This window comes from Anopheles darlingi, chromosome 3 (genome assembly GCF_943734745.1).
Source record: "Anopheles darlingi chromosome 3, idAnoDarlMG_H_01, whole genome shotgun sequence".
In the NCBI taxonomy this organism is placed as follows: Eukaryota; Metazoa; Arthropoda; class Insecta; order Diptera; family Culicidae; genus Anopheles; species Anopheles darlingi.
Genome location: NC_064875.1, coordinates 62,992,028 through 63,247,041, shown reverse-complemented (window position 1 = coordinate 63,247,041; position 255,014 = coordinate 62,992,028). Strand labels below are relative to the sequence as shown.

The 255,014-nt window shown below is 48.8% G+C and overlaps 9 protein-coding genes and 1 long non-coding RNA gene across 17 annotated transcripts in view; 4 read left to right on the top strand and 6 right to left on the bottom strand.

Annotated features, from left to right (window-relative positions):
- LOC125954406 (unconventional myosin-Va) overlaps window positions 1–888 on the top strand; it is a 12,939-nt gene extending 12,051 nt beyond the window's left edge. For all 4 annotated transcript variants that reach the window (XM_049684680.1, XM_049684679.1, XM_049684678.1 and 1 more), the window contains one exon: window positions 1–888. This exon is cut by the window's left edge and continues 186 nt beyond it. In XM_049684680.1, the coding sequence (XP_049540637.1) occupies window positions 1–48 (48 nt within the window). In that variant the 3' untranslated portion in view covers window positions 49–888.
- An 11,495-nt stretch (window positions 889–12,383) lies between these two features.
- LOC125954532 (shematrin-like protein 1) lies at window positions 12,384–60,695 on the bottom strand. Of its 3 annotated transcripts, XM_049684924.1 has the most exons (4): window positions 60,689–60,695; window positions 13,702–13,799; window positions 13,058–13,334; window positions 12,384–12,978 (listed from the first exon to the last, which is right to left on the bottom strand). In XM_049684924.1, the coding sequence occupies exons 2-4, from the start codon at window positions 13,717–13,719 to the stop codon at window positions 12,929–12,931; spliced, it is 345 nt and encodes a 114-aa protein (XP_049540881.1). In that variant the 5' UTR covers window positions 13,720–13,799; window positions 60,689–60,695; the 3' UTR covers window positions 12,384–12,928. The 3 variants fall into 3 exon arrangements, with proteins under 3 accessions (XP_049540881.1, XP_049540880.1, XP_049540882.1); XM_049684923.1 differs by lacking the exon at window positions 60,689–60,695 and having other exon boundaries at window positions 13,702–13,825; XM_049684925.1 differs by lacking the exon at window positions 60,689–60,695 and having other exon boundaries at window positions 13,067–13,334; window positions 13,702–13,825.
- LOC125955690 (uncharacterized) lies at window positions 26,461–27,322 on the top strand. Its single transcript, XM_049686832.1, has 3 exons — window positions 26,461–26,625; window positions 26,696–26,789; window positions 27,213–27,322. The coding sequence occupies exons 1-3, from the start codon at window positions 26,461–26,463 to the stop codon at window positions 27,320–27,322; spliced, it is 369 nt and encodes a 122-aa protein (XP_049542789.1).
- LOC125955689 (neurotrophin 1) lies at window positions 29,982–46,169 on the bottom strand. The gene is made up of 5 exons (XM_049686831.1): window positions 45,621–46,169; window positions 35,951–36,843; window positions 32,469–32,609; window positions 32,178–32,333; window positions 29,982–32,102 (listed from the first exon to the last, which is right to left on the bottom strand). Exons 1-5 carry the CDS (start codon window positions 46,167–46,169, stop codon window positions 30,848–30,850), a joined length of 2,994 nt encoding a protein of 997 aa, XP_049542788.1. The 3' UTR covers window positions 29,982–30,847.
- On the bottom strand, window positions 53,611–107,196 carry LOC125954410 (mucin-5AC). The gene is made up of 6 exons (XM_049684686.1): window positions 106,414–107,196; window positions 95,798–96,556; window positions 55,581–58,232; window positions 55,320–55,516; window positions 54,841–55,237; window positions 53,611–54,767 (listed from the first exon to the last, which is right to left on the bottom strand). Exons 2-6 carry the CDS (start codon window positions 96,204–96,206, stop codon window positions 54,448–54,450), a joined length of 3,975 nt encoding a protein of 1,324 aa, XP_049540643.1. The 5' UTR covers window positions 96,207–96,556; window positions 106,414–107,196; the 3' UTR covers window positions 53,611–54,447.
- Window positions 107,197–113,258: 6,062 nt separating this feature from the next.
- Window positions 113,259–113,795, bottom strand: LOC125954544 (uncharacterized). Its single transcript, XR_007469040.1, has 2 exons — window positions 113,750–113,795; window positions 113,259–113,563 (listed from the first exon to the last, which is right to left on the bottom strand). It is a non-coding gene; the product is annotated as an uncharacterized LOC125954544 (long non-coding RNA).
- A 5,867-nt stretch (window positions 113,796–119,662) lies between these two features.
- Window positions 119,663–127,350, top strand: LOC125954438 (mediator of RNA polymerase II transcription subunit 1). Its single transcript, XM_049684789.1, has 4 exons — window positions 119,663–120,407; window positions 122,531–122,629; window positions 122,741–122,811; window positions 123,000–127,350. The coding sequence occupies exons 1-4, from the start codon at window positions 120,012–120,014 to the stop codon at window positions 124,375–124,377; spliced, it is 1,944 nt and encodes a 647-aa protein (XP_049540746.1). The 5' UTR covers window positions 119,663–120,011; the 3' UTR covers window positions 124,378–127,350.
- A 1,524-nt stretch (window positions 127,351–128,874) lies between these two features.
- On the top strand, window positions 128,875–167,953 carry LOC125954476 (uncharacterized). Of its 3 annotated transcripts, XM_049684846.1 has the most exons (5): window positions 128,875–129,143; window positions 131,646–131,839; window positions 131,976–132,014; window positions 166,353–166,574; window positions 166,826–167,953. In XM_049684846.1, the coding sequence occupies exons 2-5, from the start codon at window positions 131,777–131,779 to the stop codon at window positions 167,651–167,653; spliced, it is 1,152 nt and encodes a 383-aa protein (XP_049540803.1). In that variant the 5' UTR covers window positions 128,875–129,143; window positions 131,646–131,776; the 3' UTR covers window positions 167,654–167,953. The 3 variants fall into 3 exon arrangements, 2 of the variants coding, with proteins under 2 accessions (XP_049540803.1, XP_049540804.1); XR_007469039.1 differs by lacking the exons at window positions 128,875–129,143; window positions 166,353–166,574; window positions 166,826–167,953 and adding an exon at window positions 133,154–133,508 and having other exon boundaries at window positions 131,775–131,839; XM_049684847.1 differs by lacking the exons at window positions 128,875–129,143; window positions 131,646–131,839; window positions 131,976–132,014 and adding an exon at window positions 162,031–162,317.
- LOC125954541 (uncharacterized) lies at window positions 140,851–149,616 on the bottom strand. The gene is given in 5 exon segments (XM_049684935.1): window positions 140,851–141,206; window positions 141,281–141,780; window positions 149,279–149,478; window positions 149,526–149,558; window positions 149,560–149,616. Coding segments are annotated over 5 exon segments (1,146 nt in total).
- A 41,367-nt stretch (window positions 167,954–209,320) lies between the features above and the next one.
- Window positions 209,321–211,993, bottom strand: LOC125954542 (uncharacterized). Its single transcript, XM_049684936.1, has 4 exons — window positions 211,901–211,993; window positions 210,308–211,138; window positions 210,085–210,256; window positions 209,321–209,973 (listed from the first exon to the last, which is right to left on the bottom strand). The coding sequence occupies exons 2-4, from the start codon at window positions 211,130–211,132 to the stop codon at window positions 209,918–209,920; spliced, it is 1,053 nt and encodes a 350-aa protein (XP_049540893.1). The 5' UTR covers window positions 211,133–211,138; window positions 211,901–211,993; the 3' UTR covers window positions 209,321–209,917.
- Between the last annotated feature and the right edge of the window lie 43,021 nt (window positions 211,994–255,014).

The following is a 255,014-nucleotide window of genomic DNA, read 5'->3' as shown; positions in this document are numbered from 1 at the left end:
GAAATACCACCCGAGTTGAACCTGGAATCGTTGGTTACCATGATCTAAGCAACGTGATTGATGCCTGTTGCTGCCTTTGTTATTTTTTTTATTCCGTAAAATCTCTCCCACCCGGCAGAGTGTTCCCTATTCATCTAGACGCTAATAAGTCTAACTTTATTTTAGTTCTAGTACGAATACAGTAGCTGAAACCTTCACTAGTGGCTAGATGGTCATTCGTGCATTCCATCCCTACTCTACAAGAGTAAATGCCTTCCGATCGCTTGAGAAAGATCGAACTCCCTTGTTAGAACTAGTGTTAATTCTGTAAATAAGTTATGCAGGTAGTTCAAATGATGCGTTCCGATAATCGAAATGAAAGTGATAAGCCAGAGAGCTTTATGAGGGTCTGTTTTCGAAACGTGTGTGCATTGCTAGATAAGGAAGTGTAGACTGTGCAGAAAGAAAAGCGAGAGTATTTAGCGTCAGTTATTTGATACTATTTATCATAATTGAGAGTGTTAGAATGCTTATTTCTCAAATACTTCCTTAGAACTGGTTGGTACGCAGACGAGTGGACGAAGAGATGAGCGTTCTCGTGTATTTGGACAGAATGCAACGACTGTCATATTTACATCAACAATATCGAGATACTATTACATTTACAACCATACTGTGCACGAAGCATGATTATACAGAACAAATTAGACATGAATTATACGAGCGCCTAGAATTCTCGCATTAGATTCGTTACAGCTTTAGCATAAGTAGTGCAATGGAATCAAGCAATAAAGGAAAGAGCTGTTAGTAACAGCGGGATTGCGATGCACCAAAATGCATTTTGTGGTTTGAATAACCGACAAGAGATTATGTATCGATTGTTAAATAAAACATGTAGTGTTATGTGAATGCAATCTTTCAATCAATTATTGTTTTGCTTAAAACTATGTGATTGAATTTCAACAGTTCTGCAAGAAAAACGCTGCATAAAATGTTACTTTTTTCTCAGTTTTTGTAATTTATTTTCAATATTATGGTTAACACATCGCTCCTGGTCCACCATTTACCAGTCCTTGGGGATTTCCGGGAACGTTGGTCCATTTGTGAAGAGGCCCTTGATGTCGATGATCGTAGCGAGTCTTCTGCCACTTGGACCACCACTTTCGGTTACTTCTCCAACCGAGGGATCTTTGGTAGAACCCTTTTTGCCCGGATACGGACGAGCTACGGTGATCGTAGCTGCTACTAGCAGAACCAAGAAAACCACAAACTGGAAGAACTTCATGATGTGAATAATTTTTTTCTAATTCTCAAGCGATAGACTAACGTTTACAACAGATGCTGATACGTGTTATAAAGGAGGAACCAAAAATATTACGTAGCGTGAGTGCTTGTTTTGGTGGAAATGTGATTTGAATCGTCTCGCTAGCAGGTACATCTCCAGCGCGGTGTGTGGTACACTTTTTTGTCGTTTTCAGCTACGAATTAGTATACACAGGTGGCAGACTTTGAGACGATTCGTGTTTTTTTACTTTTATTTTGTACTTGAATGTCATTGTTTGTATTTCAAGTCCAAGGTTCTGCTATGGGATGGGTAAAACGATGGTTTTGCCTTCAAATACAATGCTTGTTATAGGGAATGTAGTAATGATGGCTTAACATCGGCGAAGAAACTCCGTGAACTTAAGAAACAATTATCTATTCGACAGATTATACACCAGAGCATATTTGAATTTCCTCCTGCATTCTGTCTTTTATTTTCCATTTGATTGTTCAAAGAATTTCGAAAAATTGACCCACAGTTGCTGCCAATCAATTCCTCTTGCTGTGGCGATTTTGAATAATTCTTCCAAGTCAACTGGGCTGACGAGCTCCCCTTCACCATAGGCGCTACGTTCAGCTTTATCCGCAGCTTCTTGTGGCCGTGGCAGAGCGTTAGAGATGGCAACCATCGCCAGGAGGGTCAGGAGGGCGAGAGCGTAGTACAACTTCATGCTGGCTAACACTTTGACCCTATCTGAATTCACACTTGAGTTTGAATTTGGATCGAGTTGGGATTTTATAATGGAAACGCTTCGCGTATTCCACAGCTGTTTCATAGAAGGAAAAACAACAAAGTGTGTAAGCTACGAACAACATTGTATCCTTCAAATATGAACGTGTGCTACATTTTGCTTTTGAAACAATATGAAATAACAATAATGTTGTTAACCTACATGGTTAATGGTATTTTGTTCTCGCATCATCTATTCGAAAGTAGCGGATGGACCATAATGAATTTTTGGTACCATCAACGAAATATTTCCAGAGTACTGACTAATGAGAATGATACTGAGTAGAGGTATGAAGCATGTTGACACAGGTGCTTGTACTGCGATGTGGTATCGTATTGCTGCTTTTGTGTTTGCAAGTTGGAATACTGAAGCATTGTCATTGTCAATTTGTGAAAAATACCAACAATTTAGAAATTGAATACACTTCATATGACAACAATCATGCAATGAACGAAATATAAATTCGCCTTCGTTACGGTACAAAGGGCAACACGGGGCTTGGTTTAGTAAATGTACCATCAAAGCTTTAAAATCAAGAAAGAAGCTGTGTGAAATAAAGAAAAAATATGTATATTCGAGATATTGTATACTAACCAATAATTGTTTATTTGGTCAAATTTATCGTTTACTTTCCTTTTAAATTAAAACTACAACAATTGCAATTCAATTAATCCTTAGAGTCTCGTAAAAGTACACTACAGTAACTGCCAATCCAACCGAGGTTTTGGTGATTCGCAATATTTCTTCTAACTCAGCTACTCTATTCCCATAAACCTGCACGAGCCTTTGGGTTTGGACTCGGCAGAGCACTAGAGATGACTTCCACCGCCAGGAGGATGACGAGGACGAGAGCGTTGTAGATCTGCATGTTAGCTTCACACCTTGATCTTATCTGGATACAACTTGAGTTTGGCTCGGGATAGTGCTGGGATTTTATAGTGGACACTGCACGGTTGTTCTACAGCTGTTTCATTACAGGAAACAATAGAAGTTTTGTTGGTATACTGTCTACATGTCTACCGATAACTTACTAAGCTATAACAAACGGTCGTTGAACCCGAGGGTAAACACAGGTGGCAGATTCTATACGATACTTATTTTTATTCTAGATTTTTTCGTTTTTATTCTTGAATAGTAACAACGGCATGAAATGGATGAAGATTCACCTTGCTGTAAAGAAACAGTAATTTCTTTGAGAGTGTTTTTATCAGAAGTTATTTGTGTATCTTCTTAAATCAAAATTATTGTCCATTTAATTGGAAACTACAACAGTTTTCCATCTAGTTGCAATCTATATAGTTTATCTAAAGGCTTCAAATAACTATTCTTCAGTGAATGCCAATCTATTCGCCGACCAGTAGGGATTTGTAATATTTCTTCCAACTCAGCTGGGCTCACGTTACTCTATGGGTTCAGGAGTTGGCACCGGTGTCGCTGGGGTTAGTTTTGGATTCGGCAGAGCACTAGAGATGACCACCACCGCCATGAGACCGAGAATGACGAGAGCATTGTAGAACTGCATGTTGGCTTCACACCTTGATCCTATCTTCATACAACCTGAGTTTAAATTGGAATCGAGCTGGGATTTTATAGTGGAAACTGCTCGGTTGTTCTACAGCTGTTTCTTAAAAGGAAAACAACAAGTTGTATTGGTCCTTCACATATGAGCGTGATCGTAACAGATAGAATCGAGTGAAAAGATACGCCATATCGTTGATAAATCAGGCCATTTACCAGCTGCCGACAGGAGGCAGATACGATACAATTCATACTTTTGTTGGTGAATTTGGGTTAACGTCTCTCCCGGACGGGCGTTTCAGCGCGAATTTCGCCTTTGGTACTGTATAACCACAACACGTTCGCTAGCAGCATCCTGTTCAAGCAGTAGGTTGAAGCAGTTCTGTTGGTATGCGCCTACGAAACTGTTATATCGTAAAACATTGCTAAAACCTACCGGTAAACTGTAATGATAGGATGCAAATACGATACAATTCATAACTGAAAATCCAGATTAGCAGAAAATTTTCTTTTGGACTTTGGAAAACTTTCCTAAACTTGTTTAACACAGGACAGTACAAAGAAGTAGACGGCATATAAAATGACAAAGACGGTAAGAGAAAAACGAGCACAAAGCATTTCTCACTGCAGCTAAAATTCTTGCACTCCAGATAATTTCATATTATGAACGCAGGACTACAGTACAAACAACAACCCGTGATTTTCTTTAGTAAATGTAATAACGATGGCTTTAAATGGGCGAAATAATAATCTCTTCGAGAGATTGTACACCATAACTTCTTTGTACACTTGTTCGTATAAATATTTATTGTCTATTTCATTGTAAACCAAGTTGTAAACAGCTTTTCATCCAGTTGCAATCCAATTCATCGTAAAAGCCTCGTAAAATTATTTTACAGTGACTGCCAATCGATTCCTCGAGTTTTGTTGCTTCGCAATATCTCTTCTAACTTAGCTGGGATCACCGCTTATCAATGCCATCGTATGGTTTTGGGCTCGGCAGAGCACTAGAGATGACCACCATCGCCAGGAGGAAGACGAGGACGAGAGCGTTGTAGAACTGCATATTGGCTTCACTCTTTGATCCTATCTTGATACAACTTGAGTTTGCATCGGGATCGAGCTTGGTTTTTATAGCGGAAACGGCTTGATTTTTCTGCAGCTGTTCTATAGAAGGAAGGAAGGAAACAACAAGTTGTACTGGTATATCCTTCACATATGAGCGTGATCGAAATAGATGGAATTGAGTGAAAAAAATGACTCATCAACATTTGTTTCCAGCGTGGTGTGTTTTCACGAAAACACCTTTTTGTCGTTTCCAGCACCGTATTAGTGAACACAACTACGTCCCCTGGGAAGCGTAACATATTACTAAGCAACCAAGGGGCTGCGAGAGAAGGAAACGGGCCCTGGGTACAGCAATAACCAATAAACCCCGGGCCCGTTCCCATTGTCTGATAAAAAAAATAGCAAACACAGGTGACAGATTGAAACGATTCGTTTTTTACTTTCATTTTGTATTTGAATGTCATGGTTTGTACTTCAAGGTCAAGGTTCTGCTATACAATGCTTGCTATATTAAATGTAGTAACGATGGCTGAATATCGGTGAAGACACTCCGTGAAGTAAAGAAACAATTATCTATTCGAGATGTTGTATACAAGAACATGTTTCCGCTGTACAGCATTGCTAAAACCTACCGGTAAACTGTAAGGATAGGATGCAAATACTGAACTGAATGAATATGAACTGAATCTCATAGCTGAAAATCCAGCTTAGCAGAAAATTCTTTTTTGGACTTTGGAAAACTTTCCTAAACTTGTTTAACACAGGACAGTACAAAGAAGTAGACGGCATATAAAATGACAAAGACGGTAAGAGAAAAACGAGCACAAAGCATTTCTCACTGCAGCTAAAATGCTTGAAATCCAGATAATTTCATATTGTGAACGCAGTACAAACAACAACCCGTGACTTGCCTTAAAAAAATGTAGTAACAATGGCTTGAAATGGGCGAAGAATATCCCTGCAGTGGAGAAATTATTATTTCTCCACTGCAGGGATATTGGAGAGATTGTACACCATAAATTATTTGTTTACATTTTTATATAAATCTTTATTGTCTATTTCATTGTATTTCAGCTTTTCATCCAGTTGCAATCCAATTCATCGTAAAAGTCTCGTAAAATTATCTTACAGTGACTGCCAATCGGTTCCACGAGCTGTGGTAACTCACTATCTTCTAATTAATCTAATGCATCGATACCGTATGGTTTTGGGCTCGGCAGAGCGCTAGAGATGACCACCATCGCCAGGAGGAAGACGAGGGCAAGCGTTGTAGAACTTCATGTTGGCTTCACACATTGATCCTATCCTGATATGACTTGAGTTTGAATCGGGATCGAGCTGAGATTTTATAGTGGAAACTGCTCGGTTGTTTTACAGCTGTTTCATAGGAGGGAAAACAACAAGTTGTGTTGGTATATCCTTCACATATAAGCGTGATCGAAACAGATAGAATCGAGAGAAAAGGTATATCATAATTGTCTCTCTGAATGATGTGCGTGTCGTCATCGAAAACTGTATACGCTATAACACACGGTCGTTGAACCCGAGGGTGAACACAGGTGGCAGATAAGATACGATACTTTTTTAATCTCGAATTTTTGTTGCTATTCTCGAATATTAACAATGGTTAGAAATTGGTGAAGTGTCGCCATGTAGTAAAGAAGTAATCATCCCTTCGAAAGATTGTACAACATAAAATATTGTTTACTTTCTAATATTAATCTTTTATTGTACAATTAATTGGAAACTTTAACAGCTTTTCATCCAGTTTAAACACATTTTATCCGAATAAATTCTAAAAATTGTTCATTTACTGCCAACTGAAGCCTCGGGCTAGGCTGATTTGAAATATTCCTTCTAACTCAGCTGGGCTCAGGAGGTCCTATCACTTATCCGAGTCAGGGGCACAGCGCCCCTGATCCATGAGCACCACCGCCAGGAGGAAGACGAGGACGAGAGCGTTGTAGAACTTCATGTTGGCTTCACACCTTTATCCTATCTTGCTACAACTTGAATTTAAAGGTGGGATTTTATAGTGGAAACGGCTCGGTTGCTTTGCAGCTGTTTCATAGAAGGGAAAACAACAAGTTGTGTTTGTATATCCTTCACATATAAGCGTGATCGAAACAGATAGATTCGAAAGAAAAGATACATCATAATTATCTTTCTGAATAATATGCGTGTCGTTATCGAAAACTGTCTTCGCTGTAACACACGGTCGTTGAAACCGAGGGTAAACATAGGTGGCAGATGCAATACGATAATTAATTGTATTCTTGAATTTTTGTTATTATTCTTGAAAAGTTACGGTTTGAAATAAGCGAAGAATCTCGTGCAGTTAAGAAATTATAATCTCTTCGAGAGATTGTTTATGAAAAGTTATTTATTTACTTTCTTATATTAATCTTCTATTGTACATGGACAATTGGAGATTACAATAGCTTTTCATTCAGTAGCAATCCAGTTCATGTAAAAACTCTCTAGAATTTATTCTACACAGAATGCCAATCGATTCCTCGGGTTGTCGTGATTCACTATTTTCTAATTATCTAAATAATCGGCGTACGGTTTTGGGTCCGGTAGAGCGCTAGAGACGGCCACCATCGCCAGGAGTAAGACGAGGACGAGAGCATTGTAGAACTGCATGTTGGCTTCACACCTTGATCCTATCTGCATATGACTTGAGTTTGAAACGGGATCGAGCCGAGATTTTATAGTGGAAACTGCTCGGTTTTTCCACAGCTGTTTCATAGAAGGAAGAATAAAAAGTTGCGTTGATATATCCTTTACACATGAGCGTGAGATAGATTCGAAAGAAAAGGTATATCAGAATTATCTCTCTGAATGATGTCCGTGTTGTCATCGCAAATTGTATACACCATAACACACGGTCGTTGAACCCGAGGGTAAACACAGGTGGCAGATAAGATACGATACGTTTTTTAATCTCGAACTTTTGTTGCTGTTCTCGAATTTTAACAATAGTTAGAAATTGGTGAAGTATCGCCGAGTAGTAAAGAAATAATCATCCCTTCGAAAGATTGTACAACATATAATATTGTTTACTTTCTAATTTCAATCTTTATTGTCTATTTAACTGTAAACTACTACAATTTTTCATCCAGTTACAATCCGATTCATCCAAAGAGTCTCGTAAAATTATCTCACAGTGGCTACCAATCGATTCCTAGAGTTTTGTTGATTTGCAATATCTGTTCTAACTCAGCTGGGTTCGCGTAACTCTACATCCCTATCTCTGCACCGGCGTTTGGTTTTGGACTCGGCAGAGCACTAGAGATGACCACCATCGCCAGAAGGAAAAGAAGTACGAGAGCGTTGTAGAACTGCATGTTGGCTTCACTCTTTGATCTTATCTTGAAATGACTTGAGTTTGAATCGGGATCGCACAGGGATTTTATAGCGGAAACTGCTCGGTTGTTCTACAGCTGTTTCATAAAAGAAAAAAACAACAAGTTGTACTGGTAAATCCTTCACATATGAGTGAGATTGAAACAGATAGAATCGAGTGAAAAGGTACGCCATATCGTTGATAAATCAGGCCATTTACCAGCTGCTGACAGGAGGCAAATATGACACAATTCATACTTTTGTTATTGAAATTTGGGTCAATGTCTTTTTTGGACGAAGCGTATCAGCGCGAATTTCGCCTTTGATACTGTTCAACCCCAACACGTTCTCTAGCAGCATTCTGTTCAAGCAGTTCTGTTGGTATGCGCCTACGAAACTGTTATACGTGATCGAGAACGATTTGCTCTGAATAAAATTATTGACAGAGAATATTGAAGCAGATCTCTCTGTTACTACATAGTACACCGATTTGAATCGTTTCGCTAGCAGATACGTGAGTAGCGAAGATGTGTGAAGTGATCTGTAGGCTGAATAATGATCTAAATTTATATGAAAATATTCAGTTGTACCGGTCACTAGTTTAACCACATTTAGAATCAGACACAGTTATAAAGCTTGCAGAGGCTACTTATGTCGGTTAGATGCACTCCGGGCAGTGGACCATTGCTTCCGGAGGTAGGTACAGGTTCGTTGTAAGCATGGAAAAGCTAGATACCGGAGTTCTGCAGAGTATGTTCCCACGCCACCTCTTGTAGAAATTATTTTTAACTATCATTAGATAAATTCATCATTCTTAGACCATTCTCATTCTAGGGGTAAGAGGAGAGGCTCATCATCATTTATCTCCAGCGTAGTGTGTTTTTACGAAAACACCTTTTTGTCGTTTCCAGCACCGTATTAGTGAACACACCTACGTCCACTGGGAAACGAAACATATTACTAAGCAACCAAGGGGCTGCAAGTGAGAGAAACGGGCCCGGGGTACAGCAATAACCAATAAACTCCGCACCCGTTTCGACTGGATGATAAAAAAATAGTATACACAGGTGGAAGATTGAGACGATTCGTTTTTTTACTTTCATTTTGTTTTTGAATGTCATGGTTTGTACTTCACGGTCAAGGTTCTGCTTTGCGATGGGTAAAACGTCGGTTTAGCCTTCACATACAATGCTTGCTATAGTAAATGTAGTAACGGTGGCTTTAAATGGGCCAAGAATATCCCTGCAGTGAAGTAATAATAATCTCTTCGAGAGATTGTACATCATAAATTATTTTTTTACTTTTTTATATAAATCTTTATTGTCTATTTCATTGTAAACTAAGTTGTAAACAGCTTTTCATCCGGTTGCAATCCAATTCATCGTTAAAGTCTCATAAAAGTTTCCTACTGTGACTGCCAATCGGTTCCACGAGCTGTGGTGACTCATTATCTTCTAATTAATCTAATTCATCGCAAGCGAATGGTTTTGGGCTCGGCAGAGCACTAGAGATGGCCACCATCGCCACGAGGATGACGAGGACGAGAGCGTTATAGAAATTCATGTTGGCTTCACACCTTGATCATATCTGGATTCAACTTGAGTTTAAAGGTGGGATTTTATAGTGGAAACTGCTGGCTTGCAGCTGTTTCATAGAAGGGAAAACAGCAAGTTGTGTTGGCATATCCTTCACATATAAGCGTTATCAAAGCAGATAGATTCGAGAGAAAAAGTACATCACAATTGTCTCGCTAGATAATGTGCGTGTCGTTACCGAAAACTCTCTACGCTGAGACACGTGGTCATTGAACCCGAGGGTAAACATAGGCAGCAGATACAATACGATGATTATTTTTGTTCTTGATTTTTGTTACTATTCGTGAATAGTAACAATGGCTTGAAATTAGTGAAGAAACACCGTGCAGTAAAGAAATAATAATCTCTTCGAGAGATTATACAACATAAAATATTGTTTACTTTTTTATAATAATTTTTATTGTTCATTTAACTACTACAATTTTCGATCCATTTACAATCCGATTTATGCTAAAAGTCTCGTAAAATTATCTTACAGTGACTGAAAATCGATTTCTCGTGTTTCGTCTCGTGAATCGCAATTTTCTTCGGCCTCAGCTGGGATCACGCATTCTATATGCGTATGGCTATTGAGCCATACTCTACTGGGCCTGCCCCCGGCGCAGCCACTGGATTTGCGCGTGCGTCTGGGTTTGGACTCGGCAGAGCACTAGAGACGACCACCATAGCCAGGAGTAAGACGAGGACGAGAGCGTTGTAGAACTTCATGTTGACTTCACTCTTTGAACCTTTCTGCATATGGCTTCAGTTGGAAACGGGATCGAGCTGAGATTTTATAGTGAAAATTGCCCGTTTTTTCCACAGCTGTTTCAGAGAAAGAAAAACAAAAAGTTGTTTTGAAGGATATACTACACACGTGAGCGTGAGACAAAGTCGAAAGAAAAGATATATCATAATTATAATTATGTCCGTGTTGTCATCGAAAATTGTATACGCTATAACACGGTCGTTGAACCCGAGGGTAAACACACATGGCAGATAAGATACGATACGTTTTTTAATCTCGAACTTTTGTTGCTGTTCTCGAATATTACCAATAGTTAGAAATTGGTGAAGTATCGCCGTGTAGTAAAGAAATAATCATCCCTTCGCAAGATTGTACAACATATAATATTGTTTACTTTCTAATTTCAATCTTTATTGTCTATTTAACTGTAAACTACTACAATTTTTCATCCAGTTACAATCCGATTCATCCAAAGAGTCTCGTAAAATTATCTCACAGTGGCTGTCAATCGATTCCTCGAGTTTCGGTGAATCGCAATCTTTCTTCTAACTCAGCTTGGTTCACGTACTCTATAGCTTAATGAACTTAATATTTTATTGTCCATTTAATTGGAAACAGCTACAACTTTACATCCCCTTCAAAGCGAGTTAACATTCAATCTTCTTCACTAGTTGGTTTTGCCATAGTGCTAGAGATGACCACTACCACTAGAAGGCAGACGAGGACGAGAGTGTTGTAGAACTTCATGTTGGCTTCACACTTTGATCCTATCTGGATATGACTTGAGTTTGAATCGGGATCGAGCTGAGATTTTATAGTGGAAACTGCTCGGTTGTTCTGCAGCTGTTTCATAGGAAGAAAAACAACAAGGTGTACTGGTATATACTTCACATATGAGCGTGATCGAAACAGATAGAAGTGAGTGAAAAGGTACGCCACATCGTTGATAAGTAAGGTCATTTACCTGCTGTCGACTGGTAAACAGAGGAGGCAGAGACGATACGATTCATACTTTTGTTGATGAAATTTGGGTCAATGTCTCTTCCGAACGAAGCGTTTCAGCGCGAAATTCGCCTTTGGTACGATATAAGCTCTACACGTTCTCTAGTAGCATTCTGTTCAAGCAGTTGATTGAAACAGAGCTGTTGGTATGCGCCTACGAAACTTTTATGAGTGATCGAGAACGATTTCCTTTGTATAAAATTATCGACAGAGAACATTGGAGCAAAGCAGATCTTTCATACAATCTATTAGTACATAGTTAGTACATCGGTTACGGTTAACACTCCGGAGCGCTACTTCGAATGCATGCCATCCCAAAAGAATCGGTCCACTTAGATACCTAATTAGGTGCACCTGAACAGCCGGCACTGACGGTCAGTTCGTACGCACGACGTTGTTGTGTTGTGAATCGATAATGAATTGTCAACTCCCGGAGCCGGACCTGAATGGCCTAGGCAGCACACTCCCAGCCAGCTGGCGACACACGCCACAACAAAGTCGTATGCAAATGCATCGCTTCCCGAGGTTGTGCGTTGCGCGTGTGTGCACTTGCGCTACGCTGTGTCAGAGATGCCCGCCTTTTCCGTCTCTGGCCCCTTAAAACGTTCGGAAAAACGCACCAAATTAGAGACCAAATTGGAGCAAAATGCCGGAGTGCCGTTGCGTACGTTGCGCATAAATTTGCTACGGATCGATCATTTACGGACGATTGTTTCGTAGCACGCATCACTTGGAAGACCTGCACCTAGTGCACGTTAAGTGCCCTGCCAGCAATTAACACACTCGGACCTACAATGCGCCTTTTCCGCGTAATCAAGATCCGATCCGGAATTTTACACTGTTTTTTTTGCGCATTCGCTCCGGCGTTTAACCGAGGAAACTGCATTCGCTTTCCGTTAGAAGAAAAGCAGCGGTCGGTCGATGGGTCGTGAGTGATTAGCGTGTTCCGTTAGATTATTGCTGGGCGAGTAGTTCTCAGGATGCGTTCCAGGGGAGGCAACAATCTCGGAGCGTAAACGCGGGTCAATTGTTGACGCTTTACCGTTGGTCAGGGTTTCTTTCGTAGAGTCAGAATGACAAACTGCGCTGCGCTACCGTTTTATGCTTTGTTTTTATTAGAAAAAAAAAGAAGATTAACCATAATATACAAAAGATTTTTTTCTTTCTTTTTTTTAAGGCAGGGATTGGGTTTTCTCTCTCGCTCTCTCTTACTACAGGGGCAGCATTAATGTTGCGCTTCACCGGCGGTGGAGCGAGTTCAGGCAGCGGGAAACATTCCTCGACCACCGAACATCACCGCACCACGTTGGTGTCACCTTCGAGCACAATGAGACATAGGCAGAGACAGGTAGGAGTAATGGGTGGGGCGGGTACGTTATTGCTTAATACAGAGACTGAGTCAAGGTGTGTTGAAGAAATGGAAGATGGGAAGCGTTGCACTTTCTACTCGGTGAACCAAGGGCATGCGGGCCCGTTGGCCGCGGGAGGGGAAAGAGGTGTACCGGTGCAACAGATCAGAATGGTGTCTCCTGCCGATGAGCGATGTAGCGCGCGGCTTCGAAAGCGCGGATGAGATGCGGGATGTGTTTGTCTGATGAAATGCCCGTCGTGGTCGTAGTCGTGATCGCCTCTAGTATCTAGTACCAGTAGCCACCGTACAGTCCACCGTAGCGGTAGTAGGGGTAGCCTGTAGATAGGGAACGAAAGGAGAACAGAGGATTTCCGTTAATGGATTCCCGGTGCAGACCATTCGCTTGAAAACTCACGACCCCAACCGTAGGAGTAGGCATAGCCCGGGTAGTATCCGTAGCCGTAGCCCGGGAATCCACCGTAGTATCCGTAGCCATAGGAGGAAGCACCCTTCAGGTCCTGATCTTCCGAACCGGCCTCCAGCTCATCGGCTGCATCGAGAGAACCGGACGCCGCCGCTGCCGCTGCCGCAACCGGACGCGGCTCGATCTGCTGTCGAGCGGCAACAGGCCGCTGCGGTGCGGGGATGGCAGTTGCGAGCGCGAACAGGGCAACGCAGGCGAAGAAGAGGGTCTGCAAGGAGTGAACGTAGAAAAAGACGGATCGGGAGAAACACGTTAGAACGTTGCGAATGAACGAAGTTACTCGATCAAGTGATCGAAACGGGACGGGATCGAGCATCCCGAACACTGATTTCCATGTTTTCCTCTATTCAGAGACCACCATTTTGAAGTTAAAACAGTAAATTAACAGATAAGCGCAATCGGGACTCAATAGCGCATCGTTTAGCTTGTATAAAAACGAAAGACTTCAATCGCTAATGAGGAAGCGACGAACCCGATTTCCGTTTTCCTTTTAGCGAATTTTCACAAAACTTGCTATCCTGGCACCTGGTTTTGTCAATGTTTCACTTTTCTCGCACCACCACTGGGACACTTACTGCTTTGAACGAGGCCATTGCTGGGAGAAGACTTGTTTTTTGTTTGTTGTTTCTTTGGGATGCGAGCAAGCTTCGAGGCGCAAAGAACGCGTGCGAATGCTGGTAGCTGGGCTGAGCGTTTGAGAACTGACTGAAGAGGAACGATCCAGCCGCTAGCTTATATATGCAGCTGCGAGCTGGCGAACTGCCGGTGTACTCGACTCGACTACCACGACCCAAGGGGGAGGGGGTTCTGACCGGCGGTTACCACCCGGTTATCAGTGTGTGGCGAGAGTGGGGGGGCTTAAACACTGCCTCGTGGAGACGCAAGGTGGCTGATGATTAGCAGAGGCGTACCGCGCCAGTAACAGTGGCCCCTGCTCTAATGTGCAGGGTCTACGTCTCCCACCCCGCGACGTGCGCCACTCCATCGACGCATTTCGGAAACACGCCTTTTTGGCGCGATGCGGTCAAGGTGGTAGAGGAGCTCCCTTGTATGCACACACACATTAGGGAGGGTGCACAATCTTCAGCAAAGTGGCCACCACGACGAGGGAGGGCGAATTATGCTGCGTTTGGCGCACTTTTTGTCATCTTCCTCAATGCCAACTGAAGCCCGGGCTGGTGTGGGTGGGTATGGGTGTGGCAGCATGCAGCAATTGCAGCGTTCGATTAAGATGCACCTCGACCGCGGAGGTAATGAGGGAGCGGAGCATTGTTCTTCGCCATGGCACTGACCGATGCACCGGCATAGCGCACGCTCCATTCTGTGGTAGCCAATGACAACGTCACCACGCAAGTGTGTGTGTGTGTGTCTATTTTGCATCGGGAAAACATAAGGGCCCCTTCGGTATTCCTCTACTTAGTTGGCTTCGAGATGCTTCGAACCGATCAACGACGACGACGACGGTTACGCCGTTGTTTTTTTTTTACCAAGAAAGTGATTTCTCATGACGGCTGCTCGGACACTTAAGGGAGGTGGGAGACGAGGTAGTGCTGGGAAAATGATATGCTAGCGCGAATGTTGGACATGGTCGATTATTAATTAATATTTATTGTTTTTATTGGGTCCGCGGTGGTCGCATGATTAGCATGATAGTAGGCGGTGCATGTGTCTGAGGCTGATGATGGGCATGGTGCGAGTACCGAGTTTTCCTCTCGAGCATCGAGCATATGAGTGGGGCCAAGTTTTCCATGCAAGGAGAGAGAGAGAGAGAGAGAGAGAGAGAGAGAGAGAGAGAGAGAGATCCGACGCATCTGTGTAAACATTGGGTTAGTGGGTTAGCTTGACCTTGCGAGAAATGCGTTTTAGGTTTGCGGTTACAGGGGGTGCAAAAATATACACACACACCCGAGGGAGGGTTGTATGTGCCGTCCATGTGCCATTTGACGCTGTCCGTGACTTCGAGGTGTGGAGTGCCAATACTGGTCGGTGGGAGGATGCAGGTAAACCGCAGCCACTTTTGCGCGAGCGATGGGAGGAAAATCGTAAATAATTTTCATTTCCATTTTAGTGAATGCGTTTCGCTGTTTCGATCGCCAGCTTTTGGAAGTCTGTGACACTGTGATGAGAATAAAATTTTGTTGATTCAGATTGTCAATAATGTGAAGCTATTCGAGTAGTTAGCAATAGATGTATTTTGATTTTCCATCATTACTCATTTATGTTAATTGAATTTAATATTAAGAACACTTACAATATTGTGTAAACTAGGCTTTGCATCCACTACGTGCTGCCATTGATTCGAGCGTTGTACAACATTACATTATGACATTAGTGTTTACAATACTGTTTTGTAACAGGTTCAACCAATGTTTCTCCGCATGGTACTTATTACGATGTCCTTGGGAAGGTTTGAAACATTTCTCAGTACGAAAAGCTTAGAATAAATCTGTCAGTACTATTCTATGTTTATTAATTTTAAAAGTGTTACTTAACAAAATTAATCGCATTATCATATGTTTTTCGATTCTTTCCTTCATCAATATAAGCTAATTGTTTCATTGGCACTTCATGCTTCATATCCCATGTACCTGGTGTCGATTGTAGATTATAGATTGTGGCCAACATTTGATTCTAGACAGAACATCCGGAAAGAACTTACTGGCGGAGAGCGCATTCTAACACGGCTCTGTATTTAGCGCGAGTTTGATTTATACCATCCGCATCCGATGGTCTATTTCGTCAATCAATCCTCGTACGCGGCACGATACAGCATCATCATCATCATCCGCTGCTGCTTTTGAGTGGCATCGAGCTCTATTATTTTAATTCAATTAATATCCCACGATCCCACGGATCGGAGCTAGTTGTCGGTGCGGCATCACCTCGATCGAGAATTGAGCCGTTGGCGACAGTTTAATCGAATTGCATAGATAATCGGGATGATCAGATGATGCGCTCGCGCACGGTCGGCCGGCCAGCCGGCTTCGATTATGCAACTGTTCTCACATCCTGGAACGGCCAATGGAAGGGGAGGGATGGCGGTGCACAGCAGCACAGGCACCGTATTCCAATCATGATACTTTCGCTTTCCGGGACCCAGGATTCGTGACGCTGGCGATCGCGCGAGTTACGCGAGTGATTCATGCTTGCAAACGTCGGATGCGCGCCGGATGGCCAATCGATCCGAAACCTTGAGGAGTCTTTGTGACCGTGTCAAACGGGCTACTGGCTGTTTGGCCGAGCATCGTCGCTATTGATAGGAATGCCATTGAATGGAGCGATAAGCTCGACCAAACCCGAACTACACGACATACCTTACACTTGGTGGGACAAAGCAAGTGGCAGTGGTAGTGGTGCTGGTGACACTCGCTGTTAGATCACGCTGAGGCGCATTCATAATTAGCGCGCAACGGTGGTCCGGTCCACTGTTCGGTACGGTTCGTGTTTCCGCTTTGGCGTGCCGCCTCTATTCGCGCTGTTTACGTTAGGGTGGGTTGGGTCCCGGGTACCGAAGCAACAGCAATTGTGTTCGGCACGCTAAAACCAGCTTCCAAGTCCGACTTGTCCGTTTCGGTAGTTTCGGTGTGGCCAACCTGGGCCTTTTGGTCTCATATTTTGGCCTTCGTACGGGCTGCAAAGGCTAGATAGGTGTGTAGCACCCGACGCAAGGTAGAATTGGTTAGAGAGAGATTGAGTTTTGATTGTTTATTTGCTCGCGGCAGACTTCAAGATCACTTCCTCATGTGGCAACATAATGAAAATAGAGGGTTCACGATATGTTAAAATTACTTTGTATTTTAAGAGGAGTTTGTGGTTCAAGAGTCAACAAATTAGTGATCTTTTTAGTTATATTTTTGATCACATTTGGGTGTAGGAATACTGTTTCGTACATCTGATCGACCATTTTGGGGCATTATTTCTTGAGATCTTCTAGAGTATTGAGATTTTCTCTTTTAAAAAATTTCTCATTAACAATTACCACACATTCATCTGCATTTGTAAAGTTTTTTGCAGATTTTAATACTTTCTTTGCTTTCTTTGATGAAATATCTTCAAATTCTTTCTTAAATACATTCTCAAAATTTCAATAACATTTCATTCCTTTTCTACAATTAAAACCAAAGCAACCATAACCAAGCAAACGGTGCAAACACGTGCCAGCTTCCGAAAAACCGAAAAACAATTCCATAAAAGCGAAATGCTCTGTCCTCCCCATTTTATCACATTTGGAGCAATTCCACCACCAATGATTGGCCGCAATCATCGTTTTACGCAAAATGGATTGCAAACCATGCCACTGCACGGGTTGGCAGAAAGGGAAAACAATTATCACGACACCAAACCCCGACTCGCGTCTTTCCTCCCATCCGAAACTTAACTTTCTCCTCATAAACCATCACCAGAGAGGCTGAGTCGAAAGAAAGGACGCGAAAAAGAAGGTGTCTTTGCCTGGGGTGGGCCAAACACGTGCCGCACCACACATCCGAGTCTCTAATGGCGGCAATCCAGGCAATCCCCGAAAAACGGCGGTGGCCACCGATTGCCCTCGATTACGTTTAATCTACGGCCACTTTATGATCCCTTGGGCCAGTGAGGAAGTAAATGGACGGAAAAAACGGGTGGAAGTTACGCAACGCGGATTAATAAACCTTTTAAACAATCCGCGAATATCAGCGTCGGCCATGCGATGGTGCGATGACTATTTTTCTCTGAAAATATATCGCGTATCAAGCGGTGATCGCGCCGGAACATTGGAAACAATGTGCAGCGATTAACATGCCGGCCGCGATGTCGATTGATCGCCACCAGCACCACCAACAATCATCATCATCTCGGGCTTGTGGTGATGATGGTTGGTGATTAAAACATATCTCTCTCTTTCGTGGTCTCCGCTGCTTTAAGTTTATTAAACATCGTCACCACTGAAGCTAGATGGAGGGGTAGGTGTCGAGCGATTGGACGGAACATATCGTTTCATGGCCAATCACAATCGATCCCGATCCCTACATTAGTGTGATCGTGGTTGGCTGGCGGACTCCAAAGCACGGAGGGGGAGACTCGTTGGGAATTGATCAAAGTGAATTAGCATTCGAACCGGCACCGCTTAGCACCATCTGTTCAGCTGCTGGATACCGGCCTCTGGGCCACCGTTATGCCCGTTTGGTGGCAGGTGTAAAAAAAATCGGACCCCTCGACAATAAATCTATTACGAAAATTACGTCAACCACGACAACCACGACATTGGCATTATTCAACGATCGGCTCGCGATCGCGCGTATGGTTCCCGGGCTGATCCCGGGGGACGCCACTGAAACCGATCTCAATTATATGCTAATGGAAGTCAGAATTGCGGGTACCTGAGCAATGGCTATACCAGGATAATCCAAATCAGGTGGTCAGAGAAGTCACTTGCCCGTTGGACAGAGCAGAGCGAACAGAGAGCTGCTTCCGGATGCAGAGTGCAGCCCAGCATTCCGGAATGTGTTGTTGGCGTGTGTGCCTGTTGGATGCAGTTGAATGCAGAGAGTGAGCGAAACAGTGAGAAGGCCAACGATCGTTGCATGTCGTTGTTTGTTTTGCCAGAATGTTCCGCTACGATTCTCATGATTTACCTTGGAACTCGATGCAAAGTAGGTGGTTTGTAGGTGCCGCAGTTGGAGTAGGCTGCGCATGAATGTACACAAATGTAGATTGTTTTTAGGCCTATAGGACTAATTAATAAATTTGTTGACTTCAATATTCTGCTTCAATATAAGACTGCTTCATTGATTCAATATAAGATGATAAGAGGATTTGGAAAAAAAGAGACAATAAAAGGAGTCCAAGGGGGAAATGCAATTCGAAGAGAATAGTTAGTGAATCCAACATTCTCTTCTAAGAGCTACCAGTAATTTACTGTATTTTGTTACAATACAATTGATAACAATATTATAATTAACATTTTAATTTTTCCTTCAAATATGCCAAGTGTTATGATACTTAATAATCTTACAAGCAGTTGAAAAACAAAGAGTTTTTTTAGAAGTCACTTAAATTTATGCAAATGTTTATTTCATACTCCTAAGATACACTACACTCGGATGCATTCACTTCAAGGACAACATGCTTAATACTACAGTTTTTGCTTTATTAATTTGTCCTCCATATACAACCCCAAGACTCGCACCTCGGACTGACTGCAAATCATGTTACACTGAGATGCCCACCACTCGCGATGCGATGATGGGTTCCTTTATTTGGCTTTTAATCGATTCGAACATCGGCACGTTACAGGCGACTCCAAGTGTTCCGTTGCTAAGTGACCGCAGGCCGGGCGGCCAACCGGCCTTACCGCGTTTAGGGGTGTGTGTGTCTGTGTGATGCCAATTAGTAGCTATGATAAACCTTACGAGCGACGCCATAAACCGGGACGTCAAGCTGCGCCAAGAATGCGAAACACACACCGGGCGTCGCCGTTGCGTAACCGGCAGCATCGAGGAGTAGATTGTCGCGCGTGCAGCCTCCTGCCCTCACTTACCACACTAAGCAAGTCCGTTGAACTTTCTCGCACCGGACCCAATCTAGTTACCACCGCGTGCTGGCGATGATGCTGTTGCTGTGTTGCTGGTGCTCTATCTTCCTCTTTTTCATCAGCTTCTGCTTCTTCTATCAGTCAATTCGCCCTCGATGGCGTAGGTGATGATGCTTGAAAGTGGCACGACCCCATGCGGCACCCACAGCATAGCCCCGGACCAGGGGCCAATGGCGGGCCTGCTTTCAATTACTACCGCGGCGCACGGTACTTGCTCTTCTTCTAGTACTTCCCCCGGGGGTGAAATCTGACTCTCTCTCTGTTTCATTAACGAACCATGCCATCCCCCTCCTCGGTAACAATATTCCCCCTCCCTCTCCCTTTCCTCCTCTATCTCTCATATCTATGTGCAACCCCGCCTTCCCTCCCCGCCATGCCACGGGATCACGGTACTCACATTGTTTTTTTCCAATTGCAATTAAAGACTAAATTACAACTCTCCATTAAACCATTTCTTTAAGACACTCCCCCCCCCCTCCCCATTCCCCTTCGGCCCGAGTTCACTCTCACCCCAATTCACTCTCTTCTTCATCAGCCATCAGCCGGCGTCATCGTCATCCGGAGCGATTGCCGGATGCTTATTTAGGTTCTGCTGTGTGCAGGAGGCGCACCAAAAAAACACTTTCCATGTGTGGGCCGCCATGGGGATTGGCTAGAAAGTGCTGCGTAGTGCATCTTGGAGTAGTCTTGGCCAGCCGGCGATTCGCGACTTGTTTCGAAGGTTCTAAAGCGGAGATCAGCAACAGGAGCGGCAGCGAAGGCAAGAGTGCGCCCGATGCGCAGATAAAAGAAGGCAATAAATACACTAAGAATACAGGATCTATGAGTCGAGACGAGCAGCGAGGATGTACTGCTGCCAGCTCAGCCCTCATCGGTGGTAGAACACGAGGACCTTCTTCCGCGTGACGTGACCGCTTGTCGGTCGGGGTCGCTTGCGAACCGTCGCCTTGTTGTTCGTCTTAGTAGCCGCTGCTGCCGCTGCCCGTTTCGCCTTCAGAAAATCGAGCTGATTCCGTTTGATCGGTTCGAGTCGCTGACTGAGTATGCTTTGGGCGACCGGCGGTTCGAGGGCAAGGGCCGCGTACGGTGGTCCCGATTTGTCGTACGTCGGTTCCGGTGCATCGTCCCTCGTGTGTTCGATCACATCGTACGGTTTGATCGGTGGTGGTAGCGGTGGTCTCGTGCCGGCAATCAGCGGTTGCCGCGTCAGCACATCATCGAACGCATCGGCAATGTCATCGCGCGGTTTCTCGGTGGTGATCTGTCGCTCGACGTTTTCCTCCACCGTAACCGCACCTTCGGCCAACCGTTCCGCCGTTCGGACGAGGGATTGCAGCTGTGCTTTCGGTGTGCTACGCTTCGGTGTCGGTTTCGGAGTGCTGAACCGGGGTTCCCGTGTTTTCATTTCCGGTTCATCCGCGTACAGATCGTCGTTGGCGCGCATCATGAAGCGCGGGAAGTATTTGCTAATGTCGAAGATCGGAATACCGACATGGTTGGAAAGGACCGTTGGATTCGATTCCGGGAAGGTTAAAATCCGTGCCTCACGTTTCTGGGTTGGCCGCTGCACTCCGGTCAGCTGCTGATCCTCACGGTCTGCTTCGTCAGCCGGAAGCCGCATCACTCTCGGTACCGCAATCATTACCGTCTCCTGTTCGTCCGCCTTAGCATTTTTGCGCCGTTGCTGACTCGCGAGATGTTTCTTGATGTGCCGGATCACATCGTTGTAGACGGCTACGGCCGGATTCGGTAGCCGGGGTGCAGGACCACCCACTGGTACACCCTTCGAACCACCGGCCATCCCCACGCTAAACACCTGCCTCGGTACACCGACAAATTCCTCCTGGAAAAGCGGATTATCCAACGGTTCCTTACCGAAGTGACGCACCTTCAGACAGTCGATCTTCGAGCCCAGCCCTTGCAAACGCTTAATCGGCCGAAAGCCACCCTCTCCGTCAGCGATCGGTTCCGGTTCCTCAGCGATGTCCACATCCACCTCGTTGCACACCACATCCGCCCGGTTCGCGTACGGTCCGGCACTGAAGGTGGTCAGGTTTTCGGCGTACCGTAGCGCCGAGTCAACATCGATCTCGCTCGCCGGCCGATGATAGTACGGGAACTTGACGACGTTACTCGGTGGTGCCACGATGCTAATGACCTCCGGATTGCGCGGCGGTTCCGGTAGGTACTGGGTCGTGTTTTGAATCGCTTCGTCCAGAAACCGGATCAGCTCGTCACCGTGCAGTTCCCGCGGATCGGTCAGTGCTTCGGCCAGCGGTAACGATTCGACTCCGGTTAGGTTCGCGATCAGTATGATCGCATCGATCAGTGGTTCCGGTACAGCTGCCTCCTTGGAGTGCTGCTGCTGTTGCTGCTTCTGGTCTTCACTTTTGCTACCTTCCTCGGTGTCTCGTTTGATGCGCTGACGTTTGGACTTCTTGCGCTTCGGTTGTTCCTTCTCTTGCGGCTGCAGTTGCTTCTGCTGTTCGAACTGTCCAAAAGACTCTTCGGATCCGTGGTCAAACTTGGACGCCTCGCGGCCCTTCTCCGAGTAGACGATGTTCTTCCGGGCGACTTTCACGCGCTCCTTGATTGGCGCTCGTCCTCGATGTTCCTCTTCATAGTCGTCATCGTCGTCCTCCTCATCATCATCATCACGATCTTCCTGTTCTACCTCATCATCATCATCGTCGTCATTATCTCGATGTCTAGACTCCTCGTCATTATCTGGAACCTCGGCGCGAGGTACATGCCGAACCGTCTCCTGATGACGCACCTGCGTATAGGTCTTCTTTGGCTCGAACGCCGACACCTGTCTCACCTCTTCCCGGGAATCCTCGAAATCATCTTCCTCTCGCTCCGAATCCTCCTGATCGTGCTCCTTGCCATCGGGATCGTAAAAGTCTTCATCGTCCTCCTCGCTTCGTCCTTCATCATTTTCAGCCTTAAGTCCACGTCGATCGTACTTCCGATCGTTCTGACCAAAATCATCCTCCGACAGCGTATTCCGTCCACCTCCGGTTCGTAGCGCTTCCCCGTCATCGTCACCGTGGTGTACCGTCAACGGTGTGCCATCGTCACCGTACCCTCCAAATCCAAACTCTCGACCCTGACCCTCGAAAAATGCGGCCTGTTTGTGCTTCAGAAAGTTGACATGATTACGCAGCGTATCGAAGGAGGGCGTCTCGAGGGGTAGTATGCTGATCGGTTCAAACATGATCTCCGGTGGTGGTTCCCGGTGAAGCGGATTCACGGGACTCGGTTTCATGACCGGCACGAACGGAGTATCGTACGGACCGGGTACATCGTGGACACCCGAAGGTTCGAACGTTGGCAATCCTTTCGTCTTCGGTGGCGATTGTCTTATCGGTGTAAAGGGGAAGGAAGCAGGGCTGAAGGGGATCGGCGCACCACCCGATAGCTGCTGGAAGGGGTTCGAATTGGAGACGAAGCGTTGCCCTCGGACCGTCGCAGCCGGTGGCCACGGTTGGTATTGTTTCTTCTTCTGGGGACGTGCCTTGGGACGCTCGATATAGTACGGCACCTGGATGTGAACGACCTTCGAAGCGTCCGGTTTCAGATCGGCACTAATGCGGTGCAGCATCCGCGGACTCATCGCACCGATCATCTGGAGTGTCCGGGGGCCTTCCTTGCCAAGCCGTACGATCGGTGATCGTCCAGCAAAGGCCGTCATCTGGATCAGCGCCACCAACGTCACTATCGACGACATTCGCAGCATCTTGATCGGATGCTCGATCATGCTGTTGCGCACACACTATCACTGCTTACACACAAGCACCTTGTCCTTGATTATACCACACAAAATGTCCTTTAAGGCTCCCTTTTCACCACCTCTCACTCAGTCCTAAGGATCTTCGCCCCTAGGAACGTCACTAGAGATCACTTTTCCCGGTTTTTCACTTCGCTTCAAGACCAACCGTGGTGCTCGAGGATCGAGTTTGGAGTGTGTTGCATTTCGCCGAAACCTGACCAGTTTTATAGATTTTCACCCGCTCTTCCTGGGTCTCTCTCGGCTCTCGCCGTGTGTGTCCTCGCGCGGTGATGGAAGCGAGCGAGAGAAACGTTGCCGTTGCCACCACTACCGGTCTGGGTTTGGGCTGGATTTCCATCGCAACGAACAACGGACCGGGGGAGGAGAGAATGGGGAGGAAAACTCGATCGCGGACCTCCATTTCTCTGCACCACCGCCCATTTCACTCAAGCTCCCTCTCTCTCCCCATCATGCACTCTTTCACTTTCCGTTAGAGAAGCGTTTGTCTCTTTCGATCTTGTTGCCGCATGCCCGGGAGTCGGAAGCCCGCTTGCCCAGTATGATGATCGTGTGGTGCAAGGTGATCACCGGCAACAGGGACAGGGGACAGGTGGTAGTAATCAAAATGTCACCTTCTCTCTCGTGCTTGTGTATTTATCCCTGCACAAACACGCGCGCGCGCTTTCGCTTTCCGTTGGCGGTATAAGCGTTACGGGGAGGATTGCTCGGCAGCAACGGGGGAGAGTGTTATGTCCTGCATTGGCCGGGTTTTGCATACGAGGAAGCAGGTACCAGCGAAAGGTAATCGAGATCAGCGATTGTTTGCTGGTAAAGCATCGTAGTGTGGAAAGAATGCAAAACACAAACAACATTCCCTCCTGACCTGACAGTCAGCAGTCTGCTGGGAGTCGATTGATCAATTTGAAACAACGAGACCAACGGGAAAACACGTTTCTAGCTTAGCGCGTTGATGGTTTCATGTAGCAGGAGTGCTAGGGAGTCGAGGAACGTAAGCATTACAAAGTATCCTGCTCTCATCTCGACAACAAACAATCGTTTCACCGTCTTCGGTTAATCGCTGTCATTTGTCTGGATGGATTGTAGCAACACACACACACACACATGGCAGCGAGTAAGAGAATTATGTGGCTTTACCATAAATCATAACATACTATCGGAGGAAAGGGCTGTGGATGGTTTTACTTAGCCGGAAACCATCTCTCTCCATGGACTGCACTCCAAAGTTTCGAGTGCTTGCTTCGAACACCAAACTGGCTCGTTAGTTCCGTTAGTTGGTGGGCCACGATCATCGGTCCAGATGATCGGTCATGAACGGGAGGACTAAATGTCCCACCCCCCGCAAACAGCTCACTTAAGCTCTCCGCCATATTCATGGCTCATTGGGCGTCGAGTTTCCTCTTCTTGATTCAAACGCAGCTCCGACCGGGGAAGTCTTTGCATCTTCGGAAGTAGTTGTTGTGTCGCAGCAAAGCAGTGCGCCAGTGCGCGAAACGATGTTTTGCGATGGCTGGTCAGAGAGTGGCTGGTCGGTTCCGGTTAGCCTCAACACCAACGTCTCCTTTCGCTTTCGTTTTTAATCCTTTCTCCCTGTGAAGGTGAGAGCCGCGCTTAAAAAGCGAAATTAGAATCTTGTTGCGCTGACCGGTTGCTGAGCCGCGATGATGTGTTTGGCTTTCTTCACCAACCAGCAACAGCAGCAACAGTCCATCTGCAGCTCTCATCTCGCTCTGCACCATCTGTTGCAGTGATTGCACTGAGGGGTGTTCGCTCGCTCGTCGGACGATCGCTACGACCTTCGCCAGCTGCGATGTGATTTCGATGCGATAATGCGCGTTCATTATGCTGCGGTTCGTTTTTATCTCTAAAACCTCGGGGGCCAAAACAACAATATAATCAAACAACCTCCCCTCGCTCGAACATCTTCCTCACGCAATCGAAGCCTTTCATCAGCGCCTCGGGGGTAGCCCCCCCTCTGGGGCGGTATGTTTACGTGCGCCAAAGTGTCACCTTTCCGCCCTGTCCGGTCTGTTTTCATAGCACTCCGTTCCGGTTCCGTCTTCCCATCTCACACAATGCCACAATGCGGCTGTTTGCTTCGCACAATTCGATTTGAATTAATTTCCGATTGGACCGATTGGCCGACTGCCAAAACAGCGCGGACGGATTGCATCACAATCTGCACGCCGCACAGTCCGCTCGTTGCCTCGCTGCCTTTAGCTTTTGTTTTTCGTTTGTAATGGTGATTTGTCTTCGCAGCCTTTCTTCTCACTCTTTCGATTCACTTTCCTCCGTTTTCCACCGGAATGGAATGCAGTTTTATTGTGGAGCATTCCGCGTGCGTCTCTCTTGCCGTCGTTTTCGTCTGTAGCATTTTTTCCGCCGAATGTTCCGGTACTTCCGAGCAAGCATTTTCACCTCCGAAACACCCGAAATACGATGCTGCCCCAGGGGTAGCACCTTGGCACCTTGGTGCGTAATCGCTGCGCGAGATGAAAATGAAGTGTGTGTGACCGGAAGGTGTGGCCTTTGGCGCCAGATTTGATTGGAGCCGAACCGAGCGGCTATTATTTAAGCGCGACGGCCGATCGATGATGATCGAACAACAGCAGTGGGTCTTTAATGCGTCAGCTATCAGTCACCTGTTTAGTCGTTTAACTCCCAAACTGCGGACTGTTATCATCACATTGAATGCACTTTTTCACACGCTTTCCAGCTTATAAATTATACAGTTTTGTTTTCGGGGGGAAAACTGTTTGAATTTGAAGTGAATTTGGAAAATGAGATCATCTCTATGCGCTGCGGCTGTAACTATGTTTTGATTTATTTTTATATTTTCTCAAATGTAATCCAAGATAGCATTGACGTAGTCGCATCGCAGGTGAATTGTGTTCTCGGTAGGTGCGCGCTCACTTGCGGGGTTTTTTGTTTTCTAAATTGTTTGTTCGAAATTACGCCCTACCGAAAGGCACAATGTCTCCTCCGTGCGGGCTAGGGATCGATGTGGCAGCACCGTCGCTGCTGGTGGAGAGGGTACTCAAGACGGGAAAGATGGCACACGATATGGAGCGGCGCTGTTGTATCGGTCGCGAAAACAAGAAATTGCTCCGGAAGATCAATCAAATCTATCGTACCAAGGTAAGTCGTGGAAAAGTGTCTGGCGTTAAAAGCAGATTCTGATTCTTATTCTCTTGTTTTCTTTTTTCAGGGCTTCCTGGATGTCGATTACAGCTTCCGGGTACACCAGAGCCTGCACCAGGACTACCAGGAACGAATGGCGCGTCGGATTGAGCGAGAAAATCGTATACTTTTTCAACGTATCGTGCAGCGGAAGCCAACCGTTGATAGTAGAGCACCGAAGAAGCTTTCCGTTCCTAAACCTTCGGTCGATGATGAGCAACGACTGTTGGTTGACTTCTGGGAGCGAACCGATCGGTGGTTATGTCAGCTGGCGATCGAAGTGTGCCCTGAGCTCTTACAGGCAGCGTGTGAGCCAATTCTGCCGCCTCGAGGCAAGTTATTCCGAATCTATGCTGGAGTTTGTTTGGTGTTTCAAACTGGCAATCGTGTACGTCAAGACGAGGAGACCAGTGTTGACCAGGGTACCTTGTCCTGTGTTCCGAAAGGGAGTGTCGTGAGGCAGATTCTTAATCGTAAGGAGTATGTACTGGTTGCGCTAACACATCTAGAAGGCCTTTCCGATGCACGGCTTCTTGGACGAGTAGCTTCAGTGGGTTCGATGGATGGACTTGAATTGCTCAATAGTTATGGTAATAAGTTTGGTCAATTGCTTGAACCAATTCGCTTTGAAGTTGTTCAGAAAAGGCGAAGATGAACTCGCAGACATATTCTTTTGAAAGTTATGTTTGATAATATGAAATTTTGATTTTATAAATAATGTGTTTAACGATTTCTGACTTGGTCTTATCAGTTACAGACAATGGACGGAAGGTTAACGATCGATAATCGTTCTAGTTTGTCCAAATTCACGTGAAGCTGGCGATTATTTAGCTCAAAGATACCTTGAGCCTCCATTAGGTCTAGTTCCTTACAACATAATTGCTTCGCATCATAAGATTCCCCCAGGAAGTGTGGGTTTACATAACATCAGCTTCCTGCGTTACCCAATAGCCATTCCGTTGGATCTCAATTTTCCAAAAACCCCGAAAAACTTTGGAACCTCGCTAGCAAACGGAAGACACGACGCAGTGATTCGTCGTCGATTGTTTGGCGTGGAAGCGATTAACGATGGCTTAATTTACGATGTATCGCCACGCCACTCGCCGGCTAGGAAGGGAGGAGGGAGCCTAGTCACTACTGCCATCACGGCCCGCCGGTGATCCCGGCGAACGCTCATCAAACATTTGATCACCAAACAATTGGATGTAATTACAAAGATTGTCGTCAGCGTCGCACGGGGCCGCGCCTCGCGCTCGGTTTCGCGGAAAGGAAAGTGTAAGGAACTATATGGTTCCTCTCCTTCGTCTCTCTCCCTGCTCACGGCCCCTCCGCATCGTAGGTTCAAATGATCGAGACGAAGAAAGTTAAATGGCTCCCGATGGGAGTCAGGAAGTTCATGCAAGCAATCGGATGGTGATGAAACTGAAATGTGTTAAAACAAGCAGAAGCGTGTAACGGCACGAAATGCGCGACCGTTTTGACGTGTGCCCGCCGGTGATGCACGGTTCATGGTCTAGCTCCGGTCGAACCGTAACGAAAGCGTTTTACGGGGTGGCTGATTTGACTCATCATCAACTGTCTGGGGAGTTTCCGTTTTTGGCAGTTGGAAGCACCCATAACAAATAAGCGAAAAAGATAGTGAAATGTTAAGTTTATGTGTTTGTAAGAGGATAAAAGGTGCCAAATAGTATTCTTTGGTAGGCTATTAGTAATTAACTAAAAATACAAGAAAGAAATTATAAATAGATGATTTAATTGGAAGTAGGAGCCGTAGCAAGAATAACTAAGAAAGGAACAAAAAGTTATGCAAAATGTGGTTTAAACCTTGTAAAGATTAAAAAGAAACGATAAAATATTGCCGCAACAATACTTTATGCATGCACCAAAAATCACGCTTGCTGTGTCGACAACAAACACGTCGAACCAGCGATAACAACAACACAAAATAGATCCCCTGCTAATCAATTTGTTCAGAGACATTGTCACCAAATTACGGCGTACATTACACGCTCCTCTCCCTCTCCCACTCGGCCAGCACGCAACGCAACTGATGCTGAAATGATTTGCAGAAATCAACGAGCATTAGATAATGCTTGCCGGTAAAAAGGGCCAATTACCTGGTAAGTTCTGTAAACAAAAGGGTTCCCGGTTCGATTGCCGTGACACTAAAACGAGTTGCGCAATGTTGCTGCGCGCTCCGGTTGACAATTGGCGTCGGTTTTCGACGGTCGACTCGGTTGAACGCCCCGCAGTATGGTTTTGTCGGTTTGATAAGCATTAGGGAAATAAGTTCGAAAATAAATTCGAAAATTAGGTTACCGGTGGGTTCGATTCGGTTGAGTAGCTGGTAAACGCTGGTCTGCGATCATTACCGGCGTTCGGCTTCTGGTAGGCATGATTAGATCATTTGCAATGCACACAGCAGGAGGATCGATGGACTGCGGATGCCATTTGCATCGATTTAACGCTCATTAGTTCGCTTCGTGTCGCCATTTCGCTATCGCTCCATCCGATCACAAGAGGTGCCGCAACGTATGGTGTCGAACGTGCCGCGGTCCCTTGGCACGTCTTGCGAGGTAAGGGGTAGCGAGTTTGCACTATTTTTTAATTTATTACAATCACGATGTCATTCCGTAGTACCAGGCGGGTTGGTGGTACTTTTGCAAACGAACAGAAACAGAGTCCGCGGAAGGTTGCAAACCGTAGTGAAGCGGCTGCGGGACACTGTTGTATGGGCAGGTACTAGATGACCTTGCCCGTGGATGACACTAATGGTGCGCAGTGAGGCGCAATCGAATGAATGAATCGATCGGCGATCGAGCACACCCAAGCGAAGGGCAGGAAACCATTCAGTCAGCTGTTACGGAGACGTTTTGGGGACGGATTGTCGTGGGGGGAATGGTTTCGTTGGCATTAGCAGAGACAAAGGAGTAACGGACAGCTGGGTCATTCCAGCTTCGGTCGATCGGTGGTGTTGGCCTTAGTGCGTCCATAGTCCCGGTACAAGGTGAAGGTTGCATACAGCATCGGTGTACGATCGTTGTGGAGGCGAAGGTCAACTTTGTGGCCCTCGTTAGCGACTAGATGGTCAACTGTATCGATGTCAATTTGATGTCACTATTACCGGAGGAGTTATCTGTCTGTTACAAATGTCCATAGTTTGATTGACTTCTGTTGGAATTAAGAGCCTAATGATGACTAATGATGAATAATAATTGTCTTAGCTTAAGCAGTAAGACAAAGTAAAGTGCATTTTAAACAAAAAAATATACGACTGGGGTGTTTCTTTTGCTTAATCACAGCGTTACCATACTTTATTGAACCATCATCATCATTGGCTAAAGGTACCTTATCAAAATCCAGCCGCCACTACCGCCGTGTAGTCTGCCAAGTATTTAGCAAACACGAACAAAAATGTCCGTGCAAAGCCGTGCATGGCGTTGTATTTATTCGATTTGAGCTCCAGGACCCTCGGTTTGTTTTTGGTGTTGTCCCGTTTTCCACTTTTCCACGATGATGCGCTTTCTTACACGTTTAAGGGGTGGCTTATGGGTCTAGGGGTTTTAGCATAAGTTAGTATAACTAGGTATGAGTCTATTCACGTCAGGCTGGTCCCGCGTGGGAATGTCAAGCGGCAATCTATGCCTTCACGCCGCGATGCAAAGAACTAAATTCACATGAAATGAACATGAAGTCTGTGGTGAGCTTGAGCAAAGAGTATGAAAACTGCGGAGCCGGCAAAGGTCTTGTAAATTCAACCATTCCTGCCCTTCGCCCACAAAACCGTGCTCGTAACGCACTTCACGCGTAACGCTTTTGGCATGGCGATTTAAAAATCTGTATCTTTGTCATTTTTGCGTTGATCGATGAAAAAACAGTAGAGAATACTTTTGAAGGGATCAAAATGTAGGGAAAAATGTGAAAATGAAATTATCACTCTCTCCCTCCGGTTTTTACAACAGATTTTTCCACCATGCCTTAGTGTATCCCGCACAGATGGCGCTACTGTGCCGACTCCGAAGCGCTCTCTCTACGGCGATCTTTGTTACTACGCAGTTTGAATTTTTATCCGTGTCTTAACGGTTTTAAGCCTTTCTCACGCAAATCGTCCTACAAACAGTTACTAAACTACCACTACTAAGCTACTTAACAAAGATCTTCCCTTCCCCGGGGGGAAAGCTCAACCCGTTCGCCGACTGTGCAGAATAGGTTTCCAGCTGTTGAGCGACGTGTGACCGTTCAGACCGATCCGATCGATCTGTTCCTGCGTCACGTCTTCCGCCGGTACCGCCGGAAGTTCCTCGTTGGTGGCCTCTTCGAAGAAATCAATGATCGGATGGTAGTTGTAGTTAATGCGCTGATGACCGTTCGTCGTCGTGACCGTGCTCGTGCTAGTGCTGATCGTACTCGGTGGTGGTTGTGGTGCCGTGACGAGCGTCGTCTCGATGGCTACCGGTACCGTGGATGCCACGGGGGGCAGCGACGATCGATAGCCACCACCTTGCGATGAGTATTGCTGCTGCAGAGTGACCATCGGTGTCTGTGGCGTCGTTTGCGATCGTCGACGGTGCTTCTCGATGATGTTCTGAGCCTGTAGCTGAGGTCCGAGCTGCTGCTGCTGTTGCTGCTGTTCGTAATGATGATGCTTGGTGACAGCGATAGGGCCCGGTGGCAACACCGATACCTGATTGATGCGCGAATCCGTCTCGGCGATGCTCTGGTCGTGCACGTTGACCGTTTTTCTTAATGGCCGCCGGTTTGCTCCGACATTTCCGGCCCGTTTCAACGCATTATCCGGTACGTACGCATGTGGACCACGCTTGAAGGGGATGTTGGAGTAAGCAAGATCGTTCGGTGGCGGGCTTAGGTACGTGTCCAGCGTCGGTGGTACCTGTTGCGGATTGTACCGCTTACCACCACCATGCTTTGCCGGTCGTTCGAAACGTGTCTTGGCGGAGGACAATCCCGACGATGGTGGTGGTGGAGGTGGAACAACACCCGGTAAGTGATCGTAAGTTGGGCCCACCTTCGGAGGCAACTTTGCCGGCTGGACACGCTGGAACCCGTTCGAGAACTGGTACGCAATGTTATCGTCCACTTCGTCGTCCTCCTGATCGACCTGATCGAACTGCAACGTCGAGTAGTGGTTCTGAGTGGCCGGTGCCAGATGATGCGCATGCGTATGCCGGATCAGTGTCGAGGCCGACTCGTTCGGATCATCGTGCGCCTTCGATTTGAAGTCATTGTAGCTGGTAAGCGGTGGAAACGTCTCCCGGTATCCATCGATATGACAGTTGCAGCAAGTCGGCACCTTAAAGATATCGACGTGCAGACCCCGAGCAGTATCCCAGCTCAGCAGTCGATGATAGTTGTAGATCTGCACGCACCGTGACCGGAAGTTGTCCGTTAGATAGGTGCACGAATCCTGGGGTGTACTGCGGAGGAAGAGAGAGCCACAAATTGAAATCCGGAATCCGTGAAAATCAACAATCTGGTATCCGGATGGTTACCTGCACTTTTCCAGCCGGAGTGTCTGCGTGTGTTCGCCCGTATTGACGATGTACTTCCACTCACCGGTCGCCGACCGTGCCTTCTGTGGTCGGGCATACCGGATGATGCTGGGGCACATGTTACCGCCACCCTTCGAGGCGTCATCCTCCCGTTTTCTACGGGTACGGAAACAAGTATAACCCATAGCGAGGTCAGGTCAGCAACGCGCGAGGTTTCGCATGTCAACGAGAGAAGTGAAACTTGAGTTCAAGATCATTGGAAGGCGGGAGGGGGGAGAGGGGATTGCTTACCTCAGCTTCGTGTTGATGCCCTGCTCGATCTCATCCGGCTCGTAGCTGGTCCGGTCCTGGGCGGTCGCCTTGTCGATGTACTCGGCCAGCAGGGCACCGATCGCATGCCGGTGTCGCGTTATGCTGTACATGATCTCGGACCTACGGGTGAACACACACACACAGGAAGGTATGAAAAGTAAAAACGGAATCGCTCGAAACACGGTGCCCCGGTGGCCAATCCGATGGGAAAGGTGAAAGTATGTGTCTTTGGGGTGTTTTGCGGTGTGCGAAAGCCTTCGGTCCCCTCGGTCTCTGACCGCCATTCGGCTTCGAGCGTGTCGTCGTTCGCTCCTTAACCACCACACACTCGTCTTAATTATGCAGCATCGTAGATGGCTGTGAGAAGCAGGCGCGAACGTGCGCACTCACTCGGGTTGCTACGATGCATCTCACGATTTGCACGTCGACGTCGATTTGCTGCCTGGTCTTCCCCAAGGTAGGCCTTCCCCTCATTCAATTGACGCACTGACGCACCGGAGGCCAGCGCGGTGCATTCTTCATCTTGATCCGGAATGTGAATTGCCGCTTGGAGCTCCGAAAAGTGAGATTCCATTTACATCCATTCCGTTCCACATTTTAAGGGGAGTATGAATTTTGGCGCGAAATGATTGACTTTCGAACCAATCACCAACTGCTTGGGAGATCTTCCTCGGTTAACGAGCTCAACGCAGTTGTTTTACCGATATTCAGTTTAAAAAGAAACAAATAAAGCATTGATTGATAACCGGAGATATCAACAGTATTTGGAACTACTTTGTACCGATCAAATCTCCTTGTCCTACATAGCGCTACCCGTTCGATAGCTGAAAATCCGTTCCCACACTCAAATCTAAGGGTAAAGCCACGTGTGACCTCAAACATTGGCAAAACTTTCATTTCTCAACGGCTCACTGGGTTGAACAGGTCCCATCTACGATTTCGCCGGGCAACAAAGTTGCATCTACTGTTTTCATGGCAATTGGCAATTAGGAATTGCAGATTCACAAGCTCTCGAAGCTACGATTAACATGCAAACACCTCCTTTCTTACAGGAAGATTAATTCTACCGAAACGGTCTTATTTTAAAGATGGTTTTACGAAGCTGTTTTTTTTTTGTTGGTAAATACCGTATGAGAGTTCAATTTTCTAAAATATTATGAGACTTTTTGATGAAAATTTATTTAGAAATACATTCAAGGCATTAATTCCTGAGAAGCGTATTTGCAGAAATTCTCCTTTTTATAATGCCCATTGCAGCGTCGTGCTTGCTCCTCTGGGGCTTAAAACTCATTCAAAAACACATTAGTTAAACGTCTGTCGAGTTGCTGTAAGGAACTATTCATTTTTCAATTTGTGGGAAGTATCTTCAGCTATTTGTAACAGTTTTATGCCAATTTTGCATGATAAAACGAGGTTTACATAAATATCTAACGCTCCAAAGTAATTGAAATTACTTTCATTCTAAAAGAGCTCATCGTGGCTGATGATGATGAACCAACTTCTTTACATTCCAACTTGTTCCCATTAAACCGACAACATTTAAATGCGAAGCGGCAACATCTTATGCACAACCGAACAACATTCATTTTAAAATAGCTATTGATTAGATCGAGCATCGCCCGTACGTGGCGTTGGTGCACGCACACGCATAGATAAATATCGACGCCTGATCGAGATCAGAGACGCGGCTGTTTCCATTTAAAATATTGTAAATAATTAAATTGTGTTCCCTCATTACTCGGCATAGCATATCCCTCCCCCCTAACATGGCCCCATGGCACGCACTGCCGGATGTTTCCAATTTGATTGGAACTGGATGCGGGCACGGTACGGTGCGGTGCGGTGTGGTGTGGTGGGGTGCGGTACTGTTGCCAGCTTGTAGACGACGTTGAGTGGCCGTGCACCAATTGGCATCAGCAAATCCGACTGACCAGCTCCAGCTTGAGATATCCCCATCTCCCAGGTGGTGTCGAGAAATTTCTAATATTTCTATTTCACAAACCGCGAACCACGATTCCCCCCCCCCCGCCGTTTCCTCCTTTCTCTCTCTTTCTCTCCCCCTTTTCGCGATGGACGTCTTTCACGCACTGACGCTCCAGATCGAACAGAATCGCGGCGTAGCAGCAACCGAGCAACGCGTGTATTGTTTGCGGTTTGAACCTCGCAGTAATCGGCACGTGAAAGTATCCCTCCAGGGGAAGGGGGTCGTAACATGAAACTGGCCAAAAGGAAAATTGACCAAATACGTTGTGCGTTGCTGTGGTGGTGAGGTGAGGAATGCGTGCCGAGGAACGGAATGGAATTACTCCGCATTCGTTTTGCATTCCGCTGTATGCTGCTGTTGTTCCGCTGCATTGTGTGGTCGAGGCAAATTACAACATAATTGCGATTCCGTTTGGGCTGCTCGCTGGCCATCAACACCACCAGCAAAGCAACCGCGCATTTAGGATGTGTAGCGATGCATTTAACACACACACCAGGGGGGGAGCTTCCCCTCCGTGGAACCTTCGGTGTTATCGCGTAGCAGTCAACATGACAGTGCGTCTTACTCTAAAGGGATTAATGATAAAAAGGAGATAACCAGCGACCGGGATATCATTGAGGTGCGTGGACAAAAGGCGTTCAAAACCCGGATAATCCCGAGGCCACTCCGATATCGGATGATCTCCGATCCGTTCCGATATCGGTAACATCCGCCACAGCGAGAGAGAGAGAGAGAGGAATGGACGTCATTTTGCTGACTAACGCACATAACAACAAAAGCCCCCACAACCTCACCGGTCTGTGGTTTGCATTCCTTGGCATGCACGCACATAGCGACCGATGAGTAATGAGCTCGTGCCAAGCGTGAACGTACACGATGTGCGATGTGCAACTCCTCTAGATCGCTAATCTGGTTCGTGCGCCAGCGCTCTGACGAACCTTATGCAACCGGACTGCTGCGATTGATCTGCTGCGTCGACGAAACAATCAATCCGTCCACTTTCCGGAACGAAACGGAAGCCACTAGCAAAAGGTGTGTCTGCGCACGCGCGTGTGTGTGTGAAAGTGAAAGAAGCGGAGTTAGACCTCCCCGTGCGCTGATTGGGACTCTCCTTCTTCGTCGTCATCACCGTCCAACTGATGACCGACCATATCGGAGCGGAAATTACATTACATCGTGCCTACGCCGGATACGCCTTTACGTCCACCTTCCCCTCTTCTACACCCCCGTCTTCTTCTTCTTCTTCTTCTTGTGCGTCCTCTTTAATCGCAATCTAAAACGGTCTCCGGTCCGGCCTCCGGTGGTGTTGTTGTTGTGGTGTTGTTAAACAATCCCGACGAAAAGTAACACATTAGCGTACGTGTCGTCGTCGTCGTCGACTTTCACCGGACTCTCCGGGCCAGCTGCGCTCGGATTCTTTATGCTGGAGAGGAGCTTTCGCACCCCTATTACTGAACCCCCCAAAGAAGACACTTACGTGGGATAGTTGGCAACACGAATGCAGACACCGCCCGAGAAATGCTCGCAGCGCTCGCTCGGTAGCAACGCGTGCAGATCCTGAGGTCGCTGCCGATTCCCGATCAGCTTCTCGGCGACTGGTCCACCGGCCACGGTTCCATTACCACTGACCGGACCGTCACTGGCTGTCACCACACCGGTAGCGTCCGGTTCGGTACCGTTTAGTCCACCGAACGCAAGGTCTTCGATCTCTTCCAACGTCATCCGTGGTGTGTTGGCCAGCGACTCCTGGGACTCCCGATCGACCGGATGCTGGATCGCGTTCGGTGTGTGCTTTGGCGCCACCTTGGGCAGCGTCACCGGAATCGGTCCATCCGATGCCATCGCTAGCTGGTCACGCTGGTTGGCCGAAGCATTGAAAGCCGTCATGTTGAGTTTCCGCTCGTGGTAGGTCATCCGATCATCGGAACGCTCCTGGACGACGGTACGCTGCACGTTGAACCGTGGTAACGATTGGACGAGCTTCTCGAAGAACGGAACGTCCGAGGAGCGTACGGAGCGTCCCTCGGATTCTCCGGTGTGGACCGTCGCCCGGCGGACTTCATCCTCGTCCACCACGAGCCGATCATCGTTACGGTTGGCGACGGGTGGTCGTCGCTGGGGTTCCTTAATGGATCGGAATCCCTGGGGAGCCGGACGTGTATCGAAGCTTCGGCGGAGTAGATGGTTCGACAGGACACCTTCGTTCTCGAGGAATGGTTCATCGGTTAGCTCGTCATCCTGCGGTTGTTGCTGATGCTGTTCCTGCTCCGACAGTAAACTCTCGCGCTTGGCCACGGTACGGATCAGGTTGGCGATATCGTAGACGAGGGGCAGTATCAGTTCCGGCCGGTTCCCGAACATGGCTTTAACCTGCAACGAAACACACACACACACACAGACAAGAGGAATAATGATCAGTAATTGGATTGACCTAGTTTCCTTCAGGGTTTTTTTTGGTCAAGAATTTCCTAAGACGAAAGAAACGCCAGCAAACCATCTGGCCAGAAATCAGAAGAACGGGGCACTGGGGCAGAGCAGAGTGGTGCCAGCAGCAGAAGATTGCTTCACCGGAATGATCCACGGCGCCAACAAAATGTGCCAAAATGGTGCGTTTTCTGAAAGGCGCGAAGACTCCCGCAACGTTTTGAACACGGGAAACGTGAAACCAGGGCCATCGAGTACCGTTCGATGGTAGCCTCCCCTCGCGGGTGGTTCAATCTGTTCTTCTTTGTTTTCGCGTTCCGCGGACGACTCCATGGTGCTGTTAGTCCCGTCGTTCGTGTAGCCGTTTTGTAGCGGACATAACACAGCGGTTAGCACTTCTGCTGCATAACCAATGACCGTTCGCGCCAAGTGGTGCTTCTCCCAGGGGGGGATGGGAGGATTTTGGTAATTTAAAACCGCGCGCGATGGGAGACCAGGAAGTAAAGATACGATCAAGTTCCCCGACCGCAGAGAAGAGTGAGTGGAACAGGGAAAATGCATAATTCATACGTTGCGAATATTTGCGTCAAACGCTTTGGGATATTGGAATGAATTCCTAATGTTTGTTAGCTATTCGTAGGTCAGTCTTTTGATAGTTCGGCGCTATTGGTGGTCTCTTGACTGAAGAGAAGAGCATAAGAATCTGCTTTGATTTTAAGCCATTTTTTATTTAAACTTTTTGAAAAGGTCTTTTAAAAGCCGAAGAAAGTTCCCCCAATTGCATCGGTTGCTAGATTCTCGACCAAGAACTCTCTTCAAGCCAAACGAAGTAGGCTTATGCTATATTTGGGGTTTAATCATCCTGGAACATGCCAACTGCCAGTTCATTTAATGCATTTTCATAGATTTTTCAGACATTTTTAATGCTTAATGTGACGTTCTCTCTTAACTTCACCTCGAATAGAGTACTCCACATGGACAACGGGATGGTTGGCGCCACCTGTTCCCCTGAATCATTCATCAAATGGCCTGGCTCTACTACAGACCCCCCTGTGATCCTCCGCAATCCATCAACTAACCCTTTTTGCACGTCAGTTTCGCAAATTCGCCTTTCGATTCGAATTGTGATTGATGCATTGCCGTCGTTGTATATTCCGGTATCGTTGCGCCACCGGCACCGGCAACTAATCTCCATTCTTATCACATCGCCACGCCAGGGAATCAATTGTCTAAAGGTAGCCGCGCCAAGAATGGCGGCATGCTTTCGGTGCTTTACAATCTTATCAGTTGTTTGGCTCTTCCGATGTCGCAATCCCTCCCGTAACCATAATCAGTGCACAAAAAGGACCAGCATAACGCAAACCGGCCGAACAAAAGGTGGATGGAGGCTGTGATTTCGCAATCCGGTCTGCGGTGACGCCGCTAAAGTCCAGCGACCGTCGCAAGATAGCATCAGGATGGTGCGCGTGAGGTAATCCGCTTCCGTTTTCAATTGGCGGCTGCACCATTCCTTATCAGTCTCGTGATGGAGCCCTGATTTTGGAATGCTGAAGTGCCCTCAGACGAGTCCCGGGTGTTTAGTATCGTTTCGACCGTCGTACAGCGATGCAGTGGATAGCGTTTGTCGTGTGTTTGGCATTGGGTAAGCGTCCATCCAGCAATGGGATCCCTCTCGTGATTGCTAATATCTAGAGGTTCTTCTCTCCATCCCCGGATCCCGATAACAGCCACCGGCCTGCAGGTGGTCCGCGCGGAAAGCGAATCGGAGCCGGAGCGCGCGCCACGTCTGATCGGAGGAACGAATTCACCCTGGGGTCAGTTCCCGGCGGCGGTGTCCATTAACACCACCTTCAATGTGCACTGCGGTGGTGCCGTCGTCGACCGTCAGCATGTCCTGACGGCGGCCCAGTGTGTGTTTAATGAGAACCGCCGGATGATCGATCCGTACTGGATCAAGGTGCACGCCGGTGACATTGCACTCGCACCGGTCGGTGCCCGGCGTCAAACGCGTCACGTTACGCAGATCTTTGTCCATCCGGAGTTTAACTTTGCGACGCTCGAGAACGATGTGGCCGTGCTGAGGTTGGATCGACCGTACGAGCTGCCCGCGAACACGCTGAATGTGGCCAACCGTACCCGGCGGATCGTCCCGAATGGTGCGACGTGTCAGTACGTGGGCTGGGGAACGGCGACTGCACCACCGACCGCTCCGGTGAACGTACTGCAACGTTTCCTCCCGATGACGATCAATGATCGTGAGCTGTGCAATCAGGCGACGATGCACGCAGGGCGCATCCAGGAGAGTATGCTGTGTGCCGGGAATACGGCAGCATCCAACAATGCGGCCCCTTGCAATGGTAATGCCGGTAATGGGCTGTACTGTGATAGGGCGCTCGTTGGTATTCTGACGTTCGGTGCAAACTGTGGTGCCGCCAACAATCCACCGGTATTCACGCAGGTTCGGTTCTACAACAATTGGATCGACCAGCAGTTCAACCAGACGCAGGGACGTCCCTTCGGTTGGACACCGGGGCAGGTGTAGAAGGCTGGATTTTTTTCCAAATAAAGGAACTCGCTATTTGAAATGATAGTTGGAAATGATATTTGGATCCGAAATACAGAGCTCCGGGTACTAATAGTTTCTACAGATGTTTCCTATCGATTAGGTTTAATTATAAAACTGTTAAGTTTGTTCCTCACGTGGAAGCCATATAGATAAGACGCGCTAACACGCTTTTTATCATTCTCCTGATTGATAGAAGCACCTTCTGTATGATTTCTAACGTATCATTAGAAGATTAGATTGAAGGCGTTCTTCAGTTTACTTATCACGACTTTTGTCCACGTCTTCAAACCCTCATAATATCGATATAGACAGTACAAGAGACCCCTTGGGAAAAGCTGTAAATCACCCTCTCCATAGCACACTCTATTGCTAATCTCTCCGAAAAGGGCCCCAAAAAGTGAAGCAGATAAACGAACGAGTTAACTTATATTCCAGATTAACCTTAGCGCAATTTGCTGTTCAACTTTATTATCGATCTTATGTTATTACATTGCTGGAATCGGGATGCTACCACCGAGCGGAATGTCCTGGCGTGCGAACTGATCCCGAATCCACTGCAGATACCAACGGATCTGCACGTACACACCGGGGTTATTAGCCTGACCGCAACCAAGTCCAGTCGTCAGAATACCGGCCAACCGTCCCTCACAGAACAGTCCCGTACCGAGATTGCTCGCGCAAACACCCGGCCCGGCACCGGTCGCACCGGCACAAACCATCGACTCCCGGATACGCCCCGTATGCACCGCTAGACCATTGCAAGTGTCCCGGTTCAGGATCGGTGCCGCAATAAACTGTTGGATCGGTGAAGCGGTCGCATTATTCCAACCCACCACCTGACAGGCCTGTCCATCGAACATAATCTCCTCGTAGAAGGTGGCCACACCGATACCCGGTACGGGTACGACCGGGAAGAAGAAATCCGTGCTCGTACGCAGCACCGCCAGATTGTGCTCGTACGTGAACGGGTTGTACTGCGGATGGACGTAGATCGCACTGACGGCGATCCGAGGTGCGCCAAAGTTAAGCTGCAAACTGCCGGATAGGATGGTGACCTGGTTGATGAACAGTAGCGCGTTCTGGGGGGGCGGTGTCAGGACACAACGGGCGGCCGTTAGCACGTGGTTCGCGTTCAGGATGACGCCACCACAGAAGGCATTGTTCGGCGGGGCCGGTAGTCCAACGGCGACGATCGAGGGGAACTGCCCTAGAACGGCATTCGTACCACCGGCAATGAACGGTAGGAACGGATCGTACTCATCTTCCAGCAGTGCCCGGATGTCCTCCTGTTCCGGCACTACCTTAGCACTGGTGGTAACGGCTGTTAGGAAAAAGCGAATGGTTAAGGCCCTGCCAGATCCGACGGACTCTCTACTCTGGACTCCCAAAAAACGGGTCTCACCAAATGCCAACAGAAGATACACGAACCCTTTCATGCTGGATGGCTGCAGATCACTGAATGACGGTACGGTGTTCGCTGCCAGAGCCTACTATTCGGTTTTCGGTAGTCAACACCCCAAGTGAGTCATGTATAAAAGAGATTAGATATGGTTCGCGGAGGTGAGGTGAGTAGCACCAGGGACAGGTATGTACAGGACAGGGCATCCAGATAACCAACTCCGAGGTCCACCCGCTTAAACACAGACCGAATCGAACCGAGAGATCAGTTGTCGTCCAGCTGTGGTCGATAGTAGTCGATACCTTCCAAAGGGAAAATCGAACTAAGTCCGTGTGAAGTGTAGAAATTCGCAGCAATGCAGCCGTCAATTGTGGTCGTGCTGCTGGCGCTTGCAGCGCTGGCCAGCGGTAGCGAGGATGCCAGCCCTCGCATCACCGGTGGAACCCAAACCCTGCCCGGCCAGTTCCCGTCGGCCGTGATCCTCGAAACGCCCTACCAGCCCCAGAACTGTATGGGCACGATCGTGAACCGTCAGCACGTACTAACGGCGGCCGTCTGCGTCATGAATCCGACCACCTTCGTGATGATCAACCCATTCTGGCTGCGCATCATTGCCGGTGACATCAACGTCGTTCCGGTTTCGGTGCGTCGCCTCGTCCGCGATGTCAACCGTTGTTACGTTCACCCGAACTACAACCGGCTGACCGATAGCAACAATCTGGCGGTGCTGCGTGTTAGCGAACCGTTCCCGGAGTTCCACAACACGATCGAACCGGCGCTGCTGAACGCCCAGATGCTGCCGGACAATACGCAGTGTCAGTTTGCCGGTTGGGGTGCGACGACCGATGTGGCGACGGCTGTAGTCCGTCCACAGCAGTTCCTTGTTACCGCTCCGATCCTAACGATTGCCTCGTGTAATGCTCCGGCCGTACACAACAACCGGGTTCAGCAGACGATGATCTGTGCCGGTGCGCTGACCACTAACGCGAACACCGTCTGCCGTGGTAACCTCGGTGGTGGTCTGTACTGTAACGGTCATCTTACGGGTGTGCTGTCCTTCGGGTTGACCTGTGGGCTCGCTAACCGTCCCGGTGTGTACATGGATGTGCGACAGTACACGAACTGGATTGAGACTCAGTTCACGCGTACCGACAACCCACCACCAGGCTGGGTGCCACCGCAGCCACTGTAAGTCCACAGTTTGGCCACACAAATACACACACCCCAGTAGCCAGCCATGTTATCATCAAGTTCGAAATAAAGCTGTTCTACCGGAGCTCTGAGTAGATGACAATGACGTGGACATCATTTTGTTTTGTATCCTTATCGACCACTCTTATTTATATACTTTTTTTAACATACATTCGTTGTTAGATATATAAAAAAAACATCTTTTTTGTGGGTCCAAGTGACTGTTTTCTAAGTCTAAGTTTTTGTGACTAAGCGACCAGGACCAGCGATTAGTGAGGAGTTTCTATCATTTCCGCGGGGACCTGATAATGGCCGCGGGGTTTATGGTTAAATCAGAATGCGGAAGATAACATCGCAAGAAGCTTAATAGACCTCGCGGTTTTTCTGGCGCTCGGTGCCACCTCTAATCTGTGGCCTCGTTCCCCGTTCGACGAGTCATAACCTTCATTATCAGCGCCGACTGGTGAGGACTAAATCAGGTGGATTTAGAATTCGATTATCGCGGCGCGGCCATTTGTAGTCAACTCTTTATTCGTTTAGGTTTCGCTTTGTTGGTGCCCCCCTGGCCCTTAATACAGATATGGATTCCAGCCCGCTGGCATCGGTTGCGTTCGGTTGAACTGCGCCTGTATCCAGTGGCTAGCGAAGCGAACCTGCGTTCCGATAAGATATTCGCTGACCGCTGCACCCGCGCCAGTCCCCGGCCAGCTGAGTCCATTAACTGCGGTCAATTCCCCTCCACAGAAGAGCGGATCGCCCGGACTGATGAGCCCGTTGTTCGTGTTTTGCCAGAGCGTACAGATCTGTTCCTCTTGTACCAAGATCTCCCAGGCACCGGTACGCTGGACAAGGTTACACTGGTCACGGTCATGCACCGTGGCCGATACCTTCTGCTGGCGGGGCAGGGTTTGTGGGGTGGCACCGAGTTCTGGTAGCCAGGTGACCCAATAGCACAGTTGGCTGTTCGGTGTAATCCGCATCCGCATCGTGGCTACCTCGAGCGTATTACTCGGCAGATGGAACGGTTCGATGAGCTGGAGTGAAGGTGGTGAAGCGGGTTAGTGAGAAGGGAAGGGCTGCTAGGGAACATGATGACGCTTACCCTTATCACGGCCAGATCGTTCTCGCCCGTCGTCACGCGGAAATTCTCGTGAACGAAGATGTGTTGAGCGACGCGCGTCTGCCGTGACTTCCCCACGGGAGTGATGCTAATGTCCCCGCCCATCACACGCACCAAACGAGCAGGATAGATCCGAGAGGCAACCGCACCCTGACGGAAATCCATCACGCACGAGCCCGAAGTGAGGACATGGTGCGTGTGGATGACCGTACCGACGCAGTATCGGTTCAGATCCGGGGTTTTAATTAGTACGACCGAGGGAAACTCTCCCCAAACCGTATCCTGGGCCAAAGTCTGACCCTGCACCAAGGCTGGCCAGCCAAGACCAACGAAACCGAGAAGCAACGTTATTCGCAGGAACTTCCACATTTTGAACGACACTTTTCGACAATCTGGAGCGTACTGGAAGCTTTTTCAAGGCAATTGCTTTCTGCTTCTCCTTAGGTGAAATGCGCAATAGGAAACCGTTGACGTGACCGCCATTAATACGTTCTTAAGCCCAGACCCAGTATCCAGACCTTATCGGCCTGCCTGCTGCGGTTTGCTGATAAATTCAAACAGGGTGTTCCAACACTGCAATGCCCGTCACCGTCGGTAGCTAATCGCCAATTTTCCATCCAGCGAAAACCGACAAACCAGAAGTGAACTGCTGTATGTAAACGCGACGGCAGCGCCTACTTGAAAAAAATTGTATTTATTTGAACCAATTCGTTCCACAGATGGCACTGGAACAAAATCGGATACAACCGGATATACAACGTGGTTAATACTCCTGCGGATTCCAACCAACCGGCATCGGTTGCGTTCGGACGAGCTGCTGCTGGATCCACTGGTGGACGAAGCGAATCTGTGTACCGACCGTGTACTGGAGCGTGTTCGGTAGCACGTTGAACCCAACGTTGAACGCATGGATAGCGGTCAGATGGCCGTCGCAGTACAACGGATCGCCGGGATGCAGAATGCCATTCTCCGGTTCGGCCAGCAGCGTACAGATGTTACCCTCGCCAATCGAGTCCTCCCACTGGCGCCGCTGTTCATCGCATCGGTCACGATTGAGGATGGGTACCTCGACCTTACGGAGCCGTGGTGCCACGGTGTCCGGACAGGTGGTACACCGCCAGGTGATCCAGTAGCAGCTAGCACTATCGGCCACGATACGCGTCCGCAGTGCCGCCTCTTGGATGGTATTGCTCGGCAGGTGGAACGGTTCCGAGAGCTACACTCACAACCCATAAGGAAGGGATTAGTAAGGACACCAGTAGTAGAGGACACGCTTCTGAAGGGGACACTTACGCGAATCACGGCCAAATCCAGCTCGGATGCGTGCGGCCGGTAGTGCTCGTGGACGAATATGTGCTGACCTGTGCGCACCTGGCGCGCGGTAGCGACCGGTCTCAGCATGAGATCCCCGGCAAACACCCGAACGAGACGGGCCGGAAAAATGCGGCTCCGGTCCGTGGGCATCACGCAGGACGCTGCGGTCAGCACATGGTTCGCGTTGATCACCGTACCGTGGCAGTAGCTTTGGACGTTGGGGGTTTTCACCAGGGCAGACGAAGGGAACTCTCCCCAGACTATATTCTCAGGGGGTCTCTGTGCTTGGGAGCACACCACCACCAGGGCTAGTAGCAGCAGTACGTTCTTCTGCATCTTCGTGTCACTATGGAACGATCCGGGTTGTTAGGAATCCAGAAATGAACTGATACTGGTTCGCGGTTTGGTGGCTCAAGACGTAACTATTGGAATCCGCTTTCGAACCCGGCAATCAGTCGCAGGTTATCGATAGATTCGTCCGTCTATTGATAGCGTTCGCTATCCACTTTTACACCCGTATACAATGTTGCATCTTATCGGAGCCAATCCTAATCCAAAGTCCGCTATTCGGTGGTTCCTATTTCTTGCTTAGTTTTCATCGATATGGATAAGGTTGCTTTGCAATAATCCCGATTAGGTCTTAATCTAATAAAGAGACATATATATCTCTTTACTTTATCTTCACTTCTTGGACTTTAGGGAGAAGGCCTTGGACCGTTTTTTTGTTTATCTGCTTAGAAACAACTAGACGGTTGTCACGAGCTGCGCGTATGCTCAGCAAGTGGTACTCCTTCTTGGAAATGTGATTAATCTTTTTTCTCGGGAAACAGGTGATAAGTTAACTAACTGTAGGATTAGTAAGCACATGCGTCAATTTCTACGAAACTCTATCTGACAATAAATGGCGTTCTACTGCATTCTATTTGTTGGTGCAATTAAACGCAACCATAATAGCCCGCGATAAGCGAATTGGGAACAGATTAAGGGGTTCCAACTATAAATTATGAGGCCCACATTCTTCATCGTGTCAAGAGGACTCCAGACATCTAGACAATCCAGACACAGATAAAAAAAAATCTATGAAGCCAAGGCCCCAAAAGCATGGCGCAATGATTGAAAGTAATCCAACTCACCTGTTCCAGCGATAGCGTGTGACCTTCGCGCGAGTTCACCTGCGCCGTGATCAGTGCGGCCAGCGTTGACTTTTGCGTCTTGGACATCACCTTCAGCAGCGGTAGCACCTCACCGAACTTGCGCTGAAACTCCCGGTTCGCGAACGCCTTCAGCATAATGTGCCGCATACGTTCCGCCTTCCGCTGAAAGTCCATCTGCGTACCAGTGTGCTCAACGAACTCGACATCATCCATCAGCTCGAAGCTCGTATCGTCGTCCTCCATCAGGAACGGTTCACTCCCATCGCCATCGTTACCGGTCGTTGATCCCATCGTTCCTTCCGGACCACTAGCTGGTGATGGTGGTTTCGCGTAGCTCATCATCTTGTGCGATGGTTGCATCTGCTGATCGCTACCATCGTTGACGTAGTAGTAATCATCCGCCTCCGCGTCCTTACCATCGTCCAGCTCGAAATCGGGCAGCCCCGAGTCACTGGTGGCGCTCGTCACGATCGTGCCAATCCACACCAGCACCAGCAGCACCAGACATAACTTCACCCTTGATTGCATCTTGTCGGAGCACTTGCACTATCTTGCAGGTCTTTCGCAGCTTTCTGCTGGGGCTTCAGGTTCACTGTTTAGTTCTTCACTTCCGCACTATTTCAATGCGATTAGATATCGAGAGAGACGAAGAAGAAGAAACTGGCGGAGGGGCAGCAGGACAGGTTACCCTAGGCACATGTTGAGCACAGGACACACACACTCACACACACTTGCTGCAGACCGTAGAGCTGGCAAACTCTGGAGCAAAAGGGATTGGATTAAGTATTCGGAAGAAAGCGAAATTGCGACCCCAACCCGGACCGGATCGATCAGCGGGGACCGGTGCCAGCGCCAGGGGCTCTCCTCAACAGTAAGCTCAACTGAGATCAACAGCATCCCACCACGTCGCGTCGCGGTGTGCAAACGCGATCGCGCGAATGGAAAGCTAGAAAGTGAGCTAGAAAGTCACATTGGACATTGGATTTTAATAAATGACCACCCCGGCACTCCGCACTCCTTCTCCTTCTCCTCCTTCCCCTCGGTTTGGGTTCAATTAGGCTAGGTAACATCCACGATCGCCACTTATCGCACTGGCTGCCCGGTTGACAGTCGGAAGCAATCGCTCTCCACGCTCATTAGTGGTCGTCACTTGTTCGAGATGGTTTCACCTACAGCTCACCCGATTTCCCTACACACACACGCACACACACGCACGCACCGGAAAAGCAGGAAATCGAACGCCCAAACCCAATATCTCATACCCTGCCCCACCGCCAACCCCCCCTTTTTGGGATCAAAGTTGTCCCGACATCGGTTGCAATCGTGGGTTGAGCTGATTGGAAAGTAGTTCGCGATCGGCGGAGTGGGGGAAACGCGGGACTCATGGAAAGAACCACGGTACAAGCGGGGAGTTCCAGGCGTCCAAGGGGATAATAGATCCGGAAAAGCTGGCTGGAACAGGATTGTAGACGAAGTGATTGGAGTCTGGTGCGTGAGGATCTACCGACTCCTTTGAGTTAGACTCGTAGTTTCTTTCTCTCTCTTGATTACCAAACGCACGTTCGGTGGCCGCGCACCAGCGTGACCAGCGTGAACATGCGCTTCCGCCATTCGGAGCCTTCGGGTCACGTTGCGCACGTTTCGAGGAAGTCCGAAATGATCCGCACCGAAACGAAATGGAAAATTATGCAGCCGAGATGGCGGAGGAGCCGAGGAAGGCGAGTAAATTGGGAGCAACCGACTCCTGGGTCTGGGCTGGGGGGGTTGGTTGGAGGATCGATGAAACGTGCGAAGCATCACACCGTCAGCTCCTTCCTGCCAACCGCCGACGCCGCTTGAGTTGTTGAAAAGTTGAGTAACGTCTCGGTACTCGTTGTCGGTGGCGGTGCCTTTGGTTCTGAATTTGTGGCCACCCGTGGCGGGTTTCGGTGGTTACGTCGGCCGTGGTCTGCCACTTGCCAAATGCACGCTCCGATTCACGCCGGGAGTGGCTCGCTCAGTTCGCACGTCGCGGACTGATGGGCACGATGTCAACGAGATGACGCATCGCGCGAACTCCTGAAATCAGCTGCGGCACGGACAAAAGGGGTTGTTTCTTCACACCCCCCGGGGGGCGTCCGGCCCTTCGAGGCAAGAGAGTGCGATTCAGTTTCGAAACACCTGCCAAGAGTGACCCTCGGCGTAGTAGACTGTGGCTCGTTGTCTAGATGCTCCCATGATGATCCGATCTAGTAGCCCGTTGTTGAGCATGAAGACATCAAGAGCATGTTTACGAGGTTATGGCACTTTCTATTAACATAAAATATGGTTTGCAATATTTCACCCGGGGGACAGGCAAACTGCAACATAAATCGGGAACGCATCGCAGCGTACAAAATGAACATTGTATTATTGCATTGCATTGCACGGCTTCCCTCCATGAACGCTTATTGCTCGCTTAATGCGCTTGCGGTTAAGTTCAATGCTTGCCCCCATCCCCACCAGAGAGCGTAGAGGAAATGGGGAAAGGAACGGCCGCTAGGTTCGTGCTCCCGCGCTGCCCTCTAAGCGCGCGCTCACCCTGCACACCACGCAGCTTCGCACCAATGGCGGTGCAATGAACTTGAAAAAATGCTAACGCCATTTAGCCAACGACGGCGACGACGAAGGCGGCGAGCGGGCGCCATGCCGTGTGCGGTTTGCGGACAACGACAACCGGATCCACCTCTGCCGTCTGTGCTGGTAGCGATGGAATATGCCCGACGCTCGGTGAAAACGCACCGAGAGTGAACCGAAAACGCAAGATTCGAACGGTACAGCATGCCACGAACCCGTCATTGGAAGCCACGCGGCCCGTTGTAAACATATTAGCCGATTAGACCCCTCCCGTCAGACGGACCGTCCCGTTCACCGTGCAGCAGTTGGTGCCTCCTCTCGTCGGTACCTCGTGGTTAGCGTTTTTCTTTTTTTAATGTCCATCATTTCGGGCACCGGTTGCACGGGGTGGCTTTGGGGGGTGTTTTTTCACTCGCTACACCAGTGGTGCCAGTGGCACATACACTCTATTAAACTCGATTTGAACGCGACAAGGAGAGCAAACAGGTGGCAGAGGTTTCTGTTGCTTCCAGAAAGGAAACAAAACAATTGTAGAAGTTGCAGCGATCATTATTTGATCAAACGCAGGAACGTGTATCTTTCGTGCAGTAAAAAGCGGAATCGGAAAAGCCACCTGCACTATATGGCTTTGGCTTTAAGCGAAGTACTACGTGCAGTACGTGCGGGCTCCCTGGCCGCCTGGCAATTGCTCTGGATATTGCGCGTAATTGACTTTTATTTGTCCAGATCCGTTCCACCGATCCATCAACAGCTGGCAGCTTTCCTTCGATCGTTTTGCTCCTTCTGGCTCTCTCTCTCTCTCTCTGCTTTTCTTTGTCTCTCCTTTTTTCCGTTTTTCGATTCCCCTTCGACACCCAACCCAAGCAGCAACAGCAAACCACCAAATGGAGAGGGAAACAAACAAAATGGAGCACCGCTTAGGGGTACTGCTCTACTGGGGGGAGGTGAAGAAAACTACAGTTCCATCCTCCATTTTGGCACAGTTTTGCTCTGATTAACCCCATTCCGGGCACCAGCCCCGGCGAGTGGAGGGTGGCCGAAAGCTCCGAGATCTAGCCGGAACAGTGCGCTCTTATCTCGCTATCAACTAATCGTCTGCCACCGAAATGTCAACTGCTTTCCAACACTTTACACCGTTCCTGACACACAAACACACACACGCGCACACACGCACAGACATTGCGCGATAAACAACGGCACCGGAGACGCTACGGTGCACAATTCGATTCGATGGCGCGTGCGCACGAAAAAAAAACTCCTCACACACCTCACGCGGAACCTCTTGAACGGTGTGCGCACACTCGACGACGACGATCGACGGCACCGCTTTCCTCAACCCACCCTCTGCCCTGACTTATGCATTATGTGTGCCCGGCAGCACCTGGTGCACTTCCTCGACTACGGAGCACTCGGAGCTCGCTCCGCGATCGAAAGCATTTAAATGGTTTCAATCGGCGCGGGGCGTTTGGTTACCGTTTTAGGGATCCCCGGGGGGTGAGGGGTATTACGAGGTACGAGGAAGGGTTTTTTTTTGGGGAGGAACCAGCGAACACAACACAACAACGCACCACACTCGCGGTGCACACGTTTACTTCGACGGACTGGTTTCGACAACCGTTCGCACCGGTATCTCGCGCGTTACTGATCGAGTGATCCTCGTCGATCGCTGCTGCTGCTACTGCTCCAGCTGGCGTTGTTGCTGGGGGAACATCGCGCTCGTGCCACTCACTGCTCCCATTGAAAAGGGGATCGACTGTCCGGTGACTTCAGAGATTTGAATAGCTTTTGGTATTTATAGCCTATTTCTGCATTTTTTTGTCATGTTCTCGATCCTAGAGAAAAGTTTTCTACGGGATATCATTCTACAATGTGTTTTTTTCCGTTAGTTTTCGTTATGGAAAGAAGCTATGCAGCATTTCATTTGTATGAGAAACTGTTTGAATAGATGGATTTATCAAAAAATAATCAAAATAAATTAAGTTGTCTATTTACTTTATCTAGCAATGAGTAACTCTAGGGAGAGATAGGGAGAGCATTTCTCTCGCGATCTCTCGCCACGATCCTCGCTCAATCCACTCCGGCACTCACGAGATCGAGACGAGAAAGTCGGTTCGATCGAATGGCATACCGTGGAATGTGTAAGGCAGCACCGCGACTACGACGACCAAGACGACGACGTCCGTGACCTAGAGAAGGGAAGAAAGGCAAACCACAACACAGCACAGCACAACACAGCACAACAACAACAGCCAGCGAGGTTCCGTTGCTTCGGTGTCCCCATCTGACAGGGAGGGTTTTTTGGTTGGAAAGGGGAAACGGGGAAGAAGTGTCGGTGACAGATCGCAACTGGATCCGATCCGATGCGCCGTGACGAATGACTCCGTGAAATCGATCGTTGCGCGTGCGAATCGCGCAGTGGAGGCGACGAAAAAGATTCAGTTTCTCATCAATCGAGCCCCGGGCCCGTTGCGAGGATGGAATTATGTTGCGTGGATTTATGCTCTTCCTCGACGATCTTCGCCCCGCTTTTCTGGGTCATTCGCCAGTAGCAGCTGAATGGCGGATGGTTTTTCGGAAGACGTCATCCGGTTACAAGGAGGGGGCTCGACGGCTCGAGCCGGGACTGACCTCTGCTAATTCCGGTTCAACTAGCAGACACCCTCTCACACACACACCCACGAGTGTGCACTGATTGCGTGTGGGAGGAGCCGTAGCAGTGTTCGCGAGCGTTTTGTTTCGCTGGCGCTAAATTACTCCGGATCTCCGCGGTCACAGCATGATCACGAAGATATGGTGATGATAATGTGTCTCGAGTGCATGTGTCAGTCGTTGTGCGTCAGTCGCTGTGTGTGCGTGTGTGTATGTGTATAATGAGTTTTGGACTAATCAGCTGCTAGCAACAGAGAGACTCTCTACGCTGATGAAAGCCAAGATGTGATCGAGTGCCAAGAGGCGATCGCGATCGCGCTGTTTGCCGTTAGCCAAAAAGACGTTTCCTGGCAAATGATGACATCAACCTCGGGAGAGGGGGAGCAAAAACCGTTCGCGCGACTGCCACGCCATCCGTTTGACCCTTGCACATGTCTATTTCATGAAGCGTTAAGGACCACCATCGATCTCGCGGCCCCTTGTCCAGAGGTTGTTGGCAGTTTCTTTTGCACAAACGATCCGGTGACACGGTGATCGGTGACCGGTCGTTCGCCGGTTGCTGCTGTTGCTCAACTTCAACGCATTTGGCGCACAGCATTTGGCGGTGGCCACGGCGAACTAGCGATCGACAATGTATTCCACAATACACGGCCGCCGGCGTGTTGTGGAGTTTGGGAAAAGGTCTGGTCTTAGTCGACGTACATACCTAGCGACAGGTCGCTCGGCCTTTAGGGACTGGTTTTTTTTGGGGTTGCCGGCGTGCATTGACCACGCTGGAGAGGGAGGAGAGCTAGAGAAAGATTTGAATATCAGTCAAGGTTATAGTGTTTGTGTCCCGCTCCCCCCGCCCCGTGCGTACTCTGCGGTTCGTATTTCGTCGAGTTGATCGAGATCAAACTCTTTCGAAACACCGTAACCGGGCCATCGTGCTGCCCCAATGGCTGCTCGTTAGCACGGGCTGACGGGTCCTTCCATTACAAACGGATCAAAAGGGCCGAGAAACCGGCTTTGGGCCTCGAAACCGACATAACACGCCTCAGGCCAAACGAAGATCAGTGGCCGGAAGGTGGGAATCGGGAAGATCCCAGAGGAACATCCAACCTCCGGACCCAGGAGAGAGTGGGAGAGAGAGAGAGAGAAATGTGAAGAAGCAACGGGCTGGCGAGGGCAGCTTCCAGGCGAGAAATAAAGGAAAAGTGACAGACCAACTCACCTACATACGGGACGATACGGGGCGTCAAGGAGGTGGCCAAGGTGAAAGACGAAGCAGAAGCAACAGAACTGGAATCTTTTCCTTTTCACTCGGTCATTGACACAGTTTTCGGTCGTCGATCGGTGGCGGTCTTCCTGCTTCGACGCTGGCATACACCGTTCAGGTTCGTTCCGGCCAATGCGTGGCGGAAAAAAAAACGAGGTAGGGAAATATGATGCGCACGGTGCGGAGTAGCGGAGTAGTGACGGAGCAGAGAGTGGTGGGATGATACCGCCCCATTCCAGCACGCGGTGAAGGACGTGAAGCGAAATCGGAGCAAAGGCGGCCTCCGCGGGACAGATATGACCCCTTCCCGTAACGAGAAAGCCCCAGGGCTTTCGTCGGATTCGTCCGATAGGATAGGCGTTCGATTGAATGTTTCACGAGATTATGGGCTTGGTGATTTACGGAAGGGGGGAGGTGCTACCTTTGAGGGTCAAAAAAGGTTATTGCAGCCTTGGTGTCGGGCTGCTAATCGGTTAAACGCTAGATATCATACTAAGCTATTGAGATAAACACGATAACACCACGATTGTGATAAATTCTTGACGCATCCAAATTTAATGCGCACCACGTGAGTGATTCTGATAAGTTTAATTATTTGAAGAAAAACAAGTTTCAAGCTTCGTAAAGTAGTTTGCGCAGAGTATGTGTCATCATATTTTAATTGCAAACAATTAAAGTACCAACGATCTAACGAACTTTACTAATAGCAGAAAGAAATATATCATAAAAGTAGAAATTTTGTAATGAAAATGGTTCCACAAATTTTGAAAGATGGCTTCTTTGATAATCTAAATTTAAACCAAAGATAAACTCAACTACACTTAGTAGATAGCACCCTGTTGGACCCAAAGCCGAGACTCAAACCACTTAGCTCGGAAGCGACGGCAGCGCCTCGGTCTGTTTTAGAGCTCTTTTGGGGTCTAAACCCGAGGATCAGGTGTTGCCTACGACGGTTTGTTTATTGAAACCCCTTGAATAAAAGATTATCATGTAAAAAATTAAGCCCTATTGACAGATATTATGTGGATATTCCGCGTAGTTCAATAATTTCTGCGCAAAGATCTTTAAATGACCACATCTTTTGCATTCTTTTTCGATCCAATAAGATTCGCATTTCCACTCTGATGGCTTCTCTTGTTTAATAGCTTCTAGCTCAAATAATTTCAAATACAAATTAAAACACTTTCTGCAACAGAAGCAGCAGCACAATTTGTTTGGGTTTTTAAAGGAAAATCTCTAGATTGAGTAACAACATAGTCAATAGTAAAAATTGCATCAGGGAACAATTGAGGTGTTCCTTATACTAAACGATTTACATACTTTTATACAGGCCTAAAATCTGCATCGGAAACTGAATTCTGTACCAACTACTCGAACGAATGCAATAATTATGAGTCATCATCTCTTCGATCACGTTTTTTTTTCATTTTTTGTTCTTGTTTTAATATTAAAAATCGCTCATTTTTCTTTTCAAATCATCAAGATTGCTTTTTATTTCCTTCCGTAAATTCCGATCCTCTGCCGCTGGCCGCGGATTCATCGCGGACAGCGGACACCGGACTCGCGCAAGCACACGCACACGCGCCGCATTGCGCACAAACACAAACATGTAAAAATAAGAATAAAATAATCCTAACAACTAACATGGAAGAAACAGGAATGTCTGTCGTGGAATCTGTCGTGATCTGGAAGCTGCTGCTGTTGCTGCTGCAGGTGCTGCACTGCAGCGCTGCTGTTGGGAGGGGTCTTAAGTGTCTACGGGAATCACCTAACGCTTCGTTAATGCTAACTTCACTTCGAAAAATGTACACAACTTGGGGAGGGGTGAGGGATGAAAGATGCGTCGATACGATTGGTGATTGGTGCTTATCAAATTTGTTTTGCTATCACTTGTGCGCCCATGGAGTAACCCCTCCTCGAGACGACCACTTCGTTTGCTTCTTCTTCCTCTTCTTCTTCGCCTTCGACCATCGGTGCGGTTTTTTGGTTCTTATGCACGCAAAACACATGGGAGAGAGAAAAAAAATGGAATTTCGAACAAACTACAAACTACGGATGAAGATAATTTAAGAACAAAACTGATGAATAACCAGAGCCTGGTCCTGGTTGCCCGATAAGAGAGGAAGAGCGATGAGCGAAGATAGACGCCAAACTACACACTCACACAACCACACGGAGATAAGACACGGAAAGAGACAGCAGCAGAGAGAAAGAGAGAGAGCCTAAGATATGTACATAAGGTCCTGGTGGCCATCGAAACCACCGGGACACAGGCAGGCAGGTAGACCAAGGCCTGGTAGGATGTTAGATTTCGCACTCGAACTCCGATATCCGCCGATTGAAGTACACCATGCCCTGCTCGAGATCCTCACTGAACCCACTGACGTCCAGATACTCGGACGTGTTGGAGGTATCGTTGTCCTCGAGCTGCCACTGGCAGAGGGTCCGTGCCAGGCAGGTCCGTGCCTCACTGAACGTTGGCCTTTGCCGTGGATCCTTCCGCCAGGTACGCTGCATCAGATCGTACAACTCCGGCCGACAGTCGGCCGGCACCTCGGGGCGGGCTCCATTCGGTACGCTCCGTACCACCTCACGTCCCGATAGGTTCGGATAAGGTGTGCAACCTGCAAGCAGAACAGACCCGAAGCAGCTCATTAGCAATGTACGCTGAAGATCGGTAAGTTAAGATCGCCCTACCTAGTGTCGCTATCTCCCACAGGACGATCCCGAATGCCCAGACGTCGGTTTCTCGAGAGAAGATGTGATACTGAAGTGCCTCCGGTGCCATCCAGCGGATAGGTAACGCCGGTCGGCTCTTGGTGTCATGCCCATGGCTATTGCTATGACCGCCACTGGCACCGTGGCGCCCACCGTGCGTGCCCACCGTGTCATGGTGCCGGCCAATGCCGAACGAACGCGCACTTAGATCGAACTTGAACCGCGACTCCGTGTGCTGGTGAGCACGCGGTAATCGGATTTGGGCGTGCGATGATTTCACCTTCTCCAGATCGATCGACATACCAAAGTCACAGATCTTGCAGATACCGTTGTGATCTAGCAGGACATTCCGCGCCGCCAAATCACGATGCACAATCTGGAGGACAGGGAGACAGAGAGAAATAATCGTGTCAGTTTAGGTCTAAATATTCTTTCTTTGTTGCTGCTACGGCGAATACCTTCTTCTCCGAGATGTACTCCATCCCCCGGGCAATGTCATGGGCGAATCCGGTCAATCGCCGCGGTGAAAGCGGCATGATCGGTGGCCGATTGTTGTGAACCGACGGTGCAAGTCCATTGACGGCACCACGAGCCGCACGTAGCAACGATAGCAATCGTCCTCGCATGGCATACTCCATGATAAGTAGTTGAGGATCTACAAGAAGAAAACGAGGAGAGTTAAAATAACAGAAAAGTATCGAAGATGGCCATGCACCTACCTTGCTCGAGACAAGCCCCTAGCAACGTCACAACGTTCGGATGCGAACCGAGCTTACGCATAATTTCCGCTTCCGCCTTCAGATCACCGTGCCCATTGTCACTCCGTTCCGTCTTGACCGCAACGATACGCGTCGTACCGAGATGGCCGGCCAGATCATCCGCTTCGGCTTTCCAAACCTGCCCAAAGTTACCTTCACCCAGCAGGCTTTTAAAGCGCAGATTGCCCCGATTGAAGTCATGCTCGGTCATGATGGATTCATCCGTCGAGCTGGAGGTATCGGATTGCTCCAGCCGCACCACCGGACTGATCGGTGGCTGTCCATCGGGGATGTAGCGCTCCAGATCGTGCGATACCTTGTGCTCTCGGCTCAGCAGCGTCGCCTTGATGACGTACAGCACGATGATAACGATCGGTAGCATCCCAAGACCGGCCAGCACGAACGTGGCCGTATTCATCTTACGCATCTCGATCACTACGTCACTGTTGTGGTGCAGCAGCACACCATCGAACGAGACGGCCGGTTTCCTCGTCCCGGAGCTATGGTCCACCGGTGGCGGAGAGGTCATGGTGAGCGATATGTCCGGTTGGGCCGGTGGTCTTGTGGCTAGCTTGGGGAAGATGTGCGACAGGATCGGATTGAAGCCGGTCTCGACCGAGGAGCTGTTCAACGGGAGCTCGGGAGGATTCGGCCGTAGGCCGGTAAAGACGGCCACCGTTCGCTGTTCGATTGCTGGTGTCGTTCTAGGCCGCGTATACCTTGGTGTGGTTGTGGTCCTGGTGGTTGTCGTGGTCCGGATCGTAGGCCGTTCGGTCGTTGTGGTCGTTGTGGTGGTCGATGGTTCCGTTGTAGTCGGGCTCGAGGTAAGGGCGAGCATCGTCGTTGGTGCTTCCGTTTCCAGTTCCTCCGGTGGTTCCGTCGTCGTTGTCGTTGTTGTCGTTGTTGTGGTGGAAGTCGTTGTCGTGGCACGTGTCGTCGTCGATCGACTCACGGGAACGTACACACGGGTGTTGAGTCGTGAACGTGCCGGAGCTCCTGACGTCGTGCTGGCCATCGTCGTCGATGTCGTCGTCATTTCGGTTGTGGAAGGTGTCGATAGGTTGCGGAAAATTTGGTTAATGTCAGGCAATGACACAAGCGTCCGTTCCGTCTCGTATTCCTCCTCGGCGATGGGCTGCGGTTGTACAACGGCCGGCGTGTGCACCGGGATCTCCGTCGCTTCTTGAAGGTTCACTATCTGCGCGTGTGTCTCGAACGTATTCAGTGGACGATAGAAATCCTCCGGCGTAGCATCATCCGGATAGTTGATAATGAGCTTCGAGATGCCAGAACTAAGTCCGGCAGGGTTGTAGCGGCCCGGTTGATACTCTGCTGAGATTGGCCTGTGATTACTCGGTAGATCCGCATCCGGTACACTGGCTGGTGTCGTCGTGGTCGTCGTAGTTGTCGTAGTTGTCGTGGTGCTCGGTTCCAGTTCAGTCTTGTTGATGAGCTGCTGCTGCTGCTGCTGCTGCTGCGGGGAAGTATAGTTGGCGCTCCTGGAGAACACTTGCTTCTCATCTTCAGCACCATCATCACCATCGGAAAGATTACTGAACGCAATCATGGAGTTAGCGAGCGCATCGGCACCGACTGCTTCCGGTCTGGGACCAACCGTCGTCGTACTGGTCGTTGTCGTGCTGGTAGAGGTCGTCCTCCTCAGATACAGGTTACTGTTGTGTGGTACGACATTCCGTGTCGGATATCGATTTGACCAAAACTTGCTCTTCTCTACCGTACCAGCTGCTGGTTTCGTCTGAAGCGGTACCGATGGCGCTGGCACCATCTCTACCACTTCAATTAACTGCTCCTCTACAGGACGCGTCGGTGGTTTGTAAACGTGCGTCCGCCTTGCACCCGGTACGTGGATTGGTTTCGGTCCAGGGATAAGCTTCTGGCCAAAGTACTGATAAGGGATGAGATCACTCTCCTCGACGGATTTTTCCGTCGATAGTGGGAATGTTTTACGATCGCGCATACGTTTCCCGCGGGCCTCCTGGTAACCACCGTAGGTCACACGTCCCGGGAAGTTCGTCGTCGTCGTCGTCGCCGTCGACGTGGTCGTTGTCGTTGTCGAGGGTACTTTCGCCGAGGTAAGCTTGGTCGATGACCCCGGCGGTGGCATGATTGCGATGAAGTTGTTCGTCTCCTTGGCCAGTTTGATGCTACCGCCGGTCTGCTGCAACGCGATCTTCCCTGTGCGAGGGTTCACCACGTACATGCCATGGATCGATTCGTCCGTATCGAGAAACTCATCGGCTGGACTGACCACCGACAGGCCTCTGCCACCCGGTACCAGGTTTAGGTTCGATTCGGGCGTGCTACTATCCTCGATCAGATTACCAGCGACCGGATCTGCTGGCTGTGATTGTTGCTGCTGCTGTTGCTGCTGTTTCTGCTGCTGCTGCTCCTGCTGCTCTTGCCGATGAGTAGCCGACGGGTGGTGGTGATACTCCTTGCGCCACCGGTCACGGGTCAACGCGGTCCGGCGTGCCTGCAGCACCGACATCAGCTTATTGTCCCGATTAGTCATCCTTCGCTTCGTCATTGTTGCCGCCGTCGTCGTCGTGGTCGTGGACGTCGTCGGTGATGTTGTGACCGAGCTGGTCGTACCTGTAATCAGAAACCAGAGACCGGAGTTGAGTAAGACATTAGAGTACCAGCGCCAGCCAGTTGAGTCCTAGAGTCAATCAAAGTCCGGATTGTTTGATGCCGGAACGGTCTGCCGGCACCGAGCGCCATTTGCATTCCCCGCTGGGAGGAGAATCATTTTTCATCCCCGCGATGGCCGATCGATGGACGATTGAGCGAGGCATTGATCGATCGATCGATCAAACTTACCCAGCGATGGCAGCGGGCGGTCTATTAAGCTGCAACGAATCGATCATCAGTGGCGCAGTCATGCCGTGATATGTATGTGTGTGTATGTGTGTGCGATTGGGTAAGAGACTTTCCGTCTTTTGCGAGACGAAAAGTGTCACTCAACTCGCAGTGGCGCGTGGAGTGGCGCTTTGATGGGGTAATTGGGGCCGCACCACGGGCTCCGGTGCTGTCGGTAAGCCAATTGCACGCCGACTGACGGACTGACGGACTGTCTGCTGACCCCATGCTGATTGCAAACTCCGCACCAAACAAAACAAAAAAAACATTCGATCAAATCGAATCTGCGCACCCGTGACCACCTCTGCTCAATGGATCTCGTGTGCCTCGCGAGCGCACGCGCGCGTGTGTGTGTGAAGGCCACAGACACCGATTAACCCCGAAAAAGGTATCCCAGAAAGAAGCTGCTGGATCTGAGACACAAGCGAGCCACGAGAGCCAAGAGCGGTAATCGATCGATCTAACGCCGAAGGGAATGCAAAATTATGCAAAAACATAAACATGAGAAGATGATGTGCAAGGCGTAAAACCGAGTACCGGGCGGCTCGAGTACGTCACGCCGGTATCTTCGTGCCCAAAATCAATCTAATAACAGGGCTAGGAACAGTGTCAGGGGCTACAGTGTCAGCGCATACACGAAGCATATCGACGAACGAACGAACGCGCGACCATGAACGGCTTGTGACCTGCACGCTCTGCTCGCTGTATAGCGAAGCGCTCTACCGATAATTGCTGGCTGAGGATGGCTTTCTCACGCTAAGGAGGCCTTTTGCGTGTGCCTTAGCACACGGCCCGGCCAACAGGTCAATGGTCAAGCTCGTAAAGAGTGTCTAATGATTAGGATGAGGATTCGCCCGCATCGCCGAGCTTCTTTCGAGGGCAGGATTCGAGAATCAGCATGTCTTTGGAGTCGGTCCAACCCGTTGTGACTAATGGACTTATGCCGGTGTCTTAGCAACCATGTTCTTGGGACGACTAGAAGCGACTGACAAGTGAGCTTTGACCTTAGAGCCTTCCAAGCAAAGGATGCCGGCTAATGACGATCGAAGATGGCGTGGAACGTCATTCTTGCGCGGATAGGGAACATAACCTCCTCCAAGTGCGCGTTCTGATGCGTGACGCAAGCCAAGCAGGTCTTATCGTGCCCATTAACCGCGGTGTACAGTGAGGCGAAAAGATGAAGATGACCCCCGGAAGTCAGCGAGAAGCCGTTCGCCTTGAGTACACACACACACAATCTGGTCAGTGTCACTACAAGACCGGCAGCAGCAGCAGCAGCAGTCGAAGCAACGAGTAAGCGAATCCCATAGAAGGAGTGATCAAGATCGTCGTAACGCAACGTAGTCGCACTCCTCATCAATTACACCGATCATTCACGCGAATGTGCATGTCCTAGTCCCGCCACTACCAGTCCCAGCATTATCAATTACGAATGAAATATACACACAGACAGACACACACACACTCTGTCACCATTTACATCGAACTCTTGGCATGGCGTGAGCACTGGAGAAACGTTGCTGAGAGGATTGATGTTGGATGAAAAATTACTTAACCACTTTGTCGCGAGCATTACCATCCGACCACGCACCACCGGAGGCGTGCTGCGTGCACTTCCTGTGCTGCACCAACCCTGTCGGTGAAAGCACTCACCGCACACCCCGCTGCGCCCGGGTCGCAAGAAGTGCACTCGATCTCGCGCTCGACAAGCACCAGCCAGCATCCAGCGCATAGATATAGAGCCGTTCTCATCAATCTGTCAACCCGCAAGAAGGGAGGCCGGTGGACAAATGAAAACGTAAGTGCTGCGTACCCCTCCCCCCCTTTCCCCCTCTGCTTTGGTGTACCTCAAAGACATGATTTGCTTACTTTGCAACCCCGCTCGTGCTGCCCAGATATGCTTCTAGCGCTCGTGTGTCCCTTACGCAAGCGGTTCGCACGCACTACCGCCGCCGTTGTCGTCGTCGTGTGGCCACCACCACTCTATTCGCGGGTTCCCAGACGCGTGATCCGCGATATGCGATCCCGCGAACCCGCGCTGGGAGCTTTCTCATGCGCTTCTCCTTATGTAAGCACCGGCAGCATTGGCAGCTCTCTAGCGCTCCGGCTGGCATGTCCTGGGCTGCTGCTGCACCGATGACGGGGCAAATAGAAACCTCCGTTTGCATGCGACAGGACAGATGAGCTAAAGCTGGTAGCTGGTGATGTCCATCGTCCAGATCGAACATCTCGCGTGTTTTCACTCCCCACGGAGGCCACGCGGTTGCGGTTTTTCTGCAGCAAGCAGTAAATATGTTGTTGCGATGTGGTAATGGTCAAAACACATGGCACCCAATACCGGACCGCGGGAGAGAGAGAGAGAGAGAGAGGAATAGCGGAACACCGGAGTGCAACCGGGGAGGATCCCTGGATCAATGCGTTATGCGATTGGATCGCGCGGAACGGTAATGATGGTCACGCGGACGGTGGTGGTGGTGGTGGTGGTGATGGTTGTCGAATGAGAAAATTAATTTGTTTTACTACCGGGAAGAATGTTGCTGCCGTGTGTGTCCCGGTAGTGGCCATGGTTGGCTGGATCGCTGGAATGTTGAATGTTTATCACACTCGAGCTCAGGGGATTTCATCTTGGCAGATGGTATGTGTGTGTGCAGTTAGGGATGCTTAATCGAAGGCAAATGGAGGATGTAACGCATTTTTAACACATGGAATTGATAACAGAATTGAATAGATTACTGTTTAGTGACTAATCGCGTGACCGTAAAAGTTGAAACCCGTTTTATTATTACACCTTTAAGAGTATCTCTATAGCAGACGTGTTTCTAAATGGAGAAAATAATTCTCATTAAAGCTCTTTTATCACGATGCTGTTATGGTTTATGGCATTCCATTTCACTGACTGTTGAAAGTACTGGAGGTATTTGAAGTATTTCAACTGAAGTCAACATCAAATATGAGGAGATCTTAAGTTGCTTCTATTCAAATTCAATGTTTCTAATGCTGCTTCAATGGTTTCTGGGAACTCTTTAAAGCTCTTATTAAAATTACTGTAAGAGATCAACGGATTTGAAGGTTACATAAAAAATGTGTAAACTAAGAAACAAATATTACAAAGAAAATCTTAAGTTGTTCTTGGAATACAGAAGAATGATATGCAAATTAAATTCTTAAAACTACGCTTAAAGCCACCGCCACTCTCCCCACACTCAACCTTCTAGCTTTTTGCCAGAACAAGCTAAAACAATGGAATTCGATGGCTGGGATCAAATGATTGGCGGCACATAATCACAAGACCTCACCGCTGCACTCCACACACAAGCAACCCTGTAAGCGAAATAAACACAAGGGCTAATAGATGGAAAGAGAGAGAGCGCGAAAGAGAGAGAGACCCCCGCGATGGAAATCGCAAACTCATTTGTGGGACAAAAACAATCGACTTGGAGCTTGGCTTGCAGTTGCAGAATGTGCGAGGTGCGTATGCCACACGCCCACACGCGCCGTACGTACGGGGGAGTAGGTGAGAGGAAAGGCACATTTCCGTCTTACTCTCACACACACACACACACGCACGAGTATGCGACAATCGAAACCTGGTGCCAGCCATAACTCACCGTTCCGTCGCAATCTCCACCAAGCCATCCGCATTCTAAAGGGGGGTCTCTGGGGGGGGTGTGCGTCTTACGCCACAACACAATGCACCCGGGGGGAATGCAACGGATGTACCACTGGGTACCCTTCCATTGCCCTCAGCTCGCGTTCTATGCAATTGCTTCGCAACGCCACACCACGCCACACCACGCCACGCCACGCCTCGTGCTTTGCCATTTTGCCAACGTGCGCCTCGCTTGTATGCGCTTATGTGTGCGAGTCAGACACCGGACCGGAGTGCCGGAGACCGTGGCGTACGGTAGTGGTGCCAACATGCGCTAACATCGTAATTAGACAGGAAGCATAGCTGTTGTTGCTCGGGTCGGGCATGCTGAAGAGGTCGTCGAGATGGAGTTGGAGGTCTCGCAAACCACACCCAACCGCATCTGCGCTGTTTGCTTCCTCAATTTGCGACCCTTTAGCGACGACCCACCGTCTGCGCACCTTCCGTCTTCCGAATGACGAATCAACAGTCTCCGGTGGGTGGGGAGGGTGCGCTAGGGGTTGGTAATATCAGTTATCAGCGTAACGCGTTACGACATCGGATCCGGATCGTTGCTCGGTTGGTTGACATAGCTCAGTGGGACGTTCGAGACGTGAACTCAAGAGGGTATGCGTCATGGCGCTGTTCAGGTCGCTGTTTGACCAGCGCTGTTTGTGGCTGTGTTGACTGTGCGATGCTCGCCTTTCTTTTCGACCGGACGCATTAGCATAAATTACGTTACGCAAACCGAAGCCGAAAGCCGGGGAGTCACTGCTGCTGTTGCTGCCACTCTCTATCGCTGGTCGATATGATAGCAAGCGACATTAGGGAGACACAAACGCACACAAAAACACACACACACACAGTCGAAATGGGATACTTTGCGCGACATTATTGATGGTGTCGCGGTGAAATATTAGAGAGCAGCCCGGAGGTTGCTTGTCCCATTATGAGAGGTGTCGCAGCATTTGGAGTATTTGTAGGGGTCTTAAGTCTCGTTAATGCTGGCCTGCTCCAAGCGGTAGTGAAAGCGTTGGTCAAAATGATTAAAAAAAACACCCACGGATCCAGAGATCTCCGCGTATCGTTATGGTGCCTGGCCACGATAGCAACTTTACGTAAAGAACTGTCAACATAAAGTTGAAATACAGTTACTACCGTAGCCGTGTATCGTAAATAAAGTTTTTCAAAACTCACCAAATGACAACCAATTAATATTTTTTTAAATGCGAATGTTGCTATCATGGCCATGCACTTTTCGATCTAATCACCATCCAGCGAAACAAATGCCCTTCTTCGATTGTTTGACTTTTAGGATAAATAGGCCACAGAGCTGGACACAGATTTATGCCAAATGTTGACCCCTCAAGCCATTGAAACTGGGTTCGATTTCAGCCCCAAACATGGCGGCCCCCCTGGGGAGTGGCTGAACATCCGGTGAGCATTCCGTTCGCCGCAGCGCAGCGCAACATAGATCTCTGCAACCACCGATCAACGATTGACCACCGTAAGTATGACAAATTGGCATCCCCTGCCGCTCCTGGCCAGACAGACTGGACTGTTTTTGTGTGTGTGTCTTTGATGATGTTGATGTTGCTGATGATGATGATGATGAAAGACCGCGTGGCTCTCGTGATGCATCAAATCGATCGCGATCACGAGGCCACGCATTTAGGCGTGATCTCCTCGCCGTTGACCGGGGCCGATACACACCAGACCAGACACAACGATCGGAAAAGGTCAACGCCAATTGCACTACACGATGCCGCACGTGAGATTGATCTGAATTCGGGGTCTATTCGTCGTCGTGCACTCGTGTTGGATCTCATTATGTTGGATCAGTTTCTGTTTCTTCTTCGTCTTCTTTGTCTTCTTCGTATGCTACTGGCTGCTCTACAACACTGTAACGAGTGTCTTATAAATTAGATTAATGTGTTTCCTCCCCAGGATTTCGATCGGAGATTGAGGTTAGGGCGCAAAATGGAGCGTGCGTGACGCCTGATCGCTGCTCCAGACGGTTTATAGCTGTTTTGTTTTCCAAGAGCTCGATCTAGGCGATAAACGCATCATAGGAGGGCATGAAAAGGCTGATGGAGAAGCTGCTGTACGCAGCTGTCAAGCGTTACTCAACGCACAATTTCCCCTTAAGCCAATAATGATCGAAATGAACACCTTAATTTATTATATTAAGTAAAATGTTTGTTGTTGAAATCCCACGATTCATTGATTGATGCGGCCTCCAGCACGACCGTTGCTGCTGCTGCTGCTGATGGCAGACATTAGCGGCTAATGAAAGACGCGGCCCCTGCGTATGGCCGATGCGCTACGCGGTGCCATTAGCATCAACCATTTTGATTACATATCGCGGCAAGGAAGTCACGGTGTTTTACGATTTATGCGCACCGCTCGTAATGCTGTTGCTGCTGCTGCTGCTGCTGCTGCCGCTGATGATGATGCACGATGAGGTTGGTGTTTAAGAAATTTAGCAACAAATTATTTCAGCAAAAGCGCGGAAACGATGACGGAACCGCGCGCGAGAGATCGAGCCAGCCCGATAGAGCAGCAGAGCGGACCACCGGTGCCGGAGCTGCAGATTATCTTCGTCCGATTGCGGCGGGGAGACGATTACATTTAAGCGACGGTTGGCGAATGATTTCACACCCATTATTGTGTTTGCACACTGTTGCACCTAAATGCAACGCCATCGGTACTCACTGGAGAGGAGGTTGGAAGTGACGACATGACCACCAGAGTGTCGTGCACGTCCGGTGTAAAGGTGTTTGTGTGAAGGGAGCGCTAAAGATGAATATGAAAGTGTGGTTGCAGGGAGTGGCTGGAGGGGAACAAAAAAGGAAATATTTAAATTTCTCGAACCAATCCCTTGCGGCATTCGGAATCGACTGTCACCTCACTGTCGATGCCCGAGAAAAGTAAAACTAATCGATACACACACACACACACACACGCGGATGGAAGTGCTGCTCAGATCGGGGTTATGGAACCGGTTCGCAATTTCGGAACGAAAAATGCGAAACACGGAGCAAACGAAAACAGGGAGGCGGCGCGGCGCACCGGAGCAGAGCAGAGCAGGCCGCGGGCATCAGAACCATCAAGATCAGTGGGTCAGATGCGGATGTGTGTGGCTGACCGGGCGAGCAGCGTGCCATATGGTGGCCTCTCGGCCGCCTCTCGATCGGGGAAAGGGGGTCAACGGAACGAAAGTTTGCCAATTTAGCAGATCCGCGGCCGCGGCCGCAGCTGCTGCTGTCACCGGCCGCTCGGTGATCTCGGTGAACAGTTACCGGCCACGGTTAACGGTCAATGTCAATGAGGTGAGACACCGGAGTGAGGGTCCGGTCCGATTTCGTCTAATTAGTGCAGCAGGGCATGCGGAAACGATGCTGGAAGTGGCTAAAGGAAGTGACAAGTTTGTTTGGTGACGATTGGAAGAGATTCCAGGTTACCGGATTCGGTTGCTTGAAGTTCAGGATGGAGCTGCCTCCATCTATGGACTATTCTTCTAGATTACTTTCTACCATTTTCGGTGACCTATTTCCGAGGTTTTCAATCACAAAGGATCATTGAATGCCTGTTACTACTAACGCTTGTCTTGTTTGGTTATCCGAACGTTTATCGATTTTCAGAGTTCATCTTCGTTTAGAATAGATTTCACTTTTTCCAAATTTCAACCGTAGGCTAATGAGTCTTGATTTATCACACAGAGTTTCAGAACAACACATGCGCACTCTATGAGGTAAACCGAAAGAATCATCTAGTGTCGCATCACTAACTAACGCACAGGTAACTACGTCTTATTGGTAACTACGGTAGTGTTGCTCATAACTACCACAGCTTACTAACAATGAGGACCTCTTTAGAAAATATTACGAATAAGTTTGCGATTGCTTTTGATGCAAATTTAGTTTTACCAAGTGTAACATTGCAGCATCGCTTGCGACAAAAGAAGTATTTTAATTATTAAGGAAGACATTTTGCAGAGACTGAGTCATCGAGGAAGAGGGTAGTATTTGAAGAGAATAAATCCATTCGAATTGACTGGACATTGCATCTTTTAAGCATCTTTATTGACAAATTCAGATGCATATTTCTTAATCCAGTTTGAGCCACAAAACATTTTGTACATGAAATGCACCTAAAATTGTTTGAAATGAGCAATTGCATTGCAAAACATACAACTACAATTCACTTCTTCTTCTTATGTACTGACCGCGAACTGTAGTCAACAACATCCTCTTCCAATTTGCAACAGCTCTCTCTCTCTCTCTCTCTCTCTCTCTCTGTCTAAGCACTGGCCCTTGTGTGGTGCAACGAACAATTCTAATGATGAGGCAGGCGCCTCTGAGACTTGCATAATCCCATTTCCCCTCCATTCTCCGCCACGATCGCCAAGTGTACGTGTTCTGCGACCTCAAGACGACACCTTGCGTTGCGTTGCGTTGCGGCGACACACTCGAGTGATCATTCTTCGTGATCTTCGGGCCCTTTGACCCCCACATGCTGCCCCGCGCCCAGTAATTTCCCCCGACCGAATCGACCAACTCGCACAGGAAAAACCTGCCTGCAATGGACGGACGGACGGTCTGCTTGTTGGTGAGTTACCCAAGAATCCCGCTCGCTGGCTGGCTGGCTGGCTGGCTGGCTGGCTGGCAGGCTGGCTGGCGGTTACATAAACTCATCTTTAGCAGCATCGCAGTCAGATCGCACCGTGTGCCGATGGTGCGCCGTATATTAATTCACCAATCGGTCGCTCCACACACACACACACTGAGCCCCCTGCAGAGGGGACTACATCGCGATCGATGCACCATTGGACGTCCACAGCGTGAGTCTTGTGTGGTTCGACCGGCTCGTTACCGCGCGCAGCCCGAAACTTGGCAGTCGCGTCGACTGCAGAATAAACACAGGCCTCAGGAGGTAAATTAAATTTTCCCATACACACACACACTCTCTCTCTCTCTCTTTTTCCTTCACTTCCTCGGGGCGCTTCTTTGGAAGTCTCCAAGTCTTTTGCTCCGTTCGCTTTTGCAGGTTCGTCGCGCGCGTTTAGACGGAGCAATATTGAAGTCTCCCAGGTATATCTCCCTGGCATGGTCTAAGCATCGAGCATTGAAGTAGAGTTTGCATCTTTTGCTCGAACCCTTACGACTCGCTATGACCATCGCCATCTTGGACTATCCCCCGCTGCCCCGGGCTAACAGATGTTTGTCGAGACACTCGATGGACGGCAGGACACAGGAGGAAGAGGAGGAGAAGGAAAATCGGTGGTTAGTTCATCATCGGTAGGCTGCTCGCTACATACGTCGGTACCACATTATTACATACAACCTCCCGGTTCAAACGGCGGAGACGCTTGCGGGCTGGCCGATGAGGTTGATGAGGTATTTGGAGCGTTTGCTCGCCGTCCACGGTTACCAATGGCGTGCGGAACGAAACGGAACGGAATCGATCCGATGGCAACTTTTCCCACGACGAAGTTTCACTTCAACTGCGGCCTTTCTCTCTCTCTCTTTCTCTCTCTTTTTCTCTATGTCCCTCCCGGGTGCTGTGGCTGTCGTGCACCACTCGAGCGATCTTTGTCGCCGCTGGATGTTAGTTACTGTTATTGTTTAACGGTGTTTTTTGTTGTTGTTGTTGTCACTGCAATGGGCTCACGCGGAGATGGAGGTTAACTGGATTCTGTCGCGAGACGGACGGCAGACGCTTAAGTTGCTCCAGTTTTGCTCGCTGCTGAGCAGTTTCTTTGTTGAAAAAGGGACTGCATCCGGATATTTTATTTCCAGTTTAAGCCACAATCGAACAGAAGTAGCATAACCATGTTGAATGTGTGGACTTCATTTTGTTATTTGTTTTCATCTTATTGCAACAATATCCATAATGATCTTAAATTAGTTCAATTTGGAGAAATACTTTTATTGTTAGGTTCATCGCTTGCCCGAGCGATATAGTCTTTAGATAGAGAATCTCATTTTTTCTTCCATTTCTCATTTTAATGTTTTTTTTTAAATTATGAAATGAATTGTAAACATAATTTGACAATTTCATTTCGTCAAAATGGAATAAAAGGAACGAAAAAACGAGAGATTCTCACACTAAAAAACAGCAACGCTCGGGCAAGCGACGAACCTACCGAAATGAAGTTTCTTCAAATCACCTCACGATCATTATGCGCACTCCACTGCACTCGCTGCGATTCCACTGCTCACTTCCCAAAAATTATACTAATTTCATTTATCCACCTTGAAACTGACCTTACCGGACGGCCGATTAATCAACCGCAAATCGGTCGGCCACGGGGTTTGAGTAGAAAAAAAAAATACAATTTCACATCTAACCGCGAACCTTCCGCTACGATCGAGTACGGCACAAACTGAAGGGGGGACGGGGGGACGAAAGTAGTAATAACACAAAAAATGGAAGAGTGTGAGAGAGAGAGGTAAGGTAAAGGAAAACACGACGATGAGCGGTCCCGATAATGACCGTCATTAATGAAATTTTATCGAAATTACATACATCGAACCATCGCAAGGCGGCGCACAATTTGCCCATGAGCGCTCATGAGCAGCGCGAGCATCGCAAGCATCACTGACTGATGATGAGATGCGATGCGATCGATTGTGCTGCTGCTGCTGCTGCACGTTTGCTGTGGCCACTATCTTGCTTTGAGCTCACGGTGCCCAGAAAAAGGGAATTCCAAACACCTCAATCATAACGCCGTGATCTCGTGGCCAGTTTTTTCCGCGCCATTTGTGTGTGTGTGAGTGTTTTTTTTTTGCTACCCGTTTGCATAGGTTGCCGACTATCCGGCACACGATCGTCGTTTGCAATCGATTGGGCACGATGCGGTGTTGAGTTTCGTGCAGTTCCGCTTTCGTTCCGCGTTCTCGCTGCGCACCGCTTTTTCCGCAGCACCGCGGACCAGATTTCACCCCAAAAAACCTGGTGGCTCGGCTGGTTTAGGGGCACATAACACGAGTAGGCACGGTGAGTACGCATCGAGTGTGTGTGTTTGTAGTGCACACAACTTTCTCCCACGGTGTGACAGATCGAGCGAGAAACGAATGAGAAATGCAGTGCGATCGGAGAGCAATGGTCGCGAACGGTGAACTTCCGGTGCCCCCTTAAGGGATCGTGAGTGATCAGGAGCAGCAGCAGTAGCAGCAGCCGTACCTACGGTTAAATGCATCGGAAACGCAACGCAGGAAACGCATGCAGTGTTCGTCATTCCCTAATATGACAACCGGACGATGAGATATCTGGTCCGGTTCACTTTTCCCCGTTGCGCTCTGGTATGTCCAGCTCGATGACAGGTTGTATCATCGGGCCTAGAGTGGAAGATCGATTAGCCCTCGAGGGCATTTCTCTCTCTCTCTCTCTCTCTCGTCTCGAGAGGCGCCATCTTTGTACCGATCCGAGAGGATGTACCGATCGCCGCACTTCAAACTCGAGGAGCCCAAATGGGGGGTTCTTCTTCGAATTGAGATTTTGGCCTCACGCTGTGGGCCACGTAACACACACTCACAGTCGACCTTTCGATTCCCACGTCCCCCCCCGAAAAGAAAACGTCAAAACAAATGCCAAACCAGGCCCTTCTTCCGTGGCACTGCCGCTGTGGTCCAGACAGCCTAGCACCGTGGATGCCCATTCCGGGTTTCCATCGCGTCCCGAAAAGATGCATCTTGGAGCAGCATCTTTTCGATTGCATAACGCAACGTCACGGCTACGGACAGAATACAACCCTCCCAAAAAGCCAATGAAATGAAAGTGAAACAAAAGCGTGTGGTGTGTGTGTGTGTTTGTCGTGAGTCGCGTCTTATTTTCGTGGATTACGCCCGACGTTCGGACGGTTCGCTTTGCGGCCAGATATCCCGCTAGTGTCTTCGCGACGCGACTCGCCATTTACCCGGAGCCCTGAGACACATGCAGGTAACCGATTTGTGAAGACGAAAAGCAGTGAGCAGCCACTTAAGGCTAAAGGTTACTTTCTCTCAACGCTGTACGCTGTATGGGGTGGTGATGTTGGCGCTGAGTGCATGTCACGATGCGATGGGCTTCTGGGTGCGATCGCATCGGGTCGTGACCGGCGGATCCGGTTTCCAGACCGAGACCGGGAGGGCAGGATATGGGTAGGCAAACCATGGTTTTTGCCTTTTTGAATTCACCTCCAATTGAAGGTGTTCGGTTACACGAAGCATGGGCAAGTGAGCTCCCTAGAGACGGGGGTTTCATCGTCAGTTTGGGTGAAAGTGCGCGATCGACGAAAGATGCGAGGTGCTTCTGACATTAGGTAACGGGTCGTTGTATTAGCATCATATTTGAATGCCAAAAAGACTTCATCTTTCAACAAAAATGGAAGAATAACAAATGATCGAACGGTACAATGTTGCCGAGTAATCAGAGCGATAAATAGATAGAAAGAAAGAGATCATTTTAAGAAAGGTGACAAGGGAGAGAGAGAGAGCGAGAGAGAGATAGATAGAGAGAGAGAGAGAGAGAGAAAGAGAGAGAGAGAGAGAGAGAGAGAGAGAGAGAGAGAGAGAGAGAGCGAGAAACACATTTGCATTTCGATTGCAAGCTGCTAAGTATTTTTCATCTAAAAAGAGAAAGACTTCAGGAGCCCACAAGGCCTGCTACGACCTGAAGACGGGACGAGCAGCCGGGCGGCGTAAATCGTCGTAACACAATCCGTGGCCACCATTAAAAGACCTCGCTTGGTGTTGTGTGCCCCTTACCCCCTTCCCTTACCCCTCCCCACCCTCCGTAATGTGTTATGTTGCCAGAAGTCGAGTTCCGTGTCGTTCGTCCGCCGGTCTAACCCTTAAACGATTCGTTTTGTTTCGTTTACCCCTTTAAGAGAGGTCGTTACTTTGCACGCATGTCAACTGGTGTGGCACCAGGGTGTGTTGTGTCTCGAGATGCCCGTGTATGTGTGTCTGTGTGTGTCCGTACTTGAGTGGCTTTTGATGTTGTTGTTGTTATTTTTTTCTCGCATCTTTTTCGAGTGTCTTTTGGCGAACAATAAAGACGAGCTAGCAGCACGGCTGGCAGGTTGGCAACCATTAACAAGTGCCATTAGCTGTCGCAGGATGGTCCAGGATTAGCGAACGATGCCTGCCGCAGCAGACACCAAACCTGACGATAACAGGTTGAGTCACAGTATTTTTTTTTTTCGGTTTGGTCTGCGAGAGACAAATTCGTTCGCTCGCTCGGATTTTAGCTCCGGTGTTTTTTTGGAGAGGTCCGGCGCCGTACTTGGACCGTCCTTCCATCTCACCACCACGCTATCAGCCCCCCTCCCTCTCCCCACTCCCCACCGGTGACCAAAAACGGAACTGAATCGTAACGAGAGCTCCAAATCCGACGATCGAAATGGAATGTTGTTTGTGCGGCGACGGCGGCGGCGGCGGCGGCAGTTTGGAGTTTGAATTTTTAATTAGATTTCACTTCGGTGGCTCGCGTGCACCCGCTTTCGGCCCTCTTCGACATGCCCAAGAGGAATGGGAGACTGAAACGATGACGACAATGACGACGACGACGTAAAAAAAGAGAGAAATCCGAAACCGGGCGCATGGATCGGAGTTGACATCCCGCGTTATTTCCATATTCGTGGCTCATAATTTCCAGGAAAAACGGCGCGATTTCAACGCGCACCAAATCTACATCCCGGCCAGCCTTCATCCCTGCTCCTCATGCTCTGGATGTCCTATACGCGATGCACCACACATTGTTTCACAGCTGGATCGAAAACCGTGCTACCGATCGTGACCGCTGCGTATGCCATTGTTCCTTGGTTTGGCGGGTTCTTGCACAAATCACACTACATATTTATGCAAAACGGGACCATTTGTTGGCCACCCACAACGGCCGGGGGACGAACGATCACGAATTAGAATTTCTATTCTCGGCGAGATCTGCTTGAAGCTCACTCGGCTCGAAGTCGCTTCTTTGAACACTAATTACCTTAGTAGGCGTCGTGGTGGTTGGTACAAGTAGGCCGCGCTTCCCAACAGCCAGACCGGTCAACCAAAGGAGTTGCGGCTGTTGCTGTCACAACTCTCGGCATCTCTTGTAAACTTTGGCACCACGACGACGACGACGACGACGACCACTCCGAAGGCGCTTGGGGTCCGTAATTAGGGCTACCATTGTTTGGGGCTACACCAGTTACGTTACACTCTCCAGCCCGTCCCCCGTCCCCTCGTTTTTCGGGGTCCCCGTCAGTCACGGACGTCTCGCGCGGTCATACGGATGAGATGATGGTCTTTCAAAACGGTCGCTCGGTGGCCACTTCGGGCTTCTGAGCGACCTCGCGCGCCAAGATGACGAAAAGCTGTGAAGCTTCATGTTTGGACTTTCACTGACATAAGAGTTCGTCGTCGAGCTGGGATCCGTTTAGCCGGCGGCGGCGGCCAGTGATGGAGAGAGGATGTTGAGCAAACGTGCGATGGCGACGGCGACGGCGATGGCGACGCCTGGTAAGTCCACGCGATTAACAAACGATTATCGATAGGCGCGATTATAGCTTGCGCTGACGCACGCTGACCGCTTACAGGCGGCACAGGCGGCTTTTCGGCGAGGGAATTCGGTCCTCGAGAGGCGAGGAACGATTGTTTTGCGCGACGGAATTGCGCGAGCATGTGGCTTGCGTAATGGCGGTTAGTGTGCGTCCTCTCTCTGTCTCTCTCGCTCAAGAAAGGAATCAATCACCCGTGGCGCAGTGGTACGGCCAAGCAGCGCGTAAGGCGTCGAATTTATGGATGGCCATCGGAATTTTAAGTTGCTTTTTTGGGTTAGCGTTGGATTCCAGCAGAGTTTTGCGAAAACAGCAACTCGTCGAAAAATAATTTATTAGTTTTTGTGTGTGTCTGTGTCGCTGTGTTTGTGTTCGAGCTCATTGATTTGACAAATTTGTAAGACAACCAACAACCAAACGATCGCTGAATAGCCCTCTTGGTGCGGCTTCGTAAGAACAAACGACTTCAAGCGACGAACCCTAACCAACTTTTGAAGAGGCCGCAGCCGCGCGCAGTTCTGAAATCGCCCGAAGGGAGCCCTGCCACTGACCTCGTTGCATTAGAATTGATAACGTCAGTCGGGAATGGTGGCGCTGGCGGTGCGCGATCGCGAGTGCTCTATCTATTCGTGTCATCTCTCACCATTCGGTTTTTTTTTCGTGACCATCAATATCACAATCATCAATCGGAGGATTCGCAGCTGCGGCACTGGGAGACGACTCCAAATCCGGCCAGATCACGCTGCCACATCAGCAGCTGGCCCTACGATGACGACGACGACGATGACGACGGCTGGTACTTTGCGGCTGCGTCACGCGACGTCGCGCTGGAGCAAAAGGGCCGCTCAAGTGTCCAATTTTGTGACATTCTATAGAGGACAAGGGACAGGGAACGGGTCACCGTAAAAGGAATGTCATTCCTGCGCTGACCGAGACGCACTTCAACGATCGAAAGATGATGATGAGCAGAGAAGTGAAGAAGACTGTCTCGCTGCAGCCTGATCAGTATGCATAGCGAGACTTCTGGCGTGCGCGAGCGCCCGCGCGCTTCGCTTCACTTCATAAATCATTTGCACGAATTTCTCCAACCCTCTCTCTCCCCCAGGGAACGGTAGAGAATGACGTTGAAAGATGATGCATCGACCCACGCGGTTCGCTTTCGCTTGCAAATTGTCTTGTCAACCTATCGCTTCCTAGCCAGTCTGTGTGTGTGTGAGAGTATATAAGCGAGATGGCTTCAGTTGACCTTCCGATCTTGTGCCATTCAATGCTAATTGAAGCCAAACGAGGCGGATACTGTGCTGGCGCTCAAGTGCACTCGATCACACGCAGAATCCACGCCGAAGGACCGGATGAAGGTGTGTCACCGTCACCGTCCGGAAAGCCCATCGAGAATGAAGATGGTACTGGCGGCACTGTTGATGGCCCTGACTGTCTGCCTGTAGGTTGGTTCTTCCTAGCCTTGTGTGTGTGTGTGACTCGCGTCGCGATAATGACTGCTGGCTGGCTGGCTGACCGTGAGACGAGTCAAGCGTGCGATGTTAAAGGTTAAATGGATTATGTTGACGCAAATATGGATGCATGCTCATTATTATGCTTCTCGCTTACAGAGCACCAAAGATGGTATTTCCTCGAATTCCTTCTAAAAAAGGTTGCTTTGGTTACTGTCAAGGAACAAGACGTTTGTAAAGTGACGTTAGGGACTGTCAAAATGAGGTTGAGATATAGTTTTTATCGTGGCCAAGAGCAATTAAAATAAAAAAAAATTCACATCCAAGTAGCTCGTTGCTTGCAATAAAGTTTGGCAACTCGCCAAATAGCGGCCAATGAATGTTTCTTTACTGAATGTTAAGTTAATTTCCTCTGTTATTCGATGTTGCAGCATAGCGTAACGCCATATTCTTTCTCCTTGAAGCACGTCAACCACCGCAACACAAAGTGAAGGATGCATATCGCACACGTCGAGGGGCATAATTCGTGATTTACTTTAATGACTCCGCGCGGCATCACGCGCTAAAACCACGTGCAGCACCATCCACGTGAATGATGATGCTGATGATGATGCTGATCCGATGAACCGCAGGAGATTATTTCAATCAACACCAATCGCAACCCCCTGTCAACGATGCTGGCTGCTGATTGCAATCATCGCATCATCAAACTCTTCTACGGTATAAGTGACTCATCGGACGGCCGTGTGTGTGTGTATGCTTATGCTTTTTGGGATGCTAAACCCTCGGCGACCCTCGCGTGACGCAATTAATGACCACCGAACAGACCGAAAGGGCTCGGCGAAGGGCGCCCCCCAAAAAATATGACGGAACATCCAATGCTTCAATAGCATCGCTTGAAACGCACCTCGAAACCTCGGAGTGCACCTCGAATAGTGGGGTCTCCCCCCATCCAGGAATGTGGCGTTAAGTGCCACCGAGACGCGAGATCTTATCCGGGTGCCGAAAGTTGTTTCACTGTTCCAGTTGTTTCGGTCATCGGCCGCCGAGTGAATGGTTCATCGCGATAGCGAAGCACTTGTTGGGGGTTGGTCTTTCGACACGGCAAGACTGGCAAGACCTCTGACCCAACCAGAGGCCGAGGGTTGCCGAATTCGGTGCTGCTCCCGTGCAAGAGGAGAAAGGGGAAGGGGAGAGACGCGAGCGCGCGCCCGAAGACAGCAAACAAATGTTCCTCGACGCAGGCGGTGACGCGACACGCCGACTAACCTGGATGATGACTGGAACGAATCAGTCTCATCAGGCTGGAGTACGATGCTCCGACTGTAATGAGCAACGCACACTCTCACACACCTTCTTTCTTTCCTTTGCTTTGCTACTCTTCTGCTACAGAAGGTGGCCATTTCGGATGCTGATATAACAACCAAACCGGACCAGAGAGAAGCGTCCAAAGCGTTGGTGGAAAGTGAAAGGAAGCGGAAAAGCCAAGACCAAGCCCACGCCCCCAGAGGCCAAACGGCGGGGAGGGTGGCCCCCCGTTGGCCAAAAATAACAACAATCAAGGTGGCGAAGATGATTACAATAATGGCGATGGCCAGGCGTTGAAGGTGTGCCGGTCTCATCCATCACAGCCCACCCCCGAAGGCACCGAAGTGAAATGTAAGGAAGTCAAAAACTCTGCCAATCGCCGAAATTCGGTCCGTTGATTGCTCGCCGATGATGATGATGATGAGTGCGAGCTGTGGCCCTGGTTCGAAACAACCAACCCCTCCGCCTCGTTTACCGACACTTACGCGCCGGTTGCAGCGGATGCTGATGCTGAGGATGCACACCATGGACGCTTTCTTACCTGCAAAGAGAAGGAAAAAATGGTGGAAAATTAGAATGTTTCGCACGCTCTCGGAGCAATGTGGAATACAGTGGAAAGTGTTTTGCGTCATTGAGCATTTGTGTGTAGCACGGATTCATGACCTGCCCGCCGCGTCATCACAAAACGAACTCAAATAGCGCATGACGGATCCTAGATCATCGGATTGCAGCCGCCAGGCTCACACGATATTGATACTCGATCCGCCACTTAGTTGCAACTTCGACCAACCGTTTCTCGTGTTCCAGGGTGTGTGTGTGTGCTGTGCCATGAAAGGGTGCAAGACCGCTAGCTCTGGGTGGAGCAGCAAACCGCAAAACGCAAGGACGACAGCTGATCGTGATTGAGAAAATGGCGCATGGGCGCGCGATCGCAATTAAGCCGATTAATCATCCGATTCGCTTCAGGACGATCAAAACTGGCATACTAGTGTGTGTGTGTCAGACCTTGCGTTGTCAGACGCTGCTTATGATGGCGCTTCTGTGGGTCTAATGAAGCGGAAGCTGGTTGTTCAAGTACCCGCGGGCACCTGAAGCGCAGGCTTACGAGTTGTACGATCGACGCCTCTGATCAGTGACGTCGTCATCGTCACCATCGTCGCCATCGTCGCCATCGTGGATTGGTTTCGCTTTCAACACTTTGTTTGCGAGCTCTCTCTCTCTGGGGAGTGAAAGAGCTCGCAAGAGCCCAAAGGGCAATCGTGAGAACCTAGGTGTGATCGTGTTGGGATCACAATTACCACACCGGGCACCGGTACCGGTGGATTATCACGATTCCCGGGAGTCGCATGTACAGCATATGTACCTGCGACATGACGCCATCGGACACGCCAGCACTGGTGGCAAGGTGGCAAGGTGTCCTGTACCTCTAATAGACCTCCCAAGCTAACAAGCCACCATCGCCATTACAACGACGACGATTGACGATTGATCTTTCGCGTTTGGCATTCTGGCGTGGAGTGTCGAGGCTCCAGATCCAGCACCGCTCCGTTAACAACGACTATATAGTGTCTGGCTGGCATTTGCTAGCTGTCCGTCCGTTCGTCCGTCCGTCCGGCTGCGTGCTGCGCTGTTTATGAGCTAATTGACCTGCGCGGTAAATCTGCAAACAGCACCCACGCAAGACGCAGTCGCAGTCGGAGTCGCAACCGGGGGTGTCGAGGTGCTTTCTCGCTCGCCAAGAGTGATCGTGTCCTTGGAACGCGGGCTCTACTGCATCCATCTCACCTGTTCCGACGTGGCCTGGCGTGTTGCTTGGCAGCTAATCAAAGCCGATTCGTTTGATGAATAATTTAGCTCGTGTAAAAACGCGGGTCCGGTGTGCCCGCGGTGTTGTCAATTTGCATCATGATTGCGGCAGTGGCCGATCGCAACGTGCAATGCAATGTGAACCCCCCTCCCTACTCCCCTCTTTTCATGCGCTATCTGCAGCCAATCTAAGACCGCCTTACGGCTGAAGATAGAGCAGCAGCTGCTGCTTTCGCTGCTACTCGGCACTCGGCGGCAAAAACCGGGAGTGCAGTGAAGCAAATTAATTAGATATACATTCCAGCGCGCACACTCCCACACACACATACACTAGGCGACAAAGTGGACGTCTATGGCCACGCAATCCACCTGCCAGACAGTGGAGGTCCGTTTGCAATTCCCGAGAAAGGGTAGCAGCTATAGCAACGAGGCGTAGCAGGCGGTGGCGAGTTTTTTTTCGGTCAAATACGTCTCCGTGTCATTGCCTTTTTGAGAGTTTGAAACCGTTTAGGTGATTGCTGCGACCTCATAACCTCACTAATTTACCCAAGAGAACAGCTTCGTCTAACTATAATATCCGAAACCGCCTGAAGGCGAGCTGTTGTCAAAGCATCAGACATTCCTTTTGATCAACGCCGGCCTTTCGAGACTAACCAGACACAAACCGAGACGCACGCACACACACGCACGCACAGTTCACGGGCCGATTTGCTTGGCAAATAATTATTAATTGAGCGTGAACTGCGTACGATTAAATGCCGCGGCGACTGTCGCGGGTTTTTGGCAGTACCGACGCCGTTCGACCGATCGAACGTCCGACCTTAGTGTCCTCCAAGTCCTTCCCTGACCATAATGGTAGTACCAAAGCATCGGCGACAGCACCGAATACAGCAACAAACGCTGTTTCAAACGGCGCGACGCTTTCGGTGGAGGCCACCAAAAAGGTCCGAAGCGATGCGATGCGATCGCGAACAAATGTTGGACCCCGCAGGCGCCGAAGCACGAAGCAGAAAGATAGCACGTCCGACCTCTGGCCGCGGTTCGGCGGCCGTGTTTTGATATGGTTTCAAACGGCGTTGCTGGTGGCCAGCTTGCATAATTGATTCCTTCCTTCGCGCTTCGCCGATCGATCCGTCCGTCCTTCGAACATCGAACCATTGCTAAGTTGGTTTGTGTTTTTTTTTTCTTTTCTGTAGTTTGTTTGCCGGAATCCGAAGGTCTGCCCCTAGGTATGCTGGCATCACTTTTGGCATCTCCGAGAGCGCGCGGCTCGAATCTCCACCGTCCGTCGCCGGTAGCACAACGGTCTGGCCAGTCAGATTGCCATCTGCGACGATCGAGGGCCAACCACAAAAGGAGGACACAGTGGCACCAGAAGGCTCTGTCAGTCTTGGGGGCGCGACGCCGACCGCGACCACGACCACGGCGTTCCGCTAAAGATCGTCGTTTCCCCCTTTTGTAACCGAAAATAAACAGGAATCACTAATCTTCGGGGAGGGGAGCCTGGCCACGACACCGCTATACATGCCAGTAATTACCATTCCCCTCCCACCAACCAGGCCAGTGGTCCAGTTTCGTTTGTTCCTGCAACAACAGCAGCAACACCGTGATCTGAGCGGTCCAAGAATTGACGGGAAAATTAGGTAGTCGATTGGATTGCCACTGAAAATGGTCCGGGCCGGCGGGCGGCCGGGTGGCAAGAAAATGGTAAAAAGGTCAAATACACAACACAGATCAACCGTTTAGCGGAACACTAATTGAATCCCAGGCCAGTAGCAGCAGCAGCAAGTCCCCTGTCCGTGCTAGAAGCTGCTCGCTCTTATTAAAACTAATTCCAATAATTAGCCCACAATCTTGGTCTCTTCTACTGCTGCTACTTTTCGCAGAGCACAAAGCAAGTCACCCGGGCGATGCATGCCCCCTGATTGGCCGCAAGACGCCGGGAGTGGTGGTGGTAGAGGAGTTCATTTGGATAAATTACGACCGACCAAAGACGAACGACGAACGAACGGTTCGGTGGCGCTACCGTGGAATTAACCAGCACCACCAGCAGCAGCAGCAACAGAACACATAGAAACGGGATCTGGTTTGGGACCCGCTGGGCTAGGATGCTGCGGGGCCAATAAGGTGCCCGGGTGAGGAGAAATTAAAGCCCTCCCCGCTCACAACCGTCGCACAACACTCATTAGACGAGCTGCAGCTACTGAGACTGAGCTGGTCTCAACTAGTGTCTTAAAACCGGATGAAGGAAAAAGCCCGGTGTTTGCAGTAGTCTGGCTGGTAATCTGGCTGGTTGGTAGATAGTTTGCCAGGACCATAAATGGTTGTGTGTAAGCTGAACACCGTTTTTCGTTGATTAGATTGGAGAGAAATGAAGCGAAACGATCGTTAGTCTCTCCGCATCAATCAAATGCAAATCATGCCAATTTTGAGATCGTACCTTTCCGTTTGCGTTGTGCTAACGGAGGTTAATTAAAAAGTGTTTCTCCACAAACACCACGAATCGCAGTAGTAGTGGTGGTGGAGAGCGTGAGAGCTAACGGGGTTTAAAAATTAATTAAGGTAATTCAATTCAACACCAGTAAAATGCTCTGTATCTAACTGTTTGGTTAATATTTTAATGATTTTTATCGATTAAGCCCAGAGAGCTGCTGCAGTTTGAAACTAATTTTCGTATTTATTTTGGTGAGATCTAGATTCGAACCTTGGCTCACCGGGGTAGCATGTCTTCTTGCTAGCCAAATAAGCTACTGGCTCTTCAGAAATGGTTACTAGACGAATGTCTATTTAAGTGTTTGTATTATTAAACTCAGCGTGCCATGAGCGCTACCAACCACATCTAGAACCAAGAACGTTTGCATTCCGAAGTGCGCCACTCGACTAACCAAAAGTTTGTTAACAACCACAATGATCGGTTACGAAACGTGTAATCATTCGCTTCGAACTAACCACACCCAAGGCACCACCGGAGCGCCCGAGCTACCGCGTGAATCCAATGTTTATCGACAGTCGAATCGTTGTGGTATCAGGGCAGTGTAGGGCGATGCTTAGCCCGTGCACCCGGTTATGCAACGAACCGAAACCAAGCAACCCAGCCAACCGGTCTATCTGCCGAAGACATAAACTAAGGGCAAAGGAGCGGTACGGGTTGTGGTACGGTAGAGGCACACCAAACACACGAACATAAATCTATTGTCCAAAACCTAACCGAACGCGCGCGCAGACGACGACAAAACTTGACTTGACACGGCTTCTTCGCCAGCGCGCACAGTGAGGAGACACTTGCAGCAACAGGGAGTGTCCGCAAAACGACTTGCTGCTGCTGCTGCTATTGCTCCATTCTAAGGGGACGCAGTTGGGGGGACTCGCTTGATCTTCCTTCATCGACCTGCGCAACGCTGCGCTGCGAGGCTGCTCTTCGGTCCTGCGACAATCGAACCCTGGAAAACCGTTTGCGAAACGGTTTGATTGAATTTCTGGTCTGGTCTGGTCTGGCGATGGCCTGCAGGCCTGCCTTACTCCGTGCGCGCTTCTCTTCACTTGTGTCTCGCTCTTCACAACAACAATCATATTTCAAACTAGACGGCACGGAGTCACGGACAGACCTTAGAACGAGCAGCAGCAGCAGCAGCAACCGGTACTGAGGTCCCCCCCCTGGGTTGAAGACTTAATTATTTGCTCAAGCAAACGTCCACCAGTTTTTGAGGGGGGTTACAAGCCCCTCTTCCCCCCTTTTTGACTAATGCTATGCAAGCCACCGTGGCCTTCGCACTGCAATCGTTAGACCATTGTGTTGTTGTTGTTGCTGGTGCTGCTGCTGCTGGTGCGGCTGCTGCTGCTACCTCTGGAAGACGTTGATTATTTAGCTTTAATTACTTTGACCTCAATTGCTGCGTTTCGTTGGTCGGGTGGGCGGAGAGCGGAGAGAACGTTATCATACCGTGTGATCCACCGGTTCTCGGTATCGTCGTCGTCGTTGCCATCATCTTCACCCGGGATTCCCTGGCGCACGCCTCGCGCCTAAAATGGCTTTCCAATGACCCACAAACCGGGGCGCAGGAATTTGAATTCGCGCAAAAGACGCGCGCGAGATGCGATCGCAACTCACCCCCCGAGATCACCTGCCCTGAGGGGCGGGCGGACGGTTTCAACCCCCGGAAAGCAGCAGACAATCGAGCTCGAGGGATCGTTTGCGATGACGACGACGTCGTCACACGCCTTTTCGGCCGTCGGTCATCTGATGTGTTACGCAACGGCGGACGGGTCTTACCGCCGGGGATCATATTTTAGTAGCGCGAATGGACGAGTGGGTGGTGAGTGGGTGAGAGGTGGGGCGTGATGCGCCAAAGTCACCATTCGCCCTTCGGCGATCGCAGCAACGTCTGTGCCGTTGGGCAGTCGCGTGAATGGTGCCGTTGAGCTGCTTCCGCCTTATGCCATAGAAGGGAAGTGGCAGCTTCTACTACTGTTGCTGCTGCTGCTGCTGCTGCTGCCAGTCGTCGAGCTGGATGGAATTCGAGGGAACACCCGTTATGCAACGAGTGCCGCCGCTTATAGAGCGTATGCGGTCAGCGAGGATGGACCGCATTCGTGCCTGTGTCTGTGTGCGTGTGTGTAGGCGAGTTGCATATCGACTCTCCCCCCGATTATGGTCATAACCAAATTCGGTACACAGCGATGCGCCCGCGATATGTTTGCTTTGCTACGCGCTACGCTTCCATGCATTTTGTGCAACGCATTATGCAGCAGCCGTCGTTTTGCAGCATAAAAATGCCACCGCCCTAAGGGGTTAGTTTATTAAAATGATGATCATGATGACGATGATGATGATGCAACTGACCAATCGCAATGGCGATGATCGTGTTACATCGTGTTCTCAGAATTCTGTACCCCGGAGACCTTTTTCAAAACTCACCGGAATGACAGACATCATAATATGAGCGAGCGAGCGAACGATCCACCGCGAGAACTGTTCTGATGACATCTCGCAACGTCGCAATAAACGAAGCTTTCAAACTCTCGTTAGCGTGCACCACGTTCTTTGCCATCGTGAGCTTCGTGGGAAAAACAGACACAAAGTTCTAAGGTCCCGGTCGCTAGAACAGGTCCTAACGAAGGGGGTTTGCAATGCAACTAGCCAGCCAGCTGCCCGGGCACGACTCAGGTCGACGATTAATTGAATAGTGGCCCCTCGAGAGGGAGGACCACCCTCACTTCGTCGTCGCCGCCTGCTAATTCCCCCACGAGTACCACGAGATGCGGTACTGATACCGGCAACAACATTCACTCACTCACTGGCAGGTTGCTCGGAGCAGAGATGGTGGACGGATCCGTGCTTAGAATCCGCCGGCCGCGAGCGAGGTTCACTTTCATTTCCAGTCGATCGAATGGGAACGGGGGGCGGGCTGCTACCATTCTGTGCACCAAGATTTATTGATCCTGTCCCTGGACAGCCTTGGCCGGCCAGCCAAAGTGCATTCGAAGATGTACTTTTACCTCGCGCACCAACGGACGCTGATGCGGATAAGAAAGCGGAGATCGCGAAGCTACTGGAGCGATGGGAATCGTTGCAACCGGATGTCGGGATGTAAATGGATGGCTATTAGAATTTATCGTGAGATGCGGGGGGACTTATAGACCCTGCACCAGATCATTAGATAGTCGCGTACCGGAGACAAATTTTTATTGAGGCATCATTAGGGAAATGAAGGGCTTGCTTTGATGTTGCTTCTGAGAAAGCTGCTTCATGGCACGAGCGACCCGGCCACCAGCTCATTAATAAGATCCAGCACTCTGTTTTGCATAGGTTTTTCTTTTTTTTTTGCATCGCTAGAAGCGAAAGGGCCCCCTTGCGCAGTCTGGTGTTGCAACATGTTCATTAGCTGACGATTGGAACGGATTTGCGGACTTCTTCGAGTGTTTTATTCGAGCAGCAGCAGCAGCAGCGCAGTAGGCGCCATTGGATAGATCGAACGAAACGATCATTAATCTTCTTGGCAGAAACATAAAGCCAATGTTTGAACATCGCCACCATCGATGCTCCCAAGGTTCGTGTACAATTAAACCTCAATGCCAAATACACACACACACACGCGGGCGTGCGCACGCTAGTGCAGGATTAATGTGCGTAGCAGCATCCTCGAACCAGCTTATCAAAGGGATGGCTTAATTTCATGCTTTTCACGACCGACTGGCGACTGACCGGGGCGAAACGGTATTAAAAGCATCGCCTAGACCTGCCCTACCGTGTGACATAAGCACAAGCAAGGAGCACGAGACGAGGAGATGAAACCCAATAACGGCGCAAGATCGCTTGCGGTCCATCGCGTGCCAACGCTACACACACAAAGCCATAAAGTGAAAAACAAGAACTTCACACCCCATCATCATCATCACCAGCAGCAGCAGCAGCAGCATCAGCAACAACAGCAGCTGCGGCACCATCATCAACCAAGATCGCCACTCGGCACGTGGAAACCGATAAGGAAAGGTGCAGTAACTGACCACACACACACACACAGGCACACATTCCTTGGCATCACTTCAAGGAGCTGACCATTCCGAGATGTCAGATCGACACAAGGCAAAGCCAGACAGACAGACAACCGGACAGACGGACGGACGGACGAACGGACACCGCGTGCAACGACACTAACGACACGTTAATTGCGTCGCGAATTACCAGACGACCAGATCGCAAGTGCTGTGCCGGTGGATGGCGTTTGCCGCGGTCGCTGTCGTTGTGTATTACTTGGCCGCTGGTCCAACCGGGGGATTGATTTAATTTCTTCAATCCTCACCTCTCTTTGGAGTGTCTCCGCTGCAGATCACGATCGCAACGAAGCCCTCGGAGCGGATCCAGCGAGCGATCCGAAACCGAAACAAGAGGTGCAGCAAATGAGGATCAGGTTTAGGGCGAGATCGAGGGCAGCAGGCCATTTCCCAAACCCCTCATAAAATGGTAAAGAAAGAAAGAAATTTGAAAACAAAACAAAACGGCTTAAGACGATCTCGACGAAGATGTTGAAGTATCGTGAGTATCGCGATGGCATTTAGCGCTGCGAGAGAGAGAGAGAGATGGCACAGTTCGATCACTGGCGTGGTTCGAAACCATCTTTGGGTCTGCGTGTGTGTGTTTGTGTGTGTGCAGCATACATTACACCACCCAACTGGCTGATGCGTCTGCTGTCTTATGTAAGAAAAGATGGTATGCTGGTTGGGTGGCCGCGATCCAATCTAGAACCAATAAGGGAAACGTCGATCCTGGACCTCAACTTGATGGAAATGAGAAAAGACCCCCATCATCATCATCATCATCATGAGTGGAGTGAAAGTAGAGTGAAGCACGCACGGCCATCGCGCTGGTTTGTCACGTTACAGGGCGCGCGAGGGCGATGTGCCAAAAGGGAGTTCCGCATCGAATGGTGGTGCGCCACGGAGCAACGTTACGTGGAGCTCCCTCATCATCATTTCGAGGGCATTGTTCCCGCGCGGGTATGCGTGCGTGGTTTTCAGCACCGCCAGGACGGTGACGGTGTGTGTGACACATCATGGTGAGGCAGGGGGTGGTGCATTGTATTTGAATTTTGATTAGCAATCGATCGCCGACCGATCAGCGATCCGCCCTTCTCGACGCGTCCTTCTTCCTACTTCACCGGCGCTTGGCACGGCGGCGAGGTGTGGCCACCATCGCTGTATGTGTGTGCGCGCGACGAGGGAATGGAGACGAATTGGCCATTGTTGTTGTCGAGTTGTTGTTGAGGGTTCTGTACTGGGTACATATGTATCACGCAACAACCCACAACCCTGTCCCCCTGTGATGATGTATGCAAACTGCTCGATTGTTAACTCCGACGACAAAGCCACACAATATGGCGCGGGTGTGTTGTACGTGGTGGGAGGTGGCGGCAGCAGCAGCAGCAGCAAACAGGGAGCAATGCCTTGGTTGACTTGTCTGGAGGAGGTTTACAGTAGAGGAATGAATTTGTTAACGAGAAGAATTATTGCTGCTGCTCCAAAAATCTCCATGTCCTTTCCAATTGTTATAAGGAAAACATTTCGGGCCAGCTTCATACATCAAACGAAATGGAACTGCAGCTTATTTGTTCTGTGGGTTTTTTTCCACTTGCTTACGGTCTTCTGCTTCTCTAAATTTTAGATTTTAGTTAAATTAAATATCTAAATATTCTTGAAAATCGAAGAAATTGCATCGTAGCAGTCATATCAACTAGATGTCATTCCATAGTTCTCTCAGTCTTAGGAGGCATCTGAATACTTGGTAGCAACAATGGTTTCGTTGTAAATATTGCTCCATGACTACTAGATGTCATCAAGATTCGGGACAATCCTCGACAGTCGAGTAACAGTTCTATAAGCAAAAGGACGAGATGTATTGCTTATACTAAACTATTCGTTACAAAATACTACCTCTACTGAATGCACAACAACATCCGTATTGATCGAAAAAAACACGGAAACCGACCTTTCAATGACTCTGACAACAAACTCGGTTGCAGCTTATCCACTGGATTGTGCAATTCGCTTAAGCTCTAAGCTCGCAGATCGCAGATCTAACAACGCCTGGATTCCCATTAGCATCCCTTTAACGTGGCAATCCCCGTATTCTCAAAACGAACCCCTGCGGCCGTACAGTGAATCAACCCACATACATCTGGGGCCCCGGGGGGCTTTTCCTGCAATCCGCGCAATCAACTTGCAATGCACGATTGCACATTTGCATTCGCGCGCGCGAATGGGAGGCGACGAGAAGATCGAGCCAAGATTCAAGCGATAGACGCGCGCCACACGTAGAGGACCCCGCTGCTGAGGACGTAGAACTGCTTCCTGCTGGCCTTCTTGATAAGTGAACACCCCGCCATTCGGTACTCAATCGACAACTGCAACTGCATCCGCGCCCGGGCCCCGAGGAAGATCGCACTCAATCGCACACCACAACTTCTCTTCGTTCTATTGCGCGCGGAATCGCAACTCCACACGACGCAGCGCACACGAAGTGCTATTAAACGCCGTTTTACGGTCGCGTCCGGTCGCGCGGGGTGTCGAAAGGAAGTTTTGAAATAATTATTCCAACAGCAACACCACCACCAGTGCCGCGAAGGTAGGGTAGTTGTGTTGTGCGCTGTGGCATTTTGTCACCGGAAAAGATTTATTACTTCTCATGGTGGCGGCTTGCGGCCGGCGGGGGTGGGGAAATGCGAAGGTCGTGGGAATTCCAAAAGGCGTCTTCTAATCGTCAGAGGAGGTGGGGTGGGTGGTGTACCTCCTTCCACATCATGAGCGGCTTCTTTTGATCCGTTCCGACAGTCCGGGTGCATAACAGCAGCTATCATGCTATCAAAACGCCGCTAATCACGCTGCTATTGAGGGAGGGAATCCATCCATCAACCAAGCGTGCGCACACACACACACACACTGCGGAACACCCACGATGCACTCACACCCGTTTTGGGGCCGTCATGGAAGCAGGCTGGCTTCTTCTGCAGCCCATTTTGTTCGCCAAATTATATTCCCGCGTGCGATGATGCGTGCGAGATGAATGGAAGGGATTTTTTTTTTTCATAAAAAAAACTTCCTCCCAATTTGAACACCCGCACCTCAAATACTCACCCCCACACTAGCCACACACACACACACACACGGCCAATCATCATTCCATTCCATCGGGCACACCCCCGGGGCCGGGTTTGATTGAAATTTTCTCACGCCCAGTCACGGGGCCAACTAGCAGGCTGGCTGCCTAGCTGGTCGGGTCGATCGAACGGTCAGTGTGGCCTAGAGGTGCTCTCTAGGTGCCCGCTCACGCTCGAGATTAATGGCCGAACTGGGGCGCGCATAAATCATTGACTCATACTGTGCTGTACCGATCGATCGTGAATCGAATTGGCCACATCAAGCGGAGCGGTTTCCCCTCCTTTAGTTTATGATCGATTATGACCGTTCAACACCGGACAACAGCGGACTCCAGCATGCTGCTGCTGTTGTGGATGCCGCTGCCACTCATCCGTTGATGAGTCCGCTGCTGACAGATCGACCTGGTACCCGCGTTTTCATTTTATAGAAAACGGCGAGGGGGTTCTTTGTTTGATTGATTCACTTTGACCGACCTCTCTCTCCGTGTTGAGATCATCGCAAGCGCACCGCCTGCTTTAATGCTTCCCCTTCTCGCGACAATGGAATCACGACAAATGCAATCATTATCGTGCCCCGGGTGCCGGTGCCGGTGCGCCAGAAAGTTCAATGTCACCACCGCGCTGGTCCGTTAGAAGATTTATTCCTCACGATAAGACGGGCACCACTCGATCACTCGACTCGACGTCGCGCATTCGCGATTAATAAAGCATTTTCCACCACCGCACGATTCGATGACGGCATACCGGGCGGGGGGCATCGTTAGTGACACACGTGAACCCTTCCTACTCCCCACCTTCCTGTGCACCGCGTGAGCCGTTTATCAGTCGTTTACACACACACACACACTCGCGGATTGGTCACGAAGCTCGCGCTTGATCGGCGGGATCGGGGTAAATTACGGATTGCAACCAAACCGGGGAACCCAAGAAGGGTTCAAAGGGTTAATGGCGACACGTTCTCGCTTCGAATCACTTCCACCGAAGATGCTGCTTCGGAGCGCGCGGATAAGAGCCGCTCGCCCGGCCAGTCGGGGGACGCGCGAATGACGCCACGGCTCGCTGCTTAATTGTGGAATTAAATACAATTACCGGCTCGTGCTTGATGTGCATCCTCAGCAACCAACGAAGGGGCCCGGACATTAGTTAATTGATTTCGCTCGCTTCTTCCTCGCGAGAGAGAGAGAGAGAGATGTTCATTAAAACGTCCATTTGCTGTTAAGTGGCTTGGTTAAAATGCACCGAGATGCAGATGCGGGATATTAATTTGCAAACCACGGAGCGCTTATCATAGTCCTTCGTTGCAATATTACAATCGAGGATGCGTCCAACAGTGCTTTCGAAGCAGGTTTTTATTGACCAAAAATGAATCTTTATCGCAGGAGCCACAGACGAGTGTCGAGGAAGTACCTTGGCTCCTTTGATCGATTCCACGAGAGATCGAGGAAGTAACAACTTGTAACAAGTCGGAGTGCCATAAAGCAGCAGCGCCGGCGAAGGTAATTGTTGTTGGAGCATCCCCTTGCAATAAAAATTTTGTGATTTTTTTTGGTATTCCCCCCGCTAGATCTTAATTAGAACCGTACGAACGAACGCAATACCGTCGCGTAAGTCACCTCGCGATCGCCATTGTTGTCGAGCAACAACAACAATAACAACTCTAGAGCACCACCTCGCTCTCACTCTTCACCCCCCGTGCAGTGCGGTCAGTTCCGTGAGAATGCTGAACGCACACTAATTAGGTGCGTGTCTCGCAGCCGCCACCATCTCTTGTCTTCTGTCTCGTTCGTTCTGTGTCTCATCTTCTCCCGTTCTTCTTCTTCTTGCCAGAATAATGAAAATGTTATTGCAAAACCCGGTTGCTCGGTTCGGTTCGGTTCGGTGTGACCTACAAGATCCGTAATTAAGATTGACAGCCAGAGCTCGTCGCTAGACACTTTGCAGGGCATTAGAGCGTCCCTCACTCCAACCTCCCCCCTCTTCATGCTTTTCATATAAATCCTCCTGACAACCGTCGGGAACGTGATCAGAAGACGTGATTCTAGTGTTCATTTCCTGGATGGCACAAGGGGCCATGATAGGGCCGCCTTTCACGTTTGTCACGCTGTGACGTGTAACAGCTCCAACACATCCTTCCAGCGTATTTTTCCTATTTTTTAATTCCCCCCCTTTTGACCGATGATCGTCGCAGGGCGCACTCCAGCGAAGCCGATCGACGATGGTTAATGATGAAGCACGCTAATGAGCCCCACGTTGTGTGTGTATGTGTCTCAATTGCTCATTACCGCATGCTTCAAGCGTTGGGGGCATGCTGTGTTGGGTTGTTGTTGTACCAAAACATGCCAACGGTGCTGCCCATCATCAGCGCAGCCGATCGTTTGGCCTTTATCGATGGTGTTTTCCCTAATTTTCCAAAGGCACAGCAGGGTGAAAGCAGCAGCAGCAGCAGTAGGCTCATCAATTCACGATCGACGACGACGACGATGCAACCGACCATTGGCGAGCTATGTTGCTCACCACCTCCTTTTTGGTGTTACGAGGAGTTTCCGCTTTGGTCGCCGTGTGGTGTTTTCTATTTCGAGCGCCACTATTGAAGTTTTCCCTTCGGCGGAAGTGTTAATTATCGGCATTTCATCCATACAAGCGTGTCCGTGTCCGTGTGCTTGTGTGTTTCATTGAGCGGCTTCATTTGGGTATTAGGTAATTGGGATCGTGATCTCCAACTCTTGTTCATCGCAAAACACAGTCCACGCCGCCGCCGCTGCTGATTGGAAGGAAGCTCCCTCCGAAGACTAATTATAATCTGCGCTCCTGTACCAAAAAGGGGTGCCATACCTCCATGCCAAAACACACACACACACACACGCGCGCGCGATCGTCGATGGAATCCATCAAATGATTAACTTTTCGGTTCGGATTTCGGAAATTGAATGTTAAATTAACGATGACCTTCGTACAGGACAGAACGAAGAACGAAACCGAGACGTTAATCCGCTCACGATACGGATGCAGAAGCTGGAAATAACTAATAATTTGACCGGCCGGTGGTCTGGTGGCGCGATGGCCCGTCACGCGATGCCGGATTACTCCGTGGTGTCCGGGTTCACAGGCTCGCAGGGAATACGGCGCATCCGAGGCGTATTGTGCGAGTCACCATTTTTAATTCTTCTTCTCCGGCACCCGATCAGGTGTGCAGTGAGCATGCCACCTCTGAGAAGATTCTGAGATCCGCCGTCATTGTCCGTGCGGTCGATTCGGATCTGATCATCGTCCATTGGATGGTTTTGATGGAAGCGTACCTGCGACCACCATATGAGCTGAGTGCTTCTTGTACGCCACACGGCACCAAACGCACACTCCAAGTCCCTGCTTGCTATTTGCTGGCATTGACACGTGAATCACCGCCATGACGCGAATGTGTGTGCTGGAGTGGAGTTGAGCGGAACACGCGAATCGAGTTGGAAGAAGACGCACAAAAACGGCCATATACCGTGTGTGTGTGCGCTCGTATGTGTGTGAACGACGCTCATAGATTAATGTTGCAGCACGAGGTCACATTCACGGTTCAATATCGAACCGAGCGAACGGAAGCGGTTTTTCTGCAAAACTAATCAACCAACGACGACGACGAACGACCACCACCACCACTACTCATCCAGTAGCCATTTTGATTTTTTTATTCACTGTTCAAACGTTGCCATGCCGACCACCAATAGATGAGGTTGGTGGTGATGAGAAGAGTTGGAGAGCCGTGAGGAAGGAAGAACGGATTTACGGTTCGATCGTTGGTCCGTCGCCAGGAAGCATCGACTCATCCAAGTGCTTCTGATCGACTCCAGCTGCCTGGTTCTGTGGGGGGCTGATTTGTGGTTTCACGGAGAACAAATCAAACAAACAATGCTGACCATTGTGAGGTGACCCCTCTCTCAGCACCCGTCAACAACCGTCGCCTACTTGGGGAAACGAATGAACGAACGAACGAACGGATGAACAAACGAACGTTCTCCGTAGCGAACGCCAGTAACGACCCATAACCGATTGCTGCAACCAACCTCATTGGCAAACGGAATCAATCCCGTTAATCTCTGGCTTCCCCTCGCCGATTCTCGCCGTCCGAGAAGTCGTCCTCGTGCAAAAGTGCATTGTGGTGCCAGCCCTCGGCAGCGAATAAGCATCGACACAGGTCCAGCCAGCTTCAATCGAGCCTCAATCGCTCGCAATTGGCAATGGCAATTGTTTATGCCTCGGAATGGTAAACGGTACACCCGGGGCAGGGCACTTGGGCACAACCCTCGGGATTAGCTGCAAAGTGTGCTTTGGGGGGGCGCAAGAATTGGATCTTACAAAACTCCCTCCTCTACTTCTACTTTTTCTTGTTACTCCCCTCTGTAGCGGTTGCGTCAATTTCGAAGCGCCGTTGTTCGCGATCCGCATTTGTTCCCGCGGGAAATGTGGTGCAAAGCGGTAGTGAGAAGAACTGGAGAGGAAAAAAAGGTTGGGGGTGGGGGGTATGGACTGTAGGAGGAGATGAGATTTCCACCGATTGATGGCTAACGGGCGTTGCCGGTTAATGCCGGGGAAACCCATCAGAAGATCGGCACCAGAACGCCCCCAAGTGGAGATCCTCCGGCGGGGGGAGCAGTGGAGCGAAGAAATAGATCAACCCCTTTCATCACCATGATCAGCATCTTCATCATCATCATGCCATCATCACCTGACGCTCTGGTAGAAGGTTTGCCCTCTGGTGATGAAAAAGAGAGAGAGAGACATGAAGGTGCTGATGGAACTGTAATAGTTGGCGTTGGATACTGCCGGACCATTACACAACTTCGATCCACTCCCTCTTGTTGGGTCAGATGTCCCGTCTTAAGCGACGAACTGGGCGTTAGCACCCGGGGCAACAAATAAGGCTAAGTATCTCATCTCATTGGCAGGATAGACGCTCTCTCTCTCTCTCTCCGTCTCTCTCTATCTCTGTATTAGGGTCGCTGTCATAACGATTCATCTACTTCGAGGTATACGGACGATCTCTGGTCATTAGCTAACTTGATCAGAGCATTAGCAGCATGGATCGAACCTCACAAAGAATCACGACGTCGTCTACTCGACACTACAACTGATAAGGAAGCTTCTGGTAATGAGTTCCTGCCAGACGAGGTTCGACTCGACGGCTCGACGGTTACGAGATACACACACTACAGAGACGTACAAGCCGCCGTCCTCGAAAGCCTTAACCGCAAAGCCCTCGCGGTCTAACTGGAACGCACGGTCCTTGGCGGTTCTAGCCGGTACACGAGACGTACGCTAACAAGTGAACCAAAGTCTACGCGTTCTGATCGGTGAAGGTTCGTTGTAGAAGTAGCAACAACAACAACAACAACAGCAACAGCAACAGTAATAGTAGTGGTGGTGGTGGTAGATGGTTCGCTTCACGCCACGCCAAGGAACAGGTTATAATGAATTCAAACGCGCTACGCAAATATGGTAACGGGTGGTGACAATGTCGTGCGCGTTTGGCATGCGGCAAACGATATTCGGCACCCCCAACTCCATCCCCCTCCCCCCTTCTCTCGTTAGGAGTTCGTGTCGTTGAGGTTCGAGCTCGAAGGTGCTTTACGGATGCCGTTTGCCGTCGTGTGTAGGACGTTATAATGAGTTGAGATTTGGAATTTTGAGGTTTTAGGAGTGGCAATCCACACACACACGCACCTGAAATTATGGTTGTTGTTGCTAATCGCGATCAATAACTACTTCTAATCAACGAGAGACACCGATTGTGGAAGGAAATGGCAATGGCGCAGGCACCAGGGTTCAGTTCGGGCTCTCCGCCTGCGTTACGCTAATTACCAACCAGGTGGCCAGTGAAAGTTCGAAATTGAACCGAAACCGCACGGTCCGAGGGGGCGAGTGCACTACACCCGCACGAAAGAGCTGCGTGAAAGTGAAAGCGACGAACGCGCAAAATGAACTCGCCCGAATATGGACCTCGCCTCGCGGACCCGGGCATGCAGGAGCTTCGAACCATTCTAACCGGTTCTCCGGATCGCCGAGCTACCGATTGCTGGCAGCTGTACTGTCAGTCACGCGTTCGCGAAGACGCTTCGAGACGTGCGGAGGAAGCTCTATGGATACTGCTGAAGGCCAACCAGTCCCCCACCCCCCCTGGGGGTTGGCCTAACGGTTCCGCTGCCCCCGGCGGGGTTAGGGAGCTACGCAAATGATCATCATCACCATGCCCGTGCACACACACATACCTGGGGGCCACCTCCGCCCGGGGGGCACATGTTTGTGTAATGTGTCGTGGGTGGTTTTTGGCCGGGCGAAGGTTAACCACCGTTGGCGTTCAATCGATTGCGCGCGGCGGGGGCATAAGGTGCCGCTAGGCGCTCGGAAACCTGTCCCCAAATGGGGAGAGGCTTTGCTATTTCATGTTTTTGCTACTCACAAACACGGATAGACTTAGAAAGAACAGTTTTTGTTCTAAAGTGCGAACCTCCATAACCTCAAATTTGGAACATTTGAATGCAAATTTGGAACTTCTGAAGAGATTACGAAGCCGGCCGAGAGCGCGTTCTATCAAGCAGGCGGTTGTTGCCAACGACTTCACATCAAACAGCGTCACAGTAACCATTGCAACAACATACAAACCGGAAGCTTTTGGGCAAACTCCTAAGTGGAACAGTTTGTCTTGTTAGCGTGAGCGTGAATGTTGTTGTTGTTGTTGGTGCCGCGTCGAACCGAGTTCCATTTCCAACTGCCACCACTGCGAGAGCAACCTTCAACCCAGGTGTTTTCGAGTAGCGGCACCGCCGTAGCAGTTCCGCGGCGTTGCACGGCAACAACAAAAAAACCCGCGAAAACGGAACCTCCGGCGTCCGAGTAGCAGGTTGTTTGTATCTTTTATATTTTTTGCTTCCGAAATTTTATGATTTTTTTCCCTCGTGTGCCAGGAAACCACAAACCTAACTGGTGAAGCGTGCAGCGCAGCACAGGACAGGACTGACTACGAGCGACGCGCGGGCGATCGCAAACCACCGAACAGTTGGATTTGCATCCGAACGCGCGTCCGGCGTGTGCGTGTTCCGGAGGCCTTTGCCGGAACGCCACGGAACGGTACTTCGGAACGGCAGCTCGGTTTCTGCTCCATTTACAATCACATTTCCACTTCACCGCTTCAACCGCCGGGCGAAATGGAGGTGAATGCACTGGGAAAGGAAATGCACCGGATATATTGCGCGCGCGCGCGCGCGCACACACAGAGGAACAACATGATACGCGTCATTGTAACGCTTCGATTGCACATGTGCACCCGCGTGTGTGTGTGTATGTGTCCGTCCGTGCCCCGGGGTAGACTGAAATGGAATTTTCCTCGCTTCTCTGGTTGCTGCCTCGGGCCACGGATGATGTGACTGATGGATTGCGGTTGATTGCGGCGACAGAACCCCACTTGGAAACGGATGAAGATGCGTCCGTTCCCAAGAAGAAGAAGAAGCAAAGAAGAGCAGCAGGAGGATGACGATGATGGTCGTGCACCGAGGAGGAGAGGTTGCGCGAGAAGAAAATTAAATTCTCAGCAAAACGGAAACACCTCCTCGATCCATCCGGGGATTCGATCGAGAGATATCGATCCGCCGCCGAGCTGATGACAGGCCATCCAAACCAGTTCCAGGGAAGGGAGGGGGAGAGAGAGGATGCTAGAAGGCAACAACCCCTCAGAAGCATCGCGGTCCTCGGTCGATGCGAGGATCGCAGCACATTGACTTATGCTGAGTCGAAGTGAATGACTTATGGGCGGCTGAAGAAGCAAGGCGCACGATCACCCCGGTCCCGTTATGTTCTGACGGTTCCCCGCACTGCGCCGGGAAGGGCCATTGGCTTCGCGCGGTTTCCGATCGGTTGTCATCGAACTCCCGTGCGAGAAGCGGTTCTCGTCTCGTCGAGGGCTAATCGGCGTTTCTTCGGACTAATTTTAATGGATCGCTCCGTAAGAAGAAGAGAGCGGGGAAAAGGGGGAGAGGGGGTCTAGTGCTACTGTTCCTTTGGGGGCAGCAGCAAAGATGAGATGAGTGGATGACTAGCCTAGTCTGAAGAAGTCTGCAGCATACAATGTTGCTGATGGTACTCTCGTCTACAGCTAGCGAGCTAGATCCTAAGCATACTGCGATGACGTCAGGACATGTGTGGACAGCATTTCTGACAGCTGCTGCTGCTGCTGCTGCTGCTAGACGAAGAAGCTGTTGAGAACAAACAGTGCCCCACTCGGCGGCCTACTATGTTGAAATGATGCTTCCAGAGCACGGCCGCACGGTGACCTCGCAAATGTCACTTGACGTACCTATCTGTCAATGATGGCGCCAGGGCGCTAAGCCGGAGCTGCTCTCACCTACACCTACACCTACACCGACTGTGGCGTTCGGCGTCGAACAGTAGGTTCTGTGTTAAGCAGCGCGTGGAGGACACAGAAACAGGTCACATTCAAATTTAAAGACACCCCTCCCCCATGAAGGCGATACCTCATTCCATTGCTCAGGTTTTTCCAACTTTTTGACTTTTGTTTGTGGCTTTTCTCGGTTTCGTGACGTGACCAACAACCAAGGGGGCGGTGCTGTCGCAACATTACGGTGCTGGCCCTTTTTTTTTCGGTACCGATCCGCACATCCGCCGCTCCGGCATCGTTCCGGCACCACGGCTTAGGGTTGCTCTTCTTCAGTCTCAGTCGTCGTCGCGATCGCGATCGTGCTCATCGGATTTGAACGAGAGCAACGAGCGGCGCTGGTTGCGAAACGCTCGAAACTCCGAGAAGACCTCATTGCCAAGTCGAGGGAGCCCTCGGTTTCGGGGTGGCCCTAATTAGGGGGCTCCGGTTAATACCCCCCCCCCCCCCCTCCCGCCTCCAGGAGATCACCGCGTCCACTCCGTCCACTTACCATTCAAATGAGGTCCAGTCCGGTGACCATCGAGCTGCGATTCGGGTTGTTGCGGTTCGGGGATTACCGTCGTCGGTGGCGGTGCAACGGTACCCCCGCTACTGCTGCTGCTGCTGCTGCTGCTGCTACTGTCCACCGCCGCAATGCCTTTCACTGTGACCGTTGCTGGCATCACAGTCGTCGTCGTCGTCGTCGTCGCCGATGGTTCGGATACTAGATCCGGGACAATGATGACAACCGGTGATGATGGGGCACCGCCGCCAGCACCTCCACCACCGGCACCATCATCACCAACTTCGCCGGCCATTGCACCAGCATGGCCGGCGCATTGTACCACTGCTGCTGCACCGATGCACACGACGAGCACCAGCAGCCGTGGACCGATGATGCTCGTCCGAAAGTTACTCATGTTGCCGCGTGCGTCCCAACCCCAACCACCACCAGCAATGCACCAACCACGCTTCGGTTCGGTTGAGCCACTTTTGCACCGGGCATCTATCACACGTGGGGGGAGGAGAAGAGGGTGAAGTAACGAGCACCCGTTTTTTTTGCACACGCAACCGGGAGTTGCGGACACTACGCACTTTGCACCGCAGCAAAACTCTCTCAAGGCATCTTATGCGCGCACGATTGGACACGGGAATCCAGGAATTTGGGAATCGATTGGAGTTTCATTCGCTAAAAAAACAAACAGAGAGTACACTTGTCACCGGATTTTTGTTACGGATGAGTCACGTCACAATTTAGGATGTAGTTTCACTGGAAAATTGAGAAGAAGGAGAAAGGGGTTAAAACATATTAAAACATGATTTCTATTTTGTTATTCTGGACTTAGGAGCTGGTATCCAAATGTATCAAGTCGTCTTGGAGGAGCAATTATATATTTCTTAGTCCAATACAGGTACAGTATTGATCCAAGCAATTGTATTCAACATTCTTATTTTTTTGTGAAGAGTTTTCTCTATAAAACTCTCTATAAAAAGCAAAAATTCGAGCTAAATTCATCATTTGGTTTACTTTGACAACTTTTTCTGTGTTAATTAAATAAAACCATATTGCTTGCAGCTTACATACAACAGATGTTTCTTTCTTGAGCGAAACAAATGCAACTCATATGCTTAAAGCCCCCTATTCACGGGCAAATTGTTTGTCAAGCAACGTGTTGGCCAAACAATAACGGCTTACTACGATTTTGTTTTTTGCGCCTACTATCAAGCAAATTACACGTGAAAATTTAAAAACAGGAAAAGGTCTGACAAACAATTTGCCGCTGTATGGGGGGTTTAAAACAAGTACTCTTAACATAAAATTCGCAAATCGATTCATTTATATTGCGAAATTCTTTCCAGACAACCAACTAATTTACAAACCCCCATTAAATCGCTTCTAGTATGCTAGAAAGCTTGTTTACTTAATTAATCAAAATATTGTACACTTCGATCAAAATCAATAGCAAATGATTGCCCTACATGCCCACCACCACCACCACCACCACCAGAGCATTAATGATTGTTGACGAATCAGAGTTGAAAGCTCATTGCTTTGCGCCGGCGCAAAGTAATCACTGCCAGATCTCTACTTTTATCTTCCACCGCCACTGCCTTGTCATCTGGGACCTGGGGCCGCACCGCCAGCAACCGGCAACATAATCTCATTTCGTCATTTGCTCTCGTTGCAACACACACACAGCATAGCCGTTGCTCGTTGCTCTCGGGTGACGATTAGTGCGGCCATCTCAGCCACCAGCCCCGATCCGATCGCTTTGGATTGAAATCCATCCAACTGAGTCTGCTCGACGTGCACCGCGCGTGCGACATTCGATGACATTGTGAGCGCACTGCATCGGGATGGCTAAATCCGGCATCAGGCACCCTCCCCCCCTCACCTTTTTCCCTCCATGAGCCAATGGGGCACACGATCTGGCACAGCCAACGACTGCCGGAGCTCCCCATTTGTCGGTGTTGCGTTGTGCAGTGCATTCTATGCACTCGCGGAGGTGCAGAGAAGGAGCGGTAGGTAAAGGGAAGGAAAGGAGGGGATTCTTTTCTAGCGCAAACGCATAAACATTCGCCGACGCCGGCGGCCTCGCGTGGCACGCACAGCATGCTACCACCACCGTCCATATGCTGCACCTGACTCCAACCACCACCGCACGCAGCACGCGGCACGCAGCACACCATAAATGTGCCACCCTTCCTCCGCGTTGCAGTTTTCCTTTTTGCACCGCAGTGCAGTGCAAATGCGTAAACCTTGCCCTCGAGTGTACACTCGAGCTACTGCTACTGAGACAACGACGATGTATGCGGTGCGTGGCCGTTATGCAAGCCAGCGGTGCAGTGCGGTGCTGTGTGCCAGGCATGCGGAGCGATGCCGTACCGATTGCAGCACTATTGACTATGTGATAGTAAACGAGGAGAGAGAGAGAGGGTCTAGGGAGGTCAAAACCAAACAAAAAAATTGCATAGCTTGGAATAGGGTTTTCTTTTGCTGCCTTTCATATGCACCAGGCATATATCCAATGGTGTTTGGATCCGTGTCATTCCGGAGGAACTGCTGGTCGGTGGTGTGGCGGCGGAACCGCCACATCGGTGTGCCAGGTGTGTGCGTACATGATACAGGTGTGGTTACGGAATTAGTGTTCGTATTTTCCACATTCTTTTCCGACCAATTTTCCACCGAGTGCGCGCGCGTTCGCTAAAAGCGAGCCAAACACTCGATGAATCAGAAATCCGTTCCAAAGACGCTTGGTGTGTTTGCGCATTGTTGATCGGTGTGTGTCCGCCATGTTTTTTTTTTTGTATGATATTTAGTCGCTAACCTGTTTAAAACGGTGATTAGTCCTCGAGCACGAAGAGCACACACGACTCTTCTGACATGACTCAGTAGGCTTTGTGTTTTTTCCGGGGAATTCATCATCACGAAGCCTACTGCGGTAGCCCTTTGCTTACGTCATCCTGAATATATAGAACGCTCCATTTTAACCGATACCGATACCCGATTAGAACGGGAACTCCCCGGCCTTGTGTCCGTATGTGTCCCGCTGGCACAAGAATGGCGCCGTTTGTTGCAAAAACCTTGACAGATCAACCGCACCCTCTCTCGATGAATGACAGCGGCGGCCACCGTTAGCCAGCGACCGGATAGTCTGCTCCTTCAACCCTTCAACCAGCAACGACACCTTCTCCATCCGTTGCTGAAGGTGTTAACAGAGAGAGAGAGAGATAGAGAGAGCGGATCGGCGAGCGAGACCTTTGAAAAGACGCCATTTGTGTGTTGGGGCCGCGTCGTGTAGCGAGTGAATTGTAACAACCTGTTTCTATTGTTTACATATTTATGATCGATCGAGGATCGAGATGTTTTAATTAAATTCCGTTGCGTCACCTGCGTTGCAGCGGCGTCGTCGGTGCAACGCCGAAAACGTGGCCACCACCACCGCCGAAGTTGTTGTTGTTTGTTTGTTTGTCTGTCTGTTTTTTAATGCCACCACCGGCTGGTTGGCTGCGACATGATCGCCATAGTGCTACACTTCCGTCATCTTACGTCCACCCCACCCCGCGGTGCTTCCGGAGCACCGGTTCGTTCGATGAATGTTTTCGATGAATTGATAATCAGACCGATTACGAGCAACCGGAATGGCGGTTTAATCGGTGGAAGCTCGAACGGTTCACGAGCGCCAACAAGATCGTTCGTTACGTCAAACAAAAAATAACAGACAAAGAGAGAAATTGGAAGCGGCTTCGGTGGCGGCGGCGACGGCGTTCCAAGCGACGATTTATGATCACTCGCGAAACGCACAAAATTGGCAAGTAATTTGCGCGGTGAGCGCTAGATGACTTACGTCGTTCGAATGAAGCCAAGGCAAGCGCCAACGGCAACAACATCTTCATCATCATCATCGTCATCATCATCGCTCTCATCTCATGAAGCAGTGGAATCGGAATTGCTTCATGGCCGTGCGTATCGCTTGCCAGCGCGGTCGTGGGGTTTTGTGTGCGCGGAAAGCGCTTTTTCCATTTTAATCAGAAACAAGACATTGTCTTTCATGATAGCACTTGACTCATCGTCATCGGCATCGGCATCGGCATCGGTCGGTTGGTTGGACGATCGTTATGCAACGCCCCTCCCTCTCGGTGGTGGTGCCTGTTGAGAGAGTTTGATCGAGTCTGTCGGCGACCGGGATCGCAATCCGCTTGGTCCGTTTTTGCCAAAAATGCCAAAAAAAACGAGATATATCGACGTAGCGCGGATACGAAGATGCGTCCGAAAGCGAGGAGGTCGCATCATAAACCTGTCCTAAGGAGGAGGAGGACGGACGGACCTGTTTTGGGCCGACAGTTACGACAGGCCACAGAGACAACGACCACGATGACAGCCGGCCGCCACTGGGGATTCCGAACTTTTCCGTCGTTGTTGTTGATGATGATGATGGTTTCCGCTTCTTCCATCTCACCACGCATTCCATCCACCTTCCCAAGATGCGTTTCATGGAACGGTTGGCACGGTTTGTTGTTGTTGTTTTTGGGGGCTTTTCCACCGGGCGGCCTCCACCCAGCTGCTCTGCTCTGGTACTTTCTCCTCGTGGAGCGTGGATCCGAGCGTAGTAGCGGACCGTTTCGGCTCTACTTCCTCGGCCGCAGACGCGTGCAGTGAGCCTTGCACGGGGGGCTATGTGACGGTACATTAACCGTCAGTTGATCTACATCGTCGATTACACTTTACGGTTTGACGTGCGGCCGGGCTGGTCCTTGCAAAATGGCTGTTCCGCACCCTCCTCCCCAAAAAACACAACAGCCGCTTCTATGACGGCTTTTTCGGGGATCAGCGATCGCGGCGATCACAGCGATCACAGCGAGCTCAGCGATCATCTCGATCATGTTTTCAATAGCCCATACAGAAATAAAAAAAACCTTCCAGTCCGGCTCCTTCCGTCCGTCCTTCGACCGGCTCTGCTTCGATGGGCTTTGCCGTACGGTTCTTAAGATCATTTGGTCGATCTCCCGCGATCTTCAACGCACTCGCAACGCACGCCGATCGTCCACTTTAATCGGTCAGTCCTTCAAACGAGTGCGGGCCAGCGCTGGGCCCTTTTTTGTGGCCACAAACACACGAGCGGCACACGAGAGAGCTTTCGCAATGCTCACTCCTCGCCAACCGCCAGAAGACGCACGGACGAACATCGGAATCGGTTTCGGAGCGCACAAGTGGCCCCCCCTCTCGGACTCGGACTCGGACCCTTGAAGCATATAATTCACTTTAATGGTTCTGCGATGTTCTCGACGCGCGGCTCGATCGCTCGACCTGTCCGCCGGTGCGCTGGACCTTCTCGAAATAAGAGCAGCAACAATTTGTGGCCTAGGCGCACAATTACGTGGAGATGAGGGTGAAGCAACCGCACCAACCGTGGCCGATCGTATGTTGTGTGTTGAAGCTGAAGCTGAAACTGGTCAAGCACCTCGCTAGAACGCGATGATTTTTGGTGCGCGAGGCGCCGTGGTGCGAGGTTGAATGCACAACACCGATCGCTCGGACCGCTCTCAGCACTGATGAAAGCTGATGAATTTATGGTGTGTGCACTCGGTGTTGTGTGAAAGAAGCACCTAGACAGTTCCTAGGGCACCGGGAGGAGCAGCTAAGCAAATCGCATGATCGCACTCCGATGACAGCATGCATCCCGGTCTCAGCCGCTTGACAGATTTATGGCTTCGAGGCGAACCGTTAGCCGGATCTAAATCAGTGTCCTCTGTTCGATTTCGATTGTCGATTACCACCGAGAGCACCGAGAGCAGTGGTCTAAATGGGCACGACATTGCCCTTCGTTGCTCTCCGCGACTGAATTCGTTTCGGTATCCGCAACCGCAACCACCACAACCGATCGTCGATGTGTCACGCAAATTCGGTTGAATGAAAGGCTGCTCTTCCCCTTGGTGCTGTCCCAAAAACCAGTGTCCCTCGTGTCTCGCGGGGTCAGGGCAATTGAGAGCATGACCGAGTGCTGCTGCGAGACGCGTTGGCGACAAACATTGGCCACACTGTCACGCGACATGCACGAAATGGTCAAATTGAAATTAAGGTCTCGCGCGTGAGCATGACACACGCCACGGCGCGTACGTGTGGCTGTCACCGGCATGCCATGGCCCCATCGCATCAACTCCTGACCGATATACATACACCGTGCGTTGCAGTAATTGGTTAAGCCGAGGGGAGACACCGTTTCTTTGATGAACATTTGATTCAATGCGCTCTTTGACCACGCGGTTATTCCGGCGTACTTTTGTCACTAAAATGGAAGCTGATCAATAGGCGGCCGAGCAAAAATCCGAAACCGAAACGAGAGGAACAGCGTAGTTGCTGAAACCGTTTTGTATCTGTTTTTTTTTTGTGCCAATTTGAATGACATTTCGGTTTCCTTTTTTTTTTCTTTTGAATTGCCATCTTTTGAAATGGTAACGAGATTTTTTTTTCTAATTGGAGGATCGAATCTAAATGGTAATTGGATCATCTACAAAGCCTGCTGTACGTCTCTTAATCGGGTGCCAGCCACGACGTTCGTAAACTTTCACTTGCGGTAAACTGTCATCAGCTTAGCGTAAACTGTCATTTTTTTGTGGCTTGCAATTTGCAAAAGCAATTAAATGGTCAATATAACGGTCTTATTGATCATATAACGGAAGCTTAATTAAAAAACCATCGCTAGTTTAATAGTTTCAAGCGAATTTCCAACCCGGACCGAATGAAATTTCCTTTTAAGAGCTCGTCAAGTTGCCTTCGTATAACGATTCCTTTGCAGTTTACACTCTTGTTCATGCTTCTTTCATAACTCTTTCCCCCATTTCATACACCCTATTATCATCTAGCGCATTAATTGTCTGCAGTTGTCGTGCGGATTTCAAAACATATAACGAAAAAAAAACCACCCCGCGTCATCAATATCCACCCGACGTGATCGTTTAATGGGTGACCACGCGCTTCGGTTCAATATTTCAAAATAAAAAAATAACACGAAACGGAACACGCGCCACACTACTACATCGGCCATCGGTGTAGCCGTCGTGGCCAACACCCAGCTTAACGGTCGCGACGATTAATCGTGCGAGCGATTTGCGGCTCCCGGCGTGGTAGTGGTGTGGTCACATATTATTGCAAAAATCTAACCACCCACCCCGGCGATGGTGTCCGCTGGTCCGCGCGCACCATGGCGATTGTCACGTTTAACGACGTAATTGCAATGGCCATCGGTGGTGACGACCTGATAACTCAACTGATTGCGGATGCTTCCCCGCTCGCGGATTACGTAGCCTGGGCCTGGGGTTGGGCAAATGTTTTCTACTGTAGGAGTAGGATAGGGTGTTAGAGTGTACCTCGCTCGCGCTCGTGCAAATAGAACCCTGAAGGACAAATGGATAACAAATGATTCATAAATTCTCCAACAAGATGCTGCTACCGTTGTGTGCTTTTTGTGTGTACCGCGAAAGGACATGTTGTATAGCATGCGGCAATAAAACGTGAATAAGCTAGCATCTTGCACTCGCGGTCGCGATTGTTGGCGAGTTTTTTAACCCTCCAACAGCATCCACGACACGACAAACGTCAATTGTTAATGCAGACAGCTTTTGCGGTGTGGCTACCGCGGAACTTCCGCGGATTATCTCTTGAGCGACAACACCTCCGCTGCGTTTCCTCTGTGGTCTGGGGTCCTGCGTGGAAGTGCTGAACTGAACTTTTGACCTTCGCAGCCACCAACCCTGCGCCGCCGGTCCAGAGGGCACAATGTAAACACCGTGCGTGTGTGTTTGTTTGTTTGTGCCATTACAATGCACATGCATAAAATGTGCAGTCGCAGCAGGCGCGCCGGTATCCACCGGACACCGGACACGGAGTTGCTTCGATTGTTCACCGCGTAGCCGTAGCGTTGTCGTTGCCGTGGTCAACGTCGGCCTCGCGCGACCAACTCGCGCGCTCGCGCGAAAAACAAAGCTTCCTCGCCAGGTGCCAAAGGTGGTGAATGAAAAACCATGGCCATTGTGTGTGTGTAGAAGTAGAAGGACGATTGCCGTCTATTACCTTTTGCTCGTGCTGGTGGTGACTCGCGGAAGGGTTCGTCGCTTAACCGAACCGAACAGTCACCAGTCGCTTACTCCGGCGAAACCATCCCAAAAGCACACATCAATCCGATCACTGGCCGGGCGCTTGGATGGTAAAACCTTCGACCCACGACCCGCCACTCCCCACCCGTTTTTGTTTGATGATTTTATGCGCTTAGAATTCGAGGGCCGCTGCCAACGCGCTGGCGCTGATGTTTTAATCATGAGAGCGTGAGCGTCGGCCACCGCGTGATCCACCCAGCCGGTGATTTATGGGGATTCTGCAACAATGGTAACGCACAGACCGACCGACCGACCGACCGACCGACCGACCGACCGACCGACCGACCGACCGACCGATCGGTCCGTATGCGTGTCTGCACAAGATGCGTCAGATGGCAAGGACACGATGATCGGGGTGGAGGAACGTCTCACCTAACGGGTGTTGGGTCTTTTTGATGGACAAACTTCATCTGCACCGAGGCAGCGCTAATTGTGCGAAGGAGAAGAACGAGAAGGAGACAAGGAGGGTGGCTTAGAAATGAACAATCGACCGCCACCCCGGGCAAGGGGTCTGTTGTTTTCCAAGTGGCCACCCATTGGACCACTTTGCTCGCTTCGCACGTAACGTGCGTGAAGGCGATAAAGCGTTTCGAGAACAAGAGAATGGAACGATGAAAAAGACGGAAAATATTGGTCGCTTGGTTTGGTAGCCCGCCACTTCTTGGAGGCCGCCAAATTTTCCACCCCGCTAGCCGCTGGCCACAAGTTATGCTCTCTCTCGCGGCGCCAGAGGTGAAGATAGCAGCACAATTTATGGCCACACCTTTTCACGCCGATAGCGATGTAACCGCGAGCGGGTTTTCGAGCATATTTATGAACTATGAGCAGAAGCGGCAGAAGAGATGCCCTCTGCTCGTTGCGGTAACGTGCTGCTTGTTGGCATCTTAATCATGGTCAACGCACTTTATTTGGCACCGTCTTTTGAGTGGCCATCATGGGCGAATTGAACGAGTGTGTATGTTGGAGTGTCTAAGCCAATGTTTAATGGATGTTGCTTCAATATTAAATCGCACCGTTGTTGCGTGCTGCAACCAGCAAACTCCATCTTTGTCAGAACTCTACCTCAACCTTTTCTTTTTCAAACTGTACTTTCAAGAAATGACGCCTCACTAACAACGCTCTAATGTGCGGCTTTGGAATGGAATTTCCCAACTCTCAAAACAAAGAACTACGAACCCCGAAAAGCGGGCGTTATCTCGTTGGAAAACCACTTAAGCTTTCGGCCGTGGCCAACCCTCCGTCGTCGTCGTCGTCGTGTTGTCTGCCCATTTACCGGAGGCCGTCCGGGCAGCTTTCGAATCTTAGATTGACTATCAAGCGATCCACAGTTCGTCTACAGTGCGGCATAGAAGTCTGTCCCTCGGCCAGCGAACGTTCATAACTAATTGAGAAGCGTATCGGGACCGGGGCATCGCGCCCCATTTCGACAACCACGTCGATCATCATTATGTAATTAAAAGTTTTATCTCATTCCTAGCGGCCCGCTGGCGTGTTCTCGCCGACTCTATTCTCCTCCGTTGCTCTCGGCGATGACCTCTCGGCGTTTGTTTGCCAGACCGTCAGTGAGCGGACATTCCTGTGGTGAAATCCGAGTGCACCGATCGTAAACTCGAGTTCAAATGCAACTGCAACAGGCCACCGGGCAGCACAGTACCATATCTGGCCGGTGCTCGCGACCCCAAAACTTGGCACGCGATCACGTGCATGGTCAGGTGCCTATAGGCACGTTCCCCGTGCAACATCGCTGAGTCGCTGAAATGTTTGAGTAGATCATAGACAACGTACTGGAAGTATAAATGCTCTAGCGTCTTTGCGTTAATTGCGTTTTACGCGCAGACACACGATGATGCGATTTCAACGGAGCAACCGAACTCGCTAGTCCTTCTCGGCTACTAGGATTTATTCGAAAGATTGCGAAGCAGATCGTTTGACGGCTTTATAGCGTGACGCCCTTCGCCCGGTAGCTACCGGGCGGGCGGCTCGCATTTCACGTCCTACACGACCATTAATCAAATCGAGCACCATTTTGTTTGAACGATAAATTTCGCTCCCCCGTAAGCAGCGACACCCAAGCGCACCGCTAGCGACTCCTAATCTCCGTTTACGATCGCAGCCTGGCCACCAGTACTGTACCGTTGGTGCCTTCTACTGCGCGCTGGTCCGCGGTCCGCGGTCGGTGAAAAGCGCGACCGCGAAGAAAATGTGGTGTGATGTTTCGGGAGAAAAAAACAATGTTTTCACCAACGCCGATGATGATGACGGTGATGCGATGAAGCGTTTGCGCGATGCGTAAAGATGAAGATGAAGCGATTTGATGGGTCTGGGGCGTCTGCGTCTTTACGCAGCTTCATCTTCACCGGATGTACCGGAGGCCAGGTTGTAGAGCCGCTGGTTGTAAACAGTTCGCTTCGGTTGTACCGCCTTGGATTTCGTTTTAAAGGTTTTCCTTTTTTGGAGGGAAAACTCACTCACCAAAAACACATACACTTAAACACTGGCTGGTTGGTCATTTGATAGGATTTGAAGCTTCGTTTGCTTGGGTATCGCGTCACATCGTGAGCACTTGCGTATGAGTACTACATTTACCCTTCACGACCGTATTAAGGCGCTGGTTTCTGTTCCAGCTGATTTTCATTCATTCACAGCACAAGACGAGGGGAAAGGAGAAGAAAATCATCGAATAAATTATTTTCAATTAATTATTTTCACTTGAACTTCATTTCGCTTAAGCAAAACCACTGACCGCACGGGCATTGGTATACAAATGACATTTCACTTAAGCTTAATTAGCCGCTTTCCACTTCACTCGCGCTGCACGTCTAATATCGAAGAGGTTCTTCGGAGGAGAATCTCCTTTTCCATCGTTTTCCAAGTCAAGTTTTCGCTAGCCACAAGTCGGTCGTGTACCGCCTGATGATGCTCACTGATCACGATACGAGGGTTGTAAATTTTCACTTTCTCCCTAAGCACTAAGTGTGAGTGTGTGAGTGTGTGTATATGTACTTGGAAACACCCTTCGAAGAAGCTCGCCTTCCTCCGACGGATCACACCGGACCGGATGCCGGACTTTCCACCTTGATTAAATTCGAGATGCCGAAGGGCCCACTACTTCTACTGCTTATCGCTTAACAAACCACGGTCTTTACAAGGTGAAACAGTCAAAACAAACTGCGCAGCATTCGCAAAAACGAGTTGATAAAATGCGAATGACGAGAGTGAAGAGCGAAAAGGCTGGAAATTCCTCAGCAAATAACTTTGCGGCAAACAGCCACACGGTGTGTGTGTGTCTCTCGACAAGCAGTAAAAACACAGGATAAGGCATCCTCGCTAACATCGAAAAGACCGGCGAGCTCCAGCAAACAAACAAGCGGCCCGCTCAACATCATCATCTTCATAAGCCAAAACGTTCCAATAAACGTCCATCGGCCACCGTCTAAGCGCAGCATATCAGAATGGAACGCACGGAATGAGCGGCCCCCAAAAAACCAAAAGAAGACGAAAAAAAATAATGGAAAACCTGTTTCACCACCTTCGCGAACACGATGTCGTCGTCGTCGTTTTCGACGAAACGCGTCTCAAAGCGGAACGCAGCCAAAAACAAAACGTGCCTCGGAACCACGCGCACCCATCCCCCATGGCCATCTTGCGAGCCAGCGAGCCACTACACGAAAAAGCGCCGTTGTCTGTCTGCGATCTGCGTCAATGTGATCACTGAAATTCCGCGACCAAAGATCACTCGATTGAAGAGGAGAAGATGCACCAAAAACATCGCGATCACTATTAATACACAACCATAACCATAAGCACACAAATCCGGGAGATTATCAGTACACACATGGTATGTAACGACACCAACTCTCCGTATGGTGGTATGGATTTGTTTGTTGTTACACCTTCAACCGCCACGATCTCTCCTCACGCTCGAGGCCGGATGCCCTTCAACACCACGTTACGCGTTTCGTGAATGAAACGCACTCACGAACCGATCGAAGAACTGGCGGTGCACGCCACTACCAGCACGCCAACACGATCACCTACCGGCTTGGAAACCTACCGACCGCACGGTACCTCTATTCGCGTGGACACCTCGTTCAAGACTCACGATCGCGATCGCGCCGAACCGTCCCATTCAGCTTGGTGCTGGCTTCGGTTTGTTTACATTCGGTTCGGGCTCGGGATCGGAGCGCGAAGATCACGTCGCACCTCCCTTCTTCCCCTCTTCCAGGTTGATGGATCATGATCGCGGTTGCTTGATCACGCTGCTCACCGCTCACGGTGAAAGGGGAGCGTGAAATTCGGATTCAGCAGGGCCGCGGGGGCCTGGTGTTCGGTTGTTTCAATTTGATTTTTCCATTTTTTTCCGGCATTTCGGGTTCCGCCGGGTCCTGATAGCGTCACCTTCGCATAACAGGCCCTGGCCGGCCAAAAAGGGGTGAACGGCAGCAATTACGATTTGATTGCAACTCCCGTCCTGACCATCGATGGCACGTCCGGCCGTGTTGGCCGTCTCCGGACCGAAAAACGAAGATTGATTTTGTTTTTCTTTTTTTGGACAGCAAATGCTCGATCGCTTGGCCAAGCGCGCGTTTTGACTGACAGCTCCGGTCGATCGCACGATTGATCGGCTCGATATGGCGGGGACAACATGGCATTTTGGGGTTGGACGCTTTTTTCTTCTGGTTTTTGGTTGTTCCCTCTAATCTCTGTTTTATCAACGCTTTTCCTGTCAATCGTGACTCGTAGCTGTCGCGGTTTAATCTCTCTAATTTTATGCTCCAAAAAAGGGTCACTCCTCCGGTGTGCAGGGTGCGGCATGGGCGGACTTTGTTTCTTCCTTATCGTGATTGTGCGCAGCTCTCGAGCACCGCAAGCCTGGAGGAGTGCTGTGTTTGGACAGTGGAGTGGCCAGGAATTTAATTATGCTCCGAAAGCATCGCACCATAAACAGCGAGCGCGCGCCACATTGGCTTATGAAATATGAATTCCAAACCGGGGAGGCCGGTGGCTAGCTATCTGCCAACGGAACGTGTACTCGTATAGCATGAATGTGCGTTTTGGGGTTTTGCGTAACCAGGGGTATGCCTCTCTTATCGGCGCTATGCGTGCGATAATATGGGTTCGTGAAAGGATCCACCTCTCCCCTCGAGCTGTCCGATTACGTTCCATCGGTTGAGTTAATCCATCGGTTCGGTTCACTTCCGATCAGTAATTCGCGAAGCCCAAATTTGGCCACCCGCGGATAATCGCGGCCGGACTTTCACAGGACGGCACAGATCCTGCGGTTGCCAGTTTTCGACGCCCGCCTACAGGCTTTCGCACACACGTGAAAGCAACCAACTCTGGGTGTTAAGACGGCGGATTTCACGAATCATTTCCCTCTGCCTGCGCAGTTTTCTCTCCATTTTGAACCCCACCCCAGCGAGGAGGAAAAATGGAAAAGAGCCGCGGAGAAAAGCAAATCTAAGTCAAATCGAAACCAGAACGAGCATTTACCTGCTTCACCCCCTCCCTGCCGGATGGCGAGAGAAACCGCTGCGTACGATCGACCAAAATCAAGACATTCAACACCGCCCGACCGATCGCTGTTTCGAACGACCTCAGCATTGGCCGCCTGGTTCCGATTCCGCCGGCGATGCGAAAGTAAATCGTCCGCAATCCACAGTTCGATCGATTCGTCGTTTCTTTCCTACGCTCGATCAAGAAATGGAGTGGAGTGGAGTGGAGGCGGAAAACCGAAAAGAAAGTGTGATCGATTGGTGGACCGTTTAAGCAGCGCGGTGTCACGTTCGCCATCAAGAGCGCCATAAAAGACCTTGTGACGTGCACTAGTTTTCGTTTCAATGTCGTCGATGGGCCATGCCGTTGCTGCCACCTGGTGAGGGCGACGATGTATACGGATGGAAATCGATTTACTTTCATCTGTCAGTCATGGCAAAGGAGGGGGGAGTGGTTGGGTTGGGTGATAGAAATGATCGTTTGAAGGCTTCGATGACGCTCGCTTGTTCAGCCTCCATTATCTAGTTGGACGCTTTTTCAAACCATGGCCGAAGGTTCCACGCTTTCCGGTGTGCACCTGAGACCCATCCGATCCGATGATGAGCCGGATGGAATTTGAATCGCGGTGACACAGCGTGGAGTAGAGCCCCGAGGTGCCTTTTTACAGTCGGTTACGCCCCGGTAGTGATGATATTGTCGACACCTAGTAGATCGTACGTTGTCTCGTTATTGTCACCAGCATGGCGCGATCTTTTAAAGAAATCGATTGCCGGTTATTGTTGCTGTTGGTCTACTTAAGAAATTAAAAGATGGTCTTTATTTGACTTGAGCTGTTACAGAATCTAATATTCATAAAATTATATTTTCGATGTGCTTCTATTTAGTTTTATTTTAGTAATAATTCTTAACTAAAACAAATTACGAAATCTCGGCGAAGTCCAAGATATGCAGCTCGCTGGTCGTTGATGCTGCGGCCACGGAAGGGAAAACCAGATGACTCCGATTGCTTTCTGCCCCTTCCGAGCCTGCCTATTTCTGTGGACGATTCTGGAACGAGAACCAGACGAGAGGCACGATGAGATTATGGAGAATTGCGTCGTCTCGTTGTTTTATGTTGCTACGAACACGGCCGTGAAGGCAGCATAGAATTATGTGGACTCCCTATTTTTGGAGCAGCATTATTGTTTACACGCACCTTCTGGAACACGGCGCACACTCCCCGCTGTTGGGCCGGAAAAACAACAAACCTGCACCTCCACGCCTCTCCGCACTGCGACCACTGGGGTTTCCACCAACACCGCACGCTAACGAGAGGAAGGATCAGGATTTTCTCCGGAATGCTCCCGTTCCCGTACTACACCAGACCACCACCAGGGTGGTTTGCGGTTTTCCACGTCCCGAGCACCGAATCGTCCACTCGCGAAAACGCCACAAACTCTAGGGAGGACCGCGCTCTTCCCGACCCCGTGAGCTGCTCGTGCGGTGAAAGTTATGCTTTTTATGCTGCACAACACACGGCGAGGAGAAGAAAAAGAAGACGACGGAACCTTTTTTAGGAATTCCTTTTCCTCCGATCTTTTCTGGTTGAAATCCACGCTAGGTGTCGATGCTAAGTCCGAGTTTGTTTTTATTCGGCGAGACACACACGCGCAACTTCACGCACACACCCTCAATTCGCTGTGTACACACGAGTAAACGAAACCCAAGGCACACACACAGTTGCACAAAATATTCGCCGCGCGGTCCTGTCAACGGGTTGTGATCCAGTCCAAGGTACTTTAAAAAGACAGGTAGCTTCTTAACCACTTTGACAGGTCACCATTTTCAATTTGTTTGACATTCATAGCAGGGCGCTTTTATCAACAAAACCACGTGAGTTTCAAGAAGAAGAAGAAGAAGAAGATATGGGCAAGTTTGGTGGTTTTATCAAGGAAAGTACCTGATTTCACTCTTTTTCGGATGTTTAAGTGATTCATCTCTCTATTTAAGATCATTCGAGCGACCGAGTTGTGTTTTACAGCGAGTGAGCACGGTCCAGGAACGCTAGCTAGCTCTTGTTCTAGGCCGGGTGGCAAGACCTACGGACCGATACCATATTGAAACACTAGGAAGAATTTTGAGAATATTTGCATAAACTTTAACTTTCGTGCCACTGTTCGTGAATTTGAACTGTCGTAATACCACAGAAAAGCGAAAACAGCTCCGAAAAGAGCGTTCCCGAAGTAAACATCCCACCATCCCGTGAATGTCAAACTCTGAAGTTTTTTCTAAAATACGATCGAGGATTTGTTCTGGATAAAGCTACCTGTCTTTTTAAAGTACCTTGATCCAGTCGGCTGCGCTGGAAACACTGCCAACATTGGCTGGTATAACTTCGATTTTAGGAAAAAAGATACTAGAAAATGATTAATTATATCAACCATACATTTCCCTTATTTTCCCATTAATTTTTGGAGTATTTCTACGATTAACAATAAGAGTTTGAAAGAGTTTCAACAAAGCAACCGATACAATTTAACGAAACGCGTTGCAGGGAAGATTGCATGCAAAGCACAGGACGGTTAGAAAATTGCACGAAAAAGACAAACTGAATTTTAGTAGACGTTTGAATTTTACTACTGACATTTGCTACGATGAACGTGAGTGCGCTGGTACCAAACAGACGTTAACAGCAGATATGGTTCTAGCATCGAAGGTCTGTTTTATTTTGATGCGGATGTGTTTTCATTAGTCTGAAACATGTGTTTTGAATCGCAAAATCTGGAGACCAAACATCTAGAAATAATCGAAAAACGTATTTGAACGATATTGCCGTATTGCTTTCTTTCAATATTAGATCCTTAGACTAGGGGTGGATTTTGGAATTAAATAGATCTGTAACTGGCCGTCCACACCATAAATATATTTGGCAAAAAAAATTGGGTCTACGAGTGTCCACACTACAAATTTATTTGCCAAACATTTCTGTGAGTGCCTGAGTGATCGCTCAAAATCGGGCAAAAATTGGGACATTATCATATCGATAATGGGCCGCATTTTACCAAAAACCCCAATTTTCTTATCTCCAACAAAAAAATGGGTAAAAGACTGAAATAGGCCCCCCCACTCACGGTGAGTTACTGAGTGACCGGAAAAATCGTTAATTACCACTTTTTAGATAAGCAAACCTTCATAAAAATATGCGAAAACGTAAATAAATGTATTAGGGGAGGGGGGAGGGGTAGAAAAGTTACATTTTACCAGTAAAACAGCGATTTTTCGGTCACTCAGTAACTCACCGTGAGTGGGGGGGCCTATTTCAGTCTTTTACCAAAAAATGTTTTGGTTACGTATCCAAAACATGTTTTTGTTGGAGACAACTGAAACAAGCTGCATGCAACCGCCGCTCACTTGGATGCAAATGTCACTCATGGTAACCCACGTAGCTGCAAAATTTTGGAGTTACTTGTTGGGCTCCGCCATACATTATCCCCAAAAAATTGGTGGTGTGGACGGCCGGTAACAGCTTGTAAAGGATGCCAGCATGTAATGATTTTCTCATATCTGCTATTCTCACATAAAAAATGCAATTCCTTTTGGTAAAAGACTGAAATAGGCCCCCCCACTCACGGTGGGTTACTGAGTGACCGGAAAAATCGTTGTTTTACTGGGAAAATGTAACTTTTCCACACCACCCCCCTCCCCTAATACATTTATTTACGTTTCCGCATATTTTTATGAAGGTTTGTTTATCTAAAAAGTGGTAATTAACGATTTTTTTGGTCACTCAGTAGCTCACCGTGAGTGGGGGGGCCTATTTCAGTCTTTTACCTTCCTTTTGATTTGTTTGCTGCTGTTTATGCTTTATTCATCAATCCATTAGTAGCTAGAGGTGTATTTTAGTAAACACTGACTTACGACCTGAGACCATCAATGACTAATCTGACCCCAACCACTACTTTACCGCAATTAATGCAACCATGCGCCTTTGCTATCGCTTCGAATAGCGCGGTTGGAATGATGATATCTGCATCAACTTAAAACGCTTAAACTACGCCTGTAGGACCAGTACCTGTCGGACCAGTACCTGTCGGAGCAGTTCCTGTCGGACCCGTACCTGTTGGACCAGTGCCTGTCGGACCAGTACCTCCGCCTTGTGCAGTGCCTGTCGGACCAGTGCCTGTTGGACCAGTGCCTGTTGGTCCAGTGCCTGTCGGACCAGTAGCTCCGCCTTGTGCAGTGCCTGTCGGTCCAGTTCCTGTCGGCCCAGTGCCTGTCGGACCAGTGCCTGTCGGACCAGTGCCTGTCGGACCAGTGCCTGTCGGACCAGTACCTCCGCCTTGTGCAGTGCCTGTCGGACCAGTGGCTGTGGGACCAGTGGCTGTGGGACCAGTGCCTGTCGGGCCAGTTCCTGTCGGGCCAGTTCCTGTCGGACCAGTACCTCCGCCTTGGCCAGCGCCTGTCGGATCAGTACCTCCTTGCGCCGGGCCAGTACCTGTCGGACCAGTACCTGTCGGTCCAGTACCTGTCGGACCAGTGCCTGTTGGACCAGTGCCTGTCGGACCAGTACCTCCGCCTTGTGCAGCGCCTGTCGGACCAGTACCTGTCGGTCCAGTACCTGTTGGACCAGTGCCTGTCGGACCAGTACCTCCGCCTTGTGCAGTGCCTGTCGGTCCAGTGCCTGTCGGCCCAGTGCCTGTCGGACCAGTGCCTGTCGGGCCAGTGCCTGTCGGACCAGTGCCTGTCGGACCTGTTTGTTGAGCGCTTGCGAAGACAAGGAGGCCCAATAGAACTAGGGCGAATGAGAGCTTCATGTTGACTTTCAATTTGAACCTGAATACGTATTTGATGCTGATTGAAGATCTAGCAGGCTATTTTATACTACCATTCTTGCGCATTCACGACAGCTGTTGCAAAACGACCAATACAACATTTCGTATGACTTGTCTCTTGAATTTGACCGTGAAATGCTGCGGTGTGCGGAGTTAACATTTCCAGACATTTCTATTCGGAGAAACACCCTAGTTTAATCACCCTAGAGAAACACACTAGAAGAAAGCTGATTGAAAAATGAAACACATCCAATAACATATCGATTATTGTCAACCCAGCCCGATGATAGTCTGTTTGTTCAGTTGAAGATTGTACACTGTGCATCTGGTAAAACGCTTCTAGGAGCGAAACACTTAAATATCGTCCTATTTTGGACTGAAATGATTCTGATTGCACTCTGGTTCAAGCACATGTGTTTTGCTGGTATGACAAAAGACATACAAGGTGGCCGATTAAGGTTCAACCGGCCATTTTGTACGGCAGGTCCAGAAAGCTGGCCGATTAATGGCTACAGTTAATCATTAACTGATAGATTCATTTAATTTCCATTGCAATTTTACCCAATCATCACGTTTACTTGCTTTTGTTAACACTTGCGAGAGCGCAGCAAGGATGAAGATGTCTGTCTGGACATCTTCTTTATTTTCAAATTTGCCATCATTTTTGGATTCAAATTCAATAGATAATATAGATGCATCGCAATTTTTAATATTTCGCATCCAACAAACATGGAATTTGATAGCTGTTCCGACGTGTTTAACACCTCAATGTATTTTTGTGTTAATATCTCACTACGTGTCCTTCTATTTGTACCGTTAAAACCTAAACCAAATCGATAGGTTTAGCACTTCTAGTGACTTTTTTGAACCCGAGAAACGGGTTTGTTTTTTGCTCTAGAGAAACAACGAAATCGTAAAACAGCATCATACAGTATTAAGTGAAACCCCGCCGTGCAAACCCCATACAAAAATGCCCAATCTCTATGGGAATTGCCTCCGGCATCAGCACGAAGATGGTCTGTTTGTTCAGTTGGAGATGGTTCAATATACAGCCTCGATTTGAAACACTCCCGTAATATTCAACTCCGGAAACTTTGTTATGAAGAAAATGTATGTTTTGTGTGCATCTTTTGATAGAAATATCGAGAAACACATCTCTTATCTTCATTCTGCAGCTAGGGAATTAAATTGAAAAACTCCATTTTAAATGTAAACATTTTTGAATGAGCATTTCCAATGCTAATTTGACCATTCTTGCTTATTTCTGCAATCGCAATTGACAAAATTTAATATGAAATTTATTGATTAAACATTTTTTGTAATAAATTTGAGTAGCTGATAGATGCTACACAAAAAACATTGTTTTCGCCAAGACTCCCTCGAGCCCTTATTCAACTATCTGCCGCTGAACAAACTATCAGCCCTGAACAAACTATCTGCCGCTAGCCTGGTTTGTCAATATGCTATATGCTATCGATTGCGTTGTGTTTTTCAATATGTGTTCTACAAAAGCAAAACACCCGAATTCAAATCTCAGTATCGAAACGTCTGAAACAAACTATCGCTGCTTTTCACGGTCAAATTCTAAAGACACGTCATGTGTTTTTGTATTGAGAAAAAAAAGATGTTTTGAATGTGCTTTACAACAGCTGCCGAGTAAGCGAAGGAATAGTAGTATAAAATACCCTACACGTATTAGATTCACTATTATGTTCGAATCTAGGTTCAAATTGAAAGTCATCATGAAGTTCTCATTCGCCCTCGTCTTACTGGGACTCCTTGCGACGGTTGCCTTTGCAAGTGCTCTACCAACGCCGCAAGAAGAAGGTGCTGATCCGGCAGTTGAAGAGGATGTTGATGCAGACATCCTCATCCCAGCCGTAATCTCACAATTGATAGCAAAGGGCGAACGTCGTATTGATTGGGGTAAAGTACTGGAAGGCGTCATATTGGTCATTGAGGGCCTCAAGTCGTGAGATGTTGTTCAATGAAGTACAGCTCATGTTGTTGAAAGTACAATTTATTGATGAATAAAATGTGATTGAATTACATTAACTACAAGAGAAGAAAAATTTGAATGGACGCTAATCTTGAAAGAAATCGATTCGTGACCAACTTTTGAACACGGATATCGGTTATTTCTAGATTTTACTTTGCAGATTCTATCACTCAGACAAAATCTTCGATGAATGCAAACAGATCCGCTTCAAAACAACTTGCTTTCAGTAGTTCAAAAATACAAATTGTCATCTTTTTGTTGCCACATTGAAAGCACTGAGAGCTTCGCCGCTGGTGTATCGTTGCGGATCGTTTGATCCAGGAGGTGTTAGTCTAAAGAATATGGGTTATGTATGTCCAGCCTCACTCTCGATGGTGATATATTTCTTTTCAAGGCATTTGGAAGCCTCAAACATACGGCTCGTTTGTCCTTATGTATGTTAAAAAAATGGAACGAGGCCTCTCAAAGTAGATGATAATATAAAAAAGTAATACATTTAATGAATATACCTCTTTAATTATTTTTTAATCAAGACGAAGTTCCGATTGACCTAGAAGTACTTCTTACAAGTTTCACAGTGTACAATCTTCAGCTGAACAAACAGTCTATCGTCGGGATGGGTTGGCTGTATTCTATGTGTTAAGCGTTTTGTTTTTCAATTTGTGTGCTATAGAATGAAACAACAAAACAACCATGCAATAAACGTGGGCTTTGCTGCTAAGCGAACCTGGAAGTGTTAACTCAAACATTGTAGATTCCAAGGACAAGTCATACGAAATGTTGCGCTGTCGCAAACAGCTGTCGAGATTGCGAAGAATGGTAGTATAAAATACCCTGCTAGATCTTCAATCAGCGTCAATTACGTATTCAGGTTCAAATTGAAAGTCATCATGAAGCTCTCATTCGCCCTCGTCCTATTGGGACTCCTTGCGACGGTTGTCTTCGCAAACGCTCTACCAACGCCGCAAGAGGAAGGTGCTGACCCAACTGATCCGACAGTTGAAATTAGCGCTGAAGTTGATCCAGATAACCTCATCGCTGCCGTGCTCTCAGAAGCGATAGCAAAGGGCGGACGTCGCATTGATTGGGATAAAGTAGTGGCTGGGGCCAAATTAATGTATGCGGGTTTTACCGCGTAAGATAATCTCATATCAAATGGATTGACAAATAAAACATGAAATTTAACTCGTTTCTCATATTCTATACATTTTTTAAAGTTTTTCAATTGGAAACATAATTACGTGCGGCAAGAGAACGTGGTCCTCGATTATTTCTAGATGTTTGGTCTCCAGATTTTGCGATTCAAAACACATGTTTTGATGTTTTGATGACCAATGCAAACACATCCGCATCAAAATAAAACAGGCCTTCGATGCTAGAACCATATCTGCTGTTAACGTCTGTTTGGTACCAGCGCACTCACGCTCACCGTAGCCCGTTCATAAGCAGACATTGACTTGGCAAATGTCAGTGGTAATGATCGACTTTAAGGGCCTCACACCAGCACCGACGATCCCCACAATCCACAACAATATAGCAAATGAAATGGGTTAACCACGCTGTTCACAATGTAAAATTCAAACGTCTACTAAAATTCAGTTCGTGTTTTTCGTGCAATTTTCTAACCGTCCTGTGCTTTGCATGCAATCTTCCCTGCAACGCGTTTCGTTAAATTGTATCGGTTGCTTTGTTGAAACTCTTTCAAACTCTTATTGTTAATCGTAGAAATACTCCAAAAATTAATGGGAAAATAAGGGAAATGTATGGTTGATATAATTAATCATTTTCTAGTATCTTTTTTCCTAAAATCGAAGTTATACCAGCCAATGTTGGCAGTGTTTCCAGCGCAGCCGACTGGATCACAACCCGTTGACAGGACCGCGCGGCGAATATTTTGTGCAACTGTGTGTGTGCCTTGGGTTTCGTTTACTCGTGTGTACACAGCGAATTGAGGGTGTGTGCGTGAAGTTGCGCGTGTGTGTCTCGCCGAATAAAAACAAACTCGGACTTAGCATCGACACCTAGCGTGGATCTCAACCAGAAAAGATCGGAGGAAAAGGAATTCCTAAAAAAGGTTCCGTCGTCTTCTTTTTCTTCTCCTCGCCGTGTGTTGTGCAGCATAAAAAGCATAACTTTCACCGCACGAGCAGCTCACGGGGTCGGGAAGAGCGCGGTCCTCCCTAGAGTTTGTGGCGTTTTCGCGAGTGGACGATTCGGTGCTCGGGACGTGGAAAACCGCAAACCACCCTGGTGGTGGTCTGGTGTAGTACGGGAACGGGAGCATTCCGGAGAAAATCCTGATCCTTCCTCTCGTTAGCGTGCGGTGTTGGTGGAAACCCCAGTGGTCGCAGTGCGGAGAGGCGTGGAGGTGCAGGTTTGTTGTTTTTCCGGCCCAACAGCGGGGAGTGTGCGCCGTGTTCCAGAAGGTGCGTGTAAACAATAATGCTGCTCCAAAAATAGGGAGTCCACATAATTCTATGCTGCCTTCACGGCCGTGTTCGTAGCAACATAAAACAACGAGACGACGCAATTCTCCATAATCTCATCGTGCCTCTCGTCTGGTTCTCGTTCCAGAATCGTCCACAGAAATAGGCAGGCTCGGAAGGGGCAGAAAGCAATCGGAGTCATCTGGTTTTCCCTTCCGTGGCCGCAGCATCAACGACCAGCGAGCTGCACATCTTGGACATTGCTCGCTTGGACGAGCTCCCCACCTCCTCGGCTGCGCTGAAGACGAAGACGACGACGAGACACGAGACCAACGACCGAAGTATCAGCAACCACAGCGCAGTTGGTGGAAACGCGAGATGCGAATGATTGCGTTGCACTCGACAGTTTGCTAAATATTTTTACAAAATCATCGGGCCAAAGTGTGCTCTGGCAGCGGGCAAAACGCAGGAAAATGCAACTTTAGTGCAATGGTGGCGCCTCCCGTGATTCGATGCACTCAGTCGAGCGAGTGAGCGAACAGCGAAAAGATAGATGGTCGCGCACAGACAACAGACACACACACAGAACAGCGGCGTGCACCGGAAATTGGATGGAGACGAAGGTGTCGTAAGAGCAGCGACGGCAGCAGCATAATCGGGGACCGTTTCGCGCTTGCTACGATCTGCGGTGCATTTATGTTTCGCGAAGACGGACGAGTGAGTGCAGCTACAGCAGGAAGCAGACGTGTCTAGTGATTCGTGTCGTCCCACCCCGGATCGTTCGTGTTTGTTTTGCCCTTTTGCACAGACTTCTGTCCTGGTGCGGTGGGTTCTGTGATTCTTTGTTGCTCTCTCGCCAGTTATCCCGTGCGTCGGCTAGTGAAGAATCACCAAGTCAAGGATTCCACGTTCTTCCTTTCTTTCTTTCTTTCTACTCGCGCTATGGTGCTCTGTGGTTTGTGCGTTGTGGTTACAGCGGAAGTGTTCGTTCTGTTGCCAGCACACTAAGGCCACGGCCAGTACAAAAGCGATTGATAAAAGCGTACCCAGTGAAGTGTGTGTGGCCACATAAGCACGTTGTCGGCTTCGAAGTGGAGCACACGGAAAGGACGGACGTGAAAGACGTGCTCTCGGTGCGTGCTGTGCAAGACAGGGCCTTCCTACACCTGGCAGCAGCTTTATCGATAAAGCGACGTCGAACGGACATTCCGAAAACGCCTCTCTTCCTCTCACTCTCTTGCTGCCTGCCTGCTTGGTTTGCCGGCGTTCGAAAAAGTGCTTTTACTATCAAATTGCGGTGCGTTCAGCGGAAGTGGACCGGTAGTCGCACACGGAACGATGAATGTGGCACCGGAATATGGTGCTGCGCTTCGACAGAGCTCCCCAAGACACGACTATCACCAGCAGCATGAACCGAATGCCGAATATCAACACTTTCCGGGTGGTCCCGGTGCTCCCGGTGGTCCCAGTGGCGGTGGACAACAGCACCAGCAGCAGCAACAACACCAGCAGCAGCAGGATTTGACCATCGATGGCATCCCGAATAACTTTCCCCATCGGCGGTCACGGGCATCTCGAACATTCAAGAATCCACCACAACCGCACATGTGCATCAAGGAGAAGACGCTAGATGGCAAGGAGGTGTTCATTAATGTGCTCAGCTGGACACGGATCGCCAACCCGGACAATCCGGACGCACCGATCCCACTTTACGGTGGCATGAAGGTGGGCAAGGTAAGTGTCACCCCCTTCCGCGATCCTGCAGCGGCCACTTGCTGGCGGCGGTATTGATTTACAGCCGCACCTCGGAAAGGACAAAGAAGGAAGAACCGAAGAGACTCCTCAGGGGAAAATACCTTTGATCCGGCTGATGGACTCTTCCTGGTCCGTTTTATGGTTTCGCGTCGTCGCTCGGTCAGGGCCGCCGCCAGTAGTGCGGTGGACAGTTCTGAAATGCTTTATTGTTTTAAAATAAAATTGCTTTCACCGAGGGGCACTTAGGCAAACGAGAACCGCCGGGAAGAACGCGTCTTGATGACGATGATGATGATGCGCTTCCGTTAGGACAGAGACATGGACAGGCTTTGTTTGTTTTATTGCCACGAGGGGCTTATGGTATTGATGGCGTTTTAACGCGAAAACAAATAGCAATCACTCTCGGGTGATCTCTTGCGTCCTTAGTTCAATTGAGTGGTTTCGATTGATCAGCTTCTTCGCTCTCTGGTAACGGGAACTGAAACAAAGAAGATAGACAGTGTGTCCTCCTGGGCTGGACTGGGCTGGTGACGCTTATGCGCAGCGAATCCTTTGTCACGGTCCTGGAGAATCCTTTGTTTAGCTTCCAGCTATTTCTTGATCATGCTTTTTTTACGAATGTCTCGTGACTAAAACAAGCTTCTTCGTCTATCACGTATACAATCTTGATAGCGTCTATGAGATTCTTATAGATATCATTATCATGTTTGTTTCCGAAATGGACAAGCAGAGCGTATTCATGTTGAATGATTAATTGATCTATCGTTCATTGATCTCGATCTTTTTGTAAACAATACTAATAGACATCGATTAAAGATGCAGCTCCGAAATGTTATTCCTTACCTTGATTAATATCATTTAACAGGTTTATAAAGAATAACATTAATGAATAATTTTCTTATCGAGCTTTGCACGCTTCGAAATTAAAGGTTTCACCAACCGATCATTCGATCGCCAAACAAAAGTTTTAAGTGTAGTAACTGCTTACATAGTTAGTTAAACAGTTTTCCCCGGTTTCTGGCCCTTGCTTTTCGCTTCCGGTTTGAGGATCAATCGACGGGAGGGCGGTCCGATTTACTGCTGTAGCTAATCGATTGAAGCACACAAATTGGATGTGTGTTAATCAAAGAAGAGAGCCATCACCACCACTCTACCGATCCTCCTTCGCTAGCCCTCGTGCGTTATCGAGCGTCCGTTTAATAACTTGCGAACGGCCCCGAGTCTGGCCATTCGAAGGAAGCAAATGTAAAGGAATTTCCCTGCTCTCGATCGAACTCCTCCTCGTTCGCTTTTTCGGGGTGAGGGTGTTTCGTGCCATGCCATCCCGTGGCGTGCAATTATGCTTATGAGTAAAAGTAAGTAAAACAAACATTGTGCGCGCCCGCCGGTTGATGAGGTTTCCTCAATTGACCGCGAAATTAAGTTGCAGTGTGGCAAACAAACGAAACACAGCATAAGAGCCAAAGTGGCGTCGACAAAAAACTGCGTCGTCGCGAATGGAAATTGAATAAAAACTGGGTAAGAAGTAATGCGATAATGTGAGGTGAGACTGAATCACGCTGTCTGTTTGTTGCCCGGCCGACCGGCCGGCACTCAGCTCCACAGGGAAAAGAAATTGAGTAAAACCCCATGAAAAATCGCCGGGAGGGGGGCGCCAGCACACCCAAAGACAAATGTGACCTGATGAGCGTGTCTCGGAAGTGTCTGATGAGAGTGGGCATCACCGCACACCGGCACGACTTCTTGAGGCTTCTTCGCGGGTGCGGTTTGCGGGGAAGTAAAAGTGAAATTTAATGTGGCATAAAGTTATGATGCGCTCGCTCACCGTCACTACTATGCTCACGCTTTCAAGTGTGTTTACCGCGACGGTAAAGCGTGATAAATGAAAGCACACGGATCGGTGGGAGCCGAAAGAAAGAAAGAAAGTCATCCAAGTGTGCCTGGGTTGCCCCCCGGGGGGTATGGCGCTGTGGTGTGTGCACAGAGATTACGAAAAGAAGGCGGGATTAATATTGTAGTCCAACAACGCCGGGCATCGCCTATTCTTCGCTAATACCCTTCGCTGACGACTGTTTTCACGATATTGTTGTTCTCGTTTGCAGATCCCACCGGGCAGCCCGAAGGTGCCACCCCTAGTCTACGCTGTGATGGCCAGCCCCGAGGTGCTGAAAAAGGCTGGACGAAAGTGTCCCGACACACCGGTAAGTGGTGCTGGCGGTGGTGGAGCCGAAACCTAGCCGATTCCTTGGTGATGTAAGGTGGCTTTTACGAGCCGGTGCTGATTGTGCTACATGCTTTGTTGTCTTTTGTAGGAACGGATGAATCTGGTCGATCTGATGTGCGAGTTCGTGGAAGCGATGAATCCGTCGCTGCACCTATCAAGGTTTGTTCGGGGCCGTATGGTTTTTCTTTATGATCCGTGCACGTTTTTGCGAACATTTTTATTACGATTACGTCGGTAGAAGCTTCACTGCCACGATTTATGGTTTTTGGGTTTACAATCAACACTCACGGACGATTGACGGCGAGAAGATGTTGTTACTTACGAATGTTTGATCGTTTGTTTTTTAGGAAGCCCGAAATACTGAAGGACCGGGATCTGTCCGGAGAACTGAAGGATGTGTGGAGTGCGGTACAGGCTTGCCGTGATAAATGCCGCACGGATAACGGACCACCGGAAAATCTCGTTGTTTACACCGAGTTCGGTCCGGATAGTGCGCCCAGCTACGAGCACAGCATACAGCAGCACCAGCAACAGTTTCCACAACATCATCATCAGCAGCAGCAGCAAAACGATTACCTCCCAAACGCACTCGTTCAGCAGCAATACGAGCAGCAACAACAGAATCGCTTCCCATCATCATCATCATCTGCTTCATCATCAGCGACAGCTACTAATCCATCGATGCAGCGTCAATCGATGCTTCAGCCACAACATAATCAACAACAACAAAGTGCAATTAGCAACAGCAGCAGTAGCAGCAGCAATCCCTCTGTGACCAGTATTGAACCGAACTCAGCGACAGCATCATTCTCCACCTTCGACACGTTCGATGGTGTGGTGAATGGTAATACAACCAGCAGACCTCCTTCACAAGCAACCACTGGCGCTGCTACCATGACAACTAGTGACGAAGAGTTGGTTAGAGACATCGAAGGACTGAAGTTATCCGCTTCTGTGCCAACTGGTGGCGGCGGCAGCGGAGGTAAAACCAATGGGCTTACACTGCCAACAACGGAACCGGGCGTCACGATCACCACGACCGCTTCCGTAACAGTGCCACAAACATCACCAACGGCGGCCGCTGCACCGGTAACACCGGTGAAGGAACCGAAATCCTCTTCCGGGCACACGTTCTTTCCGATGTTTCGCTCGTCGAAAAATAGTAGCAACAGTAATGGCAGCGGTAATGCTGCTCACAACACTGTGGGTGGTAGTGGACAAAACCAACAGAACGCATTAAGCAACGCCACTGGCTCAACCGGTACCGTAACATCGAATGGTGTTGAGAATGGTACCGATGGCGAGCAAACGAAGCCTAATAGTACGCCAGTGCCCGCGACAGTACCAGCGAAAAGCAGCACCAAGAAGAGTGGATTGAACTTTTTTCGGCGCAATAAATCTTCCTCCTCGTCCGGAGACAAAAAGGAACCCTCGACACCGACCAAACAGCAAGGATCGCTAGTGACGACGGGTTCCGGTAGTGTTCTTCCAGCGGCTATTCCACCGGTAACGGCCGCAACTCCGGCAGCAACGGGGGCACCGTCAGATGGGAAGTTGCTTCTTGCGGCGGACTTGGAGAGTGGTGGTGGTTTAAATCACCGAGCAGATCGAGCTGGTGCCGGTGTCGGTGGTGCCCATCACGCTTATCATGGGCTGGAAACTGGGACGGGGGCAAGTAGTGGTGCCGAGATAGTCGAAAGCTCCGCAACGATTGTGGCAAAGTAGATGCTGGAGTAGCAGGAACCGGTACCCCGGATGCCATGCTGCTGGATGTGATATGACTTTTTCGGGTTTTCTGGAATCGTTCAACGCTCGTTAGCTAGACAGTCGACAGTCAATCGGAGGGTAGCTGAAGGAATGGTGGCTAAAATGTGGTTTCTCCGTTCGAATAGGGAATGGTGACTGTGGGTGTAGGATAGATTTGTTAAGCCGTGGTGTAAATAGTACCCAACGTACGCTCTCTTTCTCTATGCTCTCTGATCACGGCGTGGCCTATAGCGAGAGCGGAACTTGCGGACGCGGTACATCCATTGATCAAGCCGCTCGCGATCATCGCAGACAGAATGCAGACTCTCATATTGGTAAAAGTTGTACCGCGTTGTCCTCAATCCATATCGCACGCTTGCTGTGGATACACCCGAATTAATGGGATGAAGCTGAAGTAGTTCCAGCTTCGATAGTCGGGCAGATCAACCACAACGCTGGTTAATTAGCGACTGTTTTATGGAAGCGCCTATTCGCTACGCATTTTTTGTGTACCCGGGATCTTTGCAAGGAGCTGCCTTTGCGAATTATACACAAAGGTCAGACACATACACACAGACTCACACACGCACGCGCGCGCGTTTGCTCATGATGTATTTTGCTCAGAGAGCGCAATTGGCAGGTTAGCCTAGATCAGACAAACTCCTTAAGTATTACTTCAAACAAGTTCGATTTTGCGACCAAATACAGCTGTGAACAGATGTGTTGCAGCTTTCTAAATCAAACAAAACCCGTACGACCAGTGTGCCGTACGATCACCTCATGAGATTCATTAGAAGAACAGTAGGAATAGCCCCAACGTATGTGAGGTAGTTATTCTATCTTAAAAATTCGAAGTAAGATCACCTCAACTACTTGTATTGACATCTACGCAAACTTAACTCATGATCGTATTGATCTCATCAGCAGTAGTAGCCAGCGGGGAGAAGGAGTAGAAAAAGGCAAGGTCCTGTTTAGCTAGCTCAGGGACTGGTTATGCACATTGTGCTCTTAATGATGATGCTGCACATGCCCACATCAGGCGGAATCATGTAGATTGAAGGCCTTAACCGAACCGCAGTTATGAAACGGTGCGATTCAGGAACGAAATGACCTTCATGTGGCTGCCGAAGCAATGGCATCTCAATGGAACTTTCGCAAGGCTTGCAAAAGGGACGCAACCTACGAGACGCTTAGTATGCATGGGGGTCAGAGAAATCGTAGAGGAAAGGCAAATCGGAATGCGTTTTATAAAACCAGTGCTAGAAAATTGTCAATTGAGACAAAATTCCATTTTCAGTAGAGAAAAACAGAAATCCACAAGTGGCGAAATCACTAGAAAATATAAGTCAAAAAGGGGGCTGCACATTATCGATTGAGATATCGAGGGTTAGTTTTAAGATGCAAGTGAATAACAAGACAGCGAGCGCGCCTGATTTTGAAAGTCAGAAGGAAAAGAGCAACGCAAGAGATGTGGTTGAATGGTGGTACGATTGGCGTTTGTTTTCTTGTTGGTTGAAGCAGAAGAGTAGCAGGGACGCAGACAGCACCTTAGCATATTTAGGAATATCCATTTTCTACTCGCGTTCATGGTCGGTTGTCTACACAACCTCTTTTTTCTATTCTCTATTGTATAATGTAAATCCTAGTTTGTGAAGGGATCGTACGAACCTGTCAGCTGCGGGAACCTAGCAAACTCATCCCAGTGCACTGGTAGTGCAAGCGTTACGGTGCGTTACATGGATAGCTGCTGGACGTCACGCCACGGTTGCGAAGCAAATGCTGCCATTTTTTTCCTTTAGATTTGGATTGAGTTGAAGAGTATGAGGCGCAAGGAACGACCACAAAATTGTAGAAACTCCTAATTTGCAGATATTTATTGATTACGAGCGGATGTGAGGACAAGGTTTTTTGTCCTCGGCAAAGCTACAATGAGAGCAGCAAAGCGAATGCTGACTCTAGGTTCAGTAGCAGAACACCATTAGCGGTGGTAGCTATAGCGAGTAGGCAATAGAGGATCGCTAGCGATAGTCGATTGATCTAGCATAGTATAGTGTATGCATATCGAGAACAACACACTGCAACATCCTGCGAGGAATAGTATTATTCAAATGCGTGACCCTTCAGTTGTGCGTACTGATTTGGTTCACCATGCTAAGGCATGGTGACGTTAGTTTAAAGCAAAAAGCCAGACAAGGACTGTGTCGAAACAAGTGTGATGATTTTGTGCGTGTTTTACTTATGAGTTGAGTGCAGGCCGGCAGCTTACATGCTCACTAATTACTTGTTGTGGTCAGAGAGGGTGAAGAGAGCCGCCATCCCCACACCGGTGCTTCCGTGGCTCGATGATCTCAACACCGTGTTCCAGCGAGAGCATCATTCTCGGTTTTGTGGTTTTTGTTAAGTGTGCTATTAACGAAGATTATGCCTCGTGCTTGGTTTTGCCGATGCTTTTCTTCTTTTTAGAAAAAAAAAAAACAAAAGTATTTCTTTCAGAGCATCAATTCATTCCTTTTAAACGACGCCATATAATCGGGGAACAGTGAGTGTATTTCAATAGTTTTTATCAAACGATTGGCCGAATCGCAGTTCACTTCACGGTAGTGTTATCAGTTCGATAAGGCAGCTTCAGTTCAGTCTTCTAGAACCAGTTAGATTTTAGTTAGGTTTCCTCGTGCGATATTATCGTGCAAACCGGGGATATGGTACAGGTGGTCGTGATATGAGTAATGGAAAAGTAAAAAGTATTTATTGCATCACCACCCTGTCATGTAGTTAATTTTCAATTTTCGAGCCGGTCTGGTTACACCTCCATTATTGTCGTCTTCACGCTAGGTAGCATAGGCATAGTCATATAGTTCCATTGCTCTGCCCAGATATGTGTTCTCTTATGCAAAGCGCTCTCTCACGCTCCACAAACGGATATTTAACTGATTTAACTGTATTTACAATGAATTCCTTTTGGGTGTATCGCACGAGTATGTTTACGTCTTGGTTTGATTGTCATGCAGGCGTTTAAATTATGAAGAAGGAATCAAACAAACGAACAAAAAATAAAATAAAAAACACTGTCAAGTATAACAGGGTAAGATTTGATGTGATTTATTGGATCATCGTGCTGCGGCGCATCCGAAAATAGTTTGCCGGATGGACTAAAAATTGAGTCCGATCACCTGAATCCGTTCCTTGATGTTGGGAGGTAAGGAATTCATGGCCTTGTCTATGATGTTTTTCAGAAACGAAGGAGGGCTACCGATGCCCGGTTTGTCTCCTTTCGCTGTATCCGTTGTAGCGCTATCGGCAGCAGCCGTTGTAGTGCTAGCGGCTTCGGTCGTTGTTTCCTCTTTGCCTTCCTCGGGAACCGGAACACCCTCTACTCCGGCGTACGCCAACAATCCCAGCAAGAGTAAAACTGCGAGATACTTCATGATCTTGTAGCTGCTAAACGAGGAAACTATATCATTCACATGGTAGGCCTTGAACTTTTATATGATTTATGGTGGCAGAGCTTGATTGCCCTTACAAATATTTGAGTTACTTCCAGCCATTAAATGTGATGTGATGATTGCTCTACATTTGATCAACTGATTGATGGAAAACAAAGATTGTGTCAGCCACACAGTTTACGCATTATTTATGCATTAATGATGAAATCGGTTCTCGTACAAAAAAGTGCTTACTGTTTTCCTGGCTAGAAAGCTGTGTCTTTGTACGTACATACGCAAAGATGTCATCATGTTTTGGAATGTTCTAGAAATTCTGAGCTTAAACTTGTTAACAAAGTGTAAAATCATAAATGATTTATTAAACCTGAGATGTACATTGCATGTGTTTCAATCGAAGCTTAGTGGAAAATTCTTTCGGAAGTTATTTATGTAGACTTGTTACGGTAAAATGAAAAAAACTATTGGCTTTTGCTTTTCATGATTATGTATTTCTTCTTATTTTTGTTACCACACGAACGAATGTATTAAATCGCAAACGGTATGGCTTGTATACGACCGCGGATGTTGGAAGACACCTTGTCCATAGAATTACGAATAGTGTCCTCCAGTGACAGATGTTCTCCACTACCAGCATCCTTATCCTCCTCGCCATCCGTTGCATAGGGATCCCAGTCCAAATCCACCCCTCCGGCAAGATCATCTTCGTCGCCTGATGGTTTGGCTCCCTCCTCTTCTTCAGGGTGGGCGATCGGTACAGCGACGATCACCGTAATCGTCACGAAACATAACAAGATGATTGTACAATTCATTCTGATGATGCTCTTCAAACTATTCAACTCCAGTTGAGACGGACGGTTAATGGCAACGTTTTATAGATTACGATGAGAATTTCTAATTGTTGATTCCCAATAATTGCTTCTCCATGACTCTGATCTTCAATCGAAACAAATATTTGATCAAGTTGTCCGATCAAACAAGATCAGTAATGTTCGGATCTACTCGATACACAAAATCAGCAGAGAATCCAGTTGTAGTTAAAGAACGACAGCGATGCTAGCTTGTCCATTTATTATGCCACTCCCAGAAACCCAAACCCACGCCGGATGAATTCACCACCGAGCCGTGCACCCGTATTCCACAGTTGGCCCACGAACCCGGCAGCACCGTTCGCTAGTGTACCGATGTCCGCAACCGACGAGTAAGTGGTGGCCTCGGCTGGCACAGGAAATGCTGCTACTTGCCCCATCATGCTCATCATCAGCAGCAGCAGCAGCAGCAACAGCAACGAAACCGTCATCCGTGGTAAAGTAGTACCTTCAACTCTCACACTCCCACTTTCCATGCCGCGATCTGTGACTGCGAATCAACCGTGAAAGATGTGCAAATGACACATTCGCAGTGCAAGTGCGCACTCAAGGGCTGGCCGTTGCCATTTAGAACCGTCGGGTATCGAGCAGCGGGGTGTCTATTGCTATTTCCAACCCGAAGGGGGCCCGGAGCCGTGCTGCATTCCGGCTGAATGAATAATAAATGGACTGTAAACAGTTTTCCAGTTGAGCTGCGTCGCCGGCGGGGTAGAATGGTGCCCATTGGGGGATGGTGAAGATGGAGTGTGTAGCAATTGCACCAGCACGTGCATCACAGTGAGCGAGAGCAAGCATTCATCGCTCGAATGGTTTTGCATCAGGGCGCAGGTGATCGCATTCCAGGAGCTCATCAAGTGCTGCATGCACACACTTGACACACCCGTTATGCAAATTTCGATTCCATTTGCTTGCGACAGGCAGCAGCAGGAGCTCAAGTGATGGCGTGTTGTAAAGAAAGGTTCCGTGCGCCACCGGACAATCGCATTACAGTGCGCGGCCTTGCACTGTAACATATTAATCGGTTTGTAGGGCAACCGTGCTGGCCCTTCAGCTGTAATGAGACTACGCCAATGGGATGGCTAAGGTCCTGCACAATAGGACCGGAGCAATTTATTGACCTCTGGTTGAGCACACTTCGTGTTCAGTTACTTCATGCGGTACGGTGCGATGGCCAGTAAGTTACAGGGACATGTCCTCTCGTGTCCTTGGTGCATGAGCTACATTTAAACGTTTGCTACCTTAGATGCCCAAGAAATAGCGCCACAAAATGGAAGCCACCTTTTTGGCAAATCCAAATTCGTCTTCAATTGCATAATCAAAAACCACGTCGCCAGACCGCACGACCAGACCAGAAGGCATTTAAGTCAAAACATCGTCGCTTGGTCCCGGGGTTCTTCGGGTTTTATTAATCCACAAACCGCAACCAGCAGCTGCAGCAGCCACACAACGTACGTTGCCCGCGTGTGTGAGCGGAAGATGGATGGCGCCACGATGTGTCCTTGCACATGCATTCGCCGCTGCCGCCGCCGTCGCCGTCGTTGTCGCCGCTCACTGCGATGTCTGCTCGAGAACGGTTGAAACGTGGCAAATACATAAATCCTGTCCGTCCTTCCGGGACGATCCGGGCGCAAATCTCGGCTTCCACCGCTCGGAGCTCGGGTGCGGCTTTTGGCACCAACCAACCAACAAAGGGTTTGGCGTTTTCCGGGTTTTCCGCAATTCGATCGCCGTTCACCGAGTGGTTCCCTTGACCATTGGCGGAACCGCTAGTCGCCCAGTCAGTGTGTCAGGCAGTCAGCAGGCAGGACGACCCTCGTCCTCTCGTATGGCGGCATGCACGATGGCCGATGGTGGTTCCGGTGGAATCTGGGACCTGGGACCTTCGTGACCAACTCGTTGCCCTTGGTTGACCTCCTTTGGTGGCCAAACGGATTCTTGGTGCACGCCGGCGATTCCTAAGTGGAAGTTCCTGAACTTGAACACGTCGGCGTCAACTAGAATGCCACGCAACCTCGCATTCCACGGGGCCTTTGATTGTGCCGCTGATACCGCGAATGTCGGAATGGAATGTGACAGAAGTCACATAAAGACGTTAGTGTCCGCGTTTTCTGGTCCCTTCCCGTTTAGTCTCGCGCTTTTGCGTCGCACAGCGTGAGTAGCGCGAGCTCACGGTCTGTCTTGGTGTTTTTTTCTTTCCATTTTTCGTTATGTTTTGTGGCGACTCCTAGTGTCTCCTTTTTGCTGCGGTTTTTGTTCCCCACCCCGAGTTCCCGACGATCCATTAGTGTGGACGCTAACGGGGAGCCAACATAAAACCGAACTTTTCACTTTGTAATCTATGTTCCCGAACTAGCGACGAATGCGACGTTGGGTGTGGAATTTAAAGCAGAAGCAATTAACAATTGTCACGAACTAGAAATAAAGAAAGCAGGAATAAAACGGAGCCGAACGAGTGCTCTAGGATGGCATGAGTCATGCAGGACGGTCCACTGCAGCACCGCCGCCGCCGCCTGGGAGTGCTTTCCCGTTTTGCACGTGCCAAACCGGTGGGCGGCCGAACTGGGCGTCGTGCCATTTCCCTTCCAACGTTTGAGGTCTTATTTGCCGCAGTGGCAACATTTACCGAGTGACTTTAAACGCAGGAATCCACCACGAATACCGCAACCGCGGCATAATGCATATTGGCGCCATGCATGGAAAAACGAAGGCAGGTGAAGGCAGGTGATTGGCAGGCGGTTGGCGTGGTGTTTGGCGTTTTGCATAACAAAGGTTTAAGTATCGTGCATTTTCTAGCGGTCATTTTTTCCCCGTACCACTCACCAACTCTACCATACTTACCCTTTTCTGTGGAAGACTTGTTTTATAGGTAGTAGAGTAGAACGCGAGCTGATTTAACGAAAGTATGTCGTATTTATTAATGTAACCAATCCACCAACAGGCTTGACGTGCGATCACGCTGATGATCGGGCACTTCTCACTCATTCAATCCACCGGTCGGCTGACCGGTGAAGCTGACGCGATTGGATTAGGAATAATGCGGTTCATACGGTTCCTAACGTTAGATTCCATATGCTCGATGTTGATGCTACACATGCTCGTTCGCTCTTCGCTGTCTTTTACACATTGCTTTCGGTAAGCGTAACTATCATTGTTTGCAGTTGCTCTTCTTATTATACTATCATTTATGGTTTAATGTACTAATGTTTTGGTTGTTTGTAACTTTAATTCGGAATAATAACCCGCTCAACCTCGACCGTCGCTTCGACAGCATCGGTGTGCCTGTCTGCCTGTCTGCGCTTATACAATCGTAAGTATTCGTATCCTGTTTTGCCCTCGTTTTTAGTTTTGCTAAAGTCACGATTTATTATCATAACAACAGTTTGCTAGTTGGTTTGATTTTTGGTTGTATTTCATGTATACATTGTATTTTCTGGTTTTTGGGTAGCTAACATTGGCAATGGCATATGATTTGTACACGGTGCTGTCCTGCATAGTCAGCCTTTGCTCTACGCAACGAATGTAACAGCTTTTTGATTTACATTTACTTAACTATAACTGTAACTGTTTCGAAAACAGGTCAGGCATGTGTTTGGGGTTCGCGTGTTGTGTATTAATAATGTTGCGAGCTACTACGGTTAGGCTACGGGTTGCTGCATGATTTACAACAACGCCGCACTTTTCACATAAAACAAGCCCCGCACAATCAACATCATTTACAGCTATCACAATTTCGGCTTTCAACAACAAGAGTGTTTGTCAGTTTCAATCAATCATCTAACGACCTTTTCTATGCTGACGAAGCGATTCTTATGGCCTAAACAAGTGTTAACAAATGAGTTTCCATTAAAAACGTCACGAAATACGCGCTCGTTGTTATGCTTGCATGTAACCACTGACGGAAACCAATCATGTGCGTGTCAAGTTAGCTCGCTTTTCCATTACAACCTACCTGGAACCCGTCGTAGCTTAGAACCATTAGCTTATTATAATTTAACAAAAAACAAAATTTAAATAAAAGCTCACGCACTCACGACAACCGGCCCTGTAACGGTCAACCAACGGCCCACGGTGCATATTATGGTGCAGTGTAGTAGTAGATTGTATGGCGGATGGGTTTATCCTTCTGTGTGTATGATTTTTTAAGTTAATTTACTGCTCAAGAGTGGTTTCGTTACAAACACTAACTACCCGGTACGGAACTTGTTCTCTTTTTCGTCAACACGCAACACCGTTTTGTAGACGCTTCCATTGTACAGCTCACACAGCACTATCGCCCTACCATCCCTTACAGTACGTGCTGTGTGGTTGTTAAGTTTCAGTTTTATGTTGCTTATCTTTACATACTTAACATACTTTATCTAAGGGGGGGAGCGAGGGAAGTGTTGTCTATCAAGTTTATTTGTTACCGTTTTACTTCGGTTAATTGCAAGGGTGTTTTTTCTGCAGCTTTCAGGCATGTGTGTAAGGCATTTTACAGAGGACTGCAGCGTTTTGTTTACGTTTGCTTGGTTTCTTTTTGTTTTGCGCTCCTCGTTCTAGCTTATCGTGTTTATCACTCGGGGTTTTATTTTTGCGCTAGTTTCGTGCCTCGTTTTTTCTAGTATAGCTATTAGCGGTAAGGTGTGCTGCAGCACCATGATTGACTACAGCATTAACGCATTCTAAAACACAGCAAAAGCCAGAGTAAGTTTGATGTGGATATTGATTTGTAGCTTTGTTTTTGTTTCTCCTAAACAACTAGTGGAGAGTATAAACAACGGTATGTTCCGGTTAAGGAGTAATAAACACTTTTTACACGCATCTACGCTATGATTGTTACTTTTTTCTGGATAGCATAAGCTCCTCATAAGGAATTGGAATTTCAGAACAGTTCACAGGAAGAGAGAGATAGAGAGAGAGTTAGGAAGTAAGAGAAAGTGTCATCAAAAGCTCGGCTCATTCGATTACACACACTGCATATGCGATCGATGCTGAAACTGCATAAAAACCGAATCGTAAAACCTTTCCCCAAATCGTTTGATGTATCAAAAATGAACTTTCCAAACAGTCCAATGGTTCGATTGTACGCTTCGTATTTCAATGTTTTTCCTCCTTTTGTTTTTGCTTTTTTTTCTTAGTTTTGCGATTGTCACAGGTGAATGAAATTGAAATTATATCAAATGCGAACGAAATGGGTTTGAAGGTGGAAAAGGGCATCATTATGACGTCTGCCCGCCCTTCTGACCGGCACCAGTGCCAGTTGGTGTGCCCTGCACTTGACACACACACACACACCACCCGGGGAGCACATAATAACAATCTCATAAAAACCGATGCCGATTCTGACCCGATAACCATAAAACCCCGCGCGGGAGATGGGGCGCCACACAGAAACACAAACTAACCTCGAAGCAATACCGAAACAATAGCGCCATCCGCCGGGGGTTCGTTCGAATTCCCATCGCTCGGAAATGGTTAATTTAAAAGAGATTCATTTTTTACAACACCCTTTTCCGATGGCCCGAGGAGTCCGCCAGCAATCAAACAGAAAGAAGAATGAGGAGAAAAGAAGGGAAACCAACAAAAAATACACACCCCTGGATCCCATTTTCCAAACAGTGCGAGCGACACGTTATCATCATTTCCATCGATAACACTAGCGCGCGCGTGTGTGTGTGTGTGTGTGTGTCAGTGTGTCGGTCCGTCCCATGGCGCGGGGTTTCGCTCAAGATTCATATCGCGCCACCATGAGAAACATAAAAAATTCAACAAGTTTTTCCTCCTCAGCTCACCCGAGAAGAGGCTGGGTGCCTGGCTGGGTATGGCTGGGTTAGGATAACGGATTCTGCACCCTGCTGCTGGTGTGTGTGTGTTGGCCACCGGCCCCGGGAAAGATTTTTGTCAGTTGAATTATTGAGGGACAGGCAACGAACGACGGCAACGGGGGGCTTTCGCTTTCGCTATCGACAGATTGCATGGTTGATGGTCATCGCCGGTTTTTTTTGCGTTTTTGTGGCAACCACCTCGACCACCAGACCAACCAAGATGCTTCAAGTCCCCCCCCCCCAGAAGGCGGACCAAACCTCGAACTAGACATTTGTTATGTTTTAGCAGTCCTTCCTCTCTCTCTCTCTCCACCCCGGGGAGTGTGTCACGATGGTTTAGCTCGTTCATTGTGAAAAGCGTATCGCATCGGAAGCGGAAATTTGCGGATCCCGTGGTTTCATGGTCAGCACCAACAGCAGCCGCAGCCCCTGATCAGCGATTCGTCGCTCGTCGTTGAACGATTTGCGCCGCAGGACACACGCAGGACTGCCTTAACTATGTCGTCGTCGTCGTCGATGTCCTTTCAAGTCAGAGCCAGAGGCAAGGGTCCCGTAAAGAGCGGCCCCGTGGTGGCCACAGTCCGTACTCCCGCCGGGATTGTCGGGCATTTTGACTCGGCGGGGGTTATTTGTAGCAATTTGACATTCTTGGTCGCTCGCTTTCCTTCCCGCCCCGAGGGGAAATGCTCGATGGACGGGCCGCCTGAAAGGGCTGTCAGCGAGCCGAATCGGTAAATGGAAGCCGGAAAAATTAGTTCCACCTCGGGGGGTTGTAATCGGATCCAAGTGATTTCTACCGGGAGCCCGGTTCTCTCTATCTCTCTCTCTCTCTCTCTCTTCCGCTCTCTTTTCTGCTGCTTTTCACGATCGATCAAGCTCGATTACACGGGTCACACGGGCTCGGAGCACGGGCACGCACATGATCCGGTGATTTATCGGACGGAAAGAGAGGAATCGCGATTGATTTAATGCTTCAGTTGGATCCGGGCAGTCTCGCAGAGCCGAGCCGATAGCATGATATTTTGGGGGGGTAAAGTTGTGCATGTTTTGGGCCGAGTTTTGTGCAAAGACTGGCCCTTCACTGGTACCGGTTATGCTGGCAACATGGCAGAGTGATTAAACTTCGGCTACAGCATCCTCCTGCTGACCGCAAACCATGAACCGGTTTTCCATGTTGATCAACACGCACACAAACATCCATCTTCGAGGTAGAAAGTTTTGCCACCGAAAGCTTCTTACCGCTGTTTGCACAAATCATTTCCACCTCGGTTACGGCGCAGAAATGCGTTCTCGATGCGAACATTGCGTCGCAAGTGGCCAAACGGAACGCGGCATCGTCGCCGGGCCCATCCGGACGTCCAACTTTTCAACGATTCAACAGAACACAACGCTAAGGAAAATACCGGGGAAATGCTTAATTTAATTTTCCTTACGCCGCATCTTAGCACCGCTGGTTTGGTGGCTGGCCACGGGCGGGGTCGCCGGTGGTGAAGGGATTGCTGAAGATGAAAATTATTATTCGCCACTAACGACGACGACAACGGCGAGCGAACGGAAAACCCTCGCCAGGTTCACCATCAGCGGCCTTCCTTCGGAATCGAGCACACGGAATGGAGGCGCCAAGTGACTCGTGGGGGACAAAATGAAACTCTGCTGGTGCCATCTGGGGTGATGGTGGTGGTGGTGCAAATTGAATGTTTACTGCCAAAGTTTAGTGCCTCCGGTTGGGATGATTGTAACGTGCGCGCCTCGATTATTGTGCTCTCGCGATTGTAATGTTGGCACCTCAGAGGATCACGTCGCCAAAAAAGGGGTTATTTGCTGGTCAGCTCAACCGATCGATCGGTGGTCCAGGTTGATGGCCGGCCGGACATTTTCATTGCTTCGAACGAGCGAGTGCAAAGAGAGAGAGAGCGCGCTCGGCGTGAGTTAATTGGAGCGAAAGCCAATTGAACCACGAATAACCGGGGGGGCCACCACCAGCAGCATATGTTTTGTTCTGTTTCGTGTCCGAACACTTGAACCGGGCGCAACAACAACATTATTCTCAATTAGTGTTTTACGCGTTTGCAACAACCCGAACCAACGGGTCGAATTATCCGATCCGATAATAACATTCCAGTGTTAGCTCAATACGATTCCCAACGCCCTGGGGAGGGGGCGGGGCGGTTGCGGGGCCAGAACATTGTGCCATTGTGTGCACGCGAACCAACAGTGGGGCCGAAGCACGAGTGGGAATGGGAGAAAGGAGAAAACATAATTATTTAATCATTGCCGCGGTCTGATGCCGTGACATAACAACGATAGCCCGTGTTTGCGGTTCTCTGTGCGTGTGTGTGTGTGTACTTGTCCGTACTGGTGGTGTGTGCTCTCGGATGGAAGACAATTAATTGGAATTTTCTCCACTTGCAATGGCTCGGCTGCAAAGGATGGGCAGTGAGCGGCACAGAAGGGCGGAAGGCGAAAGGAGAAGATGATTCACTTCCTGCGTGGTGAGGTCGCTGGCAAAATGGCAACTGTTGCCAACACAGCAGGCGACAGCCGACGATGATGTACGGCCATCAGTAACCTTGAGAAGAATGGAAAGCCCCGACCTCGCCTTCTCCATTGTCATCGTGTTTCTGCATCGCCGGAGGGAAAATTGGTATCCAGCCAACCAGCCAGCGAGCTACCAGCTTAGGTCTGCCGGGTTGCGATCTGCTCATCTGCAGCCCTTGCGGTTGTCGCTGCGACCGAAGGACAGGAGCGACCCAAAAGTGCGGACGATTTGCGGACGAATAAAAGTTTATTTTGTGGCCCGGCACCGAGTGTGTGTGTGTGTGTGTGTTTGTGAAGGTCCCAGGGAGTTGCTTCATTACGCTGCTGCTACTGCTGTCCTCGGGGTCTCGGGGTCGGGGTGCTCATTGTTCTATCGAGCAGATCGTAGCAAGCGGAAGGAAAAATGTTCGATTCGAATGCATGTTCGTACGAACGCGAAACGAAAACATTTCTCCTTTCGCCCGCAATTGAAGGCATCAGCCAAGCATAACAGCAGGAGCATAACCCCATCGAAGACCGAATGCAATTGTCCTCGTCCCTTTTTTGAGCTGGGATGATGCAAAATCAATTCCCCGTTCGCCTACGAACTACGTCACGGATCGAGAATGTCCCTGCGGTGCGGATGCACCTGACACCAATTTCCACGCTGGTGGAAGGCCCAGCCACCAGCAGAAAGCACCATTTTTCACGCTTTTCCTTTACCGTTTTCTAGTTGAATTCGATCCAGTACTTCCCCGGCCGGGCCTAACTGAATTAGAGTTGAGCTCCCGGCTCTATCGTGCTGCCGGCCGAACGTGCTGCATGTTGCATACATTCGGGGGTTTTTCCCGATAAATCTTCACTCGTAGCGACTTTCCGTGCCGGGGAAGGTTTTGCACAATAGGAATCAATTGTGGCTTAACAAAAGAGACGCCGTTTTGAAGCGTACCGTATTGTTTCTCTCTCTGTCTCTCTTTCTCTCAATCTCGCTGATTGTATTAACGGTGCGCAATATGTGGTTCCTCTAAGCTTTTAGCAGATGTCAATCAGTGCCATGGGTACGAAGATGAATGTTTGATGTTTATGAATATGTTATGCTTCCTTTATAAGCACTTGGCCCCAGGGGGAGGGATTCTATGCTACACGCCAACGCACATTGCTACGCTGTGAATGATCGACTTGCGATGACATCACATCACAAGTGCAAATTGAATAAAGTCTCTCAAAAGCCAAGAAATCCCAAGTGGCTTCAACACGAACTTCTCAAGGGTTTCCCCCATCTTAAGACGTATCCCACACACGCATACACACCACACGTGCGGCAAAATACGTCCAAATCATCGTATCATTTATCATCGCAATCAAAAGAAGTGTCGAAAGGCGTGGGTATTCAACACATTTCCCTTCACCAACCGCACCAAGGTTGTGCTGCACACGGCAACAGAAGGTGGTGAGAAGAGCAAAGTTGTGCGACCAGGTCGGAGTCCATTCGGGGAAAGGACCCATTGTCACGCCATGCCCACTACCCTTTGTCTCAACTCCCAAACGCGGTGTACCGGCGTTCGCCATCAGGCGTTCAGACCGAAAAAGGCGTCCCCAGATGTGTAACTTACTTCGGGCTTTCTTCACCCCTCATAGAATTGACGTAGGTTGTTGCAGGTAGACAGCTCGACACCGACTCGGCACCGGCCGGTGTAACAGCCGATGTAGCAGCCGGTGGCCAATATTAATTACCTGGCCGAAAACTCAAAATTGTTTTCCATTTCTGTGGAGGTGCGCGGTGACTGGTCGTCGTGGTACTGTAAGGATCCGCACTGCCCACCAGTGTGGTCTCTTTCTCCTTCCCTTTTCCCCCTGGCTCACAGACCAGGACCGGTGGTCTGTGATGGATGGTAAGCTGCGAACAGCTTTTCGCCTGGCAGAACGCGCAGCAACCGTTGTAGGGTTGATTTCATTAAACTCTCGTCGCTCGTCCATCCCTTTTCCCCCAAAAACCCCCTTTCCTTTGCTATCGTTGCGACGAATTTATGCTAATTATACGAATAATTAATGACACCTGGATTCGTGGAATCGGGTTTTTGGGGAGGGGGAGGGAAAATGAGAACGAGAGCACACAAACAGCACACACATACACAGCCAGCCAGTGAACCCATTTGGTTTGCGATTTCATTTTGCAGGTCGACACCCCCCTTGAGAGCAGCAGGTCCTTAGCATAGGAGTGTTGTTGTTGTTGTTGTAGTAGTTAGGTGAGATTCGTTTTGTGCCGTGATTGAGCCTTGAACCTGTAGCCTTCAATTTGGTTTGATGACGCACTTCGACGCCTGCTAGGATTTGTCGGGGGTTGCACCATAATTAACAGTGTTTGCCCCAGGCACAGCAGCTGCACACACACACATCATGTAACGGTTCTCACTCGTTGACCTCAGGACAAGGGGTTCGTTTGTTTTTGGATGATTAATTGATAAGCATCACTTCACTACCTACTAGCTATTCGAGTACGTCATCGACCATCGTCATCGTCGTCGTGATCGTCGTCGTGATCGTCGTCGTGATCGTCGTCGTGATCGTCGTCGTCGTCGTCGTCGTCGTCGTTGTGCTTCACAATATTTACAGTATCGAAGTATCACACGGACTCAAACACTAGTATGTTCTACGTTTCCCTTAGGGTTTTGTGTTTTCTTCCTTACGCTCTCTTCCGTTCTCTCTCCCTGTCTGTCTGTTTGTCTGTCTGCTTCTCTCTGTCTCTCCCTACGCTTCATGGATTCTGGATTTTTTTTCAAAACGGTGTCCAATCTTTTTCTTGTAATTGTAATGCACACTTTTAGGGGGAAGGGAGGCGAGGAAGCGAAAATGCGGGTTCGTTCGGTTTCCGTTTTTTCGTGTTTTACTTTTTCCATGCGTCATGTGCTAGCAGCTAGAAAGGTGCTGTGGGTTGCCGGCTTGTTAAATTTATGTTTTTTCTTCGCCCGCTGTTTTGCGTCTGTGTCAAAACCAACCCCCAGCCAAAAAAAAAAAAACACCCCAACCCCCCACTAGAGCGACTGGTAAGCGACATTCATTCGAAAGGTACTACTTGGAAAGCACACATTTATGCTGCCTGCTGGCACTGCGACGTAGCTGCGCGATAACATTGATAAGCTCCCGGAGGCTATATTTAGGACAGGACGAAGTAGCTCCGTTGCTTTCGCTCTGTTTGCCACTGTCCTAGATTAGTCGGTGTCGAGGAAAGGCAAAGCGGATACGCAGTGGTGGTGGTGGTGGTGGAGATAAGCTTAAATAGACGCTTGAGGGCGCCGGTGTAACGGTGACTTCGTGGCGCCTCTTCATGCGCCACTTCATGAACGCAGAAGAACGCCGATGGAAGCATTTTAAATTGGAAGAGCAAGCGAAGCGTCCGCAGGACGATTGCCGTGCTGGTCCTGACTTAAACAACTTCCTATCTTTCCGGATCAGAAGGTTCCATGAAGGCGGAAGGACCGGGCGCTAATGGAAGTGGAATCATCTTTCAATTATCATCCCATTCCCAGGATGGAGCTGCCGATAAGGAATGTCGCGTCGCGCCGCGATAGGAAGGCTCATCATTCGCCCCAAAAAGCGCTCCTTAACGTAGAAGTTCCTCCCAAGTCTGCAAAAGTGTTGCATCACTGGAAGGTGGAAGCTGGAAGCTAGTAAGCAGCAGCAACGCACTAGTTCCGTCGAAGGAAGCAGCACCGCCACCAGCAACTGCTGCTGCTGCTGCAGCTCATCATCCAGTCCGGCCGGTCGTTTGCATCGCAGGAAGTGCGTTATCTGTTACATTATGGAACACCGTTTCTTATTTACTCAGTGGGAAGTGCTGAGGTTCTCCAGGTCTTTGGCGGACGGTGGCCTCGACAGGTGACCCGCGGCCTGGGGGCCACCGCCCGGGTGATGCTGCGGGGCGTCACTTTCGTTCGCCACCAGCGGCGGTAGCACGTTCTGCCGGAACTCACCCATCACGTTGCCGGCCGGATAGTAGTACGCGACCACGAACAGTTTGCCCGTCTTGGAGATCGACTTGCTGACCCCAAAGTAGCGGCTCGCTCGCCACACCATCTGCGAGAAGTGGCCCGTGTTCACGTTCGTGTGGAGTAGATGCGGTTCCTTGAAGTAATCATACCGACGGTTCGTGCTGTACCAGTACGTGGCCACTTCCTGACCTGCGGGAAATACGACACGTGACAATGTGAATGTGCCGCCGCGTTCTCCTGTTGGTCCGAATGGAGCTACTTACCGGAAAGGTCCGTCAGCAGACTGTTGGCCGGACAGCAGAAGATGTTCTGACCGTAGTTGGTGCCACTCTGGTAGTACAGCTCGTTGGTACTGGCCAGATGGTTGGCCCACAGTTTGGCCAGCTCGCACAGCTCCGCGGACACGGTGAGGGCCGGTGCACCGTGTCGCATCCGGTACTCGTTGTGCCAGCACAGACACTCGAAAATGAACTCCTTGTCCATAACGATCTTTACTTTCGGTGAGTCTTCGGCACCGCCACCGCCACTGGTACCCGCATCGTTGCCGGACCCATTTTTGGGACGCTCCTTGCGCTGCTCCGTTGGCGTCGATTTCGGCAGCAGCGGCCGATTGTCGAGTGCGTCCTGCGTTTGCCCCGTATCGTTGATGCTGATGTCGTCCAGATTTGCGGCAGCCGCATTGGCGGCTGGTTTGCGGACATTTTTGTTCAGATCGCAGGCGGCGACGCGTTTCCGTAGGTTGGCCATTACGATTGCTTCCTCCCTGGATTTATTTTTGTGGGAGAATAAAAAAAAAACGAATGTTCATAAGCTCCTTTGATCGTTTGCTCCATAAAGTAATCAAATCATAGCAACCCCATTAGCACATCATTGTGCTAAATTACTCGCCCAATAATGTCGGTTATTGTGCTCCTGAATTACGTTGATAAGGTCCATAATCATTGCTACACGATTGAACCTGTTCCACGTCGAACATGCAACAGAGAGTGAGCGCTATCTTATCATCAATTTCAGATACAAAGTTGTACACGATGGGACCTGCAATAGAACTGCAGCACGAGAAAAAGGAAAAGGTTGAGAGCGATAGCGAAAAGTACTCTCAGGCACCACCATCCTCACACGAAGGGTGCAATGCCCCGGGCGTGGCCACGGGGTATCCAATTATGTTCACATTAAACTCTAACTAGATGGACACCGATCGATCGTGCTCGTGGCGTGCCAACACATCCCCCATCAATTGCCGTTCGTTCGGATGCCTGGCGCGATGCTACTACTGGAAGGTATCGTCGTCATCATCGTCGAGACCACAGAAGCTGCTGCACTGCCAGCAAGTCGCATGTCCATCGCAATGACCAAGCTAAACCATAAATTTTATATATCATCCACCTCCTTTTTATGGTGGACCGATGACGACGACCACGACGGCGACTACGACGACGACAAGGACGACGACAGTGTGCAAAGGGTAGAGGAAAGGCAGCAGAAGGAAAGGCGTTGATACATATTTTAATTAATTGCAAAACCCCGACGCATCCACTTGGCCCCGGCTACAAAACCAGTAATAATCGGGCCACATCATTCATCCTGCTGCTGCTGCTGCTACTGCTGCAAACCTCAAGACATCGCCACTTGGTACGTACTTCAAGTGCTGCTCCGGCTCCAAGTGGTCTCTCGAGCGTCCGTCTCGGGCGTTCGGTTGTCGGTGGCCCAGTTTGCCTTTTGGGTAAGATGAACCGCACCGACGACCAGGAAGGACACGGCACCAGAGCGCAGCAGTGCGTTTCAGGCGAGTTCTTCTTCTTCTTCGTCCCAGTTTTAAAAGATCCCTTAGATTGGAAGTAAAGTTGTCCGTAGGGATGCTCACGCTCTCTAGCAACTGTTTGTGGCTTGGCTTGGCGTTGGCCACCGCCGTAGTTCCACTCCACGTTGTCCGATGAGCGCCTTAACCTTACGGAGCAATTTATGGCGTCCGATTAAATCATCGCTACTTCTCGAGTGAATAAAATATGAGTGCCAGCATCAGTGCTCGTTGTGGTCCATCAACCGTGAGCACTCAGCACGGATGCTGAGGAAGGTTGATCCTGATGACAATGCTCATCCGGTCGGTCTTACGTTGGAGCGGAAAAGATATCATGGACGTGTGCGATCTCGCAACGATGACAGCTGATCCGGAGATACCGGACCTCTTTCTGCGTATTGCTTCCACTCCCCAGGACACACACACACACACACATCAGTCAGACACACGCTCGTACGCATGACGCATGGCGTATTAATCCTTCCGGAAGGTCAACGACGGACACGTCTCCTCGTTTGCCTCGAACTGTCAAGGATGTCGGGGATCTAAAATTGTCGTCATGCCCGCACGCATTGTCCGAAACAAAAGAATTCCGCCGCGCCGCCACCACTGTATTCGCCACTCCTGCTCCACGGTCCTAGCTAGCAAGCTTATCTGTTTGATTTATGACTTATTTTCGACTTCACGGCTTAACGATCTCGCCGCGACTTTTCGGCGGACAGCTGCGGGGACTTTCACGCGTGGAGAAATTACATTTTGAGCCTCGCATTATCGTACAACCGGGCCACACGATGCCTGCGAGTGCGAGGGGTTCAGTGCTCAAGAGGCAGTGTACGGAATTATCATTAACATAAATTACCTTCAGATTAGGAGAGTGTTGCTTGTTCGGCTCGCATATCTGTAGTGCGCGTGCCGAACCGAGCTGCACTGCCCAACCACGGAATCACGCGCTATCGTGCCATTAAAACACCGATCACCGACTGACTGACCGATGGACGGACTGGACCGGACCGGACCTTCTGGGAGTGTCATACGGATGCCAACTGAATGCCCCATAATTTCCACATTGAACCCGTGCTAGTGTTACGCTGTGTGTTAAGCTTCTCTTTTTTTCCTCCAGTGTTTTCGGTGATTTCTGTGTGTGTGTGTAATCAACACGAGTTCCAAGCTGAATCACAAAGTTTCGTGGCATATAATTCACCCGGAGTCACCTGATTAGGCTGATTAGAAACGCAAAACACGGGAACACGGAACGGAAAGGGTGGTGCACGGTGCGGAGCGGGGTTCGGTCGGTCTATTTGCGTGATTAATTAATGAATTCATTTCACGCTGCAGCAAGGGATTTGTTCCATAGCACAGGCTCAAGCACCGTGAATCATAAATGATGCAGAGGTTCTTGCTGGTAATTCAAGGATTTGAGGACGAAGTGAGGAACATAGCGGATGCATAGCACGGCCCGGACACTCCTTTCTGTTCCCTTTCGGACTGGACGCTACCAATAGAACCAATTCAAAAGTCACCTTCCGTCTCTTTAAATAGCATCGAGTGGAATAGACTTTTATCAATTGCGTCTCAAAGTTGTCCTTAGAAGAAGCAATATTTTCGGCATAAAGCACCCTCGTGGTAGCCTCCAGTGAAGAGGCCCGAATGTCTCTCTTTTGCACCATTGAACCGCCATTGACCGAAGGTTGGCGGCCCATTCCAACGAACGGTCGCAAGCAACACTCTTACGTCCCATTAATTCTGTGCCATCAATTTTCGCCCACTTTCCAGTTTTCCAGTCTCCTTTTTTGGCGGGGCTCGCGTTACGGCTTCTGCTATTTCGGGAACACCATTACAGTGACGGTGGCTACGGAGGTCAGCGAGACGATGGTCATCGTGGTTCATTAGCTTCTAGTGCTCCCGGATCGTGCTGGAAACCTTCCACAATTTAATTCAGCTCCGTAAAGCTAGATAGATGCCGGTTACCGGGACGAGCATGACGTGTTCTTCGCTCGATGTCGAGTGTTAGTTGGTAGCTTAGGTCGATTGCACCTCTCCAGAGGTCGAGAAGGGCTTAATGCGAGGAAAATGAAATGGCCATCGATCAACAGCACGTTGCATTGCAAGTGGCTTGAGTGAAGTGATGGCTTAATATCTGTTTGATAGACAGAAGAGTGTTTTCAAGATGCCAAGGAAATTGAAAACAATATCAATACACGTTCAAAGTAGTCGATATTTACATTATTTTAGTAACGTTTAATCGGTCTACTTCACGAAATAATAATTCAAACAATCCTATAAGAAGGACTTGACAGCATAAACGGCATAAACCAGATACAGACGATTTCCTCTGGATCGATTGTCTGGCCAATCAACCGTAGAACCTTTTGATAATCCCCTCGTGGAAGAACTACGATCCTCCAAAGGATGACACATCTTTCCCTATTTCTTCCGCTTCCACGGAGTCAGCAGCCTAAGGCTAATGCTAGAACAGTAAATGGAAGTTCTGGCCGAGGATGGCTGTTGGGTCTAGAGTTGTTTTTTTTCGCGTAAATTTTTCGCGGAAGTTTTCTCATATTTCGTCCCCTGATAGAACATTTTCCTAACCCGGCGAGCAGCATCCAGCGTGCGCCGTGTATAGCGGTGACGGGTTCCAACCTTGACCTTTCGCCAAAGCATTTCCCCGGGCCTCAACGGGAGGTGGGGGAAAACCAATTCATTTAACATAAACTTTTCCTAGGCTGCGAGGAGCGTCGCAGCGGAAGCGGAAGCGGACAACGGGGTAAAAGCAACAACAACAACAATAACAACAACAACTGGTTCCCCTATTCCCACCCTTATTCCTGCAGATACAAGCGAGAATCGGTATCGCACAAGTAGTATCTCCGGTTTATTTTTTGCAGCGAATCTCTTCCCATACGTATTCAAAGCCCCGAAACTCCGTTATCCATTGCCAATTTGTTGGAGAGCTCTCGCGTCTCGTGCTCTCGTTTGAAAATTGAAAGATGAGCCTACCAGAGGAGTGCGGCCTGCCCGTGGGAACGGGGGGGATAGGAGAAAACTTTTAAATGTTGTTGATTTTAACATTGTTTTGCATGAACGCAGGGACGGGATAAGAAGAGGGGGGACGCGCGGTGAGAAACCAGAAGCAAAAGTACTTGGGAAAAGGATAAACCGATGCTGCTGCAGCTCTGTAGTATGCGTGGTATGTGACCAATGCGGCACCCGGGAAGTACGGCAAAAGCCGGACACGGACAGTCCTCCAAAAAGTTGTGTCCGGTATTCGGTGGCGCACGAAAGGTGCTCGAAAAAAAGGGGAGAATGGTTTTCCATTAAATGAGCACTGGCTGGAGCACTGGCTCAATGACGCCAAGCGATACCATTGCGACATAGTAACGGTCATTTGACGGACATTTTTGGGCCCGTTTTACGGGGAAACACTTTTACGACGGACATCCGGGGGCGTTCGGCTTCGCGGAAAACTAACTTTACCACCGGAAAAACGAGGGGAGGGAGGGAGGCGAGGGGACTTTAAACTTGAGGAACGAGCATCAAAAAGTCGTCAGCTCCGGCACCCGACGCTCGGTCCGTTTGACGAGTTTAATGTCTCTTTCCAACAGTGCAACAGCTCAGAGAAGTTTAATGTGTTTCCACCGCCACCGGGCCGACCACCGGAGGACCTGTTGCGTCCTGTGCCTGCTGCTAGTCACGCCGTGGAGGATGAGGGACCAACATTAAGTGCCATTACAGCTCATCTGCGTGGGACCGGGTTTTAGACGGACCAAGGCACGCCAACGTTTGCGCCCATCAATCATCCCATCCGTCGAACATAATTTTAAAAGGGATCGTCGTCGTCGAGCTCATTGTTTACGAGTTCATAATAATGACATTAGTGCTCGTTTATCGCTCTCGCTATCGGGCTGCTATTTATCTAGGATCTTTGTGAGCGCGGAGCTCAAAGTATTTCCGGATGACGGAACGACGACGACGACGAAGAGGAAGGTTGTACCAAGCGTATGAAGAAGATAGTTCACGTAGGTGCTGCTATTGCTGCTGTTATGGTTTATGATTAAACGCTAGAACCGAGGGAGAGCGTGTGCTTCAACTTCGTTCTTTAGACAACTGGCTTTTCCGACCTCATTTTCCACTTCAATTCCCCCCCCCCCCCCCCCCCCCGCGGATTGAACTCTCTTCCTTTTTTTTATGCATACAAATCGATCCCTGATCGAAACATTTGCATGAAAAAGTACGGTCGCTTCATTTCGTTTAAGTTAGGCATTACATTTTCCGTTTTGCATCTGACGAAAAAAAAAAAAAACCAAACCTACACTACCACAGTTACGGTTTCGCTCGCCATGGAACGATTCACTGTCTGTTACAGCGGTACGCACTGAATATTTATCACGTCGTGTGGGCGTCAGAGAAGCTCGTTCGATCGCTTCGCTTTCATCCCCTCGTCTCGCTATCGCGTAAATTCGATTCCCTTTCCCGTTCCGGTGGCTTCGTTATCGGATTGATATGTAACACAATTCCCGTGTCCTGGAGTAAGAGGTGCCGGTGAATGCGGTGCGCTGAATTCCGGTTCCGAGCCAATTGCCGCCAGTGGTGGCCGCCTGGCGAAGCAAACGTGGCGAAAAGACGGCACGTTACCTTTCTTCTGCTTTACCGTTCCGTTCCCGACCGACCGACGGAACCGACGGCTTGTTCTGCACGTGAGCAAGCATCCTGGGAAATTAGGTCAGGAAAAGACCTTCGCAAGCCGCACGTCTTCGGCCCTGCCTTCGGCGAGTGAAGAAAGTAACATTTCTGCCACCACCGTAAAGGTGAGGCGCGTGTGGCGTAAAACCAAAAATAAAAAAGGAACTGAAGACCCCCGATTCTGAAGGACTACAGCAGAAGATTGCACCTCGCTTGGTACAGTAGAGAGCTTCACAGCACAGAACGGAATGGAACGGGATGGAATGGAACGGAAAGTTCCAGCCACAATTTATGGCCAACTCTATGGCCCTGTGGGACGTGGGCGCCATGGGAGCTTCTCTCGATGGCACCAGACGAGTCACACACACACACACACATGGAAACACGGTTTCCAGTGCCTTAGGATTCAGTTAACGGCGAGTTGCATCACCATTGCCTCAAACTCAAGACCAACCTTATAACGGAACCCGGAGCATACACGGAGCGTATGCGGTTTGCCGTTTTACTGCACATTCAGCCACGGACGTGAAAATGGCACCCAAAACCCTGCCGCTGAAGTGTAGCTACACACACACACACTCACACACACACGAACGAGCGTCGCGCTGTGAAGAAGCTGGGTCATTATTTACATCCTTTTCGTCCTTAGACCGCGCGAGCTGCGGGGAGCGCGAGAGATGCGCGGTAGGTGTTTCGTTCGGTCTAGCCTAGTGAGAGGACTCGACCAGAAGATGAGGCCCCAGTTAATGCTCCGGTGTCTTCACACGCTCTGGCGATACAATGGCTTTGTTTCCGTGGCTCCATGGCCATGGTCGTGGCTTTCGTCAGTTCGTTGTTCGTGTTCGAGGCAGCTCGAGTTGCCCATTTCTCGGTGTGGAGTTCTCGGTGATGTGTAAGCAACACGTTCGCTAGGAATAGCCGCAACAGCATCATAATGAGTGCTCCCAACAGTTGGTTGATGGTTAGCTACTTTATTCGTTCCACAAAGTGTTCTTTGGCTAGAAGTTGGAGTGTCGGGTCTGGCAGATGAATTATGTTCCGGGGAGGGGAACTCGTCAGTACCAATGACAGTTTCATTTCAGTGAATAGAGTAACCTATTTCTGTTAAATTGATATACTTTTCTGCAATATATTCCATTATTTTGTTTTACTAATGCGTTAACCTCCTAAGTCAAAAAGACAAAAACTTAGACCCATATACCCTTGAACTAAGGATGCGACTTCGACAAAGTTTTATGATCGAGCGATTGAAACTTCTATTCGTCTGTCTCACATGTATATTAATCGATAAAAAAAAAGATTATTACCCTTCATCACTTTACGTATAGGATGAAGTTTTCAGTAGATATTGTTCTGTTGGTCATGGCCAGAAGCCTTATCTGTACTCGAAAGTTATCGAAAGTTACACCGAGCAATAGTAATCGCCACATTGATGAAGAAAGTTCCAATGTGAAACCCACCAGATATGTGCTTCCAATTCACAAACAATAGCACCTCAATAGCCAAACTAATTGCGACATTAAAGTAAACTTTCAAGGCGTAAACATCGTGCAAAGAGTCGAGTGGAAGATAAAGTTGGTCCCTTAGCACTGTACGATACCGAGCAGCGGATACCCTTTGGGAGTCGTAAATGGGAAAAGGCTCTCTGATGTCGCTTTTATGCTAATATCCCACGCGCACACACACACACAAGAACAATCGAATTCACTTGATGACGTGCTTTACAAGCAATTACTGGCTGTTTAATTGCCGGCACCCCAACTCCTCCCCGGGTGACTCTTACCTTCGACGACTCGGTGCCGGTCGGACCGTACTTCCGGGTAGCGTTTCGATGGGCGTGATGCTGAACTCGGGATTGCTGAACTGGATCTTCTTCGAGGGCATCTTTACGCTGTTGTTGTTGCTATTGCCACCACCACAGCTCATGATACCCGGTAGGCCGTTCCCATTCGGATCGGTAACACTCGTTGGTCGGCCACTACCCTGTCCCACCGCAGCACCGAGATGGTTGACGAGAGGAACACCACTACCTGCACCACCACCACCACCACCACCACCACCAACCTTGCCGATCGATAACAACTCCATATCGTTGCTCGAGAACTTCTTTTGTAAGGCCATGATGATCTTGCGAGCAATTGTGGTGCTTCTGCTTCTGTTGTTCTCTTCACACACACACACTTAGCACACAGACAGAGATGAAAATGACGATCACAAATCACTCGCTGCGAGGGGGGTTTTGCAGCGACGGATTCACAATTAGTGGCGAGGATCACGAGACAGTAAACGACGCGAAACGTTAATTTCTACGTAGCGTCCACTCCAAACCACTTCACACGTACTTACTGCCGACTCGCTCCGTTGTCTAGTGTCGCAATTCGGCGGCGGTCGACTCGATTACAACCACCATCACGCACCGCGCACCACGTGGCGGACACCAAATGGAGACGCCCGGTCGTCGGTGAATTGGGAAATTTATTTTTATCGTCCGCACCCACCCACAAAACACTCGTTCGCGTGTAGTTTGCGTGTAAGTATCCCGGGAGTATCCCGTAGCACAGCACCAAGCCTCTCTTAGCCTCTTAGGCCGCTCTCCTACCCCCCCTTTTTTTTACGACGCGCTCGCGGCCGCGGTCGGTTGATTGCAGCATTCACCCCACTACTGTTCTGGTGCTCTCTACCTTCGCTGTTCTGTTTTCCCGGTAGTTTCGTTATTGCGATCGCACACGCGTTCCCATTACTGCTCGGCACAAGAAAAACAAATCCGTTCTGCTCCGTTATTATTTTACCTTGGAACTGATGCCTAGAGCATCGCGAGCATCACCCAGGTGTCTGCGGAGGTTGATATTTGTCTGCACGAACGCACACGTTGACGTTGTTGTTGTTGACGGTGTGTATGTCATGCAAACGAATTTATCGGTTTATTATTGTCACATTCCTTCCCATTCAATGCTCGAACGAACAATGATGCCTCTGGGGTGAGGGGGTAGCGCAGATGAAGCAATCAATCTCATAAGACCACCAACGATGAGCCAGCATCCGGTGCTGTGCGATGACGGAAGGTAACGAGATTGAATTTGTTTTCGGCCCGGTATTTTTCCGAGCACCACGCTTCACCGCCTTAATCGCCGATCGTAATAGGCGCTTCTTTTTGGCGCTTCGTCGTCGGATTATATTGGATTCAAGGACAATAAACGTACGGTGGTGCCTTGATGGTGGTACCGGCGGTGGCACATCTGTCGCACGAAATCATGCGTCGTCGGAATCACGGTCGAACAAGTGGTCCATAAACTCGAACCTCGAAGCCGCCTAGAGAGCTTATCGATACCCGCTCGGTAGCTCGCAGTCACAGTCGTTAATCCTCACCGCATTTTGAGATACGTTTCGTGTTGGTGTGTGTGTGTTTGTGTGTTCGTGTGTGCCGGCCAAATTCCGGCCAAATGCGAGGCACTCTGACGTCACAGACAGAGCGAATGTTTCAACATTCGATTCGATAGATAGAGGACAGTGCAGTGAGAGAGAGGAGTTCAAGCTGTTGCCACTATCCACTGTACACCGTTGTCACCGTCCTTTGTGGCTTAGTGATCCTTGTCGTCGTGGTCGTCGTTCTTGTTGTTGTTGTTGAAGAAGAATTCAATTAACGTAGAGTAGAGACGGCTTGAAGAACGATAGAGACTTCTCACGGCTGCTCTATTGAAAGACAATTTTTCGATCTCGCTTCACCGTCACCGATAAGACACCAGAGCACCACCTGCGTTGACAGTGCCAGCGCAACTGAGGAGCGCCAAACGCAACAACCATCAGCACTAGCACCAGCACTAGCACCAGCTGCTGCTGTTGCTGCGGAGGTCGACGCTAGGATAAGGTCTTGCCGTTGGGTCAACATCTCGTACTGTCGATGCGATCTACGCCACGTACGTCGTTTCGCGCTGTTATTTCTGGTACCGACGGGCCGGCCCCCCTAATGGTGACCCATTTCCCTGCTCGATGATGTGCTGCCTACCAGCTAGTGGGTTTCGTTCCTCCCCAGACGATGACGAAGACGATCTAACGTGTGTCGACGGACGAGTTCTCGAGTTCTGTCGCCAGACTCACAGCACTATTTGCACATTCACCTTCCTCGATCGATTACGGCATCATCTGCTGCTGGTGGTGCCTTGACTTGTCCTTCTTCTCCTTCTTCTCCTGCTGCTGCTGCTGCTGCTTCGAAGACAACGGAATGATTCGCGAATCCATCTTCAGTTGTCACTCTCGAACTCGAACAAATGAAAGACACGCAGAACGACGGCGAATCACAACAACAGAGAGTACTACGTGGAATGAGCTTCAATACCACCACTTCGTGCACCAAAGGGATGGTCCTCTTGATAGTGTCCACCTACCAGTGGCAGAACGGGTGTGTGTGTGTGTGTGTGTGTTTTGCGCGATGGCGTCCTGCCACGCTGAAATCCCGAGCACAACTCAGCGCAGAAACTCCACCGCCAATCGACTATCGATAGCCGGGAGCTCCAGTGGACTTCCAGCGAACTTCCAGTGAATACCACCGTAGTCCTAGTGACCATGGCCTCGAACACGCGTCCCCTGCGAGAGCAGCACGGTGAGAGCGTCGTGCACTCTTCGGGCGGTCGCGTGCGCTTCAAGGCGCATGTACAAACAAAGCTTTTCCTTCCACCAGGTCGGTAGGTCACCAAGAGAGAGAAAAAGAGAGAGAGATAGAGAGAGAGGACATTCGAATGCGTAGGAAAGGACGAAACACAAATAACATGCACACACACGCGCACATCAAGGCCTGCTTGTACGAGTCCATTGGACTGGAAGATGTTTTTTTTCTTCGTGACAGGAGTTGTGGCACCGCGTGTTGCAAAGGGGTTGATGTTGTGTAAGCTGGATTTTCATTCACTTTCTATGCTCACGGTGCACACACAGACACACACAGACAGGGACACAAGGTACTACACTCGTGAGGGTGGCCATGTCGAGAGGGCTATGATCGTTTGGTCTAAAAATGGAAAAATGGGCTTTTGGTGCTTTTGTTTCGTCGTTCGGGGTGCAGAGTCAACCCGCTGGTATCGTCGGCGCCCCGTTTGGAAAAGGTTGTGCCCTCTGCAAGAAGGGAAGCCTACTCTAGCCACCACCTTTGCTGGAGCACGGAGAAGGGGCCTTTTTGGCTGACTTTGAGCTCTTGCTGCTGCTGCTGGAGTCTATTTGCGCAAAGTGAAAGCATTGAAAGGCAGCGATAGTACAAAGCGATGGAAATCAAATCGCGTTTGTTCATTGAGCTATTGAAGCCGAGCGGAAAAGCGGGTTTGCTGTTGTGGAAAAGGATTTTCTAAAACATTCCAAACGAGCTGACGCGCGACGACGACGACGCGGGGACCTCGCGGCGGTAGCACCAGGCAGCCAGACTAACGATCACTCTCGGCTCGGCAGACGGGCACCGACCGACGGTACGGTACGCCAATGGTACGGGTAATGTTTCCGGTTTTGCACACTTTGTCACCTGCACGTACGCGAGCATTATGGTACGGCCGGGATGCCGGAGGTGGCGATGGTGACGAAGGACGAACTTTACATGGAAACCCGGGTCCCGGGTCCTCACCGAGGGGTACGTGCCTTCTCTTCGGTGAAAGGTAATTGACATTTTTCAATTTTTCTCCAGCACCACCCCATCAGCATTCGAGGCTTCGGCTTTAGAATCCATTTTTCGTGCCGTGCATACATGCTTTCTGGGACGGTGAAATGGGTTTTCGCTGGTTCGCTTGGCGGCTGGATTGTGTGAACATGTGTTTTGCTGCGATATTAATATGATGGATCGTTTGCTTTTGGAATGCGAACACGCAAGTGCGCGTGAACGGTAATGAAAACGAATTTATTCATTTAGGGACTGAAAGGAGCTCGGACTGGAAGATGTTTTCAATGGCATATTTATAAAACCATGAATTGAATCACTTTAGAACATAGAATTTAGCTAATTGCACTTCATTTGGAGCTGGTTTGATAGTTAACTGAGTAAATGTTATACAAAAATGACAACAATATTATTATTACAATAAATAGAAAAAAAGATTAGTTCAGATTTAGAGAATGTGTGTCAACCGTTGATGAGATAACTAATACATCATTGGTTAATCTATAAAGAAATTTATAAATCACTTCTATAGGTTCTTAAGATTGTTTTAAGAAAATAGATAAGAATATTTGAAACATCATAAGCACTCGTATTGAGCGAAGTTGGATTTGAAAGAAATGTATAAATTAGGAAAGAAAGTCTGAAAACAGATAAACAAACAATTTTCAATGGACCACTGGGGTAAAAAAGGTAAATTAAAGTGTATAGCTTTCTCTGGAACCATGCATTTCAATCCAACAAAGATGCTAGACTTAAACTCGATGGACGTTTTTCTACTCTCGACAACAACTTCTAGCTTAGAACAACTTCTTAAGTCATGCCTACTCCTGTTTTCCATGTATAAAATTTGCATGTTAAATATCATGCAAATAACAAACATTGATAGAACGCCCAACAAATCGTTTTCTTTGCAAATCTCCCTCGCGCATTAACCCGTTGTTATGACAACGACCTAGGATAATCCTCTCCGCATAATTGATGCCGAAAAGGTTAAACAAAGTGCCAATCGACCAACAATGTCACCTCGCGCCTTCCCTCCCTTGGCTTGACATCTGATGGACATGAGAAAGCATTAATCTCAACGATCACACCTAACGGTACTTCTAGGTCATTCTCCATTCCATCATTCTTTCGCTAATGCGCTTGCTCTAGTCTCGGCCCTGTTTTCGCCCACATCGCCTCTTCCTCTCCGTTCAGCTCCATTCAGCAGCGTCTTAGTTTGTTAGTGATACTTCTGGCAGATCATCGATCTAAGACGCGACCGGCGTGACAACCGGTTTCCTGTGTTCTGTTGTTGCGTAAACTTCGACCGTGACTCGTCTCGACTCCCGGTCTTGCACATTGACCTTCCCATCCCTTTTTCCGGTCTGTCATAAGCGGAACCGTGATGTGACATGCCATCCTGCCACTCCACCCTACACCTACAGAGGGTTCTGGGTCTGGTGACAAGTTGAAGTTTATTCCCGTTTTCGCGAGGAGCGCACGGCAAACATGGCCAGGGAGTGTTACAGATATTTATGTGTTTACCCAGCCCCTGGTACAGTATGTTTACCGACTTTTGCACGCTCGTGCTGCTCGCTTGGCACTGTCTCTTCTCGTCGTGTCTTGTGTGTGTGTGTTGAAGTGGAGACCGAGATGCTCTTCGTTGTTGGGTGTCGTTCCTGCTGCTGCCATTTCCGGACCGGACTGGAAGGCTGGCGCGACGATGATGAGGCTATCGATGCTGAACGCGGTGACTAATTGCAAACATCGTAAAAAACAATGGCGTCTCGACCACCTCCCAATGTTTACCCTGGGACCTTGACTGTATCGGTTCGATCCGCGAGCTCTCTTCTCTTCTGCTGCGCCGCCCCTGGTGCCTGGTGCCTTTGTTTTTCTTTCGCGATTCGTAATTTTAATTCTTTGTCGCTCTGGTGTGAACTTTTACGATCAGTTCATGCCCCGCTTATGTATTCCGGTGTCGTATCTCGACCCCGTGACGAGCTCGGGGCGGGTCATCAATGTTGTCTCACCATAAAACGGACCTCCGCGCAACGACCACACAGTGGAGAAGGTTTTCCTTTTCGGTGGTAGGGGTTTCAAAATAGGTTCCTCCGCCCCTGGACCTCGATTCTTTTGCTACTCAACGAGGGAATCAATATTTTCCTCGCCAAGGGTCCGCGGATTAGTTTCTCCTGGAAGTCTCGCTCAGGGGCTTGCGGTGTGCAGCGACTCTTAATTTAGAGTTTTCATCGGAAACTTTCGCCCTTTTGTTGGCGGCTTTTATGATCCTTGGGAGGTGTCATAAAAATGTTCCTCAAAATCATGACCGTTGCCATCGGGCCGAATCATGATTCACCAGCCCGGGCGGCTCAGTTGTCTCTCGAGAGAGTCTAGATAAGATGAAATCATTCCATCTCGCGTGCATCGAGCCTGAACGTCGCTTAAAGATGGATGCGTAGCGTTGATTAATCCAAGACATTTTGGGTAATTTATAAGTTCGAACACCGCCGCCTATCGCTTCGGGTGCCGGCAACGAGCCATTCCATCGAGTTCACGAACTCACAAACAGCGCCTCGCCGTGCCACTCCAAAGCGGTCAATCAATGTGGTGGACGTACTCGTGAGTCCGATGCGCCACAACAGACCAGAGTCAAACCCATGACCCCACCCTCTGACTCTGGAAGACATTTTCCAGGACAAAGAAGACGAGGTCCAATCGTTTGCTCCCCTTTCCACGTGGCGTCGCCACCCGCCAAGACGGACAAAGAAAGGAAAAAAACGACGCACACGAAACAGGAACCGGAAGAGTGCGGAGTCATAAATATAATAGACACTACTGTATCCCTACACCAGTCGTTCGGTGGCGTCGATTCTACTCCCTACACCCCGCCGAACCAACGATGATGCTATATTTGGATTGTTTGTATGTGGTGCTCGTTGCCAATGGACCGCTACTGCTGCTGGTGCCTTTTTTGGGGTAAGTAAGTATCATGCTATCGTAGCGTGTCGGTGTATTTGGACAAGGAATAGGAGAAGAAGAAGAAGAAGAAGAAGTAGCAGTTGACGGAGGGAGAAGTGCTTGAAATGTATAGCTTTTTGGGTGGTTACGGAAGCATTTTGCGGATAAACTGTAGCGGTGACCGTAGCGGTCAGCTGGTCAGACGGAGCGAGCAAATGATTGACTTGCAGGCCAATTTGTGGGGGAGATAAACAGATAATATTAGGTCAATACCTTGCCAAGAAACTGTTGAGAAACCTTTAAGCACCGAAATAAGGTAGCAAACAGCAAATTTCCATATTTTTTTTAGATAATTTAGAGTTATGCTCCTTTGGAAAACATGTATTAAAAGGAAATTCCAGTCCAAACGAGAGCAACCACTCCATAGCAAATCTGTTTTCTTGTGTGTTTAACGTAATCTCTTCTTGTGTGTCTAGCATAGCACCATTGGAGGTCATTTCATCGCACCAAGAACGTTGATTCGTTCTAGAACAACCCCTCTTAGCGTAACTAATCGGTAATGATAAGTGCGAACACATAAACACCACCGCAACATATCGAGCGACTGATATGCGTAATTGAAAAGAACAAACGAGGCGGTTACCGCATTATGCAGCAACTCTGCACCGGCCAGTGCACTGCGAAGTGCAGCGCAACCCACTTCTCCAGCCAGCCAGCCAGCCACATCGACATTGACCGTGAACCCGATTCTTGCGCTCCCTCGAAGTAAAGCAAAAGTTCATCCAGTATGCGGACTCCTGGACTCCGTCCCTTATCTAGCAGCAGCAGCAACAGCACGAGTATATGTTGGCAGGAAGCTTTTAAGCCACCGTGGTGGGCAGCATTATAGTCTACCAGAAACACACACACACTCGCGCGCGCAACCGGATCAGTAGAACGACAAATCTACGACGTTACATAAATCCACTTTTATGATTGCAATATTTCATACTGACCTGCATTGAATGGAAATTTATTTGCCTCCGCATAGTCGCTGGAGGGAAGGAGGGGGAAGGAAAAACCGCTTCGAAAAGCTGTTTCCCCCAACCCAGCAAAACGTCCCGTTCCCAGGGTGTGTTCCCAAGAACGTGCGCGCGATTACGATTGCGAACAAGGACCCCGCATCGCACAAAGGCTTCTCTGTACGGACATGATTCCGAGATTGAGATGTTGCTGCTGCTGCTGGTGCTGGTGCTGCGTGATGGTAAGAATAGCGCACCATCATCATGCTCCTGTCTAGCATTTGGATCTAGCAGGCAGTGATGATACCGCTACAGATTGTGATGGAGATAGATGGGTCTGTGTGTGTGTGACTTTGTGAGAGAACCATTAGGAGAAGTCGCGGGATTCTTGGCTACTTAAGCATCGCTCCCTGCTTAATGCGCGCTGGACCCGCGATGAACTGGATGGGAATTCTTTCCAGAAGGGAATTGATACTTAAAGTGGCTATCCACTTGATGCCTCTCGCGTAGTAGCTTCTTGATGAGTTGGCTTTTCTTTCATGCAATGCTTGCGCATTTCATCAATCGCTGGCAGTTAATTAGTGGTAATGGTAATGGATGAAATGCCTTTAATGCCAACAGTGCGAAAATGTTGAAAAGCTGCATTTTGTTGTTCCGAGCGTTGCTTTGATTGACATTTCGCAAAGAGCATAAAATGTAAGGGATATAGTGTATGGATTATTTGATTCCAAGGACATTTCAAGAGAAATTAAAGCGAAATGAATGATTTTGAGTTCTTTATTGACATGTTTCAATTTATTTATTGTAATCGCATTAGTATTTAGTGCATAGTAAATATTTATTTAAATTATTTATCATGTTTTATCCAATAAGAAATGAAAATAATTGAAGATGCAACAGAGTCTCTTGCTTAATGATTAATCCACGTCTTTGAAAACTCATTTTCTTGCAGGAAATGGGATGCGTTGAGCTCTCGTGCCTGTGTTACGCAAAAGAGCAATGCAATACTTATGATAATTCTCAATCAACATCTCCTAGACCGAAACTGAAGTAAGGGAAGCTTATCGGTCCCGTCCTGTCCTGCGAGGCCACGAGGACATTAATCAACGAGCAGAACTGGGCAACTCAAGCAACGGCTTCCCATAATCTTGGCACGCGTCAGACGCAGCGTCGATCCGGCTTCTCCGCTTATAACATCGTGTCACCGTAATGGGAACAACTTGTCAAACACCAGGCCCATAGCACGAAAATGGCTGCCGACAATCACGATATGTCGCTAATACGATTCCATTACTTCGATCTGCTTCCGACCCCACACCTCCGACCCCGGCGTCGGTGGTCAATGGTGATGGATTGCCTTTAATTAATTAATTGCTTGTCGCATGTCTGGAGTCGGGGATGACTTGCGTTGGCGCACTTTAAGCGCTGCGTCGCGCGTTGACAGACCGTGAACTTGACGTAGCTTCCCTTTAGTGTCTTCGTCTCTTTCCTCACTCGCTTCCTCACTCTTTCGTGCCGCATCTCCACAGATTGCCGATCAAATAATAAGCGATCGAGATAGGCGAAGGCATTAGCATGTTGTGCAGAGAGGAGCCGAGTCAGCTCAGCAGGTGCTACTGTCTGGCGTTGTGGTTTTGTTCCAGAGATGCAATATGTATTCGCGGGGCACCAGACGACGGGCTGGCGAGGGCTGTTCGATAAATTGCTCACTTATCGTGTGCCGACAACATCGTCCCCTGGCCCCAACCGAAGGTCTCCCGTTGCTGCCGATGCAGAAGCGATGCGCACGATCGTGAAAGCTCAAGGACGACGCCTCTTCTTCAGGGGCGTAGCACCGAGGGTGCAGCAACGACAGCTTAAGCACCAGAAGACTGAAGAAGACATTGCGAAGGCACCGAGGCGTCCGAAAGGTCCAGCACGGTTGCGGCAAAGGACAAGAAACTAATAATACGCCATAAAAATTGATTTTATTCAACGCAGGCACTATATTACCGGGCGTGCCACAAGCACACCTTCTCGCACATACAAGCACACACACACGGCCGTAGTCGTCCGAATGGATGCACATGATCCCGAGGGAATCGCCGCCAGAAGGGGGCGTGAACAGCGTATCGAATCACAGCCAGCGCTATTGAGCGTCGCTCTGGTGCTCCGGAGGCTGATCGGCCGTGATCGTCCCGAAGAACATTAGCTAGTGTCGTGGTCCGGACCCTGATCTTAAAATATCACTTGCCAATCCTGTTTCCGTTCTGCGTTTGCGGCCGGGCTAACGCTCCCGATAACCTTTCATGCTCGGTGGCATTTTGTGGGAAGGGAATGTTGGTTGGTACCACGGCACGGCATCAAATATTTGTTCTGGATCTGTGGAGAGAGAGGGAGAGCAAACATTAGAAGAAGCGAGCATTTATTAGTGCTTCATATTTGTTTCTGCTGTTGTGCTGCAATGCTGGTTGAGTTCACGGTCACGAGACAAATTCAGTTCATTCAACTTCAATTTATGCATAATTTCATCTCCCGTTCTCCTTAAAATGTCTTATTTTATAAGATAAACTATAGCTATCCAAGTAAGACATGAGCTTCACCAAAGCTGCAACAGCCTACTTCAATCATCACTTTTTGTTAGACATTTGAGCAGACCACGAACCTGAATCCAGCCTCTTCAGAACTCACTCCTTTTCCGACATTCTACCTTCGATTGACTCCAGTGTGGCGGGAGTGAGTTCATCGATACACGATTTGTTGTCGTGAAACGCCTTGTATCTGGTAGCTTGTACCAAACCGCGATCGTGTGCCGCTCGCTGTTGTTCCGCTGACAAATTCCTGACATGACTCATTAGGTGGTGAATTACCCGAAAATGGCACCCAGACGGCATTCAGTAGCCAGATTTCATCACTCATCGAGGTGGTGGTGTTCGCAATTCGTGCTCATCCGCCCGTTCCTTCCCAGCAAAAAGAGAATAAAAAGAGGTCGAAACGATCGATGCCTTGTCCGTGAACATTGAAATCCCGATGTTTTGTGGTGGTTGAATATGCATGAGTTGGTTCCGTGATGCAGTCGCCTAAGCCGGCGCGGCGATTCCAAATGTTTGTTTTCGGCTCGGTTTTTGTTTTTTCGTTGCTCCTCACTAATGTCGGGAATACCACCGAGAACGCATTTAATGGCCTGAAGCTCCAGTGACGGAGCGGAGGTGACTTATTAGGATCGCACCAAATGGTGTGACGCCAAACGACAATGAACCAAATATGAGTAGCTGAGCTCGTGGTGACCGATGAGCTGTGATAGTTTTAAGGGAAACACCTTCCATAAATCATTCTCTTTGGTGTGACGAACGCAAAGGTTTTCGGTTGGGTTGGATCAAAATTGTGTCACGTCATTCGAATAAGACGTCGACGTCGATGCAATTCACGATGCGACGCGTCTTAATCCTCTCGCCCGCTCGCTTAAGAGGCCATTTGAATATGCAAACCCCTCACTTTTGGTCTCATCAATCAAATCGATCCGGAAAAACACGAAACACAACTTCTATCAAGCAGCAACGGACAGGAACGGGCCGTTTGCTGGGCGTCTCGAGATCTCCATTGCGCTCCAGAACGTCAAGTTCGTTGACCAAACAAAAACCAGACGAGTCGGTGGTGTGGTTATCTCATTTCGCATCGGCCGATTCCTTGCCGATTGGCGGGAATTTTGAGAAGTGACATAAAAACCGAAAATATGAAAGGTGAAACGTCCGCATCATCGAACGGTCATGTTAGTCGCTTTGGCCATCCGATCGACACAACTAATCGTCATCGATATCCCCTCGATACGGTCACTGCGGTCCTCTCTCCAACGGTCTTTTCTTTATCATCCGTTTTTGCTTGAAGCTTATAAGCACCATGCTTGGCGTGGGTTCGGATGGTTGGAATTATGATATTTTGTGCGGCTGGAAGTGGGTGTGCGGTGAAAGAACGCAAGACGGGACCATTCTCCAGTATCGCCGAGAATCTCATTAAAAATGGCGCGCATTGTGGCTGCTGTGGCTGTGATTGTCACTCGATATGCCACTGCGTGCGTTTCGCAGACCAGCAGCAACCAGAGTCAGTCTCTTGCTAACAAGCATGTAATGCTGTTTGTTCTACTGCAATACATTCAATTAGCTTCCATTCCATCCCGATGGCTCACACGCACCAGATGTTCGTTCTAGCAAAAGCATCGAAAGCATTGTTGGAAATCGATATCCTTCCACCCCAAGCACCCAGTGGCCACCCGGTACCATCCGTTCGTTTCGTTTCGTTTCGTTTCGTTTGTCGCTTATCAATTGTGTGTCGCACCGAATGCGTCGCCAAGAATGGGAAGCCACTCCACCGAAAGCCAATTTACCGCAGCAAGCATGTAGCAATTATTTTCCGAGACAACAGATGCCCCTCCATCCCGCCTCCATCTCGTATCGTTTCGTGTGCGGTCGCACCAGGTACCGGCTGGCATGCTATTAATTGATGCGACTAAGGAGCGTTCCATGTTTACCTAGGCCGGGGCTCCTCCAGGAGGCTCCAAGCGCAGTTGCTGCGCTGCGAACCACCACCACATACATTCGCATACACATATCGTTCGTCTTATCTTCTCCGGTTGTTCCTCCGGTTGGTACCGCTTTGCAAAAGGTCGTCGCAATCCGAAATGCCCAAGAAATGCTGGCGTTCACCGGGCTAAATGGAGCAAACTTCGCTGAGCTCACTTACAAGAACAAGAAGCCAACTCCAACAGAACAACATACACACACACGCACGGGGAACTGCAGCGTCACGAGACTGTCGAGACTTTGCTCCCTCTTCGCACCTGTGACGACCGCAGAAGGATCGCCGCGAGGAGACGCGACGAGAACTGTTCTCCCCCCACACCCCGGGGGCCAAACAAGTCCTCCCCCTGGCGGTCGGTGGAGAAGCAACGAAGAAGCAGAAACGAAGATGATGATGGCCATATAAATACGCTGTCACGGGCGAGGATCGCTGGTTATTGTTTTCGTGGTCGCGGAAACGTGAGCGTCGTCGTCCGTGCGTTCGTGCGTCGTGTGTGACTTACACGTGTGTGTGTGTGATTCGGGAATTAGGGGAACTGTGGAACACCCACAGAAGAGTGACATATATACGCACACACAAGAGTGTGATTACGTCAGAGGAGACGAAGCGGTTGATAAGACAAGGAATTAATTAACGTGAAAGGCTTTCCCTGGCGCAGCATGGCGAAGGCGTTACACATTATGCTCACCATCATCTCGGTACGTGGCCCCGTGGCCTTGAAATGGTCGAACTATTGCGTACCGCGCGATCGAAAGTGCAAATCAAACATGCTGGACACGCACCTCGGGTGCTGGCTGTCGGTGCCAGCGACGGGGAGTGTGCAGACCATTTTTGGGAGACCATCGTGGACGTTCGCTTGCGTTTTCGGTTACGATCGGTCACAAATCGAAGTGATTCCAATTGGATTTGGATCTAGAATGGAAAGAAGAAGCGTTGAGAAGTTAAAGAATGATCCGCGGTCCGTGCGCTTTGGACGATTTGAATAAGCCAGCGTAGCGCATTATCAAAAGCACTTAAGTTTATCAAAAAAAATATTTATCATTCTTCCTTAACGCATTAGAGTCGAAAGTTCGGAATCATCTGGGGCATCGGAACACAAACTCAGAACACGTATTAGTCGGGACCCCGTTTGACATTTCGTTGGCTTCTGCTAAAAAGATTCTAACATGGCACACACCAACTGGAAATCAAAGTTTGAAAAATGGATATCGAACTGTAAAACAATGTCTAACACACTCCAACCGGCATTTGCCATCCGTTGGTCCAGCCACCAGCAGCCGATGCACAAGAGGATGCACTTTTTAAGGATCTCGCTTGTCGCTTCTCCCTTCTCCGGTCATAAAACCGCGCAGATTATCAATCGCCAGCTATCCCGGCGGTCTGCTGCTATCTTTTCGGTGCGGTGATTTAAATGTCGTTAACCTTAGCCCCAAAAATGGATTCCTTTTCCATGCTCTGGACTGGAAGGCTGGAATTCCAAAGTTTCGCCGCAAATCCAAAATAACACATTCCAATTCTGCCGTCGAACACGATTCCCCCGCTTGTCCGGTCGGTGGTCCGTAGAGTCGGTTTTGTTCTTGAAAATGTCAAGCCAACGATTCCCTCGTGTGTGTGGCGTGCGTGTTCCCGGGGCGTTCGACTCACTGGAAACAGGTTCAGTCGCAGCCGTGTTGGTCGATCGTGTTCCAGAGCTCCAGAATGGATCGGTTTCTTCGCCCAGCTTCTTAGTCTTGAAGTTCTCAGCTTCAGCTAGTTATATAATTTACTCGCTACAACTTTGTCGTCTATTCTGGTGTCGAGACCACTTTATGGACCTCTTAGAAACAGACTCTAGGAACAGGCTGCAAAAAAGCGAATTAAAACTAGAACCTACGCATCGTCACCACCTCTAAACACGGAAAAATGCTAATGTCCGCTATGGCCGTTATCGGGATTGGCGAGAGGACGAAAATGGATTGCTTGATGACTCGCGTGGCTCTCGCTTGGATCTCACGGAGGGTGTGGACGGAAATGGACATCGTCCAAGGAGCGGTAAACCAGTATCCATCCCCAAGGAATGGAAAAATGGCCATACCAGACATCAGTTCAGTGGCCTCTCCCACAACAGCGATCCCGGCATGCTGCTGCTGCTGTTGCTGCTGGATGAGGACTAATTTATGCAAAACTCGGCGACGACTGCGTGCCAATTGGTGACCGACGGGTTTATGGGATTCCGGTCGCTTTTGTCCCCGGGCCTAATGTGACATCGTTGTGGCCTGAGGCATCAAATTATGGCTATTTATCGACCACCAACCAGGCCGGCCTTCCCGTGCGCCGTCATGACGTTGGCGATGTTTGCGATACGCGATTTTCCCCATACCGCGACCGCCTCCCCCTTTCCCCGGGGGGCAAACATTGAGTCGAGAATGATTAACCGTGAAGAGTGGCCAGTGTTTAACTTTGATTCTCCCAAAAGCCGGGACCTCCTGGCTGGCTGGACTGCCGAGTCGGCGGTTATTTGTAGCTGCTCCTCTTGTGCTGTTTGCTCAGCGCAAACGCCACACGCACACGCAGGATGAGTCAAGCGTTTTTCGGTGTGCTTCGGTGTGCCGCTCGACGACGTCGACGACGTCAACAGTCAACGAAAATCACGCGAATTCAAGGCCGTGCAGCAGATTTGTTTGTCACGACAGGGGTGGGGCAGCAAACGGAACGGGGTTCTAATGCGGGATCGTGACTGGATTCGATTCCCAAACACCGGAAGCGCGCTCTTAATAATCGAGAACGAGTTTCCAAAAGTTTTGTTTGGTCCGGGGGGAGTCCCGGACAAATCGAACGCAAAGGCCACAACAGTTCGGGACAAGAACAAGGTCTAGGGAAGGGGTAAATGAAATATTAATGAGCCACCATCATCGGCAAGAGGAAGGGCCGATGATGATGATGATGTTTATGATTGAGAGTGACATTCACCTGTAGCCCGGAAGGGGTGGGGAATATCCAGCGAGAATGATCTAAATGACTTCGCAATCGCAACCACGGGGCAGCGCTATCCGGGTGAATCTTAAAGTTGGAATTTGATGATTGATTGTGCTCCGTATGACTCGAGCTCGGTTTCGGCCGATCGCTGCCAGCATTACTTGTGTCTGCAGACGCCAATCTGCCGGCCAACAACTTGCCATCCATATGTCTTTATAATGGACGATCGACGAAGCGGTTTGGAATGAAGCCATGATTTGAATATTCCATCAATTGAGGGTCAATAGTCGTTATCTGCGTGATGAATGGACTTTCCTAATGTACCGCACCATGAACCCCGTGACGGTCTTGGAGGCCAACGACTCATAGCCTCCTTGGAGTGGGGGTTCTTGGATGCGTGCTGCAGCCTACTAGGATCAGCGTCACTTACATGACCCGGATGATGAGTGGCGAGCGCACCATCCAAGTGACAATTGCAAGAAGAATGTTCCGTCTTCCCCGTTGGGCGACATTAATTGATCGATTATGTAATCCCGTCACGCACTCCGCAGGCACGCGTGGAGTGAATTCTCTGCCACACCTTGCATCAGCCATACAAAGTCCGCCGGAGCCGAAGGTGAGGTGCCACGCACCTCATCTCATCAAGCGAGCTCATGGGTGCGCTCGATTGATTCCCGATATCGAGATGTCTGGTGTTGGCATTAGGGTACCATTCTCGGCATAAATCTCAGTTCGGTGTCCTAAATTGCTGCACGTACGACACTGCCTTTCGAAACGGGCACCAAAGAACCAAGCGGATCGCATCGCAACGTCTCAACGATGCAATCTCCGGCATCAGGTCGACCGGTTCGAGATGGTCACCACATCGTTTGCGGTCCGAAATGATGCAGCAGCAGCAGCAGCATCACCGGGGGACCGGTTTTACTGCCGTAGTGTTCCATATCCTGTGCGCTGTGATTCTTAAATTTTAATTAAAACATAAACTCCACTGCTTCGCTGCGATGATGGATGATGCGAGAACCGGCTGTTCCGAACCGATTGCAACGAAACGAAAGAGTAACGGACCGCCGAGCGCCTTACGGTCATTTCATTGATCGTCCTTTTGCTCATTTGTGCCGCCATTGCGCCTCGCCACTGGCCATGCTAGTTTGGTTTGCAGGAAAACAAAACCTTTGTTACAATGCGGTACCCGACGATACATAAGAACGCCGGAGCCTCGGAGCCGGTGTGGCCAGCGAACTAGAGATTCCACTTTTTTTACGGTTACTGTCTCATATAAAGGAGGCTCCAGAACCGAACCGAATCAGCAGCAGGGAGCCAGGTTCGGATGCCAATGCCAAAGTTACAGCTACTGTTGCTGATGGTCACTCACTGTGCCAGTCTGTGTCCTCATTTTTTGTTTTAAATCGTAGCAGCCCAGATATGCATTGCTTCACTAAACAATGGCCAGGACACGCGCGGGACAGCCTGCCAGTAAGGCTGCCCAATTGGCAGCGCTCCAAAACGATATCCATCCGGTGCCATAACGGAACCAGAGCTGCAGTGATGATGATACTGTTTCTGCTTCCTGAAGGACGGTTACATGGCCAACGCGATGATAGGGATCGGGATCGCTGTAACTCTGTTTCTAGCAAGATGTTTGGAAGCGTCTTCTAGAGAAGAAAGGTTGGAAGTAGGAACCGGGGTTCCATTGTAGGGCTGGTTGATTGAATTACAAATTAATCTTCGTTGAATTAACTGCCGGTCGTGTTCATTGTTCTCGTTCTTGCGTTCCGTAGATGATGATGGTACCGATGGTGCTGGCAAGGCGTATCCAGCTCGTCAACATCAGCCCCGAGCAGGCCCAGCAGTACATCACGCAGCAGAGCCTGGACCTGGCGTACGCACCGAAGCTCGGTGAGCATCCGGTGGCCCGGACCCTATACTACAATGGGCGCCTCATTGACAATCTGGACGATTACGTCGAGGAGGAGTACAGTGCGAAGCAGTTCCATGGACAGGTATGACGACAGATTCTAGGTCCCGGTTTGTTGTTCGTTCGGTTCGGTGGCCCGTGGTTAATTCGCAGAGTCGCTGACTAACAATAGAATTATGTAGATGCTGGTAAAGCGTACCTGCGTGTTAATGCGGAGGCGATTGCATTGGATTGGTGCCAATGTTTCTTCAGCTGCACGCCAAAAGTGACATCATTCCCTGAAGGTCGTGTTTTTGTATAAATTTTCTCGAATTTCTCTCTCTCTCTCTCACTTAGGATGGTCTCGGAAGGGCGATGTTTGGCTATAGTGACCACAACCAGGCCCGGCTAGAGGCACGCAACGCCAACGGTGAGGTCCGTGGCTCCTACCAGTACGTCAATCCGGACGGTGAGGACTACATCGTGCACTACTGGTCGGATGGACTCGGGTTCCATCAGGTGGACAACCGACAGATCGAGCTTCCACAGCCCGTCCAAGAGACTCCGGAGGTGCGTGAGGCACGTCTGGCGCATATGCGTGCCTGGGAGGAGGCGGCCAGCCTCGCTCGTGCCAATCCCGATGTCTCATCCGATGACGGATCGTACAAGGGTACCTTCCAGAGCAATGGTGTCGAGGAGGATGATGAAAGTGAACCGATGACGGCCTTGTCCAACCAACACCAGAGTTTGATCCGCTATCCGAGTCTACCGTACACGGAACACATTGCACCGGAGTCAGCGGCACCGCTCAGCGATGAAGGTGTTGTCGTGGAAGCTGTTCGTAGCCTTACCAAGCGCCAGAGCACCGATTCTGACGCCGTTCTATGGGATGAACAAGCCGGAACGGAACCGGCGGGAGAACCGAAAGGTTTCTTCTACAGCTTCGACTATCCGGTTCAGCTGATAGCGGAAACGGCGGCCAAGCGGGCACGGGATGCTGCTGCTGGTGGACGGCTCACTCCTCAAGCGTCGGATGTTGTGGAATCGAAGGAACCGGTACCGGTATCGGAGCCAGTGGATGATCGAATTTCGCTGAAGGCCGTGCTCAGTGGTGAGCCGCTCGTCGATGCTGTACACGATGCGCAAGTCTCACCGAAACAGAAGCTTCAGGCCATCCAGGCTTAAGGAACCCGCAGAGGAGCCTCCAAGTTGACCCAGTCCGCTCAGGATGACTGGATAAACGATTATTGAGGAATGGAAACCGAACGATCAACCTCTTGATAAGCCGATTCTACTCAGTAGCATTTCAGCCACGCATCCAACGTCTCAGCCTCTTCACGACAACCCAGAGATCTCGCAACGCGTCGCACATCTCCGTGCCCCTCCATATGGCCAATCCCAGTTCCGTGGTCGAGTCCGAGTCAGCCAGCTTCTAAATCAAACGCGAACGCAACAATAAATACATCGAGAATAAACAAAAACAAAAAACCAACGATTTATCGAATGAAAACGGTGTCCGATTGCTCGAGATCGTCTGCTCTTTTCAGCTCGGGGGAGATTCTAATGCTTCCGGGAGGATCAGAATGGGATAAATAATTCATTCTTGAGCGATTGGAAGCCAGCCCAGATGGCAAAAAAAAAGGTTATCAAATGGATTGGGAAATCACCTCCGTTTGCCATGTTTTGAGCTCCAGACGGCGCGACAATCGCGGCGATCGTGTCCCCAGAGCAGCTAACGAGCGCCGAAAGACAGACGGAGTTGCATTCACGGCGAGGCCATCCGGGGCCAATTAAGAACCGCGCACGTTACGTATCTCATTTGTCGACGGGATCGTGTCGTGTCTGGATTAAACGGTTGCCGATCGTTTTTCGGCCGCGACCGTGCGGGACCGTCGTCTTTGATTAGTTATTAATGGCCTCGTACGAGCTAATCCGCAAGCAGGCCAAGGTCTTAAACTGGCTTATTCCGCGGTATCGTCTGGTGCATCGGTCAGCTTATGGCATGGAATGGTCGTGATGGAGGTGATTAATATTGGGGTTGAGTTATGGCGGACGCGCGCTTCCAGTTGGTGTGTCTTGGAGTCGGCAGCGCATTGTTCTACATTTCCGGATGGTGCATTTTGATAAAAAAAAAAACGATGGTGGACATGGTTGATCGATCAATTTGTTTGCTTAATACTAGCATTTATCAACCTGTTGGTTGCATATTCATTAAAAATCGATTTAAAACTCATCTATCTTTAATAGATGCATTTCTAACTGTCAAGAGGCACTTCTAATGCTCTAGAGTGTTATAAATTCCTCGTATTGCTGCATCAAAGTTATATTGTTTTGAATTACTTTTGTGGTAAGTAAAGTTTTTCAGATCGACTTTAGGTAGAGTTTATTTTCCGATGAGCTTATTCAAGTTCTTATATTACCTTCTTTACAATATTATGTATTCCACGGATGACCTTAATCGCTTTGCTCCACTGGTATGTATATTCATCGCACTGCAAACAGTGAATACACCATCCGCAGCACCATTTTCATAAAACAACGTCACACTTTTCCCTATTTTACTCATGGGAAAATGCAGATCACATCATTGACAAAACTGTTGCTGCCGTTGCTGGCTGGCTAGTGTACTCGATCATAATGCAGACCACTTCCCCTCATACCATAACTCATTCGTCTCGAACGATGAATGATGCTACCTCATTCTTCATGCAGTAGCTTGAACTCCCTCCTGTTTGGCTGGTGGGGTCTAATTTTCACTTTTCGTTTGTCGATCTTTCTCACCGAATGCTGTGTCCACGGTCAAACCACGGACCACGGTCACTACACCTCACGCATCAGATATGCATGTAAAGTGTGGATGACACCGACACCCCCGGACCCGGGCCGTGGCCCGAATGAAAAGAAAACAATGGGAGAAAAGTAAAGGAGAATTTCGCATCGCACGCAACCCCGAAAACGCCGACAATGACCCTCGAGGGTGCCACAGCTGGCCAGGGGTCATCTTGTGTCGGGTACCTAGTGTGACCTGGTCGCTGGTGTGATGATGAGACGCTAAAATAGTGCGCTTTTCTCTAATTATTTAGCCAACATGTTTTTTTTTCGCAGATCATGCACTGAAGGAAGAGAGAGACCTACAGAGAGATAGAGTGCCGGTACTGGACCGAAAATGTACGAATCACTCCATGGCATGTTCGAGTCCCCGGCGATGTTGTTGGCGTTGAAAGAGAAACTCATGCTCGTCCGCGCTCGTGGCAGTGGTGGTGGTGATGGTATGTCATTTTCCAAAAATCCATTCTGCACTTACGGACTTTTTCATCCCACACAGCGACCGGCATTTCCGGTATAAAGGTGCGGCACAGCCGGCGAATCGGTTTAGTCGGGTAACGGGCGTCAACCGGGTGTTTGCTGACGACCGCGGAGTGGATGTGGATGTGAGTGATGAGTGAAAAGTGAAAACATTACATGCGAACACGGTTCTTCACGGTGAAAATGAAAGGATTACGTGCCCGGCGGCACTTGTTGCTGTTGCTGTTCTCCCTGTTGCTACTGTTGCTGCTGATCGTCCAAACGGAATCGTATTCCGTCGGCGACGGTACAGTGTTATCGGCTTACGGTGATCAACCGCGTGGTATCGTTGGGATCGGGTATCCAGCGTTCTTCTACGACATCAAGCATCAGTTTGGGAGTATTGGGCGTGATTTGCGGCAGTTAATGACGTCGCTGCTCGGTGCTACGCAAGTCGTTTACTGGAAGCATCCCTTAAAGCGACCGAACGCGGTGCGCCGAGCCGATGTCGCTGGCCATCACCATCATCAGCAACAGCAACAACTGCACCAGCCCGTAAGACGCCAGACACCCCATCGGAAGACCACACAGCAGCGGACGGGACGGCGCAAGAAGAAGGCGTACGATGGTGGCGATTACGATGATTTCTTCTCGTTCGATGCGCTCGGTTTGTGGTGAGCGGTGGCGGTGTCCAGCATCCAGCGATCTCTCGATTGTCCCGGGCGCCAATGCGAGAAAGTGGCGTTTGCTACGGGCGCTTAAGTGAAATGCGAGCAAGTGCTGCGTAATGGACGAAATGCGATTGCCCCCCCTCTCGCGCCATCGCCACCGGCAGCGTCGTCGATATGGTTTCGATCAATTAGTGCCGCTCCGCACCGCCACTAATGGGGGAAGCTGACTGACCGAAAGGCTAGAAAGGTTAGAGAAAGAAGTGAAATTTTGGCAACAACGCTACTGGACATGGTGCTGGAGCTGAATGGAAAAGTCAAACAGGCGCTGCTTTGAAAGGGAAGCGTGTGTGTGTGCTGGCGTTTTTGCAGAAGTGTTTCCGGTGCACTAAAGGGTTCGATGATGAGTCAATAATCGAGCGATTCGATTAGTTTCGCATAATTATGATCGAGAGGCCGCTAGGTGACTAGGAAATAGTAATTTATTTATTTATTTATTTATTTATTCGATGTTGTTCTCCTAGAATCTAAAGAGTTATTGAGCGATGAAGTAGAATTGAACTTGAGGCGCAGTTACAATGATTTAAGTTAAGCAATAAAGAGAGAAATGCAAGAAGGAACTGAATCTGTTTAACTAAAATTTCACCAGAAGCTTTATTTGTACATTATTTTATCCGAACAAATAGAATGTTCCAGAAGGTTTTGTTTGACTGCAAACCATTGTTATTGATCGACTAACAGGTGATCTCATAAAAAAAACATTATTGTAAGTGATCGCGTACGCAACGCAGAATGATATTAATTCCCGTTCGCAGTCCTTCAATGCTGAATATGTAACTATCATTCTCAACAATTTCAAGACCATCGATCGCTGTGCGAATTATGCTGCTGTTTCTGTTGACTCATAAAAATGCCCCATTCTACAGAGAATAGTAAATTAGTTACACGAGGAAAGATATCGTTGAAGGCAAGGCAGCTGATTTTTATGGCACCTAAGTTACCATTGCTTATAGAGTACATAGCAACGGAATCCAATATAAAAGGGAGACCGTGGTAGAGAGTTTAGAATGGTAAAAGAGTTAACAGGGTTAGAGCGTGTTAAAAGAGTTCAGATTGTTAAGAGTGTTGAGTGTGTTAAAAGAGTTAAAAAGGGTTAATCCTTTAAGGTCAGAGTATAAGCGTTAGAGTGATTTCAAAATAAACGTTAAACGTCAACAGATTTGAATGCTGCTTATGTGCAACGGGCCTCATTTGGCGGCAGTGCAATCCCCACAATTATATCGAATTATCGAAAGAAGCCCTCAGAACACGCCGAATTCCAGACCAGGAGCGGCAACAGCGGCAGCAGCAGCATAAGGAGATACCGTTGCAAAATCGCACCACGACTTAGAAACGTTCCAGCACTCAATGTTCCGCTAGGACACGTCCTTCATTTGTGCTCGCCAAGAACGGTATCGTTGCGCAGCATCACAAAAGCGATCGAGATCTCGGGCACTCCAAAAGTTCCGTCCCGTCCCGTCATCCAGAATATTCAATATTTGCGGTACTTATGATATGCTGGAATGTGAAGTGCACAAAACGATCATTTATGTGTTATGCTTCAAATGGAAAAGGCACAGAACTGGAAAGAACGGGCGCCAACCATAAATTGAGCCTCTCCCACCCCCCTCCCCCCTTTTCGACCAAAACACAAACATTCAGACCATTGAACGTTCAGTCCCAAAATCGAAAGAAAAAAAAAACGGAAAGAATGGAAGATAATAATCCTATCTCTCTACTCTACTGGGCAAACGGTGCCATTTGCAGACCCGGTACACACTCCAAGCGGTGTTGGCTCTATTTACCAACCGTTTACCGGCGATTATTCTACCTTCCTGCGATTATGCTCCTCTGCCTCACGGGAGGGTGGTTCCATCATCATCGCACTAGCAACTGGACTATGGCCGTTTGATGTTTATGGCCCCCTTCACTCTCTCTCTATGCTTCTCTCATCACATTTTCCATGGCTCATCGATAGCGCACCGGCCGATAGTGCAGAACAGGCCACCATCGGGCGCAGTCATAAACAAACTGAAGCAGAACATCTTCCAATTACAACGGGAGCTGCTGGACCGCTGGCTGGAGCGAAGGAAATGTGCTAGTGGGGCACAGTTTTCCGATGAGTTTCTGGAACACACTCGGCGGCGCATCGGAACCGGACGGCAATCGATTTTCGTGATTGAGGAGAAGTAGGATATGTGGGCTGCAAAAACTTCTGGACCAGCTTGGAGCGGCATGGATTAAATTTGCTAAAAATTTCCCAACCATCATCATCATCATCTCGGGGGGAACGGTAGATTATGTTATCAGCCGGTGCGTTACGCTATTCAGTTCGATCGGTGCGCTCCTGCTCCGGATGTGGAGGAAATTTCGTGGATGTGGAACAATGGTGGAATCGGGACAGACTGGCCAACGGGCACAACCTCATGCCATGTCCTGGTTTGGGCTCGCGTGTAGTCAGCTAATTGCTGCTAATGATTGTCTGCAGTTTAGCAATCTTAATCCAGTTGTTGATCATCGACGGAGCAACCTGATCTAGCCAAATTTCCGCTGCGTACCAGCGAAGGATATTGCTCTGAAACGACCAGTGCATCTGTCGAAGGGCTTTACGATGCGAAATTTAATTGTGCAATCGAGTTACATGTTCAAGAAATTCCAATAGAATAAAAATTAAATAAAAAAAATAATTTTTATTTATAAAATTAAATCTGATGCTCATCTGTCACCTTCAAAACATTGCGCCATCTTTTCAGTATGGCAACCTTTGTCGTCTTGAAGAACAATTTTGTCCAAACACAAATTGTGTTGTTTGTTTTAAAGGGCCAAACGCAAGATAAATAAAGAAAACAACCTCCAGTTACGCTTATTCCATATAAGGATTAAGCATGGGCAGGGCGCCTGAAACATCGCGTTCACCTTCCTCAAACACTCTCAAACGCTTCGCATCGAATTGTATAATGTATCGCTTCAAGTGAAACGCTCTTTCATTACTAAACTGCATCATTCAAACGATGATAATCGATCGATAAAGGAGTGCGGTAAGTATGATCGCCACAGCCTACTGTGGAGAAAAGAGGCAAAAAAAAATCCCACAGAAAAAACGCCTCTTCCGAGGGCAATTTGCTCGTGCCATTGAACCGTGAACTGTGAAGGACAACCGCGAAGAAGAGCAGAGAGAGAGAGTAAAGAGCGCGCTCAGGGGGAGGAGGGCATAATCAAGGGTTCACCTTCACATTTCACCCCCAACATACGCATCAGCAGGAACGCACGTGGCAATAACAACAACAACAGCAGAAAAAAACGCGAGGCGCTCTGGCTTCCGAACCGCCCAAAAAGGGATCGCCATCGTTCATCGTCTCTCACCAGACCACCGGACCGGACAACCGGAATTCGGCAATTTCGCTCTCGGAGCGATAGATCTCGTGCGTTTAATTGCCGGCCAGCGTGGCCCCAGATCGCGACCGGAAGATTACACGGTGCAGGTGGCCCCGCGATAGAAAGAATCGATCGCTTCCGCATCGCGGGACTAATGCGCCGCCGATAATGGGCACTTTGGTAGGTGGCGCCGGCGTTCAATGAGATTCGCCCTACGCGACGGAACGAGCCCGAAATTTGAGTATCTTGTTTGGCAATTAACAACCACGCAGCGCTCGGCGGCCATCATGATTGACAGGTCTTTCACGCCGCCACTCGGCAGGTGATCGATCGATGCCGAATGCTGGCTGGCTACGCACGCGCTCACCATGTGGCCGTTTAAACGGCATTTATCACGATGTCACACCGTCTTTTTTCCCTCTTTCTTCTCGACTTGGTCCGTGGAAAGATATGCTCTCGGAAGAGAGCACCGACGAGGTAGAAAGCGCGATCCTCGCTCGTGCTGATGAGGGATGATAAACAATCGCGTCACGTTCGCCATCGTTTTGACGCCGCCATTTTTGCACGTTCGTTCCCTCGCGTCGCTGCATTTGGGGCACCGTTGAGGTCTCGTAATGTGTTGTTGTTGCCTCTGGTTCGGTTTGATATGCTTCGCGACCACCGAAGGTACTGAAACAGAGCGTGATGATTACTTCGTCCCAATGATGCGATCGTGCTGCAACTCATCGCTGCAGCTGCTCTTCTATGCACCAGATCGCATACTGGACTAGATCCGCACCACACCGAACCGGTGCTGATCGTTCTTCCGGCTATCCCGGACCACCACCATCACCGTATTCAAATGAACCGTTCGAGCCTCCCGCGAGGGGCTTTCGATTGTGTTGACCGCCACCGGGTGATGGCGGTGACGGCGGCGAGGAATGCTACGCTGCGGGAGTTTCGTCGAGAAAGTTGGAGCTGGAGCGCGCGACCTCTCGGCGTCTCGGAAAGGTTGTCAGGCTCGGCAGTTTTTGTTTTCAGATTTTACCATTTTGTGATTTAATAGCGAATGGGAAGAGCCGTGAATGCTTCGCGCGATCACGCAGCCTCCGGTGCCGGCACCGGAGTTGCGAAAGTTCGAGCAACCACACCGGGCTGTGATGGTGTGCTTCCGTGAAATGTAATAATCCAATGTACAATAGGGCATAACACGTTATTAGAAGCAATAGATAAGGGATCGTTAAGGTCGATTGTACTGGCAGGTGCCGAAGTTTGCATGTTGTTGTGGGCTTTCAGTAACACATTATCCAATCCAGGTTCCAATTTCAACCGTTCGTTGATCGATTTCATCATAAATTTTGGAAGTCTATTTTAAAGATCACTTTAAAATAGTTCTACGAGTATTTCTACTAATATTTTACACATTTTAATTGTTACATCTATTCTTAAGGTGTAAATACTCGATAACAACTTTCACTGGCGTTAAAATGTCAATTTGCAACTAACAGTTAAATGGTCATACAACGAAGCTGGTAGTCGATTTAAAAGCCATTGCAAGTTTGACTAATAATTTTAATGAAAATTTCCCCTAGGATAAGGGAAAGATCGATGTAAAATATGGAATAAAATCTCTTTTTTGACAGCTCTTAGTGAATTTTAAAGAATACTATATTATAATTCTGATGGGATTCAAGACATTCTCAGAACTCAAGAAGTTCCCAAATGTATCTCCAAAAGATTCACGATTGTTATAAACAAAAGATAAGTAGCTGCCCATGACGAGCAGCCAGTAACCACGAAAAGAACTGCTCTACCAGCCAGAACGCTGAAAGCAAGCGAGCGCAATCGTCCAGCCCGGTGGCTGCAGCATATCACATAATCTAATCATGCTCAGCAAAGTACCATGAGTTATTGCGATTGCGTTTGCGTTTGCGTTTGCGTCTTACCAAACGGTAACAGGCGTTGCGGGCCATAAACTAATCATCGCCTGAAGCTTCCTCCCCATCCCCGGCGGGAGGCTGGCTGGCTGGCTGACCGGCTCATTAGCATCGGTCTGCGTGAGCGACCCCGCACTCCCCTCACAGCAACGGGAATTAATTTGGCAGAAAAACAACAACAAAAAGAGAGGCTGCAGCTGACCAGCTGGCTGGCTGGCTGGCTGGTTGGGAACGGGGAATACATTAACCAACCAATCCAGCCGGACCCCACCAGTCAATCAAACCATCCAGAGCGCCGGCCGGTCCGGCGGTCTGGCCCTGGCTGGAGGTAGGGCCCACAACGGCCACCGTCCAGCGACGGGCTTCTCAGTTGAGCAGCGGGCGTGAACCGATTCGGAGGTGCATTTTGGGATCGGATCTCGGACGCGGACCACCGATCCAAGTGATTCCCAGAGCCGCGGTGTCCGGGTGTGTTTGAAGCCGATTCCTTCCTTCCTTCCTTCCTCCGGCGGTTTTTTTTGTGGGTGATAGTAAACAACGGCCACCGAAAAGAGGGGAAATGCATGCGAAAGCTAAACAAATCAATACCGGCGACGTCGCCGCCGGACACACGGATGCGACCACGGTTTGGCGGTGAAACTCGACAAACAGGTCGCTCCGGACGCAGGTTTTTGGGGCTCGGGGAGCGAAACCTGAGCCACGGACTGAACTTTATAGTAGTGACAGCGGCGGTAGAGAGAGAGTGAGAGTGAGTGAGCATTCGAGATCAATGGAGTAACATTTTCGGTGCTTCGGATTGCCGCCCAGTCTCCAGATCTGGAGATCGATCTGGAACGAAAGGAAAAGTTAATCGTCACCGCGGACGACGACGTCAGAGAGACTAAAAAAAAAAGAAACAGCGAAACATGCGGTGGCCAATGATTAGGTGGTGTGTAGCGATGGTGGTGGTAGTGGTGGTGCTACTGAGTGCAAGTGCGGTACTAGCGGACAGTTCCCGGGTGGTTGGTGATCAGCAGCGATCGAACCAAATGATGATGCTACCGAGCGGACGGTTCCTGTTACCGATCGAGATCAGCGTACCGGATTTGATCAACGGTGTGCTGGCCACATTCCGGTACTTTTGGGTACGGTTCCAGTGGCTGTTCGGGTTGAGTGATACGACGATCGTTGGGGCGAAAGATCCGCCAGCCCTAGCGACGGCATCGGCAGCGCTGAAAGCTGTTCCGCTGGCACCGGAATCGGTCGGTTGCTCACCGATCAGTACCGTGTCGGTTGAGGTGGACGATCCGGTGCGACATCCGTACCTGCACAAGACGAAAGTGATCCGCCGGAAGAAACGCAAGAAGCGCAGGAAGAAGCGCATCGAGAAGGCCACCAACACCATCGACTGGGATATGGTGGCGCTGGAAGCGTGGTCACTGCTCTAGCTGATCCCCTCCCGGATCGTGATCGAGCTGTTAGTTTAATAAGTGGTGATAAGAGATTTGAATAAATTATACAATCAGTAAACCCCCGTGTCTGAAAGCAATGATCTTCTTCCGGGTGTGTCTCGTGGCCAATCTGTCGTCGCAGAGAACGTGTGTGTGTGTGTGCTAATGAGGTCCAGCAGGTGCTTGCGTTTGTAGGTCAAACCTTTAATAATCAAGGGCGCATTCGCGGCAAGTAGAGTAATCTCTTCGCTGACCCTTTAAAAATGAACATCAGATCGTTGATGGGGGGAAGCGAACGGTCTACAAGCATGAATTATTCATGCTCGATTCTTTCCGGAGATTGTAGGGTTGCGGGTGGCTGAGATCTTGCGCGAAGAAACACCTGAGTGATGAAAAGGGGTGGGGGGAGTAGGTGCATTCGCATCATTCAATGTTGATGTCGTCTTTTTTGAACGAATGAAGTGTCTCCGTAGCAGAAACTAGGTTCTATTTTCGTACTTGAAATGGGTCAAAGTGTTGAAACAACACTTTACTAAAGGGGGAAAAGGTTCGGTATTTTATTTTATTTCTTCGCATTTACTTTTTACATTTTTTAAAGGCTGTTTATCCTTTCAAAAGTATTGTGTAAAATTTTGGGATCAATTGAAGCAAAACCGAGAAAGATATTGATTTTTGAAAAACACACACAAGGGTAAGGGAGTTTCACACAAGGCTCAATGCATCTCGCAAATCGCGTTTCCCAAAACCTCTTTAAATAATTATGTGAAGCTCGTTGTTTGAGGCAATATCGAAAAAAGGCAACAACTTCAACTTTAAAAATCTCCCAAAAATCGAAAAATCGGTAATTCTATAAAAACGCGAAAGGGCTACCTGGATAAACTTATAATCTAACAAAAAAGTGTTAATTTGAATATTTCTAATGACCCGGCACGTGGCTACGATGGGCATCGCAAAAAGCAGATATTTGCAAACTTGCCCTTCTAGATTGGATGCCATGAACGAAGTTTTGATCAAATCTTCCCCAAAATAGAACCAAATATTCTTGAAAAGTTGTCGCTTAATACGGCATTATTTTGAAAAAATTAAATTGAATGGTTTCTTTACTAAAAATCGTCAAAAATAAGCCTTTTTTTACCCAAAATAACCAAAACCCCCAAGACATCAGGAAATCGTTCGTTTTCGCGAGGGTTTCCGTTTACGTTCATGGTTTCAGGAAACACCAAAATTCGCCTGCATGCTTAGTAGCATGTCGCCTAGATGGCGCTAGTGTGCCACCTCTGAAGCGCCCTCTTTCCGACGATATTCGTTACTACGCAGTTTGAATTTTTATTCGTGTCTTAACGGTATTAAGCCTTTTTACTTAACAAAGATCTTACCTTCCCGGGGGGAAAGCTCAACCCGTTCGCCGACTGTGCAAAATAGGTTTCCAGCTTTTGAGCGACGTGTGACCGTTCAGACCGATCCGATCGATCTGTTTCTGCGTCACGTCTTCCACTGGGACCGCCGGAAGTCCCTCGTTGCCGGCCTCTTCGAAGAAATCAATGATCGGATGGTAGTTGTAGTTAATGCACTGATGTCCGTTCGTCGTCGTGACCGTGCTCGTGCTAGTGCTGATTGTACTCGGTGGTGGTTGTGGTGCCGTGACGAGCGTCGTCTCGATGGCCACCGGTACCGTGGATGCCACGGAAGGCAGTGATGATCGATAGCCACCACCTTGCGATGAGTATTGCTGCTGCATAATACTCCCACACTAGTCTCCTTTCTTTGTAAATATGCGAGGAAAACGCGATTTAAAAATGTTTACAAAAATTAAATATTGAGTCTTCTCATCCAATTTTTCAGCATCAGTAATCAATCGTTTACTAATCTACAAGCTTTTTACAGTAAGTAATAGCAGCTCCGATCGAAAACAGCTATTTAAATATTTTAAATTCATCGGAAATCATTTATCAGCCTGCCGAGAAAAGACTAATCCGAATCGTGAATCCGAAATACCAAATGAGCTGAATAAAAATAAAAACGACCCGAATAAGCATGAACTGCGTGACCCCTTCTCTCAAAGCAAACCAGTCCGCTAATCAAGCCCCAGTATCATCCCGATCGATTGGGCCAGTGCAGTATGCTATGCAATCGTTGGCCTAAACCTAAAACCAGAAATCTTCCATCGAAAACGATCTTCAACGTCTCTGTCCTCGATCGAGAAACTCACCCCGATAACGATGAGCTATACTAATATGCAAATCGCACCGATACTTTCGACCATATGCTACACGCTCGCATTGGGCCACTAGAAACCTAAAATTCGAACACCAGGATGTCGAAGGCCACACTGAAGACCAATGTCACTGCCAGCAGCCACGCAAGGTCAACCATATAAAGCCCATAAAAAACAAGAGCATATATTATGGCTGGCTAATGTATTGCTCAAATTCTGTTTCCCTTCCTACGACCTATGCTGACTTCAAAGGCGACGACAAATCATCGACACGGTCGAGCGATTGTCTGTTGCTATGGTAATCCTAGTGTCCAAAAGCAGGCGTTGCTAATAACCACTGACTGACCACTGAAACATCTGTTTAGGAAGATAAAGTGCAACATGGCTGGTGAGTTAAGTGTGAACATTCATCACCTTGAAAATGCAGTCTCCACTTCTACTTTTCCTTCTTCTAATCGTATGATTCATCTCAGGAAAGAACACATTTCGTGCTAAACTTCCTGCTGCAGACGGCGAGACTAACGGTGGCATTACATCATCATGGCGAGTTCATTCATCCGTCCACGCCGGTAAAGCGCTTCAGCATCCCCAAAAAACCAGCCGCTAATGTATGCCATTTTGGTCTATTGATACCGTATGGGTCTTTCGATTTACGAGAAGCGAATACCAAACCGCACCGTCGGATCATCTCGCATTGTGCCTGCGATGAGACGACGGTCATCAATCAGCGGCCATAATACACCTGGCACCGCAAAACTCTCCGCTGACAGTCGTGACTCATGATGGTCGAGGTGTTAAGACAATCAAGAAGTTCAAACAGTACTGATCGGGAAAGGTAAACGAGCGGAAAGAAGGCTTTGCCCATTATGTGTTATGTTTGCAGAGCGGATCGGCTCTATTTCAGAAACTGTTCTTGTCGGTGTCTTTTAGGTTCTCTTCGTCTTTCAAGCCGGCGAATAATGAACGCAGCATAGCTGTAGTTTTGAAGCTTCATTCCATTGGTTTATTGGTTCCATTGGTATTTTCTGACATAATAACCATACCGTGTATTCGCTATTTGGACTCAGATTATTGCAATAACTAATAAAGAGGATGCTTCCTGCATCGTTGCGTGCAAAATGGGCGGTGGAATACTGTGATGCGGTAAGGGCGCTCGACCTTCCCTTTCCCCCACTGCCCATTCGCGAGACGCTCCGCTTGGTTTGGTATTGGGTTCCCCCCGGTGGGTTTTTGGGGGCCGGTTGAGCAAAAGAAGAGTTGAACTAATATCATCTTCGACCGCTACGTCTATCATCCGCTAGTCATCCGTATCGAGAGTTCCCGAGCTCGTGAACTGCAGAGAGAGAGAGGAAAACCGAGGAAGCAGATTAGTATATCTTCTGGACAGCCGTGGACTTTCGAGTAATTCGAGTTTACCTTAGTGGGTGCACGGTGGTGGTCCATAGACTGGAGCTGGAGCATGGTGTACGATCGGACGAGCGACTGGTGCCGGAGCGGAGTATTGCACCGGAGCTGGAGCATGGTGTACGGGAGCCGGAGCGTGGTGTACGGGAGCAGGAGCAGCCGCTACCAGCTGAACCGGAGCAACAGCAACATACTGAACTGGGGCCGGTGCCGGGGCTGGGGCCGGAGCTGGAGCAGGGGCCGGAGCATGGTACACTTGAACCGGAGCCGGGGCAGGAGCAGGTGCTTGGTAGACCTGAACCGGAGCCGGAGCCGGAGCCGGAGCCGGAGCCGGAGCCGGAGCCGGAGCGTGGTAGACTGGCTGTGGCTGCGGGGCTGGGACGCTTACGGCATGGTATACCGGTTGGTAGGACACGGCGTAATGCGTCTGCACCGGCTCATGGTACACTGGTGGTGGTGGTGGTGGCGCTGGTGGTCCATAATGGCCATGGGACTGCGGGTGCACTAGCACGAGCTCCTTCTTGTGCTTGAACAGCTTGTGGAAGGTGGCATCGCTTGGCGAAAGGACCACCGCGACCAGACACAGTACCGCAACACAACGATTCATCTCGAAGCTTCTGTACAGGACACCTGGAACTTCACTGAAACCAACCAAATACCGAAACGATGCAAAGTCCGATGGGAGACGTTTGAACTGAGCCACGATCGTACCGAAACTGATGCTGACCAGTGCGGAGGATGGTCTTTTTGAACGATTTTTTCAGACAAACCCCCTCTCCCCGGCCCAGGCACCAGCACCAGCGAGGACAAACACACCTGGGCGGTGGTTAGGAAGATTAGAGAATTGGAAACGATCGTCGCGAGACTCGATCAAATCTGTGCGATCATGATGGGTGGAAAACCTGTTTGAGGACAGCCGGTACGTCGGTCGGTGGTGTAGCAATAACGATATTTGGCAGTCGACCTCAGCATCACCATCGGCATCGGCAGCACAGCCCGACGAATGCCGGTCGCACTACATCCGAGCACCGCACGTGGCCGTGCGAACGTGGTTGGCTGGAACGACAACCGCCTGCTTATGCTAATGCCGCTACGAAACGATTCTGGCCAGGCCCAGCCCATGGCGCTCGAATCTTCGAAGCCCATACCGCGCTCTGATATCTAGCGGCCAGCAATGCGTTCTGGTTTTTCGTGCACATCCGTGACCGCCATCTTTGGCACAATATAGTTCTAGGGAACGAATCAAAGTGAGGTCCAAACAAGTTGTTTTCCCTTTTTTGTTTCGCCAAAAAATGTTCGCTTCGAAAGGCAAAAAGCCAAGCCTCTAGCATACGGATGAGCGGCACATCTCTTGGCTGCGAGAATGCGATTAACCTTGTCAAGATTATTCGAAGCTTCTTCAAAAGATACAGATAACGCATGATGCTTTTGGGATGAGTTGGCTTTGTTATACGCATGTTTTTACACTTCTGCGATTTTCGTTTAGTGTTATCTCTTTGTCATTGTCAGAATTAACGCCCGGGTATACAGAATTCGAAATATTCCATAGAGTTTGACAGTTGTTTTATAGCTTACTTTTCGGTAGGACTCTTCTAGAACTTTATGTTTCATTTTATTAAATGTTGAATCAATATAGCTACCAGCATGATGTCTTGTTTGTTGAAATCTGCTTCATTTCTTTATATTTAAGTTATTTTATACATTTCAGGAACTATCAATTATTTCTATCGCTTCCCCCACACAACATCATTCTACATCATCCTAGAACAAAGATTCATTATGTGGTGTAACAGACAGAAAGAAAGCTCAGAACCTTTCGTATCACTTTTCATCTCTCGCAAGGAACGCGGAAACGCGTGCCTCCGCCGATTACAGCAGGATCCGGCTCTGAGCGTGAACACGAATTTGCAGACTTTCCGTGGACTTTCCTGCCGAAGGCGTATGCAAATGATACAAACTGGTTCCAAAGCGACCAAAAGGGGTTAAGGAGGAGATGAAGCAGTGATCAGATTCTTCCCTCGAGAAGAAGAAGAAAGAAACGCGATGCGCATCCTCGCCTTCGGTTTCTAAATGTTGACAATAAATTGCGATCGTTTGATGATCCGAAAATAGATTTTTTTGAATAAATGCCTAGCGTCGTGTGTCATCGTGAAGTAATGGCGCCAAAACTTCCGGCGAACTTAGAAGGCCATGGAGCCGCAGTCACTCACAGGTTACAGGGTTCTTAAGTTGATCAAATGGCGACACTTTTCTTATCTGCAGTACATACAGTTATCGTTTATTTTGGGTGCAAAGAATAATTAATTCAGAGCGAAAAAGGGTACCAGGCCGAAAGCTGGTGCCCGGGATAAATGGAAAGCTTGCTTGCAAATTTTGAGTTCTCGTGCGAAACCGAACCGGTTCCCAATGGCCAAACAGAAATGTTTTACGGTCTTGTGGACAATCTACAGGGCGCCCCAGAGTGGATGCGTCCATTTTTAAATCGTTCGTTCTGGCCGACAGTAATGTGATATCATTTGTTTTATTTTTCACTAAATGTCTGGATACTGTGTGAGCAATACAGTAAAGAAAATTCCAACATTTGCTGCAATAAATTTGTTTGATTTCATCACATTTGATGAATGGTAGATATATTCGTCGCATCTTAATCTTTCTATGGGAATATACGTTGAATAAAAAAATCGCAAGAGGATACTCAAAACGGTGCGATTCAAGTAGCCTTTTGGTCCAAATGCCTGTTTAAATCATTTCCTGATACGATGAGCGGCAGCTGAGCTGGAGTCATAAAACCGTTTGCATAAATTCATCAGCGTAAAACCAGATGGAAAAGCAGAACCAGATTGCTATGGTAAATTTCTGTGTGTTATATCATTAACTTAAAAATTTGTTGTATAAATGTAATGTGTGGGTTCATTTTCCAACAACTAGATTTTTACTTTGAAAACAACGATTCACCGAAACACCCTGTAGGTGCTCCGATGGTGGCCGGTACCCTATTTCATGTTTCCACTCCCAACATACAAATGGAACCACAGAAGCATCTCAATGGCTTCGAAAATATGTTGGGCAGATATTCCACTTTTTCATCTGCTTCTTTGAAAAATATTCGCGAAGGATATGCGATCGCACTGGCGACTATGCTGGGGGTCTGCATACCTTTCAGGCGTAACCCCCTCCCCTCCCTCCCTCTACATTCCCGGAATTTCCCATCATTTCGTTCCGGCTTCGGTAGCCGGAATCAGGTTCTGCTTCCATTCGTCAACGCTTCTCATCGCAGCTTCTGTGGACGATCATTCTTCTCAGACGTTCTTCGGGACTCATCGAATCAACATTCACGATCGAACAAGCAACAGAAGAGTGTTACTTCCTTGCGTATTGGGGATTCGTATCTTTTTCGTCTTAGGTTCTGCGTTCGGATTCCTTCGGATACAGAAACAACACACAAAGAAACCACGGTAGCAGTCCCGCAGACGGGATTTATTCGTTTCCGGTGCGCACCCCCAGCCGGTCCTGCTCGAGCGATTGAAGCTCTTTCGTGAGCCGGGCAATGTTGCGCTTCTGCTGCTGATTGAAGCTCTTGTACGTCTCGATCAGCGTGATGTAGGTGGTCATCAGGGTGCGTAACTCTCTCGGTTTCAAGTTCACCATTACGTCAGTGTGCAGCATCGAGCCAAAGTTGGGCAGCACCGGTGGCGGTGGGAGTAGCGTAGGTATTCGATTGACCGTCGACGACGACGGGCGTGTGGCCCCACCGGTCCCAATGGCATCTTCCCGGTTGCCCTTCGGAGGATCAGATGAAGAGGACAGGTATGTTGCAGCAGATGGCACAATGGAGGTCGCGCCGGTATTGATTAACCCAGCAACGGTTCGAGCGGTCGTTGTCGGATCGGTGCCCCCGTTGGTGACATTCGGCCCTTCGCCGCTTTCCAATCGATGCGCTTCATCGGCCGGACCCTGCGGAGCAGATGAAGCAACACCGACCGCTCCTATCGTGGCCGTATTTAAATCGTAACGCATCGTGGTGGTGCGTGGCTGATGCAAAGTTGAAGACGACGATCCGGTTGTCACCACGGGCTTATCGGACGAGTTTGCTTCGACCTCGAAGACGGTATGCACACCGGGGCCATACTGTAGCAGGTAGGAAACCTTCTCGATACCTTCACCATCGACCGCACTGGATCGTAACGCGTGCAGGATCCACGCTAGCGCAATGATATTCCTCAAGAAAGTGGCCATTAGAATTCGGATCTGTATTCGTTTTGTGTAACACAACACAAACGACGGCACGGCACTGCACTTGGTGCACTTGACACGATGAAGACGATCCCCAAAAAGACGATCCTCTCGGCACCACGAACACACTGCGTCTGTCCCGCGAAGACGCGCTCTGGACAGGCGAGGATCAGGACCATTATACGAGGAATGGCAAGAATGGACCACAAAATGAAGAAAAGAGAGTATCAGCAAGCATGACCCAGAGACTTCGCGGTTAACGCAAGCGAAGAGCGCACTGAACAAGAACAAAAAAATGTAAGTGAAAGGCGCCGATCTTGGCATAACGCGAAGGCCTATTATTCTTACGATAAGATGGTTGTTTTGGATTACGCTCCACTTCGTGGCATCGCGAAGGCAGGCAGGCAGGACTCACGTTCGGATGGATAGTTGGCAATGTGTTAATCAGTAGACTATGGTGGCTACCACTGTTGCTGTTGCTGAAGGTGTTGGTGTTCAATTTTCAGGTGAGAAGTAAACTTATTGTTTTTCGCCTCTCCTCTCGGTGAACTTTTGAACCGTAAAGTTCGCTTAACGACGTAGATAGCTCGACAACCAAGCATTCGATAACTCCCGTTAGCAGCTCAGCCAGCTCTTTTATATGTAGCACCCAGAAGGTATCGAAACTCGGACGCATTGCATTTGCTGCTCTGTATTCGCCTCAGTGCTATTGAGAACTTCAGACAAAGAGGACGACCAGAATGAGGCTCATCAGCATCCGGGACGTGACGCTGCTTTGGATCGCACTCTTCACCTTGCTGGATCCCGTACACCCAAAGCTGGTGATGTTTACGGAAAAGCCCGACTACCGGCAGCTAGTGTACGACGCGTCGGATCAGCTGGATGCACACATCGTGGAGTTTGCGCGGTTCACCCAACTCCTGCAGCAGCTGTACGATCACGTTATGTGGCTGCAGCAGGAGCATTACCTGCTGTATCAGCGCTACCTTTGGAGCAGGAGATGGTGGGAGTTGAGGGGACCAAACGATAAGAAAAACTAATAAAGAGCGAGAAGCTTTCACTTGCGCCGTTGATAAGGGATGTATATTTTTAAGTGAGATTGAAATACAAAAAATCTATCTATTCTGTTTGGAACTGTTTGTTGTCTGTGTGTATGTGTGTTTCCTAAAACAGATTCCGAAACTACTCAATCAAGAGGTGAGTAAATTCTTAAACCACTCTCAGTTGTGCTCTCTGTTGTTCGCTATGAGTTTTCATCGCTCTCAGATAGGTATTTGTTGAAAGGGTTAATTACTCAACAAACTATAGATAAGCATGCAAAAACAGCATGGACCTCCTTGGAGAAATATGAGGTCGACCACAATCCTTTAAATATACAGCCGGTGGTCGCCAGATTGATTGTCTTAACATGTGATATTTTTTCCGTGCGCTTGCATCCGTAACCAATCTTGAATCAGAGCAATGAATGGGGAATGGGGGAAATTTCATTTCTGGGACGATTAGAGATGAAAGAGAGAGAGAAAGAGAGAGAAAGAGAGAGAAAAAGAGAGAGAGAGACAAAAATAAGAGAGAGGTTAACTGCTGTAAGCGATCAACATGGCAAACTTTTCAAAAAGAGTCCATTTCAGATTTTTTTCCATGCTACCGTATAAATAAGATGAAGATTTCCAATTAACATTATATTTCCTCTTAAAGGAATAGAAAAGAGTTAAATTTGAAATTGAAGCTGAACGATGTCGGTTTAATGTTTCAAAATATTCCTATTTATACACCAACGTTAACATCAGTCAAAAATGGCTTAATTGTGACTAAAGCCATTTATCCAATAATGTCGAGAAGTTTATTTATCAGAAAAAATATACAATCACTAAGCGTCTTTAAAAACTCATTTAAGAAATGTTTTTAAACATTTTTTAAAATTTGTATAAGATTTTTGTTATGAGAAGACAGTTCAAAATAATTAAGACATATTCATTTGCGTCACTCTACTGGTTTGTAACGAGTATCCCATATATCTAGAGTCTGTTGGGAACTTCACTTATCGTGTGACAAGCAGCAGTATGCCGCTAAATTATAGCGAGAACAATCTTCGGACAAAAGACTTCAACCGAAGGAGAACAGGAGCAGCTTTTTTTCGGCGGGAGGGAGAACCCGAGTAATCAAAATTCTCCAAAATTCGTTTCGCTAGTGGAGAGTATCCTTTCCCCTCCAACAAGGGGAAATCATATAAAAGAGCTTAGCATTCCCGCAGGAAGGGCTATTGCTTCAAGTGCGCGTGCAGAGTGAGGTAAGTGTTTGGCTCAGCGGGAGCATCGGAAACAGAACGATCGCAGAGATTCGCTGCAATGTTCATGATCTTTCGATTTTATTTCTCTCTTCCCGGGACACCCAAAGATCAAACCCCAAGATGTCGTACAAACAGAGTACCATTCTGGCTGCGTCTGCCGCATTACTGCTGATCGGATGCGCCGCTGTTGCTGCTGATGATGTGGTCGATGATGCAACCGGAAGATCAGCCCTCGGCTACGGTACCGGTGGATACGGTTCCGGTGGATACGGTTCCGGTGGTTACGGTGGTGTTGGTTACGCGCCGTCAACGGACTCTTACAAGAAGCTGGTGCAGGATACGCAGGAGTTCCATAGTGCCTACCTTCCCGAGTTGGATAAAATTATCGAGAAAATCGAGCACATCCACGAGAAGGCAGTTTACAAGAAGGACAAATCGCGAATTCCCAAACCACAAGCGTCACAAGCATACCCGTATGCTTACGATCCGAATTTGATGCGCGACAGGATTGGCCCGAATGGCAGACCGTTTGCTTAAGATAATCGGAATCGGGGGTGGCATTCAATGAAACGTTTGGGAGTGACAAGTACGCACACACACATACACATAAATACTTAATGAAACTACGCAGGAAATAAGGAAATGTTCTTAATAAAGTTTTAGTTCCGTATGCAAACATTGTCTATGTTTATATATTTTTTTGAAGTTTGTAAACCCGTGAAAAACTAAATGATATTTATATTGCCTATTTTATTATGTTAATATTGCTTATTACAAGGCATAAGAACGCACAATTTGGGATAAAAATCTATGTTGTTTGCTTTCAAATAAATCTTATTACTTATTTGGTTGAATACGTTATTCAACAGTTTTTTTGAATTGCCTCATTTCACCTGCAGTTTTGGTGATAGCAAATCGGTAAATTTACTTTCGAAGATTCCTCTTTCTCTTCGTTTTTGCTTTTACTCACCGCTGAAAACATTTTATTTAACAACGATTTAACTTTTTTTTATAATTCAACTTTTTCTGACATTTTATTCAACGTTTTTGTCCTATAACGTCCTTTGTGAATGATGAATGTTTTAGCACCATCTCCATGGAAAAGTGGAAAAGCACGTAGTAAATTGCAGTATCCCTGCTTTTTGCAATCATTCCTTCCTAAAAAGTATGCCATCGCTGTATGTTTTTATGTACTTGCTTCAAATTACGATCAAATGTGTTCGTGTAGTTGAAGTTTAATACAACACATATCACAGAAAATAAAGGCAGAGTACTTCGTTTCAAAAACTAGCAGGAAATTAACTTAAGTCACGAAAGCCTGTAAAAATTAGCTTAAGGTAGTCAAAACTAAATAAATATGCAAAATGACTTATTAGAAAATGGAACGAACAGGTTTCAGAGGTACACAACTTTTCATACTTTCCGAACAGAACTGTGTTGTTTTAAGTACATTAAGAAATCATTATTACTGGCTGAAGCGAGCTTTGTAGATATTGTATGACATTCCCAAACAACATCTTTCCATTAGCTTTATCATAATATTGTTTGACTAATGTACTTTTAAAGGAATTTCACAAAGAACGAATGTATTCTGAGGCTGAATATGAACTTATGATAAGCCTTCATCATGAGGTGCACAAATAAAATTGAGAATTCATTTCATTCCTGCCAAAATCACTGCTTTTTATGAGAAGAAATAAAAAGAGCATATTATAAGACTGTTATAAGAAGAAGCTATAAATTCCCAAACCACTATGCGAAACAACTAACTATAAAGTAAATATTCAGAACCAAGGAAATAAAGGATAATGCCCAAAAGCTGAACAACATCGGAGCAGAAAAAGGGGAAATATTGGAGAATTTCTCCTCCGCTTGGTGAAAGTGGCGAGCTTTTGCGAGCGACACGATCACCAAGTGGGAGGAGCAAGAACACCCGACAGGATCTCGTCGTCGTCGTCGTATAAAAACGAATCATCCTCCCAGCACCAGGCTTACTGCTCGATCAGAACTCTTCGCTATCGCAGTGTCTGAGGTAAGGACAACTGTTCTGCTGTGCGGTTTGGCTTTTTTCGGCAACCATTACTGGCCGATGCTTATGATAAGCTACGTTCTCCTAACTATCCGCCTCATTCTATCACAATAGGTATCGTTCGCAAAACAATGGGTTTGACAGTGAAGTTCGTGTTGCCCCTGATAGGAGCTATAATGCTGTGCGGTCTCGTGGCGGCCTCAAGGAGGGGCTACGATGATGTGAACAGCCTGCCGGCAGAGGAGAAGCGACGCATCATCCGGGAGTTGCTGCGCGCCCAAAAGGACATCCGGAAGGCGTTGCTGAAGATTCATTTTCATCTGGACGGTGAGGAGCTCGAGGAGGACGACGATGACGAGTTCGGAATGAAGATCTGCTGGGACAAGGAGCTGGGTCAATTCCGAAAGGGTATCGAGAAGAAGATGGCCGCCCTGTCGAAGGGGCTGAAGCATGCGAACGAGATGCTGGATGAGATAGAGTACTACGGACCGGGAGGAGCAGGCGGACAGTATGGCGGACAGTACGGCGCAGGGTACGGAGTCAATCGTCCTGATAAGCCAGATCCTTCACGGCCACCACCACCACCACCACCACCGACTGAAGGAGAAACAACCGTTGGCATAGCCGACGAAAACGCAGAGGAATCGGAAGATGAGTACTACAACCGACGTCTAAAGACCGGCGGAAATCGACGCTACGGCCGTCAAATGCAAATCGACGAGAAGCCGGCACAGGACCAGGCACACGAGAAGCCGGCACAGGACCAGGCACACGAGAAGCCGGCACAGGACAGGGAGGCAATCAAAGCGGAGCCAAACCCGTACTTCACCGACGCTATAGAGAGCGACGTGGCCGAGGCCATAGAGCAACTCGCAGCTGACACGGAATAGGACACTCGACGGAACGACTTTTAGCGATTTAGCTGACTTGGTGAGGACGAGAGAATCTAATTTATAAGGTACATTTCGGCACACACACACACGCGCGCGCATACAACTCCGAAGAAGAAAACCACACACGCATACCGCGCCAGGAATAAAATAAAACTTTCATTCAAAAGAATCCATCATTTTAATGTCGGCTTACTTTGTTCGCGATCCACTGCAATCGGTTAGAGTTGCAGATTTGCCTCCTTCGCTTTGCTCAGCAGTTCTTGCAGCGCATCATAGTACTCCGGGGGGACGTCAGTCTCTGGTGCCGGTACCGAGGGAGGCTGTTTGGTTGTGGTTCGCTGAGCGTTGATGGAGCCGCTTGGTGATTCGGTTCCTTGAAAGCCACTCCAGAGTGCCGCCAATGTATCGATGGCCGGGTGTATGATGATCAGCTGCTTCGTACCAGAAACGGGGGGTGCGGTTGTTGAGCTACTGCTGATGGGACGTGCATGCCACAGCACGATTATCAGCACGATGCCAGCACGCTGGAGTTGCTTTCCTCGTACCGTGATCATGTTGATGATCACGCGGATGTTGATGCTACACGACTGCAGGTGTTCGAGTTGCTGAACCTTCATTTTGAGCTTCCAGCAGGTCCTGTCGAGCCAAGCCGGGTGACTTTCACTTACCAATTGTGCCACTACTGGCTGTGGGAGAGCTGCTGAATAGTTGCACAGAAGGGAAAGTATTGATTCCTGGTCTTTAACATTCTTAACATGTTCATTTCAATCGAATATGTTCGGTACATTTGCAATGTGTCTAAATCTCTGATTCGTCAGAACGAAGGATTCAAAATGGTTTGCATTATTTCTGATCTTGAATCATGTTTGTAGACAGATACTTCCACTCTCAGTACAATCTTCATTTTGCATTTTGTTAATGTCTTTAAACTTATTGGTATAACATAAGTAACCGTTATGACCCATTATATACTTCTCTATTTTTGCATAAATACCATTTCGATCCTGCTTTCACGTTGCTCAACCGGAACACCTTGACAAACGATAACTTTGATAGTAGCCCATTGGCCTTTTTGGATCTTCGCATCAACAAAACACCATTCGCCGGCCTCTTAAATCGCGCGCTTATGGCGAGGTCAAACTTCATAAATACCGCCTGGTATTAATAAGATGCAAAAGAGGAAAGCATATGCACATAATCAATGGTACGGCCGATGATCAATGAAACCGAGCGATCGAAACCACCAACGATTCCAGCGTGTTTCGACCACACCCCGAATACAAACATCTGTTTTCGACAAATGTGCGGCTCCCGGGCAGCTGGGATTGATATAATGGTCCTGTAATATGCACGCTATCGTGTGAAAATGTAATAGATATCGATTACTACTGCCTTCATTATTCTTCTTTGTCAAATACTGGGATTGTGGTCAGATACTGCCATTGTGCGTGACATTGCAGAATTCATTCTCGATTCTCGATTCACACTCCATCCCCCATCCTGGGCCGCGGTTATGTTTATCTTAAAAGCATTGTCATCACAATGAATGTTATGGTTCCCTTTTTTTTTCGCCACTCGAAATCTTTGTACCCAGAAACCCGTTTTATTCTGGGTGGTTCAATTTATTGTCCCTAATTTCCCACATTTCACGCGTTCATTGACCGGCGTCACGTCCGGAGAAGGCAATCCGGGAACTTCGAGTGCACCACCGGGGGCATCGCAGGAGGCGCAGGTATCGCGGAAGAATCGTGCTTTTGGGCTTTTTGGTCGTAATAATAAATAGCAACCTCTCACGCGCTGCGCAGTTTTCCTCGCGGAAACCCAAAATGTAAGATGCGCCCTTCACTTTGGCCCTCAATTTATGACTTTTCCCCCGGGGTCGGGACCGAAGACGCCGAGGCATTTTGGCGTGCTGTTCGCTTCGTCTTTCTACATATGTTCTGTTCTGATGTTCATTCTACGCTATCTTACTTCAGATTCGCGATGTCTTTTGTTTTCCAACTGCACATAAATATGCATTTCAGAAGGGACTAAGGCGGTCGATAAATCCACTGTGTCCACTGTCAACCGTGCTGTGGTGACAGGAACAAGAGCTATAACGGTACGTTGAGATACAACAAATCAACAACGAATTTGCGAATCTTTTTTGATTTAATCCTCCGAGCTTTCACCCAGTAAACGCTGTAGAAGAAATGCGTTGACCTGCGTTTTTTTTTTTCTCCATCTGTGCGACACAATTCCATTAGCAGCCTACGGGGCCATTGCCGACCGGGGTCATTCCCTTGACCACGAAACGGAACCGCCGCGGATGTCAGAAGTGCTGCAGCATAACCGTAAACCATTACTTAACGGCTTACAAGCACGAGTAGTGTGTTGTCCTGTTGGATTGTTCCTTTTTTTCTCCACCATAACGACCGATCGTACACGATCGTTGAAGCGTAAGGAGTCCGGTTTGGCGCTGACCCCGCGAAACAGGACGCTGGCTCTCTCGGGAGTGAAAGGTTCACGTAGGGTTCCAATCGCACTGATAGGCAAGGTGGCAAGTGGCTCGTAACGGGTCACCGCGTTTTGTTTGCTTTTATTGGTGAATTGTTGTTGTGGTTTTGACGTTGTTGTTTTGTGCAGCATTTCACGGGCCCAACATTCAGGCCATTTCGCAGAATATTCTCTTCAGCTCGTAGCATGATCCTCGGGGGTCACTAATTATTCGTTTTCTCATATCAAGCTGCTGGACCTGCATCGATCAGTGGTGGATGGGGTTAATTATATTTATCATCCTACCTTTATCCCAGCAACGAAATGCAGGTCACGAGTGAAAGGTTTGACCGATACAGCTTTTGGATGGAGTCCTTCCTTTGAATGCTGTGTGGCTTGTTTCTGTTCTGTCTGATAGTTCTGCCACCTCATTCTCCAGCAATCAGACTGATTTGGGGCTTAATTACCCTCATTTCCAAGCCATTACGACTTACGACCTGCATTCCATTTCTTGAATAACTCCTCTGGACTCTGGAATCCAGCAAATGGTGCTGCCTCCTTCTTCGACGCCTCAATAAAAGGGCATTATCATGAATGTTTTCGTTGAAAGACACAGTCCTTATCATACGTCTTTCCATTTATTTTTCGCTGAATGAGAAACCTTTCAAGAATGATATTTTTTTAAATTTATCAAAGCCAAACGGTCACAGCGGTATGAAATATTGCGCACCATACACCGGTTCGATGCTCACAGCAAAAGATGGAACAACTGGTAAACGAAGTGGAGAAGGGTAGCACGGAGAACAAGATTTGTGTTAAGTGCAACATCGACCAGTTGGTGTCATTTGATTTTTCGAGCATGTTGTCGTTGGCGAAAAGGACAAGTTTTCTTAATTGCAATCATATACATATACTCAGTTCATTTCGAAGCTGCGAAGCAATTTTCACAAATTCCATCTTAGCATCAACATCAATAGAATAATTGTTCAATGCAATATGCTTGTTCACTGTACAAAATCATATTTTGTTTTAACTTCAAAAAGATTCCAAGAAACGAAACAATATTTTCTTTCTTTGATAATATCATAAACAATCACAAACAATCGATTCGCATTCATTCGTGAAGACGTGCCATTCGTTTAGCCATTGTTATTGACGTGGAAGACAGTTTTCTTAGTAACTTTTAGCCAGAATAAAACAAAAGACAATCGCAAATTATTCGGTTATCCACCTTTCGAGGAAACAATAAATAGGGAGTACAAGCATACAGAGTCGTCAAATTCTTTCTCTTTTTTTTGAAAATTAATCGTAATGTGCGATTGACACGCTGCTTGTTTTCGGGGTTAATCTCAATCTTAATCTTCTCAGGCTCTAGTGGATTTACGGCACGAGTGAAAGAATGAACATGGCATATCGCAGCATACAGCATTTGGCCGTTATGATTACAATACACGCACAAAAGGGCGAAAAGGGCGTTTTGCCGCCGGATGCAATCATAACCGCTATCGACAGGCACAAATAACTGCTTGTCAACAGTTTATAATAAACAACACCTATCAGATATCATATTCGCAACGTTGTTCACGAACAGACGGAACATAAGAGGGCCCGAAGGACCACCCTAAGGGATTTCAGAGGTGCTAAAGAATGCCTCAAATAACGCATTATTGATTGCACGCTTTGACATGAACCCATGCTGGGCTGTGGCGGTGTAGCGGGTAGCCCAAAACAGTATCGCTTGTCTTATTATGTTTCCTAACACATTTGCTCGGAGGCATAAAGTTCGTAGTTAGCTGTTGTTTGCCGTTGACCTAACCGACTGGCTAATGTTTGCTTCTGCAATGCAATCGTCGCGTGAAATAAAAACGTTGGACTTTTCGGAAAGGTTTTAAACTTGTAGCTTTGTTCACATCTTGTGTAAACTTGCAAAGATATTGATTTCTACGTCACTCGATAAGAGTAAAAAAATGAAAGCAACCACAAAACAATCTTCATTAAAATTGCTAACTTTCTTTATTAGTACATCTTATCACAAAAAGGTTTGCCTTTACTCCAAGACAGCAAGACATTCTTATTACATTCTCATTTCAGCTACAGTATGCGTAACCTTTGTTAAATATTTGTAACACTAAGATAATCCAAAAGCTCTCATCGATTGCGATAACGCTGCTGTCATCATCACTCACCAGTACTAAAGGTTAATCAAAATTCTGAACTCGATAACTTATGTATTAAGAAGTAAACTAACGATAAGAAAAACACTTCCCCATCATTCCAACCGCTCCGTCACACCATCCGCCTCGGCGCGTCTCTTGCTTTCCATCGCTTTTCGCACAAACTGAAAATCGAACCCATCCCAACCGTTGCGAGAGTTCCCGGGCACCGGTTTGGCGGTGGTCGGAATGGCTAAGGCCAGATGCGGTGGATGCTCGACCGTGAGCACCTTCTCCAGCGGTATCGGTGTCGTGGTTATCGGTATCGGTGGACTCGTTGCTAGCAGCACCGGATCGAGCGTTATCTTGTGTCGCGCAAGAAACTCCTCCAATCGCTTCGGAGTAGATTGCGTCGGGGACAATGTCGCTGCGGATGAGAATGGTGGTGGCACTGGTACGTCTGGCCCATTCACGCTTGCCACATTCCGAGGATAGAACGAGGCAGGCTGCCAGCTATCGGATGAAGCAGCTGAATCATACCGTTGATCGAGCTCATTGTCCGATTCCGCTTGTCGTCCCGCGGCAAGCTGATGCACGATGCCGCCACCCTTTCGGCCCTGTTGTGCGGCCACCAGATTCATTTGCTCTTCGGTAAGCGGATACATGTAATAGTGGATGTAATTATAGTAGTTGTTTCCGCAGATATTCGTCAAGTAGTTGGGCTGCTGGCGATCATTGTCGGTCATCAGCTGAGGAAGTTGATTGTTCGCCAGTGACACACTCGGCACGCCCGTTGTGGTGACGATTTGCGGCGTGCCAGGAGTACGTTCGGTACCATCATCCATCTGGATGGACAACTGGGAAATGCGTTCGTTGTATCGCTGCACAAGATCGTCGTAGGTTCGCGAAAGATTAATCGATTGATTCCGTAACAGCTGGATCTCATCGTTAACCTTGGCCACCAGCCGCTGAAACTCGTCCAGGCTGATTTGACGTTTGGAGGAAGGTTTGGCCGTGGTGGAGGTCGAACTGGATGGAACAGGAGCGATGTTCCGGGCGACGATGTCACTTCCTGCCGCGATCGACCACTGGGTACTGGTGGATGTGGTGCTTTCGTGCTTCACACTCGTGGTTACTTTGGTTGTGGATGAGGTATTACTGCTACTAGTGCTACCACTACTACTGCTACTAATACTGGCAAAAGGGATTCTGGAGGTGGTGTTGGTGTTGTCTTTCTTAATCCCTTCAGCACTTTCGTTTAACTCGTTCAACTCCTCGATCGAATTTTCCGTTTCACCAAGCACAGGGATAATCCGCGAGACACAGAGTGTTATCAGCAATAGTGTTCTCACCATTAAGTCCTGTCAAAAAAACAAGATAACAGCTCGTTGTACCCAGCACGATTTCCCCGGCACACTCGCCCGCGATCACTTACCATCCTTACGTTTTCGATTAGGCAAACCTACGGCAAACAAACTGAGCGTTCTGCGCGAAAGTGGTTACGATAACAGAATGAGGAACCGGTACCAGTGGTACCAGTCGGTTCGTTTGCCGAGGTAAGAGGTGCGCGCATCGAAAGAGAAAACCGAACGAAAATCGAGGCAACCGAACGCCGAACTACCCGATCCCGATCGGTCGTGAGGTCGGGCTTTCTCCGATAGACTCCGCTGGGCCCGCGCCAGGATATTCGGGATTCGCAGCATAAAGCTGACGAGACGGATACGAACACCTTTCATTCTATCTTCATCCACTCTCACTGCAACATACACGCGCATACTCACCCGAGGTTGGTTGCGAGGCGAATTGCGTCCTCTATGACGTCATCTTGCGCCGATTGATCACCGTCCTCTCTTTCACCTCTGTCTTTTCTCTTTGTTGCAGCATTGTAAACATGAGGACGTTCGCTGCTACCCTGTGCTGTTCCACGGTGCTGGTCCTGCTGGCCATGCTGCGATCGGGCGGTTGCCTCGACGCGAAGCTGCCACTCGCCGAACGGCTGTCCGATAGTCTGGACATCCTGCAGGAGGACTCGCAGGTCGAATCGTTGGCACCGGTCTCGCAGAACTCGGAGCTGTTTGCGATCGCGAAACGTTTGGCGCAGAAACGCGAATCACCCGCCCAGGGCCGGGATTTGCTGGGTGAAAGCAGCCTGCTGACACGCCAGAACAACATTGACCTGCTGGAGGACAATAGTGCCGAGTTTATGGATCTGTCGGTCGACATCGCCTACTCGGCCATCTATCTGCTGCGCAACTATACGCGCTTCGTGCAGAATGCGAGCAACAAGTTTATCGTGGTCTTTGAATAAAGTTTTTGGGACAGCTTTTGGAGCGAAACATTGGAGCATAATCATCTGAACGAACGTCTTACTTTACTTACTGCGGGACTGCGGGAACATCCGAAAGCGACGTTGCGGCGTGATTTTGAATTGTTTGTCATGCGAAATCTATTGTTACTCTGTGATCCTGTGTTCAAACGGTTTTAGAGAACTTGCAATCAGTTATTTAAGCGAGAGTTTGTATAAAAATTCAAAAGATATATTAATTCATAATGGTCGAACTTTTGCACTTGAGTTTCTAAAATGATTTCACAGAGCTGAAACCACGGAGTTAAAAAAAAATCTTCTATAGTTTGACGATAATGTGACGCATGGATTTTATTTATTTTTTTTGATGCGTGAAAAATTTAACAATATCATATCGAATTGTTAGATCAATATAAAACATTTCATCTATAATATGATAATCTTATAATCTATCAATCTCGAATCTCGAATTTCATTATTTCAAATTATGGTTTCCAGCAGAAATCAACTATTACTAGCGAAAAAAGGATATATTTACCCAAAAGTCTTTCTAAATTCAATGCCTTGGACAATGTTTTCAACCCTCCCCCAAAATTCGACAATTATTTTCTTCAAAAGTCAGAAAGAACTCATTCGTGTTAAGCTTCAAGTTTTTATATATTTCGATTTAAAATTCCAATCGATCATCTCTGCCCCGAGGGTGGCCTAGTGCTTCATGATGGCTCGGACTGCCGACTTAATTTCCGGGGCCAGCAGCAGGATCCGCTTCACGTCACGATTCTCCAGCGCCTTCTGGACGAGCTCCTCCACCGGTTTCGTGTCCAGCTGGGTCCCGTTGACCTTGACGACGCGCAGTGTCGGTCCGTGCCGGGCACCATCCTTCAGCGCCAGATGACCGTCGATGTTTTCCTCCTCATCTTCACGCTGCGTGTAGTACTGCAGGTCCGAGTAGTCGCGATAGTAGAAGTTGATGCCACCGTGCAGATCGGACAGTTTGCCCACGTCCTTGCCCAGCTTCTTCAGCAGATAGTTCGCCTTCTTGTAGATCGGCAAACGGGCGTCGAACCATTTGTTCAGCTCCTCCAGCCGGCCGTCCAGCTCTTCCGGGATTTTCCCGGCACTCCCGACGGTCACGGTAGCGACCACCATCACCAGCAGTATGGCGACAAAGCTACGCATCTTGTCCTTTCGATTGGTGTTACGCGGTTCCGACGGGTTCGCTGTTTGAAGTGTGTGCTCTCTGTGCGATGGCTCAAGAACTTATGCCTCCCAACGATCGGTGGACCACAGAATAAAACCCTTTTCCTGGGTGCTGATCGTCGATCCCGAGGATCCAGGGAATGGAAGCGATTGGCTTTCTCCACGAAGAAAGCACGACCGCGCTAGCTTCTTCGGAGTGGGGATTTCGTGAATAGAAGGATCGCCGCCCGATCGAGAATGGTTGAGAATGAGAAGGAGAGAAAAAAAGGCTCAGGCTTCACTTGGGACGAACTCCCCTTTATTTGCTTTCAGAGTAAAAACGTCGTGTAGTGTAGAGTGGGCTGGGTGGTGGGTCCTGGGTGCCTGGGGCCCCTTCAGTGGCCCAGCTGCTCGTACGGGTTGGATTCGTACGCGAACCGGAACTCCTTCTCGAAGCCCGACGACAGACGAGCCCGATCGGCGAACAGCCAACGGAACAGCGACTTTCGGGGCAGCTGCAGCTCGAGTTCGGCCAACACCCGTTCGCAGTAGTCCAGCTTCTTTTCCAGCCCGGCACGTGGTGCCGGCGGTGGGGGGAAATCGACGGCGTGCTTCAGCTGAGCGATCCCTTTCGCGTTCAGCCCATCGGTGGTCGCGGCCGCTGCGATCGGCTCGACAGGGACGAGGGCAGCGATCGCCACCAGCAGCACGACGAGCGCTCCAATGGTTCCGGTCATTGCTGCTGCTTGCTGTTCGGTCGGTTTGGGTGGTTGGTTGGGGTGTGGGCTCCGGGTGAGGTGACGATCGACGGAAAGGATGCTGGATGCTGTGCAGTGTTGCTTCTCACGACCTGTGCCGACTGGCTCGGGGATGAATGATATGGTTAGGATGTCGAGATGCCGTCTCTTTATATGTCCCGGGGTTTGGGCGTAAGGGCCACCTTTGCCGCCTTTGCCGAACACTTCGTTCGCCTTACCGTGGTTGTGGTTGATGGAAATGGTGAATCGGGAATGAACACCGGAACATTGGCAGTATAATGTTATATAGCGGGGAGTTGTCGGTCTATCGATGGACCCGGAGCGATCTCAAACACTTGCTCTCAAATCCTTTACCTTGGTTATGGTGATCAACCTACACTTCAAGGAGGATCAGAAGCTTCATCAAAATACTAGATAAGGCTAGTTCATTTTACAGTGCAGTAACAAATGGATACATTGTCTACAGATCTATGGTTTGATATATAATATTTTTATGCTAATGGTGGGATCATCAAGTATTTGGGCGTAAAGCGGTCCCTACAAATGTCCAATACACGCTCGTACAACTAAAGATTGTTGAAAGAATTATTTCGGTCAGCAATTATTTATCTGTTATAACCATTAGGGGCTCTCTATTCCTTGCAGACTTTTCTTTTTTGAGAACACGGTTGTAGGCACCGAAATTTTATGGTTATTCTCGGCCTTATCCATTCGAGCAGCACATTCTATTTATCTATTGTTTTAGAATATAAAGGATTTTAAGGGCAGCCCATCAACCAATCAACCAAAATTCGTGGTCATGATCGTTCACAATCGGTGCTTTCAATGCATTTGAATTGATCTAAAGTTAAATCTCTTCTCGATCGATTGCAGAATCTGATAGAAACGCACAAAAAATCTGCAAATCTTGCAAATGGATTCGATTTAATGGAAGAATATACTTACGAACTTCATGAATTTTCAAGCCTTCAACCCGACTCGTTTAAGTCTTTCGTTCCGCATCTCATCGGTCGCTGGCTCGGTTCGGTTGCGGTTCGGATTCCCGAAAATGTTTGTCGCAGGGGAAAATGGACCGGTGCCAGCTCCAGTCGCGCCCGTAGATCGTCCTCCTATCGGCCCCAAAAACGCGCCGCTAGCGAGTATCCTCGACCTGACTTTCACCACCCAACCCTGTCCGCCGACTCGCGTGCATTAAAACAGAACACACTCACCGAAGAGCGGTTAGTCTCGGCCGAACGATCACGAGCAGCGCGAGAAAGCCTCCTGATACCGATCCCCGACCGATCCAACGAAGACGAGCACCGAAGACGCAGACCAAGTGTCCAAGTGGTAGGTAGGTGTAGGTAGGAAGGAAGGAGGCACCATCAGCCTGCTCCCTTCGCTCCTTACTTATTCATTTGGTCTGATATTTTCAATTTCAGATTCGAGATTCGAGAACAGCGAGTAGCAACCAACAATTAGGATGCATCGTAACGCGGCGTTGCTGCTGACCGTCCTGTGCCTGTGCGTCGTCGGTACGCGAACCGTCGGTGCGCAAATCATAGACGACCGCATGGATAAGGTGGTCACCATGTTCGACAACTTTAAGGACGTCGTCAATCTGAACCTTTTCCTCTACGATCTGCACACACTGCTGCAGGAGGTCAGCCCGGCGTACGGGCCCGTGAAGTACTATCATAACATCCGTCCCGATGACGAACTGGAGGTGTCCGGTGATGTAAAGGCTGCTAAATAAAATGGACCCAACCGATTTACGTAACTGCATAATCCTTTTTGGTGTTTCGTTTCTAACACGTTTTGTTGCAATAATCTGGCGGAGGATTGAGATATCACATGGAGGCACCTGGACGAGGAGCACGAGGAGTGATGGCTGTCCGTAGAGAGGAGGGGGAGGGTGGGGGTGGGGGAGAAGGAGAAAGGAATGATTGTTCGTTGGAGCGTTGGGCGGATGCTCCCTGCCCCTCCTCTCAGATCCCGAATCCTGGGCGCATATAAGCAGCTATTTGGTGCAGCTGTACTTCATTCCGCTCCGATCTGTTCGGCCGATCGTGTCCACCTAGTTCGTTTGCTTTCAACCGTTACCGGCCTCACTTCCAGTACGCGATGCGTTGTACCCGTGCCCTGTTCGTGGTGACGCTCTGCATGGCAGCGGCCATGGCAAGCGCTACACCGAAGCTGGTCGATAGCTTCTGGGGTAAGATCGAATCGAAGAAATCGTCGCCCGCGTTCGGGATGTTCGCTCAGCAATCCTCCAACCCGGTTAATGCCCGTCAGGCGGGGACCGAGGAGAAGGAGCAACCGAAACCAGCACCGACGAAACCAGCGGTGAAGAAGGAGGTGCAGCCCACCAAGGAGGAAGAAGTAGCGGAGGATGCCGGGCCCGAGGTGGAAGAAGAACCGAAGCCAATCGTACGCGAGATCCCGATCTTCGCCAGAACGATCCTGGGGGATCTGGCCAACCCGAGGCTGGCCTCGATGGATGAGCTGCGGGACTTTGATTTGCGTACCCACGAAACGTTCCTGGAACCGGCGACCGACATGACGCTGCCGCTGGTTGAGGAGCTGTACAAGAAGTCGCAGGAAGTGCTGCGGGTGTTCAATGAGCTGCAGCTCGAGTCGAACGCCTTTGTCGAGGATGCCCAAAAGCACAACGATAAGGGTAACAAGAAGTTCATCGGTTACTACTATTGATAGGAATTTGCTTCTTCGCACATCAACATGCTACAACATCACTTTTTGATAGAAATAATAAACTAAAAAGCACTGGAAAACATAACCTCACTGTTTGATCGCTTGATCGCAGCAATCCGAATTTGAGAGCCGAGCGCACACACACACACACGCACACACGTACATTGTTTCTCCCTGCGTGGTCCTCTCTGCCAGATCTCCACCAATTTCGCCAATCGGTGGTGTTCGTGTTTCGCGCGGTGAAAGTTTCACTCGACGGGATTCGGCAACAAAACGGGGAACCGCCACGGTCCAGGACACCATTCGATAGGCGCTCGCGGTAAGATGCAGACGTGCAAGCTCTACTACGGTTTCGTGATCATCGGACTCGTCCTGGTGCCGGTACTGTGTGCCGGGGACCAGCAGCAACGGTATGACCAACTCCATCACGGAGACGGTCCCGAGATGATGCACATCTCGAAGCGGGTCGCTTGGCTGCCGGCCGGTACGGAGCTGGTGCTGCAGTTCCTGATCAACGTGTCCGATGCGATGATCGCGCAGTACACGGTGGCGCTGGAGCGCATCCGGAAGATCCGGGCCACCAGGAACAGCTATCCGGCCGGCTACGAGAGCATCGATCTGTTCTACGACAACGACATCCAGCACGCCTCGTACAGGAAGCACACGAAGAAGGGTGGCTCCAAGCCGGGCAGCGGTGATCATGCCTTCCGGGCGGCCTTCGAGACGATCCAGAACTTTGCCGCCAAGCGGGTATCGCCGTACGGGATGAATTGAATCGGTTTCGTCGGAACATTTTTGATATAATAAAAACTATTCCCAAAATGCAAGTTTTCTTTTGTTTTGTACGCGTCCAACACTGTAGACTGTTCCGAAATGTACGGCGCTGGTTCTGTGAAAGTAGTTGTTGCGTTGTAGTTGTTCCTCGTTGGAAAACTTTTCGATGAAAATCCTTAAACCGCATTCTGGGATACTGCATCTGGTCTGAAAAAAGGCTACTCCCGCTAAACAGTCGCATAAACGTCTTGATGTGTTTCAAGAAGTAGTCTAGCTATGTTTGAAAGCCTATCTGCGTACCCCACAGAGATGTTATGAAATTAATAAATATGGGAATTTTATGCAGCAATCATGTTTGCCAACCAACGAATGATTGTGTTTACATTTTTTGTGCTTCAAGTATATTACATATTACTAAATGATCGTTGGCAAACGAAATATAGCAATCTATAGAACCTCGTCCAAAGCACAGAGATCCTGTTGCGAATGTACAGATTTTTTAAATTCAAATTATGATAAATAATAGCGTAAATCTAGGTAGATAGGTAGGGAATGCTTATTCAATTCACAAAAGATAGACACAGAAGCATTCTCAATAGCAATGCAATATTTTAAAACATTATTGTTTACTGGGGTGGCTTACGCGTTTAATTATGTAGAGATAATATTTATTTTTTAAATGTTCCCTTGCATGATGAGCCTTTAAGAATATTGAGTAATTTTCAAGCTTTTTGATTCTAGGTTTTGCCTAATCCTTTACAAATTTTTAACGCTTCATCTGCAAATCATTTTCCAGATACCCTCAACAAGTTTTTCTCAAATTTGATAGTAATTTTATAAAAATAACAGTTCATGTTAAATTATTATTTTTAAACCAAATCTTAAAAATCCTTCGCTAAAATCTAACAAACCCAACGCGGAAACCATGGAATTGAAGGCATGGCTATATTCATTGAATAACCGTTTCCTTTAATTACGATAAAATGTTCTTGAATGGTTGAAGTTCAATGTGACATGTAAAACAAAATAAATTCTTATGGTTCCGTCACAAAAAATCTCAAAAATGACCCTTTTTGACCGGACTTACGTGAACGGGTTATTAACCCCTTGAGGCAAACCAAAAATTTCCCAAATGCATCCATTTATTTTTATTTTATTGCTACGCAGCAATCTGGCTACAGTTTGTCGGCTTTTACTTTGTTAAATTTGAGGAAACGTTTTATGACTCCGTCGTGGCCGACACACACCATATCGGGAGAAATTTATTCGGACATGTGAACCAAAAGCTGTTTGCATTGCACCATTTCAATTCACTTCTTGCATTGTTTGGTGCAACACATAAACCAATAAGAATAAAGCATGTTGGTCGAAAGTCGATGATATTCCGGCCATTCTTTTTCATTGTCTTATGAGCTGAATCAGAATTCTGTTGGTAAGTTAAGTTAACTGTTCTCCGTACAGCAGAAAGAAAGGCAATAATCCTTCAATAACGCTACTCGACATAATATTCCTCGTTGATTTTTACGTCAGCTTTTCTTGCTATGAACAAAAGGGCTTGCTAAGAACAAATTAAAGGGTCTTTTCGTGACACACTTCGTCCAACAGTAGCTTTCGATGCGTAACGGAAAACCTGGTACAATTGGTTTGGAAGGCTTTTACACACATTTATCAGGTCATTTCGCTGGTTTTGATTGACAAGAAGCAGAATTTTTGTCGCAATTACCTTGTCAAGTCAGGTAAAATTAAGGCGCGTTTCGAACCTTGCGTCAAATTATGTACTTGCTGTTAAGGTACAACATCATCATTAGGGATGCAAAAATTTGAATCAATCCACACTTTTTTTTTGTTTTTGGTGAACTTTACTCCTGCTAAGTCCAGACTATAGCACATTTTGGCGATTTCGCTGCTTTCTGTATTTCATCACTTCTTTTGCGGCTTTTCTTTCGTACTAACGGTCACTCTGTTGCCTTTTTTATTTGCCCCGCTTATCAACGATGCTGGATTCCTTGTACATCTTCAATGTGTATGAAAACCATAACATAGTACGGTCCTACAGTATAAATAATGCCATGCAGTGTACATTTGGCTCTCACGTAGCGGCATTGCATGTAGCAAAACGATAAAAAATGAAATATTTTATCTGTCGTTAGAAATACAAAACGATGCACTGCAAGCTGATAGCAATCATTTATTTTTTACCAAAATTATCCTGCTGGTGTAACAAGCATATTAAAAATCATGATAATTATCCTGGGACAGCCAGCACATAAATCTAATTATTACATATTTCACAAGCATTTTCCCTATAAAATCTGACACTAGTTCATGTTTGGTCTCCGAATTGTTTTATGTTAATGAGAGGAAGGTTAAATTGAACGCACGGTTTTTGTCTAATTGGATAAAATTTAATAACAAGGTTTAGTACTTAAAGTGTTAGTTGAAAATCATATCTAAGTTAAATAAATACGTTCATCGGACTTTTAGAGTTGCTTTTAAGATTGAACTGTTAACTTCCCTTAATATTCAGTGATACAATTTTCGGCTATCATATACCAGGGCATTCCCCCCGGTTGGGATCAGTTTGACAGGTTTCAAGATTCCAATAAATAATCACTTTCTTTTCCAATCAACTTATTTGTATATTTACAAATGTATTTCAATGTGTGATTCTTATCTTTTGTTCTCAGAATCAAATTGCCACTGTTTATCGTTTGTTCTCGAAAAAAATGGCCCTTCCGTATCGTATGTTTTCAAAGACATGACCTGTACGGTCAATTTATGAGACTCTCAGAAGAATGGCCGAAAACGAAAATAAAAAAAAGATGCATCGAAAGGAAGACGCCGGAATCAGAGTGGCTAGAATCTTGGCTCTCAAAAGGAGGAAGGGGCTTAAATTATTTCGAACCGATAAAAGCTTATTGTTGGGTATTTTTATTAACGGAACCATCAATCTTTATTTTTTTACCCGAATACCCCATTGAACTTAAATTTTCCACGAAACTGCGTTCTTACAGTTTGAGGGAAATGGTAAATCGCATTTCGGTAACTGCCTTAAATTGTTTTGTTCCTCTAAGTGTTATTACCGTCTATATACGGCCGTAGGGACAAATTTTTGTTGCCAATACCATGTCCATTAATCGCAGTAATTGTAATGTAGCGTCATTGGTGAGAATCAATTCTAAAATTAATCACAATTATACCATAGATGGTATCGGTCTGTTTTGTGTGTCCGTAATGAATTGATTTAGGCGTAACAATTCACAAGAAACTGTCGTTCGTCATTCATTTTGACAAAGTCGTTATGACAGCCACCAGAATAATTGGTTTTATTACACAATTCCCATCTGAATTAAAACATTTCTCGGCGTACGGTTCCCCTTGCACCACATCTGTTAGACCCATTATGGGATTCGCAACAAAATTCCCTAAGCTCTCTAAGCACGAAGGCAAAGATAAAAGGCCTCCAGAAATGTTTCATGGCATGATGCAGTTATTTCAACTTGCTACAGACAGTCATCGTATTTTAGTGCATGCAGTTGAAGAGCTTAACATTTCGAAAAGATCGATCTAAATGCTTTGATGCTATGATCCACACCGACATTATTGATTTGATTAGTTGACTGACATATAGAATGCAATAAGAGCTTTCTCAGCTTCGAAGTGAAGTAGTGATGAAAATAATGTTCAGAAATAGTGAAGCAGTCTAAGAGAAAAACGCTAAGGTTTATATACCTTTCGTTTATGCATTTCTTCTTAAAAGCTTATTCGATCGTTTGATTTCCGAACAGAATTTATTTAATTTGTATTTGTATTCGTACAGTCATGTTTGTATTTGTACTTCATTGATGCAGTATTTTCTATAAAAGTATTGGATCGATCCAATGTATCAAAAACGTGATCGATTTTTAAATTCATTTAATTAACATAAAATAAAAGTAATAATTGTGGCAGGAAATTACTGCTGGTTAGAAAGAACAATCATACCAGAATTGTCAGCTGTAGAAATAGCATCGTTATTATTCTTGCATTCATGCATTGGGTAACATTAAAGAAAACGCACATAATTAAAGCCCCATCCATTTAGAATCACTGCACGTTTCTAATCACTGTAGCGCCTCTATTGTTCAATTCCGTTGACAGCGTTTTAATGGTAGTAGTCTGTTTATTCGGTGGTAATATTTTTGTCAAAATTGATCCACGCCTTCAAAGGTTATCGCCAATTGAACGCGAAGGGAGGAAAAAAATCTGCACAAAACTTATAATTAAAACTCAATTTGGCTGGAGAAAAACTGCGAAAGTCTTGAAATTACCAAACTTAACTAAAAATACCGTATGCAAACGTTACTGAGCGACTTTTACTTCGATTATAGGACAATAAAACAGCCGAACAGTGTAACAAATACTTTTACTTTGATTATAGGACAATAAAACAGCCGAACAGTGTAACAAATACCCGATTCTGCAGACAAAAGTGAATCAACAATCAGCTGACAGCTCGCACAGCGTGATTCCACCAAGATAAACTCACAAAAGACGTCATAACAGTTCGGCAAATATGTTTAAGAGAAGTTTTAAGGTCGTATCATGCCAAAAAATAGTCTAATAGAAAAATAGGCCCTGGAGCACGGCTTGAGTGCCTAAATAATTTGTATCAATATTTTTTATTAACGGTAATAAGAAAACCTACAAAATGACACCTTATTTTTCTTTTTACGCAAATTTCTGGCTGAGATATGACCTATTTTATGTGTCCAGATTGTAAATGGATGGGGCTTTATGCTGTAGCGCAAGGGGGACCTTAAGATAAATAATATGGGCGGACCGACGAGGCGAAACGTCTTCATGATACCGTGTAGAACTATCAGACCATCAACCGATCCTATTTGAGTACGCTCCTATTTGAGGAGCAAGACAAGAAGTATTTCGTTTGAGTAGTTTTTTTTTTATCGATACGTATCACCAGGACAGTTGTATTAAATCGAAGAAGTCAGGTAATAGTTATTCAATAACAGTATTCAGTTCTAAGGGAAGAAAGAGCAACGTATTCGACGTATTCTATCATGGCTTTTACTCCCGTGATTCCCGATTGTGCTGGACAAAAAAAAAAACAAGCTTCAGCTCAGTGCACGAAAGTTTTCTCTTTATTTCCATTCAATATTCATTCATCAGTCGATACGACACCGTAGGACGGTTTGTTGTGAACAGTAGGACGGTATCCTCCGTACGATCCACCTCCGTAAGTCGGCGCCGGATAGGGATTGGGGCCTGCCGGATTGAACGGTGATTGGGCCGGTTCCTTCTCAACCTCACGGACGTACACGCTCAGCTTGCCCGGCGGTGTGAACGCAAAGTCGAACGCCTCATTGTTGAACGTATTGAGCGATGCCAGCTGACTGAAACCGATCGCATTGGTGGCCACCTCGACCAGCCGGTCGCGAATGTTGAAGAACAGCTCCACATCGTTTAGCCTTTGACCATTGTCATCGCCATTACCACCGTTTCCACCGTTGCCACCGTTTCCTCCGCTGCCACCGTTTCCTCCGCTGCCACCGTTTCCACCGCTGCCACCGTTTCCTCCGCTGCCACCGTTTCCTCCGCTGCCACCGCTACCTCCGTTGCCACCGCTACCACCATTACCATTACCGCCTCCAGCGTATCTCGCGCCACCGTTTCCATGATTGCCGGAGGACTTTGTGGTCGGACCAGCGGCCGCAGCGATCGCCAACACCAGCACCACCGTTCCAATGGCCAAGATCGTCCTCATGATGCACGCCGTCGCCGATGTGTTCGATGCAATCGCAGACTTTGTTCTGATCGCGAATTCCTCCTCGAAAACCCTTCTAATATCCTCCCTTGGCGTGGCGATCGCGCGCGCGCGCGCACGAAAGGATAGCACGAACCCGAACCGGAGCTTTCGGACGATCCCCCCAAAAACAAAAACCCGATCAACGGGTGAAAGCCGATTTCGCGGACTTTCTCCACGATCGCGAGGCTTCGGCTCCGGCCCAGGAGTGGGGATATCATTTCCCGTGTTGCCGATTAGCGGGAGGGGAAGTAATCGCCGTGCCCAAAAGTCCCCGTTGGTCGCATCCTTCGCGACAGTGTGATCGCAGCATTTGCCGGAAGCGCAACCTCGAAGAATCGAAGGACAAACCGAAACCGTTATCAGTGAAATGAGCAATCGAACGATGGCGCAGTTAAGCTCTCGCACGGTACCGCTGCTACTGCTACTGGCTGTAGTCATGGTAACGATGACGAGCACGGTCCTCGCGGAAACGCTAACCGTCGAGGATGTACGTCAGAACGTGCTACGTCGGATTGCGACCGCCAACGAGACGCTGCAGGAGGGTTCGGGCGGAGCGAAGAGTCTGCAGAGTTACCGCAAAATCGATCCGTACATCATCGCCGATCTGCTGACCGGTATCTCCTACGTCTACACCTGCATCGTCACCAACTATCCCGACTTCCTCGTCTACGATGCCGCTGAGTTGAAGCTCGTCTTCATCCGCTACGTACCGCATCCGGTTGAGTTTAACTTCGTCAAGCGCGTCTAGAGGATTCTATCTAGGTCGTTCTGTGTGAGTGTGAATGTGTGTGCGTGCGTGCGTGTGTGTGTGTGTGGGCTGGAAGATAATAAATTGGAATAAAACAAAGGCGAAACGATGATCGACTATCCCGAGTGCGCAGAGAGGTGTTTTACGAGAATTCATTCTTCTTTATTTCGCGCCTTTTATTCACGCGTCTTGTTTTATGATGAGCATGATGATGATGATGATGATGAGGGTGTTGATGATGATGATGATAAGGGGAGATGTGCTTATGAAAGAATGCCGAGTGTCAAGGGAATGGTTTGGATTGGATTGGAAAGGAGAATTGTTGATGTCGAGTAGAGAGTCGAAAGTGAGATATTCGGATCCGGAAGAATCGAGTCCCGCGTGCGTCCACTCGTGCGGTGATAAGGTGGGCTATGCTTCAGTCCGTTTATGCGCAACACACTTGCAAAGTGTGCGCGCGCTTGTATGAGTGTGTATGAGTGTGTGTATAGACCTAAGACCTAAGAGATGATTACGCTAATCGACTCGATCGTGGATCGTGGACCGTCCTCAGTGCATTATGGGACCTCCTCTCTCGCTCTCTCTTTCTCTCTCTCTCTCTCTTCTCCTCGTCTTCTCCAACTCGCATCCCCGTTGTCTCTCGATCCCTTCGATCCTCCGCATTTGTCGTATACCAGAAATATCCTGATTCGTTGTGGGCTGACCTACGAGGGAGTGGTGGGGGTGCGGGGTGTGGTCAGGTCATCCGCCATCCGGTCATCCGGATGTCCCGGCCCCGTGCGCCGCTTACATCGTCCCGTTCTTCTTCTTCTCTTCGTCTTCGTCCTCCTCGAAGAAGTTACCTGCAACGGAAGTGGCCGACGGTGAAGCCAACGCTAGACCATTCTTACCGACGATGGCCGTGCCGGTGGGTGCCGAGGCGGCCACACCGCCACGCCCGGCCAGTGCTATACCGGAGGGTTTGACGGCGGCGATGGCCGGATCGTTGACGCTGCGCTGCTGCGGCTGCGACTGCGATTCCGGCACCTCCTCATCGGCCACGATCTGCTGCTGCTGCTGCTGCTGCTGCTCCTCCTCCGGTTCCACCACCACCTCCTTCGAGCGTCCCTGCACGATCACCGGTTCCTCTTCGAGCATCATCACCACTTGCTGCTGCTGCTGTTGCTGTTCCGGTGCTGGCAGCTGCTCATCGTCCAGCGAACGAGCCCATGCCCGGTCGATCGTCTGCTCCTTGTCCTGGTGCGACTCGAGCAGATCGTTCTTCAGCTGAGCCGGTACGGCGGCCGGTACCGGGGCGATCGGTGCAAGCGACGACACGATCTGCGCCTGGAAACGGGGCAACTGCTCATCCTCCGCCTGAATGTCGGCCCCATTGGCACCACGAGCGTGGATGGCCTGCAGCGGCTGCAGACTAAAGATCGGACTGAGGGGGTTCTGGAGCGCATCGAAGTTACCATAGAACTGGGGCGTGCCACTCAGGATGTAATAACGCTGCGGGAGTCCACTGGTCGAGGCCGGCGTCTCTGCCTTTTCGCTCGTGGCCGGTGCCATAAACATGAGTTTCTTTTCCGGTGCGCTCTGGGCTGCCGCTGCCGCTGGTGCTTCCGTCGTTTCGCTCTCACCGGCCGGCATCTCGGTGGTTTGGGGAGGCTGGAAGAAACCAAAGACCGACGACCACCAGTTGCCCCCGTTGCCGCCCTCCTCCTGCTTCAGCGCGATCAACCGGACCGGTTTGCCGGATTCCGTGTACTGGTGCGTCGTGGTCGTGGTCGTCGCGAGCGGCAACGATGGGTAGTAGTAGACGTACTGTTTCGGTTCCAGCTTTAGGTGCTGGATCGGTTGGATCAGGCTCGGTTGAATCTTGAGCGTGGCCGGTTGCGGTTGAATCAGGTAGTACTGGTGGGCCGCCGGCTGGATGATCGTTGCCGTCGGGGCCGCCCAGCAGTTCACGCTCAGCGCCACCAACAGCGCCACGACGACGACGGTACTAAGATGGCCCATCTCTCTCTGTGTGTGTGTGCCAGGGAGAAGGAAAAGCGAAGAAACACGAACGGAAATGGGGTAAGCCATTGCAAAAAAAACCAAAGAAGCGAAAAGAAGAAACAGAAGACAAAGGAAGGGATCGCGATCATGATGCACAACTGGTTCATGGATGGAATGTTATTGAACTTGAGAACCGGTCTGCCCGGAATGAGGTCTGCAGAAGGGAGCGCAGCGCAGAGGAGAGTGCTGCAGTTCGCGTGGGTAAGGTCAAGAACGGTGCGGCAACGGTGAGATGAGGTGAAGGGCAGGTGAGTGCGAGGCATCGCAACGCTTCGATTCCCTTGGGTGATTATGCTTTCCAGTGGGGGTAGGGAAGAGCAGCATACAAGAACGAGAAGCGTTTTGTGCTTCTTTCTTCTACGATGCTTTCGAGGTTCGCGAACTAATTTAAATTCAACTTTTTCCGCCTTTTGCTCTAGACAAGACACAAGATACCGACCCCATCGGAACATCAAGCAGCTTTCCAGTTCCAAATTCGATTCCCCAAACCTCACGCTAATCACGCAAATTCTCTTTTTTGTTAGTTTTTCGTCTTCCGTCAAACGCAATGGCAGTCCACCGGAACAACCGGGCAATCGGCCAAAAACGAAATTAGAAATGATGCAAAAAAGTCAACCACCCACAGACCGCCTACGGGGGGGTGATATTGCCAATTCGATGGATTCGATTTTAATTAAATTCCGTTCACCCAAACAAAAACCAAAAACCAACGCCTTCAACACTCACCTTGAACTTGAAGTGGTCTCTCTGGCACTCGGCAAAACTTGCTGGAATCCTAGAAGAAATGTGTGTACGTGTGTGCGTGTGTGTGTGTGTGTGTGTGTGTATGTGTGGCACTACGGGAGGACACTTCTTCCACTGATTCTGCTGTTGCTGCTGCTGCTGCGGAACGGCGAGGGATCGACTAGACACCGGAGCCTAGCTGACACTGACTGCACTGGCTGACCGGCCGAGAACGCCCTTTATAAGCTTGCCTCCCTCCCACCCCCCAGCTGCCGGCCTAGCCAACTTCCCGCCCCTCCCCCCACCCTGGCGCGGGGGGGATGGGCTTTTTGTCATGGTCAGGGGCCCGTCCCGGCTCCCTCTTTCATATTCTTTCTGCTGCACACAGTGCAGCGACAGCGGTGCATTATAGCAACACTCCCCGGTGCCAACTAGATCTTTCGCTAGGCGCGAGCGTGCGCCTGTGTATGTGTCTCTGTGTGTGTGTTTACGCGACGATGGTACTGGGTGCTTGGGCATGGGTTGCTGCGACCAACAATCTAGAACCAATGGAATGGATGCTGGTTCCCGGTCATCCTACGCCCCGGACTCACCACCCCGGACCCCTCCTGGTGTGGCAGAACGAGTTAGAGACGAGTTCTGCAGCAAGAACAGGACGGAGAGGATCCAAGAGTGCACAGAAGAAAAAAAAGGGAAACGAAAGCAATAAGTAGAAGCCACATAACAAGCTAGTGACCGCGAGGCGTCATGCGGCCGGAGGAAAATGCGCTACGATGCACCGCGAACAAAACAAAACCGAGCGGCCTGCTGGAGTGGCTGGCGGCGCACAATTGTTACAATTTTTCATTCCCAGCAAGATGCTTTGGATACATATTCGCGAATGCTACGTAAAGCATTGCACAGATATAGTAGCATATTTTTCAGCTAAAACACGCCATAAATCCGGGCGCTGCTCCGCGCTGCTGCATCTCATTAGACGTGGTGCTCGATCAGCCGGTCCGCCGGTTATCGAATTCCCGATTGCGATTTGTGGTCCGCTGGCTGTTCGGTTTTTATGTTGCATCTTTTATGATCAAATTTATGCACGGCGAAAAAAACGGGAAATCTGCGGTAACGGTAGGAATTGGATTGTTCGAGTTCGAGCAGTGAAAAGCGAACGAAATTGTTCAGGGTAAGTCCAGGGGAATAGCCTAGGTCAACGGTTGAGACCAGAGAGTGGTAACGTCCCTGTTTATGCTTATCGATTCGATCGATTGGCGATTTCCATCTGGACCGGTTTTGGAACGGGGCTGCTGCAGCACCAAGTTTGCCATTCCTGATTGATCCTTTTGCGGCCACGCGGAGGGGCGTGTTGTTATCATTTTCTTCCACCGATGCTCTCCCCGTCTCCCCTCGTGACTGCTTGCATAGACGGGATGCAGTGAGACGATGAACAGGCGGCAGGAAGGGATGTTCTTTTCATGGAACTAGTTTCGTTCTTTGGTGCGAGCCCCTCCATCGGGACTCTAGGATGTGTTGATGGCGCTGGATAGAGCTGCTCTCTCTCTCTCTCGGACGGACGGACGGACGAGCTGGTGGACGTAAACACGTTCCAGCCGTTTTATAGTCACGGAACAGGAACAACCACAAGAAAAGGCTAGCCAACAAAAAAGCCATTCTTGTTGCTGGAAATAATGTTTTCACACCGCACGATTCAATGCGATGCTGGCCTTGGCAGTGCCCAGAATTGGTCTGGTTGGCAAACAAGGAAAACCAATAATACTTCACTACTGAACGGAATCAATAATGGTTGGGATGAGGTCTGTTAAATTGTTACTTACAATATGATTGGTTGTGGAATAGAGTTAACTCATTGCTACACAATTTATTTATTTGAGTAAAAGATTAAGATGTAACAATCAGGAACTTCATTAAATACGTTGTATACTTTGGAGGCGCGTTAATATGTTTTTTTTTAATTCGAATAGGATTTATTAAACTATGGTCAAACTTGGAGCAAAGAAATATTTTTTTTTATTAATTTCTTAGGATTTTTTCTTTTTGCTGTTGATGAGTACGCATTTTTGAATTACAAGGAAAGCTTGCATATTGGACAGTCTGATTAAATTTTCATTTCATTTCATCACAGGAGATACTTCATTTAATATACATAAATTCACTTTTCATTCCATTTGCTTCAATATCTAAGAAATTTGCGTTGTGAACCTGTATGAAAAAAAAACTTTAACTTAATCATTGAACACCTGATACTTTAACCGTTTCTATTTGATAATATCAATTGATATTGTGTAATGCTGCACAACCATTACATTGTGCTAAAGAGTGCATCTTCCTTGATTGGTATCGATAGTTTAATTTTTCATACAATCCTCATCATCCCTTATGCTAGATTTTACGATGTCCATAATTAAGGTGTCTCTGTAAGAATCCTGATTAGCAGGAACAGGGGTGGCGACCACTCCGAACCACTCAAGACACAAACCAGACCCGAGAGAAGACGTCAGCAATCAGCTTTGGCCCATAAGAATGCACATTAAGTGCGTTTGACATGCGACAGCGAAAAAACGAGTTTACTCGGACTCGGGGCTTGATAATGAAAAACAATCCAATCCACACGGCACGCCACGGCATAGCAAAGCCATCACCGATCACCCATCCTTTGATTTGCTTCATTTGCATACTATTTCAAAACCGAACGCAACAAGACCATCACCAGCAGTGCAGTGCAGTGCAGTGCAAACCAGGTGCAACTGCAACAGTTCACGTCCAAGGGATGACGACGGCATCGACGGCTCATAAAATGGTCAATAGTCGTACCGTCCGAGTCCGAGTACACCGTCAAGGTTACTGTCCCCGAATGCCGAGCCCCGTCTTAAGGCCACACCCGTTCCTAGCCATCAGCTGTGCCAGAGTCTCCTGTCCACTTCTCTCCTCTTCTGGTCCGATCCGGTACAACGGGAACCGTAAACAAGTATGCGGCACAAACAAAACGCAAAAAAATGGCGACGATGGCGATGATGCGGCACCTACAGGTTTATACCTTCATAAAAGTGGCCTAAAGGGAAGGGATGGTGGTGTGGTTCCGAATCATAAACCGCAACTGCACTCGCTGCAAGACTTTTGTGAGTGTTAGTGGTACGTGTCGAGGGTGGGCGGGCGCTTTTATGTTGCGTGAAGTTCCATGCACTGCATGCTGACAAGGAGTTACCCTGGCATGAAGCGTGCTTGCTAGGCGAGCGCCATCCCACTCTTGGGCTAGATGGCGAATGAGACGCTGCATTTTAAGATGGTTCGTAGGATGGTGGGTGGGTTTTTTTATAGCCACCCAGTTGGGGGGGTCACTCCGTCCCTGTTGACGCGCGGATTGAGCAATTAGATGATGGGATCCTGTTAATTGATCCTGAGGAGAACCAACCCTTCAGGAATGCACTTCTGGAGTCATACCAGCGGTTCGTAACGCGAAAGAATATTCTTTTATGGTGCTCGTTAAGAGAGGAAGATTGATTGCAATCACTATTTTTATTGGTTTATGGTTCAATGTTTTGTCTTTATTGAAAACTTTAGTTACTGGTGAATGCGCTCGAGGACGATAAAGATAAAGGCGTTAGGAAAGTTAAATATTCAAAGACAAAAGACAGATTTAAATACTTACATAGGCGACGCTGCAACCGAGGAGTGGTCCTTAACTCGTCCTACATTCTGTCGCAATTCCAAATAATTCAGCGACCTGTTGTTGGATAGTGATGCGAACAAATTTTAGTTCTTTTTTATGGCCCAAGATTCAATTTTTTTTAAATTTTCACACGCCTGCTGCGCCAAACAACCCTATTGACAAAATGCATTGTACCCCTTAAACATGAGTGCGTGTTGTGGTTGTATCGTACCAAAGACGAATTTTACGGTGCTACGCTTCGTCAAGACAAGGCATTGACCCAAATTTCAACAACAAAAGTATGAATTGTGTCATATTTGCCTCCTGCCGACAGCTGGTAAATGGCCTGATTTATCAACGATATGGCGTACCTTTTCACTCACTTCTATCTGTTTTGATCACGCTCATATGTGAAGCATATACCAGCACAACTTGTTGTTTTTCTTCCTGACATACATTGTCAAAATGTATGCAACTAGTTCTATTATTGTTTAATAGACCCGAAATTGTTCTGGCGACGGGCAGCTGCAGAAAAATCGAGCATCCGAGCAATCCAATATAAAACCGCAGCTTGATCCCGATTCAAGTTGTTCCCAGATATGATCAAAGTGTGAAGCCAACATGAAGTTCTACAACGCTCTCGTCCTCGTCTTCCTCCTGGCGATGCTGGTCATCTCCAGCGCTCTACCGAATCCAAACCCAAACGCACGGGCAAATCCTGGGCCAAACCCAGGCCCATGTGGCGAGGCAGGTTGCAGCTCCGCCAGCCATACAGTGACGTGAGCCCAGCTGAGTTAGAAGAAACATTGCGAAAAGAAATAAAACTCGTTGGAAGAAATAAAACTCGAATAATCGATAGTCAGTCACTGTAGGAAACTTTTACGGGACTCTCTGGATGAACTGGACTGCATGAAAAGATGTAGTTCCCAATTAGATGAAAAGTAAAGGATAAGTTTGACCATATAAATAATTATTGCCTGGTATACAAACTCTCGAATAGATTATTTTTTTTTCTTTACCAGCTGATTTACCCGAATTCATACGGGTATGCGGTTTCATATTAACCTTCATTGATTTACTTTCATTAATTCGCCTTTCTCGTCAGTTTTCTAGCACGGTACTAAAAACCAATACTTACATCTCTACCATATAGCATAATTTGAGAGATTTATTATTGAAATTTAAGTGGTTACATATAATCGATCCAATATGAAACATTAAATCAGCCTAAAGGAGGATAGAGGGAAGCCAAGGATGTTATTGCATACCTTATACATATTTTCTACCCCCCCCCCCCCCCAACCAACCCCTGCTCCTTCCGGATAGCTAAAACAATTGATTTCTAAAATTATGTCAAATCAGTTTATAAAAAACTATAGACGATTATAACGTACGTATGTGCCAAGTGTGCTGATGATCGGCCTGGTAGAATTTGATAGATGCGCAAACATATATATACCGTAAGAATTTTTTTTTTATTTATATTTTAACAGAATGCTACTAGAGAACGGGTTGGGATTGTACCGTACCAAAAGCGAATTTCATATGCTTCCTTCGAGAGAGACGTTGACCCACATTTCAAAAACAAATGTATGAATTGTATCGTATCTGCGACCTGTGTTTACCGACCGACAGCAGGTAGATGACCTGATTTATCAATGTTGTGGCGTACTTTTTCACTCAATTCTATCTATTTCGATCACGCTCATATGTGAAGGATTTACGAGTACAACTTGTTGTTTTCCCAGCTGCAGAAAAACCGAGCTGTTTCCACTATAAAATCCCAGCTCGATCCCGATTCAAACTCAAGTTGTATCAAGATAGGATCAAAGTGTGAAGCCAACATGAAGTTCTACAACGCTCTCGTCCTCCTCGGTCTCCTGGCGATGGTGACCATCTCTAGCACTCTGCCGAATCCAAAACCAAACGCAGGGGCAAATCCAGAAGCATTCCCAGGGCCAAACCCAGCACCGAATCCAGGACCAAACCCAGGAGCAAACCCAGGACCAAACCCACAACCAAACCCAGGACCAAATCCAGGACCAAACCCACAACCAAACCCAGGACCAAATCCAGGGCCTAGCGCCAATGCAGCGCCGGCAGGTTTATGAGCAATAGCGTGACGTGAGCACAGCTGAGTAAGAAGAAATATTGTGATTCATCGAAATTCGAGGAATCGATTGGCAGTTACTGTGGGAAGCTTTTACGAAGCTCTTTGGATGAAATGGATTGTAACTGGATGAAAAGCTGTTGTAATTACCAATTAAATGGACAATAAAGACTAATTTAAGAAATTAAACAAATAACTTCTGATGAAAAATCTCTCGAAGAGATTATTATTTCTTCCCTACACGGAGATTCTTCGCCCCTTTAAAGCCTTCGCTAATGCATTTATTACAGCATGTCAATGGTTGTCGTTTGTACTGTAGTCCTTGGTTAACAACATGAGATTATCTAGAGCTTATAAATGCGGGCTGCAGAAAGAAATGGTTTGCGCTCGTTTTTCTTCTACCATCCTTGTCGTTTTGCATGCTGTATACTTCGTTGTATTGTCCTGAGTTAAAATAGATTTGGATAGATTTCTTGAATTAGAAAGATTTTCGCAGAAATACTTGACATTCGTTCAAACATCGCAATTGCATCTAAAGAATATCGAAACAATCCGAGGGCTTTCCATATATTTGGCCAGATAGCCCCACAGTCTGTACGTAAGGAGAAACAAAAGGGTTTTTCTGTTAATCTGCTTCATCCGGAAGATCCCTCACCATAAATTCAAGAACAATTACAGGAATTCTATCGTATCTGCCACCTATCTTTACCATTAATCGATAGGCTTTACCAATGCTAAAACCAACAGCGCAATCATTTTTCGGTAACGCTACGAAAATTGTGTGGCGACACAATTCAAAGCATTCGAAGCTCTGCTTTACGATCACTCAACTATTGCTCTTATTCATAAAATATACACATCATCTATTTGCAAACGACTATCACTTTAAGCCCTCCAGGTTCAGCAGGGTAGAGCATTTAGGAACCTGCAAAGGGGAGAGGGAGGCCACCTCCGTCTATCATAGAGGTCTGCTGTTTCAACCACAACTACACTGTTCATTATCGCTGGATGCGTTATTTGTCCATTTTATGTCGTAACTATTCTCTCCATTCTACCTGTTTCGGTCACGCTTACATTTGAAGGATACACAAACAAAACTTCTTGTGTTTCCTTCTATGAAAGCACTGTGGAACAAACGAACCGTTTCCACTATAAAACCCCAACTCGATCATGATTCCAGCATAAGTTGTATCCAGATAGGATCAAAGTGTGCAGCCAACATGAAGTTCTACAACGTAATCGTCCTCCTCGGTCTCCTGGCGATGGCAGCCATCTCTAGCGCGGTGCCGACTCCACAAACAAGGGCCCCAGAACCTGAACCCATACAGTTCTGAGCCCAGCTGAGATAGAAGAAATATTGCAAATCGCCCCAGCTCGAGGCTTTAGTTGGCAGCAAATGGACAATTTTTCGAGACTCTTTGGATGAACTGGATTTGAACTGGATGAAAAGCTTTTCTCGTTTCCAATTAGATGAACAATAAAAAATAAATTTGAGCAAATAATCATTTATCTTCTGGTATACAATCTCTCGAACAAATTATAATGTATTTTATTTCTCCGAGTTTCTTCGTTTGTTTTAAGGCATCATTAGTACATTCACAACGCAAGCCACGTGTTGCCATTTGTTCCGTAATGAAACTGAATTTCTGCTTCGTTCGGGAGAAGACTATCATTTGACCTCAATTTCAAGAAGAAAAAAATAGGAATCGCACCGTATCTTCCACCTGTGTTTACCGTCGTAACACATTCGTGAGGGTGCAACGACCGCGTGTTACAGCGTAGACAGTTTTCGATAACGACACGCACATTATCCAGAGAGACATTTCAAAACACATATTGCAGTTCTCTACTCTGCCCTACTTTGCTGACAATCGAGCAGCATGCCAACAGATATGCCACAGTATGTCACTGGTCCGCGTGGTTAATCTGGAGATTCAAATACTAAAATGCACAATAACAACACTATACCTGGTACATTTTCGCTCGCATCTACTAGTTTTACTCCCCTTAGTTCCCAAAATAGAAGAAATTCTGATTAATGTCTCTCTTATAGCGATCATTTGAAAAGGAATAGAATACAAATCAATATGATGTCACAACCGAATTAGATGTATTTAAAGTGTATTCAGTTTCTGAATTGTCGATATTATTCACAAATGGACAACAACAGTGCTTCGATATTCCAACACGCAAGCACAACAGCATCAATTCGACACTACATAACTAGCACCTGTGTCAACATGCTCCATATTCGTAATCAGAATCCGTCTCATTTCTAAGAATTTAGGATATTTTTCGTAGATGCTTCCGAAAATTAAAATTGAAATATTTTTTTCAATCGATCACACAATGGCTCATCCGTTACTTTATAGTAGATAATGAGAGCAAAAGATACCGTAAACCATAAGTATAGATTTTGATCAATATACTAATGATGATCAGACGAAACAACATTATTGTTTTTTCATATTGTTTCAGGTAATTTTAAGGATGCTCCGTTCCGCAAAACCAGCAAGATCTGGAAGTTGACAATTCTTTATCGATTCACAACACAACCAATTAGCACGAACGGACTGACTGACTGACGGTCGGTGGCGGCTGTTTAGATGCACCTAATCAGGTGTGCAAGTGGACCGATTCTTTTGGGATGGCATGCATCCGAAGTAGCGCAGCGGAGTGAATGTAACGCAATCATTCTAAACCGAACTACTAAATACTAACAGATTATATAAAAAATTGCAATGCTGAAATGATCGATCTCGATCTAGTATGAAAGTGTCATAGGTTCATTCCAACAGAACTGCTTGAGCAGAATTCTACTAGAGAACGGATCGGGCTTGTATCGTACCAAAGGCAAATTTCACACGCTTCCTCCGGGAAATACGTTGACCCACATTTCAACAACAAATGTATGAATTGTATCGTATCTGCAACCTGTGTTTACCGACCGACAGCTGGTAGATGGCCTGATTTATCAATGTTATGGCGTTTCCCAGCTGCAGAAAAACCGAGCTGTTTCCACTATAAAATCCCAGCTCGATCCCGATTCAAACTCAAGTTGTATCAAGATAGGATCAAAGTGTGAAGCCAACATGAAGTTCTACAACGCTCTCGTCCTCCTCGGTCTCCTGGCGATGGTGACCATCTCTAGCACTCTGCCGAATCCAAAACCAAACGCAGGGGCAAATCCAGAAGCATTCCCAGGGCCAAACCCAGCACCGAATCCAGGACCAAACCCAGGAGCAAACCCAGGACCAAACCCACAACCAAACCCAGGACCAAATCCAGGACCAAACCCACAACCAAACCCAGGACCAAATCCAGGGCCTAGCGCCAATGCAGCGCCGGCAGGTTTATGAGCAATAGCGTGACGTGAGCACAGCTGAGTAAGAAGAAATATTGTGATTCATCGAAATTCGAGGAATCGATTGGCAGCCTCTGTTGAACACTTTTACGAAGCTCTTTGGATGAATTGGATTACAACTGGATGAAAAAGCTGTTGTAATTTCCAATTAAATGGAGAATAAAGGTTAATATAAGAATGTACACAGAAAACTTCTGATAAAAATATCTTTAGGAGATGATTATTTCTTAACTGCAAAGAGATTCTTCATCCATTGCCACACAGCAGATTTCCCACGAAACAGTAGGTCACTGGGTCGCGTGGTTAATTCGGAGATCTTAAGGAAAATACTAAAATGCACAAAAACAACACTATATCTGGTACATTTTCGCTCGTACTACCTGTTTTATTCCTCTTTGCTCCTGAAATAAAGACGAAATTATGATTAATGTTGCTCCAATAGCGATATTTTGCAAACGAGTAGAATAACTGAATTTGATGAATTTGAAGTGTATTCAGCTTATGAATTATTGATATTTTTTCACAAATGGACAACAACAGTGCTTGGCTATTCCAACTCGCAAGCACACACAACAGCATCAATACGACACCACCTGTGTCAACATGCTCTATATTTCTAATCAGTATCTTTCTCATTATTTGGTCTCTCTGAAAATATTTCGTTGATTCCGATTAATGTTCAAGCGGTCACTAATGGGCCCATAAGCGGCCAGTTTTTTTAGATTTGCCTTACACAGTGGTCGCTTATCGGCCCCTTAGTAGTCGCAGCCATATTGCATACCATTTCCCAATATTGCGCTCTTCTATTAGGATAAATAATTATATGACATATAGCTCCCCCTACCCCCCTCCACCACCCCCGCCAACCATAGCATTGGCATCCTTCCAATTTTTCTTTCCAGTGCACCAATTCCATTAACGGAACACTCGAAACGATTCAATCTGTATTATCGAGCTACATCACTAACTGGAAGCTATTCCTTCGTTGTTTCTTTTTATTGTTTCTTACAGCAAGAGAAATGCACTTAACCGAGCCCGTACCGAGCGATGTCGATCTCGCATTTGGCCACCGGCCACCGGACGCCTGGGGTCGCACCCCAGACGAGCCGCGTTACGTTACGTTACCTTATTCGCACTAAACCTTCCTCGTCTACTATTGCTCAGTCTCGTACGTTTTAGGATTAGCTGTCTGCGTGTTTTTGTGCGTGTGTTTGTGTGCCACAGGGCTAATCAGAAAACCTACAAAATATCAGTTCACGACAACTACGCTACTATGCCTACATCCTAGATCCTTCGACCACCACCGCGATCACCGGAATCACCGTTCAGTCTGTGTACTTCAGCGGCTGCGGATCCGTCCGTCCGGTCGGTCACCCATTGGAGGAGATGCTCAGGAGGAGATCCTTGTCACCGACCGACGCGCCCGGATAGCGGACGAGCAGATTAATAGTAGAAAAACCGGTATGGCGATGGGGTGCTGAAGGATGGATAATTGTTAAAGTTCGAATAGGCAGTGGCCGCAGGACTGAGCACGGGTGCGGGTGTATAGAGGGCGGCACGCTGTGGATAGTCGTACGCCTGAAAGGGATTTTGAGTAGCAGCAGCAGCTACCGATGGCTGCTGGTACGCAGACGCCGTCGCTGCCGCCAGGTAGTACGGATTGTACTGAGACTGCGTTAGGGCGTCGAGCTGTTGTGCGTAAGCGAGTGGCGAGTTGTAGGGATTCGGTTGATACTGATAGAAGGATGGGGACCAGCTGTAGTACGGGATAATCGTCGGAGTGTACAACGAAGCGTAGTTCGCCATGTACGGAATCGCTGATTGTTGCTGCTGTTGCTGCTGCTGCTGCACTTGTTGAACCTGCTGCTGTTGTTGCTGCTGCACCTGCTGCAGATACGATTGTGGTTGATATGCTGCGTAGGTTTGCGGAATACTGGCAATCACCGCACCGGACGCTGGTTGTTGTGTCTTCAGCCGCAGGTTAGCCAGGAACTTCTCCGTATCAAAGTTGGCCATGAGCTGCTGCTGACGGTTGTCGTCGATTTCGGCTTCGATCTCCTTCGGAGCGACGCGTGCCTCGTAGTCCGGTCCGACGAGAAGCCCACCAACGACGGGGTCATCGCTACTAGGCAGCAATCCATACTTTCCACGACTCAGGACCTTCTTGTTGACGGAGATCGGAAGTCCCAGGGAGCCAAGTTCACTCGGTTTGATCCCCGCAATGGCCGTCGCAACGGGCCGTGCCACCGCTAGTCCACCATCACCGACCACGGCCGTAGCAACGGGTTTCGACGAAGCTACACCACCTTCACCAGCAATCGCCAGACCTACAAAAGACCAGATTGGGATATTAGAAACCTACCACAAGACCAGAAAGACATTACATCGCAGTAGGCTGTTACTACTCACCGACTGGTTTCGCTTCGGCGATCGAAGATTCCTTCTCCTGCGTCTCCACCTGCACACTGTCCCCACCACCGGAACCTTCCTCGCCCACATTCTCTTCCTCTTCCTTCTTCTTCTTATTGTCCTTATCGTCCTTGCCCTTGTAGCCCGGGAAGGAAGTCAGTTTGGTGGTGCTACTGCTCGAACCCTTTTTCTTCTCCGGTCCGGACGACGAAGCAGGCGACGCAGCTGCAGACGACGACGACGACGACGACGCGGCCGGCGTCTCGTAGCTCGCTGTCAAGGCGGATACTTATGGACTCATTAAACCATTCAAACAGCCGTAGTAAGAGGGGTCATTAACTCGGTCTGGTCTCGAGGTCACCTCGAGATACTTACAGTCGAACAGAAACCGTATCGCATCCTGATCATCGTCGGCCTGCTGGATGTGGGCCAGCTTCTGCGCCGCAACGCCCAGCTTCTCCAGGTTCTCGGCGTACACCTTCTTCTGGTCCGGCGACAGCTTGCCCGTCTTCTTCACCGTCTCCTGCAGTGACACCAGCGATGCGGCCGCATTCTGAATACGCAGCAGATAGTCTCCGAACGATTGTTGTTCGCCGGACGAGGAGGAGGAGGACTTCGTATCTTCCTCACTCGCCTGGTACTCGCTCTCGTCTTGGTCGACATACGCCGCCGTGGTTGCCTTCACGGCCGGGGGTGTCTTCGTTGTCGGTGCCTCATCCGCCGCCTGCTGCACCTTCAGTTCCATCTCCTCCTCCAGATCGTCACCGCGCAGTATCTTGCTCACCACCGTTCCATCGCTGTTCTTGCGGATCTCCAGTATCTGACCGCGGGCCCCACCATAGAAGGGCAGCTTCAGCACATCGGTGGTGCCGGCGCGATGCTCGGGACTGCACGACAGGGGCAAGGGGACGGGAATGAAAAAGTGAGGAATACATTAGTGAGTGTCAATCGCGACCATAAATGGGAGGTCTCTGCAGATGGATCGATCGTGTTGATCCGGCGTCCTGTAACCGGGTTTTGGTTGCGGTGAGGAATGAAGTTACCTCTAGGGACGCGTGATGAAGGAGGATCGGGGTAACGGGGAAGTGAGGAAGTGCAGGAAACAAGGACGATCATCCTGATCGTGATGGTAGGGTGCCTGGAGACTATCTACATTCCAACTGGCCGCTGGATGCTGAAGTGAAGAGGATTGGTTAGCAGGAAAGGGAGAGGAAAATGGAAGGAAATCGAAAGATAGAGAAAGAGAGCATAAATATGTCCAAATGCTGCAGAAGAAGAAGAAGAAGAAGAAGAAGAAGAAGAAGAGTAGGGCTGCAAAGAAGTAATTCCCATGCATGTACAAGATGGCCACTGGCACTCCCGATTCCCAGCGATAGCGAATGATAGCGAGAGTTGGATGTGAACCTTTTTGTTTTGGGATATGAACATGAGCATTAGATGTTGGTTGGTTGGCATGCGGCGAAGGCGAGCTCCCCTCCTCGTGTTATCTCTCTCTCTCTCTGTTTTGTTTGTGTTCTCGCTCTCTCGCTTTCTCTCTCTTTGTCTCTCTTTATTAATGACTGATTAGACTTGTTCTAATGCTTAGCATTACTTGACGTAATCGACTATCAGATCGGCCTGGGCGTGCGCCCGACCATTCGCACCGACGATCGCCACCGATTGGGGTCGGAAGAGGATCTTGGCCTTGCTGCCCTGCTTCAGGATGGCATGGGAGACCGGTGTCGAGATGGCGGTACCACCGTTACCCGAGATCGCCTTCGACGAGGGTTCGAGTATCAGCGACGCTTCTTCACGCCGATCCGTCATCGGTAGACCGTAGAAGGGATAGTACTCGTCGACGGTCGGTGCTACCGGAACACGCGGTCCTATCGGTGCGTCCGCCGTCGTTGAACCCGTTGCACTGACCACCACTTTGACAGGTTTCTTCTTCTTCTGTAGTTGCTGTTGCTGCTGCTCTTGTTGTTTGATCGGTGACGGCTGCTCGTACCGTTGTACCATGAACTGACCGTCAGATAGCTGGAGTGCCTGCAGTAACGGTGCACTCATCTGGACGCGCTTCGGTTTCTTGAGCTTCAGCGGTCTCACGGGCATCTGCTGTTCCTGCTGCTGCTTGCTCCTTGCAGTCATTGCACCAGCAGCTAGTTCGATCTGTCCAGTGGTCAGTGGCGCTAGCGCTGGGGCCAAGGAACGACCCGACAGCTCCTGACGCTGCACCAGATAGGACTGTTCCGGTCCCGCAGGGGGATACGCAGCCCACGGGAAGAAGCTTTCCGAGAGATAGAGAGAAAATGGGGATTATAGGGGGAGAAAAAGGAACGGGAGAAACGGCATAATGAGTGGCGTTGCAGGCAGGCGGGGCCCCTTCCTCGCTCCCTCTCGGGCGTAGATTTCCATTTCCATCGTCAATTGCCTCTCACCGAAGCGCACCAGCAAAGCAGGAACCACAGCAGGATCAAGCAGTGTGAGCGTGTATGGGTGTTTGTGTGTTTGTTTGTTTGTTAGCGAGCGCAAACATGATCGTGTTATAGGCAGGCAAGCAAGCAAGCAAGCAAGACGTGTGTGTGTGTGTGTGTGTGTGTGTGTGGGTTTCAGGTCAAGCAGCATTTCCATTTCCATGTCCTTTCGCACCATCTGAAGTCTCCAGTCCAGGGTATTGCCAGGTTAGTTGCAGCAGAAGGTTAATTGCTTGATTATAATTTTGGTTATCACAGCTTATCACAGATGTATGTGTCTGTGCCAGATGCACACTGGCGCAAAGTGAATAGAGGCCCAATTTAATGTCAATTAAATAATGTTTTATTGTTTATTTTCGTTTTTCATTTCCGGAAAAGAATGCTGAGAAAAACCTTACATCCTATACGCGATGATCGCGATCGCACTCGATCACTTCGGCGAGTGATCGCCGTGCTCACGATTCGTACCCTGCATGGCAATGGCAAGTGTCTCTTCTTTACTTTCGAATGCAGATCGAAAAGACATTACATTTACAGTCGTATTTACACACACACACGCGTTGACATCCTGCGGAGGATCCTCAACTATCCCGTGGACCCCGATCACGTCCGATAGTAGACGACGGGACCGCTGGCGACGAGTACGGCATCGAGCGGCAAGCTGCGCTGCTGCGCCTGCACCGTTTTGGCCAGATCGACCGATTCCGGGACGGCGTAGATCTTGGCACCCGGACCGGCGATCGTAAGACTGCGCGGATGCGTGATCGCTGTCCCATTCGGACCGACAATGGCCGTCCCACCGCTACCGGCCGTTGCTACACCTCCGGGGCCCGCGATCGCAATCCCTCCCTGGCGGACACGCAGCCTCTGAATAACGACTCCGGAGCCCGCTGGATCCGCCTGCTTCGTTGCGAGAAATCCAAACGGTCCCTTATCCTGTGCCGGCAGTTCTTCCTCCGTTCCCGGACCAGTACCGCCGAGTGGTTTTTCCTTCAGATCCAGCTCCTCGAGCGGTAGATCGGTCAACGTCGTGGCCGGTGTCGTCGGTAGAATGTTGAACCGGTGCGTGAAGTTGTTGAACACGTTCGTAATGTTGAAGCTCTTGCCATGACCGGAGCCGGACTTTTGCAGCATCTGAACCTGCAGCTCAATGTCCGGTTCCGATTCCTCGTCGGACTCTTCGTCTTCCTCCTCCTCGTCTTCCTCCTCTTTCACGACCTTCTCCGGTCCACCCATAAACTTGTCGTTCGCGATGGCCGGTAGTTCCGTTGTTTCACCGGCCGGTGGTTTTTGGCCACCCTGACCTCGTTCCTCGTCCTCCTCGTCGTAGTCCACCGCTTCGACGATCTCCTCGAGCAGTTCCTCCTCGAGCTTGGTGCTCTGCACGGCATCCGCCACCTCTTCGACGTCCTCCATTACGCCTTTTGGCTTTTTGGGTTTTTGATTGCTGGCCGCAGAGGAGGGATCATGATGTTGCTGCTCATGATTCGCTGCTTCCTGCTGCTGCTGCAGTCGCAACGCCTTACCACGAAGCTGTACGGCCGAGAACGAACCAAAGTTCACGGTGCTGGGAATGTAGCGGATTTCGCTCGATTTTCCATCGGCCGACGGTACGCTGATCGGTAGAATGTAGATCTGATCGCTACCGAGCCCTCCCGATCGTAGATCTTTGCTCGCGCGCACGGCTGGCAGCGTTGGCATCGTTGGAACGGGCATCTGTACCGGCACTAGCGGCACCAACTGGAACGCCCTGGGACTGGCCAGCGTCGGTAGCTGCAGGTAGGGTGCCGGATAGAAGAACGATTGCGCCCGGAATGGATCGATGATCGATGGTTTAGCGATTCCTTTGGAAGCTTTCGAGGTACCGGTGACCAGCGCCGCCGGTTGTTGCTTCACCTGCGCCAAGCTCGGTGGATAGTAGGCTGGCCGGGGATAGAAGTAACCGGTCACGGCACCGGTCTGGCCCCGTGGGAATGCTACTTCGGCCTTCTTCTTGTACCCCATCGCCACGTTGATGCGCTCGATTTCGCGCAGTATACGATCGGTTTCCTCGATCGAACCACGCCGTGTATCACCGGCCAGGAACTGTGCTTCGCCGAGCGTACGTCCGCTTGGCTCCGGTATTGCCAGCCGTATCACCTGCTTCTCGATTCTGTCCCACGGGGTGGGGTCGATGGTGATACATATGAGGAAACGGGAGAAAAGCGGAAGAGAGCGAGAAAGAGAGAAAGAGAGAGAGAAAGAGAGAGAGAATGGTGTTTCGATTAGAAAGATAGAGCATCGTGCAGATAGGGGTGAATGGTATGGAAGGGGATGGGGGGGTCGTGATGATAATAAGAGGAAAGGATCGTGAGGATCCGAGTCCAATGCTACTAATGAAGGCTCCCGTAGTAGGTCCCTGGAGGGTGATCGAGACTAATTAATTCCTTTTTTCTACCTGCTACCCACACTGGCCACTCTGGCCACGCTCTCCTTTCCTCCTCCCCCGTGGCGCTAGTAAATTGGCGAAGATTATCAAGATGCTTTGCCCTTCCTCTCTGGCAGACGATGCCTCATGCATATTTCATGGGCGGGAATTTTTGGACGATTTTGTGATAAAGAATGGGATCAAACTATCGAACTGATCAGCGCCTGCATCGCAAATTAGAATTCAATTCTCAGTAGAGCAGCGCAGAGCAGAGTGCGATCGCTTCAGAGACAGTATACACCGGGAGATAAAGGAGAGGGGAGGGCCGCCAGGAAACGGAATGTTTATGTTTATTTTTTTTTGCGGTTTAACAAAAGAGCTACACACACGAAGATAAGTAAAGGAAGAGGTGAGTGAGTGAGTGAGTGAGACGGAATGAATAGAGAGAGAAAGAGAGAGAATGGTAGAGAGATAGAGCGATAGAGAGAGAGATTATTATTGATAAAATGTTAACGTACCTGTACATTGGTTACTAGAAGCTACGCTGTTATGTTCTGAGCTTTGGTATTATTGCTGTCAGTTGGTTTTTCGGAGGTTTGGTATTGACTATATATTGGCTATCACCGAGGCACCGGCACACGCACACACCTCGTACACACACACCGACACACACACATTAGAGCACAAACACCGCGAGAGACAGAATGCGCACGAATAATAAGCGAGATCGCGAACGCGATGTCTTGAAGGATCGGATGCAACACGCGGAAACGAAACGGATTTCTAAAGCAACAACCGCGACGATAAGCTTATGTATTATGAGATAGCAACATCAGCAGCAAACCATTGAAGCATCACTAGCAAGCAAGCCACCGTCCATACCATTCCCCTTTTTGCTAGCCAACGGTACCAACGCTGCAATCAAACGGTACCGGACCCTTCTTGAGTGACCACACACAAACACACATACAAGATATCGTATTTGCCATTTTCTTTTCTTTTGCGAGCTTTTCTCAACATAACGGCGCTGGAGGTATTGACGAAACCGGAACCTTGTTAGAACGCATTAGCGCAACAGTTACGCACAGAAGGAAAGCGTAGCATTTGCCATTTGTGACAACGGGGGCCGCTGGCGAGGCCACTGGCCACCGAGGGTACAGTTAGCGCACGATCGCCCGTGGTTTGTCTGATAGCTGCCTTCCGGGAGGATCTGGTTCGCGATCTTCTTTAGCTAACTGGATGTGCCAAACAACAATGGATCGTGAGCATGTGCTACGGTACCCGGCGGCTCCATCACCGGCTGATCGCGTGATCATCGTCAACGAAAGCGAAATGATCTCCATCTTTTTTTTGGGGGAGGGGGGTACTCCCAGTCCGATCGATAGAACGATCGAACGATTAATCCGTCCGCTTGATCCAATCGAACCGTGCGATCGATCGATAAACGGTTCTTCACTCATTCATCACAAAAAAAGCTATAATCATGGCAGCGGCGGCGGTTCTCTCGGCCGCAAGGCCAACGGACAATACACACGCGCGCACGCCAGCGCCAGCAACTAATGAAACCAATCACCGCAGGGCCGAGAGGATGAGTGAGCATGATTCCTTCGAAACCGGCCTGGCTGTCAGGGTTGATGGCGCTTGCTGATCATCGAGCACCTCCCTGATTAACGGTTATTAACGGAAACGGCGCGCCACAGGAGGCGTCGCGGATACGCGCTCACACGCTCACGTACACACACACATACACACAGAAAGGAAGGATGCTATTATGTTGTCGGGTCGGGGACCGTTCTTTCGACTCGAGCGCAACAAAACATCAAATCCACACACCCCGCACCCACCATGCACACACATACACGCACACACGGACACACACACGGACACAAATAAGAGACACTCACGCGCCACATTCTAACCCAGTATTAGCGGATACAAAGAAAGAGACAGAGACACAGACAGATAGAGTGTGATAGAGAGATCGTATTACTAAAAGTAGCGGAACAGAGGGAGGTAGGAAGGAAGGGGTTCTTTGGTTAAAGATCGGATCGGGGATAAGGGGTCGAGGAGTTAGCGCAAAGAGAGGCTTACACCCGGAATGACGAACGAAACCGAACGAAAGAACCGAATCGAATCGAATCGTCTCCAGAGAACGACTTTCACCGGAGTTTTTGCTGGATAAGTTCTGTTCTTCCGTTCCGTTCTGAAGCTCCGGGAGCTCCCGATCGATTCATTCTTTCGGGCGTTCCACGGTCGCGCGTCGCGAACACTGAAACCAATTTAACTCAAGAGCAACAAACAAGCAAACGGACTTACTGTATGGTCTGTGGACGACAGTGTATGCTAAGTAGCGTCGACGCTAGTGTTAACACCTGTAACAGGAACGGAGAGAGAGAGAGAAAGAGAAAGAGAGAGAGAACATGATTAACATTTGGAGTCTTGATCGTGCTCTTGATCTGAAACAAACGGGAACCGAAACAATTCATTTGCAATCGGAATGTTGACGAAGCTTAATGTCGAAGCGTTTTGGCGACGAATGTAATAAAATTCTTGGCAAGAAAGTAAATAACCTTCACTCGAATTGAATTATTCATCTGGCGAAGCCGATCGCCCCTATTGCATTCCTAAGCAGATACGGCCTTACGAAAGATTTCGGTGCTTCAGGCGACGAACCTCACGTGTGACGTTTCGCTATGACACTCCGAAAGCGGATAGATAACGGGATGGTGTCAGTAGCGCGAAGCGTGTGATGAATGGCCCAAGGCGAGAGGCCATTCGGTGTGAGGTGCTGGCCATCCGGTTGGATTACCGTTTTTGCAAACCAAATTCTCGTCTGTCCCTCCCGAAAATACGGCGCGCACGTTGTAACTTGACCTTTGCTTCGTCAACTGACAGCGTGACTCACAGATCGTGTGCGTGTCCGATTCTACAGGAAAAAGAAAAGCCAGAACCGGAACAACAGCGCACAGCAGTAGACTCCCGAGTCCAGGTCGCTTCTTGGGTTAAGATGCTTCAAACCAAGATCGAGCCATTCGGTGGCATTAACGGTACGCGTCGCACCGGATCGGTTGGTGCCCGGTTTCACCGTGGTCATCATCCCCCGTGGCGCAGTAGAACACAACAAACGGAGGGAAAGAAGCGCAAAGACATTCGACACGACACGACACCGACGACGTCGACGAAAAGGCAAATAACCTCTTAACAACTCTTCGGTTCTTCGAGCTGCTGATGCGGTTCGACTGCCGGCCGGGGGTAAACGGGTTTCCAGTGCTCCACTGACACTCCAGAATGCTGGTCTCACCGTGCAGCAGTAATCCGTGGGGCTGCTGGATACCGTCGCCAGTCGAAGTATTCTCCTCAAAGACAAAGTACTCCCCGGGAACGTCGAACCATCCTCATCATCAACTCCGCAGTTCCAGACGAAAAGGGGAGAAAAATGGTTAAGAACACTATCATGAACACGCGCACACGCAGTCTGTGGTAAGTCCCAAGTAAGTCATTCACCTTCTAACCCCTCTGCACGAAGCCGAACGATCCCGTCCAAATTGATCGTTAATCCGATCGGAATCAAACGCCCGGATTTACGATGCAATAAATTTGACTAACAAATTTATGGCAACTCCGACGATCACGACCACGACGACCAAGACGGCGACGGCGCACCTGCTGGTTGCCCTGGTGCTGATGGTCAATGACAGAATGGCGGTGCCGATGCGTGGCGATGGCGGCGATTTCGCCCAATCGTCGTATCGATCAGATTGCCATTTAGAAGAGAGAAAAAAAAGCCGCCAATGGAATGACTAATCAAGACGTTCTAAGCTTTTTGGTTGCACCCATTTTTCGGGATCTCAAGCTCCGAATCTAAGCATCGAGAACCGGGAAGTGGAATGTTAACAAAAAAAAAAAAGTCGCGATCATTACTACCCGGAAGAACCGCGGGAGAGACTTCTGGTAGGAGCCGGGCTCTCTAGGACTCGATCGGTGGACCAAATACAAAGAAAGAAGGGTATTCGTGGACGAGAACAACGTCTTTCGAATACGTGATTGCGCTGCGCCACCATCATTACGACAGAAATTGCCATCTCACTTATCGATCCATTAGGCCCCCGGAAAGGTGGACCGCGGGCCGGACTAATGCCCATTAAAATCAACTCCCCTTTCCCAGGGGCCTCGTATCCGATTACCCGTAGGAATGAAATACAAACATCAGAATGATGATGGAGAAGGTGCGGCTTTGTAACGTCGTCCCGTCGCTTGACGCCCGTCGTCGCTGCGACATTGTTCCCGCATTCGCGTTGCTCCAGCGTTCCACCGGCCAGCAGTGCAAATAATGAGCTGGAAAAGAGGGTGGGAGCCGAGAACCCGGGTGTCCCGGGGTGTGTGGGGCGTGTGAAAGCAACGCATGTTTTGCTACACTCCCGGGTTGTCACGGGATCCGTCACTTGTCCGCCGCCGCCGCCGTCGGTGCCACTTCCCAGAATCGCAGAAAGGAGGAGCGTACGATAAAGATGCGTACGAGTGGCGGCTGTTTTTTTTTTTTTTTAATGGGAATGTAATGCAATGCACCACCTTTATGGCCAAGGGGGGAGGCCAAGGAACTGTTCATTTGGTGATGGCGAGCGTCTCCGGTTACCAGCGCGACCGCGGAGCGTAAAGAAATGATAAGCACTGGATTCTTGGAGAATCTTCTTTCACTTGAGTTGTTGTTGTGCCAGATAAGATCGCCATTTTATCACCACCGCACACCGAGAAGACAGTTGCAACAAGCACCATGCAGCTCTTTCTTCTGCTCTTCGCTCACTCTGTCCGTCTCGAAGCTGTCATCGTCACCGTACGATCATCATCATTACGTTGTCTGAAGCTCAACAACCGACGCTGCTGCTGCTGCTGCTGCTGTCAATTGCCACGCCGGTTGCCGGGCATTAACGGTGCTGGCTGGCACCACAAATGGCCCCCGGTTTGGTTTGGTGAAGATGTTCGTTTTGCTGGCAACACCGTCTACCGGTCTTTGGCCACCGAAGGTGCGACAGCGAGTGACAGGTGGATTGCGTGCGAATCTCGAGAGGAGTTTCAAACGCTCAAAGTCTAAACGGAGGTAATCTTTTATGCTGCCAGCGCAAATGTCTTCATTCGTTTGTGCTCGGTTGGTCTATCTGTCTATCGCTGCACGCTCCGGATGGCCATTAAGGTGCGTGGCGTTGAATCATTCGTTTAAGGTTCGTCGTTGGCCAAACCAATCTTTCCTCCATCAATCTTTCTGCTCGGCGCACGCCAAACCAGAGATTAGAGTGTCTGCACGGAACCAGACCCTAGCGGGAAGAGCTATGTCTGTGTGTGTGTGTGTGTTTGTGTGGCAACAATGTGTTCCGACACCGCACACCATTAACTCTCGTCTTAATCTTCTTATTAAGATAGATTTAAAATTAATTAAACGAAAGATAAAGCGATAAGCGGAAGACGATCAGAAATCATGCACGCAGCTTTAAACCAATAAGCGACGCTCCCTCGAGGGCCCGAATTCGAAAGCTCCGTCCGTTCCTCCCGGTGGCCTTCCTGTGAACCATTTATGGAAAGGGCACGGAACTGGAAACGGAACCGTCCCGTCGCCGTACCACAAATGGAAAGGAGGAAGTCGCGAACGGTAGCAGCAACCGGTGCAGTTTAACGTAACAGGTTTCCTGCCTGTTCTGCCACAATAACCCAAGGCGTCCCAAGACTCGATCAATCGATCGCTAATGATAATCAGCATCGATGCATCGATAAAAAGGGGCTTTCAGCACCTCGAAAACGGTCCCCAGCCCGGCCCGGCTTATCGATGATTAATCGTCGTGACGTTGAAGGCAGCTTAATGAGCTGCTTCCAAGCATTGTCCATCCCACCGAGAGGGGTTCATTGGAGTCTGGGCGTGCCCACGCGCGCGTGTGCGTCATACATGACAAAGGATTCACATTAGGTATTAGGCAGAAGATAACCGACGATCGATCCGAACTCATTGGTTCATCTCGCCGAGACGCGATCATGAAACGAAGCGGCACGTTTAAGCGCCAGCAACGGTTAACGGTTTCTGACCGCATCATCGTTTCCAGTCGGTTCTCCGGATGCGAAATTTTTGGCGCACAGCACATTTAATTAATTCCGTGAGAAACACTCCCCCCAAACACACACACACACACTCACACGAACGTACGGATTTATGTTGCAAATCGTTCCAGCGTCTTTTCCTCTCTCCCTTTTTTTGTTGTTGTTGCGGAGAAATGCTGATCAAGCAATAACCGTTCCGTTCGATCGCCTGCCTGCACTGTGATGAAGCTGGTCGATGCTTTTCGGCGTTTTTTTTTTTTTCTTTCGGAGAGGTGACCACCCCCTAACCAACCCACTAATGAAAGGTCTAATCAATCTCATCTCCGTCTACACGTCACGGGCGTGATCGGATAACGATCGGTTAATTAATCGTATCTAGATCGCTTTGACGCATCGCAACATCCGTGGGCCGTGTCAAATGTACCGTTTACCGGTCTGCCGAGTGTGCCCGGCCCTTCCTCGGTTCGTCTGAAGGCTGAAGAGCTTCAAAACAAAAAACCGAGTTAATAATAATAAGAACACGATCACGCTCTTCTGCCCGGCGGAGGATCACCCTCAACGCGGTGTTTCGAGCGAACGAAGAGGGTTGGCCACACGTTGCCGAAAATCCGTCCATTCTTGGGGCGATGATGCGCCTCCCACCCTATGGATCTGCTGTTTATTATTATTATTATTTATTTTTTTTTGAAGGGATGGGAGGCCATCAATTCGTCCGTTGACCTTTGGCCGGTGATGGGCGCACACCTTCCTTGTGCTAGCCCTCTTCCAGCACACACGTTGGGATGCGAATTGTGGGTTTCATCGACGGAAACTCCCCCCCGAAAAACAATTCGAATGTTCTGATCTGGACGCTGGACGAAAACGAAGATCAGACACTAAGATCATCACAATCGTTCACGCGGAGAGGGCGCCCGGGAGAAGAAAGAATGCAAAACCTACCGCACATCATCCGTCCCACCCCTCGTTTTCTACCCCCTTTTGAAGGCGGTCCAAAAAAAAATCGTTCCAAGCGGAGCGGAGAAAGCGAACGGAATGAGCTCATAATTCCCATAATTGGACACTGCCACGGTGAGGTGAGGAAGGAAGAGGGTGCTCCCAGGGGCTAGGGGGGTGTGGGGAAATTTATGATTTGCGTACCACTAAGAGTCTAGTGCTGTGTGTGTTTCGCTTCGAAGATGAAGGTGGCGGAGGTATAATTGCAGCATCACGGGCGTGGCGGTCGTCGCCCTGCCAACGCCGATTTGCAACAGCAGGAAGAAGCTCCCATCGAATGGCGGGGGGGGGGGGGGGTGGTAGGAGGTGGCCATTCCCGTGAACGATGCGCGGACGATTCCCGACTCTCTGGTGTGGACTGAACTGGACTGCGGACTGAAGAAGCAAATTGCTCACTCGATCGTTTGGTTCGCTTCTTCTTGCAGCCCGCTCATGATGATGATTATCATGATCATTAGCCTCCAGCAGTAAGCCCGCAGTAACAGCAGTAGCAGCGTGATTGGGAAAACTACAATCAGACAAATGGTCGACATTGTCTCGGGGAGACCACCACCAGCCAGTGGTAGCGCCAGCCAGTCTCCTAGAGAGCCATCCTGGCCTATCATTTTCCACACAAAACAATCATGGACCACGGATGGACATGGACGCGGTGAAACGAAGCGAAGGTAGGTTAGCAGATCAACGTAATCGAAGCTGATTACCAGCCGAAGGAAGTAATGTGGTGCCGATTGCACAATTTGTTTTCTTGGTCAACGTTGATTAGATCATCGCTCTGTACCAAATATGAACCAATACCAAATATGTGGGGCCATTCATGTCTCGTGCTGCGGGGCTCGGGATGGCCAGGAATACTAACGAGAAGAAGGAGTTCAAGTGAATACTTCGGTCTTTGGGCGCCTGCGTTGCATCCAGGTTTCTAAACAGAGAACGAAGCCTACTGTGATGCACTGAAGGCTGTTTTTTGTACAAAAACAAATGGAAATAGGAACCACGCATCTGCAAGCATTAAAGGCACCGGCCATTTGCCTAATGTACGGCCATTTTGCCTAATGAAATGCCTTTTTTACGACCTGAAATAAGTCTAAATCGCATCCTAGTAAGCATTGCGTGCGGTACAAAAGAAAAACGTTCTACAGAAACGCTCAGCAGAACAACGTAAGCTCATCATGATAAACGATGCACCACACACACACACACACGCGCGCACACATAGGACATTGTGAAACATAAAACCAGAGCAAAAAGCCGCCCATTAGCGATGCACACACAGCAGCGGAGCCGCGGAATGGCGAAAATGCCAGAAGGCGTCTCTCTACGCAATCTACACAATGCACTGATCATTAAGCGGACACAATCTTAACGACCGGCATGCAACCTGCAAGCGTGCCGCCGAGTGGCCGCCGTGGCTGTTGTTGGTTTAGCTCAAGTGTGACTGACCTTTTCTCGGACTGACCGAGGCCGAGAGCCGCACACGCCATACCGCCCATAAGACAGCATCTTAATGACCGAAAATGGATCGGCGGCGGAGCGAGACTCCAGAACGCGCACTCCGGACGGGCCACGTCATCCAGATCACCGACGCAGACCACCCCGAGAGGGGTGGTGAGCTGCATCACCTCTAAACCTGGCATCGGATTGCCTGGCTGGCACCCGAACCGGAACCGGTGGGCGTGCACCGAACCGAATGACACTCACACTGGCAGTTAATGACCGGGAATGGTTTCAACGACAACGGCGACGACGGCCAAGGACAGTCAAGGGCGCCGGTCATTCCTTTCGACCAGCCCGGGGGGGGGGGGGGGGGGCACGGGCATCACCCCTTTTGGAATTGTTTTACATTTCAATTGTGGCGCATATCGGACGAGGACTGCTGGCCGGCCGGCGCAGCATCATGGCGCAAGTGCAACAACTTTATCGTCGTGGACGACGTCGTCGAAATGGTCTCGTTTATCGGTTGTCCCCTTCCCCGGGCCGGGCCCACCAGGTCAATAATGAGAGGCCATTCCGGGCCGATCCTTAATGGACTGTAGCGAGTAATTGGAAGGCTGCTGCTGCTGCTGTTGCCGTTGCTGCTTTGTCCTGTGCGTTGAGCGCCGCCAGAACTCATTATCTGCGATGATAAGGGCTTCGAGGCACGAGGCATGAGTCTTGATTGATTGCAAATGATGATGCAATTAATGATGGTGCTGCGCGCTATCGTCTCTCACCCCGTAAAGAAGCGATTGATATGCAACCGAAATCAATGCAAAAGACCACTCCCCGTAGGTGACCCCGGAGGGAGCTCGTTTGATTGATCTGATGTCATTATTTGATCAGACGGACGGGCAACGCAGCAGCTCGCGGCCGATACTTAGTTATAACAAGGTAAGGGAAAAACGTGCGATGATTGGCGCATCACTTCATACAGGAGAAGAAGAAGAGAGGACATGAACTACAACAAGACCAACAAGACCGAGACCGAGCACAAACCAGTTCGACTGCAAAGATCCCGAGAACCCGGCACATTAGACAAATCTCTTGAAGCAACATCATCTCGTTCATCATCGTTCACGACCTCGAAGACCCGTAACGGATCTCCTTAAGGCACACTGTGCTGTGCCCCGTTATGGTACAGTTCACACAGCTGATAAAGAATTCATTCCCGTGGCGCAGTTCTCTGAGCTTTCCATTCAAAACATTTTCCACAGATCTCCAAACGCCGCGCCACAAACGGGGGCATCGATCACCATTCCAAAGACCACAGGCACACGACCAGCTCCGATGGCAAACGTGTACAAATGATGGCTGGGAGGATGAAAAATTAAGTCAATTTCCCGTGGCCCCGCTCACAAGACCAAGATCAAGAGAGTGCCTCGTGGCCAGCCCATAATTAGCATTAATATAATTACATTTTCTTGCTTCGTCGTCGCGTCGTACGAGCTGGATGTCTGCAAAGACGACGCCCTCTGCAGGCCCCCTTATAACCAGCCTCAGAAACTCCTCCTTCCGCGTCTTCAGGACCTGTTCTGAACAAAGTATTGCTATTTGAGAACATATTATAGGAGCGCTCGGCAGTGACAACAACACGAAGCGCGACAAGCGCGTTGCCTCGACGAAAGGAAGGAATTCCGCCTTCCGCATGGTATGTGTATTTTCACACTTGGCTGTTTGTATGCAAATTGATTCTAATTTGGTTACCCTCGATTACAGAGTCGGGTCGGGAATGTGCTGTTTCGCCTCGTTGCACCGGGCACAGCCGCATTATGGCATTATGGCGCATGCATGACGCAAGCGCCACGACGGCCCGATGGCGAACCTTTTCGCTAGAGAAAGTTCAAATTTCGGGTGCTCCACGGGAGGAGAAACAAATTTACTTTTCCGATCAACACTTCTGTTGAAGGAACCATAATGCGGTCTTCCGATGTGTACGTTACCAATTGGCATGTATGGGAACGCTCTAAGTAGAACGATCAATTGTTAAAGCTGGTTTGTTTTAGCAAAATGGCGCCGATCGAAATGAAAGCTAAAAAAGAGTGAAAGCTCGGTCGAGCACAATGAACTTCGTGCTGCTGCTCGTCTCCTTTTTCTTACTTTTCGCCAGCTCGACTTTGAACGAGGCTAACGACTTTAAACGCAACCCACTAAACGCTTTCCTCGTGACGTCACTCATTCGATTCCGCTTGCGAACCGCCTTCCGGTGCTCGGATTTGCGCAGAATTCCGAAGTACGCTCCCATCGAGCGCAAGTTAATTTGATTAAATTTAATTAAACCACGCAGACGCACTGCTAACACAATACAAAAAAAAGGCAAAACAACAGATGGCCACAGAGCGGGCGATCGATCGACGCAAAAAGTATCACGAATCTCGAGTGGATCGAGAAGAAGAAATTCGTTAATTCGTTCACGGGGCTACCAGGAGAAACTGTGAGGAATTGTTGGCCAAAGTAGGCCCTCCGCTTCATAAGAATAGATCTTACTGAGGTCCATTCTTTTTCCAATTGTGCTTCGCTTTAATGCAAGAGAATCTATATGCTACGCGATCTTACTTCGAATCTCACAAACACCGAACCAACTAGCTCATGTTGCCAGCAGCAGCAGCAGCAGCAACCGGATTGCATCGACATCCGCCAGTCGACTTCTCCTTCCCCCGTCTTCCTGTGCCTCTCTGGTGAACTTGAACTTGACCGTACCATTCACACCTAATCGCGCGAGCTGTTGAGCCACCTGCGCATGCATGAGATGGCATCTTCGACGGCACGGTCGCACCAGCATCGTGAATGTGTCTCTCGAATGTGTCGTCGGAAGCCGTCGACACCATTACGACACACCAGCGTCGCGATCGTGCGCCACGAGCAAAAGGTGGTGGTGTAACTGTAAACATAGCACACGCCCCGCATACACCGCATCGCATTTATGCTGTTCGTTCGCTCGCTCGCTCACTCGCTTGATAGGCAAGACAGGAGTTCCTCGCTCCTCATCGGTGTCATCGCCATCGATCAATCGAGTGATGATCGAGAGGATAGAGAAAGATGGCGGGTTCGATTGTGCAAAAAAAAACAGTGCGGCAATCGATCACGCTCGGCCAGGGGGGGCAGGGCCCCACAAAAGGAGGACACTGAACGGCATGGCGAGCATTCCGATCAAGCATTTTCACTTCGACTTCGAGCTCCCCGCTGGCAGAATATGAAATTGAACCGCAACCGAGTGCGGGGCGAAGGCCAGCCAGAGGTAGAGGTAGAGAGAAAGAAAACCCCCAAGAAGCAATGAAGTGGAGTAATGGCGAAAAGAAGAAGTAGAAGAAGAAGTAGAAGAAGAAAGAAGTGCCTTCAAGTTCTGCGGCCGCGCAAATGGAGTCGCTCCATCGGTGCTTCTTTGAATCGAAAATCGACAAAGATATCGACAGAGAGAGATAGAAAAAAGGGGAGATCGAAAGATGCTTACCGCTAGCAGGAGCTTCATTTCGAATGCGCGTTGTTGTTGTTGGTGGTGGCGGCGATCGATACACGGAATGCAGGTACACCCGAACGGAACTCTCTTCAACCTTTTTCACCTCGCAGCAGCGCAGGATTCTCGTCGGTGTCGTCGGATTAGCAGTTGCCGTTTGTTGCCACTTTTCGGGGGATTGTCGCAAGAAGCACCTTGGTCACTGCTTCGTCCCCTCACTTTGCCCCGTCGTCACTCGTCAACCCACCAGAGTTTCTGTTGCACTTCCTTCGCACAAAACACGCAACACCAGGACCGACCGACTGGCTTTTGCCTTCGCGCTATCACTAATCGGTTGTCGTCGTAACTCGGCCACCGACAACCTGACTGTCTGACGGGACTGTCCGTGGTACGGTGGTGGTACGGGAGTGGGGGGGTTGATGCTTCCGAGGGTGTTCGGTCCGATCCGTGCCGTTCCGATGCTTGCTCGGTCACTGCTGCGATGGAACTGTGCGCTCGGTGGCCCCTTCCGGCTGGTTTTATGTTTTCTGCCCGTTCCAGCCGTCGCTGTGCCTCCTCTGTCTCTTCCTCCTTCTCTTCCTCCTCCTCTGCACTGCCGCTGCCGAACGAAATTGTAGCAAAAGCGGGTTCGAGAAGAGAGAAAAGCAGAGTGAGCGAGGAGCAAGCGAGTGAGTGAGCGAGCGAGCGAAAGCGGAAAAGCCCGGTGAGGGATCGGTTCGGGACTCGCTTCGTTCGCTCGTTCGCCCAGAACCTTGGTGCTGCGATGGTCGAGAAGATCATGCACACCAGCACACACCTTGAAATGGGGGGGGTGCTTTAACGCACCAAGAACGTCCCATTCGAACGAAGGTGTCTGCATCGCGTTGCGCAAGTATTGGTGCCGGTGGACGTGCTGGAAAATGCTCTCTCCCTCCCCGTGGCGGGGAACCCCTTGTATGGTATGACCCCAAAATAAAAACCGGGGAGACGATCGACGTCGACGAGGAATCATTAGGGCTCGCTCGAAGACTCGCTTAGCTTGATCATCGATCACCAACGCTGTTTTGCAACCCATGTTCTTGGTTCCGGTTTTTCGCGCGTAGCGGTAGAACCGTTTTGTAGCTTTTCCCCGCGAAAAGCTCACTCCAAACTCGACCTCCGAGAGGGGTTCGAAAGGTGGAGTGGAAATCAGGTTCCCTCCCTCCCCTGGGTGGATGAGACCTCCGGGAACCGGCTTCATCCCCGGGTATGACGATGATGACACAAGTACCTCGGTGTGAGCTTCGCTCAAACGGTACTCGGGACCCGGCCCGACCACCGTCTCGTCTCTAATTGGGACCATCTTCGCTTCGGATGGCCCTAAAGTGCAATAAAAACATTACTTTAGCGCCACTCACTGCTGTTGCTCACCTGTTATTGCTACTTCTGCTTCTGCTGCTGCTGCTGCTGCTAGAGGCGGATTAATGTGCAGCAATAAAGCGATAAAGAAGTGTAATCACCCTCGGCGCAAGAACATGGACACTAACGATGACTCCGCGGGTCGCGTTGCTGGCCCACCGGAACAACCTGTGAAAAACGCTCGGTCCTCAAAACGCCCGCCAGGCTTCCTGCTCAGAGGTGGTGAGAACTTTCCTCATTTTAACGGTTGCTGCCTAGACAGAATGGTCTAGCAGGCCATGGCTGCCGATCATAATAGGCGTCTATAGCCATATATCCAGCCTACTGCCATTGTTGCTCTGAACACGATTTTCAGACGGCTTCTTACTCGGTCATTCCGTGCTCGAAAAGCACAAAAGAGTTGAAAAGCGACGAACCCCCCCAAGAAGAAGAATACAGAACGTCCGTTCTCCCCAAGGGGTGGCGAAGGCGAAGAAAGTTTTCAAATTCGCACGCACCGGCGGTCGGTCTGTGGAGTGTCGGCGAGCGGAATTTTACGACTTGATTATCAGCGCCACGAGCAGCAGCCACCACCACGCCACCGTTCTTGTCGGTGCACACCGCTGATTGGTGTGCCCGCTTTTGATCTAGGCGATCTAAACGAGGACGAGACCACGAGAACGGGGCAACCACTGGCGATCCAGAACCTGTTCGATCCGATACCGATCCGACCGAACGGTCGCTGGAACGGTAGGAATTTTGAGTATTTTTTCGTTCTTTTATCTGCTACCTTTTTTTTGCTTGCTTGCTTGCTTGCTTGCTTGCTTCACATAAACATAAACAGGCCACAGCAAGCACCTTTTCACCTCACCTTTAAACACCCCCCGGGTGAGGGGGTGGTGGTCCCAATCAGCACGTTCCATAACGTCCCAATAACTGGCCGCAGTGGCAGCGGCAAGAAAACGGTAAATTTCGGTTTTGGCCGTTCGATCTCGATCCGTGTTTGTCTGTTGCGTCTGGAGATCGACATGCCAAGGGGTTATCTTCACCCAATGGGGTCTTTTTTTTTTCTTCTTTCACTAGTAGCCACTGACTGGCACGAAGACAGGCTTATCGACCGGTGGGGTGTGGAATGCAAATGATCTCGCTGGTCGCCGCCGGCGGCTAGAAGTTTTGCAATAAAAACCGGGATCAAACCGGGAAAATGAGTCATTTTAAAGCCCAAAACATAATGTGTCGCTGTTATAGAGCGAGCCTATTAGGCCAGGTGTAAGCGCAGATGACCTTTTTGGCGGGCCCGGAATCGAATTTCACAATTTGATTAGCGGATTTAGCAAGCATGAAAGTTGTTCTTTTAATACAGTAAACAGTGTTGGGTTGGTGAGCACGACAACACCACATCTTTTAATTCGAGAGATGCAAATTTAAACGGTCTGAGAACTTCTGGGACTTATTATTAGTGAGCGATAGGCGATCTCCAGCCGTACGATCAACGGTTCCTAATGAAAGTGTTGCTGCACCTCCGAGCGATGCACTCCAGCAAACGGGTTCTTGCACAACAGAATACTTAAAACCGCTTGGCCGAAACAATTTACGGAAGCATTAGGCAAGGCCAGGGCTGTTGTTGTTTCCGGCGCCAGGCGCAGAGCATGCAAAGCACGCTCTTTAACTACCATCCTTTCGGGTTTATTCTCCCAGCAATTAACTACCCAGCGCACACTAAGACACTGAAGTGTTTCGTCTGCATTGTTTTAGTGTTTTTTGAAAAATTTTAAACGGGTTTTTGCCGTTTCATTAATTTAATTTCTTTGGCAAACTATTAGCTGTCAGTAATGATTTGTGGTAGAAAACATAATCGCACGTAAATCCCTTTATTGTTGTTTCTTTCTTTGAAATATTGCCCTCTATCAAACTGCCATTTGTTTCGACGAATGTATAACTCTTTAAATGATAAAATATTGATGGATGCTGAAATTATGCTTCGTTCAGGATCGTTGAGGCTCATCAGCAAGCAATCATAATGTCGTCGAAATGAATGGCGAAACGCTATCGAACATAATGGAGATAACATATTTAATTAAAGCTCATTATGAGTATTTCTGGAATCGTATCTACTTCTTACAAATGCGTTACTTATGCAAAAACCCAAAGGCTAGCGTTAACGATTTCCTCCACGGAAGATCACAAATCTAGACAAAGTGGGTTGCTACTGTTGCGATTGGCTTTTGCGGTAGAACGTTCGGTCATAAAATTTCGCTCTAAACGATCTCACGCTACTTAAGGCGTCGATGAATTTGAGGCCATCCTCAGATGTCTCAGAAATTCGGCTTTCGCTTTGAATAAATTAAACGAACTCATCTGTCAACTGGCGATCCCCAAAAAAAAAATCCCCCCGCCAGAGCTAGGTCAATGCCAATTCTCATAAATCAGTCCATCACGCATCACACACGAGCGATCTGTTGTTGGATACCCATTTTGGAAATGGTTCACACTCCAGGGAACATAATGGATGCCCGAAGATGGCACCAATAGTGGATCGAGAATCGCGGATTCCATCCTTTCACTTTGGTCGCTAGAAAACCGCGGGACAGTTCCCCGTACACTTTCACACGAGACGCGCACGCGAGACGATCAATCACGCGATCAAATAAAAGCATAAATGGTTCCTGCGGGCGCTATCTGGCTTTTCGACGGCTTTTCGGTAGCTTTCGGGTCGGGCTAGATTGAAATGTCTTTCGTCTCTTTGTCTTCATTTGGTGCTTCTTTTGTGTGTCGTCTCCCCCCACGGAGGCCGCTCGCTGATATGGCCTATGCTTCGACCTCGATCCTGTGCTGCATAGCATAAAATGTTGAAGGAAAAAAAAAACGAGCCATCGAGCATTCATATGTAAATGTACGGCAAAAACATGCAAACCATTCCATATCGCCACCAGCACCATGAGCATAATGAGCTGGCGCTGATGGATGCCACGGTGGTGCACCAGCGCCAGTACCAGCGGGTCATTGACGCAGTGTGTGTGTGTTCCGTCTGGAGCGTTGAAATTGGAGCAATTACAACATCTTACATGCCGCTAATTCACCTTTCATGGGCGCTAAACCCAAAACCTCGATAAACCTCGGCTCCGGGGCCTCTGCCCCACATAATAATCCCCTCCTCTTGGTGTGTGTCTTCCGCTACACATCACCACACCCACCACGGCCACCGCGGTTGGGGGTTTTTTTTCCCAACCGACGACCTCATGAGCCGCGTGGATCGCATCGTTTAAAGTAAAACAAAGAAAGAGAGCAGAAGCCACGATATCGCGATCACGAGGCCACTTCCTAGCCTCTCCCGTTCGCATTTCCCATTGTTCTAGTTGGTGGTCTAGTGCTGCTGCTCGCGGGTTGCAGAGAGAGAGAAAAGTTTACCGATTAATTACCGACCATAAATCGGTTTCATTCCCACTTCCCCGTGCGATCGCGTTCTATTGCGACCGGTCAGTTCGAAGCGGGACGGCCTGGCCAGTGGCTGGACGGGCTGGAATCCGGAATGAAACCAGATTGCCATCGCCAAGTGCGCCAAGCAATCGAAACGGAGCGGAGAACCTGCAGCGGAAAAGAGAATCGATACCAATCTCAATTCGCAAACCGCATCCTCCGGTCGGATCGCTGCACACATCCGCTGCTTCTGGCCACGCCATAAACAAACACTGAACCGAACCGCTCTAAGTACCTCTAGGTACGACATTCACGCGAAAGATGCCGACTAGCCGACGCTCTGAGTTCGCCCGTTTTGCTTCTTCTATCTTCTGATTGATCGATCGATTGCGATCTATTAAGGGGCGTTGGGTTTTTTTTTTGTCGTTGTTGTTGTTTGCAAAACAAAGAAAAAAAGACGAACCTTCAAGAAACTGTTTCATAATGATTTCATTACTTTTCTTCGATAATTCTGCGCGATAAAACACCTTCGTGGCCGTTCCGGGGGCGGTTACTCGTAAAGCTGAATGGGGAGAGAGTGCTTCTTTCACCCTCCTTCATTCTGCACCATCGACCGTTCGATCGTTCGTCCGTCATTTTCCCTTGATTACCGCCATTAATTGCGATTGCGCCAAAGCAAATACAGTTACACTGCGCGCGGCGTGCGTTTGGTGCTAAAGGTGCTCCAGTTCTTCTGCCACAGCCGCAGGTTCTGCCCTTTTTCCTTCTTCCTCTTTCCACGCCAGCCAACCAGCCATCTGGTGGTCCAGCGAGCCCCCGATCGGCACCAGACTGCCCCGTGGAACAGAGGCCGGACTGCTACCGTTTCGATCACCTCGTCGTCGTCTACGTCGTCGATCGATCGATCGATTTCTGCACGAGTTGATGGTCGAACGCGAGGCGGTAATGGTTCTGTTACTGCCCGTTTTTTTTTATTTTCCTATGCCAAAAATGGAGCATCCGAAATTGATTTCAAACTACGCACAACAGAAAGGCTCGGGCTCTGCCATTAGCAGCGAATGCCACGCATTCTTGAACCACCACCCTAAAGCACCTTAAACCATCACGCGGAAGCGCTCATTTCAGCCGCAAAGTTTTTTGCTAAAAGCATCACAGCGCGAGCAATTTCCGAAACTTATGTTGATCACAAATCCGATGCGATAAGGAGAAAGATCAGAATATATGTAATCTAACGATCGAGCGCAAAGTTCCCATTCCTTTCTTTCCCTTCCTTCTCAATCGAATCTCAATACACGAACAATGACGGAGGATCCCCGCAGGTCATCATCATCATCATCATCATCATGATCGTCATTCGCTATGGGCTCGGTACTTCATCACCTATTTTATCACGACCGATCGGCGATCGAATGGGGGGCTTTGTAGCAACCGCGATTCGATAACCGACCCCACACACACACTCGGGGCCTGGCCTGGTTAATGGGTCAACAACAGTACCAATCGACCATCCCGCGATGATGATGATGATGATGGCGATCGCGATCGCTTGTGGTGCTGAGCAAAACAGCCAACCGATCACGTCCGTCACGGTTCAGCTGCGGGTGGGTTTTCGGCGAATCAATTATCAGACCTCCCCATCCCGGTCCCGGGCGGTCACCATCCATTGGCGATCGCGAAGAGAAAGGGGAAGACGATGCCGCTGTTTCGAGGGATCGTTCTCATCTCCGGTGTGTGCGCTTCTCCTTTCGCCTACAAAAGAAAAAAAAACAGAGCCACCGAGAATACAGCCGAGTGGATTCCGTGGAATCAAACGGAGACTTGCGCGATGGCACAAGCGACGAACGATTTGCATATTTTTTTCAAACAAATTGTCAAATCGTCGCGATTCCTATCATGGGCAGATGGGATTTCGTGGAATGAGATGCACGCGAGGCGAGGACCTCGAGACCAGGTGGCCAGCTGGATGAGAGGGTTGGTCGAGAAGCAATGTTATTTAAGCGCATCCAGCGCACCATTTCCCATCGGAATCCGTTTCGGATAGAGAGCTTTAGATAAGAAAAGGAAGAAGAAAAAAAACCCGTTGCCAAGAACAAATGTGTCCGTGTCCGTGTGTGTTCTAGGTGTTGTTTTTGTGTAGAGCTACACTAGAACAGGAGGAAAACCCCCGGTTCTTAGCGGTACCTGGTGTAGGTGCTCCCTCTGGCAGATGAGCTAATTAATGAGGCGTCAAAGGCCCTGTGGTGCGGCCGATGGAGGGCGGCCTAGTCCGGTACTTAGATGCTTTACTTAATGTAAATACACACAGCTATAGCGCACGAAGGTAACAAAAACAAGCATCATATTTGCAGGCCGCTCTGCTTATCTCTGCTTTGCCGTTCGATTTACGCTTCTCTGCCCCTCTGCGCATATTACCATTTACGGCTACCGATCACCTCGCTCGCTATAAGCCCATAAATGATGATTGGTTTTCTTCCGATTGCTGCCGATTTTTTTCACTTCTCTTCTTCAGCGCCCAGAGATGAGAAGCGAAGCGAACGGTATTTGAGGATGGCAGCAGCACCAGCAGCAGCAGCAGCCTCAGCGCCAGAAGAAGTTGCATTGGGATTGCGCTACGCTGCTTCCTCTTTTTCTCGCACCACCCTGCTAATACTCATTATGCACTCTAGTCCTCTGCCTCTCTCTCTCTCTCTTTTTACAGTCATCCCGCTGCTGCAACACTCGCTGCGACACTTTTATTGCATCTAATGCTCTCAAAACATCCGTTCTTTCGCCTTCAAACGGTCCGATGGCGATTTAAAACCCTGGACTGCATTATGCATGAGATGGTAATGAAGGGAATTTAGAACCCCGGTGGCCATTTACCATAGGAACCCCTCTACCATAGGAAAATGCTTATGCTTATGCCCTTTATTGGGGGGTTGAATCAATATTCTTGATTCAATCTCACTCTAAACACCGATTCCTTCTTTTGGGTCTTCTGGCCAATGCGCTAAAATGCGCCATAAAACACCTCTTCCTGCATCCCCTTTTTCTCTCTCTGCTCTCTCTCTCTCTCTGCTGCATCATCCGGAGATATGGAAATTTCATAAATTAAGCTGTTCCTGCTGCTCCTTGGGCAATATTATGATCCACTCCGTGCCAGCTCGATCGATCGATTAACGACTGCACTCCCACTAATCATCACACACACACACAGATGAGATGATGCAGCGAAGGGATCAATTGACACCGAGGTGTGACCGGAACGATCTTCATTTCGGAGGAAAAGGAAGAGAAGCTCCAAAAGCTGATTGCTTGCCACCCAAGCTGCCGGTGGTACGGTTGAACGATATCATCGGTTGACCTACTATCGCTCGACTTCGGACTCCAAAAGGCCGGAAACACTTTACGGCCACCCAGCATCCGCACTCGTATCCGCGACAGGCAGCAGCAGCATCAGCAGCACCAGCAGCTTAAAAAACCGACAAAATCGTCAAACCAAACATTGGGAAGTGATTCGAAAGCCAATCGCTTCTACATGCTTCATGCCCATCATCATCACCGTCATCGTCAGCAACAACGACGACCACAACGACGACGACGACGACGACGACGAATGTCAGTGAGACCCCAGTTGACCCCAAAAGCAAAAAAAGCGGCCCAAGTCCGTCCACCACCGTTGCCTTGTTTGCTCGTCCGGTTCCGTCGACGACGCCGATCACCCCGACCAACTGACCCCAGCAAAGTGGGGGGAGGGGAGTGGAGAACACAATCAATGTTGGCTTCTTATGCGCTGCCCTACTTCTGCCCGGGCGCAAGCATCGAACAAAACCGAGACACAGCGAGATCAGCGATCAACGAGCGCGCCCAAAATGCGTTTTGCGCAGACGTCGAGCTCTCGTGCATCGTTCGGTCACGACCAGCGGACTCCGATCTGATCGTTCCGGAGTTCGTTCCGGCCATTTTCCAATCATTCTGTAGGAGGTGGTGGAGGAGGAGGCACACCCTTGCACTTGACCTCCTGCATGACGAGGATGATTGAAGCGCTCGCTAGTCGCTCGCTCGTCGCTCAAATACAGTTACGCAACTGGCAGATGCTGCGAGGAAGGGTGGGAGGGAGCAAATTTATGCTTCCATTATGCTGGCGATCGGACGATCGCGGTCCTCCCACCATTGCGGTACTTTTTTGTGTCCGGTGTGACCAATCTTTGTTTGCAACCGAATGATGCTCCGGACACTCGATCTTCGTAATAGTTTCAATCTCTCTCTCTCCAAAAAAAAAAAAACACTCGAACCAACGGAACAAATCGACAACGTGCAAATGACGAAATGTGCTCGCCGCACGACCATCAAAAACCGTTGTCATCGTGGATTAATCGCATTGTTAAACGCTCGACGCTAAACGATTGTATTTCAATCGAAATCTATTTGTAAGCGGCTCTGCGATCGCGAAAGGCCGCGAACCGGTTATACCCGGTTACGCGCAGGCGGAGAGACACCTCCACCGATATCAGTCGCCTCCGTTTGTTCCAATTTTCTGGTGCCCGGTACTCGGTGCCGGGGTTGCAAGGAAATTCCCCCCGAAACGTTAACAGACTCCGGGCGAGATGCGGTGAGTAGGTCAGAGGAAGGGAGTGTGTCTGTGCGTGTGTCTGTTTCGGGAGTGTTCGGAGTCTCGAGTTTCTAGGTTAAGGCTGGCTAATTAATCATCTGCTCGATTTCGCATCCGATCTCGATTCCGGGCCGGGCTCTTTCGATTTCGCGAATTTCCATTTCGCTAAACGCGATCCCGATGTCCGTTGTGTGGTTTGATGGATCCGAGAAAAAGGAAGCAGAGTAAGCTTGCTGATAAAAGGAATGCAGCCTGGAACGGGTGGAACAAACGATTGATTGCAGCGGGAATCGAGGTTTATGAGGTATTAGACGAGATGATTCGAAGCACTGGCACTCGCAGCAATCAATTTTTAACGAAGGGGTCTCTTCTTCTCTCCCTATTCTTCGTCTATTTTTGCGGTAGTCGCGGCGAGATCACAAGGATCATTTCGGGATCGGGAAGTGAAGTCGTTCCTTGAAATATTCAACAGGCCGATGAGAGAGCAGCCAAACATTGATTTTACAGGCTCTCGGGGCCTTAATAGGAATTTTATAACAACCTTTAATCAACCTTTTTGACAGTTCTGAAACGTTGTTCCGGTGCCAGCTCAAGTAACATGAGCTTGACTGCGCTATATATTTCCATCTGGCCGCATAAAGAGTCCTTTTTATGGTCACTAACACCTTACAGAGCATCTAGACGGCTATGAGAATGTGCAAGAATGAGAAAGGCGAGATTTTTTGCTAAAATTTAGAGAATTGAGCAATTCTCGTTTTGAAAATGAGTAATTTTCCGTTCTACCTTTTAGAGCGCTATCAAGCGATACCAAACGTCTTCTTTTGCCGATAAAAACGACTGCACCCAACAAAAAAAACGCAGACTGAATTATTTCATGGATAGTTTGATCGGTAACTCAATTCTCGATTCTACATTCTCTCCACTCTCGGTTTCTACACGAGCGAATAATTCTCGCTCCGGATTTGTATGGATGTGACATTCTCGCCTTTCTCATTCTCTTCTCGTTCTCAGCTTTCTCTTTACCATTTAGAGGCGCTGTAAGGCTCATAAATACCTAACCCTGGTTTTTGGTTCATAATTTAACTGAAACACATACCATAACTTCAGCTACCGAGAAACCGGATCGCCACTGGGCGATAGGAAAGAAAGTTTCAAATGAATGTACGAACAAGGTCCATGACATGCGTGCTGTGCTTGCCAAAAGTACGAATTGTGGACGAAGCCCCAGGATGCCATTCCAGTCCGGGATTAGGGACCACATGCTGCTGCGAACACGATTCCGATCTCAACCAGATGTTATTATTGGCTTCCGTGACACAATCTGTCAGTCAGTTCATCATCAAGCCAGTCCGTCCGTCCGTCAGTCGGTCGGTCGGGGTTGGGTTAGGAGGTCACGGAAGGTTCCTCGCCAATCGGTTTCGCCGTTTCGCTTCCGTCATACAGCGTGAAGCACCGAAGCGCCCGCGCATAATAGGCATTGAGGTAATCGTAATCGGTGTACGAGGCTCGCGGCCAGATGATTAGGGTAATGTATTGTGTGTTGGTGTGGCGCCAAACAACACTTCTTCTTCTGCCCTGCAGCTAATCGGACATCGGGGGATTCGACCTACAAAGGCACGTCCCTTTTGTTTTGTTCGGCCCCCCCGTAGCCGTAGACGTGACCTCTTTCCATACTAAAAATCGGCGGATGGGAGTATGAATACCCAAGACGCACTGGACGTCACGTCGATCGCGTGACGCGGATGCGGAGAAGTATCCTCTCCCGATCATCTTGATGATCGCACGGACTCCCCAGAATCGAGTTTAAATATTGGACAGGCACACCATAGGGGATTCACCGACAAGGAAGTGGCCAGCGATAAAGCACAGTCCGGATATTGGGTTGAACCACTTTGCGCGACTAGAAGCTACCATGTTTGGATTCGGATACGGAGAGGGTCTTGTCTGACTATTTTTGGGGAGGAAGATCATCTCGCGCTCCAGACACCTCCCAATTCCGCTCCAAGGAGATTTCACAAACCCATGGGATGAGGGAAGACTGACCCAATTTGATTGCCATCTTGCTTGGACAGCAGCCAAGAACCGGCCTCTGAAAAGACCTCCAAAATGGCCTCGTGTACTCCGCCGGGGCGAGGCTCCCACGTCCGTGCGCGATCGGTGTTCCGGTTTGGCCACCACCTGCTAATCCGATTTGCTTTCTGGTTGTCAAAACATACTTCCAAACCAAACCTGTGCTCCAAACTTTCACTCCAAATGCAATTAAAGATCGTAGCAGCATTCCTAGGGGAGCGACGGGCACGGCATCCTGCGATGGTTCTTACAATCAACGTGGAACCATAACCTCAATCAATCAAACCATAGCAATTGGACACACACATTGTGAATGTCAACGCGGCATGCAATTAAGCCAAAACGAAGGGCAGCAACAGCTGCAGAGGGCTTCGTTAAGCGTCCTCCGAGACTTGCAATGTTGCGTCCACAAATCATCTTAATGAAACATTTCCATATTCGGTGATCATCGTGGTCATTGCACTTGCATACTGGCCGGCATTTCTTTTCTCTCTCTCTCTTTTCTCAATTTCTCCTCGCCTTCATTAAACCGAGCAGAGCGAACGAATCTTGGAGGGTGTTGGAGCTGCTCCGCCGTGATTGCGAACACCCCAAAAGACGCCAAGAAGCCGAGAACCCGAGAAAAGTTGGCAGACAAATGAGGGAACAAATTGTGCAAAAGCTGCCTCGGCTACAAAGAAGAAGAAGTATAAGAAGAAGAAGATGGCGATCGTGGCCACGTTCTACGCACAATTTAGTCATTTGATTACGGACAGAATGGAACGCTCCACCCCACCACGTTCTCGCTTCTCGCAGCAATTACACGGCACGCTAGACAGCCCCGGTCGTGTGCCTCTCGTGTGCCTGGCGATCTCTAGGCGATCAAATCCGCGGCCATGACCAGCTTTGCTCCATTTGTACCCGTCCGGTAGCAGCATCGGAACACACAAAAAAAATGCTAACAAAAAAAAAGCATTCTCCCGCGAGATGCTAGCCGGACTTAATAACGGCTGTTAATGACGTGTGTGTGTCTGTGCGAGTAGGATTAGTAGCAGCAACTGAAGAGGAGACGGGGAAGGAGACTCACTTCCGCATCACGAAATGAAACGCTTGGCGCATTATCACACACACACACACACACAGACAAACCGTAACTGTACTAAGTGTTTTAACCGATATCACCGTAACCGAGAGCGGCGCGGTTCTTTCCCCCCACACGTGGGTAGATTCATTTGTAATTCAATTACACACGCCCGGGCCAGTTCATATGATGCTGCACTTTATGCTTATGCTTGCGAGCGATCCGGTTGCAGTGTTAATGGTCGTGTAATTCTCGAAGTGAAATGGACTGGATATGCAGCGAGGTATTAATGGAGATGGAAAGATCGTTCCGGAGTGGGGAGTATTTAGAATCGATTTGATTGAATCTAGGTTAGTGTACGCGTGAAGCGATATGCTTTTTTGGGCTGCATTATAATTAACAAAACAATAATCCAGCCAGCAGTTTCCATTTGTATCTCTCTCTCCTTTCCTTCAAGTCACTTCTTACCAAGTTACACTATCTACTTTTTAGCTGTATTCCACAATTTAAACGGGTTTACTTGGAATCAAAAACGGATTTTTTTAAAATAAGCTTTTACCTTTTTGTAAGCCTTCCTTTTGAAAACTTATTTCTTTTTCAGAAAAATAGGGGCAGGTTTTGAAGAAAAGAAAAATTACAGCCATGGTATCAGCTCCAGCGAAGCGCGAGGCCCATGATCCGCGCTGAAAAAGCTGATATATTAAAAATAATTATCTTCAGTTATTCCATGTAAGCCCGCAAAAATTTTGATAAATTGTCATTTTTTCACCTTTCGTAATCATTTTGAAATAGCTAAAGTAATTGTTTTTATTTTATTTTGCATAACAAAACGTTTTTTACAAAATTATCATTTTTACATAATAATATTTTATTACAAGTATCAACAAATTGAGCTGTAAGCTGCGTTATGGGAAATCCAACTGGTTATTGAAAAATTATTGAAATATAAAAATTAATCAGTTTGTTTGAATAGTGCCTCTTGATAAAAATTCTGACCTACAAGATCATTGATCCCATCAGTGAGGACATCGATCTCACCAGCGTAAGGTGAAACATTATGCCGCAGGACGTCACCCTGCACTCGTTTTGCAATAAAAATCTAAACAATCGCCATTGAAAAGGAAAACATCGTCCGGGTCTTTCATAACAAGTCTTCAGTCTCGTTCCTTCAGTTCCTTGAGTCTCGTATTTCCCTATCGCGACTCGTGATGTCCATCCTCTACAACACACGTACCATAAATCGCCAAAAACACAATCGACCATCGCCCGTTATGCCAAAAAGGCCTCTCGCACCTGCTCGTGCATAAATCACTCATTGGCTGCCAGCCAGCTCGCTTTTCGGCAAACGGACGAGGAAACGATGATCTACGCACCACAGGAAAGTCCACGTGCGTGTTCGCGCGAACCCTTATAACGTTATTAGAATGTTAATGCCCTGGATGGATGGCTCGAGGATGTGCAATAAGCTGAACGGCGCCGCATAACCGGCAAACCGTACGCTGCGCTTCCTCATCAATCAATCGAACGCTCTAGTTGCCATCAAGTCAAGTCACCAAACAAATCGGGCTACCGAAAATTGCCTTATTTCTTTTTTTAGGTTGACCGGACGCTCAGTAGCATTGGGCAACATTATGCCATTATGCAACGCAACACTGGATTGTAGTGCTTGCGATAATGTTGCCACCACAACGTATGCGGCCACCCGATGGTTGGTCCCCTGCTGCTGCTGCTGCTGCTGCTAATCGAAGTGCTAGACCACGCGCCACGTTGACACCGTCGCCGTCTAGTTTTCGTTTGCGGTGGTGGTGATGATGGCGTCTACCAATGCTGCATGTCGCCGGGAAGGGTCATTAACAAAATGGTAATAACTCAACGTACGGCCCCTCGATTGTGTCACTCGGTCGCTCGCTTCTTTTCTTTTTTTGGTGTCACCACCGAGCGTGCCAAAGCCAACACTTCTTGAGCCAACAAGCACAATTGGCCTGATTGTTTCATAAACAAAATGCTTGTGCGCGTGCGATGCAACTCCGATTATGACGCGAAAACATGGGCGCATCACCGATTGATAAGGGAATTGCGAATGCGAAAGAGCGAAAGCGTCCTTCTTATGCAATCGCGATGAAATCGAGCCGAAGGCGAAGCTGGCACTATAAGCCTCGGGGAAAGGTGCGCATTAGCTACCGTTGGCCATTATTTTGTTACAAATTAAATCATCCAGCCCTCCCCGCCG

Coding starts and splice junctions, on each gene's coding strand:
- LOC125955690 (XM_049686832.1), top strand. CDS start 26,461: ATGTCTCCTCCGTGCGGGCTAGGGATCGATGTGGCAGCACCGTCGCTG. Junction 26,626..26,695: donor ATCAAATCTATCGTACCAAG/GTAAGTCGTGGA, acceptor TTCTTTTTTCAG/GGCTTCCTGGATGTCGATTA. Junction 26,790..27,212: donor TCGGATTGAGCGAGAAAATC/GTATACTTTTTC, acceptor TTGGACGAGTAG/CTTCAGTGGGTTCGATGGAT.
- LOC125954410 (XM_049684686.1), bottom strand. CDS start 96,206: ATGAGTAACTTTCGGACGAGCATCATCGGTCCACGGCTGCTGGTGCTC. Junction 58,233..95,797: donor GACTGGACCTCATTTGAATG/GTAAGTGGACGG, acceptor TTCTGATTACAG/GTACGACCAGCTCGGTCACA. Junction 55,517..55,580: donor AGGGGCTTGTCTCGAGCAAG/GTAGGTGCATGG, acceptor TTCTTCTTGTAG/ATCCTCAACTACTTATCATG.
- LOC125954542 (XM_049684936.1), bottom strand. CDS start 211,132: ATGGGCCATCTTAGTACCGTCGTCGTCGTGGCGCTGTTGGTGGCGCTG. Junction 210,257..210,307: donor TGGACGATGAGCAGCTGCCA/GCACCGGAACAG, acceptor ATGCTCGAAGAG/GAACCGGTGATCGTGCAGGG. Junction 209,974..210,084: donor CGCCGCCGTCAAACCCTCCG/GTATAGCACTGG, acceptor CTTCCGTTGCAG/GTAACTTCTTCGAGGAGGAC.
- LOC125955689 (XM_049686831.1), bottom strand. CDS start 46,169: ATGCAATCAAGGGTGAAGTTATGTCTGGTGCTGCTGGTGCTGGTGTGG. Junction 32,610..35,950: donor CGTGTTGCCAACTATCCCAC/GTAAGTGTCTTC, acceptor GTTCACCCGTAG/GTCCGAGATCATGTACAGCA. Junction 32,334..32,468: donor GGCATCAACACGAAGCTGAG/GTAAGCAATCCC, acceptor CCGTACCCGTAG/AAAACGGGAGGATGACGCCT.
- LOC125954438 (XM_049684789.1), top strand. CDS start 120,012: ATGAATGTGGCACCGGAATATGGTGCTGCGCTTCGACAGAGCTCCCCA. Junction 120,408..122,530: donor GTGGCATGAAGGTGGGCAAG/GTAAGTGTCACC, acceptor TCTCGTTTGCAG/ATCCCACCGGGCAGCCCGAA. Junction 122,812..122,999: donor CCGTCGCTGCACCTATCAAG/GTTTGTTCGGGG, acceptor TTTGTTTTTTAG/GAAGCCCGAAATACTGAAGG.
- LOC125954532 (XM_049684924.1), bottom strand. Junction 12,979..13,057: donor CTACTCCTACGGTTGGGGTC/GTGAGTTTTCAA, acceptor CCCTATCTACAG/GCTACCCCTACTACCGCTAC.
- LOC125954476 (XM_049684846.1), top strand. CDS start 131,777: ATGCTCGATGTTGATGCTACACATGCTCGTTCGCTCTTCGCTGTCTTT. Junction 131,840..131,975: donor TCTTTTACACATTGCTTTCG/GTAAGCGTAACT, acceptor TCGCTTCGACAG/CATCGGTGTGCCTGTCTGCC. Junction 132,015..166,352: donor CTGTCTGCGCTTATACAATC/GTAAGTATTCGT, acceptor TGCGTTCCGTAG/ATGATGATGGTACCGATGGT.